Source organism: Procambarus clarkii, chromosome 50, assembly GCF_040958095.1.
Source record: "Procambarus clarkii isolate CNS0578487 chromosome 50, FALCON_Pclarkii_2.0, whole genome shotgun sequence".
Classification (NCBI taxonomy): Eukaryota; Metazoa; Arthropoda; class Malacostraca; order Decapoda; family Cambaridae; genus Procambarus; species Procambarus clarkii.
In genome coordinates, this window is record NC_091199.1 from 25244649 (window position 1) to 25485210 (window position 240562).

The 240562-nt window shown below is 42.3% G+C and overlaps 1 protein-coding gene and 1 long non-coding RNA gene across 2 annotated transcripts; both read right to left on the reverse strand.

Moving 5' to 3' along the window:
- Positions 1-4173: 4173 nt before the first annotated feature.
- On the reverse strand, positions 4174-208088 carry LOC123772788 (angiopoietin-related protein 1-like). Its single transcript, XM_069303734.1, has 5 exons — positions 207944-208088; positions 193085-193232; positions 101795-101916; positions 23216-23412; positions 4174-5637 (listed from the first exon to the last, which is right to left on the reverse strand). Exons 1-4 carry the CDS (start codon positions 208086-208088, stop codon positions 23222-23224), a joined length of 606 nt encoding a protein of 201 aa, XP_069159835.1. The 3' UTR covers positions 4174-5637; positions 23216-23221.
- On the reverse strand, positions 174603-175582 carry LOC138351534 (uncharacterized). Its single transcript, XR_011222492.1, has 3 exons — positions 175166-175582; positions 174860-174985; positions 174603-174740 (listed from the first exon to the last, which is right to left on the reverse strand). It is a non-coding gene; the product is annotated as an uncharacterized lncRNA (long non-coding RNA).
- Positions 208089-240562: the final 32474 nt, after the last annotated feature.

Here is a 240562-nt window from a genome sequence, read left to right on the forward strand (position 1 = left end):
TAGGGCAGCTAGGGAGGAGGTGCTGGTGCTGTTGACCATGGTCACTGGTGTGTAGGGCAGCTGGGGTGGAGGTGCTGGAGCTGTTGACCATGTGTGGGATATTTGGGGCTTGACTCTATTTATTTAACTATTAAATTAATGAAATCAATTACGAAGGACCACCCACTTTTAAGAAAAGAGGGAAACTAATAAAAAGTGATCATTAGAAACTCCAAGAATAACCAGTGTCTATGGCTAAATATTAGGAAGTATAATCACTTAAATAATTAATGGGCTGTATAGATAATTAACTTGAATCAAAGCCTCAAACACCTACATTGGGGGGTTATTGCTAGAACTTCATATACGTCTAGGAACTAGTGTGGTTCGTGCACCAGTTCATTGTGTAATAACTAATCTTATGACCAAATTAAAGAAATCTATAGAAGATTATCACCAGTAATTATAAAGATCATTAGCATCAGAAATTAATCATTCAAATAAACACGGATTATCTCCAGTGTACATGAGCAGTATCCGATTAGATAAATTGATATAGAAATAATGAATTTTAGAGTAAATAAGTGAGTACAAAAAGTCTTAGCGTTAAGACGATTTCAATGACATCATTCACGACTCATCCTCGGGATCTCCGGAATTCCTCGTAGAAACACTTGGAGGTGAATAACACGGAGTAAGGTAACAGCTCGTGGACTCCTCACATGCGAGCTGTAATTTAAGGGATATTACATAGCATTGAACTAGGCTACTGGAATATCTATATTCATGAAAATGGAAAACAAATTTGTTTTGGTACTAACATTGGATTTGTTATGGTCGCTTGATCTAACGGCAAGCTGCCCCGACATATACAATCTCTAATGATGCATCAAAAGGGAATTATATACTTAGCTAAGGGTACAAATTATGTTGAAGCTTGGCGATACCGCGTCCCAAGCTCAAACTCCCGCAATGTCGTACACGTGGTTTATAGCTTGGCTTGAATATCGACGCGTTATTAGTTGGCAGGTCACTGCAGATCACGTAGAATAATATTAACTCATTCTATGTTGAGTACCAGGGTAATTCTTGCTGATAATCTCAACGTCACATGTCTCAGACTGACACTAAGACCTTCTTGCTCAATTCCGCAACACGAGACTTCACGCCACACACCCTGGCGTCTCGTCCACAACAATGGCTTCTCCCTCACCCACTAGCGTCCCGCATTCGCCACAGAATTTATTTATCACGAATAATATTATTTCGCGCAATTGTGGCTGAAATGCTTTAATTAATAAAGACTGGGTTGTAATTCTAGGGAGTTAAATATTATTAATTTCTCGTCTTATGGTGGTAAACAAGAAATGGAGAAGATTTTAGTTTTCTCCATGGCGTTGTGGCATTCACGTGTGACGGTAAAATTATTACGTGATAACAATTGTAACTAAAAACTCTCGATTTGGAATTATTTGGGAGTTATGTTATCCGTAAATAATTATCACACGGAATACTGATGATTTTAGAGAATCACATTCAATTCTCTAACACACTGGATATAAATGTGTTTAACTATGTATAATCTGACGCAATACTGGTGCTTGGTTTCGTAAGAATTCCAGTATCCATATGCAGAAATAATGGTTAGTTCATGTGAACATTACTGTTAGTAAATTTTAGTAACTACAGTAATTAGTATATTTTAATACTAATTTATTATACTACAATAGTATTGTATTAGTGTTGGAAATTTCCAACACCATGGTCACTGGTGTGTAGGGCAGCTAGGGAGGAGGTGCTGGTGCTGTTGACCATGGTCACTGGTGTGTAGCGCAGCTAGAGAGGAGGTGCTGGTGATGTCGACCATGGTCACTGGTGTCTAGGGCAGCTAGGGAGGAGGTGCTGGTGCTGTTGACCATGGTCACAGGTGAGTAGGGCAGCTAGGGTGGAGGTGCTGGTGGTGTTGACCATGGTCACTGGTGTGTAGGGCAGCTAGGGAGGTGGTGCTGGTGGTGTTGACCATGGTCACTGGTGTGTAGGGCAGCTAGGGAGGAGGTGCTGGTGCTGTTGACCATGGTCACTGTTGTGTAGCGCAGCTAGGGAGGAGGTGCTGGTGCTGTTGACCATGGTCACTGGTGTGTAGGGCAGCTAGGGAGGAGGTGCTGGTGCTGTTGACCATGGTCACTGGTGTGTAGGGCAGCTAGGGAGGAGGTGCTGGAGCTGTTGACCATGGTCACTGGTGTGTAGGGCAGCTAGGGAGGAGGTGCTGGTGCTGTTGACCATGGTCACTGGTGTGTAGGGCAGCTAGGGAGGAGGTGCTGGTGCTGTTGACCATGGTCACTGGTGTGTAGGGCAGCTAGGGAGGAGGAGCTGGTGCTGTTGACCATGGTCACTGTTGTGTAGGGCAGTGTTACGGCCCTCTCGGGACGCAACGGGGTTCTCACTCTGATGTTATTAGAGTAAGTAGTATCCGGCCCCAAGCCAGTAGTGGCTTTCAAGGAATGAGATCCGTGACGCAAGAAACTTAAAGGGGGAAGGGAAAGAAAGTTAGGAACTTAAGATTATAATTATTCCCATCACCAATAAATAATATATAAAAGAGTGCACAGGAGGAGGGGTATTAACACTGTACAGGGGAAATACACAATCGTCTTCTCTTCTCTTGAAGACTCTGGATCCAAATACTCGGTGCTGAGTCCTCGGTGCTTTCGTGGTCTCTTGACGAATCCTTCGACCAAGCTGAGTCTACCCCCAAACACAGGCCAGCCAAAACACGGGTCCACTGGGGGCACCGCCATGGAGGCCGTCAACCACAAGTCCAGCAGGTCTGCTGGCAGGTTCCGGATCAGCAAGGCTGGTCAGGCCACTCCACGAACGATATTAGGGTAACGCCCTAGACAGGAGCCTCGTGTGATACCAGAAATCACTCTCCTGTCCTCAGTACCCCAGTGGATAATCGTCTCCAGCAGTCGGTCCCGGGTAATCCTTCTACTGCCACTCCACTGGCAGGGTAACACCACAGTGTTCTTTCGGGGGGACGACTTCACAGCTGCTGCAGCAAAGCACAAGGTATGGAGACGGCTGCCTTGGGTAGACTGACTCAACTTCCATCACAGCAGTCCCAGGTCGACTCTGTAAGCAGACACGTCATCAATAACTGGGACACACTAAAACACCTCACTTACGGGCTCAGGCACAAACGCCCACCTATCCACTCCATAGATGGCGCAGTTGTCTGAGCTTCACCTCACCAGAGGTCAGCAGCGGCTGTGTTGAGCGCTGAACGGGACTGGAAACTGGCCCTCGTAGCCAGTACACGTCGTCCTCACCAGGTGTCGTCGTCCGTTTGGAGGGGGTTTTGGGAGCTGATCCACAGATGGCGCAGTCGTCACTGCTCCGGGCTCGGACGTTGGATCCGGGTTCGTAACAGGCTGCTAGGGAGGAGGTGCTGGTGCTGTTGACCATGGTCACTGGTGTGTAGGGCAGCTAGGGAGGAGGTGCTGGAGCTGTTGACCATGGTCACTGGTGTGTAGGACAGCTAGGGAGGAGGTGCTGGTGCTGTTGACCATGGTCACTGGTGTGTAGGGCAGCTGGGGAGGAGGTGGTGATGCTTTTGACCATGGTCACTGGTGTGTAGGGTAGCTAGGGAGGAGGTGCTGGTGCTGTTGACCATGGTCACTGGCGTGTAGGGCAGCTAGGGAGGAGGTGCTGGTGCTGTTGACCATGGTCACTGGCGTGTAGGGCAGCTAGGGAGGAGGTGCTGGTGCTGTTGACCATGGTCACTGGTGTGTAGGGCAGCTAGGGAGGAGGTGCTGATGCTTTTGACCATGGTCACTGGTATGCAGGGTGTTGGAAATTTCCCACACTTACACAGTACCTTTGTATTATAATACATCATTATTATATGCTACTTGCAGTAGTTACTAATTTCAATAACGGTAGTGTTAATATAAATTAATATTTCTTTATCTGAGCCTATTGCTAATATTCTCGCCACATCGAGAGGCAGGATTCCGTCAGATACTGAACATTTAAACATATTTATTACCAATATGTTAAGGTTATTAGTGGGATGTTAATAGTAAGGTTAATAGTAAGGAGGTTAATAGTGAGAGGTTAAGAGTAAAGGGCAACATGACTGAAGTATTAACATGGGTGAAAGGATATAGGAAAAGGAAATTAAAAAACTGTTAATAATATTCAAAAAATTTATTACATACATGCTTAATAAAGGTCAAAAGTGTAGTGTACCATCTAGATTGGTTAGGTCATACAACAATGACCCTAGATGGATAATCATGGGATTAAAAACCTTATCAGTAGAAAAAACTTTGATCAATGGCCTAAAATGGGGAAGTCAGTCTTGAACAACAAAATCCCAAACTAGTTAGAAATGTTAAAGAAATAATGAAAGCATCAAGAAATTATGAAGTGTGTAAAGCAGACTAAGCAATGACAATTTCTAAAACGTTTTTGCCTGATATATTAAACAAAGATTAAAGAAAAGACTTCCCAATTAATAATCTGAGGCAGGTCAGGTAGCTGAGAATGAAAAAGATATATGACCTTTTTCAAATTAATTCTTCGTCTCTGTATTTATTAAAGAAACTTAACTATGCATTAAGCAGAATTAAGCAGAACAAATCTTTGAAGGTCGAGAGGACTAGTTTAGTAGTTACTAGCGAGGAAGTTATTAAACAAATATGCAATCTAAAGGCAAACTAGTCCCCTAGAGCCAGACAAAACATTATGTAGGGTGCTTATGTATTGTAAAGCAGATTTTCTATCATTCTTTTCCTGAAAATTTTAAGGTGATAGCAGGAAAGATTGTGACATTCTTTAACTTGACGTCAACAAGGACTTTGATACTGCGCCACACAAGCCTAAAGAGCTGGAGGTACATAGTAATGGGGGTTTATCCTAAGTTGGATTAGACCTTCGTTATTGGTTATTAAAAAAAGACAGCAGAGAGTTGGCATGAATGGAGTTAAATCCCACGTCAATTTAACTTCCATGTGGGAGTTAAACTCCCAAAAGTGCTAAAAGACAAAAGATTAGCAGATGCAGTTTAATGCTGTAAAATGTTGGGATTTGAGCTTAGTAATAATAATACTAAAGTTCCCATATATCACCTGGACAATATTGAATATGTGAGGTATTAACGGGAGAAATATCTAAGAGTCATAATCTCAGGGATCATAAGCAAATAATCAATGCATAAACATATGGAATAAAGCATATAGGATACTGATATTAATTTACTAAGTGTTAACTTCAACACATCAAATATTTCCTACAAGGGAGGAAAAAAGTATTGTATTGAGTTTTATTGTTTAACATTACAATCACAGGTGGAAAAAGTTGGTTAATTATGTGAGGGTAATTAGGTCCGGCCTCAGTTGGTCCCTGGAGCTGGTCAGGGGTCACCACCTGGTCCCTGGGGCTGGTCACGGGTCACCACCTGGTCCCTGGGGCTGGTCACGGGTCACCACCTGGTCCCTGGGGCTGGTCACGGGTCACCACCTGGTCCCTGGGGCTGGTCACGGGTCACCACCTGGTCCCTGGGGCTGGTCACGGGTCACCACCTGGACTTTAGTCAACTCTTCCACTTGGGACACTTGTGGAGGAGCTTCACTCTGGTGATGACTCCACTCCATACTGCAAATGTATACACCAAAATGTTATATATTTAAACAAGGTAATATTTACAGTAAACTATATAATTACCAAAGTCAAAATGACAATAATCAGTAACAAGAACAAGAACTTTGACAAATAAAAATTTTAGATAATTAATAAGAAGCTTTGTCCAGTTAAATTAATTTTGTTGTAAAATTTGGGAAAAGGAAAACTGAAAAAGGAATATAAAGACAGCAATAAAGAAATAAATATAATGACTATATATGTCTCACATTTATTATTGCACAAATTATTCCTTAAATAAAAGCCAGAAAACCACTGCTACAAATAAATACAACATCAACCATCCAAGCAAAAAAGAAAAATATACAATTGAATACATTCCAGATCTCAGAAATTATTCAAAGATATAAATCCATTATCACATGGCAGAATTATCTGTAACAAAACTATTTATCAGGCAAGTTCCACTGAAACAAAATATTGGATGATCAGAAGGGGAAATTTTTTAATTTATTTGATTATTCATAACCTGTGACATTGAAATATTAGTGGTATATAATAGCAAACGATTGAGTAAATATATAGTAAAAATAGCAAAAGTGTGTGTGATTATTGTGTATGACAATAATCAAATCAATGCAACCGAAAACTCCTCATCCCCCTGAAGGATTCGAACCCAGATAGCCAAGGCTCCATGAACCTCAGCGTATCAAGTATTGAGGTTCTTGATAAGTTGAACACCAGTGCTGTTAACTCATGCTGCATGCATCAGCCTTTGTTGCTTACTCGATACTGAGGCTCTCACACCCGGGAATGTTGCCGATGATTTTTTTTAAATGGCGTCTGTTTACAGAAGCCGTGAGGAAGCTGATATGAACCCCGTGTTGCAGCGCGACCTTTAAATCTTGCGGGGTACTCCAAACATATCAATACCTGTGGTGCCAATTCCGCGACAGTTACTCACCACAGCTGCGGTGTGCGTAATGTGTAGCGCAGTTTAAGGGTTAAAAACATGATTTTTTTTTAAACTGTGTTTCATGTGAGGGAAATCTCCGAAAGTTCTTCACTTATTGCTTTAAGATTTTGACGCAACGTTGCATTCGAATACGTGCTGAGGCGTCTGTTTACAAGAGCCCTGAGGAAGCTGATGTGAACCCGGTGTTTCTGCAGAACCTTTAAATTATGTTGGGTACTCCAACACATCAATACCTATGGTGCGCAATTCCACGACAGTTACCCACCACAGTTAATGATGTGTAGCACAGTTGAAGGGGTAAAAACATGCTTTTTTAGAAAAAAGTGATTTTTATGTGGGGGGAAATCTACGAAAGTTCTTCATTGATTGCTTTTAAATTTTGATACAACGTATCCTTTGAATACGTGCGAGTTTTTATATACGTACTATATAGATGTCCCACCCGTGACAGTTAAAATATGTTCTTTTAACTGTGTTTTTCATGTGCGAGAATGGTGGGGAGGACGAGGGGACGGGGCTGAGGGGAAATGGTAGGGAGGATATGGGGACTGGGGAGTGGGGGATGGTGGGGAGGGCAAGGTGGCCCTTTCCATTTCCCTTGTTTATTTTTTTTAGTTTATTTTTCTTTTTTGTTTATCGGGCGATTTGCATGAAACTTATACACTTGACTGCACGTAAGCCTATCTGTAAGGGTGCAGATTTTGGAGGAAATTGGTTGATGTCAAACTCAAGTCACAGATGGCAGCACCTTAGACTATATTTTTTACTTATTTATTTTCAAGTAACATAAACGCTCAAATTTCTCTTTCATTTTTAATTCAATTTACATGGAACTTATGTAAGGTTATTTGTAATATATGTAAGGTTTAAGTCTCTAAAATCTGAAGGAAGCGTTTTTTCCTAAGTCCATTTATTTATTTTTATTGAGACTAATAATCAGTCTCCGTGGTGTAGTGGTAAAACACTCACCTGGCATTCCGCTAGTGCTTTGTCATGGGTTCGTATCCTGGCCGCGGAGGATTTACTGGGCGTAAATCCTTAACAGTAGCCTCTGTTTAACTCAACAGTAAAAGTGAGTACTTGGTTGTAAAAACGATTCTTCGCGGCGGGGATCGTATTCCAGGGACCTGACGGAAACGCTACGCATGCTAGTGGCTTTACAAGAAAGTAACAACTCTTGTATGTATATATATATATATATATATATATATATATATATATATATATATATATATATATATATATATATATATATATATATATATATATATAGGGTACCACCTCTGGTGCCAATGTGGGGACCCATAGCCTCGGAGAAGAAAATAAAAAGTATTCAGAGGAGACCTTGTGGTTTCTCACTGAACACTAATATTATCTTCTCCTACCACCCCCATTCTTTTGTATGTACATATATATTTACTTTATTTGAACTTTGTTACAAAAAAGGAGTTACATATGGGTCACAAAGATGGTTATCATAGGTTGTCGAGTTCCTCCAGCTCCTCAGATGGCGGGCAGGAACCCTGGATGCAGTGCCCATTACCCCTCTGTATCGCCACACTGAGGCGCTGGAAAAGAAAGCTTGCAGCTCTTGGGTCTCTTGTTGTTTCAATGAGTCTAGAACACAGTTCCTTCAAAAAACTGGTAGCACTTTTACCCCAGGCGCCGAGTGTCTCAGAAGCAATGGGGACAAAATTGTAGTGGTGATCCAGTTCTCTATACTTAAGGGATTTGGCTACTTCCCTGTGGGTGGAAGCGCCACCTGGTTGTGCAACACTGAGGTTAATGTAGGTGTTAGCCAGGGTTGATATGCACGTGCAGTCCCATACCAACTGCTTGCTATTCTTCCAGGGGTTCACTGTGATACCATCCGGGCGACCAATAAGAGCATCAGAGTTACGGGGCGTTAGGTAACGGGGCTCTCTTTCAGCTGGGCATCCAGCTGTGGTGAGGCTCCTCTTGATGATGTCGTTAACTTCACTGTGCCTCGAGTGCCATCCCCCTATGCTTTGGCAGAGTAGGCCATGGTGGCCGTACCTGTCAGCCACCACCTCGCCGCAAATACACCTATATCTGGTGTGGATTGGGGCAGCAAGGCGGAGGGCCACAGCAATTCGGAGGGCGTGTGGTGTGAGACGCGTACCAGTTGCCGACATTGGGGTTGCTAACAGGAAATCCCCTGCATGTGGTGCTGCTACTGCTGTGAGGCGAGCAATGTCGTGTTGTGTTGATGCAGCACCCAGGCACTCTGCAGCAACTTGGTCTACAATGGGGCCATCCCAGCTGGATTGCTTGTGGGCTTTTGGGGATGGTGGTTGAGGTGATGGGCCTGCACGAGAGGCCCACTCTGTGGCACAGCGTGTAAAATTGGGATCATGTACACCTGCCAGCTGATGTAAGTGGGCAGGTAGCATTTCCTTCACAAGGTCGTCGGATGCTGATAAGGAGGACAGGAAGGCTGGAACAGCGATTTGCGTTGCTGTTCGAACTCCGAGGTCCCCAAGTCTTACGGGAAGAGAGGCTTGTTTCCACTGTAGGTCATCGAGAGAGAGGTTAAGGGCTTTTTCTAGCATTGATTTCAGTAACCGGTCATACTCACTTAGTTTTTGGCTACTGTAAGATGGTGAACACCTCAGAAAGTATGTTAACGTGGGGAGGGACAGACATCTGGTGATGAGGTAGAGTGCATCATGAGCATCAATATCCTCAATCCTCCCATCCATCCTCTTAAGGTCGGCGATTTTCTTATCAAGTACCTCATCGATGGCTTTCAACCCCAGGGGAGCTCCTAGGAGTGTGCTGTCTTCAGGTTTAGTTTTATGGATATCTGGCAGAAGACCCTCTATTCTCTCTACGATGCCCTGGTTGGAAAATATTATTTCACATTTAGAAGGGTTCAGGGTGAGGCCTAAAACTGCACCTTGCTCCTGGATTTTTCTGATGTCCTCCAGGATTGAGTCTTGGGAACCAGCTAGGGTACCATCGTCCAAGAACCAGATGTTAAGCTCGCTGGACAGGACCTCTGTGACTTGTTTGATGACTAAGCAGAAAAGGAGAGGAGCAAGGGGGTCACCCTGTTGGACGCCTTCTCGCGAGTCAATTTCATGTTCGCCAAAAAGTAGCTTAAGATCCATACTGTAGCATGAATGTACAAAAGGGTAGAGGGAAGGGAAATGACTATGAACCGCACGGAGTACAGCATCCCTCCGCACCAAATTGAAGGCATTTTTGAAATCTAGCTTGATAAGGGCCTTTTCGTCTGTGATGTTGGCGATGAAGGCTCGAGCTGCATGGGCTGCCGCCTCACACCCTTGTGAAATGCCAAACCCGAGCTGTTTTGGCTTCAGCATGTTGGCCGCTGCATCACTAACTGTTCTTGCAGCTGCCTTTGCGACGAGACGCCGGAGAGAATTGCCCACAGCTATCGGCCTGATCCCTCCATCCTTTTTCTTTTTCATCCTCTTTTCTTTTTCTTCTCCATCCTTTATTTCTTTTATATATATATATATATATATATATATATATATATATATATATATATATATATATATATATATATATATATATATATATATATATTTTGGTAGCAGTCTTTCCTGTAGACATATATTATTAAATATGACCGAAAAAGTAAGATTAATAATTCTAACACGAATTTTCTCAATCTTTCGTACATTTCTTTTCACTGTTGGAGGTAAATCAAAAATCAATTGTCCAAAATTCATTTTTATTTCTAGTCTGACGCGACACGAGCGCGTTTCGTAAAACTTATTATATTTTCAAAGACTTTAGTTTACAAATACACAACTGAATAGAACTTACGCATCTCCGATTTTGTTTATATCTATATTTGAGTGAGGTGGATGGGGTGAGGTGGCATTAATAGGGTATTAATTTCATCAACACAAGACAGAACAAGAGGTGGCATTAATAGGGTATTAATTTCATCAACACAAGACAGAACACGAAACAATGGGTATTGAATAGAAGTGATTGTAGATAGCCTATTGGTCCATATTTCTTGATGCTTCTATATTGGAGCGGAGTCTTGAGGTGGGTAGAATTTAGTTGTGCATTAATTGGCTGTTGATTGCTGGTGTTGACTTCTTGATGTGTAGTGCCTCGCAAACGTCAAGCCGCCTGCTATCGCTGTATCTATCGATGATTTCTGTGTTGTTTACTATGATTTCTCTGGTGATGGTTTGGTTGTGGGAAGATATTATATGTTCCTTAATGGAGCCCTGTTGCTTATGCATCGTTAAACGCCTAGAAAGAGATGTTGTTGTCTTGCCTATATACTGGGTTTTTTGGAGCTTACAGTCCCCAAGAGGGCATTTGAAGGCATAGACGACGTTAGTCTCTTTTAAAGCGTTCTGTTTTGTGTCTGGAGAGTTTCTCATGAGTAGGCTGGCCGTTTTTCTGGTTTTATAGTAAATCGTCAGTTGTATCCTCTGATTTTTGTCTGTAGGGATAACGTTTCTATTAACAATATCTTTCAGGACCCTTTCCTCCGTTTTATGAGCTGTGGAAAAGAAGTTCCTGTAAAATAGTCTAATAGGGGGTATAGGTGTTGTGTTAGTTATCTCTTCAGAGGTTGCATGGCGTTTCACTTTCCTTCTAATGATGTCTTCGACGAAACCATTGGAGAAGCCGTTGTTGACTAGGACCTGCCTTACCCTACAGAGTTCTTCGTCGACTTGCTTCCATTCTGAGCTGTGGCTGAGAGCACGGTCGACATATGCGTTAACAACACTCCTCTTGTACCTGTCTGGGCAGTCCCTGTTGGCATTTAGGCACATTCCTATGTTCGTTTCCTTAGTGTAGACTGCAGTGTGGAAACCTCCGCTCTTTTCCATGACTGTTACATCTAGGAAGGGCAGCTTCCCATCCTTTTCCATCTCGTAAGTGAAACGCAGCACGGAACTCTGCTCAAATGCCTCCTTCAGCTCCTGCAGATGTCTGACATTAGGAACCTGTGTAAAAATGTCGTCAACATACCTGCAGTATATGGCCGGTTTCAAGTTCATGTCGACTAAGACTTTTTGCTCGATGGTACCCATGTAGAAATTTGCAAACAGGACACCTAGGGGAGAACCCATGGCGACCCCATCTACTTGCTTATACATGTGCCCATCCGGGCTCAAGAAGGGTGCCTCTTTAGTACAAGCTTGGAGTAGTTTCCTCAGAATATTTTCTGGTATGTCAAGAGGAGTACAGGCTGGATCACGATACACTCTGTCGGCTATCATCCCGATTGTCTCGTCCACAGGTACGTTGGTAAACAGCGATTCTACGTCCAACGAGGCTCTTATCCCTGTGGCCCGTGTGCCCCGCAGTAAGTCAACAAATTCCTTTGGAGACTTCAGGCTGAAGGCGCAAGGAACATAAGGAGTCAGCAGGCCGTTGAGTCGCTTTGCCAGTCTGTACGTGGGTGTGGGTATCTGGCTAATGATTGGTCGAAGTGGGTTTCCAGGCTTGTGTGTTTTGAGATTTCCATACGCATATCCAGGTTTATATTCCCAATGATCTTTGGCTGGTGGAGTCCGGATTTCTTGGCGTTCACAGTTTCGATCAGTTTGTTGACCTTTGCTTTTAATTCGGCTGTAGTGTCCTTCGTTACCCTTTGGAACTTAGTTTGGTCAGAGAGTATGATGTTCATTTTCGCCAGATATTCGTCTTTTTTAAGAATGACATATATTGGCGACTTGTCACCTCTCCTGACAACTATCTCCTTGTTCTCACGAAGGCTTTTAGCTGCCGCTTTGAGCTCGGGGGACAGTATGGTGCTTCTGTAATTGCCTCGATTCTTTCCTCCTTCTGCAATAAGTTCTGCTTGTAAGGTATCTTTGGTAGTGACCTTCTTTTGTGTCTCGAGGTCGAATATGTCGTCCAACAGAATTTCCAACTCTACTTTCCGGGCCATCTCACTCGGTCTGGACATAACATGGCAGTTTATGCCCCGATTTAGGAGAGTGACTTGGTCCTCAGTGAGGTTAATTCCTGCAAGGTTCAGGAAGCCATCTCTTGGTCGTGGAATTGCCATAGGTCCTCCATATTATGTTGTTAGTTTCTTGATAATCCTTGTTTCAGTGCTGAGGTGATGTTGGTCTGTGAGGATGTCGAGGTGTTGTTCAATGCGGGTACGGATACTTTCGTCGATGTTGCTATTTCTCCACTCGTTTGTAGCATGAAGTAGTTGCGTTTTGTTGTCTTTGATTTCATTCTCTGCCTTGTATATCTGATCACGAATCAGATCCTGGCGATATTTTATCGTGAAGGCTTGATTCCTTGCTGCTGGGTCGTGCGCTTTAATATTAGTATATTTTAATCTAATATTAGTTAATATTAGATTCCCAGCAGCAAGGAATCAAGCCTGGAGTAATATATATATATATATATATATATATATATATATATATATATATATATATATATATATATATATATATATATATATATATATATATACATATATATATATATATATATATATATATATATATATATATAACTGAAAACTCACACCCCAGAAGTGACTCGAACCCATACTCCCACAACTGCCTCTGAAGTGATAGCCTCGGCTATCACTTCCTTTTGTCCGGTCGTGATGGTCAAGCGGATTAAGGCGTCCCTGTACATACCAGTTGTGGGAGTATGGGTTCGAGTCACTTCTGGGGTGTGAGTTTTCAGTTGTATATAGTCCTGGGGACCATTCAGGCTTGTTTGCATTTGTGTTCCTCACGTGTGCCCCAAAGAATGAGGTGATTTGATAAAATGCTATGCCCAAGATTACCATCCGAGTGCCGGCGGGGAAGTGGTTCATATAGCCTCGGCTATCACTTCCTTTTGTCCGGTCGTGATGGTCAAGCGGATTAAGGCGTCCCTGTACATACCAGTTGTGGGAGTATGGGTTCGAGTCACTTCTGGGGTGTGAGTTTTCAGTTGTATATAGTCCTGGGGACCATTCAGGCTTGTTTGCATTTGTGTTCCTCACGTGTGCCCCAAAGAATGAGGTGATTTGATAAAATGCTATGCCCAAGATTACCATCCGAGTGCCGGCGGGGAAGTGGTTCATATAGCCTCGGCTATCACTTCCTTTTGTCCGGTCGTGATGGTCAAGCGGATTAAGGCGTCCCTGTACATACCAGTTGTGGGAGTATGGGTTCGAGTCACTTCTGGGGTGTGAGTTTTCAGTTGTATATAGTCCTGGGGACCATTCAGGCTTGTTTGCATATATATATATATATATATATATATATATATATATATATATATATATATATATATATATATATATATATATATAGGGTATATATATATATATATATTAGTATATTTTGGTAGGAGTCGTTCCTGTAGACATATATTATTAAATATGACCGAAAAAGTAAAATTAATAATTCTAACACGAATTTTCTCGATCTTTCTTACGTTTCTTTTCACTGTTGGTGGTAATTCAAAAATCAATTCTCCAAAATTCATTTTTATTTCTAGTCTGATGCGACACTTGAGCGCGTTTCGTAAAACTTATTACATTTTCAAAGACTTTAGTTTACACACACACACACAACTTTTAACTGAATAGAGCTTAAACATCTTTCAGTTTTTATACCTACATTTGGGTGAGGTGACATGTTACAATAGTTTTGGATGAGGTGAAAATAAACTTTTAACACAAGACAGGACACGAAACAATGGGTATTAAAGATAGGTAACTGCAGAAGGCCTATTTTTATTGTCCCATATTTCTTGATGCTTCTATATTGGAGCGGAGTCTTGAAGTGGGTAGAATATAGTTGTGCATTAATTGGCTGTTGATTGCTGGTGTTGACTTCTTGATGTGTAGTGCCTCGCAGACGTCAAGCCGCCTGCTATCGCTGTATCTATCGATGATTTCTGTGTTGTTTGCTAAGATTTCTCTGGTGATTGTTTGGTTGTGGGAAGAGACTATATGTTCCTTAATGGGGCCCTGTTGCTTATGCATCGTTAAACGCCTGAAAAGAGATGTTGTTGTCTTGCCTATATACTGAGTTTTTTGAGGCTTACAGTCCCCAAGAGGGCATTTGAAGGCATAGACGACGTTGGTCTCTTTTAAAGCGTTCTGCTTTGTGTCTGGAGAGTTTCTCATGAGTAGGCTGGCCGTGTTTTTGTTTTTATAGTAAATTGTCAGTTGTATCTTCTGATTTTTATCTGTAGGGATAACGTTTCTACTAACAATATCTTTCAGGACCCTTTCCTCTGTTTTATGGGCTGTGGAAAAGAAGTTCCTGTAAAATAGTCTAATAGGGGGTATAGGTGTTGTGTTAGTTGTCTCTTCAGAGGTTGCATGGCGTTTCACTTTCCTTCTTATGATGTCTTCCACAAAACCATTGGAGAAGCCGTTGTTGACTAGGACCTGCCTTACCCTACAGAGTTCTTCGTCGACTTGCTTCCATTCTGAGCTATGGCTGAGAGCACGGTCGACATAAGAGTTAACAACACTCCTCTTGTACCTGTCTGGGCAGTCACTGTTGGCATTCAGGCACATTCCTATGTTTGTTTCCTTAGTGTAGACTGCAGTGTGGAAAACTCCGCTCCTTTCCATGACTGATACATCTAGAAAGGGCAGCTTCCCATCCTTCTCCATCTCGTAAGTGAAACGCAACACAGAATTCTGCTCAAATGCCTCCTTCAGCTCCTGCAGATGTCTGACATTAGGTACCTGTGTAAAAATGTCGTCAACATACCTGCAGTATATGGCCGGTTTCAAGTTCATGTCGACTAAGACTTTTTGCTCGATGGTACCCATGTAGAAATTTGCAAACAGGACACCTAGGGGAGAACCCATGGCGACCCCATCTACTTGCTTATACATGTGCCCATCCGGGCTCAAGAAGGGTGCCTCTTTAGTACAAGCTTGGAGTAGTTTCCTCAGAATATTTTCTGGTATGTCAAGAGGAGTACAGGCTGGATCACGATACACTCTGTCGGCTATCATCCCGATTGTCTCGTCCACAGGTACGTTGGTAAACAGCGATTCTACGTCCAACGAGGCTCTTATCCCTGTGGCCCGTGTGCCCCGCAGTAAGTCAACAAATTCCTTTGGAGACTTCAGGCTGAAGGCGCAAGGAACATAAGGAGTCAGCAGGCCGTTGAGTCGCTTTGCCAGTCTGTACGTGGGTGTGGGTATCTGGCTAATGATTGGTCGAAGTGGGTTTCCAGGCTTGTGTGTCTTGACATTTCCATATACATATCCAGGTTTATATTCCCCAATAATCTTTGGCAGGTGGAGTCCGGATTTCTTGGCGTTCACAGTTTCGATCAATTTGTTGACTTTTACTTTCAATTCGGCTGTAGTGTCCTTCGTTACCCTTTGGAATTTAGTTTGGTCAGAGAGTATGAGGTTCATTTTCGCCAGATATTCGTCTTTTTTAAGAATGACTCATATTGGCGACCTGTCACCTCTCCTGACAACTATCTCCTTGTTCTCACGAAGGCTCTAAGCTGCCGCATTGAGCTCGGGGGACAGTATGGTGCTTCTGTAGTTGCCTTGATTCTTTCCTCCTTCCGCAATAAGTTCTGCTTGTAAGGTATCTTTGGTGGTGACCTTCTTTTGTGTCTCGAGGCCGAATATGTCGTCCAACAGAATCTCCAACTCCACTCTCCGGGCCATCTCACTCGGTCTGGACATAACGTGACAGTTTATACCCAGATTTAGGAGAGTGACTTGGTCCTCAGTGAGGTTGATTCCTGCAAGGTTCTGGAAGCCATCTCTTGGTCATGGAATTGCCATAGGTCCTCCATAGGTCCTCCGTCCCTCTTTCTGGCTTCGCTATGTTGATGACATTTTTGCTTTATGGCGTCATGACCAGCCTTTCCTCTCCTCTCTTAAAAATCTGGCTCCTTCTATCCATTTCAAAGTTGAGTGTTGTTACGAACCCGACTCCATCGTCGGAGTACGGAGTAGCAACGTCAACGCCATCTGTGAGTCTGCTCCCTAACCCCCCCCCCACCCACTAAATGGACGACGCCATCTGGTGGTGGCAGTATGATACCTGCAAGAGACGCTAGATTCCTGCCCTAGTCAGCCGAAAAAGTCGCTGTAGCTGACCTCTGGTGAGGTGGCGCCTGGAAATCAGCGCCCTCTATTGGGATATGAGTTGCATGTCAATGTCAGAGTCCGTAAGTGGTATTTCCTAGTGTCCCAAGTACTGGCCAGTTTACTGATGACGTGTCTGTATCCACAGAGGCGACGTAGGGCTGCGGTGGTACGAAGACAGTCAGTATACCCAGGGCAGCCTATTATCTCTCTACTTCATTCTGCTTTACGTGAGCAGTGAGCCGCCGCCGAAGAGGAACCGAGTAGTATCTGCTGTCTGTCTGTGAAGTGGCAGTGACAGAATTCGGTGTATCCCGGGACTGGCTAGAGGAAGAGACGACCGACAGTGAGGTGCTACGGAGGAGTGTAACTAGCTAGTTGCAAGAAGCTCCTGCCAGGAGTTCGTTACCCTTGTATTTGTTCGTGTAGAGGCCCAGCAGCGCGAGGCTGATGTTCTCTGCCAGCACCAGGCTGGAGAGTGATTGTGGGCGTTCCCAAGAAGCACCTAGGGATACTGTAGATAGGCTGGCCCGTGGCTAGGGTAGACTCGTTGGTGTTTCCCTGTACTGGTTGAGGACTGTACTGTGTGTTGAGGAGACAAGGAAGTTGACAAGGCTGCATTGTATGAGCATCGAGGAGCGCTTAGTGTGTCCTATGAGAGCGACACATGTGAATATATCAGTGTAGTAATACTTCGTTTATGATTCTATTTAAGGTGTTGGGAAAGTGATAATGTGAATATATTGATGATTTATGAAGTGTCGAATTCCTTTCAACTCCCCCCTTGTGTTTTACTTACATTACCAAGCCCACTCCTTGAAAGCCACTACCGACTTTGGGGTCGGACACTAGTACTTTGGTTCCTCCAGCAAAGAACCCGGTTGTGACCCATAGTGGCCGTAACAAGTGGGAATCTAATTCCCTCCTTCCTTTTCTTGACGTTCAGGTTCACAGCTCTGTTTCCGGGTTCTCTCTCTGTCTGCCGCAAACCCATGCATAGTGGCATGTACATTCACTTCTTTTCGTACCATCCTCCTACTGTTAAGAAGTGTTCTCGTCTCTCACTTCCTCCGTGCTCTATGCATCAGCGACCCTCAGTTTCTTGATTCTGAAATTGCCTTTATCTACAAATCATTCTCTCGCCTTGGTTACCCTTTGCATTTCATCAACTGTGCCTTCTCTCAAGCTAAACGAAATTTCTTTCATCCTAAACCTGCTTCAAACACTAGTAGCACTGTGCTCTGCCTTCCCTTCATATCTGAACTCAAAACTTTTACCAACACCTTTCGTCCTCTTGACATTAAACTCGCCTTTCGACAAACTAACACACTTCGTAGCAATCTAGTTCACACGGCTCCTCCTGTTTCTAATGCTGCTGGTGTCTACTCTATTTCCTGTTCGTCTTGTCCTCTACAATAATTTGGCGAAACTGGCCGTACACTGAATGACAGACTTAAAGAACACAAGAGAAGTGTTAAGTCTGCAGACACTAACAATGCTCTCTTCTGTCATGTGAGGGATTCTAATCATCCCATTGATTGGTCTTCCTCCAAAATAATATTTCCTGTCTCTACTCTACACGTCTTGTCTTGTTAAATCAGCTCTAATACACAATGTACCCAACATGAACTTGAGATCTGGCTTTGTTGCTGTGGACTCTTCCCTTTCACAGTATATACTCTAATCTTTCTAACAAACATGACCTAACACAGCTTACCCTTCCGTTTATTATCTTCTTTTTTTCTGTTCATTGTTTTCTCTTACGTTCCTTTGCTATCCTCTTCTTATTCCTATTACTATCTCCTTCTCATTCGTTGGTTACAATAGGAGCTGACTCGTATGGGCCAATATGAGTCCTGCAGTTCTCACACTGCAGTTCTTATTCCTACTACTATCCCCTCTACTACACCTTACTTTGCTCCTCACCTCTCTTGCCTATTTATTACCTGCATCTACTTCGTCATCAGAATCGTCTTGAGAATGGTCCAGGAATGACCAAAACGTCGTCGTCCCTTCACCTTCTAGTGTGTGGTCTGGTCAACATACTTTAACCACGTTATTGTGACTCGTCGCCTGCATCAAAAGTACAAGCGTACCATCACCATCACAATTTCCAGCTCAGCACTACCATCAAAAGTACCAGTTCACCACTACCATCAAAAGTTCCCTCTCGCCGTTACCATCACAACTACCAGCTTACGACCATCATAACAAGTACCAGCTGACAACTACCATCACAAGAACCAGTTAATCACTACCATCTCAAGTACCAGTTCATCACTACCATCTCAAGTACCAGCTAACCACAACCACCACAAGTACCAGCTCACCACTGCCATCACAGGTACCACGGTACCACGCCCTTAACACGGAGCGGTACGGGATGGTACGGCGCCGTACATGGCTGTACCGTGCGTCACGTGAAAAAGTCAGTCCTTCACTGTTCACTGGTAATTCCGCAGAATTATGAATACTAGGTTTCCTACACAACACTGAAACCTTCACGAGTTCGTCTCTCACAGGTACCTTCTAACAAAGGCACGACGGATGTCATATTCACACAGGGATATAACAGGCCCCCTCAGTTCACTATCACTGGGTGGTATTCAACAATCACACGGGAACGGCGACGATCCCAGTAAGTTCACTACAGTGTTATTTCGCCTACGACCTTCTTCCACGAAACTGGATTCTTACTCAAACGGCTCCGGGATCATGGCACGACGATCGTGAATGACTTTTGCGTCGTTGCAGGCAGTATTTCCAGTGCTTGGCCTAGCACGAAAACCACACAACCTCTCCCAGCCACAGACATGGTAAGAATGACTTCTCATCAAGCTGAGAGACCCATCTCAAAAGCAAGCACCCCTCAGCTTCAGGCACCAATCACAACCAAGCATCTTCACAGGCTTGGTGCGTCGACCAATCACGTTCTCCCAAGACGACACTCTCTACCTAGCAGGAGGGTTCAATAGTGGTGGTCAGCCAACAACCCTTAACCCCCCAACCCCCGTCTCTCCACTTCAACTTGTACAAAAATCCACCTGCAATAAACTCCTCCCAATACCTTTCTCTACAGACTTGCTACAACAACCACAGTAACTTTAATGACTAGCACTCTTCATGGGCTGTCTATTGACACCCAGCATGACTGTGTAAGGGTTGTATTTTTTAAGCATGTGCTCTTGTGCACACCTACTGGCCAAGCAGCACATGGTCAAAGGAGGAGCTAGATAGTAAACGAGAAGGTCTTATAACAACAATGAGAGAGATCATAGTGAGAGCGGATGACGATAGATCACGACTTCATGATAGTCGCCGACTTCAACTTGAAATCCATAGACTGGGAAGCATATGGAGCTATAACAGGAGATTTTTGGACCTGTAAATTTGTAGACCTCATCCTGGAAACATTCTTGTTTTAACGTGTTAAACAAGCTACGAGGATGAGGGAAGGGGACGTTCCCTCCATGCTAGATTTGATATTTACCAGGAAGGAGGAAGAAATATTTGACATTCAGTACCTTCCTCCCTTGAGTAAAAGTGACCATGTCTTTTTGGGAATAAAGTACGCAATGCGTTATAATCTGGAAGAAAATAAGGAGGTTGATGCAATTGAAAAACCTGACTTCAGGAGAGGACATTATGGCAACCTTAGAAAAAGTTTTAGTGAGTATAATTGGACAGACTTGTTGCTAGGCAAGGAAGTGAATGAGATGTATTTCAAGTTTTGTGAAATATATGATAAAGGCACACAAAAATTTATACCAAAACAGAGATGCAGAACTAGGAAACAGGATTGGTTCAACAGAAATTGCGAGAAGGCCAGAGACCAAAAGACACAAAAATGGAATCAATACAGGAAGAGGCCAAACCCCCCAAACATACCAGCGACACAAAGATGCAAGAAACAATTACACGGCAGTGAGGAGAGAGGCAGAAAGAAATTTTGAAAAAGGGATTGCAGACAAATGTAAAACAGAACCAAGTCTATTCTATAAATTCATAAACAAAACAACAAAATGCAGGTAAAGGATAATATTCAGAGGTTGAAAATGGGAAATAGATTCACGGAAAATGAAAATGAAATGTGTGAAACATTAAAAGAAAATTTCCAAAGTGTGTTTGTACAAAATGAAATCTTCAGGGAACCAGACACAATAAGAATTCCAAAGAACAGCATAGAGCATATAGAGACGAAGTGGAAAAAATGTTCAAGGAGCTAAATAAGAACAAAGCAGTTGGTCCAGATGGAGTTTCACCATGGGTTCTGAGAGAATTTGCACCTAAGCTCAGCATTCCATTTCAACTGATTTTTCAGGCATCCCTGTTTACAGGAGTTGTAGCTGATGTGTGGAAAAAAGGCTAACATAGTTCCAATCTACACAAGTGGAAGCAGGGAAGACCCCCTTAATTATAGACCTGTATCATTGACAAGTGTAATAGTCAAAATATTGGAAAAAATAATTAAAACTAAATGGGTAGAACACCTGGAGAGAAATTATATAATATCAGACAGACAGTATCGTTTTCGATCTGGAAGATCCTGTGTATCGAATTTACTCAGTTTCTATGATCGAGCAAAAGAGATATTACAGGAATGAAATGGTTGGGTTGACTGCATCTATCTGGACCTGAAAAAGGCTTTCGACAGTGTTCCACATAAAAGGTTGTTCTGGAAAATATTGGAGGGGTGACAGGTAAGCTTCTAACATGGATGAAAAATTTTCTGACTGATAGAAAAATGAGATCAGTGATCAGAGGCAATGAATCGGACTAGAGAAATGTCACAAGTGGAGTACCACAGGGTTCAGTTCTTGCACCAATGATGTAGATCATTTATGTAGACAATAAACCAGTTGGTATACAGAATTATATGAACATGTTTGCTGATGAGGAGAGCCGGTCGGCCGAGCGGACAGCATGCTGGACTTGTGATCCTGTGGTCCTGGGTTCGATCCCAGGCGCCGGCGAGAAACAACGGGCAGAGTTTCTTTCACCCTATGCTCCTGTTACCTAGCAGTAAATAGGTACCTGGGTGTTAGTCAGCTGTCACGGGCTGCTTCCTGGGGGTGGAGGCCTGGTCGAGGACCGGGCCGCGGGGACACTAAAAAAAAGCCCCGAAATCATCTCAAGATCATCTCAAGATGATGCGAAGATAATAGGAAGGATAAGAAACTTAGATGATTGTAATGCCCTTCAAGATGACCTGGACAAAATAAGTATATGGAGCACCACTTGGCAATTGGCATTTAATGTTAATAAATGCCATGTTATGGAATGTGGAATAGGAGAACATAGACCCCACACAACCTATATATTATGTGAGAAATCTTTAAAGAATTCTAATAAAGAAAGAGATCTAGGGGCATAACTGGCAAACCCCTCACAGTGTTCAAGAGAGAACTGGATAAGCACCTCCAAAGGATACCTGATCAACCAGGCTGTGACTCATACGTCAGGCTGCGAGCAGCCGCGTCTAACAGCCTGGTTGATCAGTCCAGCAACCAGGAGGCCTGGTCGACGACCGGGCCGCGGGGACACTAAGCCCCGGAAGCACCTCAAGGTAGCCTCAAGGTAGGTAGGGGTGGTTCTAGATAGAAAACTATCACTTGAGGACCACATAAAGAATATTGTGCGAGGAGCCAGCTATGCCACGCTTTCTTACTTCAGAATTGCTTTAAGTACATGGATGGCGATATACTAAAGAAATTGTTGATGACTTTTGTTAGGCCAAAGCTAGAATATGCAGCGGTTATGTGGTGCCCATATCTTAAGAAGCACATCAACAACCTGGAAAAGGTGCAAAGACATGCTACTAAGTGGCTCCCAGAACTGAAGGACAAGAGCTACGAGGAGAGGTTAGACGCATTAAATATGCCAAACCTAGAAGACAGAAGAAAAAAGAGGTGATATGATCACTACATACAAAATAGTAACAGGAATTGATAAAATCGATAGGGAAGATTTCATGAGATCTGGAACTTTAAGAACAAGATGTCATAGATTTAAACTAGCAAAACACAGATGCCGAAGATATATAAGAAAATTTACTTTCGCAAACAGAGTGGTAGACGGTTGGAACAAGTTAGGGGAGAAGGTGGTGGAGGCCAAGACCGTCAGTAGTTTCAAAGCGTTATATGACAAAGAGTGCTGGGAAGACGGGACACCACGAGCGTAGCTCTCATCCTGTAACTACACTTAGGTAATTACACTTAGGTAATTACATACTCCTGTGCATACTTTTCAGTGCATAAGGGAGCTGGAAAAATCCATCTCCTGACACAACCACCACAAGTACCAGCCCACTACCAGTAGCATTTGGTAAGTCAGGTACAATTAAGAAGGTTTGATTGCGGAGAATGAAGAGCTGAAGCTGCCACATAAGTCACTAATTGTTAAGTTAGTAATAGGTAAGGCAGTAGTAGGCAAGGCAGTAATAGGCAAGTTAGTAATAGACAAGGCAGTAATAGGGAAGGCAGTAATAGGGAAGGCAGTAATAGGGAAGGCAGTAATAGGGAGGCACCACATTATCTTACCAACAATCACTGGTGACAAGTTGGGAAGTTCTGGGGTCGTATCATCATCTGTATCCGATGGAGTGGCACCCAGTCGCCTCTCACACCTGGCGTCCAGTAACGTGTCCACATGCTTCTATGGGGACCCGTGGGATTAAAATGACTGCACGACCTGTACCACCACCCGCCACCTTGGTGGTACTGAGCACAGGACTCACCTGTGGAGGGAGACACCACACATAGGTTACAGAGTTTAGTAACATGTCCACATGTTTACACATCTGCACACACATGTACACACACGAAAGAGTGGACCATGCTCGGGAATTGTAGTTCTAAGGGCCCCGAGTTCGATTCCCGGCCGAGGCAGAAATAAATGAACAGAGTTTCTTTCACCTGATGCATCTGTTCACCAAGAATTAAATAGTTGGACAGCTGCTACGGACTGCATCCTGGGGATGTGTGTTTGTTAGAGAGACATATATGTAGCAGATATGATAGAGTAAAATAGGTCGGAAATCAGTACATTAGACAACCGACGGTTAGAAAGGCGGGGCCCAAGAACTAACACCTCAACCCTGCAGACACATGTAAATAAACACACGCGCACGCACACTGGCACTCAAACAATAGCATACACTTACACATAAACACACACAAATAGGTGAGTACACACGCACGCACGCACACTGGCCCTCAAACAATAGCATACACGTTCACATAAACACACACACACACGCACACAGGCACTCAAACAATAGCATACACGTTCACATAAACACACACACACACGCACACAGGCACTCAAACAATAGCATACACGTTCACATAAACACACACACGCACACAGGCACTCAAACAATAGCATACACGTACACATAAACACACACACACACACTGGCACTGCAACAATAGCTTACACATAAGCACGCACACAGGCACTCAAACAATAGCATACATGTACACATAAACACACACACACGCACGCACACGCAAGTAGTAGGGAATGCAGTCTAAAGAGGATTGTTTTTTTTTTAAATCCCGTTTAGACTGCAGAGGGTTCCAGGTCAATTGGGCCAGTTCTCGCTGGACTCCAGAGGGTTCCAGGTCAATTGGGCCAGTCCTCGCTGGACTCCAGAGGGTTCCAGGTCAAATGGGCCAGTCCTTGCTGGACTCCAGAGGGTTCCAGGTCAAATGGGCCAGTCCTCGCTGGACTCCAGAGGGTTCCAGGTCAAATGGGCCAGTCCTTGCTGGACTCCAGAGGGTTCCAGGTCAATTGAGCCAGTCCTCGCTGGACTCCAGAGGGTTCCAGGTCAAATGGGCCAGTCCTTGCTGGACTCCAGAGGGTTCCAGGTCAAATGGGCCAGTCCTCGCTGGACTCCAGAGGGTTCCAGGTCAAATGGGCCAGTCCTTGCTGGACTCCAGAGGGTTCCAGGTCAAATGGGCCAGTCCTCGCTGGACTCCAGAGGGTTCCAGGTCAATTGGGCCAGTCCTCGCTGGACTCCAGAGGGTTCCAGGTCAAATGGGCCAGTCCTCGCTGGACTCCAGAGGGTCCAGGTCAAATGGGCCAGTCCTCGCTGGACTCCAGAGGGTTCCAGGTCAAATGGGCCAGTCCTCGCTGGACTCCAGAGGGTTCCAGGTCAAATGGGCCAGTCCTTGCTGGACTCCAGAGGGTTCCAGGTCAAATGGGCCAGTCCTCGCTGGACTCCAGAGGGTTCCAGGTCAATTGGGCCAGTCCTCGCTGGACTCCAGAGGGTTCCAGGTCAAATGGGCCAGTCCTCGCTGGACTCCAGAGGGTCCAGGTCAAATGGGCCAGTCCTCGCTGGACTCCAGAGGGTTCCAGGTCAAATGGGCCAGTCCTTGCTGGACTCCAGAGGGTTCCAGGTCAAATGGGCCAGTCCTTGCTGGACTCCAGAGGGTTCCAGGTCAAATGGGCCAGTCCTCGCTGGACTCCAGAGGGTTCCAGGTCAAATGGGCCAGTCCTCGCTGGACTTTTTTCTTCAATGTATCTAAGAGCTCTTCGAGTTGTGAGTCCAGAATTCTTAGACGAAGAATTTAAGAATATTGATTCGATTGGTATTAAGCTTTGTTACCCACTGAATTTTTTGGAAGTTTGTCGTAACAAAGCACGTCGTACATATTATAATAATGTATGCAGTGAAAGGATTCGCCCAAAGAATGTGTTATGTTTACCATATTTCTCTGGGTTTGAGAATATTGTCAAGGCCTTGAAACTTTTTAATATATATGTAATGTTTAGCTACGAAAACACTGTTGGTAAGCTATTAGTTAGGAACAGCCCTCGTAGTGATAATTGCGTCATTTATAAAATACCTTGTAAGGAATGTAATAAGTTCTATGTCGGGCAAACATCTAAAGATTTAAAATGTAGAATATCGCAACATAAATACTCTGTAAGACATGGCCAATTGTCTAATGCTTTGTTTGTGCATTTGTCAGAAAAAGCTCACCAAATTGATTGGGAGAGTGCTTCTTCAATAACAAATTGTAAAAGCACCTATAACAGAAACATAATTGAATCTGCTTTGATACAGATCACCAAAGAAAGTAATTTGAATATTAGCAGTGGTCTATATAACTTAGATCCATTTCTAATAGATCAGCTAAAGGGCGATTTAAGTAGGATCATTGAAAAACATTTGTCTCACTAATTCATTGTATATATTTACCTCTTTATGTTATAATTACCTATGTATTGTGCTTGTATGTCTGCTGTATCAGATGGGCCATTGGGCTACATCGGATGGGCCAATTGGGTGCATCTGATGGGCCAATGGGCCGTCTGCGTTGTCCAAGTATTGTACCTCACCTTACTTCACCACTCTCTCCTGCCTATTTATACCCATCACTCGATCTGTAAAATCATTCCTTCTGAAGATGTATTTAATATACATATATAAGGAAATTCCTGTTTCATTTTCCTCCGTGGTCTGACATTGTCATATATATATATATATATATATATATATATATATATATATATATATATATATATATATATATATATATATATATGTATATATATATATATATATATATATATATATATATATATATATATATATATATATATATATATATACATATATATATACATATATATATATATATATATATATATATATATATATATATATATATATATATATATATATATATATATATATATATATATATGACCGAAAAAGTAAGATTAATAATTCTAACACGAATTTTCTCAATATTTCTTATGGTTCTTTTCACTGTTGATGGTAATTGAAAAATCAATTCTCCAAAATCCAAGGTGAAAAAGATTAAGCAAGAAAGAGAAGGCTGGGTGACTGCATTTTCTTGGATTGTCGGAAAGCCTTTGACACAGTACCGCATAAGAGGCTGGTACATAAGCTGGAGAGACAGGCAGGTGTAGCTGGTAAGGTGCTCCAGTAGATAAGGGAGTACCTAAGCAATAGGAAGCAGAGAGTTACGGTGAGGGGTGAGACCTCGGATTGGCGTGAAGTCACCAGTGGAGTTCCACAGGGCTCTCGACTCGGTCCTGTCCTGTTTCTGATATATATAAATGATCTCAAGGAGGGAATAGATTAATTTCTCTCAATGTTTGCTGACGATGCCAAAATTATGAGAAAGATTAAGACAGAGGAGGACTGCTTGAGGCTCCAAGAAGACCTAGCCAAGCTGAAGGAATGGTCGAACAAATGGTTGTTAGAGTTTAACCCAAGAAAATGTAATGTAATGAAGATAGGCGTAGGGAGCAGGAGCCCAGACACCAGGTATCATCTGGGAGAAGAAATTCTTCATGAGTCAGAGAGATAAAATGACTTGGGGGTTTACAACACGCCAGACCTGTCCCCTGCATCCCATATCAAGAGAATAACATCACCGGCGTATGCCAGGCTGGCCAAAATAAGAACGGCATTCAGAAACTTGTGTAAGGAATCATTCAGATCTTTGTATACCACATATGTCAAGCCAATCCTGGAGTATGCAGCCCCAGCATGGAGTCCATATCTAGTCAAGGATAAGGCCCAACTGGAAAAGATTCAAAGGTTTGCCACCATACTAGTACCCGAGCTGAGAGGTATGAGCTACGAGGAGAGATTACGGGAATTAAACCTCACTTCGCTGGAAGACAGAAGAGTTAGGGGGGGACATGATCACCACATTCAAGATTTTCATGGGAATTGATAGGGTAGATAAAGACAGGCTATTTAACATAAGAGGCACACGCACTAGGGGACATAGGTGGAAACTGAGTGCCCAGATGAGCCACAGAGGTATTAGAAAGAACTTTTTTAGTGTCAGAGTGGTTGACAAATGGAATGCATTAGAAAGTGATGTGGTGGAGGCTGACTCCATACACAGTTTCATGTGTAGATAGGATAGAGCGCAATAGGCTCAGGAACCTGTACACCTGTTGATTGACGGTTGAGAGGCTAGACCAAAGAGCCAGAGCTCAACCCCCGCAAGCACAATTAGGTGAGTATACACACACACACACCTTAATCCTTCCAGAGGGGTACAAGGTGATAAGAAAAGAAAGGACACAGATACAGGGATGGGGAGTGCACTCCTAATAAAGCGGAAATGGAGGTTTGATGACCTGGAAAATCAGTGTGCCAATGAGAGCACAAGCTCCATACATGGAACTCTGACAGCGGATTAGAAGAAGATTGTGATCTTGATACACTTCAATTCCCCACCAAACAGTAGAAGGCCCAGTCAGGAGTATGATGACAGCAACAAGGCATGTATAGATGAACTGCAGAAGGCAGCAACAATACTGCATAGTGTAACATTCCTCGGTAGTATAGGAATTTTTGTTTATATTTTTAGATACATGTAATAAACGTTAGGTGTGTTCCTTAACATGTCAAGGTAGACATTGATGGGGAGTGGGTAGTACACGGATGTGAACCTGATAGTTCCGTAGTACGCTCCCGGATGACTGAAAGTTCAGTCTGAAGATATAACTTTAATGTTTATGTTTGAGAACGGTGTGGCCGGCTCTAGAGGACACATGGACTTGGCTAGTGAAGAGCCAAGAGAGTTTAATAGCTAGACTTTGATGGTAGAGTAGGGCCATGTTATTTAGCTATGTCAGTAAGGATAGGATGTATGTTTCCTGATGTTAGAGGATTGCTGTCAGTTGACAGCTGAGAAATTTTTGAAATGTGAACATATTTATTATGATGTTGGACTCTATTATTTGTCAAATTTTATTAGTTAGGTTAGCTTTTGTTTGTGGCATGAGTTGAATTGTGGGTTTGGATACTAAACCTCGTGATTTTTAACAAATTAACAAGGTTTACTAAGTGATTGTGCGGGGGGGGGGGGGGGGGGTTGTAACAAACTAGGCTGGTTGTAAGAATTATCCAGAGTGGTTTATCGACAAAAGAGAATGGGAAGCTGAGCCGCGTGGTGACCTGGGACCTGACCCCAGGGAAATTCGCGGTGAAAATAACATCGACGCTTTGTTCATAGCTTCGTATAATGAACCATCCTATAGTATTCAGTAATTTAGAGAAATTAGCCTTTATTCATTTTGTATTAAAATTGTATTGTATAATAGTACTGGGTACAATATCAAGAGTATTCTAATTATTGAGTTTAAGTCACTATCAGTGACGTCACGAATCAGATCTAAGTTGTAAGGCGGAGTGACCGGCGGTCATAGGTCATCAGGGTTGACATGTCTACTATTTCTCAAAGTTCAATTAACCATTTTGGGGATCGGGAACAGCTCTGCCGTTAGATGCTTGTGTAATTTAATTTCAGTAAAATAATTCAACCAGTCTGGATCAATTAAGTACAACAGAGGTTAATTGTTATAACTTAAACCTGGCTAAGTAACTTGGTAAAACTTAGACTATGCGGAACAATACAATGTTCTAGTCTGGGCTAGACCAGACGAGGATAGATCAGTGTGGACTCCAGATCTACTGGGAGAGGTCACCCCATCTTACCTCTCCCAAAACCAGCCCCAATATCTAGCTGGTTGCCCAAGGTATAGTTGCTATGGTTATGTATAGGGATAGTCTCATTACCATTCAGGTCAAGTAGGGAGTTTTAAAGTGACAGGGAGTGAACATATTTAGATTTTGTTTTAGTTTTCTTTTAATAAATTAATTAGTTAATAATTTGCATTTTTATTGTTTCCATGTGTTTATGTGTATACTTGTCCTGGTCACGTGGTCCACACAAGGCAGAGTTGAATTGGGCGCCGATTCTAACATCGAATCGGAATTCATCATTACCGTGTAATTTATTCCACACTCAAGGTCATCGGTTATAGTGGGGATCAAGCCCCAAGGTTGGTTAATTAGCATGATCGATCCAGACCTCGATCATTGCTCCTGTTACTGGTCTGGTGGCAGCGGAGGCGACTCTAGGGTTTTGCTCAAAGCCTAGGTCACGTCATACTGGTTGTAGAATCCTAAGTCGGTCAATCGACTTAGGACCACGTGGCGTGGAGTTGGCTTTGGTAAAAAGTTTGGAGTCCCTTGTAGAGAATAAAAAGTAAGAATACGGGTAGAGGGAAAAGAAGAAGGGTAGATAAGTAGAGAGAAACCCTACCCGTGTTACAATAGAATGAGAGCAAAACTGCTGGTCATGGGGACCTAAATCACAGAGAAATAAATTGGGAAACAAAGAATCCCCATGGCGGGGAAGAAACGTAGGGAGCGAAGTTAGTAGACGTTATTGACAGGAATTTCCTAATTCAGCATGTGAAGGAAGACACAAGGGAAATAGGAGGGTCGCCGATCCTATTGGACCGATTTTCACCCAGAATATGGAAGACATCGAAAATTTGGAACATGAAATAGCACTAGGAGCCAGTGACCATTGTGTCCGAGTCTTTGACTTCATGATGGAACTCAAAATTGTGACCAAAGAACAAGAGGTCCAGGAACCGAGAGCTGGTTACAGGAAAGGGGACTACCTGGGAGAAGTGCAGTGGGAGGAAGAAATTAGAGGAAAAACAGTACATGATGCGATGAATCTAGTCATATGGAAATGCAAGGAGGCTGAAGAGATATTTAATCCAACCGTAAAGGAAAAAAAGCAGGAGGGAATATAATACCCCATGGTTTAATAGACAGTGTCAGGAAGCAACAAATGAGAACCAGGAGGGAGTGTAGGAAGTACAGAAGATAAAGGACAGAGGACAACAGGATTAGATGAAACAGAGCTGGAACGATTACATTAACATAAGACGAGTATCGGAAAGAAATTATGAGAATGATATTGCAATCAGAGCGAAAAAGCAACCTAAATTACTACATAGCCATATAAGAAGGAATATGTCGGTAAATAACCAAGTGACAAGACTGAGGAAAACAGAAGGCGGATATACTGTAAGTGACTAAGGAAATCTGCAAGGCACTGAATGCCAGTTTCCATGGAGTGTTCACTACCGAGCCTGAGCAGCTCCCATTGTTAGGTGAGATTGCCCTAGATGAAAGACTATCAGATGTAGAGGTGGCAGCAGGGGAGGTAATGAAACAGTTGACAACACTGGATGCAACTAAAGCAGTTGGACCAGACAAAGTATCACCGTCGATACTAAAAGAAGCAGCGCAGGCCGTCATCGTGCCTCTGGCAAAGATCTTTAATGAGTCACTTATGTCGGGAAAATTGCCCAGTTGCTGGAAGAAGGCAAATGTAACGATTTTCAAGAAAGGAGAAAGGGAGGAGGCACTTAAGTACAGACCCGTATCACTGACAAGCATCTCCTGCAAAATACTTGAAAGAATAATTAGGCTAAGTCTTGTTGCTCTCCTGGAGAGCATTATGTTTGTAAACAAACACCAACATGGGTTCTGGAAAGGGAAATCGTGCCTAACAAACTTTTTGGAATTCTATGATAAAATAATGAGGATAAGACAGGACAGAGATGGTTGGGCAGATTACGTATTTCTGGACTGCCAAAAAGCCTTTGATATGCGGCTGCTGTTCAAACTCGAGAGGCAGGCGGGGGTGGGAGGAAAGATCCTAGCACGGATAAGGAACTACCTAACAGGAAGGAGCCAAAGAGTTACGGTAAGGGGCGAGAAGACGGACTGGCGAACAGTAACAAGTGGAGTACCCCAAGGACCGGTGCTGGGACCAATTCTATTTCTAGTATATATTAACGACATGTTTACAGGAGTAGAGTCCTACATGTCGATGTTCGCAGATGACGCAAAGTTGATGAGAAAAGTTGTGATAGATGAGGATTGCAGGATCCTCCCAGAAGACCTGAACAGGTTGCAGAGAGGGGCAGATAAATGGCTACTGGAGTTCAACAAGAGCAAATGTAAAGTTATGGAAATGGGACTAGGAGATAGGAGACCAAAGGGACAGCACACGACGAAGGGGAACAGCCTACCTGTGACGATGCGTGAAAGAGACCTGGGCGTGGACGTAACACCTAATCTGTCTCCTGAAGCACATATAAATAGGATAACGACAGCAGCATACTCTACACTGGCAAAAGTTAGAACATAATTCAGAAACCTAAGTAAAGAGGCATTTAGGGCGCTTTTCATTGCCTACGTGAGGCCAGTCTTAGAGTATGCTGCCTCATCATGGAGTCCCCATCTGAAGAATCATATAAGGAAACTGGAAAAGGTTCAGAGGTTTGCAACAAGACTCGTCCCAGAGTTACGAGGGATGGGGTATGAAGAGCGCCTGAGGGAACTGTGCCTTACAACACTAGAAAGAAGAAGTGAGAGGGGGGACATGATAGGAACAAACAAAATACTCAGGGAGATTGACAGAGTAGACATAGACGAAATGTTCACAGGGAATAGTAACATAACGAGGGGACATGGGTGGAAGCTGGAAACTCAGATGAGTCACAGGGATGTTAGGAAGTTTTCTTTTAGCGTGAGAGTAATGGGAAAATGGAATGCACTTAAAGAACAGGTTGTGGAAGTAAATGCTATTCATAATTTTAAAACTAGGTATGATAGGGAAATAGGACCATAGTCATTACTATAAACAACCGATGCTCGAAAGGCGGGATCCAAGAGTCAATGCTCGATCCTGCAGACACAATTAGGTGAGTACACACACACACACACACACACACACACTAACTAAGGGAAAGAGCACAAGAAGTTAATCCAGATGTAATCGGACTCACTGAAACAAAACTCTCTGGAATCATAACGAATGCCGTGTTTCCCCAGGAGTATACAGTAATAAGGAAAGAGAGGGAAGGTAGGGGAGGAGGCGGAGTGGCCCTATTCATGAGAAGGGAATGGAGTTTTAAGGAGATGGCCATCCCGGGCTGTGAGGAGTTCAGAGACTACATAGCAGGCACCATAACAATGGGAGGACCAAGAATAGTAGTAGCAGTAATATACAACCCTCCATCAAATGACAGGAGACCCAGTCAAGAGTATGAAAACAACAACAAGGCAGTTAACACTATAATTGAGAGGGCAGCCTCTGCTGCCTGTAGAAATAGATCCCACCTGCTCATCATGGGCGACTTCAATCACGGAAAGATTGACTGGGAGAACAAGGAACCGCATGGAGGCGAGGATACGTGGAGAGCCAAACTATTGGAGGTGGTGACAAGCAACGTTTTAACCCAGCATGTCGGAGAACCCACAAGGATGCGAGGCAATGACGAACCAGCGAGACTCGACCTAGTCTTCACTCTGAACGACTCCGACATAAGAGAAATCGGTTTTGAGGTCCCAGTAGGAATGAGCGACCACAGTGTACTGGTGTTTGAGTACTTGATTGAAGAAGGGTTATTGAACTCGAGGAGGCATACCGAAACCAAAAGGTTAGTATACCGAAAGGGAAACTATGAGGGGATAAGAAAATTCCTAACAGATATAGCATGGGAAACAGAGCTCAGGGGAAAGACGGCCCAAGATATGATGGATTACATCACGCAGAAGTGCAAGGACGCAGCAAACAAGTTTGTCCCAGTCCAAAAGGAAAACAGAGAAATGAAGATGAGAAACCCATGGTTTAATCAAAGATGTAGGCTAGCTAAGCAGCAAAGTAAAAGGGCATGGAGAAACTATAGGAATAACAGGACACTGGAGAGCAGAGAAAGATACCAGAATGCCAGGAATGAATATGTCAGGATGAGAAGAGAGGCAGAAAGACAATACGAAAATGACATCGCAAGCAAGGCAAAGACTCAGCCTAAATTGTTGCATAGCCACATTAGGAGAAAAACAACAGTAAAGGAACAGGTTATGAGATTAAGGATAGGGGCGGAAGGATTCACTACAAATGACAAGGAAGTGTGTGAGGAATTGAATAAGAAATTCCAGGAGGTCTTCACCTTAGAGCAAGGAGAAATTCCAGAGGTAAGTGAGGGAATAGCTAACCAGGAACCACTGGAAGAGTTTGAGATTACCAGTGGGGAAGTAAGGAAGTGTTTACTAGAGTTGGACGTGATGAAGGCTATAGGCCCAGATGGAATCTCCCCTTGGGTTCTAAAGGAAGGAGCAAGAGAACTGAGCCTACCACTCTCCATAGTGTATAACAAATCACTGGCAACAGGGGAACTGCCAGATATTTGGAAAGCAGCTAACGTAGTCCCGATATACAAGAAAGGGGATAGACAGGAGGCACTGAACTACAGGCCAGTGTCCCTAACCTGCATACCATGCAAGCTGATGGAGAAGATTGTGCGAAAAAAACTAGTGGAGCATCTGGAGCGAAGGAACTTTGTAACACAGCATCAACATGGGTTCAGGGATGGCAGGTCCTGCCTCACAGGGTTACTTGAATTCTACGACCAGGCAACAAAAATAAGGCAAGAAAGAGAAGGGTGGGCAGACTGCATATTTTTGGATTGTCAGAAAGCCTTTGATACAGTGCCACACAAGAGGCTAGTGCGAAAGTTGGAGATGCAGGCTGGAGTGAGAGGGAAGGTACTCCGGTGGATAGAGGAGTACCTAAGCAACAGGAGACAACGAGTCTGTGTGAGGGATGAGGTCTCAGATTGGCGAGACGTCACAAGTGGAGTCCCGCAGTGGTCAGTCCTTGGACCTATACTGTTTCTGGTATATGTAAATGATCTCCCAGAGGGTATAGATTCGTTCCTCTCAATGTTTGCCGACGATGCAAAAATTATGAGGAGGATTGAAACAGAGGATGATAGTAGGAGGCTACAAGATGACCTGGATAGACTGAGTGAATGGTCCAACAAATGGCTGTTGAAGTTCAACCCGAGTAAATGCAAAGTAATGAAACTAGGCAGTGGAAACAGGAGGCCAGGCACAGGATACAGAATAGGAGATGAAGTACTTAATGAAACAGACAGAGAGAAAGATCTAGGAGTTGATATCACACCAAACCTGTCTCCTGAAGCCCACATAAAGAGAATAACGTCTGCGGCATATGCGAGGCTGGCTAACATCAGAACGGCGTTCAGGAACCTGTGTAAGGAATCATTCAGAATCTTGTACACCACATATGTAAGACCAATCCTGGAGTATGCGGCCCCAGCATGGAGCCCGTACCTTGTCAAGCACAAGACGAAGCTGGAAAAAGTCCAAAGGTATGCTACTAGACTAGTCCCAGAACTAAGAGGCATGAGTTATGAGGAAAGGCTGCGGGAAATGCACCTTACGACACTGGAAGACAGAAGAGGAAGGGGGGACATGATCACAATCTACAAAATCCTCAGGGGAATCGACCGGGTAAACAAGGATGAACTATTCAACACTGGTGGGACGCGAACAAGGGGACACAGGTGGAAGCTGAGTACCCAAATGAGCCACAGAGACGTTAGAAAGAACTTTTTCAGTGTCAGAGTAGTTAGTAAATGGAATGCATTAGGAAGTGATGTGGTGGAGGCTGACTCCATACACAGTTTCAAATGTAGATATGATAGAGCCCAATAGGCTCAGGAATCTGTACACCAGTTGACTGACGGTTGAGAGGCGGGACCAAAGAGCCAGAGCTCAACCCCCGCAAGCACAATTAGGTGAGTACAATTAGGTGAGTACACACACACACACACACACGCTGTGCTAGGAGAAAGGGAAGTAAACCAGGCGGCCTTGCAAGAGTTCGAAATTACGAAAGAGGAGGTCTAGAGACACCTGCTGGATCTGGATGTTAGAAAGGCTGTTGGTCCAGACGGGATCTCACCATGGGTACGGAAAGAGTGTGCAGAGGCACTTTGCTTGCCACTCTCCATAGTGTATAGTAGGTCACTGGAGATGGGAGACCTACCAGAAATATAGAAGACGGCGAATGTGGTCCCAATATACAAAAAGGGCGACAGGCAAGAGACACTGAACTACAGGCCAGTGTCCTTGACTTGTATACCATGCAAGGTGATGGAGAAGATCGTGAGAAAAACCTGGTAGCACATCTGCAGAGAAGGGACTTCGTGACAAATCGCCAACATGGGTTCAGGGAGGATAAATCTTGCCTGACAGCCTTAATAGAATTCTACAACCAGGTGACAAAGATTAAGCAAGAAAGAGAGGGCTGGGCGGACTGCATTTTCTTGGATTGTCGGAAAGCCTTTGACACAGTACCGCATAAGAGGCTGATACATAAGCTGGAGAGACAGGCAGGTGTAGCTGGTAAGGTGCTCCAGTGGATAAGGGAGTACCTAAGCAATAGGAAGCAGAGAGTTACGGTGAGGGGTGAGACCTCCGATTGGCGTGAAGTCACCAGTGGAGTCCCACAAGGCCCTGTACTCGGTCCTATCTTGTTTCTGATATATGTAAATGATCTCCCAGAGGGTATAGATTAATTTCTCTCAATGTTTGGGGACGATGCCAAAATTCTGAGAAGGATTAAGACAGAAGAGGACTGTTTGAGGCTTCAAGAAGACCTAGACAAACTGAAGGAACGGTCGAACAAATGGTTGTTAGAGTTTAACCCAACCAAATGTAATGTAATGAAGATAGGTGTAGGGAGCAGGAGGCTAAATAAAAGGTATCATCTGGGAGAGGAAGTTCTTCAGGAGTCAGAGAAGGAAAAAGTCTTGGGAGTTGATATCACACCAGACCTGTCTCCTGCAGCCCACATCAAGAGGATAACATCAGCGGCATATGCCAGGCTGGCCAACATACGAACGGCATTCAGAAACTTGTGCAAAGAATCATTCAGAACTTTGTATACCACATATGTCAAGCCAATCCTGGAGTATGCAGCCCCAGCATAGAGTCCATATCTAGTCAAGGATAAGACTAAACTGGAAAAGGTTCAAAGGTTTGCCACCAGAGTAGTACCCGATCTGAGAGGTATGAGCTACGAGGAGAGACTACGGGAATTAAACCTCACTTCGCTGGAAGACAGAAGAGTTGGGGGGACATGATCACCACATTCAAGATTCTCAAGGGAATTGATAGGGTAGAAAAAGACAGGCTATTTAACACAAGGGGCACATGCACTAAGGGACACAGGTGGAAACTGAGCGTCCAAATGAGCCACAGAGATATTAGAAAGAAATTTTTTAGTGTCAGAATGGTTGACAAATGGAATGCATTAGGAGGTGATTTGGTGGAGGCTGACTCCATACACAGTTTCAAGTGTAGATGTGATAGAGCTCAATAGGCTCAGGAATCTGTACACCACTTGATAGACAGTTGAGAGGCGAGACCAAAGAGACAGAGCTCAACCCCCGCAAACACAACTAGGTGAGTAAAACTAGGTAAGTATAGGAGTGTATACAAACGCAGTGATCAAGTATATAGTGAGCTCCTACAGCGGTAGATCAATTAAGAAAAAATAATAAGGTTGAGTGGCACCATCAGTGTATCGTATTATGTGACAGTTTAGCCAGGGCCTATGAACTACCTTGCCGAATATTGTGTGTGAAGCGTATTATAGCTTACATAGTTATCGATCTCCCAAAGTTTGTGCACCGTTTAGGAACGTATACTATGTAGCGCATACTGATTGACGATCAGTGAGGAAGATAGGAACGAACAGTATACCAGAAATACGTGGATGTCAGGTCAGCAGGAGAAGCCCGACGACCCAACCCCGTCATATGGACATCTCTTCAAACTTACCTAGGATGTGCTTTCTCGGGGTGAGCTGATGGTAGGTACCCCTCTCTAGGTCATCAATAAGGTGTACAAAGTGACTTAAAATAATTAATTCAAAATATATTTGGGATATTTAGACCTACAATTCCGGGTAGCTCATTCCGGGTACAGGTTCTTGAAACTTCCATGTGACACAGGTCCTGGTGACCGACAATACTTCCTCTCACCTCACCCCATCCCACCAACTTCCCACGCCTCATACTCTCCCAAAACACCCCCTACCCCTCCCCCTATGCACAACCCCCCTCCCCCCGCACTCACGCACACGCGCTCTCTTTCCCATCTCCCCCCCACCTCTCTCTCTCTCTCTCTCTCTCTATCTCTCTCTCTCTCCCACTCTCCCCCCCCCCCCTCTCTCTCTCTCTCTCTCTCTCTCTCTCTCTCTCTCTCATAGGGGAAAAACATGGCAGAGAGGCTAACTCCGGGAAACAAATACAGGAGGATAAACATGACAGGATCATTCCCAGAGGAAGGGGAAGGACAGGAAGTCTGGGTTAAGGATATAATCGAGCAAGTGTGGAACAATTTCAGTGAAGGAGTGAGGGTAATGAGGGAGACAATACCCAGCCTGCAGGATGAGCTGATGGCAGCAAAGGAGGAAATAAAAAGTCTGAGAGAGAATCCTACTCAGTACCAGACGCAAACCACCCCTCAGGAAGGCAGTTATGTTCTTATAGAAGGGACTTATACAATACAACCCTCATTTGCAGAATTGTTCAAAAAGAACCCTGAAGCAAGGTCTGCAGTAAGCTGGGAAGCTGCCATGGAAGTAGCCTCTTCTCAGGAAGCAGCTAGATGTACTAGCCGGCTGATAGAGAGAAAAAGAGCAGTTGTAGTAGCAGGCTTTAAGGAGCAATCGGGGACCAGCCGAAAGGAGAGACAAGGACAACAAAGGCAGTTACTGAGATCCTTAATGAGGTAAGGATGGAGAGGGCTGACCAGAAAAGGTTATATTTCGAATATTGAAAAGGTTTTCAGGCTTGGAGAGTACAACAAGGACAAGGACCGATTGATAAAGGTGGTATTCATGAGAGAGAACACAAAAGAGGATCTGTTAGCAAAGAAGAGCGGACTAGCAACTGTACCGAAGTTCAGAAAAGTATTCCTGCAGAGGGATATGACAAGGGACGAGTGAATGAGGGCAGCAGATACGAGGAAGGAGCGCAGGGAGAAGGAAAGGAGTCAGGGAACCAAAACTCCAAACCCTACAATCCCAGAGGGGAGTGGGGAACCCTCCACAAGAAGTTCAATAGCTACAGGGAGAAGAGCACCACCCTCGCCTTCCACCCAATAGACATCCTACCTCTCCCAATCCCTGCCAGCCCCCATTAAGTGCCCACCTAGGGCCTCCTCCCCCACTCACCCCCCCCCCTTCCCCAGGACCTCCCTTCTCCCCCAACCCTCCCAGCCCTTCCTTCTTCCCCATGCCATCTGTCTCCCCCACCCCCCAAGCCTCCATTCCCCCCATCCCCCTAAGCCCTCCACTCTCCCCCACCCCTAAGCCCTCCATTCTCCCCCACTCCTCTAAGCCTGCCCCTCTCCCCCCACTCCCCTAAGCCCTCCCTTCTTCCTCATCCCACTCAGTTTTCCCTTAAAAATGAACCCCAGGCCCTCCCTCCCCCCAAATCCCCGCAAGCCTCCCCCATCTCACCCCCCCCCAAGCCTCCCACTCTCACCCTCCCCCTTAGCCTCCCCCTCTCACTCTCCCCCCTCCCCCAGCCCTCTCCCCTCCACCACCCTCCCTGTACCAGATCCTCCGAGCCCATGCACAACCCAGATCCCCCAGGTCCCCCCTCCTTAGGCCCTCCTACCCCGAACCCTCCCTGCTTACCTGCTTCAGGGGAGTCATCAGACACTGAGGAAGGACAGAAGAGAGTCAGTTTCATGGTGATGTACTCGAACATAGTTCACTTGCCTTGCAGGTAATCCCATCTAAGGGAAAGAGCACAAGAAGTAAACCCAGATGTAATCGGACTCACAGAAACAAAACTCTCAGGAATCATGATGGATGCAGTGTTTCCCCAGGTGTACACAGTTATAAGGAAAGAGGGGGAAAGGTAGGGGAGGAGGCAGAGTGGCCCTACTAATGAGAAACGAATGGAGTTTCAAGGAGATGGCTATCCTGGGCTGCAAGGGATTCAGAAACTACATAACAGGCACCATGACAATGGGAGGACCAAGAATAGTAGTGGTATTGATATATACCCTCCACCCCATGAGAGAAGATCCAGGCAAGAGTATGACAACTACAACAACATGGCAGTTAACACTATAATTGAGAGGGCAGCCTCTCCGGCTTGAAGAAATAGATCCCATCTGTTCATCATGAGGGACTTCAGTCGTGGAAGGATAGACTGGGAGAACAAGAAACCCCATGAAGGTGAGGATACGTGGAGAGCTAAACGTTTGGAGGTGGTGACAAGAAACTTCTTAAGCCAGCATGTCAGGGAACCCACAAGGATGAGAGGTAACGATGAACCAGGGAAACTTGACCTAGTCTTCACTCTGAAGGACTCTGACATAAGAGATATCGGTTTCGAGGCCCCAGTAGGAATGAGCAACCACAGTGTACTGACATTTGAGTATCTGGTTGAAGAAGGATTAAGGAAATTGAGGAGGGGAACTGAAAACAAAAGGATGGCATTCCGAAAGGGAAACTATGAGGAAATAAGGAAATTCCTAACAGACATAACATGGGAAACTGTCCTCAGAGGAAAGATGGCCCAAGACATGACGAACTACATCACGCAGAAGTGTAAGGAGGCAGGAGACAAGTTTGTCCTGGTCCAAAAGGAAAACAACGAAATGAATATGAGAAACCAATGGTTTTACCAGAGATGTAAGCTAGCTAAGCAGCAAAGTAAAAGGACGTGGAGAAACTATAGAAACAAGAGGACACTCGAGAGTAGAGAAAGATACCAGAGTGCCAGGAATGAATATGTTAGGTTAAAAAGAGAATGGAAGAATGGCAATACAAAAATGACATCGCAAGCAAGGCAAAGACTCAACCTAAAATGCTGCACAGCCATATCAGGAGAAAAACAACATTAAAGGAACAGGTAATGAAATTGAGGATAGGGGCTGAGAGATTCACTACAAACGACAAGGAAGGGTGCGAGGAACTGAATAAGAAGTTCCAGGAGGTCTTCACGTTAGAGTAAGGGGAAGTTCCAGAGATGAGAGAGGGAATAGTTAACCAGGAACCACTAGAAGAGTTTGAGGTTACCAGTGGGGATATAAGGAAGCTCTTGCTTGAGTTGGATGTGACAAAGGCTATAGGCCCAGAGGGAATCTCCCCATGGATAATAAAGGAAGGAGCAGAATCACTGTGCTTGCCACTCTCCATAGTGGATAACAAATCACTGAACACAGGGGAATTGCCAAAAATTTGGAAGTCTGCTATTGTAGTCCCAATATACAAGAAGGAGGATAAACAGGAACCACTGAACTACAGGCCAGTGTCCCTAACTTGCATACTATCCAGGTTGAATGAGAAAATTGTGCGAAAAAAACTTGTGGAACATCTGGAGCAAAAGAACATTGTAACGCAGCATCAACATAGGTTCAGGGATGGCAAGTCCTGCCTCACAGGATTAATTGAATTCTACGATCAGGCAACAAAAATCAAGCAAGAAAGAGAGGGGGTGGGAAGACTGTATATTTTTGGATTGCCAGAAAGCCTTTTACTCAGTACCACACAAGAAGTTAGTGAAAAAGCTGGAGATGCAGTCTGGAGTGAAAGGGAAGGTACTCCATTGGATGAGGGAGTACCTAAGCAACAGAAGACAGCGAGTCACTCTGAGGGGTGACTCGCCTGTCTGTCTCCTGAAGCCCACATAAAAAGAATTACATCTGCAGCATACGCGAGGCTGGCTAACATCAGCACAGCTTCAGGAACCTGTTAAAGGAATCATTCAGAACATTATACACAGCATATGTACGACCAATCCTGGAGTATGTCTCCCCACCATGGAAACCGTACCTTGTCAAACACAAGACGAACCTGAAAAAGTTCAGAGGTATGCCACTAAGCTAGTCCCAGAAATAAAATGCATGTGTTACGAGGAAAGGCTGCGTGAAATGCACCTCACGACACTGGAAGACAGAAGAGTAAGAGAAGACATGATCACTACCTACAAAATTCTCATAGGAATTGCCAGGGTAGATAAGGATAAACTTTTTAACATGGGTAGTACGCGAACAAGGGGACACAGGTGGAGACTGAATACCCAAATGAGCCACAGGGACGTTAGAAAGAACTTTTTCAGTGTCAGATTAGTTAACGGGTGGATTGTATTAGGCAGTGATGTGATGGAGGCTGACTCCATACACAATTTCAAGTGTATGTATGATAGAGCCCAGTAGGCTCAGGAATCTGTACACCAGCTGATTGACAGTCGAGAGGCAGTACCAAAGAACAAGAGCTCAACCCCCACAACCACAAATCGGTGAATAAAATTAGGTGAGTACACACACACACACACCGATGATGCAAAAATTATGAGGAGGATTGAAACTGAGGACGATAGTAGGAGGCTACAAGATGACCTAGACAGACTGAGTGAATGGTCCAACAAATGGCTGTTGAAGTTCAACCCGAGTAAATGCAAAGTAATGAAACTAGGCAGTGGAAACAGGAAGCCAGACACAGCATACAGAATAGGAGATGAAGTACTTAATGAAACGGACTGAGAGAAAGATCTAGGAGATGATATCACACCAAACCTGTCTCCTGAAGCCCACATAAAAAGAATAACGTCAGTGGCATATGCGAGGCTGGCTAACATCAGAACAGCGTTTAGGAACCTGTGTAAGGAATCATTCAGAATCTTGTACACCACATATGTAAGACCAATCCTGGAGTATGCGGCCCCAGCATGGAGCCCATACCTTGTCAAGCACAAGACTAAGCTGGAAAAAGTCCAAAGGTATGCCACTAGACTAGTCCCAGAACTAAGAGGCATGAGTTACGAGGAAAGGCTGCGGGAAATGCACCTTACGACATTGGAAGACAGAAGAGTAAGGGGAGACATGATCACAACCTACAAAATCCTCAGAGGAATCGACCTGGTAAACAGGGATAAACTTTTCAACACTGGTGGGACGCGAACAAGGGGACACAGGTGGAAACTGAGTACCCACATGAGCCACAGAGACGTTAGAAGGAACTTTTCAGTGTCAGAATAGTTAACGGATGGAATGCATTAGGCAGCGATGTGGTGGAGGCTGAGTCCATACACAGTTTCAAATGTAGATATGATAGAGCCCAGGAGGCTCAGGAATCTGTACAACAGTTGAGAGGCGGGACCAAAGAGCCAAAGCTCTACCCCCGCAAGCACAAAAAGGTGAGTACAAATAGGTCAGTATACACACACACACACACACACACACACACACACACACACACACACACACACACACACACACACACACATAGGCAGGCAGGCCTCTGCTGCCTGTAGAAATAGATCCCACCTGCTCATCATGGGCGACTTCAATCACGGAAAGATTGACTGGGAGAACAAGGAACCGCATGGAGGCGAGGATACGTGGAGAGCCAAACTATTGGAGGTGGTAACAAGCAACTTTTTAACGCAGCATGTCGGAGAACCCACAAGGATGAGAGGCAATGACGAACCAGCGAGACTCGACCTAGTCTTCACTCTGAACGACTCCGACATAAGAGAAATCGGTTTTGAGGACCCAGTAGGAATGAGCGACCACAGTGTACTGGTGTTTGAGTACTTGATTGAAGAAGGGTTATTGAACTCGAGGAGGGATACCGAAACCAAAAGGTTAGCATAACGAAAGGGAAACTATGAGGGGATAAGAAAATTCCTAACAGATATAGCATGGGAAACAGAGCTCAGGGGAAAGACGGCCCAAGATATGATGGATTACATCACGCAGAAGTGCAAGGACGCAGCAAACAAGTTTGTCCCAGTTCAAAAGGAAAACAGAGAAATGAAGATGAGAAACCCATGGTTTAATCAAAGATGTAGGCTAGCTAAGCAGCAAAGTAAAAGGGCATGGAGAAACTATAGGAATAACAGGACACTGGAGAGCAGAGAAAGATACCAGAATGCCAGGAATGAATATGTCAGGATGAGAAGAGAGGCAGAAAGACAATACGAAAATGACATCGCAAGCAAGGCAAAGACTCAGCCTAAATTGTTGCATAGCCACATTAGGAGAAAAACAACAGTAAAGGAACAGGTTATGAGATTAAGGATAGGGGCGGAAGGATTCACTACAAATGACAAGGAAGTGTGTGAGGAATTGAATAAGAAATTCCAGGAGGTCTTCACCTTAGAACAAGGAGAAATTCCAGAGGTAAGTGAGGGAATAGCTAACCAGGAACCACTGGAAGAGTTTGAGATTACCAGTGGGGAAGTAAGGAAGTGTTTACTAGAGTTGGACGTGACGAAGGCTATAGGCCCAGATGGAATCTCCCCTTGGGTTCTAAAGGAAGGAGCAAGAGAACTGAGCCTACCACTCTCCATAGTGTATAACAAATCACTGGCAACAGGGGAACTGCCAGATACTTGGAAAGCAGCTAACGTAGTCCCGATATACAAGAAAGGGGATAGACAGGAGGCACTGAACTACAGGCCAGTGTCCCTAACCTGCATACCATGCAAGCTGATGGAGAAGATTGTGCGAAAAAAACTAGTGGAGCATCTGGAGCGAAGGAACTTTGTAACACAGCATCAACATGGGTTCAGGGATGGCAGGTCCTGCCTCACAGGGTTACTTGAATTCTACGACCAGGCAACTAAAATAAGGCAAGAAAGAGAAGGGTGGGCAGACTGCATATTTTTGGATTGTCAGAAAGCCTTTGATACAGTGCCACACAAGAGGCTAGTGCGAAAGTTGGAGATGCAGGCTGGAGTGAGAGGGAAGGTACTCCGGTGGATAGAGGAATACCTAAGCAACAGGAGACAACGAGTCTGTGTGAGGGGTGAGGTCTCAGATTGGCGAGACGTCACAAGTGGAGTCCCGCAGGGGTCAGTCCTTGGACCTATACTGTTTCTGGTATATGTAAATGATCTCCCAGAGGGTATAGATTCGTTCCTCTCAATGTTTGCCGACGATGCAAAAATTATGAGGAGGATTGAAACAGAGGATGATAGTAGGAGGCTACAAGATGACCTGGATAGACTGAGTGAATGGTCCAACAAATGGCTGTTGAAGTTCAACCCGAGTAAATGCAAAGTAATGAAACTAGGCAGTGGAAACAGGAGGCCAGGCACAGGATACAGAATAGGAGATGAAGTACTTAATGAAACAGACAGAGAGAAAGATCTAGGAGTTGATATCACACCAAACCTGTCTCCTGAAGCCCACATAAAGAGAATAACGTCTGCGGCATATGCGAGGCTGGCTAACATCAGAACGGTGTTCAGGAACCTGTGTAAGGAATCATTCAGAATCTTGTACACCACATATGTAAGACCAATCCTGGAGTATGCGGCCCCAGCATGGAGCCCGTACCTTGTCAAGCACAAGACGAAGCTGGAAAAAGTCCAAAGGTATGCTACTAGACTAGTCCCAGAACTAAGAGGCATGAGTTATGAGGAAAGGCTGCGGGAAATGCACCTCACGACACTGGAAGACAGAAGAGTAAGGGGGGACATGATCACAACCTACAAAATCCTCAGGGGAATCGACCGGGTAAACAAGGACGAACTTTTCAACACTGGTGGGACGCGAACAAGGGGACACAGGTGGAAGCTGAGTACCCAAATGAGCCACAGAGACGTTAGAAAGAACTTTTTCAGTGTCAGAGTAGTTAGCAAATGGAATGCATTAGGAAGTGATGTGGTGGAGGCTGACTCCATTCACAGTTTCAAATGTAGATATGATAGAGCCCAATAGGCTCAGGAATCTGTACACCAGTTGATTGACGGTTGAGAGGCGGGACCAAAGAGCCAGAGCTCAACCCCCGCAAGCACAATTAGGTGAGTACAATTAGGTGAGTACATACACACACACACACACAAAGGAAGCTTCCTAAGGGAAATACCTTGGAATACAGACCTCAGAGCTAAGTCTGTACAAGATATGAAGGACTATACACCCAAAAGTGTCAGAAGGCAGTAAGCGGATACATCCCGGGCCAAAAGGAAAAATCCGAGAAGCAAAGGAAGAATCCATGGTATAATAGGGCATGTATGGAAGAGAAGAAACTGAACAAAAGGGTGTGGAGGAACTTCCGGAATAACAGAACACCAGAAAGCAGAGAGAGATACCAGAGAAACAGGAATGAGTATGTCAGGGTGAGAAGAGAAGCAGAGGAAAGTTATGAAAATGATATAGCAAACAAAGCCAAGACCGAACAAAAGCTACTCCACAGTCACATCAGAAGGAAAACAATGAAAGAACAGGTAGTGAAACTTAAAACAGGGGAGGACAGGTATACAGAGAATGACAAAGAGGTGTGTGATGAACTCAACAAGAGGTTCCAGGAGGTCTTCACAACAGAACAAGGTGAGGTCACTGTGCTAGGAGAAAGGGAAGTAAACCAGACGGCCTTGGAAGAGTTCGAAATTTCGAGACAGGAGGTCAAGAGACACCTGCTGGATCTGGATGTTAGAAAGGCTGTTGGTCCAGACGGGATTTCGCCATGGGCACTGAAAGAGTGTGCAGAGGCACTTTGCTTGCCACTCTCCATAGTGTATAGTAGGTCACTGGAGACGGGAGACCTACCAGAAATATGGAAGACGGCAAATGTGGTCTCAATATACAAAAAGGGCGACAGGCAGGAGGCACTGAACTACAGGGCAGTGTCCTTGACTTGTATACCATGCAAGGTGATGGAGAAGATCGTGAGAAAAAACCTGGTAGCACATCTGGAGAGAAGGGACTTCGTGACAAATCGCCAACATGGATTCAGGGAGGGTAAATCTTGCCTGACTGGCTTAATAGAATTCTACGACCAGGTGACAAAGATTAAGCAAGAAAGAGAAGGCTGGGTGGACTGCATTTTCTTGGATTGTTAGAAAGCCTTTGACACAGTACCGCATAATAGGCTGGTACATAAGGTGGAGAGACAGGCAAGTGTAGCTGGTAAGGTGCTCCAGTGGATAAGGGAGTACCTAAGCAATAGGAAGCAGAGAAGCAATAAGAGATTACCTAAGCAATAGAGAAGCAGAGGAAGTGGGTGAGACCTCCGATTGGCGTGAAGTCACCAGTAGAGTCCCACAGGGCTCTGTACTCAGTCCAGAGTACAGAGTATATATATATATATATATATATATATATATATATATATATTATATATATAATTTCTTCTCCCACCACCATATAAATTAAAAGTCACAAACGGGAACTATTATTACACAATATATCTTCGTCTCCCTCGGAAGACGCTGAATACTTGGCGACGCTCACTCTGTGTAGTCTTGCCTGGTTTCCTATTCTGTGGCCCAGAACCCGCGATGAATCTACCCTGGCCACAGGCAAGCCAAATCACAATCCCACTGGGTGCCCTGTCGTGAAGGCCCACAACCACAGTCCAGCCTTTAGCTGGCAGGTACCAATCAACCTCTGTTAGGCCACTTCACGACGAATACTAGGGTTGCAAGCCCTAGGCAGGAGCCTCGTGTAACTTGCTGGTCACACTCCTCGGTTGGCACCGCAGTGGGTTGTCTCTTCTACCAGCCAGCCCGGGTATGGCGAATCCCGTCACTGCGATCCTCAGGCAGATAATTGCACACTCAGCAGTGTTTGTCCGGGGGCGGCTCACAGCTTCTATAAAGCAGACTGGTGAAGAGACCTTGGCTGCCCTGGGTAGACTGACTCATCGTACATCACAGCCGTCCTAGGTTGACTCTGTGAAAGCAGACACGTCATCAGTACTGGGGACACTACATGGGAACCACTAGGACATACCACTTACTAGCTTAGACACAAACGTCCACCTTTTCGCTATGGCATTCACTGTCTAAGCACCACCTCACCAGAGGTCAGCAGCGGCTACTTCATGAGCCAACTAGGACAGGAATCCAGCGCCTATTGCCGGCATATCCCATCATCACTAGATGGCGTTGTCCATGTTGTGGGGTTTTTTGGGAGCGGACTCACTGATGGCATTGTCATCACTGCTCCGTGCTCCGACTGTGGTCTTGGGTTTGTAACACCTCCCCACCAAAAAGAATTTGGTTTGGGTTCTACAAACGAGAAAACAAACCAAATTAGTGTGTCGGTACAAATCCAAACAGACGCACATAAACACTGGACTGATGTGGCGAGGATGTCTTGTCCGCAAAACTGCCTTATCAGGAGAATAGCGCACAAGGAAAACTCGAGGATCATAGGCAATGACCTGCCTGATGTGACTTCCAATATCCTCACTGAGATGCTAACCAGGGGCACAATTATCTCACGTGTCTCGAGTAAGGATTGGCACAGGCGCGATCTGGGGTGAATAGACACCTCCCTGTGTCGTGGCACCGCTGGTGGCTGGTCGCAGACGGCATTTCATATACCGGTCCGGCAGTCCTTCAGGGAGACGGGAACCTGGAATACAGAGGACTGATAGTTTGGAGGAACAGTGACAGTTTTTAAACATGTACCTATGGCATAACCACTTACTAGGCTCACACCTATTTCCAACAGGGCTGCTTGTACATTGAAGATGGTGTTCGTTCTGCCACCGTCAGGTCGACCAACGTTCTGTATAATACTGAATCCAGGCTCAGCAATCACGCGGGGGATGTCAACCTGTCGAGAACAGTCACTCATAAAACATTTCTCCTACTCCCTGTATCAACCATCACCTTCCAGGTCCCTTCTTCGATTGCAACACTCACAGTGCAAGACTCTAATCCCTGGGGTATCTTCACGATGTTCATAGGAGCCATCATCTGTCGGTTCGTCCACTGGTCCTTACTTAGAGCACACACAAGAATAAAACAAAATACCACTAAGAAACATTTAGAAATAAGTTTCATGAGCCTATAACACCCATAGCCGGCTATATCCATTAGTCTGGTTTGGATCTTTGGATCAAAGAGGGCACTAGAACCTGCGCACATACCTCTGACGTCTGGGAACTCTCCGGCGGGTTCAGTGAACATTATACCTTGCCATACCGCAAGTACTCATGTACCATCACTCCAGACTCTTGGGTATCCGTGGGTGCTTGTACACGAGGCCTCTCCTCTTGCTCAGTTGCTTCTGTCACTGTAGCCTCACGTTTCTCGTCGGGAGAAGAGTCAGCAGAATCTGTAAGAATGCTGTCGATCTGTTGGTGGGAGGGAGAATTAAACATGTTATATAATCTCACGTCTGACTGTACCTGGGTATTACCGTCTCTTGTTGTCACCTCAGACCTTATTACTGCTCCGGCTGGCTCGTCCACAATCTTGAGACTATCGTAGTTCCAACCTTTCACGAAGTCGTTGGCTAGTATTACGTCAATCCCAGCTGTAGGCAGGGTATCAACTACTGCCAACGCACATGTGCCACTGAAGTAAGGCGAGTCTAGATGTACTTGCACTAAGGGGGCAACGTACCGCGCCAATGGAATCCCGACTAGGACAACCTTTTGTCTCCCGTCGACACTCATTCCCTCGGGTAACGAGTCTCTCACGATCAGGGACTGGGCTGCTCCACTATCTCTGAGCACTACAACTGATCTACCAGTATGATCACTCGTTACATACCCGCCTGAAGTGTGAGGGGGCAAACAATCCTGGTCCTTCTCGACTCGTCATTAGAGACTGTGTTTCAGTGGGCGGCGTCACACAACCCATCAGCATTTCCTCCTTATGTGGGCCGTTACTTCTTCTGCCTCGGCACATAGCAGCAATGTGCCTTTTCTGCCCGCAAGTCCAACACACTACATTCCTCCTTGGACTACGGTATTTTGGACTGCTAGGACTAGTCCTTCGGGGACTACCTGGGGGCGTTTTCATAGCACTTTGTGGGACGGGTCTCTCTTCTTCTTGGCGAGATTTACCGAACAGTCTTGGGTAACTCTTCGGGACATACCTAGTAGAGGGCCAATGAGTTAAGGCGTACTCCTCAGCCATAGTGGCTGCCGCTCTCAAGGTCTCTACTTGCTGCTCTTCTAGGTATGTCTTCAGATCTCCAGACAGACATTCCTTAAAGTCCTCCAACAAAACGAGCTGCTCGAGTTGCTCCTTCGTTTTCACCTTTCGAGATGCGCACCACTCTTGAAAAAGCCGTTCCTTGATGTTCGCAAACTCGTTGAACGAGTGCTCCGAGGTCTTCTTTAGGTTCCTGAACTTTTGCCTATAAGCTTCAGATACCAACTGATAAGCCCTGAGCACTACCTTCACCTTGTCGTAATCACTGGAGTCATCAAGGGACAACGTGGAGTAGGAAATTTGGGCCTTACCAGTCAAGACGAACTGTATCATGATGGCCCAATTCTCTTTTGGCCAATCCAAAGAGGCAGCAACCTTCTCGAAGGCAGCGAAGAACTTCGAAACTTCCTTTTCGTTGAATTTTGCGACCATCTTTATATTTCTTACCGGATCGAAACTACTTGTTTCCGTTGTTTTCCTCCGACCACCTAATCGTAGCACTTCCAACTTGTGCAGTCTTTCCTTCTCATTTTCTTGTAATTCCAAACGTTTCATTTCCATTTCCTTCTCTATTTCCTTTTCTTTCATTTTCATTTCCTTCTCTTTCATTTCCCGTTCTATTTCTAATTTCTGCCACTCTATCATGATTTATTTCTAAGGCACGCATTTTGACAGTTAGAAAACTTACATTCAGTTCACCCACATCACTTTCACCGTCACTACCTTTATCTTCCTATTAAGTGGAAGCTACCACCTCACTTTCCTTTGTACTTTGTGCCTCGCTTTTCTGCTTCTCCCCGGCCTTCAAATGTTTGTAAACCTTCGATAAGATCTAAACACGGGAATCACTTTCACGTATTTTGATCTCCAGATAGGCACTCACTAGCACAAGTTCTTGCTTTCCCAGATATTTCAATCTGGCAAGACAGTCCTCCTTGTTCAGAAAGTCCTGAACATCGTCCAGATCCTAAATGGTCACTTTCTTCGCCATTATCACTAAGTGGTGCACGAGCACTTAATACACCGCTTAACTTAACGCAACAGTTGAGCACCGCACTTGCCAATACTGCACTTAATCACACCGAGCACCACACTCGCCAATACTGCAATTGACCACACTGCACTGCACATGACATACAACGTCCTAAAAATTACAAACAGGGGAATTATTCACAGAGGATTGCACTACGTCACCACCCCTGTCAAACGTACTTGACAAGGGGTCGGATCCTGCTGGGGATGTCAATTATGTTATGGCCCTAATGGGACGCAACCGGGTTCTTTTCTGATGGTATTAGTTTTTGGGTGTCCGGCCCCAAGATAGTAGAGGCTTTCAAGGGGTGAGCTCCGTAATGCAAGTAAAATAAACAGGGGAGGTACATTAAATACACAAGTACATCACTTTCTTTATATATATATATATATATATATATATATATATATATATATATATATATATATATATATATATATATATATATATATATATATATATATTATTAAATATGACCGAAAAAGTAAGATAAATAATCTAACACGAATTTTCTCGATCTTTCTTACGTTTCTTTTCACTGTTGATGGTATTTCAAAGATCAATTCTCCAAAATTCATTTTTATTTCTAGTCTGACGCGACACTTGAGCGTGTTTCGTAAAACTTATTACATTTTCAAAGACTTTAGTTTACACAAACACACACAACTTTAACTGAATAGAGCTTAAACATCTTTCGAGTTTTTATACCTACATTTGGGTGAAGTGACATGTTACAATAGTTTTGGATGAGGAGAAAATAAACTTTTAACACAAGACAGAACACGAAACAATGAAATACAAACAGGTATTAAAAGTAGGTAACTGCAGAAGGCCTATTTTTATTGGCCTATATTTCTTGATGCTTCTATATTGGAGCAGAGTCTTGAAGTGGGTAGAATATAGTTGTGCATTAATTGGCTGTTGATTGCTGGCGTTGAATTCTTGATGTGTAGTGCCTCACAGACGTCGAGCCGCCTGCTATCGCTGTACCTATCGATGATTTCTGTGTTGTTTGCTAAGATTTCTCTGGTGATGGTTTGGTTGTTTGGAAGAGGCAATATGTTCCTTAATGGAGCCCTGTTGCTTATGCATCGTTAAACGCCTGGAAAGAGATGTTGTTGTCTTGGCTATATACTGAGTTTTTTGAGGCTTACAATCCCCAAGAGGGCATTTGAAGGCATAGACGACGTTGGTCTCTTTTAAAACGTTCTGCTTTGTGTCTGGAGAGTTTCTCATGAGTAGGCTGGCCGTTTTTTTGGTTTTATAGTAAATTGTCAGTTGTATCTTCTGATTTTTGTCTGTAGGGATAACGTTTCTACTGACAATATCTTTCAGGACCCTTTCCTCCATTTTATGGGCTGTGGAAAAGAAGTTCCTGTAAAATAGTCTAATAGGGGGTATAGGTGTTGTGTTAGTTGTCTCTTCAGAGGTTGCATGGCGTTTCACTTTCCTTCTTATGATGTCTTCCGCGAAAACATTGGAGAAGCCGTTGTTGACTAGGATCTGCCTTACCCTACAGAGTTCTTCGTCGACTTGCTTCCATTCTGAGCTGTGGCTGAGGGCACGGTCGACATAAGCGTTAACGACACTCCTCTTGTACCTGTCCGGGCAGTCACTGTTGGCATTCAGGCACATTCCTATGTTTGTTTCCTTATCTACACTAAGGAAGTGTCGCGTCAGACTAGAAATAAAAAAGAATTTTGGAGAATTGATTTTTCAATTGCCATCAACAGTGAAAAGAAACATAAGAAAGATCGAGAAAATTCGTGTTAGAATTATTAATCTTACTTTTTCGGTCATATTTAATCATATATGTCTACAGGAAAGGCTGCTACCAAAATATACTAATATTAAAATGCACGACCCAGCAGCAAGGAATCAAGCCTTCACGATAAAATATCGCCAAGATCTGATTCGTAATCAGATATACAAGGCAGAAAATGAAATCAAAGACAACAAAACGCAATTACTTCATGCTACAAACGAATGGAGAAACAGCAACATGGACGAAAGTCTCCGTACTCGCATCGAGCAGCACCTCGACATCCTCACAGACCGACATCACCTCACCACTGAAACAAGGATAATCAAGAAACTAACAACGTTATATGGAGGACCTATGGCAATCCCATGACCAAGAGACGGCTTCCTGAACCTTGCAGGAATCAACCTCACTGAGGACCAAGTCACTCTCCTAAATCTGGGTATAAACTGTCACGTTATGTCCAGACCCAACGAGACGGCCTGGAAAGTGGAGTTGGAGATTGTGTTGGACGACATATTCGACCTCGAGACACAAAAGAAGGTCACCACCAAAGACACCTTACAAGCAGAACTTATTGCGGAAGGAGGAAAGAATCGAGGCAACTACAGAAGCACCATACTGTCCCCCCGAGCTCAAAGTGGCAGCTAAGAGCATTCGTGAGAACAAGGAAATAGTTGTCAGGAGAGGTGACAAGTCGCCAATATATGTCATTCTTAAAAAAGACGAATATCTGGCGAAATGAACCTCATACTCTCTGAGCAAACTAAATTCCAAAGGTAACGAAGGACACTACAGCCGAATTGAAAGCAAAGGTAAAAAAATTGATCGAAACTGTGAACGCCAAGAAATCCGGACTCCACCTGCCAAAAATTATTGGGGAATATAAACCTGGATACGCATATTGAAATGTCAAGACACATAAGCCTGGAAACCCACTTCTGCCAATCATCAGCCAGGTACCCACACCCATGTACAGACTGTCGAAGCGACTCAACGGCTTGCTGACTCCTTATGTCCAATGCACCTTCAGCCTGAAGTCTCCAAAGGAATTTGTTGACTTACTGCGGGGAACACGGGCCACAGGGATAAGAGCCTCGTTGGACGTAGAATCACTGTTTACCAACGTACCTGTGGATGAAACAATCAGGATGATAGCGGATAGAGTGTATCGTGATCCGGCCTGTACTCCTATTGACATACCAGAAAACATTCTAAGGAAACTACTCCAAGCTTGTACTAAAGAGGCACCCTTCTTGAGCCCGGATGGGCACATGTATAAGCAAGTAGATGGGGTCGCCATGGGTTCTCCCCTAGGTGTCCTGTTTGCGAACTTCTACATGGGTATCATGGAGCAAAAAGTCTTAGTCGACATGAACTTGAAGCCGGCCATATACTGCAGGTATGTTGACGACATTTTTACACAGGTAGCCGATGTCAGACATCTGCAGGAGCTGAAGGAGGCATTTGAGCAGAGTTCCGTGCTGCGTTTCACTTACGAGATGGAAAAGGATGGGAAGCTGCCCTTTCTAGATGTAACAGTAATGGAAAAGAGCGGAGGTTTCCACACTGCAGTCTACACTAAGGAAACGAACATAGGAATGTGCCTAAATGCCAACAGCGACTGCCCAGACAGGTACAAGAGGAGTGTTGTTAAGGCATATGTCGACCGTGCTCTCAGCCACAGCTCAGAATGGAAGCAAGTCGACGAAGAACTCTGTAGGGTAAGGCAGGTCCTAGTCAACAACGGCTTCTCCAATGGTTTCGTTGAAGACATCTTAAGAAGGAAAGTGAAACGCCATGCAACCTCTGAAGAGACAACTAACACAACACCTATACCCCCTATTAGACTATTTTACAGGAACTTCTTTTCCACAACTCATAAAACGGAGGAAAGGGTCCTGAAAGATATTGTTAATAGAAACGTTATCCCTACAGACAAAAATCAGAGGATACAACTGACGATTTACTATAAAACCAGAAAAACGGCCAGCCTACTCATGAGAAACTCTCCAGACACAAAGCAGAACGCTTTAAAAGAGACCAACGTCGTCTATGCCTTCAAATGCCCACTTGGGAACTGTAAGCTCCAAAAAACCCAGTATATATGCAAGACAACAACATCTCTTTCAAGGCGTTTAACGATGCATAAGCAACAGGGCTCCATTAAGGAACATATAATCCCACAACCAAACCATCGCCAGAGAAATCCTAGTAAACAACACAGAAATCATCGATAGATACAGCGATAGCAGACGGCTTGACGTTTGCGAGGCATTGCACATTAAGAAGTCAACACCAGCAATCAACAGCCAATTAATGCACACCTATATTCTACCCACCTCAAGACTCCGCTCCAATATAGAAGCATCAAGAAATATGGACCAATAGGCTTTCTACAATCACTTCCATTTCAATACCCATTGTTTCGTGTTCTGTCTTGTGTTGATGAAATTAATACCCTATTAAATACCACCTCACCCCATCCATCTCACTCAAATGTAGATATAAACAAATCGGAGATATGTAAGTTCTATTCAGTTGTGTATGTGTAAAGTCTTTGAAAATGTAATAAGTTTTACGAAACGCGCTCAAGTGTCGCGTCAGACTAGAAATAAAAATGAAATTTGGAGAATTGATCTTTGAATTACCTCCAACAGTGAAAAGAAATATACGAAAGATTGAGAAAATTCGTGTTAGAATTATTAATCTTACTTTTTCGGTCATATTTAATAATATATATATATATATATATATCTTCTCCCACCACCATATATAAATTAAAAGTCACAAACGGGAACTATTACTACACAATATATATCTTCGTCTCCCTCGGAAGACGCTGAATACTTGGCGACGCTCACTCTGTGTAGTCTTGCCTGGTTTCCAATTCCACGACCAAGAGACGACTTCCTGAACCTTGCAGGAATTAACCTCACTGAGGACCAAGTCACTCTCCTAAATCTGGGTATAAACTGTCACGTTATGTCCAGACCAAGTGAGATGACCCGGAAAGTGGAGTTGGAGATCCTGTTGGACGACATATTCGACCTCGAGACACAAAAGGTCACCACCAAAGACACCTTACAAGCAGAACTTATTGCGGAAGGAGGAAAGAATCGAGGCAACTACAGAAGCACCATACTGTCCCCCTGAGCTCAAAGTGGCAGCTAAGAGCATTCGTGAGAACAAGGAAATAGTTGTCAGGAGAGGTGACAAGTCGCCAATATATGTCATTCTTAAAAAAGACGAATATCTGGCGAAATGAACCTCATACTCTCTGACCAAACTAAATTCCAAAGGTAACGAAGGACACTGCAGCCGAATTGAAAGCAAAGGTAAAAAAATTGATCGAAACTGTGAACGCCAAGAAATCCGGACTCCACCTGCCAAAAATTATTGGGGAATATAAACCTGGATACGCATATTGAAATGTCAAGACACATAAGCCTGGAAACCCACTTCTGCCAATCATCAGCCAGGTACCCACACCCATGTACAGACTGTCGAAGCGACTCAACGGCTTGCTGACTCCTTATGTCCAATGCACCTTCAGCCTGAAGTCTCCAAAGGAATTTGTTGACTTACTGCGGGGAACACGGGCCACAGGGATAAGAGCCTCGTTGGACGTAGAATCACTGTTTACCAATGTACCTGTGGATGAAACAATCAGGATGATAGCGGATAGAGTGTATCGTGATCCGGCCTGTACTCCTATTGACATACCAGAAAACATTCTAAGGAAACTACTCCAAGCTTGTACTAAAGAGGCACCCTTCTTGAGCCCAGATGGGCACATGTATAAGCAAGTAGATGGGGTCGCCATGGGTTCTCCCCTAGGTGTCCTGTTTGCGAACTTCTACATGGGTATCATGGAGCAAAAAGTCTTAGTCGACATGAACTTGAAGCCGGCCATATACTGCAGGTATGTTGACGACATTTTTACACAGGTAGCCGATGTCAGACATCTGCAGGAGCTGAAGGAGGCATTTGAGCAGAGTTCCGTGCTGCGTTTCACTTACGAGATGGAAAAGGATGGGAAGCTGCCCTTTCTAGATGTAACAGTAATGGAAAAGAGCGGAGGTTTCCACACTGCAGTCTATACTAAGGAAACGAACATAGGAATGTGCCTAAATGCCAACAGCGACTGCCCAGACAGGTACAAGAGGAGTGTTGTTAAGGCATATGTCGACCGTGCTCTCAGCCACAGCTCAGAATGGAAGCAAGTCGACGAAGAACTCTGTAGGGTAAGGCAGGTCCTAGTCAACAACGGCTTCTCCAATGGTTTCGTTGAAGACATCTTAAGAAGGAAAGTGAAACGCCATGCAACCTCTGAAGAGACAACTAACACAACACCTATACCCCCTATTAGACTATTTTACAGGAACTTCTTTTCCACAACTCATAAAACGGAGGAAAGGGTCCTGAAAGATATTGTTAATAGAAACGTTATCCCTACAGACAAAAATCAGAGGATACAACTGACGATTTACTATAAAACCAGAAAAACGGCCAGCCTACTCATGAGAAACTCTCCAGACACAAAGCAGAACGCTTTAAAAGAGACCAACGTCGTCTATGCCATCAAATGACCACTTGGGAACTGTAAGCTCCAAAAAACCCAGTATATATGCAAGACAACAACATCTCTTTCTAGGCGTTTAACGATGCATAAGCAACAGGGCTCCATTAAGGAACATATAATCTCTTCCCACAACCAAACCATCGCCAGAGAAATCCTAGTAAACAACACAGAAATCATCGATAGATACAGCGATAGCAGACGGCTTGACGTTTGCGAGGCATTGCACATTAAGAAGTCAACACCAGCAATCAACAGCCAATTAATGCACAACTATATTCTACCCACCTCAAGACTCCGCTCCAATATAGAAGCATCAAGAAATATGGACCAATAGGCTTTCTACAATCACTTCCATTTCAATACCCATTGTTTCGTGTTCTGTCTTGTGTTGATGAAATTAATACCCTATTAAATACCACCTCACCCCATCCATCTCACTCAAATGTAGATATAAACAAATCGGAGATATGTAAGTTCTATTCAGTTGTGTATGTGTAAAGTCTTTGAAAATGTAATAAGTTTTACGAAACGCGCTCAAGTGTCGCGTCAGACTAGAAATAAAATGAAATTTGGAGAATTGATCTTTGAATTACCTCCAACAGTGAAAAGAAATATACGAAAGATTGAGAAAATTCGTGTTAGAATTATTAATCTTACTTTTTCGGTCATATTTAATAATATATATATATATATATATATATCTTCTCCCACCACCATATATAAATTAAAAGTCACAAACGGGAACTATTACTACACAATATATATCTTCGTCTCCCTCGGAAGACGCTGAATACTTGGCGACGCTCACTCTGTGTAGTCTTGCCTGGTTTCCAATTCCACGACCAAGAGACGACTTCCTGAACCTTGCAGGAATTAACCTCACTGAGGACCAAGTCACTCTCCTAAATCTGGGTATAAACTGTCACGTTATGTCCAGACCAAGTGAGATGACCCGGAAAGTGGAGTTGGAGATCCTGTTGGACGACATATTCGACCTCGAGACACAAAAGGTCACCACCAAAGACACCTTACAAGCAGAACTTATTGCGGAAGGAGGAAAGAATCGAGGCAACTACAGAAGCACCATACTGTCCCCCCGAGCTCAAAGTGGCAGCTAAGAGCATTCGTGAGAACAAGGAAATAGTTGTCAGGAGAGGTGACAAGTCGCCAATATATGTCATTCTTAAAAAAGACGAATATCTGGCGAAATGAACCTCATACTCTCTGACCAAACTAAATTCCAAAGGTAACGAAGGACACTACAGCCGAATTGAAAGCAAAGGTAAAAAAATTGATCGAAACTGTGAACGCCAAGAAATCCGGACTCCACCTGCCAAAAATTATTGGGGAATATAAACCTGGATACGCATATTGAAATGTCAAGATACATAAGCCTGGAAACCCACTTCTGCCAATCATCAGCCAGGTACCCACACCCATGTACAGACTGTCGAAGCGACTCAACGGCTTGCTGACTCCTTATGTCCAATGCACCTTCAGCCTGAAGTCTCCAAAGGAATTTGTTGACTTACTGCGGGGAACACGGGCCACAGGGATAAGAGCCTCGTTGGACGTAGAATCACTGTTTACCAACGTACCTGTGGATGAAACAATCAGGATGATAGCGGATAGAGTGTATCGTGATCCGGCCTGTACTCCTATTGACATACCAGAAAACATTCTAAGGAAACTACTCCAAGCTTGTACTAAAGAGGCACCCTTCTTGAGCCCGGATGGGCACATGTATAAGCAAGTAGATGGGGTCGCCATGGGTTCTCCCCTAGGTGTCCTGTTTGCGAACTTCTACATGGGTATCATGGAGCAAAAAGTCTTAGTCGACATGAACTTGAAGCCGGCCATATACTGCAGGTATGTTGACGACATTTTTACACAGGTAGCCGATGTCAGACATCTGCAGGAGCTGAAGGAGGCATTTGAGCAGAGTTCCGTGCTGCGTTTCACTTACGAGATGGAAAAGGATGGGAAGCTGCCCTTTCTAGATGTAACAGTAATGGAAAAGAGCGGAGGTTTCCACACTGCAGTCTACACTAAGGAAACGAACATAGGAATGTGCCTAAATGCCAACAGCGACTGCCCAGACAGGTACAAGAGGAGTGTTGTTAAGGCATATGTCGACCGTGCTCTCAGCCACAGCTCAGAATGGAAGCAAGTCGACGAAGAACTCTGTAGGGTAAGGCAGGTCCTAGTCAACAACGGCTTCTCCAATGGTTTCGTTGAAGACATCTTAAGAAGGAAAGTGAAACGCCATGCAACCTCTGAAGAGACAACTAACACAACACCTATACCCCCTATTAGACTATTTTACAGGAACTTCTTTTCCACAATTCATAAAACGGAGGAAAGGGTCCTGAAAGATATTGTTAATAGAAACGTTATCCCTACAGACAAAAATCAGAGGATACAACTGACGATTTACTATAAAACCAGAAAAACGGCCAGCCTACTCATGAGAAACTCTCCAGACACAAAGCAGAACGCTTTAAAAGAGACCAACGTCGTCTATGCCTTCAAATGCCCACTTGGGAACTGTAAGCTCCAAAAAACCCAGTATATATGCAAGACAACAACATCTCTTTCTAGGCGTTTAACGATGCATAAGCAACAGGGCTCCATTAAGGAACATATAATCCCACAACCAAACCATCGCCAGAGAAATCCTAGTAAACAACACAGAAATCATCGATAGATACAGCGATAGCAGACGGCTTGACGTTTGCGAGGCATTGCACATTAAGAAGTCAACACCAGCAATCAACAGCCAATTAATGCACAACTATATTCTACCCACCTCAAGACTCCGCTCCAATATAGAAGCATCAAGAAATATGGACCAATAGGCTTTCTACAATCACTTCCATTTCAATACCCATTGTTTCGTGTTCTGTCTTGTGTTGATGAAATTAATACCCTATTAAATACCACCTCACCCCATCCATCTCACTCAAATGTAGATATAAACAAATCGGAGATATGTAAGTTCTATTCAGTTGTGTATGTGTAAAGTCTTTGAAAATGTAATAAGTTTTACGAAACGCGCTCAAGTGTCGCGTCAGACTAGAAATAAAAATGAAATTTGGAGAATTGATCTTTGAATTACCTCCAACAGTGAAAAGAAATATACGAAAGATTGAGAAAATTCGTGTTAGAATTATTAATCTTACTTTTTCGGTCATATTTAATAATATATATATATATATATATATATATATATATATATATATATATATATATATATATATATATATATATATATATATATATATATATATATATATATATATATATATATATATATATATATATATATATATATATATATATATATATATATATATATCTTCTCCCACCACCATATATAAATTAAAAGTCACAAACGGGAACTATTACTACACAATATATATCTTCGTCTCCCTCGGAAGACGCTGAATACTTGGCGACGCTCACTCTGTGTAGTCTTGCCTGGTTTCCAATTCCACGACCAAGAGACGACTTCCTGAACCTTGCAGGAATTAACCTCACTGAGGACCAAGTCACTCTCCTAAATCTGGGTATAAACTGTCACGTTATGTCCAGACCAAGTGAGATGACCCGGAAAGTGGATTTGGAGATCCTGTTGGACGACATATTCGACCTCGAGACACAAAAGGTCACCACCAAAGACACCTTACAAGCAGAACTTATTGCGGAAGGAGGAAAGAATCGAGGCAACTACAGAAGCACCATACTGTCCCCCCGAGCTCAAAGTGGCAGCTAAGAGCATTCGTGAGAACAAGGAAATAGTTGTCAGGAGAGGTGACAAGTCGCCAATATATGTCATTCTTAAAAAAGACGAATATCTGGCGAAATGAACCTCATACTCTCTGACCAAACTAAATTCCAAAGGTAATGAAGGACACTACAGCCGAATTGAAAGCAAAGGTAAAAAAATTGATCGAAACTGTGAACGCCAAGAAATCCGGACTCCACCTGCCAAAAATTATTGGGGAATATAAACCTGGATACGCATATTGAAATGTCAAGACACATAAGCCTGGAAACCCACTTCTGCCAATCATCAGCCAGGTACCCACACCCATGTACAGACTGTCGAAGCGACTCAACGGCTTGCTGACTCCTTATGTCCAATGCACCTTCAGCCTGAAGTCTCCAAAGGAATTTGTTGACTTACTGCGGGGAACACGGGCCACAGGGATAAGAGCCTCATTGGACGTAGAATCACTGTGTACCAACGTACCTGTGGATGAAACAATCGGGATGATAGCGGACAGAGTGTATCGTGATCCGGCCTGTACTCCTCTTGACATACCAGAAAACATTCTAAGGAAAGTACTCCAAGCTTGTACTAAAGAGGCACCCTTCTTGAGCCCGGATGGGCACATGTATAAGCAAGTAGATGGGGTTGCCATGGGTTCTCCCCTAGGTGTCCTGTTTGCGAACTTATACAGGGGTACCATCAAATAAAAGGTCTTAGTCGACATGAACTTGAAACCGGCCATATACTGCAGGTATGTTGACGAAATTTTTACACAGGTACCTGATGTCAGACATCTGCAGGAGCCGAAGGAGCCATTTGAGCGAAATTCTGTGTTGCGTTTCACTTATGAGATGGAGAAGGATGGGAAGCTGCCCTTTCTAGATGTAACAGTCATGGAAAGGAGCGGAGGTTTCCACACTGCAGTCTACACTAAGGAAACAAACATAGGAATGTGCCTAAATGCCAACAGTGACTGCCCAGACAGGTACAAGAGGAGTGTCGTTAACGCTTACGTCGACTGTGCTCTCAGCCACTGCTCAGGATGGAAGCAAGTCGATGAAGAACTCTGTAGGGTAAGTCAGGTTCTAGTCAACAACGGCTTCTTAAATGGTTTCGTTGAAGACATCATAAGAAGGAAGGTGAAATGCCATGCAACCTCTGAAAAGACAACTAACAACACCTATACCCCCTATTAGACTATTTTACTGGAACTTCTATTCCACAGCTCCTAAAACGGAGGAAAGGGTCCTGAAAGATATTTTTAATAGAAACGTTATCCCTACAGACAAAAATCAGAAGATACAATTGACGATTTAATATAAAACCAAGAAAACGGAAAACCTACTCATGAGAAACTCTCCAGACACAAAGCAGAACGCTTTAAAAGAGACCAATGTCGTCTATGCCTTCAAATGCCCACTTGGGGACTGTAAGCCTCAAAGAATTCAGTATATAGGCAAGACGACAACATCTCTTTCCAGGTGATTAACGATGCATAAGCAACAGCCCAGCAAACACAAATCATCTACACAACGTTCGCCTATCTCTTCCTATAGGTGTGGGAATGATTTGCATTGAGAATGGTGCAGGAGAGCCTTTGAGAAACTTTTACTCAAAAAATTCAAACACAAAGGTTTAATTATAAATTGTTTTTCTACAATTATTTTCTTCCAAATGTAAAACAAATAGTTTTTACATGTTTAAATATAAAATTTATGGTGTTTTTTTTGTAAAATTCATTAATAAATTGTGAATGATATATATTGGCTGAGTGAAACCTTTAAAATCCATTTAGTTATAATATGAACAGAAAAAAGTAGTTTTCCAAATTTTCTAAAAATCGCTCTTTTTAACACAATTTGACTCCTTATGCATTCCACTAAACACTAATATCATGTTTAAATATATAATTTATGTATTATTCCCTAAGATAATTTATATAAATTATAAAAGTTGCTGGAAAGTGGTGAGAACGAATCTGAAAACGTTTTGTTGTCTTATATTGGCATGTTCTTATTAACTAGAGTGAGTAAGAGTGAGCGAGAGTGGGTAAGAGTGAGTAAGAGTGACTGAAGGTGAGTGAGAGTGCCAGAGAGTGTGTAAGTGTGAGTAAGAGTGAGTATAAGTAAGAGTGACTGAGAGTGAGTAAGAGTGACAGAGTGAGTAAGGGTGACAGAATGAGTAAGAGTGAGAGTAAAGTGATTGAGAGTAAGGGTGAGTATGAGAGTAAGAGTGATTGAGAGTTAGAGTGAGAGTAAGAGTGATTGAGAGTTAGTGAGAGTAAGAGTGATTGAGAGTAAGAGTGATTGAGAGTAAGAGTGATTGAGAGTAAGAGTGATTGGGAGTAAGAGTGATGGAGAGTAAGAGTGATTGGGAGTAAGAGTGATTGGGAGTAGGAGTTAGAGTGAGAGTAGGAGTAAGAATGAGAATAAGAGTGATTGAGAGTAAGAGTGAGTAAGAGTAAGAATGAGAGTAAGAGTGATTGAGAGTAAGAGTGATTGAGAGTAAGAGTGATTGAGAGTAAGAGTGATTGGGAGTAAGAGTGATTGGGAGTAAGAGTAAGAGTGAGAGTAAGAATGAGAATAAGAGTGATTGAGAGTAAGAGTGATTGGGAGTAAGAGTAAGAATGAGAGTAGGAGTGATTGAGAGTAGGAGTGATTGGGAGTAGGAGTGATTGGGAGAAAGAGTGATTGAGAGTAAGAGTAATTGAGAGTAAGAGTATGAGAGTAAGAGTGAGAGAGTGAGTATGAATGGGTAAGGGTGACTGAGAGTGAGTAAGAGTGACAGAGAGTAAGAGTGACAGAGAGTAAGAGTGACAGAGAGTAAGAGTGACAGAGAGTAAGAGTGACAGAGAGTAAGAGTGACAGAGTAAGAGTGACAGAGAGTAAGAGTGACAGAGAGTAAGAGTGACAGAGAGTAAGAGTGACAGAGTAAGAGTGACAGAGAGTAAGAGTGACAGAGAGTAAGAGTGACAGAGAGTAAGAGTGACAGAGAGTAAGAGTGACAGAGAGTAAGAGTGACAGAGTAAGAGTGACAGAGAGTAAGAGTGACAGAGAGTAAGAGTGACAGAGAGTAAGAGTGACAGAGAGTAAGAGTGACAGAGTAAGAGTGACAGAGAGTAGAGTAAGAGTGACAGAGAGTAAGAATGACAGAGAGTAAGAGTGACAGAGAGTAAGAGTGCCAGAGTAAGAGTGACAGAGTAAGAGTGACAGAGAGTAAGAGTGACAGAGTGTAAGAGTGACAGAGTAAGAGTGACAGAGAGTAAGAGTGACAGAGAGTACGAGTGACAGAGAGTAAGAGTGACAGAGAGTAGAGTAAGAGTGACAGAGAGTAAGAATGACAGAGAGTAAGAGTGACAGAGAGTAAGAGTGCCAGAGTAAGAGTGACAGAGAGTAAGAGTGACAGAGTGTAAGAGTGACAGAGTAAGAGTGACAGAGAGTAAGAGTGACAGAGAGTAAGAGTGACAGAGAGTAAGAGTGACAGAGTAAGAGTGACAGAGAGTAAGAGTGACAGAGAGTAAGAGTGACAGAGAGTAAGAGTGACAGAGTAAGAGTGACAGAGAGTAAGAGTGACAGAGTGTAAGAGTGACAGAGAGTAAGAGTGACAGAGAGTAAGAGTGACAGAGAGTAAGAGTGACAGAGAGTAAGAGTGACAGAGAGTAAGAGTGACAGAGAGTAAGAGTGACAGAGAGTAAGAGTGACAGAGTAAGAGTGACAGAGAGTAAGAGTGACAGAGAGTAAGAGTGACAGAGTAAGAGTGACAGAGAGTAAGAGTGACAGAGTAAGAGTGACAGAGAGTAAGAGTGACAGAGAGTAAGAGTGACAGAGAGTAAGAGTGACAGAGTAAGAGTGACAGAGAGTAAGAGTGACAGAGAGTAAGAGTGACAGAGAGTAAGAGTGACAGAGAGTAAGAGTGACAGAGTAAGAGTGACAGAGAGTAGAGTAAGAGTGACAGAGAGTAAGAATGACAGAGAGTAAGAGTGACAGAGAGTAAGAGTGACAGAGTAAGAGTGACAGAGAGTAAGAGTGACAGAGTGTAAGAGTGACAGAGTAAGAGTGACAGAGAGTAAGAGTGACAGAGTACGAGTGACAGAGAGTAAGAGTGACAGAGTAAGAGTGACAGAGAGTAGAGTAAGAGTGACAGAGAGTAAGAATGACAGAGAGTAAGAGTGACAGAGAGTAAGAGTGCCAGAGTAAGAGTGACAGAGAGTAAGAGTGACAGAGTGTAAGAGTGACAGAGTAAGAGTGACAGAGAGTAAGAGTGACAGAGAGTAAGAGTGACAGAGAGTAAGAGTGACAGAGAGTAAGAGTGACAGAGAGTAAGAGTGACAGAGAGTAAGAGTGACAGAGTAAGAGTGACAGAGAGTAAGAGTGACAGAGAGTAAGAGTGACAGAGAGTAAGAGTGACAGAGTAAGAGTGACAGAGAGTAAGAGTGACAGAGAGTAAGAGTGACAGAGAGTAAGAGTGACAGAGAGTAAGAGTGACAGAGAGCAAGAGTGACAGAGAGTAAGAGTGACAGAGTAAGAGTGACAGAGAGTAAGAGTGACAGAGAGTAAGAGTGACAGAGAGTAAGAGTGACAGAGAGTAAGAGTGACAGAGTAAGAGTGATAGAGAGTAGAGTAAGAGTGACAGAGAGTAAGAGTGACAGAGTGTAAGAGTGACAGAGTAAGAGTGACAGAGAGTAAGAGTGACAGAGTACGAGTGACAGAGAGTAAGAGTGACAGAGTAAGAGTGACAGAGAGTAGAGTAAGAGTGACAGAGAGTAAGAATGACAGAGAGTAAGAGTGACAGAGAGTAAGAGTGCCAGAGTAAGAGTGACAGAGAGTAAGAGTGACAGAGTGTAAGAGTGACAGAGTAAGAGTGACAGAGAGTAAGAGTGACAGAGAGTAAGAGTGACAGAGAGTAAGAGTGACAGAGAGTAAGAGTGACAGAGAGTAAGAGTGACAGAGAGTAAGAGTGACAGAGAGTAAGAGTGACAGAGTAAGAGTGACAGAGAGTAAGAGTGACAGAGAGTAAGAGTGACAGAGAGTAAGAGTGACAGAGTAAGAGTGACAGAGAGTAAGAGTGACAGAGAGTAAGAGTGACAGAGAGTAAGAGTGACAGAGAGTAAGAGTGACAGAGAGCAAGAGTGACAGAGAGTAAGAGTGACAGAGTAAGAGTGACAGAGAGTAAGAGTGACAGAGAGTAAGAGTGACAGAGAGTAAGAGTGACAGAGAGTAAGAGTGACAGAGTAAGAGTGACAGAGAGTAGAGTAAGAGTGACAGAGAGTAAGAATGACAGAGAGTAAGAGTGACAGAGAGTAAGAGTGCCAGAGTAAGAGTGACAGAGTAAGAGTGACAGAGAGTAAGAGTGACAGAGTGTAAGAGTGACAGAGTAAGAGTGACAGAGAGTAAGAGTGACAAAGAGTACGAGTGACAGAGAGTAAGAGTGACAGAGAGTAGAGTAAGAGTGACAGAGAGTAAGAATGACAGAGAGTAAGAGTGACAGAGAGTAAGAGTGCCAGAGTAAGAGTGACAGAGAGTAAGAGTGACAGAGTGTAAGAGTGACAGAGTAAGAGTGACAGAGAGTAAGAGTGACAGAGAGTAAGAGTGACAGAGAGTAAGAGTGACAGAGTAAGAGTGACAGAGAGTAAGAGTGACAGAGAGTAAGAGTGACAGAGAGTAAGAGTGACAGAGTAAGAGTGACAGAGAGTAAGAGTGACAGAGTGTAAGAGTGACAGAGAGTAAGAGTGACAGAGAGTAAGAGTGACAGAGAGTAAGAGTGACAGAGAGTAAGAGTGACAGAGAGTAAGAGTGACAGAGAGTAAGAGTGACAGAGAGTAAGAGTGACAGAGTAAGAGTGACAGAGAGTAAGAGTGACAGAGAGTAAGAGTGACAGAGTAAGAGTGACAGAGAGTAAGAGTGACAGAGTAAGAGTGACAGAGAGTAAGAGTGACAGAGAGTAAGAGTGACAGAGAGTAAGAGTGACAGAGTAAGAGTGACAGAGAGTAAGAGTGACAGAGAGTAAGAGTGACAGAGAGTAAGAGTGACAGAGAGTAAGAGTGACAGAGTAAGAGTGACAGAGAGTAGAGTAAGAGTGACAGAGAGTAAGAATGACAGAGAGTAAGAGTGACAGAGAGTAAGAGTGACAGAGTAAGAGTGACAGAGAGTAAGAGTGACAGAGTGTAAGAGTGACAGAGTAAGAGTGACAGAGAGTAAGAGTGACAGAGTACGAGTGACAGAGAGTAAGAGTGACAGAGTAAGAGTGACAGAGAGTAGAGTAAGAGTGACAGAGAGTAAGAATGACAGAGAGTAAGAGTGACAGAGAGTAAGAGTGCCAGAGTAAGAGTGACAGAGAGTAAGAGTGACAGAGTGTAAGAGTGACAGAGTAAGAGTGACAGAGAGTAAGAGTGACAGAGAGTAAGAGTGACAGAGAGTAAGAGTGACAGAGAGTAAGAGTGACAGAGAGTAAGAGTGACAGAGAGTAAGAGTGACAGAGAGTAAGAGTGACAGAGTAAGAGTGACAGAGAGTAAGAGTGACAGAGAGTAAGAGTGACAGAGAGTAAGAGTGACAGAGTAAGAGTGACAGAGAGTAAGAGTGACAGAGAGTAAGAGTGACAGAGAGTAAGAGTGACAGAGAGTAAGAGTGACAGAGAGCAAGAGTGACAGAGAGTAAGAGTGACAGAGTAAGAGTGACAGAGAGTAAGAGTGACAGAGAGTAAGAGTGACAGAGAGTAAGAGTGACAGAGAGTAAGAGTGACAGAGTAAGAGTGATAGAGAGTAGAGTAAGAGTGACAGAGAGTAAGAGTGACAGAGTGTAAGAGTGACAGAGTAAGAGTGACAGAGAGTAAGAGTGACAGAGTACGAGTGACAGAGAGTAAGAGTGACAGAGTAAGAGTGACAGAGAGTAGAGTAAGAGTGACAGAGAGTAAGAATGACAGAGAGTAAGAGTGACAGAGAGTAAGAGTGCCAGAGTAAGAGTGACAGAGAGTAAGAGTGACAGAGTGTAAGAGTGACAGAGTAAGAGTGACAGAGAGTAAGAGTGACAGAGAGTAAGAGTGACAGAGAGTAAGAGTGACAGAGAGTAAGAGTGACAGAGAGTAAGAGTGACAGAGAGTAAGAGTGACAGAGAGTAAGAGTGACAGAGTAAGAGTGACAGAGAGTAAGAGTGACAGAGAGTAAGAGTGACAGAGAGTAAGAGTGACAGAGTAAGAGTGACAGAGAGTAAGAGTGACAGAGAGTAAGAGTGACAGAGAGTAAGAGTGACAGAGAGTAAGAGTGACAGAGAGCAAGAGTGACAGAGAGTAAGAGTGACAGAGTAAGAGTGACAGAGAGTAAGAGTGACAGAGAGTAAGAGTGACAGAGAGTAAGAGTGACAGAGAGTAAGAGTGACAGAGTAAGAGTGATAGAGAGTAGAGTAAGAGTGACAGAGAGTAAGAATGACAGAGAGTAAGAGTGACAGAGAGTAAGAGTGCCAGAGTAAGAGTGACAGAGTAAGAGTGACAGAGAGTAAGAGTGACAGAGTGTAAGAGTGACAGAGTAAGAGTGACAGAGAGTAAGAGTGACAAAGAGTACGAGTGACAGAGAGTAAGAGTGACAGAGAGTAGAGTAAGAGTGACAGAGAGTAAGAATGACAGAGAGTAAGAGTGACAGAGAGTAAGAGTGCCAGAGTAAGAGTGACAGAGAGTAAGAGTGACAGAGTGTAAGAGTGACAGAGTAAGAGTGACAGAGAGTAAGAGTGACAGAGAGTAAGAGTGACAGAGAGTAAGAGTGACAGAGAGTAAGAGTGACAGAGAGTAAGAGTGACAGAGTAAGAGTGACAGAGAGTAAGAGTGACAGAGAGTAAGAGTGACAGAGAGTAAGAGTGACAGAGAGTAAGAGTGACAGAGTAAGAGTGACAGAGAGTAAGAGTGACAGAGTGTAAGAGTGACAGAGAGTAAGAGTGACAGAGAGTAAGAGTGACAGAGAGTAAGAGTGACAGAGAGTAAGAGTGACAGAGAGTAAGAGTGACAGAGAGTAAGAGTGACAGAGTAAGAGTGACAGAGAGTAAGAGTGACAGAGAGTAAGAGTGACAGAGTAAGAGTGACAGAGAGTAAGAGTGACAGAGTAAGAGTGACAGAGTAAGAGTGACAGAGAGTAAGAGTGACAGAGTAAGAGTGACAGAGAGTAAGAGTGACAGAGTAAGAGTGACAGAGAGTAAGAGTGACAGAGAGTAAGAGTGACAGAGAGTAAGAGTGACAGAGAGTAAGAGTGACAGAGAGTAAGAGTGACAGAGTAAGAGAGTGAGAGTGATTATGAGAGAGTTAAGAGTGTGAGGTGTGTGAATGTAGCAGGCCAGGGAGGCAGGATGTGTGGTCACAGGCGAGGCCTAGGCCTCGTGATCTCTAATGTTGGTTTTTATATATATGTGGGATTTTTTGTCCTGTTTCAAATTATAATTATTTAGCAGGAATGTAATAAGATATTGCACAGTATTAATGTGACAATAATATATGCATTATTTCCTTGATAATCAAACTTGTTGTTCAAAGATAATATACAATCTTTGAAGGAAACATTTTGAGAACGCGAGCTGGCAACACTAGGCTGGTGGGTGAGAGAGACATATGGTTAGTTTTGCTCAGACCTTCAGTGGTGAAGGGTGTGTCCCAGCTGGCCGCCACCAGCCGCCACCCGCCGCCACCCGCCGCCCACCACCAGCCGCCACCCGCCACCACCCACCACCAGCCGCCACCCACCACCAGCCGCCACCAGCCGCCACCTGCCACCTGCCACCTGCCACCTGCCACCACCCACCACCAGCCGCCACCCGCCGCCACCCGCCACCCACCACCAGCCGCCACCCGCCGCCACGCACCACCAGCCGCCACCCACCACCAGCCGCCACCCGCCACCACCCACCGTCAGCCGCCACCCGCCACCACCCACCGTCAGCCGCCACCCGCCACCACCCACCACCAGCCGCCACCCGCCACCACCCACCACCAGCCGCCACCCGCCACCACCCGCCACCACCCGCCACCACCCACCACCAGCCGCCACCAGCCACCGCCACCCACCACCGCCACTCACCACCCGCCGCCACCACCCACCACCAGCCGCCACCCGCCACCACCCACCACCAGCCGCCACCCACCACCAGCCGCCACCCGCCACCACCCACCACCAGCCGCCACCCGCCACCACCCACCACCAGCCGCCACCCGCCACCACCCACCGCCACCCACCACCAGCCGCCACCCGCCACCACCCACCACCAGCCGCCACCAGCCACCGCCACCCACCACCGCCACTCACCACCCGCCGCCACCACCCACCACCCGCCGCCACCCGCCACCCACCACCAGCCGCCACCCGCCACCACCCACCACCAGCCGCCACCCGCCACCACCCGCCACCACCCGCCACCCGCCACCACCCGCCACCAGCCACCGCCACCGCCACCCACCACCGCCACCCACCACCGCCACCCGCCGCCACCACCCACCACCACCAGCCGCCGCCGCCACCCGCCGCCCACCACCAGCCGCCACCCGCCACCACCCACCACCAGCCGCCACCCACCACCAGCCGCCACCCGCCACCACCCACCACCAGCCGCCACCTGCCACCACCTGCCACCACCCACCACCAGCCGCCACCCGCCACCCACCACCAGCCGCCACCCGCCGCCACCCACCACCAGCCGCCACCCACCACCAGCCGCCACCACCCACCGTCAGCCGCCACCCGCCACCACCCACCACCAGCCGCCACCCGCCACCAGCCGCCACCCGCCACCAGCCACCGCCACCCACCACCGCCACTCACCACCCGCCGCCACCACCCACCACCAGCCGCCAGCCGCCACCCACCACCAGCCGCCACCCACCACCAGCCGCAACCCGCCACCACCCACCACCAGCCGCCACCCGCCACCACCCACCACCAACCGCCACCCGCCACCACCCACCACCAACCGCCACCCGCCACCACCCACCACCAGCCGCCACCCGCCACCACCAGTCGCCACCCGCCACCGCCACCCGCCACCAGCCACCGCCACCCACCACCGCCACTCACCGCCACCACCCACCACCCGCCACCACCCACCACCCGCCACCACCCGCCACCACCCGCCACCCGCCACCAGCCACCGCCACCCACCACCGCCACTCACCACCCGCCGCCACCACCCACCGCCACCCACCACCGCCACCAGCCGCCACCACCCACCACCACCACCCACCACCACCAGCCGCCGCCGCCACCACCACCCACCACCACCGCCGCCACCACCCATCACCGCCGCCGCCACCACCACCACCCACCACCACCGCCACCACCCATCACCGCCGCCGCCGCCACCACCCACCACAGCCGCCGCCGACACCACCGCCACCACCCACCACAGCCGGCACCACCACCCACCACCACCACCACAACCCACCACCGCCGCCACCACCAGCCGCCACAAGCCGCCACCGCCCGCCACCGCCCGCCACCAGCCGCCATCACCACCACCACCACCACCACCACCACCACCAGCCGCCATCACCGCCACCAGCTGCCACCACCACCAGCCGAAACCACCAGCCGCCATCACCGCCACCAGCCGCCATCACCGCCACCAGCTGCCACCACCACCAGCCGCCACCACCAGCCGCCACCACCGCCACCACCACCTGCCACCAGCCGCCACCACCGCCCGCTATCAGCAGTCACCGCCCGTTGCCACAGTCGCCACCGCAAGCCGCCACCGCCAGCCGCCACCAGCCCCCCCCCACCGCCGATCGTCACCACCCACCACAGCCGCCGCCACCAGCCCCCCCCACCGCCGATCGTCACCACCCACCACAGCCGCCGCCGCCCGCCACCGCCCGCCACCGCCCGCCACCGCCCGCCACCACCCACCACAGCCGCCACCCACCACCACCAGCCGCCGCCGCCGCCACCACCACTCACCACCACCGCCGCCACCACCCACCACCACCAGCCGCCGCCGCCACCACCACCCACCACCACCACCGCCGCCACCACCCACCACCACCAGCCGCCGCCGCCACCACCACCCACCACCACCACCCACCACCACCGCCGCCACCACCCACCACCGCCAGCCGCCACCACTCATCACAGACGCCGCCACCCGCCACCGCCCGCCACCACCGCCAGACACAGCCGCCAGTGTCCGCCACCGCCGCCACTGTCCGCCACCGCCGCCACTGTCCGCCACCGCCGCCATTGTCCGCCACCGCCGTCACTGTCCGCCACCGCCGCCACTGTCCGCCACCGCCACCATACTGTCTGCCACCGCCACCACTGTCCGCCCGCCGCCACCACTGTCCGCCCGCCGCCACCACTGTCCGCCCGCCGCCACCACTGTCCGCCCGCCGCCTCCACTGTCCGCCCGCCGCCTCCACTGTCCGCCCGCCGCCTCCACTGTCCGCCCACCGCCTCCACTGTCCGCCCGCCGTCTCCACTGTCCGCCCGCCGCCGCCACTGTCCGCCCGCCGCCGCCACTGTCCGCCCGCCGCCGCCACTGTCCGCCCGCCGCCGCCACTGTCCGCCCGCCGCCTCCACTGTCCGCCCGCCGCCTCCACTGTCCGCCCGCCGCCTCCACTGTCCGCCCGCCGCCTCCACTGTCCGCCCGCCGCCGCCACTGTCCGCCCGCCGCCACTGTCCACCACCGCCGCCACGGTCCGCCCGCCGCCACTATCCGCCACCGCCGCCACTGTCCGCCCGCCGCCACTGTCCTCCCGCCGCCACTGTCCGCCCGCCGCCACTGTCCGCCCGCCGCCGCCCTGTCCGCCCGCCGCCACTATCCGCCACCGCCGCCACTGTCCGCCCGCCGCCACTGTCCGCCCGCCGCCACTATCCGCCACCGCCGCCACTGTCCGCCCGCCGCCACTATCCGCCGCCGCCGCTACTGTCCGCCCGCCGCCACTGTCCGCCCGCCGCCACTATCCGCCAACGCCGCCACTGTCCGCCACAGCCGCCACTCTCCGCCGTACAACCTCCCCTCTCTCCGTTAGTAAATAATTATAATTGTTAGTAAATAATAAAAGAAATATAAATTATTAGATTTTTTTTACCCTTAAATTGGTTTTAATATTTAAATTGAAAATAATAATATAATATAAAATATAATAAAAATAATATAATATAAAATATAATTTAATTTCAAGAAATTTAACTTTAAACAACAAAGATGTGAAAAGGGTTCAGATTATTGGCTCAAACCTTTCATAAGAGATTCATATTGGTATATGAATGGATTATGAATGACTCATGTTAGGAGTGTAAAGTTGCCACAACATCTCAAATTAGTGTTAGATACATATGTCTTGGTTATAAGTTTTGGAAACCTATTTAAGTCCACACACAATATCGTATCTGATACGATAAAACAAACGTTTCCAATACTTTCAAATACTTTCCAGATATGTTGTGGCAACCTAAAATTGTTTGCTGGGAGGGCTCCATTAAGGAACATATAATCTCTTCCCACAACCAGACCATCAGCAGAGAAGTCTTAACAAAAAACACGGAAATCATCGATAGATACAGCGATAGCAGGCGGCTTCATATCTGCGAGGCACTACACATTAAGAAGTCGACACCAGCAATCAACAGCCAATTAATGCATAACTATATTCTACCCACTTCAAGACTCCGCACCAATATAGAAGCATCAAGAAATATGGGCCAATAGGCACTTTCCAGTTACTTCCATTCTTCCCTTTAACTTACAAAATATTATACCCATTGTTTCGTGTTCTGTCTTGTGTTGAAAGTTTGTTTTCACCTCATCCAAAACTGTTGTAACATATCACCTCACCCAAATGCAGGTATAAAATCAAAGCTGTTAAAACTCTGTTTAGAGTTTGCAGGATATAGTTGTGTGTGTGTAAAGTAAGTCTTTGAAAATGTAATAAGTTATTACGAAACGCGTTCAAGTGTCGAGCCACACTAGAAATAAAAACGAATTTTGGAGAATTGATTTTTCAATTACCATCAACAGTGAAAAGAACCATAAGAAATAGTGAGAAAATTCATGTTAGAATTATTAATCTTACTTTTTCGGTCATATTTAATATATATATATATATATATATATATATATATATATATATATATATATATATATATATATATATGTCGTACTTAGTAGCCAGAACGCACTTTTCAGTCTACTATGCAAGGCCCGATTTGCCTAATAAGCCAAGTTTTCATGAAATAATGGTTTTTCGACTACCTAACCTACCTAACCTAACCTAACCTAACTTTTTCTGCTACCTAACCTAACCTAACCTATAAAGATAGGTTAGGTTAGGTTAGGTAGGGTTGGTTAGGTTCGGTCATATATCTACGTTAATTTTAACTCCAATAAAAAAAAATTTACCTCATACATAATGAAATGGGTAGCTTTATCATTTCATAAGAAAAAAATTAGAGAAAATATATTAATTCAGGAAAACTTGGCTTATTAGGCAAATCGGGCCTTGCATAGTAGGCTGAGAAGTACGTTCTGGCTATTAGGTACGACATATATATATATATATATATATATATATATATATATATATATATATATATATATATATATATATATATATATATATATATATATATATATATATATATATATATATATATATATATATATATATATATATATATATATATATACAACCTTAGAACACTTTCCCACCAGGAGATTCGAACCCTAGCCAGCACAGAAGCCTCAGAAGGGTCTGAGCTGTGGTGCAGTGGGTTAAAGGCGTGCCAGTTATGCCAGTTGCTGTAAGGCTTCTGTGCTGGCTAGGGTTCGAATCTCTTGGTGGGAAAGTGTTCTACGGTTGTATAATCTGTCTTGCGTGTTTAGGTAAGTTGTGCATTTCATATATATATATATATATATATATATATATATATATATATATATATATATATATATATATATATATATATATATATATATATATATATATATATATATATATATATATATATATATATATATATATATATATATATATATATATATATATATGTCGTACCTAGTAGCCAGAACTCACTTATCAGCCTACTATTCAAGGCCCGATTTGCCTAATAAGCCAAGTTTTCCTGAATTAATATATTTACTATAATTTTTTTCTTATGAAATGATAAAGCAACCCTTTTCTCTATGTATGAGGTCAATTTTTTTTATTGGAGTTAAAATTAACGTAGATATATGACCGAACCTAACCAACCCTACCTAACCTAACCTAACCTATATATATAGGTAAGGTTAGGTTAGGTAGCCAAAAAAAGCTAGGTTAGGTTAGGTTAGGTAGGTTAGGTAGACGAAAAAACATTAATTCATGAAAACTTGGCTTATTAGGCAAATCGGGCCTTGAATAGTAGGCTGAGAAGTGCGTTCTGGCTATTAGGTACGACATATATATATATATATATATGTCGTACCTAATAGCCAGAACGCACTTCTCAGCCTACTATTCAAGGCCCGAATTGCCTAATAAGCCAAGTTTTCATGAATTAATGTTTTTTCGTCTACCTAACCTACCTAACTTAACCTAACCTAGCTTTTTTTGGCTACCTAACCTAACCTTACCTATAAATATAGGTTAGGTTAGGTTAGGTAGGGTTGGTTAGGTTCGGTCATATATCTACGTTAATTTTAACTCGAATAAAAAAAAATTGACCTCATACATAGAGAAAAGGGTTGCTTTATCATTTCATAAGAAAAAAATTATAATAAATACATTAATGCAGGAAACTTGGCTTATTAGGCAAATCGGGCCTTGAATAGTAGGCTGAGAAGTGAGTTCTGGCTACTAGGTACGACATATATATATATATATATATATATATATATATATATATATATATATATATATATATATATATATGTCGTACCTAGTAGCCAGAACGCACTTCTATGACTACTATGCAAGGCCCGATTTGCCTAATAAGCCAAGTTTTCATGAATTAATTGTTTTTCGACTACCTAACCTACCTAACCTAACCTAACCTAACCTTTTCAGCTACCTAACCTAACCTAACCTATAAAGATAGGTTAGGTTAGGTTAGGTAGGGTTGGTTAGGTTCGGTCATATATCTACGTTAATTTTAACTCCAATAAAAAAATATTGACCTCATACATAACGAAATGGGTAGCTTTATCATTTCATAAGAAAAAAAATAAAGAAAATATATTAATTCATGAAAACTTGGCTTATTAGGCAAATTGGGCCTTGCATAGTAGGCATAGAAGTGAGTTCTGGCTACTAGGTACGACATATATATATATATATATATATATATATATATATATATATATATATATATATATATATATATATATATATATATATATATATATATATGTCGTACCTAGTAGCCAGAACGCACTTCTCAGCCTACTATGCAGGGCCCGATTGGCCTAATAAGCCAAGTTTTCCTGAATTATTATATTTTCTCTAATTTTTTTCTTATGAAATGATAAAGCTACCCATTTCATTATGTATGACATCAATTTTTTTTATTGAAGTTAAAATTAACGTAGATATATGACCGAACCTAACCAACCCTACCTAACCTAACCTAACCTATCTTTATAGGTTAGGTTGGGTTAGGTAGACGAAAAAGTTAGGTTAGGTTAGGTTAGGTATGTTAGGTAGTCGAAAAACAATTAATTCATGAAAACTTGGCTTATTAGGCAAATCGAGCCTTGCTTAGTAGGCTGAGAAGTGCGTTCTGGCTACTAGGTACGACATATATATATATATATATATATATATATATATATGTCGTACCTAGTAGCCAGAACTCACTTCTCAGCCTACTATGCAAGGCCAAATTTGCCTAGTAAGCCAAGTTTTCATGAATTAATTGTTTTTCGACTACCTAACCTACCTAACCTAACCTAACCTAACTTTTTCGGCTACCTAACCAAACCTAACCTATAAAGATAGGTTAGGTTAGGTTAGGTAGGGTTGGTTAGGTTCGGTCATATATCTACGTTAATTTTAACTCCAATAAAAAAAAATTGACCTCATACATAATGAAATGGGTAGCTTTATCATTTCATAAGAAAAAAATTAGAAAAAATATATTAATTCAGGAAAACTTGGCTTGTTAGGCAAATCGGGCCTTGAATAGTAGGCCAAAAAGTGAGTTCTGGCTACTAGGTACGACATATATATATATATATATATATATATATATATATATATATATATATATATATATATATATATATGTCGTACCTAGTAGCCAGAACGCACTTCTCGGCCTACTATGCAAGGCCCGATTTGCCTAATAAGCCAAGTTTTCATGAATTAATTGTTTTTCGTCTACCTAACCTACCTAACCTAACCTAACCTAACTTTTTCGGCTACCTAACCTAACCTAACATATAAAGATAGGATAGGTTAGGTTAGGAAGGGTTGGTTAGGTTCGGTCATATATCTACGTTAATTTTAACTCCAATAAAAACAAATTGACCTCATACATAATGAAATGGGTAGGTTTATCATTTCATAAGAAAAAAATTAGAGAAAATATATTAATTCATGAAAACTTGGCTTATTATGCAAATCGGGCCTTGCATAGTAGGCCAAAAAGTGCGTTCTGGCTACTAGGTACGACATATATATATATATATATATATATATATATATATATATATATATATATATATATATATATATATATATATATATATATACATATACATATACATATATATATATATATATATATATATATATATATATATATATATATATTAGTATATTTTGGTAGCAGTCTTTCCTGTAGACATATTTTATTAAATATGACCGAAAAAGTAAGATTAATAATTCTAACACGAATTTTCTCAATCTTTCGTACATTATGCTTCACTGTTGGAGGTAAATCAAAAATCACTTCTCCAAAATTCATTTTTATTTCTAGTCTGACGCGACACGGGCGCGTTTCGTAAAACTTATTACATTTTCAAAGACTTCACAAATACACAACTGATTAGAACTTGCATTTCCCTGATTTTATATCTACATTTGAGTGAGGTGGGAAGGGTGATGTGGCATTACATTTGAGTGAGGTGGGAAGGATGATGTGGCATTAGAGGATATTAATAGGGTATTAAAAGTATCAACACAAGACAGAACACGAAACAATGGATATTGAATAGAAGTGTTTGTAGAAAGCCTATTGGTCCATATTTCTTGATGCTTCTATATTGGAGCGGAGTCTTGAGGTGGGTAGAATATAGTTGTGCAATAATTGGCTGTTGATTGCTGGTGTTGACTTCTTGATGTGTAGTGCCTCGCAAACGTCAAGCCGCCTGCTATCGCTGTATCTATCGATGATTTCTGTGTTGTTTACTAGGATTTCTCTGGCGATGGTTTGGTTATGGGAAGAGATTATATGTTCCTTAATGGAGCCCTGTTGTTTATGCATCGTTAAACGCCTAGAAAGAGATGTTGTTGTCTTGCCTATATACTGGGTTTTTTGGAGCTTACAGTCCCCAAGTGGGCATTTGAAGGCATAGACGACGTTAGTCTCTTTTAAAGCGTTCTGTTTCGTGTCTGGAGAGTTTCTCATGAGTAGGCTGGCCGTTTTTCTGGTTTTATAGTAAATCGTCAGTTGTATCCTCTGATTTTTGTCTGTAGGGATAACGTTTCTATTAACAATATCTTTCAGGACCCTTTCCTCTGTTTTATGAGCTGTGGAAAAGAAGTTCCTGTAAAATAGTCTAATAGGGGGTATAGGTGTTGTGTTAGTTGTCTCTTCGGAAGTTGCATGGCTTTTCACTTTCCTTCTTATGATGTCTTCGATGAAACCATTGGAGAAGCCGTTATTGACTAGAACCTGCCTTACCCTACAGAGTTCTTCGTCGACTTGCTTCCATTCTGAGCTGTGGCTGAGAGCACGGTCGACGTATGCGTTAACAACACTCCTCTTGTACCTGTCAGGGCAGTCGCTGTTGGCATTTAGGCACATTCCTATGTTTGTTTCCTTTGTGTAGACTGCAGTGTGGAAACCTCCGCCCTTTTCCATGACTGTTACATCTAGAAAAGGCAGCTTCCCATCCTTTTCCGTCTCGTAAGTGAAACGCAGCACGGAACTCTGCTCAAATGCCTCCTTCAGCTCCTGCAGATGTCTGACATCAGGTACCTGTGTAAAAATGTCGTCAACATACCTGCAGTATATGGCCGGTTTCAAGTTCATGTCGACTAAGACTTTTTGCTCGATGGTACCCATGTAGAAGTTTGCAAACAGGACACCTAGGGGAGAACCCATAGCGACCCCATCTACTTGCTTATACATATGCCCATCCGGGCTCAAGAAGGGTGCCTCTTTAGTACAAGCTTGGAGTAGTTTCCTCAGAATACTTTCTGGCATGTCAAGAGGAGTACAGGCTGGATCACGATACACTCTGTCGGCTATCATTCCGATTGTCTCGTCCACAGGTACGTTGGTAAACAGCGATTCTACGTCCAACGAGGCTCTTATCCCTGTGGCCCGTGTTCCCCGCAGTAAGTCCACAAATTCCTTTGGAGACTTCAGGCTGAAGGCGCAAGGAACATAAGGAGTCAGCAGGCCGTTGAGTCGCTTTGCCAATCTGTACGTGGGTGTGGGTATCTGGCTAATGATTGGCCGAAGTGGGTTTCCAGGCTTGTGCGTCTTGACATTTCCATACGCATATCCAGGTTTATATTCCCCAATGATCTTTGGCAGGTGGAGTCCGGATTTCTTGGCGTTCACAGTTTCGATCAGAACTCTGTAGGGTAAGGCAGGTTCTAGTCAATAACGGCTTCTCCAATGGTTTCATCGAAGACATCATAAGAAGGAAAGTGAAAAGCCATGCAACTTCCGAAGAGACAACTAACACAACACCTATACCCCCTATTAGACTATTTTACAGGAACTTCTTTTCCACAGCTCATAAAACAGAGGAAAGGGTCCTGAAAGATATTGTTAATAGAAACGTTATCCCTACAGACAAAAATCAGAGGATACAACTGACGATTTACTATAAAACCAGAAAAACGGCCAGCCTACTCATGAGAAACTCTCCAGACACGAAACAGAACGCTTTAAAAGAGACTAACGTCGTCTATGCCTTCAAATGCCCACTTGGGGACTGTAAGCTCCAAAAAACCCAGTATATAGGCAAGACAACAACATCTCTTTCTAGGCGTTTAACGATGCATAAACAACAGGGCTCCATTAAGGAACATATAATCTCTTCCCATAACCAAACCATCGCCAGAGAAATCCTAGTAAACAACACAGAAATCATCGATAGATACAGCGATAGCAGGCGGCTTGACGTTTGCGAGGCACTACACATCAAGAAGTCAACACCAGCAATCAACAGCCAATTATTGCACAACTATATTCTACCCACCTCAAGACTCCGCTCCAATATAGAAGCATCAAGAAATATGGACCAATAGGCTTTCTACAAACACTTCTATTCAATATCCATTGTTTCGTGTTCTGTCTTGTGTTGATACTTTTAATACCCTATTAATATCCTCTAATGCCACATCATCCTTCCCACCTCACTCAAATGTAATGCCACATCACCCTTCCCACCTCACTCAAATGTAGATATAAAATCAGGGAAATGCAAGTTCTAATCAGTTGTGTATTTGTGAAGTCTTTGAAAATGTAATAAGTTTTACGAAACGCGCCCGTGTCGCGTCAGACTAGAAATAAAAATGAATTTTGGAGAAGTGATTTTTGATTTACCTCCAACAGTGAAGCATAATGTACGAAAGATTGAGAAAATTCGTGTTAGAATTATTAATCTTACTTTTTCGGTCATATTTAATAAAATATATATATATATATATATATATATATATATATATATATATATATATATATATATATATATATATATATATATATATATATATATATATATATATATATATATATATATATATATGTCGTACCTAATAGCCAGAACGCACTTCTCAGCCTACTATTCAAGGCGCGATTTGCCTAATAAGCCAAGTTTTCATGAATTAATGTTTTTTCGTCTACCTAACCTACCTAACCTAACCTAACCTAGCTTTTTTAGGCTACCTAACCTAACCTTACCTATAAATATAGGTTAGGAAGGGTTGGTTAGGTTCGGTCATATATCTACGTTAATTTTAACTGCAATAAATAAAAATTTACCTCATACATAGAGAAAAGGGTTGCTTTATCATTTCATAAGAAAAAAATTATAGTAAATATATTAATTCAGGAAAACTTGGCTTATTAGGCAAATCGGGCCTTGAATAGTAGGCTGAGAAGTGAGTTCTGGCTACTAGGTACGACATATATATATATATATATATATATATATATATATATATATATATATATGTCGTACCTAGTAGCCAGAACTCACTTCTCAGCCTACTATGCAAGGCCCGATTTGCCTAATAAGCTAAGTTTTCATGAATTAATTGTTTTTCGACTATCTAACCTACCTAACCTAACCTAACCTAACTTTTTCGGCTACCTAACCCAACCTAACCTATAAAGATAGGTTAGGTTAGGTTAGGTAGGGTTGGTTAGGTTCGGTCATATATCTACGTTAATTTCAACTCCAATAAAAAAAAAATTGACCTCATACATAATGAAATGGGTAGCTTTATCATTTCATAAGAAAAAAATTAGAGAAAATATATTAATTCATGAAAACTTGGCTTATTAGGCAAATCGGGCCTTGCATAGTAGGCTGAGAAGTGAGTTCTGGCTACTAGGTACGACATATATATATATATATATATATATATATATATATATATATATATATATATATATATATATATATATATATATATATATATATATATATATATATATATATATATATATATATATATATATATATATATATATATATATATATATATATATATATATATATATATATATATATATATATATATATATATATATATATATATATATATATATATATATATATATATATATATATATATATATATATATATATATATGTCGTACCTAGTAGCCAGAACGCACTTCTCAGCCTACTATTCAAGGTCCGATTTGCCTACTAAGCCAAGTTTTCATGAATTAACGTTTTTTCGACTACCTAACCTACCTAACCTAACCTAACCTAACTTTTTCTGCTACCTAACCGAACCTAACCTATAAAGATAGGTTAGGTTAGGTTAGGTAGGGTTGGTTAGGTTCGGTCATATATCTACGTTAATTTTAACTTCAATAAACAAAAATTGACCTCATACATAATGAAATGGGTAGCTTTATCATTTCATAAGAAAAAAATTAGAGAAAATATATTAATTCATAAAAAATTGGCTTATTAGGCAAATCAGGCCTTGCATAGTAGGCTGAGAAGTGCATTCTGGCTACTAGGTACGACATATATATATATATATATATATATATATATATATATATATATATATATATATATATATATATATATATATATATATATATATATATATATATATATATATATATATATATATATATATATATATATATATATATATATATATATATATATATATATATATATATATATATATATATATATATATATATATATATATATATATATATATATATATATATATATATATATATGTTGTTACGATAAGATACGACTAGCAAGTGTAGTATATATTTGGTCAAATACGTTTTGCCAGGTGCAAACGTATCACACTCGCTCTCCACCTCCCCCCTCCCTCGTCACCGATCACCAAACTAGCATTTCCAGCCTGCCTGCTTCTGATTGGTGAATCGACGTCTGCACTTGAGCACCATCTACCTAGCCGATGTCTGGGCCTGCACCAGTCATTGGAGTTAGAATATTCTGTGTTCTCAAGCTGAAACAACCATCGGATAAACGCTCTGTCTATTAGTGGATGTTCTCAGCCAGCGCTTTATTCTCAGCACCTGTTAATTTCATTTTGTCTTTATCCATTTTAGAGTAACATCACCACTATATTATTTTATGTTATTTTTTTATTCATGTGAGTTTGCACTGTACTTAACCAAGGAATTGTCTTATTCATAATTTGTTTTAAATTTAATTCAAGTTTCACTGTTTATAATATTTGTTTTGCTTGTTTTGCCATTCTTTGCCACAGGACACAACAGCTACGCAGTCATCTTTTTTTATTAAATGTGATAGACATTGACACCAGCCATTGGGAGGACTGCCGAACACCTACACTTCTTTTTTCCATCACAATATATATGTGTACTCACTTAGTTGTACTCACCTAGTTGTGTTTGCGGGGGTTGAGCTCTGGCTCTTTGGTCCCGCCTCTTAACCGTCAATCAACAGGTGTACAGATTCCTGAGCCTATTGGGCTCTATCATATCTACACTTGAAACTGTGTATGGAGTCAGCCTCCACCACATCACTTCCTAATGCAATCCATTTGTCAACCACTTTGACACTAAAAAAGTTCTTTCTAATATCTCTGTGACTCATTTGGGCACTCAGTTTCCTCCTGTGTCCCCTTGTGCGTGTGCCCCTTGTGTTAAATAGCCTCTCTTTATCTACCCTATCAATTCCTTTCAAAATCTTGGATGTGGTGATCATGCCCCCCCCCCTAACTTCTGTCTTCCAGCAAAGTGATTTTTAATTCCCGCAGTCTCTCCTCGTAGCTCATACCTCTCAGCTCGGGTACTAGTCTGGTGGCAAACCTTTGAACCTTTTCCAGTTTAGTCTTATCCTTGACTAGATATGGACTCCATGCTGGGGCTGCATACTCCAGAATTGGCCTGACATATGTGGTACACAAGTTTCTGAATGCCGTTCGTATGTTGGCCAGCCGGCATATGCCGCTGATGTTATCCTCTTGATATGTGCTGCAGGAGACAGGTCTGGCGTGATATCAACCCCAAGTCTTTTTCTTTCTCTGACTCCTGAAGAATTTCCTCTCCCAGATGATACCTTGTATCTGGCCTCCTGCTCCCTACACCTATCTTCATTACATTACATTTGGTTGGGTTAAACTCTAACAACCATTTGTTTGACCATTCCTTCAGCTTGTCTAGATCTTCTTGAAGACTCAAACAGTCCTCTTCTGTTTTAATCCTTCTCATAATTTTGGCATCGTCCGCAAACATTGAGAGAAATGAATTGGTACCCTCCTGGAGATCATTTACATATATCAGAAACAAGATAGGACCGAGTACAGAGCCCTGTGGGACTCCACTGGTGACTTCACGCCAATCAGAGGTCTCAACCCTCACCGTAACTCTCTGCTTCCTATTGCTTAGGTACTCCCTTATCCACTGGAGCACCTTACCAGTTACACCTGCCTGTTTCTCCAGCTTATGTACCAGCCTCTTATGCAGTACTGTGTCAAAAATGCAGAATGAAAATGCAGTCCGCCCAGTCCTCTTTTCTTGCTTAATCTTTGTCACCTGGTCGGGGAATTCTATTAAGCCTGTCAGGCAAGATTTACCCTCCCTGATCCCATGTTGGCGATTTGTCACGAAGTCCCTTCTCTCCAAATGCGTTACCAGGTTTTTTCTCACGATCTTCTCCATCACCTTGCATGGTATACAAGTCAAGGACACTGGCCTGTAGTTCAGTGCCTCTTGCCTGTCGCCCTTTTTGCATATTGGGACCACATTCGCCGTCTTCCATATTTCTGGTAGGTCTCCCGTCTCCAGTGACTTACTATACACTATGGGGAGTGGCAAAGCAAAGTGCCTCTGCACACTCTTTCAGTATCCATGGTGAGATCCCGTCTGGACCAACAGCCTTTCTAACATCCAGATCCAGCAGGTGTCTCTTGACCTCCTCTCTCGTAATTTCGAACTCTTCCAAGGCCGCCTGGTTTACCTCCCTTTCTCCTAGCACAGTGACCTCACCTTGTTCTATTGTGAAGACCTCCTGGAACCTCTTTTTGAGTTCTTCACACACCTCTTTGTCATTCTCTGTATACCTGTCCTCGCCTGTTCTAAGTTTCAATACCTGTTCTTTCACTGCTGTTTTCCTTCTGATGTGACTGTGAAGTAGCTTTGGTTCGGTCTTGGCTTTGTTTGCTATATCATTTTCAAAACTTTTCTCTGCTTCTCTTCTTACCCTGACGTACTCATTCCTGGTTCTCTGGTATCTCTCTGCTTTCTGGTGTTCTGTTATTCTGGAAATTCCTCCACTCCCTTTTGTTCAGTTTCTTCGCTTCCATACATGCCCTATTATACCACTGATTCTTCTGTTGCTTCTCGGATTTTTCCCTTTGGGCCGGGATGAACCTGTTTACTGCCTCCTGACACTTTTGGGTAACATAGTCCATCATACCCTGTACAGACTTATCTCTGAGGTTTGTGTCCCAAGGTATTTCCCTTAGGAATTTTCTCATCTGTTCATAATTCCCCTTTCGGTATGCCAGCCTTTTGATTCCTAGTTCGTTTTTGGGGGAGATAATTCCTAGCTCTACCAGGTACTCAAAGTTCAATACACCTTGGTCACTCATTCCCAAGGGCGCTTCCATCTTAACTTCTCATATATTCTACTCATTTAGGGTAAATATCAAATCAAGCATTGCTGGTTCATCTTCTCCTCTCATTCTTGTTGCTTCCTTGATGTGCTGGCTTAGAAAGTTTCTTGTTGCCACGTCCAGCAGCTTAGCTCTCCACGTTTCTGGTCCTCCATGCTTTGTATCCATTCTCCCAATCTATCTTCCCATGGTTGAAGTCTCCCATAATTCCAGATCCATTCCTGCTAGCAACAGAAGCTGCTCTTTCTTTTATGTTAATGGTGGCCATGTTGTTTCTATCATATTGCTGTCTGGGTCTTCTGTCATTTGGTGTGGATTATATATGACTACGACTATAATTTTTATCCCTCCCTTTGTTATGGTACCTGCTGAAACCTTCACAGCCCTGAATAACCATCTCCTCAAAATCCCAGCCTTTTCTTACCAGCAGAGCTACACCACCACCACTTCTTCTTTCCCTCTCTTTCCTCATAACATAATAGTCCTGTGGGAACACTGTGTTTGTTATCGTTTTCGTTAGCTTTGTTTCTGTGAGGGCTATTATGTCTGGGTTTTCCTGTAGTACCCGTTCTCCAAGCTCATTTGCTTTATTTGTAATTCCATCTATGTTAGTGTACATTGCTTTGAGGCTCACTTTCTTCTGTCCCTTCTCAAACCGCCTCCTTGGTGAGTTTTCTGCTGGTGGGGGAAGCTGTTCCATGGGTGTGAGGACCTGTGAGGTGGATAACAGGGTCTCAGAGGATACTGGGATGAGGGGCGGGGGATTCAGTGAAGGGGGAGGGACAGGAAGGGTATGGGATGAAAGGGGAGGGAGGACAGGAAGGAAAGTGGGGAAGGGAGGACTCGGCAGGAGGAGGGGAGGGGTAGAAGGGTGGGGATTGGGTATGGGGGAAGGGAGATTTGGCTGAACATTTGAGTGGGGGCAGGGAAGGTTTGGGGTAGGGGGGGTTTCTATGCAGAGGAGGATAGCAGGGTTGTCCTCCCCTCTGGTGTTACTGGGTAGCTGGTTGTGGGTTCCCCCCTCGCCTCTGGGTGTGTTGTGTTGGGAGCTGTGACTTCCTGGTTTTCCCCTCTCGCCCTGCGCCTCTTCCTTGCTTCTGCCGCCATGGCTCTCTCCTCCCTCGTCATGTCTCTCTGGAGGAATACATTTTTTAATTTTCCCATGCTTTTCAGGGAGCTCTTCCTTGATAGAATCTTCTCCTTTGTGCTCTCGTTTGCAAACACTATCTTTATCACTCGGTCTCGGTCTTTGTTGTACCAACCTAGCCTGAAAACCTTCTCAATGCTATGCTCAGCCCCTTCCATGCCTAGTGCCTTCAGTACTTCATTCACTGCTGCTTTGTCCTTGTCATTCCACTCTGTCCTATTAGAGCCTTCCTGCTCTTTAAATCCCACAGCAACCACTGATCTGTTCCTTTCCAGCAGTTGGCTAGTGTAGCGTGCCACCTCCTGTGAGGTGGCTGCTTTTATGGCCACCTCCATCACTGCAGTCATTACTTCAGAGTTATTTTGTTTAGTATTTCTGCAAATGTTGCTTTTATTGTGGCATTCTCATCCAAAAAACTATTACCACCTTCTCCCTGGAAGATTTTCTGAGTCTCAGCCTCGATACCATTCTCTTTGAGGGCTCTAATCTCCTCCTTTGCTGCTGTCAGCTCTCTTTTCAGGTTGCTTATTTTGTTCTTCATTTCCTGCATCATTTCTTGCATCTCACTCTTGATGTCCTTCAGAAACTGGGCGAACATTTCTTTCATTTCGTCACCTTGACTTTTCCATGTTCCCTTGGTATCTCTGGCTGTCATGCTTGCCCCTGTTCCTATAGTTGTGCCGTGATAGGATTTGTCAGGAGGGCAGAGAGGGATGGGGGAGAGAGAGAGAGAGAGAGAGAGAGAGAGAGAGAGAGAGAGAGAGAGAGAGAGAGAGAGATAAAGGGAGAGATAAAGGGAGAGATAAATGGGTGGGTGGGGGCAATCCGACCATTCCACTAAAGTGAGAAGAAAGTAGAGGGGGAGGGAAGGGGGAGATGGAGAGAGAGGAGGGAGGGAGAGAGAGAGGGAAGAGAGAGGGAGAGAGAGGAGAGGGAGAGAGAGATGGAGAAGGAGAGAGCAGGTGAGGGAGAGATGTGGTGAGGGAGAGACGGGGTGAGGGAGAGAGGGCTAGAGGTGTGTGTGTGTGTGTGTGTGTGTGTGTGTGTGTGTGTGTGTGTGTGTGTGTGTGTGTACTCACCTAGTTGTACTCACCTAGTTGTGTCTGCAGGATCGAGCATTGACTCTTGGATCCCGCCTTTCGAGCATCGGTTGTTTACAGCAATGACTCCTGTCCCATTTCCCTATCATACCTGGTTTTAAAATTATGAATAGTATTTGCTTCCACAACCTGTTCCTGAAGTGCATTCCATTTTCCCACTACTCTCACGCTAAAAGAAAACTTCCTAACATCTCTGTGACTCATCTGAGTTTCAAGCTTCCATCCATGTCCCCTCGTTCTGTTACTATTCCGTGTGAACATTTCGTCTATGTCCACTCTGTCAATCCCTCTGAGTATCTTATACGTTCCTATCATGTCCCCCCTCTCCCTTCTTCTTTCTAGTGTCGTAAGGCACAGTTCCCTCAGGCGCTCCTCATACCCCATCCCTCGTAGCTCTGGGACGAGTCTCGTTGCAAACCTCTGAACCTTTTCCAGTTTCATTATATGCATCTTCAGATGGGGACTCCATGATGAGGTGGCATACTCTAAGACTGGCCTTACGCAGGCAGTGTAAAGGGCCCTAAATGCCTCCTTACTTAGGTTTCTGAATGATGTTCTAACTTTTGCCAGTGTAGAGTACGCTGCTGTCGTTATCCTATTTATATGTGCCTCAGGAGATAGATTAGGTGTTACGTCCACCCCCAGGTCTCTTTCACGCGTCGTTACATGTAGGCTGTTCCCCTTCATTGTGTACTGTCCCTTTGGTCTCCTATCTCCTAGTCCCATTTCCATAACTTTACATTTGCTCGTGTTGAATTCCATTAGCCATTTCTCTGACCATCTCTGCAACCTGTTCAGGTCCTCTTGGAGGATCCTGCAAACCTCATCTGTCACAACTCTTCTCATCAACTTTGCGTCATCCGCAAACATCGACATGTAGGACTCTACGCCTCTAAACATGTCGTTAACATATACAAGAAATAGAATTGGTCCCATCACCGATCCTTGTGGTACTCCACTTGTTACTGTTCGCCAGTCCGACTTCTCGCCCCTTACTGTAACTCTTTGGCTCCTTCCTGTTAGGTAGTTCCTTATCCATGCTAGGACCTTTCCCCCCACCCCCGCCTGCCTCTCGAGCTTGAACAGCAGTCTCATGTGCGGTACTGTATCAAAGGCTTTTTGGCAGTCCAGAAATATGCAGTCTGCCCAACCATCTCTGTCCTGTCTTATCCTCGTTATTTTATCATAGAATTCCAGAAGGTTTGTTAGGCACGATTTCCCTGTCCAGAACCCATGTTGATGTTTGTTCACAAACCTAATGTTCTCCAGGTGTGCAACCAGTCGTAGCCTAATTATTCTTTCCAGTATTTTACAGGGGATGCTTGTCAGTGATACAGGTCTATACTTAAGTGCCTCCTCCCTATCACCTTTCTTGAAGATCGGCACGACATTTGCCTTCTTCCAGCAACTGGGCAATTCTCCTGACATAAGTGTCTCATTAAAGATCATTGCCAGAGGCACGCTGAGGGCCTGTGCTGCTTCTTTTAGTATCCACGGTGATACTTTGTCTGGTCCAACTGCTTTAGTTGCATCTAGAGTTGTCAACTGTTTCATTACCTCCTCTGCTGTCACCTCTATATCTGATAGTCTTTTATCTAGGGTAACCCCTTCCAGCAATGGGAGCTGCTCAGGCTCGGTAGTGAACACTCCATGGAAACTGGCATTCAGTGCCTCGCAGATTTCCTTGTCACTTTCAGTATATGCCCCCTCTGTCTTCCTTAGTCTTGTCACTTGGTCGTTCACCGACATTTTTCTTCTTATATGACTGTGTAGTAACTTAGGTTGTTTTTTCGCTTTGATTGCAATATCGTTCTCATAGTCCCTTTCCGATGTTCGTCTTATGTTAATGTAATCGTTCCTAGCTCTGGTGTATCTGATCCTGTTGTCCTCTGTTCTTTGTCTTCTGTACTTCCTCCACTCCCGCCTGCTGGCCATTTTTGCTTCCTGACACTGTCTATTAAACCATGGGTTATTATATTCCTTCTTATTTTTTCCCTTTACCGTTGGTATAAATCTCTCTTCGGCCTCCTGGCATTTCTGTATGACTAGGTACATCATATCTTGGACTGTTTTTCCTCTAATTTCTTCCTCCCACTGCACTTCACCCAGATAGTCCCTTATCCTCTTATAGTCCCCTTTCCTGTAGTCAGCTCTCCTTTCCCAGATCTCTTGTCCCATGGTCATAAGTTTGAATTCCATCATGTAGTCAAAGACTAGAACACAATGGTCACTGGCCCCTAGAGGTATTTCATGCTCTAAATTCTCGATATCTTCTACGTTCTGGGTGAAAATCAGGTCTAATAGGCTCGGTGCATCTCCTCCTCTTTCCCTTGTGTCTTCCTTCACATGTTGTGTCAGGAAATTCCTGTCTATAGCATCTACTAATTTTGCTCCCCACGTTTCGTCCCCTCCATGGGGATTCCTTGATTCCCAATTTATCTCTCCATGATTTAGATCCCCCATGATCAGCAGCTTCGCTCTCATTCTGTGGGCTAGTGTTGCTGCCTTCTGAAGTTCATCTATACATGCTTTGTTGTTGTCATCATACTCCTGCCTGGGTCTTCTACTGTTTGGTGGGGGATTGTAGATTACCAAGATCACAATCTTCCTCCCATCTACTGTCAGAGTTCCATGTATGAAGCTTGTGCACTCATTGGTAACTCGATTTCCCAGGTCTTCAAACTTCCATTTCCGCTTTATTAGGAGTGCTACTCCCCCTCCCTGTCTCTGTGTCCTCTCTTTTCGTATCACCTCCCTCTGTGTGTGTGTGTGTGTGTGTGTGTGTGTGTGTGTGTGTGTGTGTGTGTGTGTGTGTGTGTGTGTGTGCGCGTGTGTGTGTGTGCGTGTGGGCAGAGAGGGGGGTGAAGGAAAGAGAGGGAGGGAGAGCTAGAGAGAGAGGGAGAGCGAGAGAGCGAGAGAGCGAGAGAGTGTGGGAGAGAGGGAGAGAGTGGGAGAGAGTGGGTGGGGGAGTGTGTGTATGGATGATGACGGGGGGACTGGGGTGTGGGGGGGTATGGAGATGGCGACCAGGTCAGATCAGGTCAGATGGGGGAGTGGGGTATAGTTAGTCCTATCCCCTGTTCCCAGAAGGCCTCAGAGAAGTTCCCAGAAGGAAGCCTCTCATGTTTTTGAAATAAGGTCTTCTACAGTGACCTTCATTCTAAGGTCTTCATCCCTAATGCGGTGCGATGCATCAATGAGTGCATAGCTTTTAGCCGATGTTCTAAATGAGGTTCCTAGGAGGTTCATACATTAGAGCAATCTCTTAATCGCTCTCAATACCTCGACTGTACTCTGTTTCATCACAGGCGACATTCGGATGCCTTTTCTCATATTTTCGCTCATATTTTCTGTTATTCAATTCATAAGCCTAACAAACCCTCCTAACCTATTATAAAGCAAAAAACAAATACATTCTACAGATTCGTCGTTGTTTAGCGACGTCGCAAAAAGCGACCTCAGTATGGGGATAGAGTATTAGCTCCCATCAACTGATAGGTGTTAAGGCTCCCCCCCACAGCAACCCGACTTTCAACTTTGAGTGACGTCACAAAGATGTGCAATGAACCCCTAGCATACTACATATCTATGTAGTTTAAATTTAATGTTATTATTCAAAAAAATGGCTGGACTATCCATTCCCAACCTAACCTAACCTAATCAGAGGTTTAAGAATATGCATTTTAGTCATCCACAATTGTAATCATTATTCAGTGATAAGTTCAAAACTATAATAGCAACTCAAATGTTGTACTGCAATTTAAGCAGAATCGTTAGTTTGGCATCGTAGCATGTGAGCAGAACATAAGAATGAAGGTAACTGTAGTACCTTTTTCTTTTAGCTCATATGAGGCAGCTCCTATATATATATCCATCCAATCTCATTCATATACATGTCCAACCTATGCTTAAAACAATCAAGGGATCCCACTACCAATATTAGTTTACAATAATAGTTTATAATAAATAGCTTACTTTCTAGTTTTTTACACAACAGCAATTATGAAACGCTGTAGCTAGATATCGCACTATAATCCACAAGTAGTTACCGTACAGCTGGCACCTCAGTGGCCTGAGGGCAGCAATATACCAGGAACATCAACTAAATTTCGGAGACTTTAGGCAAAATGAAATTCACACCAGTTACTCCATCTATCATCATTCTATTATGCATGAAGAACCGCACGTCTATGGGTCATTAAATAATGTTAGCAGACTTCTAGATGTTACCACTGCTAGGCTTAGGCTCGGCTACAAGTACCTCTGGGAGTTTGTAACATTTGCTGATATAGATTTGACTAAATGTAAACTCAGTCAGCAGAACTATTCGCATACTTTGCGTCATTATATAATGGAATGTGAAAAAAATTCGGAATTTAGAGATAACACCATCAATAGTGTCCAAGAAATGTGTAAGTACTTCATTCATAATGATGTGCTGCCCGAAATCTTAGGGAAGTATCCAAAATTTGCTTAATGTAGGTAATGCATGCACATGACTAAAGCTGCCGCCCAATTGGGTGGGTGTGCAGCAAGACTAGTAACTGTGTGACTCACTATAGATGTAAAGTGCCTTGTATAGTGATTGTTGTGAGCCCCCTTATAATGTCACTTGTGACACCTCTTTGTGTCACTTGTGATACAAAGATTATTAATGTGTGTATATGTGTGGGTGATTAGATATGTATGTGTATGTATATGTGTATACGTATATATATATATATACATGTATGTATGAGGATATGTACATGTGTATACAACATTGATAATTTTGTAACTAGCGTCAAACATTGTTATTTGCTTAGCTAAACGAACTAGGGGGTTCAGTTCCTGAACAGATTATGTGCCTCTGTAATCCTTTACACCACCGTCCACGGGATGGGTATGGGGTGCATAATAAAGAAAGAAATTGTCAGTGGATTAGTAGCTATGTTCATAGGCTAGTCAACTGTTCTCACATCCATCAAATAGATATCCAAATGTCGCACCACGCTTCATCCATCTAGCAACTCAGCTGGATGCTAGCCACTATATTCATAGGCTAATAATTTCTATACCAGCTGGATGCTAGCCATTATATTCATAGGCTAATAATTTCTATACCTCAAAATTCCTAATCTTGCTATACAAATCAGCTAACTTGTTTATAAGCCATCAGTCACAAATACAAGCATACATACCTGTACATACTCCACAACCCATAAATTCATAGAGAATAGCTTGTTTTTGCTACCATTGCCCCATTTATCAGATGTAATTTATGCCATATGAATCCCTAAAATGCATTAAGAACAAAATTTTAGTAACCCCACAGCTCATTCACCCCCAAGTAATCTTAATTATTTGTACTGATAGTTTATATTTATGCATACCTGTTACGGCCCTCTCGGGACGCAACGGGGTTCTCACTCTGATGTTGTTAGAGGAAGATATATGTATCCGTTCCCAAGCCAGTAGTGGCTATCAAGGGATGAGATCCGTGACGCAAGTAACTTAAAGGGAGTAGGGAAAGAAAGCTAAGAACTTAATATAATATAATGTTCACCATCACCGTTTAAATATATAGAATAAAAGAGTACACAAGGGGGAGGGGTATTAACACTTTACAAGGGGATCGTGCACAATCTAGTCTTCTGCTGAAGACTCTTGATCAAGAAGCTAGGTGCTGAGTCCGCGGTGCTTTCTTCGTGGCCTCAAGACGTGTCCTCTGAGAACGCCGAGCCTACCCTGGCCACAGGTCAGCCACAACACAGGTCCACTGGGGGCACCGTCGTGGAGGCCGTCAACCACACGTCCAGCAGGTCTGCTGGCAGGTACTGAGCCACCAAGGCTGGTACGGCCACTCCACGAACGATAAAAGGGGTACGCCCTAGACAGGAGTCTCGTGTGATATCACCAATCACCCTCCTGTCCTCAATACCCCAGTGGATTATCGTCTCCAACCGTCGGTCCCGGGTAAATCCTTTCACTGCCACTCCACTGGCAGGCTTAACACACCACAGTGTTCTTCCGGGGGGACGACGTCACAACAGTTGCAGCAAACTTCACAGTATGGAGACTGGCTGCCTCGGGTAGACTGACTCAACCTTCAACACAGTGGTCCCAGGTCGGCTCTGTAAGCAGACCCGTCATCAATAACTGGGACACTAATACACCACACTCACAGGCTCAGATACTAACACCTGACGTATCCAGTCCATAGATGGCGCTGTCGTCGGAGCACCACCTCACCAGAGGTCAGGAGCGGCGGTGTCGAGCGCTGAACCAGACTGGAAACTGGTCCTCGAGGCCAGTACACGCTGTCCTCACTAGGTGTCGTCGTTCGTTTGGCGGGGGTTTCGGGAGCTGACCCACAGATGGCGTGTTTGTCACTGCTCCAGGCTCGGACGCTGGATCCGGGTTCGTAACACCTCCCCACCAAAAAGAATTTGGTTTGGGGTTCTATAAAAAGAAACACAAACCAAGTTAGTACGACGACACAACTCCAAATGGACACGCATGCTTTATGATCTGGAATTGCGAGGCTGTCTCGTCTACAGAATTGTCCTACTGGGCAATTCCGGCACAATGGGAACTTGCAGATTGAAGGCGATGTCCTGTCTGGTGTAACCTTCCACGTCTCCACTGCGATGTCAAGCAGGGGCGTCATCTCACATGTCTCAAGGAAGGATCGGTGTAGACACGATCTGGGGCGTCTCGACACTTCCCTGCGTCGTGGCACCGATGATGGCTGATCCCAGACGGTATTTCTAGTACCGGTCCGGTGGTCCTTCAGGGAGACAGGAACCTGGAATACAGGGGTCAGATAATTCAGAGTGATCGCGACAGTGGGTAAGTCAATACTTGCGGCATACCCTACTAGGTCCACTCCTAGTCTCAACGGGGCTGTTTGCACGTCGCAGATGGCATTCGCTCTGCCACCGTCAGGTCGACCAACGTTCCGTATAACGCTGCATTGAGGCTCAGCTATCACGCGAGGGGTGTCAACCTGTCGGAAACAGTCACTCATATTATCACATGTCGTACCTCCTGTATCAATTATCACCTTCCAGGTCCCTCCTTCAACTGCAACACCTGCAGTCCAAATCTCCAATCCCTGGGACCTCTTCACGATGTTCATGGGGGCCATCATTCGTCGGGTCCTCCACCGGTCCTCACTGAGAGCACAAACAAGAACACATACGAAAAACAAACAAAATACCGATAGGAAACATTTGGTAAGTCGAGAGATAAGTTTCCTGAGCTTGTCATGTCCATAGCCGGCACCATCCACTAGCCTGGCTTGGACCAAAGAGGGCACTAGACCTTTTGAACACACCTCACATACCTCTGACGTCTGGGGAATCTCTGGCTGGTCCACTACACACTGTAACTTGCCATACCGCAAGCACACCTCAGCCTTCGCCCCAGACTCGTTGGTATCCGTGGGTGTCTGCACACAAGGCCTCTCTTCTAGCTCAGGTACTTCTGCCATCGTAACCTCATGTTTCTTGGCGAGAGAAAAATCAGGAGGCACTGCTAGATCGTTCTCCATCTGTAGGCGAGAGGACAAATTAAACATAGTTACATCCGTGTCTGTCTTTACCTGGACATTACCATTGCCTGTTACCTCAGACCGTGCTGTTCCGGTAGACTCGTCCGCAACCTTGGGATGATTGATGCTCCAATCGGTCACCAAGTCGTTGGCTAGTACCACGTCAATCCCAGCCACAGGGAGGGTATCGACTACTGCCAACGCACATGTGCCGCTGAAATAAGGCGTGTCGAGATGTACTGGCACTAAGGGGGCGATGTACTGCGTCCTTGGAAACCCAACCAGGACAACCTCTTGTCTCCCGTTCACACTTACTCCCTCGGGTACCGAGTTCTTCACGATCAGGGACTGGGCTGCTCCACTATCTCTGAGCACTACTACAGATCTACCAGTATGATCACTCGATACATACCCGGTTGAAGTGTGAGGGGCCAACAAACTTGGTCCTTCCTGCGTCGTCGTAGACTGGTTTCCTACTGGTGGTGTAACACAGCTCATCATCATCACCTCCCTACGTGCGCTGCCACCTCTTCTGCCTCGGCACCTAGCAGCTATATGCCCTTTCTGCCCACAAGTCCAGCACACCATATTCCTCCTCGGGCTCCGGTGTTTCGGACTGTTAGGACTTGTTCTTCGAGGGCTACTTGGGGGCGTCTTCTTAGTACTTTGTGGGACGGGTCTTTCTTCTTCATCATGAAGTCTGTCGAACCGGCTCTGGTAATTCCTTGGGACGTACTTAGCAGACGGCCTATGAGTCAGGATGTACTCTTCAGCCATGGTGGCTGCTGCACTCAAGGTCTCTACCTGCTGTTCCTCTAAGTACGTCTTGAGGTCTCCAGACAAACAATCCTTGAAGTCCTCGAGCAGAATCAGCTGCTCGAGGTCTTCCCTGGTCTCCACCTTCCGAGAGGCACACCATTCCTGGAACAGTCGCTCCTTGATTGTAGCGAATTCGGTGAAAGTGTGCTCTGAGGTCTTCTTCAGGTTTCTGAACTTTTGCCTATACGCCTCAGGTACCAATTGGTACGCCATGAGCACAACCTTCTTCACCTTGTCATAATCGCTGGAGTCGTCAAGGGATAACGTAGAGTAGGCGATTTGGGCCTTCCCAGTCAAGACTGACTGTATCATGATGGCCCAATTCTCCCTTGGCCACTCCAAAGAGGCAGCGACTTTCTCGAAGGCTGCAAAGAACTTTGACACTTCCTTCTCATGGAATTTGGGGACCATTTTGATGTTGCGTACCGGATCGAAGCTACTGGTGTCCGTTGTTTGCCTCCGACCACCGCCTAATCGCAAAACTTCTAGTTCATGTTGTCTCTCTCTTTCCTCTTTGTCTCGTCGTTCTTGTCTGTCTCGTTCTTCTCTTTCTCGCTCTCGTTCTTCTCTCTCTCGCTCTCGTTCTTCTCTCTCTCGTCTCTCTTCTCTTTCTCGTTCTTCTCTTTCTCTCTCTCTTTTCTCTTCTCTTTCTAATTCTAAACGCCTCATCGCCAATTCTTTTTCTTTCATCTCCATTTCTTTATCTTTTAATTCCCGTTCTAATTCTAACTTCTTCCACTCTATCTCACGATTGATCTCTAGGGCACGCATTTTGACTGTTAGGAAGCTGATATTAAGCTCACCTGCATCACTGTCAATGTCACTGCCCTTATCTTCCTTTTCCGTGGAAGCTATTTCCTCACCTTCCCTTGTACTAGGAGTCTCGCTTCCCTGTTTCTCTTCTGCCTTCAGGTGCCGGTGAACCTTGGACAAGATCTCCACACGGGAATCACTGGCACGGATCTTGATCTCCAGGTAGGCGCTCACTAGTACAAGCTCTGGTTTGCTCAAATATTTCAATCTGGCAAGACAATCCTCTCTGTTCAGAAAAGCCTGAACCTCGTCCAGATCATCGATGGTAGCTTTGTCTGCCATTGTCACAGATGGACCACTTTGCACTTAACACGCTGCTTACACGTTAGCACTTAACGCACCGAGCACTGTTCTACGCCAATATTGCACTTTATCGCACCAAACACTGCACTTGCCAATATTGCAAGTAATCACTTCGGGCACCACATTACCCAATATTGAACTGAGTCCAAGCGAACACTTCGCTCTACAATATTGCACCGAATCACTGAGCACCGCACTAGTCAATATTGCACTTAGTCACTGAGCACCGCACAGGACGTATAACGTCACAATCGTCACACACAGGGGGAATTATTTACAGGGATTACGCCACTTCACCACCCCTGTCAAACATACTTAACAAGGGGACGGATCCCGCTGGGGATGCCAATTATGTTACGGCCCTCTCGGGACGCAACGGGGTTCTCACTCTGATGTTGTTAGAGGAAGATATATGTATCCGTTCCCAAGCCAGTAGTGGCTATCAAGGGATGAGATCCGTGACGCAAGTAACTTAAAGGGAGTAGGGAAAGAAAGCTAAGAACTTAATATAATATAATGTTCACCATCACCGTTTAAATATATAGAATAAAAGAGTACACAAGGGGGAGGGGTATTAACACTTTACAAGGGGATCGTGCACAATCTAGTCTTCTGCTGAAGACTCTTGATCAAGAAGCTAGGTGCTGAGTCCGCGGTGCTTTCTTCGTGGCCTCAAGACGTGTCCTCTGAGAACGCCGAGCCTACCCTGGCCACAGGTCAGCCACAACACAGGTCCACTGGGGGCACCGTCGTGGAGGCCGTCAACCACACGTCCAGCAGGTCTGCTGGCAGGTACTGAGCCACCAAGGCTGGTACGGCCACTCCACGAACGATAAAAGGGGTACGCCCTAGACAGGAGTCTCGTGTGATATCACCAATCACCCTCCTGTCCTCAATACCCCAGTGGATTATCGTCTCCAACCGTCGGTCCCGGGTAAATCCTTTCACTGCCACTCCACTGGCAGGCTTAACACACCACAGTGTTCTTCCGGGGGGACGACGTCACAACAGCTGCAGCAAACTTCACAGTATGGAGACTGGCTGCCTCGGGTAGACTGACTCAACCTTCAACACAGTGGTCCCAGGTCGGCTCTGTAAGCAGACCCGTCATCAATAACTGGGACACTAATACACCACACTCACAGGCTCAGATACTAACACCTGACGTATCCAGTCCATAGATGGCGCTGTCGTCGGAGCACCACCTCACCAGAGGTCAGGAGCGGCGGTGTCGAGCGCTGAACCAGACTGGAAACTGGTCCTCGAGGCCAGTACACGCTGTCCTCACTAGGTGTCGTCGTTCGTTTGGCGGGGGTTTCGGGAGCTGACCCACAGATGGCGTGTTTGTCACTGCTCCAGGCTCGGACGCTGGATCCGGGTTCGTAACAATACCAATCAGCAAGGCAACCATATTATGCAAGCAAGTTCATAATATTATTAAATACTCACCTACATACTAATCAAATGAATAAACCAGGGTGTATATGTCCCATCGAAAAATAAATATATTGTAATTATTCATAAAAAGCTGAGGTTGTGATAAGGTACCCAAAAAAAATATAAATTTAACATCATTCACACAAAATGCAACACTTACTCTTGCACTAAAAATACACGAAATCAAAAACACAGTATATACATAGGGTATGGAAAACATAGACACATAAAAACATAGACACACTTACATTCAATATAGCATCTACGCACAAAGTATTTCCACACTAGATTACATTTACACAAAAAATACAGCATTTACACACCTAATATGCTATTTATGCACAAAATATATTATTTACACACAAAATATGCCATTCACACATAAAATATGTCATTTATAGAGAAAAGATGTCATTTACACACAAAATATGTTAGTTGCAAACAAAATATACCATTTACACGAATATTGCATGTACAGTCAAAGTATTGCATGTATTGCAAAGTATTGCATGTATTCCATTTACCCAAAATATTGTATTTGCACAAATATTGCATATTGCTTATACATTTAGACAATCAAAATACGCTCTCACTAAAATTTCTCAATTTCATAAACATAATTTTCACAAAATACCCACACATTGTCTCATAAATCAAAAATACACTTGCACACTTACACATGATGATCTATTTTTTTTTCAGATTACATATACAGAACTTACACAAACGCACAATTTGCACACAAAAATACAGTTGCACCAGTTCTACTTCAACAAATTAGAAACTCAAGTTGCATAAAATGCACTATTCGCACAAACGATTATAAAACTCTGACAATTATTACGCAAACTGTGTAATTATTACACATCTTTGCAAGTTTAATACAAGCAAACTTGCTATATAATTTTTTTCCAGATTACATATACAGAACTTAGACAAATGCACAATTTGCACACACAAATACAGTTGCACCAGTTCTACTTCAGCAAATTAAAAACACAACTTACATAAAATGCATTATTCACACAAACGATTATAAAACATGGACAATTATTACACAAACTGTGTAATTATTACACATCTTTGCACGATTAAAACAAGCAAACTTGCTATATAATTACGTAACTTGTGCAATGACAATCAATACACAACAGGTGTAAATACACAATTCGTGCATATGCAATTACACAACATGCGCAATTAATACGCAACTTGTACACATATTAAACATCTTTAGTAATTATTATTATTACACAACTTGCATAAAATACAATCAAATACATATCCAGTACAAAATACATACAATATATAACTAGCCCAAATATGTAAATACACAACTAGAACAAATACAATTCACACAAATACAATCACAACATTAATACACAACTTGCACAAAATATAATCAATACACAACTAGCCCCAATGTGAACAATACATAACTAGCGCATATACATTAAATTCACAACTACATAACTCCACAAATACACATACAAAACATATACAATTAATAAACATAACTTGCACAAACAATACTCAATTTATAGGAAATATAATCAATGCATAATTGCAATAATCATACAACTTATGCAAAATACTTAATCTGCACAATTAATATACACAACTTGCACAACTATAATAATTGTGCTATATGTACAAAACTATCACAGCCAACTAGGTCAAACAATACACAATTTGCATAATATCTGCCTAGGTGTGATTAATAGGTCATTTATACTATGCTGGGTTTGACCAACTCCCCAAAAGTCAGAATTTCACATGAAAGAATGGTACATCTGACTTCCTATGAGCTCAATATAAAACACATTTACCATAAATGTTTCACCATTATTAGTACTAAACTATTCATCTAACATATGTCCATTGTTTTTAATGTCTTATTAATTCCCACCTCGTTACATCCTCTCCAATCATGCCACCTATATTTATTAATGCAAACCAACTAACAGACTTATTTGTTCTAGCCTTAGTTATGTTAGGGCAGGTGGGGTTGGGTGAAGTCAGTAATTTATTTGACATTTTATGCCAATTTATTACATCCCATCAAAAATGCATCCTATTAAATCCTAAATTCACCTAAATGTATCAAAAAATTATACTTATACTGCACAAATTTAACCAAATTCAACCAAGCAATAGCTAAACTAAGTAAATATAACCATCCCATATCCTCACATACAAGCCTATGTCACCTCTGTCCATTCATTACATGAGTTAGCTATAGCTTCAATCTCCCAAAATATGAAAATATACACAATTTTTGAACATGCTAGTTCATTAGCCCTAAGATATTATATATCCTATCCTACACAACCTCACCTAACATATCCAAAGCTAGATTTGATTAAAGTTGGCAAAATTTATGCTGCCCCACCTAAATTCTACCTAATTAATGGCAATTTACACCATGGTACATCTGGTGTACTAAGGAGGAGCTGGTACATCTGGTACACCATGGTACATCTGGTACAAAGAGGGAGCCGGTCGGCCGATGCGGACAGCACGCGGGACTTGTGATCCTGTGGTCCTGGATTCGATCCCAGGCGCCGGCGAGAAACAATGGGCAGAGTTTCTTTCACCCTATGCCCCTGTTACCTAGCAGTAAAATAGGTACCTGGGTTTTAGTCAGCTGTCACGGGCTGCTTCCTGGGGGTGGAGGCCTGGTCGAGGACCGGCCGCGGGGACACTAAAGCCCCGAAATCATCTCAAGATAACCATATATAACCCAAATGTTTTGTATCTTAGCATAGCCAAAGTCAATTTTACCCCAAGTTTTTCACGTATTCCATCCTACCCTACACGTTATTACCAAACCTAACCTAGCATATCCAATGCTAGATTTGAATAAAGGTTGGTAAAATTTGTGCTTATCCACCTAAATTCAACCTAATTTAAAAAAATTCTACCATATATACCCAATATGTTTTGTATCATAGCACAGCCAAAGCCCATTTACCCAATTTTTTCACATATTCCAACCTACCCTACACAACCTTACCTAACCTGAATGATTCAAAGCTAGATTTTATTAAAGTTTGGGAAAGTTAAGCTATCCCTACCAAATTTGAGACAATTTCCACCAAGTATACCCAAATGTTGTGTATCATAACGCAGCCAAAGGCCATTTTACCTACTTTTTCACCCATTCCATCTAAACTTCCAATATCCGACATCCAGTCTTGGCACAACATCTCCCATTCCCAGGACTATTTCATAGAGATAATGCTGTGTCCGTCTGGCCATTTCCAGTTTCCACACTAGTTTTCATCATTAATCCTACCAAACCAAACCTAACCTAACCTATCCTAACACAACATTTAGAAAATTATCCGAAATACTCCAATTTGTATGAATTCCACTAAATTTATCCTAATTATATCAAACCAAAATTCCCCAAATTTTACTAAATATACCTATGCACATCACATTCAGAGCATGAGTTAACTGTTAGAGCTGTTATTGTCTACTTCCAACTTTTTTTCAAGTTTTCCCCGTCGTGCACTAATACAATAACCAAGAGATAACATTAACTTTATTATATTATACAAATGGTCCCCTTACAGGAGAAAGTAAATAATATTTCCTACAGGAATATATATTGTAAATGGTGGACAATAAAAACAATATCCTCGCCCCAAAACGACATCTGAGAAGAACAAACTTACCTTCCCAGAGATCATTGTCTCTGTCGATGGTGGAGAACTTCATTCCACTGTGGTTGTCGTTCCGTACAAGGACGTCCCCCATGGTACTGTCTTCCTGGTACCAGTCCACTAGCAGCTGGTACCTGGTCCAAGGTATGAGATGATGAGGGGTACCAGGCAAAACACAGTTAGAGGTGCAGGTACCAGGTCCATGAAAGGAGATGAGAGAGGTACCAAAGAACACATAGTTAGAGGAGCAGCTACCTTGTCCGTGATAGGAGATGAGACCAGGCAATACGCAGTTAGAGGTGCAGGTACCTGGTCCATGGAAGGAGATGAGGAGAGGTACCAGGCAACACATAGAGGTGCAGGTACCTGGTCGATGGTAGCAGATAAGAAAGGTACCAGGCAAAACATAGATAGAGGTGCAGGTACCTGGTCCATGGTAGGAGATGAAAGAGGTACCAGGGACCCCATAGTTAAAGGTGCAGGTACCTGGTCCTTGTTAGGAGATGAGAGAGGTACCAGATAACACATAAGTAGTAGTGCAGGAACCTAGTCCATGTAACGAGATGAGAAAGAAAACAGATATCCCATAGTTAGTGATGCAGGAACCTGGTCCATGGTAAGAGATGAGAGAGATACCAGAAAACACACATCTACAGGTACAGTTACCTGGTTCACATTAGGAGATGAGAAAGGTACCATACAACACATAGACGTGCACTTACCTGGTCCTGGGAGGAGATGAGAGAGGTACCAGGCAACACATAGTTAGAGGTGCAGGTACCTGGTAGATGGTAGAAGATGAGAGAGGTACCAGACAACACACAGTTAGAGGTGCAGATACCTGGCCCCAGGTTGGAGATGAGAGAGGTATAAGGCAACACATAGAGGTGCAGGTACCTAGTCCATGGCATGAGATGAGAGAAGTACCAGACATCAGAGAGATAGAGATGCAGGTACCTGGTCCATAGTAGGAGATGAGAGAGGTACCAGGCAACACATAGTTAGAGGTGCAGGTACCTGGCCCATGGTAGGAGATGAGAGGTACCAGGAAACACACAGTTAGAGGTGCAGGTACCTGGTCCATGGAAAGAGTTGAGATAGAAACCAGGCAACGCATAGTTTGAGGTGCGGATACCTGGAACATGGAAGGAAATGAGAGACGTACCAGGCAACAAATAGAGGTGCAGGTACCTGGTTCATTTTAGGAGATGAAAGAGGTACCAGGCAACACACACTTAGAGGTGCAGGTACCTGGTCCATGGTAGGAGATGAAAGAAGTACCAGGCATCACATAGTAAGAGATGAAGGTACCTTGTTGGATTATCTGGGGCTTGAACTTATATATTAAATTATTTGATTATTATATTTAAATAAATCGAAGGACCACCGACTTTTGAGAAAAGAGGGAAAACGAATAATGGTGATTACTAGATTGACACTAGAGAACGAGTGCCTATGGGTAATAATTAAATGAATAATCACTTGAAAATAATGAATAGACTGTATTATTAATTAATTAAAGTCAAAGCCTCAAATATCAACATTGGAGGGGGGGGGTATTTCTAGAAGTTCATATATATCTAGGAACCAGTGTGGTTCGTCACTAGCTCATTGTTGAGTTAGTAACCTAGTAAATCTAAACTAAAATAGATTAAAAAATATGATACCTCAAATAATGAATATTAAAGATTATGAATTATTGAGCAACAGTAAGAGCAAACACACAAATTACCAAATCATAAATTCTGGCAATAAATTATTCACTGTAAAGATCCTATATGAATTATATGGAAATCAGTAAGGCACTGTAGAACACGTGAATAAGTAATTGTTGACTATTGGTTGAGTTGCAACGTAATTCTTGTTGGAAAACTCTTCAGTCACTACCACGCGTCTCGCTACTCTTGTCGCCAGGAATGCCTAGTGTCCCATGGCGTCTCCGCCCTCCCTCAACCCGTCTCTCGCATTCACCACAGAAATTACTAATCACGGATAATTCTTTTCCGCGTAATTACTGATGTAATACGCTAATGAGAACTGGGTTGCAATTATAGGGAATTAAATAATATCATATTCTCGTTAAATGATGTTAAACGAGAAATGGAGAGGATGTTTATTCCCTCCATAGCATTCGTACGTAACAGATGAAACTGCTACTAGATAATAATTTCAGTTAATAACTTTCGGTTTTGGATAATTGGGAGTCATATTATCCGTAGTTAATTATTACATTGAATACTGATAATTTTAGAGAACCACATTCAATTCTCTAACATATTGGTAATAAACGTGTCTAGATAGACATTATCTGACGCAATTTTGTTACTCGATGTCGTGAGAATTCTAGTACTAATGCGCAGATAACGAGGTGGCGGATGACTTGGCGAGACGTGCCACATCAAAACCACAAGTTGACATTGAATGTGAATTCACAATGAGACAAATAAGAAGCAAAATCAGAAATATTCAGGCACAGGCAGGAGTGGAGAGGAGAGAGATAATGTATGAGAGAAGTCAAACCATGCAACACTACATGTATGTGAGTCAAAACACCCATTTCACTTATGGTAAAAGGAGAAATGCTTGGAGTGACTCTGTGTACATGCGGCTCAGGCTTGAGTACAAATATTACTGGGAATATGGGATAGATGTTCATGATAATGACACGAGGTGTAAACTATGTAGTATGTTAAGGTCTCACACCCTTGCCCATTATGTTCTTGATTGTCCGTTGATTAATGTATATAGAAACACTGAGATAAGGACTGTTCCTGAACAAATAGCCTGGATGTGTCACAACGGAAAGGTTGATGATATTCTTGAGAGATATAAGAATTTTGCACCAAGACTGTAATATTTTGTTGAATTATCTTCATGTCTCTTGCAAATTGTCTATACAGTATACCTAGGTCATAAAAGTATTTGTGTGTACGTCTGATACCATACTACTTGTGAAGGAGGAAATGTATATGTTTATCTCTCAGAATGTTTGGTAATATGTTTATTGTTAGTGATGTGTGTCTATGTATGTATTAACACATTGTACTGAATGGGGTGAGAATAGCTTGAGCTACCTCATCCCTTTGTGTGTATTTTACCTCAATAAACTTATTTCAATTTCAATTTCAATGCGCAGATAAATATTGTTAATTTATGTTGACACTACCATTAGTGAAATTAATAACTACTGTAGTTAGTATATAATAATGATGATGTATTATAATACAATGGTAGTTCGTTAGTGTTGGAAATTTCCAACATAACTCCAGGGGGGGGGGGGAAATTCGGGTCGCAGTTCAATGTGGAGTACTGACGTACTTATCCCGAAGTTAGTATTAATGTTAGTATGTTAGTCATCACATAACGGATGTCCCGTAATTGTCAAGGACATACAAGACTTTAAGTCTTGTTAAGGAACTCATGTTAAATGTAAAACATGGAATTGTAAATCATCTAAAGTTAATGACTACTAAAGCCTACAATGTACTCCTTGACTGGTGTCGCGATGACGTGTAACGGTTATGTTACTAAGTCTTAAAGTTTTGCAAACTCATAGATGCTCTAGATGGAATAATGTTATAGGTGATAGCCTACACAAACAAATTAAGGATTAAATTATACAGTTTAAGGTAACTGAGAATCCACTGTGAGGTGAATGTCTTGGGTCATTGTGACTTGTAACTGATTTGTTACTTGACATCACAACACAGCATCATCATGGTTACTCAAATTGGATGGGAAATTATTTGCTCTTAGTCAGAGCTATAATAGGCTTGTAGTTTCCGTTTGCATTGTTGAGCAGCTGCTCTAGGTGGGCGGGTGCTCGGTGGATCAGAATTGTTGTCCTCGGAAACTGTAGGTGAAGCTGGTTCTGTTAAACACTCTCGTTCTGCTAATTCGAGAGGTACCAACTTCTCTAATGTTTTTAGGGTAGTAGTGCCCCGGCACAAAACCCGTACTATCAGGATGCCTTGGTGATCTGGGTGGATAGAGACAATTTTGCCTATAGGCCATTCTGACCTGGGTCCATCACTGTCAACCAGTACTAGGTCTCCTGGTTTGAATTGAACTTTATTATAGGGGCTCGAAGATTCATAGTGGTACTCTCGTAGAGCTGTGACGTACTCTCGAGTGCACACCTCATTCCACCTTTCAATTACTCGAGAGAGATGGTGGTAACTTTCCACTAAGTCACTCCTAGTAACATCCCGCCAAACACACACCGAAACTACGACGTTGGTACAACGTTCGAACAAGTTTTAACACCTCCTAACCAGTTATAACAATCAATATAACAAGTCGTAACAACGTTCTAATACGTCATAAACACGTTAAGCCAAGATGTAACAACTTTATTACTAGTTATAACTAGCGGAAAATAGAGACAGTTTCGGTTTGTGTTTCCAGGGATGGGAAGGGTCGACAGAATCCTCTTCTGCCAAAGGTATCAGAGGGCTCAGCAGGCCTCCATGTATTAAATGTGAGGGACTCAGGGGTTCTCTCTGTGAGAAGTCATCTGATAGGTAAGTTAATGGGCGATTGTTGACTCGCGCCTCAATTTCCACGACGAGTGTTTGGAGTTCAGAGAAACTAATTTTCTGTCGATGCAAGGTCTTCCTTAAACATTTCTTGACAGTCCCTATCATACGTTCGTAGAACCCACCTTGCCAGGAGGCTCTGGGAGCAATAAATTTCCAGTGGCATTGTCGTCTCTGCATGACAGACTGCACTTCTGGATGATTCCATATCTCTCGTAGGCAGGCTTCTCCTGCCACAAAATTTGAACCATTATCAGATATCATTAGTTTGGGACAGGATCTGCGAGCTGCAAATCAACGAAAAGCTTGGATGAAGTTTCGGCACTCATGTCAGAAGTCACTTCTAGATGTACGCCTCGTGTGGTTGCACACGTGAAAAGGCAAATATAAGCTTTCACTGGTATCTTATCTGGAGTACCAGTGAGAAGCAAGGCTCCTGTGTAATCAACACCAGTGGTCTCGAAGGGACGAAGATGGACTACTCTCTCTTTAGGGAGTGGTGGAGGTCCTGGGTAAGGACACACTCGAGCGTCGTATCTTTTGCAGATTACACAGAACTTAATGATTGATTTGACAGTTTGACGACCTTGAGGAAGCCAATATTTCTGTCTTAGGTCGGTGAGAGTGTCTAACACTCCACCATGCAAAGTACCATATTGATGATGATGTAAAACTAGAAGTTTTGTAATAACGAAAAAGCAAATAATATTATAATAGGAGTTATATATAGGCCACCAAATTTAGACAGAATGGAAGCAAAGCATCTATGGGATGAAATATCTAGAGCATCTAGATCTAACAGTATTTATGTCATGGGTGACTTTAATTTTAGTGGAATAAACAGGTTGAACGTAACAGGGAATAATGAAGCAGAAGATTTTCTAGATTTAATTGACGATTGCTTTCTTACGCAACACATTAAGGAACCAATGCGGGAAAATAATATTTTAGATTTAGTGTTTACTAACAGGGAAACACAAATTAAGGACATCGAAATAGGGAATGAGCTAGTGAATAGTGATCATAAAGCAATCAGATTTAGCATAGAATGGAATAGATCTGCAGGAGAAAATTCTGTTAAAGTACCTGATTTTCGAAAAGCTATTTTCAATAACCTAAGAAATTTATTGGGTCAAATAGATTGGAAAGTCTTGGGTATGGGGTGTGGGCCGGTCTTGGAGCTAGACGTGAACCCAGCGATAGGTGATGTAAAAGGGGTTTTCGATGTGGACTCAAAATATAACCTATTTAAAAATATTCTAAGCGAAGCCCAGGAATGTAGTATACCATATAAATACTCTGATATCCAAAGTGGATATCTAAGGATCTGAAGAACCTTATTGGTAAAAAGAGAGCGAAGTACAAAAGGATTAAGAATGGGGAAGTCAGTTTAGAACAGGAATTCGTATAACTGGTTAGAAATACTAAAAAAGAGATAAGGAAAGCAAAAAGAAACTATGAAGTTCGCATAGCAGAGCAAGCAAAGACAAATCCTAAAGGGTTTTTCCAGTTATACCGGACAAAGATTAGGGAGAGGATAGGTCCATTAAAAACTGAGACAGGTCAAATAACAGGTAATGATGAAGAGATGAGTAGTATTTTTAATCAATATTTTATATCTGTATTTACTAAAGAGGAACTTAACAATATGCCTTCAGCCGAACAAGTATATGTGGGTGGGGACGAGGACAGGTTGACTAGTTTAGCAGTTACCAGGAAGGATGTAATTAAACAAATAGTTAAACACAAACCAAACAAACCCCCAGGGCCGGATGAAGTGTTTGCCAAGGTGCTTAAAGAATGCAAAGAGGAGACCCACTGTCTACCATATTTAATAAATCAATAGTGTTAGGCAGAGTGCCAGAGTTATGGAAAGTTGCTAATGTGATACCAATTTTTAAGAATGGAGATAGATCACTTGCGTCAAACTATCGACCAATTAGCCTAACGTCTATTGTGGGAAAGTTACTTGAATCGATAATTGCAAATAAAATTCGTCTTCATCTTGAAAAACACAAATTAATAAATGAGTCGCAACATGGTTTTACAAATGGCCGTTCATGTTTAACAAATTTGCTATCTTTTTATTCCAGTATAGTTGAGGCAGTTGATAGTGGTAAGGATTGTGATGTTGTGTACCTTGACTTTAACAAAGCTTTTGATACGGTGCCACATGAAAGACTGATTAAAAAAATAGAGGCTCATGGTATTGGAAGTGCTATATTAAGTTATATCGGAGGTGCTATATTAAGTTGCCAAGGTCTTAACAAGACCTTGGCAAAACCGACAACTAATAGCCTACACCTAAGGACTTTTAACGCATTTGACGTATTAGAGGACGAGTGCTGTGGTGAATCTTTGCCTCCAAAGAGGAGGCAAAGCAACGAGGAGCATTGAAGCGCAGGTCCCTCAAACTGCTCGAAAGGAAAAGGGAGAATCGAAGCGAATTTTGGTTGTGGGAGATTCCCAGGTGAGGTATTTAGACAGAACGTTTTGTGCCAGAGATAGGGGGAACAGATTAAGGGTTTGCTATCCGGGAGCTGGAATTGGTGATATTGTTGGAAACATGAATGATATTATGATGGGAAATGGAAACAAACCCATTATTTGTATTAGTGCAGGGGGTAATGATGTTGGGCGAGTTAGGAGTGAGGAACTAATACACAGATTCACGACAGCCATTGAATTAGTTAGGAGCAATCGAGGAATCCCGATCATATGTGGCACTCTTCCAAGAAAAGGAGTGGGAAATGAATGGATGTCGAGGGCAATTGGTGTCAATTGCCGGCTGGAAAGATATTGCAAATCAAATGCAATATCTTTCAAAGACAACTGGGAACACTTCTATGGAAGAAATGAAATGTATGCTCGTGATGGGGTGCATCTATCGAGGGCTGGGGTTGTTGCTGTTGCGAACTCGTTGGAAGAAGTGGTTAGAGGTGTTTGTTTGGGTTTAAACTGTTAGTAGATAGAGGTATGGGAATTGATTTGGAGGAAGGAGGTAATAAAAGTATGTGTTTGTGGGAGAAAGGAATTGGCAAAATGATCAGGGAAAGAGAAGGGCCTCAAAATAACAATTCACTTAGGGTATATTACACTAACAGTAGAAGTCTAAGAAATAAAATTAACGAATTAAATGCTCTTGTCTGCACAGAAAAAATAGATATTATTGTACTTACCGAAACGAGGATGAATGTAGAAAATAGAGAACTATTAGCTGAATATCAAATAAATGGATTCAAACTATTTCACACAGATAGATATATTAGACGAGGAGGTGGAGTAGCCATATATGTTAGGGACAATTTGAAATGTAGTCTCAAAGAGGGAATCAAAACTGAGCCACACACAGAAACTATTTGGATAGAATTAAACGAAAAAGCTAATAATATTATAATAGGAGTTATATATAGGCCACCAAATTTAGACAGAATGGAAGCAAAGCATCTATGGGATGAAATATCTAGAGCATCTAGATCTAACAGTATTTATGTCATGGGTGACTTTAATTTTAGTGGAATAAACTGGTTGAACAAAACAGGGGATAGTGAAGCAGAAGATTTTCTAGAATTAATTGACGATTGCTTTTTTACGCAACACATTAAGGAACCAACACGGGAAAATAATATTTTAGATTTAGTGTTAACTAACAAGGAAACACAAATTAATGACATCGAAATAGGGAGTGAGCTAGGAAACAGTGATCACAAAGAAATCAGATTTAGCATAGAATGGAATAGACCTGTAGGAGAAAATTCTGTTAAAGTGCCAGATTTTCGTAAAGCTGATTTTAATAGCCTAAGAAATTTTATGAGTCAAATTGATTGGAAAGTCTTGGGTATGGGGTGTGGGCCGGTCTTGGAGCGAGACATGAACCCAGCGATAGGTGACTTAAATGGGGATTTCGATGTGGATTCAATATATAACTTATTTAAGAATATTATAAACAAAGCACAGGCGCGTAGTATACCATACAAATTGAATAGATCGAATACTAATGACCCAAAGTGGATAACAAAGAATTTGAAGAACCTTATAGGTAAAAAGAGAGCTTGGTACAAAAGGATTAAAAATGGGGAGGCCACTTTAGAACAGGAATTCGTACAACTGGTTAGAAATGTTAAAAAAGAGATAAGGAAAGCAAAAAGAAACTATGAAGTTCGCATAGCAGGGTAAGCAAAGACAAATTCTAAAGGGTTTTTTCAGTTATATCGTACTAAGACTAGGGAAAGGATAGGTCCATTAAAAACTGAGACAGGTCAAATAACAGGTAATGATGAAGAGATGAGTAGTATTTTTAATCAATATTTTATATCTGTATTTACTAAAGAGGAACTTAACAATTTGCCTTTAGCCGAACAAGTATATGTGGGTGGGGACGAGGACAGGTTGACTAGTTTAGCAGTTACCAGGGAGGATGTAATTAAACAAATAGTTAAACACAAACCAAACAAACCCCCAGGGCCGGATGAAGTGTTTGCCAAGGTGCTTAAAGAATGCAAAGAGGAGACCCACTGTCTACCATATTTAATAAATCAATAGTGTTAGGCAGAGTGCCAGAGTTATGGAAAGTTGCTAATGTGATACCAATTTTTAAGAATGGAGATAGATCACTTGCGTCAAACTATCGACCAATTAGCCTAACGTCTATTGTGGGAAAGTTACTTGAATCGATAATTGCAAATAAAATTCGTCTTCATCTTGAAAAACACAAATTAATAAATGAGTCGCAACATGGTTTTACAAATGGCCGTTCATGTTTAACAAATTTGCTATATTTTTATTCCAGTATAGTTGAGGCAGTTGATAGTGGTAAGGATTGTGATGTCGTGTACCTTGACTTTAACAAAGCTTTTGATACGGTGCCACATGAAAGACTGATTAAAAAAATAGAGGCTCATGGTATTGGAGGTGCTATATTAAGTTATATCGGAGGTGCTATATTAAGTTGCCAAGGTCTTAACAAGACCTTGGCAAAACCAACAACTAATAGCCTACACCTAAGGACTTTTAACGCATTTGACGTATTAGAGGACGAGTGCTGTGGTGAATCTTTGCCTCCAAAGAGGAGCATTGAAGCGCAGGTCCCTCAAACTGCTCGAAAGGAAAAGGGAGAATCGAAGCGAATTTTGGTTGTGGGAGATTCCCAGGTGAGGTATTTAGACAGAACGTTTTGTGCCAGAGATAGGGGAACAGATTAAGGGTTTGCTATCCGGGAGCTGGAATTGGTGATATTGTTGGAAACATGAATGATATTATGATGGGAAATGGAAACAAACCCATTATTTGTATTAGTGCAGGGGGTAATGATGTTGGGCGAGTTAGGAGTGAGGAACTAATACACAGATTCACGACAGCCATTGAATTAGTTAGGAGCAAGGGAGGAATCCCGATCATATGTGGCACTCTTCCAAGAAAAGGAGTGGGAAATGAATGGATGTCGAGGGCAATTGGTGTCAATTGCCGGCTGGAAAGATATTGCAAATCAAATGCAATATCTTTCAAAGACAACTGGGAACACTTCTATGGAAGAAATGAAATGTATGCTCGTGATGGGGTGCATCTATCGAGGGCTGGGGTTGTTGCTGTTGCGAACTCGTTGGAAGAAGTGGTTAGAGGTGTTTGTTTGGGTTTAAACTGTTAGTAGATAGAGGTATGGGAATTGATTTGGAGGAAGGAGGTAATAAAAGTATGTGTTTGTGGGAGAAAGGAATTGGCAAAATGATCAGGGAAAGAGAAGGGCCTCAAAATAACAATTCACTTAGGGTATATTACACTAACAGTAGAAGTCTAAGAAATAAAATTAACGAATTAAATGCTCTTGTCTGCACAGAAAAAATAGATATTATTGTACTTACCGAAACGAGGATGAATGTAGAAAATAGAGAACTATTAGCTGAATATCAAATAAATGGATTCAAACTATTTCACACAGATAGATATATTAGACGAGGAGGTGGAGTAGCCATATATGTTAGGGACAATTTGAAATGTAGTCTCAAAGAGGGAATCAAAACTGAGCCACACACAGAAACTATTTGGATAGAATTAAACGAAAAAGCTAATAATATTATAATAGGAGTTATATATAGGCCACCAAATTTAGACAGAATGGAAGCAAAGCATCTATGGGATGAAATATCTAGAGCATCTAGATCTAACAGTATTTATGTCATGGGTGACTTTAATTTTAGTGGAATAAACTGGTTGAACAAAACAGGGGATAGTGAAGCAGAAGATTTTCTAGAATTAATTGACGATTGCTTTTTTACGCAACACATTAAGGAACCAACACGGGAAAATAATATTTTAGATTTAGTGTTAACTAACAAGGAAACACAAATTAATGACATCGAAATAGGGAGTGAGCTAGGAAACAGTGATCACAAAGAAATCAGATTTAGCATAGAATGGAATAGACCTGTAGGAGAAAATTCTGTTAAAGTGCCAGATTTTCGTAAAGCTGATTTTAATAGCCTAAGAAATTTTATGAGTCAAATTGATTGGAAAGTCTTGGGTATGGGGTGTGGGCCGGTCTTGGAGCGAGACATGAACCCAGCGATAGGTGACTTAAATGGGGATTTTGATGTGGATTCAATATATAACTTATTTAAGAATATTATAAACAAAGCACAGGCGCGTAGTATACCATACAAATTGAATAGATCGAATACTAATGACCCAAAGTGGATAACAAAGAATTTGAAGAACCTTATAGGTAAAAAGAGAGCTTGGTACAAAAGGATTAAAAATGGGGAGGCCACTTTAGAACAGGAATTCGTACAACTGGTTAGAAATGTTAAAAAAGAGATAAGGAAAGCAAAAAGAAACTATGAAGTTCGCATAGCAGGGTAAGCAAAGACAAATCCTAAAGGGTTTTTTCAGTTATATCGTACTAAGACTAGGGAAAGGATAGGTCCATTAAAAACTGAGACAGGTCAAATAACAGGTAATGATGAAGAGATGAGTAGTATTTTTAATCAATATTTTATATCTGTATTTACTAAAGAGGAACTTAACAATTTGCCTTTAGCCGAACAAGTATATGTGGGTGGGGACGAGGACAGGTTGACTAGTTTAGCAGTTACCAGGGAGGATGTAATTAAACAAATAGTTAAACACAAACCAAACAAACCCCCAGGGCCGGATGAAGTGTTTGCCAAGGTGCTTAAAGAATGCAAAGAGGAGACCCACTGTCTACCATATTTAATAAATCAATAGTGTTAGGCAGAGTGCCAGAGTTATGGAAAGTTGCTAATGTGATACCAATTTTTAAGAATGGAGATAGATCACTTGCGTCAAACTATCGACCAATTAGCCTAACGTCTATTGTGGGAAAGTTACTTGAATCGATAATTGCAAATAAAATTCGTCTTCATCTTGAAAAACACAAATTAATAAATGAGTCGCAACATGGTTTTACAAATGGCCGTTCATGTTTAACAAATTTGCTATATTTTTATTCCAGTATAGTTGAGGCAGTTGATAGTGGTAAGGATTGTGATGTCGTGTACCTTGACTTTAACAAAGCTTTTGATACGGTGCCACATGAAAGACTGATTAAAAAAATAGAGGCTCATGGTATTGGAGGTGCTATATTAAGTTATATCGGAGGTGCTATATTAAGTTGCCAAGGTCTTAACAAGACCTTGGCAAAACCGACAACTAATAGCCTACACCTAAGGACTTTTAACGCATTTGACGTATTAGAGGACGAGTGCTGTGGTGAATCTTTGCCTCCAAAGAGGAGCATTGAAGCGCAGGTCCCTCAAACTGCTCGAAAGGAAAAGGGAGAATCGAAGCGAATTTTGGTTGTGGGAGATTCCCAGGTGAGGTATTTAGACAGAACGTTTTGTGCCAGAGATAGGGGAACAGATTAAGGGTTTGCTATCCGGGAGCTGGAATTGGTGATATTGTTGGAAACATGAATGATATTATGATGGGAAATGGAAACAAACCCATTATTTGTATTAGTGCAGGGGGTAATGATGTTGGGCGAGTTAGGAGTGAGGAACTAATACACAGATTCACGACAGCCATTGAATTAGTTAGGAGCAAGGGAGGAATCCCGATCATATGTGGCACTCTTCCAAGAAAAGGAGTGGGAAATGAATGGATGTCGAGGGCAATTGGTGTCAATTGCCGGCTGGAAAGATATTGCAAATCAAATGCAATATCTTTCAAAGACAACTGGGAACACTTCTATGGAAGAAATGAAATGTATGCTCGTGATGGGGTGCATCTATCGAGGGCTGGGGTTGTTGCTGTTGCGAACTCGTTGGAAGAAGTGGTTAGAGGTGTTTGTTTGGGTTTAAACTGTTAGTAGATAGAGGTATGGGAATTGATTTGGAGGAAGGAGGTAATAAAAGTATGTGTTTGTGGGAGAAAGGAATTGGCAAAATGATCAGGGAAAGAGAAGGGCCTCAAAATAACAATTCACTTAGGGTATATTACACTAACAGTAGAAGTCTAAGAAATAAAATTAACGAATTAAATGCTCTTGTCTGCACAGAAAAAATAGATATTATTGTACTTACCGAAACGTGGATGAATGTAGAAAATAGAGAACTATTAGCTGAATATCAAATAAATGGATTCAAACTATTTCACACAGATAGATATATTAGACGAGGAGGTGGAGTAGCCATATATGTTAGGGACAATTTGAAATGTAGTCTCAAAGAGGGAATCAAAACTGAGCCACACACAGAAACTATTTGGATAGAATTAAACGAAAAAGCTAATAATATTATAATAGGAGTTATATATAGGCCACCAAATTTAGACAGAATGGAAGCAAAGCATCTATGGGATGAAATATCTAGAGCATCTAGATCTAACAGTATTTATGTCATGGGTGACTTTAATTTTAGTGGAATAAACTGGTTGAACAAAACAGGGGATAGTGAAGCAGAAGATTTTCTAGAATTAATTGACGATTGCTTTCTTACGCAACACATTAAGGAACCAACACGGGAAAATAATATTTTAGATTTAGTGTTAACTAACAAGGAAACACAAATTAATGACATCGAAATAGGGAGTGAGCTAGGAAACAGTGATCACAAAGAAATCAGATTTAGCATAGAATGGAATAGACCTGTAGGAGAAAATTCTGTTAAAGTGCCAGATTTTCGTAAAGCTGATTTTAATAGCCTAAGAAATTTTATGAGTCAAATTGATTGGAAAGTCTTGGGTATGGGGTGTGGGCCGGTCTTGGAGCGAGACATGAACCCAGCGATAGGTGACTTAAATGGGGATTTCGATGTGGATTCAATATATAACTTATTTAAGAATATTATAAACAAAGCACAGGCGCGTAGTATACCATACAAATTGAATAGATCGAATACTAATGACCCAAAGTGGATAACAAAGAATTTGAAGAACCTTATAGGTAAAAAGAGAGCTTGGTACAAAAGGATTAAAAATGGGGAGGCCACTTTAGAACAGGAATTCGTACAACTGGTTAGAAATGTTAAAAAAGAGATAAGGAAAGCAAAAAGAAACTATGAAGTTCGCATAGCAGGGTAAGCAAAGACAAATCCTAAAGGGTTTTTTCAGTTATATCGTACTAAGACTAGGGAAAGGATAGGTCCATTAAAAACTCAGACAGGTCAAATAACAGGTAATGATGAAGAGATGAGTAGTATTTTTAATCAATATTTTATATCTGTATTTACTAAAGAGGAACTTAACAATATGCCTTCAGCCGAACAAGTATATGTGGGTGGGGACGAGGACAGGTTGACTAGTTTAGCAGTTACCAGGGAGGATGTAATTAAACAAATAGTTAAACACAAACCAAACAAACCCCCAGGGCCGGATGAAGTGTTTGCCAAGGTGCTTAAAGAATGCAAAGAGGAGACCCACTGTCTACCATATTTAATAAATCAATAGTGTTAGGCAGAGTGCCAGAGTTATGGAAAGTTGCTAATGTGATACCAATTTTTAAGAATGGAGATAGATCACTTGCGTCAAACTATCGACCAATTAGCCTAACGTCTATTGTGGGAAAGTTACTTGAATCGATAATTGCAAATAAAATTCGTCTTCATCTTGAAAAACACAAATTAATAAATGAGTCGCAACATGGTTTTACAAATGGCCGTTCATGTTTAACAAATTTGCTATCTTTTTATTCCAGTATAGTTGAGGCAGTTGATAGTGGTAAGGATTGTGATGTCGTGTACCTTGACTTTAACAAAGCTTTTGATACGGTGCCACATGAAAGACTGATTAAAAAAATAGAGGCTCATGGTATTGGAGGTGCTATATTAAGTTATATCGGAGGTGCTATATTAAGTTGCCAAGGTCTTAACAAGACCTTGGCAAAACCGACAACTAATAGCCTACACCTAAGGACTTTTAACGCATTTGACGTATTAGAGGACGAGTGCTGTGGTGAATCTTTGCCTCCAAAGAGGAGGCAAAGCAACGAGGAGCATTGAAGCGCAGGTCCCTCAAACTGCTCGAAAGGAAAAGGGAGAATCGAAGCGAATTTTGGTTGTGGGAGATTCCCAGGTGAGGTATTTAGACAGAACGTTTTGTGCCAGAGATAGGGGGAACAGATTAAGGGTTTGCTATCCGGGAGCTGGAATTGGTGATATTGTTGGAAACATGAATGATATTATGATGGGAAATAGAAACAAACCCATTATTTGTATTAGTGCAGGGGGTAATGATGTTGGGCGAGTTAGGAGTGAGGAACTAATACACAGATTCACGACAGCCATTGAATTAGTTAGGAGCAAGGGAGGAATCCCGATCATATGTGGCACTCTTCTAAGAAAAGGAGTGGGAAATGAATGGATGTCGAGGGCAATTGGTGTCAATTGCCGGCTGGAAAGATATTGCAAATCAAATGCAATATCTTTCAAAGACAACTGGGAACACTTCTATGGAAGAAATGAAATGTATGCTCGTGATGGGGTGCATCTATCGAGGGCTGGGGTTGTTGCTGTTGCGAACTCGTTGGAAGAAGTGGTTAGAGGTGTTTGTTTGGGTTTAAACTGTTAGTAGATAGAGGTATGGGAATTGATTTGGAGGAAGGAGGTAATAAAAGTATGTGTTTGTGGGAGAAAGGAATTGGCAAAATGATCAGGGAAAGAGAAGGGCCTCAAAATAACAATTCACTTAGGGTATATTACACTAACAGTAGAAGTCTAAGAAATAAAATTAACGAATTAAATGCTCTTGTCTGCACAGAAAAAATAGATATTATTGTACTTACCGAAACGTGGATGAATGTAGAAAATAGAGAACTATTAGCTGAATATCAAATAAATGGATTCAAACTATTTCACACAGATAGATATATTAGACGAGGAGGTGGAGTAGCCATATATGTTAGGGACAATTTGAAATGTAGTCTCAAAGAGGGAATCAAAACTGAGCCACACACAGAAACTATTTGGATAGAATTAAACGAAAAAGCTAATAATATTATAATAGGAGTTATATATAAGCCACCAAATTTAGACAGAATGGAAGCAAAGCATCTATGGGATGAAATATCTAGAGCATCTAGATCTAACAGTATTTATGTCATGGGTGACTTTAATTTTAGTGGAATAAACTGGTTGAACAAAACAGGGGATAGTGAAGCAGAAGATTTTCTAGAATTAATTGACGATTGCTTTCTTACGCAACACATTAAGGAACCAACACGGGAAAATAATATTTTAGATTTAGTGTTAACTAACAAGGAAACACAAATTAATGACATCGAAATAGGGAGTGAACTAGGAAACAGTGATCACAAAGAAATCAGATTTAGCATAGAATGGAATAGACCTGTAGGAGAAAATTCTGTTAAAGTGCCAGATTTTCGTAAAGCTGATTTTAATAGCCTAAGAAATTTTATGAGTCAAATTGATTGGAAAGTCTTGGGTATGGGGTGTGGGCCGGTCTTGGAGCGAGACATGAACCCAGCGATAGGTGACTTAAATGGGGATTTCGATGTCGATTCAATATATAACTTATTTAAGAATATTCTAAACAAAGCACAGGAGCGTAGTATACTATACAAATTGAATAGATCGAATACTAATGACCCAAAGTGGATAACAAAGAATTTGAAGAACCGTATAGGTAAAAAGAGAGCTTGGTACAAAAGGATTAAAAATGGGGAGGCCACTTTAGAACAGGAATTCGTACAACTGGTTAGAAATGTTAAAAAAGAGATAAGGAAAGCAAAAAGAAACTATGAAGTTCGCATAGCAGGGTAAGCAAAGACAAATCCTAAAGGGTTTTTTCAGTTATATCGTACTAAGACTAGGGAAAGGATAGGTCCATTAAAAACTGAGACAGGTCAAATAACAGATAGTGATGAAGAGATGAGTAGTATTTTTAATAAATATTTTGTATCTGTATTTACTAAAGAGAAACTTAACAATATGCATTCAGCCGAACAAGTCTATGTGGGTGGGGACGAGGACAGGTTGACGAGTTTAGCAGTTACCAGGGAGGATGTTCTTAAACAAATAGTAAAACTCAAACCAAACAAATCCCCAGGGCCAGATGAATTGTTTGCCAGGGTGCTTAAAGAATGCAAAGATGAGCTTTGTGACCCACTGTCAACCATATTTAATAAATCAATAGAGTCAGGCAGTGCCAGAGTTTTGGAAAGTTGCTAATGTGATACCAGTTTTTAAGAAACATAAGAACAAAGGTAACTGCAGAAGGCCTATTGGCCCATACGAGGCAGCTCCTATTCTATAACCACCCAATCCCACTCATATACTTGTCCAATCCGCGCTTGAAACAATCGAGGGACCCCACCTCCACCACGTTACGCGGCAATTGGTTCCACAAATCTACAACCCTGTTACTGAACCAGTATTTACCCAAGTCTTTCCTAAATCTAAACTTATCCAATTTATACCCATTGTTTCGTGTTCTGTCCTGTGATGATACTTTTAATACCCTATTAATATCCCCCTTGTTATGACCATTCACCCACTTGTAAACCTCTATCATGTCGCCCCAAACTCTTCGCCTTTCCAGTGAATGCAACTTAAGCTTTGTTAATCTTTCTTCATATGAAAGATTTCTAATTTGGGGAATTAACTTAGTCATCCTACGCTGGACACGTTCAAGTGAATTTATATCCATTCTATAATATGGCGACCAAAACTGAACTGCATAATCTAAATGGGGCCTAACTAGAGCAAGATATAGCTTGAGAACCACACCAGGTGTCTTGTTACTAACGCTGCGATTAATAAATCCAAGTGTCCGATTTGCCTTATTACGAACATTTATGCATTGATCCTTTTGTTTTAAATTCTTACTAATCATAACTCCCAGATCCCTTTCGCAATCCGACTTCGCAATCACAACACCATCTAGCTCGTATCTTGTAACTCAATCATCATTACCTAACCTCAGAACTTTACATTTATCAGCATTAAACTGCATCTGCCAATCCTTTGACCATTTCAAAACCCTATCTAGATCAACGTGAAGTGATAGTGAGTCCTCCTCCGAATTAATTTCCCTACCGATTTTCGTATCATCGGCAAATTTACAAATGTTGCTACTCAAACCTGAATCTAAATCATTTATATATATTATAAACAACAGAGGTCCCAGGACAGAGCCTTGAGGCACTCCACATACAACATTTTCCCACTCTGACTTGATTCCATTTATACTAACTCTCTGTTTCCTTTGGTATAGCCACGCCCTAATCCAGCTTAATATAGCACCCCCAATACCATGAGACTCTATCTTTTTAATCAGTCTTTCATGTGGCACTGTATCAAAAGCTTTGCTAAAGTCAAGGTATACAACATCGCAATCCTTACCACTATCAACTGCCTCAACAATGCTAGAATAAAAAGATAACAAATTTGTTAAACATGAACGGCCATTTATAAAACCATGTTGCGACTCAATTATTAATTTATGTTTTTCAAGATGAAGACGAATTTTATTTGCTATTATGGATTCGAGTAACTTTCCCACAATAGACGTTAGGCTAATTGGTCGATAGTTAGACGCAAGTGATCTATCTCCTTTCTTAAAAACTGGTATCACATTAGCAACTTTCCAAAACTCTGGCACTCTGCCTGACTCTATTGATTTATTAAATATGGTTGACAGTGGGTCACAAAGCTCCTCTTTGCATTCTTTAAGCACCCTGGCAAACACTTCATCCGGCCCTGGGGATTTGTTTGGTTTGAGTTTTACTATTTGTTTAAGAACATCCTCCCTGGTAACTGCTAAACTAGTCAACCTGTCCTCGTCCCCACCCACATAGACTTGTTCGGCTGAAGGCATATTGTTAAGTTCCTCTTTAGTAAATACAGATACAAAATATTTATTAAAAATACTACTCATCTCTTCATCACTATCTGTTATTTGACCTGTCTCAGTTTTTAATGGACCTATCCTTTCCCTAGTCTTAGTACGATATAACTGAAAAAACCCTTTAGGATTTGTCTTTGCTTGCCCTGCTATGTGAACTTCATAGTTTCTTTTTGCTTTCCTTATCTCTTTTTTAACATTTCTAACCAGTTGTACGAATTCCTGTTCTAAAGTGACCTCCCCATTTTTAATCCTTTTGTACCAAGCTCTCTTTTTACCTATAAGGTTCTTCAAATTCTTTGTTATCCACTTTGGGTCATTAGTATTCGATCTATTCAATTTGTATGGTATACTACGTTCCTGTGCTTTGTTTAGAATATTCTTAAATAAGTTATATATTGAATTCACATCGAAATCCCCATTTAAGTCACCTATCGCTGGGTTCATGTCTCGCTCCAAGACCGGCCCACACCCCATACCCAAGACTTTCCAATCAATTTGACCCAAAAAATTTCTTAGGCTATTAAAATCAGCTTTTCGAAAATCTGGCACTTTAACAGAATTTTCTCCTACTGGTCTATTCCATTCTATGCTAAATCTTATTTCTTTGTGATCACTGCTCCCTAGCTCACTCCCTATTTCGATGTCATTAATTTGCGTTTCCTTGTTTGTTAACACTAAATCTAAAATATTATTTTCCCGTGTTGGTTCCTTAATGTGTTGCGTAAGAAAGCAATCGTCAATTAATTCTAGAAAATCTTCTGCTTCACTATTCCCTGTTTTGTTCAACCAGTTTATTCCGCTAAAATTAAAGTCACCCATGACATAAATACTGTTAGATCTAGATGCTCTAGATATTTCATCCCATAGGTGCTTTGCTTCCATTCTGTCTAAATTTGGTGGCCTATATATAACTCCTATTATAATATTATTTGCTTTTTCGTTTAATTCTATCCAAATAGTTTCTGTGTGTGGCTCTGTTTTGATTCCCTCTTTGAGACTACATTTCAAATTGTCCCTAACATATATGGCTACTCCACCTCCTCGTCTAATATATCTATCTGAGTGAAATAGTTTAAATCCATATATTTGATATTCAGCTAATAGTTCTCTATTTTCTACATTCATCCACGTTTCGGTAAGTGCAATAATATCTATTTTTTCTGTGCAGACAAGAGCATTTAATTCGTTAATTTTATTTCTTAGACTTCTACTGTTAGTGTAATATACCCTAAGTGAATTGTTATTTTGCGGACCTTCTCTTTCCCTGATCGTTTTGCCAATTCCTTTCTCCCACAAACACATACTTTTATTACCTCCTTCCTCCAAATCAATTCCCATACCTCTATCTACTAACAGTTTAAACCCAAACAAACACCTCTAACCACTTCTTCCAACGAGTTCGCAACAGCAACAACCCCAGCTCTCGATAGATGCACCCCATCACGAGCATACATTTCATTCTTTCCATAGAAGTGTTCCCAGTTGTCTATGAAAGATATTGCATTTGATTTGCAATATCTTTCCAGCCGGCAATTGACACCAAGTGCCCTCGATATCCATTCATTTCCCACTCCCTTTCTTGGAAGAATGCCACATATGATCGGGATTCCTCCCTTGCTCCTAACTAATTCTATGGCTGTTTTATACCTCTGAATCAGTTCCTCACTCCTAACTCGACCAACATCATTTCCTCCCACGCTAATGCAAATAATGGGATTGTTCCCATTACCAGCCATAATATCATTCGTGTTGTTTATAATATCACCAATGCCAGCTCCGGGATAGCAAACCCTTAACCTGTTCCCCCTATCTCTAGCACAAAAACGCTCTATCCAAATACCTTATCTGGGAATCTCCCACAACTAATGTTTGCTTAGGTACTTCCTTTACTTTCTGAGGGGCCTGCGCTTCCTTTCTCTTCGTTGCTTTCCCTTTTGCGCGATCCGCAGTCTCACCACAGCACTCGTCCTCCAAAACGTCAAATGAATTAGAAGTTGCTATGGCGTTTGAAGGCGGCTTTATCAAAGTCTTCTTAAGGCCCCTGTCTTTCACAACTCTCCAAGACGAGGTCCCTTTACTACTGGTCTCCTCCTTCGTTACTTCTCGTTGTTCTTTCAGCTGACGCACCTCCTCCCGCAGAGATTCCAACTCTGTCCTCAGGGCTCCCACTAGAGTCACCAGGTCCTTAACAACAACTTCCATATTGCTATGATAATATAACAACACTCAGGAGCTCCGGTTAACACAACCTCTCACTGTGACTTCACCTGACTGACTGACAGAAAGGAGATAGATCACTTGCATCTAACTATCGACCAATTAGCCTAACGTCTATTGTGGGAAAGTTACTCGAATCTATAATAGCAAATAAAATTCGTCTTCATCTTGAAAAACATAAATTAATAATTGAGTCGCAATATGGTTTTATAAATGGCCGTTCATGTTTAACAAATTTGTTATCTTTTTATTCTAGCATAGTTGAGGCAGTTGATAGTGGTAAGGATTGTGATGTTGTGTACCTTGACTTTAGCAAAGCTTTTGATACAGTGCCACATGAAAGATTGATTAAAAAAATAGAAGCTCATGGTATTGGGGGTGCTATATTAACTTGGATTAGGGCATGGCTATTCCAAAGGAAACAGAGAGTTAGTATAAATGGGGTTAAGTCAGAGTGGGATAATGTTGTTAGTGGAGTACCTCAGGGCTCTGTCCTGGGACCTCTGTTGTTTATAATATATATAAATGATTTAGATTCAGGTTTGAGTAGCAACATTTGCAAATTTGCCGATGATACGAAAATCGGTAGGGAAATTAATTCGGAGGAGGACTCACTATCACTTCAAGTTCATCTAGATAGGGTTTTGAAATGGTCAAAGGATTGGCAAATGCAGTTTAATGCTGATAAATGTAAAGTTCTGAGGCTAGGTAATGATGATAGAGTTACAAGATACGAGCTAGATGGTGTTGAGATTGCAAAGTCGGATTGCGAAAGGGATCTGGGAGTTATGATTAGTAAGAATTTAAAACAAAAGGATCAATGCATAAATGTTCGTAATAAGGCAAATCGGACACTTGGATTTATTAATCGCAGCGTTAGTAACAAGACACCTGGTGTGGTTCTCAAGCTATATCTTGCTCTAGTTAGGCCCCATTTAGATTATGCAGTTCAGTTTTGGTCGCCATATTATAGAATGGATATAAATTCACTTGAACGTGTCCAGCGTAGGATGACTAAGTTAATTCCCCAAATTAGAAATCTTTCATATGAAGAAAGATTAACAAAGCTTAAGTTGCATTCACTGGAAAGGCGAAGAGTTAGGGGTGACATGATAGAGGTTTACAAGTGGGTGAATGGACATAACAAAGAGGATATTAATAGGGTATTAAAAGTATCAACACAAGACAGAACACGAAACAATGGGTATAAATTGGATAAGTTTAGATTTAGGAAAGACTTGGGTAAATACTGGTTCAGTAACAGGGTTGTTGATTTGTGGAACCAATTGCCGCATAACATTGTGGAAGTGGGGTCCCTCGATTGTTTCAAGCGCGGGTTGGACAAGTATATGAGTGGGATTGGGTGGTTATAAATAGGAGCTGCCTCGTATGGGCCAATAGGCCTTCTGTAGTTGCCTTTGTTCTTATGTTCTTATGTAAGTTGGATTAGGGCATGACTATTCCAAAGGAAACAGACTTAGTATAAATGGGGTTAAGTCAGGGTGGGAAAATGTTGTATGTGGAGTGCCTCAAGGCTCTGTCCTGGGACCTCTGTTGTTTATAATATATATCAATGATTTAGAGTCAGGTTTGAGTAGCAACATTTGCAAATTTGCCGATGATACAAAAATCGGTAGGGAAATTAACACGGAAGAAGACTCACTATCACTTCAAGTTGATCTAAATAGGGTTTTGAAATGGTCAAACGATTGGCAGATGCAGTTTAATGCTGATAAATGTAAAGTTTTGAGGCTAGGTAATGATGATAGAGTTACAAGATACGAGCTAGATGGTGTTGAGATTGCGAAGTCGAATTGCTAAAGGGATCTGGGAGTTATGATAAGTAAGAATTTAAAACAAAAGGATCAATGCATGAATGTTCGTAATAAGGCAAATAGGATACTGGGATTTATTAATGGAAGCGTTAGTAACAAGACACCTCATGTGGTTCTTCAGCTATATCCTGCTCTGGTTAGGCCCCATTTAGATTATGTAGTTCAGTTTTGGTCGCCGTACTATAGAATGGATATAAATTCTCTTGAATGTGTCCAGCGTAGGATGACTAAGTTAATTCCCCAAATTAGAAATCTTTCATATGAAGAAAGATTAACAAAGCTTAAATTGCATTCACTGGAAAGACGAAGAGTTAGGGGCGACATGATAGAGGTTTACAAGTGGATGAATGAACATAACAAAGGAGATATTAATAGGGTATTAAAAGTTTCAACACAAGACAGAACACGAAACAATGGGTATAAATTGGATAAGTTTAGATTTAGGAAAGACTTGGATAAATACTGGTTCTGTAACAGGGTTGTTGATTTGTGGAACCAATTACCGCGTAACGTGGTGGAGGTGAGGTCCCTCGATTGTTTCAAGCGCCGGTTGGACAAGTATATGAGTGGGATTGGGTGGTTATAGATAGGAGCTGCCTCGAATGGGCCAATAGGCCTTCTGCAGTTACCTCTGTTCTTATGTTCTTATGTGGTGACGTGGTAGAAGGATCGTATTCTTTGTATCCAAATAAATTTTTGCATGAAGCAGACGTCCTCCACACGTTAATATATTATGAGTGTTGGTATCATATCAGATACCTAGAGATTTGGTTAATTTGTCTGGAAGATTTTCATATTCACTTCCATACGTTTCTTGTTGTGCACGTTTGATCCAGTAGAGGATAGGATTGGGAAACTTATGCCTGTTTCCTATCTTAGCAAGAAAGTCAAACACATGTGCTGTCACTCTTAATAACTTACTCAAGTTAGAATAATTGTGAGGATTAATAGCAGAGATTCGATGAGGTTCTGGGTCTTTCATGGTAGTAGTGATACTGGTCACTATGACATGCCTGTTTCTTATGCATGTGACTTATGCCTGTTGGCTTCTGTTTGGGCCACTGACCACTAACAAGCCATGAAGGTCCATTAAACCACATCAAAGACTTGCTTAGGTGTTTTAATGTTAACCCTCGAGATAAGTAATCTGCAGGATTGTCCTTAGTGGGGACATGTCTGAATTTATATCCAGCAGATAATTCATGAATTTCCCTAACGCGATTACTAACGTAGGGAGTTTTGTTGTTGTTATTTCTTACCCATTGTAAGACTGCCTCATTGTCTGACCACACTACGATTTCACCAAAGTGGATATTATTGAGTGTTCTGGTCAGGCAATGAGCCAATCTCACTCCCACTAGTAATGCAGTTAACTCCATTTGAGGTAAAGATCTCTTCTTGATTGGAGCAACTATTGCTTTAGATGTGAGTAAAATTGATTGTGCACTATTGACTAAGTAGCCTGCAGCGCCATACGCTTTGCCAGAGGCATCGCAAAAAACGTGCAAATTTGTGGGTAAGTTTTGTCCTGAAGCATTACGAGGAAATTTCAAAACACCTAATTGATCGAAATCCGTTGTGAGTATTTGCCATTTCTCTTGCAACTCAATTGGCAACGGATCATCCCATCCCATATGTTTCTGCCAGCATTCCTGCATGAGGAGTTTGCCTCTTATTTATATAGGACTAAGTAAGCCTAAAGGGTTAAATGGTTGACTGACATACGAGAGTAATTTTCTCATGGTAGGGGTTGAATTATTGGTTTGCACTGACTTGACATTCATCTCGTCAGTACCTGTGTTCCATTCCACGCCCAGAACTTTTAATTGATTAGGCACCTGATAACCCGGAAATTCTTTATCGATTATCTGGTTTAATGATTTATTGTTTGAGGCCCATGATTGTAGTGGCATATTAGCTCCTAATAACTCACGGTTAGCCTCATGGTAAATTTCTACCAATTTTGATTTGTCATTTGTAGTTCCCTGGAAATTATCAACATACAAGTTGTCACTGATCTCCGTTTTATAAAGGCTATTTGACTTCTTCAAATGTGTATCTAATGTGGCTTGAAGTAGAAACGGTGAAGAAGTCGCACCGAATAGCACAAGAGGCAAAACGGTAGGTTATGACATCACTGTCAGGATTCAGTGGGTCATTAATCCAGAGAAATTTGGTGTAATTACGATCCTCTTCTTGCAAACCTACTCTAAGGAAAGCTTCACTGATATCAGGAGTATAAGCGAAAATACCAGTGCGGAATCGTAATAATACATCATGTAGCCTTTGTGTTAGGCTAGGTCCCGTTTGGAGACATTCATTCAAGAACACGCTGTTTGCCTTCACTTTGGCACTACAGTTGAAGACAATACGTATTGGCGTTGTCAATGAATCTTTCACCACAGAGTGATGGGATAAATAGTGACCTGTTTTTCGGTCATCATTATCAACAACTTCGATAAACTTACTATTGAGTTGTTGTTGAATTAATTGATGATACATGCTCAATTTATCTGGCTGTTTCTTCGGCCGTATTAATTGAGAGGCTGCCATGAAATAATTAACTGGATGTTGTGGATGATTTAACTTCCATGGCAGTCTCACCCAGTATTGTTTGTCTTTATAGACAACTGTGTCCAGATATTGCTGGTAAGTCCACGTATCATCAGGGCTTGGTTTGTCAGGGACAATACCTAAAGTGTTTAAATCCCACAGACGATGTACAGGTGGATCAGACTCATTATCTTCAGATATTTCTCTGAAATGTAGGGGTGACTGTTCACATCACTATTGCATTGTTAGATTGTTGGTTGGTTGACGCTGGATTTTGTTGGAAAAGCACCGGTCCAGTAAGCAATTTGCCTCCAGCAGATGACAACAAATTTATTCCATGTTGTCTGGTGCATCCCGTTATAAATTTATAATAATGGGCAGTGCCTATAAGGATACCAACATCTGTGAGGCAGTCAGAATTTATTTTGTGATCTGCTAGCCTCATGCGATTACGTTTGAGATATCTCGCAGTGCGAGCTAGTCCTGCGACCTGCAGGTCTGAAGGAAGTTTATCTACTTCCGCTTGTATTGGACTAGTGGAAGATCCAAGTCTCACTAATACCTTGACTACTTGGTATTCACGAGGTCCACTATTAGTCAAGAACCCAGAAATATTCAGCCTCACACTTTTGGCAGGTTTTAATTTTAACTGCTCGACTAATTGTTGTGTGATGAAGGTTTTCTGTGATCCTTGATCAAAGAGACCTCTAGTGTTAACTCTAGACTTCCTATCAATTAGTTTGAGTTGAGCCGTAGGCAGAGTGGTATTATTGCCTGACTCAGTAGCAAGTACATTTATTTCTTGATGTACCTTGCAATATTGTACTGTGGTAGAATTCATAGAATCCTCCCTAGGTGTCATAGATTGTGTAGAAATTTTTCTACATAAGGCATAATGATGTACACCTTTGTTGCATCTACTGCATAACCGTAGCTGCACTACACATTTACTGGGATCATGAGAACCCATGCACTTAGTGCATCTGTGTAATTCTTGTAGCCGTTTAATCCTGGTATTAAAGTTAGGATAAACAGTGCATTTGTAGGTGACATGTTCTTGATCACAGAACAGACACTTTCTCTCTCTGGCTGAGTTTATCCTTTTAGTAGACACATCAGTTGTTATGTCAGAGGGAGATACAGAATAAATACCTACACTACCACTCCTTTTTCCAGTGGATGGCGTAGTCTTAGGTTTGAATTTGTTGGACTTATTCAAAGTCGATTTGGGTTTGACTGAGTTGTCAATGTTAGGTTGTTTAGACTCAGGTTTAATCTTATCATGAGTCTTCAACCTGTTAACCGTTATTCTCAGTCCCTCGAATATTTGCTCGAGAGTGAGAATCTCGGTTTTATAGTGTGAGCAGATTTCTGCTAAAATATTTCGAGGTAATTTCCTCTGTAAAAGTAGCTTGATTGACCATTCTGTGGCTGGTACATCAACTTTAGTACCTATGGCCTTCACTAGAGACTCTACTTCTAGCCTGAAGCTTTGAAGTGAGTCTGGTCGGTTACTTGGTGCATTCAGATCAAGCAACTGGTAATAAAGGTTAGCTATACTCAACTCCTTGTTGCAATAGTTCAACTTTAGCAGTTTTATAGCTTCCTCATAATTACTCTCAGTGAGAGCTAGGTTATTTATGACCTTTTTAGCCTCCCCTTTGAGAAGACTAATCAGGTATGAGAATTTAGAAATTCTGTCAAGAGAAGATTTCTTATGTATATGAACTTCAAATGAAGTCCAAAATGTGTCCAAATTTTCTTCATCCAGCCCTGCAAATGTAGGTAAGTCTAAAGTAGGTAGACGAACCTCAGGTAATTGATTACTGGATTGAGACATAGTATTATTTGCATTAGATTTGTATTGTTTTACTATATTGGATAGTACGTCAAGTTTATCTTGAGTCTCATCTTCATACTGAGAAAAATCTGCTAGAATTTGATCCATTTCCTCAGGATCAGTTTCAGTTGCATTCAATAGGTCGAGATAAGACTGGATGGCAGATCTGACTTGATCAAATTTGAGATCAATTACTCTCAATGATCTTTCTAGTTGATAGTAATCAATGGGAGTTGCTTTAGACAAGGTATCAGACTTATTAATTAGTCTGGTTAAATGACCTTTAAGGTCAATATAGGTTCTCCTTAATTGTTCAGGAGTAGCCATGTTGGCTTTAAGTCCAAGTTTCATAGGACTTGAATAAGTATTACTAATGAAGCTTGGGTACTTTCTCATTAGTTGACAAGTAATATTGAGTATAGCCTAAATTAATCTGGCTAAATTACACTCTACCGTACTCGAGGTTAAATGTACCTACCTAACAATAAGTAGCTAAGGTTTTTGAGCAGTGCTTGAATTTCACCATTAACTTTCTTCCGGCTAGCTCATCTTTATCACCATTAGATGTAATGGTGATCATTCAGCAGCACTCAAAATGCATATACACAAATAATGAGTACACAAATAATTAATACGTATATACTCTAATCAGAGTTACTATAAGTTTGAATTCCACCCTTGATAGGGTCAGCACAAGAATGAATAATGTATACACTACTGACTAGTCCAAGACTAGTTGTAATAATTTCTACCTAAGAAACTACGAATTTATTTAGTCTGCATTTGTGCAAAACTCAGCACAATCACAGCCTAAATTCCTACGTAATAAAAGTTGGCATAGATTAATTTGTGGTAAAATAATGTGAATATATAGTTGTGCTGTTTTTTGTTTTTTTAGATTTTATAGTTTATATAAAGGTGCACTTGCACACACAGGTGAAAATACAATTATGTACAATTAATTTTGGCTTGCCAGCCACAGCCTTTTATGGTGGTTGATTGTGTTGATCAATATGACAACTACATGTGACCTAGACTCACCTGACAGGTGTACACCATCTCTTGCCAGGTTTTGCCTGTATGGTCTGGCTGTAAATTGAATGTAAGTTATGAGCTGTTGCTCCTGGTGACCTGAAGATTCTTACCTCAGTGTGAGGTATAGGTCTGAGTGTTGTGGGCAATTGACTGTGTCCCACTAGTGCTACTTTATACATGAGGTACAAGCAGCAAATAAATTGGTGTGAATTAGGCTAACATACGTAGGCCTCGTTGCCTGGTGGATAGCGCGCAGGACTCGTAATTCTGTGGCGCGGGTTCGATTCCCGCACGAGGCAGAAACAAATGGGCAAAGTTTCTTTCACCCTGAATGCCCCTGTTACCTAGCAGTAAAATAGGTACCTGGGTGTTAGTCAGCTGTCACGGGCTGCTTCCTGGGGGTGGAGGCCTGGTCGAGGACCGGGCCGCGGGGACACTAAAGCCCCGAAATCATCTCAAGATAACCTCAAGAAGAGAAGATGTGGTACACTGCCGGTAGCCACAATTATTAAAATGTGGTTAGTCTAGACTACTTCACACGGTGATTAGTTATGACTAATTAGTATACATGCAGGGGGGTAGAAATAGCCTAAGCTACTCTATCCCTTTGAGATGTATTTATTGCTTATCTCAATAAACATACTTAAACTTGAACTTGATTAGTATACATCGGAGTTTAATACTAATTGGATTGTATCCGGTTCGTTAACGACCAAAATGTTGGATTATCTGGGGCTTGAATTTATATATTAAATTATTTGATTATTATATTTAAATAAATCGAAGGTCCACCGACTTTTGAGAAAAGAGGGAAAACGAATAATGGTGATTACTAGATTGACACTAGAGAACGACTGCCTATGGGTAATAATTAAATGAATAATCACTTGAAAATAATGAATAGACTGTATTATTAATTAATTAAAGTCAAAGCCTCAAATATCAACATTTGGGGGGGGGGGTATTTCTAGAAGTTCATATATATCTAGGAACCAGTGTGGTTCGTCACTTGTTCATTGTTGAGTTAGTAACATAGTAAATCTAAACTAAAATAGATTAAAAAATATGATACCTCAAATAATGAATATTAAAGATTATGAATTATTGAGCAACAGTAAGAGCAAACACATTAATTACCAAATCATAAATTCTGGCAAAACACACAAATTACCAAATCATAAATTCTGGCAATAAATTATTCACTGTAAAGATCCTATATGAATTATATGGAAATCAGTAATAATCTTAGCTAAATTTATACGAAATAGGTGTCTTAGCTGTAAGACGACTTCTGTAACTCCATTTCGTCATTCGTCCTCGTGGTCACAGGATCCCAATAAAGAAAGAACGCGAAGTGAATATCACGAATGAAGAGAAACAACTTGTCGACTCCTTGTATACACGCTGCAATCAGGGAAATTAAGTAGCATTTGATTAGGCTACAAGTTATTTCAAGTATTCATTAAAATTGAAATAAATGAAGAAAATCAACTAACGTTGTGTATTTGGTATTCATTCGTCATCACGACAGACTACCCACAAATATACAAATATACATTTGCATCTAGAATGATGCATCAAACGAGAATGGTATACTTAACATGAGCGTATCAAATACTAAGGTCTGCCGAAATCGTGTCAGCCAGTCCCAGGCGTCCACTGCTGTGTACGCGTAATTATAGGCCGTGGCTTCAATTGTTGACTCGTTATTAACTGGCAAGGCACTGTAGAACACGTGAATAAGTAATTGTTGACTATTGGTTGAGTTGCAACGTAATTCTTGTTGGAAAACTCTTCAGTCACTACCACGCGTCTCGCCACTCTTGTCGCCAGGAATGCCTCGTGTCCCATGGCGTCTCCGCCCTCCCTCAACCCGTCTCTCGCATTCACCACAGAAATTACTAATCACGGATAATTCTTTTCCGCGTAATTACTGATGTAATACGCTAATGAGAACTGGGTTGCAATTATAGGGAATTAAATAATATCATATTCTCGTTAAATGATGTTAAACGAGAAATGGAGAGGATGTTTACTCCCTCCATAGCATTCGTACGTAACAGATGAAACTGCTACTAGATAATAATTTCAGTTAATAACTTTCGGTTTTGGATTATTGGGAGTCATATTATCCGTAGTTAATTATTACATTGAATACTGATAATTTTAGAGAACCACATTCAATTCTCTAACATATTGGTAATAAACGTGTCTAGATAGACATTATCTGACGCAATTTTGTTACTCGATGTCGTGAGAATTCTAGTACTAATGCGCAGATAACGAGGTGGCGGATGACTTGGCGAGACGTGCCACATCAAAACCACAAGTTGACATTGAATGTGAATTCACAATGAGACAAATAAGAAGCAAAATCAGAAATATTCAGGCACAGGCAGGAGTGGAGAGGAGAGAGATAATGTATGAGAGAAGTCAAACCATGCAACACTACATGTATGTGAGTCAAAACACCCATTTCACTTATGGTAAAAGGAGAAATGCTTGGAGTGACTCTGTGTACATGCGGCTCAGGCTTGAGTACAAATATTACTGGGAATATGGGATAGATGTTCATGATAATGACACGAGGTGTAAACTATGTAGTATGTTAAGGTCTCACACCCTTGCCCATTATGTTCTTGATTGTCCGTTGATTAATGTATATAGAAACACTGAGATAAGGACTGTTCCTGAACAAATAGCCTGGATGTGTCACAACGGAAAGGTTGATGATATTCTTGAGAGATATAAGAATTTTGCACCAAGACTGTAATATTTTGTTGAATTATCTGCATGTCTCTTGCAAATTGTCTATACAGTATACCTAGGTCATAAAAGTATTTGTGTGTACGTCTGATATCATACTACTTGTGAAGGAGGAAATGTATATGTTTATCTCTCAGAATGTTTGGTAATATGTTTATTGTTTGTGATGTGTGTCTACGTATGTATTAACACATTGTACTGAATGGGGTGAGAATAGCTTGAGCTACCTCATCCCTTTGTGTGTATTTTACCTCAATAAACTTATTTCAATTTCAATGCGCAGATAAAAATTTTTAATTTATGTTGACACTACCATTAGTGAAATTATTAACTACTGTAGTTAGTATATAATAATGATGATGTATTATAATACAATGGTAGTTCGTTAGTGTTGGAAATTTCCAACATAACTCCAGGGGGGGTGGGGGGTGGAAATTCGGGTCGCAGTTCAATGTTGAGTACTGACGTACTTATCCCGAAGTTAGTATGTTAGTCATCACATAACGGATGTCCCGTAATTGTCAAGGACATACAAGACTTTAAGTCTTGTTAAGGAACTCATGTTAAATGTAAAACTTGGAATTGTAAATCATGTACTAAATGTACTCAGTGACTGGTGTCGCGATGTCGTGTAATGGTTATGTTACTAAGTCTTAAAGTTTTGCAAACTCATAGATGCTCTAGATGAAATAATGTTATAGTTGATAGCCTACACAAACAAATTAAGGATTAAATTATACAATTTAAGGTAACTGAGAATCCACTGTGAGGTGAATGTTTTGGGTCATTGTGACTTGTAACTGATTTGTTACTTGACATCACAACACAGCATCATCATGGTTACTCAAATTGGATGAGAAATTATTTGCTCTTAGTCAGAGCTATAATAGGCTTGTAGTTTCCGTTTGCATTGTTGAGCAGCTGCTCTAGGTGGGCGGGTGTTCGGTGGATCAGAATTGTTGTCCTCGGAAACTGTAGGTGAAGCTGGTTCTGTTAAACACTCTCGTTCTGCTAATTCGAGAGGTACCAACTTCTCTAATGTTTTTAGGGTAGTAGTGCCTCGGCACAAAACCCGTACTACTCTCAGGATGTCTTGGTGATCTGGGTGGATAGAAAAAATTTTGCCTATAGGCCATTCTGACCTGGGTCCATCACTGTCAACCAGTACTAGGTCTCCTGGTTTGAGTTGAACTTTATTATAGGGGCTCGAAGATCCATAATGGTACTCTCGTAGAGCTGTGACGTACTCACGAGTGCACACCTCATTCCACCTTTCAATTACTCGAGAGAGATGGTGGTAACTTTTCACTAAGTCACTCCTGGTTACATGGGAAGGATCGACGGGATCCTCTTCTGCCAAAGGTATCAGAGGGCTCAGCAGGCCTCCATGTATTAAATTTGAGGGACTCAGGGGTTCCCTCTGTGTGAAGTCATCTGATAGGTAAGTTAATGGGCGATTGTTGACTCGCGCCTCAATTTCCACGACGAGTGTTTGGAGTTCAGAGAAACTAATTTTCTGTCGATGCAAGGTCTTCCTTAAACATTTCTTGACAGTCCCTATCATACGTTCGTAGAACCCACCTTGCCAAGAGGCTCTGGGAGCAAAAAATTTCCAGTGGCATTGTCGTCTCTGCATGACAGACTGCTCTTCTGGATGATTCCATATCTCTCGTAGGCAGGCTTCTCCTGCCACAAAATTTGAACCATTATCAGATATCATTAGTTTGGGACAGGATCTGCGAGCTGCAAATCTACGAAAAGCTTGGATGAAGGCTTCGGCACTCATGTCAGAAGTCACTTCTAGATGTACGCCTCGTGTGGTTGCACACGTGAAGAGGCAAATATAAGCTTTCACTGGTATTTTATCTGGAGTACCAGTGAGAAGCAAGGCTCCTGTGTAATCGACACCAGTGGTCTCGAAGGGACGAAGATGGACTACTCTCTCCATAGGGAGTGGTGGAGGTCCTGGGTAAGGACACACTCGAGCGTCGTATCTTTTGCAGATTACACAGAACTTAATGATTGATTTGACAGTTTGACGACCTTGAGGAAGCCAATATTTCTGTCTTAGGTCGGTGAGAGTGTCTAAAACTCCACCATGCAAAGTACCATATTGATGATGATGAAAAACTAGAAGTTTTGTAATAACGAAAAAGTAAATAATATTATAATAGGAGTTATATATAGGCCACCAAATTTAGACAGAATGGAAGCAAAGCATCTATGGGATGAAATATCTAGAGCATCTAGATCTAACAGTATTTATGTCATGGGTGACTTTAATTTTAGTGGAATAAACTGGTTGAACAAAACAGGGAATAATGAAGCAGAAGATTTTCTAGATTTAATTGACGATTGCTTTCTTACGCAACACATTAAGGAACCAATGCGGGAAAATAATATTTTAGATTTAGTGTTAACTAACAGGGAAACACAAATTAAGGATATCGAAATAGGGAGTGAGCTAGGGAATAGTGATCATAAAGCAATCAGATTTAGCATAGAATGGAATAGATCTGTAGGAGAAAATTCTGTTAAAGTGCCTGATTTTCGAAAAGCTATTTTCAATAACCTAAGAAATTTATTGGGTCAAATAGATTGGAAAGTCTTGGGTATAGGGTGTGGGCCGGTCTTAGAGCTAGTCATGAACCCAGAGATAGGTGATGTAAAAGGGGTTTTCGATGTGGACTCAAAATATAAGCTATTTAAAAATATTCTAAGCGAAGCCCAGGAATGTAGTATACCATATAAATACTTTGATATCCAAAGTGGATATCTAAGGATCTGAAGAACCTTATTGGTAAAAAGAGAGCGAGGTACAAAAGGATTAAGAATGGGGAAGTCAGTTTAGAACAGGAATTCGTATAACTGGTTAGAAATACTAAAAAAGAGATAAGGAAAGCAAAAAGAAACTATGAAGTTCGCATAGCAGAGCAAGCAAAGATAAATCCTAAAGGGATTTTCCAGTTATACCAGACAAAGATTAGGGAGAGGATAGGTCCATTAAAAACTGAGACAGGTCAAATAACAGGTAATGATGAAGAGATGAGTATTATTTTTAATAAATATTTTATATCTGTATTTACTAAAGAGGAACTTAACAATATGCCTTCAGCCGAACAAGTATATGTGGGTGGGGATGAGGACAGGTTGACTAGTTTAGCAGTTACCAGGGAGGATGTAATTAAACAAATAGTTAAACACAAACCAAACAAACCCCCAGGGCCGGATGAAGTGTTTGCCAGGGTGCTTAAAGAATGCAAAGAGGAGACCCACTGTCTACCATATTTAATAAATCAATAGTGTTAGGCAGAGTGCCAGAGTTATGGAAAGTTGCTAATGTGATACCAATTTTTAAGAAAGGAGATAGATCACTTGCGTCAAACTATCGACCAATTAGCCTAACGTCTATTGTGGGAAAGCTACTCGAATCGATAACTGCAAATAAAATTCGTCTTCATCTTGAAAAACACAAATTAATAAATGAGTCGCAACATGGTTTTACCAATGGTCGTTCATGTTTAACAAATTTGCTATCTTTTTATTCCAGTATAGTTGAGGCAGTTGATAGTGGTAAGGATTGTGATGTTGTGTACCTTGACTTTAGCAAAACTTTTGATACGGTGCCACATGAAAGACTGATTAAAAAAATAGAGGCTCATGGTATTGGAGGTGCTATATTAAGTTGGATTAGGGCATGACTATTCCAAAGGAAACAGAGACTTAGTATAAATGGGGTTAAGTCAGGGTGGGAAAATGTTGTAAGTGGAGTGCCTCAGGGCTCTATCCTGGAACCTCTGTTGTTTATAATATATATCAATGATTTAGAGTCAGGTTTGAGTAGCAACATTTGCAAATTTGCCGATGATACAAAAATCGGCATGGAAATCAACACGGAAGAAGACTCACTATTACTTCAAGTTGATCTAAATAGGGTTATGAAATGGTCAAAGGATTGGCAGATGCAGTTTAATGCTGATAAATGTAAAGTTTTGAGGCTAGGTAATGATGATAGAGTTACAAGATACGAGCTAGATGGTGATGAGATTGCGAAGTCGAATTGCGAAAGGGATCTGGGAGTTATGATAAGTAAGAATTTAAAACAAAATGATCAATGCATGAATGTTCGTAATAAGGCAAATATGATACTGGGATTTATTAATCGAAACGTTAGTAACAAGACACCTGGTGTGGTTCTTCAGCTATATCCTGCTCTGGTTAGGCCCCATTTAGATTATGCAGTTCAGTTTTGGTCGCCGTACTATAGAATGGATATAAATTCACTTGAATGTGTCCAGCGTAGGATGACTAAGTTAATTCCCCAAATTAGAAATCTTTCATATGAAGAAAGATTAACAAAGCTTAAATTGCATTCACTGGAAAGGCGAAGAGTTAGGGGTGACATGGTAGAGGTTTACAAGTGGATGAATGAACATAACAAAGGAGATATTAATAGGGGTATTAAAAGTTTCAACACAAGACAGAACACGAAACAATGGGTATAAATTGGATAAGTTTAGATTTAGGAAAGACTTGGATAAATACTGGTTCAGTAACAGGGTTGTTGATTTGTGGAACCAATTGCCGCGTAACGTGGTGGAGGTGGGGTCCCTCGATTGTTTCAAGCGCGGGTTGGACAAGTATATGAGGGGGATTGGGTGATTATAGATAGGAGCTGCCTCGTATGGGCCAATAGGCCTTCTGCAGTTACCTTTGTTCTTATGTTCTTATGTGGTGACGTGGTAGAAGGATCGGATTCTTTGTATCCAAATCAATTTTTGCATGAAGCAGACGTCCTCCACACCTTAATATATTATGAGTGTTGGTATCATATCAGATACCTAGAGACTTGGTTAATTTGTCTGGAAGATTTTCATATTCACTTCCATACGTCTCTTGTTGTGCACGTTTGATCCAGTAGAGAATAGGATTGGGAAATTTATGCCTGATTCCTATCTTAGCAAGAAAGTCAAACACATGTGCTGTCACTCTTAATAACTTACTCAAGTTAGAATAATTGTGAGGATTAATAGCAGAGATTCGATGAGGTTCTGGGTCTTTCATGGGAGTAGTGATACTGGTCACTATGACTTGTGGTTTCTGTTTGGGCCACTGACCACTAACAAGCCATGAAGGTCCATTAAACCACATCGAAGACTTGATTAGCTGTTTTAATGTTAACCCTCGTGATAAGTAATCTGCAGGATTGTCCTTAGTGGGGACATGTCTGAATTTATATCCAGAAGATAATTCATGAATTTCCCTAACGCGATTACTAACGTAGGGAGTTTTGTTGTCGTTATTTCTTACCCATTGTAAGACTGCCTCATTGTCTGACCACACTACGATTTCACCAAAGTGGATATTATTGAGTGCTCTGGTCAGGCAATGAGCCAATCGTACTCCCACTAGTAATGCAGTTAACTCCATTTGAGGTAAAGATCTCTTCTTGATTGGAGGAATTCTTGCTTTAGATGTGAGTAAAATTGATTCTGCACTATTGACTAAGTAAGCTGCAGCGCCATATGCTTTGCCAGAGGCATCGCAAAAAACGTGCAAATTTGTGGGTAAATTTTGTCCTGAAGCATTACGAGGAAATTTCAAAACACCTAATTGATTGAAATCCGTTGTGAGTATTTGCCATTTCTCTTGCAACTCAATTGGCAACGGATCATCCCATCCCATATGTTTCTGCCAGCATTCCTGCATGAGGAGTTTGCCCCTTATTAATATAGGACTAAGTAAGCCTAAAGGGTCAAATGGTTGACTGACATACGCGAGTAATTTTCTCATGGTAAGGGTTGAATTATTGGTTTGCACTGACTTGACATTCATCTCGTCAGTACCTGTGTTCCATTCCACGCCCAGAACTTTTAATTGATTAGGCACCTGATAACCCGGAAATTCTTTCTCGATTATCTGGTTTAATGATTTATTGTTTGAGGCCCATGATTGTAGTGGCATATTAGCTCCTAATAACTCATGGTTAGCCTCATGGTAAATTTCTACCAATTTGGATTTGTCATTTGTAGTTCCCTGGAAATTATCAACATACAAGTTGTCATTGATCTCCGTTTTATAAAGGCTATTTGACTTCTCCAAATGTGTATCTAATGTGGCTTGAAGTAGAAACGGTGAAGAAGTCGCACCGAATAGCAGAGAGGCAAAACGGTAGGTTATGACATCACTGTCAGGATTCAGTGGGTTCTTAATCCAGAGAAATTTGGTGTAATTACGATCCTCTTCTTGTAAGCCTACTCTAAGGAAAGCTTTACTGATATCAGCAGTATAAGCGAAAATACCAGTGCGGAATCGTAATAATACATCATGTAGCCTTTGTGTTAGGCTAGGTCCCGTTTGGAGACATTCATTCAAGGACACGCTGTTTGCCTTCACTTTGGCACTACAGTTGAAGACAATACGTATTGGCGTTGTCAATGAATCTTTCACCACAGCGTGATGGGATAAATAGTGACCTGTTTTTCGGTCATCATTATCAACAACTTCGATAAATTTACTATTGAGTTGTTGTTGAATTAATTGATGATACATGTTCAATTTATCTGGCTGTTTCTTCAGCCGTATTAATTGAGACTAATTGAGAGGCTGCCATGAAATAATTAACTGGATGTTGTGGATGATTTAACTTCCATGGCAGTCTCACCCAGTATTGTTTGTCTTTATAGACAACTGTGTCCAGATATTGCACGTATCATCAGGGCTTGGTTTGTCAGGGACAATACCTAAAGTGTTTAAATCCCACAGACGATGTACAGGTGGATCAGACTCAATATCTTCAGATATTTCTCTGAAATGTAGGGGTGACTGTTCCAAGCCTAGTCACATCACTATTGTGTTGTTAGATTGTTGGTTGGTTGACGCTGGATTTTGTTGGAAAAGCACCGGTCCAGTAAGCAATTTGCCTCCAGCAGATGACAACAAATTCATTCCATGTTGTCTGGTGCATCCCGTTATAAATTTATAATAATGGGCAGTGCCTATAAGGATACCAACATCTGTGAGGCAGTCAGAATTTATTTTGTGATCTGCTAGCCTCATGCGATTACGTTTGAGATATCTCGCAGTGCGAGCTAGTCCTGTGACCTGCAGGTCTGAAGGAAGTTTATCTACTACTACCGCTTGTATTGGACTAGTGGAAGATCCAAGTCTCACTAATACCTTGACTACTTGGTATTCACGAGGTCCACTATTAGTCAAGAACCCATAAATATTCAGCCTCACACTTTTGGCAGGTTTTAATTTTAACTGCTCGACTAATTGTTGTGTGATGAAGGTTTTCTGTGATCCTTGATCAAAGAGACCTCTAGTGTTAACTCTAGACTTCCTATAAATTAGTTTGAGTTGAGCTAATGGCAGAATGGTATTATTGCCTGACTCAGTAGCAAGTACATTTATTTCTTGATGTACCTTGCAATATTGTACTGTGGTAGAATTCATAGAATCCTCCCTAGGTGTCATAGATTGTGTAGAAGTTTTTCTACATAAGGCATAATGATGTACACCTTTGTTGCATCTACTGCATAATCGTAGCTGCACTACACATTTACTGGGATCATGAGAACCCATGCACTTAGTGCATCTGTGTAATTCTTGTAGCCGTTTAATCCTGGTATTAAAGTTAGGATAAACAGTGCATTTGTAGGTGACATGTTCTTGATCACAGAACAGACACCTTCTCTCTCTGGTTGAGTTTATCCTTTTAGTAGACACATCAGTTGTTACGTCAGAGGGAGATACAGAATAAATACCTACACTACCACTCCTATTTCCAGTGGATGGCGTAGTCTTAGGTTTGAATTTATTGGACTTATTCAAAGTCGATTTGGGTTTGACCGAGTTGTCAATGTTAGGTTGTTTAGACTCAGGTTTAATCTTATCATGAGTCTTCAACCTGTTAACCGTTATTCTCAGTCCCTCGAATATTTGCTCGAGAGTGAGAATCTCGGTTTTATAGTGTGAGCAGATTTCTGCTAAAATATTTCGAGGTAATTTCCTCTGTAAAAGTAGCTTGATTGACCATTCTGTGGCTGGTACATCAACTTTAGTACCTATGGCCTTCACTAGAGACTCTACTTCTAGCCTGAAGCTTTGAAGTGAGTCTGGTCGGTTACTTGGTGCATTCAGATCCAGCAACTGGTAATAAAGGTTAGCTATACTCAACTCCTTGTTGCAATAGTTCAACTTTAGTAGTTTTATAGCTTCCTCATAATTACTCTCAGTGAGAGCTAGGTTATTTATGACCTTTTTAGCCTCCCCTTTGAAAAGACTAATCAGGTATGAGAATTTAGAAATTCTGTCAAGAGAAGATTTCTTATGTATATGAACTTCAAATGAAGTCCAAAATGTGTCCAAATTTTCTTCATCCAGCCCTGCAAATGTAGGTAAGTCTAAAGAAGGTAGACGAACCTCAGGTAATTGATTACTGGATTGAGACATAGTATTATTTGCATTAGATTTGTATTGTTTTACTATATTGGATAGTACGTCAAGTTTATCTTGAGTCTCATCTTCATACTGAGAAATATCTGCTAGAATTTGATCCATTTCCTCAGGATCAGTTTCAGTTGCATTCAGTAGGTCGAGATAAGACTGGATGGCAGATCTGACTTGATCAAATTTGAGATCAATTACTCTCAATGATCTTTATAGTTGATAGTAATCAATGGGAGTTGCTTTAGACAAGGTATCAGACTTATTAATTAGTCTGGTTAAATGACCTTTAAGGTCAATATAGGTTCTCCTTAATTGTTCAGGAGTAGCCATGATGGCTTTAAGTCCAAGTTTCATAGGACTTGAATAAGTATTACTAATGAAGCTTGGGTACTTGCTCATTAGTTGACAAGTAATATTGAGTATAGCCTAAATTAATCTGGCTAAATTACACTCTACCGTACTCGAGGTTAAATGTACCTACCTAACAATAAGTAGCTAAGGTTTTTGAGCAGTGCTTGAATTTCACCATTAACTTTCTTCCGGCTAGCTCATCTTTATCACCATTAGATGTAATGGTGATCATTCAGCAGCACTCAAAATGCATACACACAAATAATGAGTACACAAATAATTAATACGTATATACTCTAATCAGAGTTACTATAAGTTTGAATTCCACCCTTGATAGGGTCAGCACAAGAATGAATAATGTATGCACTACTGACTAGTCCAAGACTAGTTGTAATAATTTCTACCTAAGAAACTACGAATTTATTTAGTCTGCATTTGTGCAAAACTCAGCACAATCACAGCCTAAATTCCTACCTAATAAAAGTTGGCATAGATTAATTTGTGGTGCAATAATGTGAATATATAGTTGTGCTGTGTTTTTGGGTTTTTTAGATTTTATAGTTTATATAAAGGTGCACTTGCACACACAGGTGAAAATACAATTATGTACAATTAATTTTGGCTTGCCAGCCACAGCCTTTTATGGTGGTTGATTGTGTTGATCAATTTGTCAACTACATGTGACCTAGACTCACCTGACAGGTGTACACCATCTCTTGCCAGGTTTTGCCTGTATGGTCTGGCTGTAAATTGAATGTAAGTTATGAGCTGTTGCTCCTGGTGACCTGAAGATTCTTACCTCAGTGTGGGGTATAGGTCTGAGTGTTGTAGGCAATTGACTGTGTCCCACTAGTGCTACTTTATACATGAGGTACAAGCAGCAAATAAATTGGTGTGAATTAGGCTAACATACGTAGGCCTCGTTGCCTGGTGGATAGCGCGCAGGACTCGTAATTCTGTGGCGCGGGTTCGATTCCCGCACGAGGCAGAAACAAATGGGCAAAGTTTCTTTCACCCTGAATGCCCCTGTTACCTAGCAGTAAAATAGGTACCTGGGTGTTAGTCAGCTGTCACGGGCTGCTTCCTGGGGGTGGAGGCCTGGTCGAGGACCGGGCCGTGGGGACACTAAAGCCCCGAAATCATCTCAAGATAACCTCAAGAAGAGAAGATGTGGTACACTGCCGGTAGCCACAATTATTAAAATGTGGTTAGTCTAGACTACTTCACACGGTGATTAGTTATGACTAATTAGTATACATGCAGGGGGGTAGAAATAGCCTCAGCTACTCTATCCCTTTGAGATGTATTTATTGCTTATCTCAATAAACATACTTAAACTTGAACTTGATTAGTATACATCGGAATTTAATACTAATTGGATTGTATCCGGTTCGTTAAGGACCAAAATGTTGGATTATCTGGGGCTTGTGTCGGAAAATCCGACACCATTTAATAATCATACAGATAATAGCTGTATTACCAACAAGTTACCCATAGAAAACGTAACTTGTAGTGGAATTACCGTCTAAAGAAAACGGGATATCATCACCACATACTATTATATTCTCCACCTATTATGGTGGGAATTATTCTTAAATACATTAGTCTTTGGATTTTACCATCATAAAAACATCTTATATAAATTAACTTAATTATCAATATTAAAGTAGAGTAAATGTGACCCTTCTATCACTTTCTGACATGTGGACAATGTAAGCCAGGCGTCAGAGGAGTGAGGAAGGAGGGCAGCCATTGTTGTGTCACCTCCGAGACGTGTGGAGCAAATTTGGCTCCTATCATATCTGGACAATGTCGGCCAGACGTCAATAGAATGGAGTGTTAGATGCAGCCATTGTTTTGTACTAGACCAGAGGCTCACACGGGAGCAAATTCGGCTCCTGTTAATTTTACTTGGACGTAGTGTTATGGAAACCAAAGGTGTACCATTATCAACACGCTGTCTACAAATTCAAGTTAAGTGTCTATCCGAAACCCGTTTATCATTCATTTATGGCCATTAATGTCAGGATATAGGGTGACCCGGTTAGATCACGTGGAAGCCTCAAACTAAAGGTAATTAAGCCAGGTCTTCAATGTTCCATGTACAGTTTTCTCTGATATAGCTTGTCATATATAGGTATCTGGCTTCACAGCTAGCGCACTTTTGACAGGTCAAGACGAGGAAGCATGTTTGTGCTTCAGTTACCAGCACGTGGAAGCTACCTCAAAGAGGGAAAATGTGGTCTACATCCTGGTTATACCTGCTGTACAAATAAGATAAGGAACCTTTTCAATGTATGTAGTTAATACTGTAGTTTGATTGGCTGCATATATATTAATTTAATAACCCCCCCTAATGTGTAGAGGATCGATTTGTGAGATTATGAGATTATTGCAGAAATACAGTCCACTTAACATTATACAAATTGCTATCGAAGTATATAAATTAACATAAATATAAATTCATATAAATTAAATAAATACAAATCTCACAGGTCGGTTCCCACATTATTTGGTCATCTTCGAACCGGATGACGGATTATTTGGTCCTTTGAACCCACATTTGGTCATCTTAGTACCGGATGAACCAGTTAACCAGTGGATTCATTAAATATACTAGTGCAGTGTTATTTAAACAAAGGCCAGCCAGTCAAAGACAGCGGCGAAGCCTCGTGGGAGCTCAGGAGCCCCCCCTCAACTGAGTTCAGCCTCATCAGCGGTTTCATGCACACCCACAGATATTTGGTGGCGTGTTATTTCGTGAAATGACAGCGCTAATATAGAAGCCAGCCAAATTAGTGGCTGTGTCCTCGCGATATTGTTCACGGATTTCGTGGTGTTAAATTTCGCGAGAGATTATCTACGAATTTTGTGGAGTTTATTTCGTGAGGTCACTAATAATATTTAATACTTCTTGATAATATTAGAAGTTTCATAGAGGCTATTATCAATAATTGTGTATATTATTTCTCCAAGATAGAGAATTATTTAATATATATTGCACTAGTGATCACAGTATAATATTTACTAATTGCCAACCCACAACAGGGTAGGATATGACTAGTTGAACTATTATTGCTCATCCTAGTCCCATTATTACCATAGTCAGTTGTACTATATTCAACAACTTAACACCATTAATGAATGGTCCAGACCCTATTTTGGGTGTAATTTTTATCAACTCGAGTTGAGTTGTGTATATAATAATTTACTTATGATCATTACACCTTTGAGTGATTAATTAGTGTCTCTTCCATCCTAGGGTGATATTGAAGAGCTAACCTAAAGGTACTTCCAGTGACACTGGTTTATCACTCAAATCATTAGTGTGTATGATTGTATATATATAATGTGTATTAATTTTAAGTGCTAACCTCTAATAGAGGTAGGATTACAGCCTAGTGAGTGCAGAAATTATACCCTAGGCTACCATCAGTGCTTGTTCAGCATTATGAGCAGCCCCATTACAAGTCCCACAAGGCTTCACCAACTAGCCAGTATGGATAATGCAGGGAGAATGAAAAGAACCCTTGCAGGTCTTAAAGGCCACTTAACAAGACAGATCAAGAAATGTGAAGATTTGTCACAACAATCTCAAGTTGATTATGCTGACCTGGAAAGCTATTATCAAGCAGCTGCAGGTAAATTTGAGCAAATCAAATGTCAAATAGCAACATATGTGGCTGAACTTGCTAACACCAATTTATCAGAAACAGAAATAGACGACATTATGGTTGATCTTGCGAATTATGAAGATCACACTCAGGCCACGTTACAGCCTTATGTCAAATTAATTGCCCAGAACAAGGCAACAGCAACAATAACAACAGTTGCATCTAATACGAGTCAAGCAGAAGCTCGACTCCCTCCAATTAATTTACCCACTTTCTCAGGAAAAGATGAGGAAGATTGGGACGAATTTTGGAACAAATTCGTTGACCTTGTAGACTCAAAACAATCTTTACCAAAGAGTAGTAAATTCTCTTATTTGCAAGGCCAATTATCAGGTGAGGCTAAAACAGTAGTATCCCATCTGAGATTAACTAATGACGGCTATGATCTGGCAATAAAACTCCTCAAGGATAATTATGCTGATGCAGAAGTAAGAACATCACATTTAGTTCATGAGCTGTTGCATTTACCCCCACCGGAGGCTTCAGCTGATTCACTCCAAGTCTTCAAGCTGGAGGTAGAATCATTGATCAATGCCCTCAGCCTGACAGCAGATACAAACGGGGCTGAGTGGGTCTTGAAAATAATTGTCCAGGAGAAAATACCTAGGGACATATTGAGACAAATGAGTGCTCATTACAATAAAAGTATCTTATCCATGAATGAAATATCTGAAGGTTTAAAGTCAGTAGTTCATCAATTACGAACACATGACAAATTAAAACCACCAAGTAAACCCTCAGAAACCAATAATAGTAAACCACAGAGTACCAAAGGTACTCCAAATCAATCTAGACAATATAATTCAACACCAAAGTGGAACAGTAGCAGTGTGGGCGTATATGCAGTGGGACCCTCCAAGCCTATAGTTACTGTGTCACCCAAGAACGTGACACCAAAGGGTACTGGAAGCTATGGAACGTGTTTGTTCTGTAATGAGAAACATTCAATGTACCACTGCTCTAATTTTCCTGATAGTGACGCCCGTGTTGAGCGACTCAAAGATTTGCAACATTGCACGAGGTGCCTCAGGAAACATAACATCAACGACTGTGAGACCCAATTACACACCTGTAATAGGTGTAACAAAAGTCAGCACCATGCAGCATTGTGCAGAGACACCAAAACAACGTCTCCAAACCCCAAGGTGGAAGATAGCATTCCCACCACAGTACAGTACTGCAAGGTGCAACCAACAAAGAGTGTCCAATCGGCAAAGTCTAAAGGTAATACGACTTTGCCTACTGCCCAAATTACCATCCTGAATAAGAGGGCCAAGGTCCATACCCGTGGGTTGTTTGACCAAGGATCCCAGAGAACATATATCACTAAAAAGCTGGCAGATGAATTACAATTAAGGCCTGTAGCCCAGATGTCATTCAACATCTCAGGGTTTGTAACAGATGCAGGACCTCAAGTCTACCAGGTGGTACAACCATCAGTACGCTTAGGCAGGTACGTCTGTAGAGTACAAGCCATTGTGGTGGACAAAATACCAGTAGACCTACAAGTTCAAGGTCTGAGAGCAACAGCCAAATTCCTGAGAAATAGAGGAATAAAATTGGCAGATAATATTAAGTCTGATCACCTCACCGACTTCGGTCTCCTTGTAGGGACAGACTACTACCATCAATTCATTGGTAGCCCTACTAAATATCAGGGTATAACCATGTTAAACTCTGCAGGAGGTAAATTACTCTCAGGCCCAGTATCAAGCCTGAGGAGACCTATGCCTGCAGATAAACAATACCAGTAGAAATCTGAATTTGTCAGCTGATTATATTTCTCCAGTAGCATTATACTAAGGAGATTACAGCTGACTATACCAACAGAGGTTGATGTTAGTATCATTATTTGAAGCTGGAGATGAGTTCATGAGGCCTCAGTGGCAAATCAGTGAACAGTAGCTTAAGCAGCTACAAGTCACTGCGACCAATGTCACTGAACCCACTGCAGTCTCAGAACCATACTTTACTTTAATGATGAGCTATTCAATCTTCTGAATCAATTAACTGAATTAAACCCCAATAAATCTGATGACTGATTTGATACATTTATTATTTAATCAAGATGTATTCCATGGGCCTCAGTGTTTATATATCAGTGACCAGTTACCTGAACAAACTTCAAGTTATATCTAATGTCACTGATCTCACTGCAGTCCCTGAATCATACTTGACTGTAGTACTTGATCAGATCCAGTCTTCTGGGTTAAATAATATGTAATTAGGCTTGAATATTAGCCTTTCAGGAGTTGACAGGGAAATGAAATCGCATTAGACTTCTAACCCCTGCAACTCTAGTACGGGACATCCGTCCTGTACGAACAGATGCACAAATGTGTGATTACTAACTACTAACATCAAATTATTCAAATAATTCGAAGGAGGAGTATCGGTGTTCGTCTGTTCTAAATAGGACTTCGACCCGTGAGCAGCCCCCTGGGGAATTATGTCGGAAAATCCGACACCATTTAATAATCATACAGATAATAGCTGTATTACCAACAAGTTACCCATAGAAAACGTAACTTGTAGTGGAATTACCGTCTAAAGAAAACGGGATATCATCACCACATACTATTATATTCTCCACCTATTATGGTGGGAATTATTCTTAAATACATTAGTCTTTGGACTTTACCATCATAAAAACATCTTATATAAATTAACTTAATTATCAATATTAAAGTAGAGTAAATGTGACCCTTCTATCACTTTCTGACATGTGGACAATGTAAGCCAGGCGTCAGAGGAGTGAGGAAGGAGGGCAGCCATTGTTGTGTCACCTCCGAGACGTGTGGAGCAAATTTGGCTCCTATCATATCTGGACAATGTCGGCCAGACGTCAATAGAATGGAGTGTTAGATGCAGCCATTGTTTTGTACTAGACCAGAGGCTCACACGGGAGCAAATTCGGCTCCTGTTAATTTTACTTGGACGTAGTGTTATGGAAACCAAAGGTGTACCATTATCAACACGCTGTCTACAAATTCAAGTTAAGTGTCTATCCGAAACCCGTTTATCATTCATTTATGGCCATTAATGTCAGGATATAGGGTGGCCCGGTTAGATCACGTGGAAGCCTCAAACTAAAGGTAATTAAGCCAGGTCTTCAATGTTCCATGTACAGTTTTCTCTGATATAGCTTGTCATATATAGGTATCTGGCTTCGCAGCTAGCGCACTTTTGACAGGTCAAGACGAGGAAGCATGTTTGTGCTTCAGTTACCAGCGCGTGGAAGCTACCTCAAAGAGGGAAAATGTGGTCTACATCCTGGTTATACCTGCTGTACAAATAAGATAAGGAACCTTTTCAATGTATGTAGTTAATACTGTAGTTTGATTGGCTGCATATATATTAATTTAATAACCCCCCCTAATGTGTAGAGGATCGATTTGTGAGATTATGAGATTATTGCAGAAATACAGTCCACTTAACATTATACAAATTGCTATCGAAGTATATAAATTAACGTAAATATAAATTCATATAAATTAAATAAATACAAATCTCGCAGGTCGGTTCCCACAGCTTGAATTTATATATTAAATTATTTGATTATTATATTTAAATAAATCGAAGGTCCACCGACTTTTGAGAAAAGAGGGAAAACGAATAATGGTGATTACTAGATTGACACTAGAGAACCAGTACTTATGGGTAATAATTAAATGAATAATCACTTGAAAATAATGAATAGACTGTATTATTAATTAATTAAAGTCAAAGCCTCAAATATCAACATTGGGGGGGGGGTATTTCTAGAAGTTCATATATATTTAGGAACCAGTGTGGTTCGTCACTAGTTCATTGTTGAGTTAGTAACCTAGTAAATCTAAACTAAAATAGATTAAAAAATATGATACCTCAAATAATGAATATTAAAGATTATGAATTATTGAGCAACAGTAAGAGCAAACACATTAATTACCAAATCATAAATTCTGGCAATAAATTATTCACTGTAAAGATCCTATATGAATTATATGGAAATCAGTAATAATCTTAGCTAAATTTATACGAAATAGGTGTCTTAGCTGTAAGACGACTTCTGTAACTCCATTTCGTCATTCGTCCTCGTGGTCACAGGATCCCAATAAAGAAAGAACGCGAAGTGAATATCACGAATGAAGAGAAACAACTTGTCGACTCCTCGTATACACGCTGCAATCAGGGAAATTAAGTAGCATTTGATTAGGCTACGAGTTATTTCAAGTATTCATTAAAATTGAAATAAATGAAGAAAATCAACTAACGTTGTGTATTTGGTATTCATTCGTCGTCACGACTGACTACCCACAAATATACAATCAAGAATGATGCATCAAACGAGAATGGTATACTTAACATGAGCGTATCAAATACCAAGGTCTGCCGAAATCGCATCAGCCAGTCCCAGGCATCGACTGCTGTGTACGCGTAATTACAGGCCGTGGCTTCAATTGTTGACTCGTTATTAACTGGCAAGGCACTGTAGAACACGTGAATAAGTAATTGTTGACTATTGGTTGAGTTGCAACGTAATTCTTGTTGAAAAACTCTTCTGTCACTACCACGCATCTCGCCACTCTTGTCGCCAGGAATGCCTCGTGTCCCATGGCGTCTCCGCCCTCCCTCAACCCGTCTCTCGCATTCACCACAGAAATTACTAATCACGGATAATTCTTTTCCGCGTAATTACTGATGTAATACGCTAATGAGAACTGGGTTGCAATTATAGGGAATTAAATAATATCATATTCTCGTTAAATGATGTTAAACGAGAAATGGAGAGGATGTTTACTCCCTCCATAGCATTCGTACGTAACAGATGAAACTGCTACTAGATAATAATTTCAGTTAATAACTTTCGGTTTTGGATTATTGGGAGTCATATTATCCGTAGTTAATTATTACATTGAATACTGATAATTTTAGAGAACCACATTCAATTCTCTAACATATTGGTAATAAACGTGTCTAGATAGACATTATCTGACGCAATTTTGTTACTCGATGTCGTGAGAATTCTAGCACTAATGCGCAGATAACGAGGTGGCGGATGACTTGGCGAAACGTGCCACATCAAAACCACAAGTTGACATTGAATGTGAATTCACAATGAGACAAATAAGAAGCAAAATCAGAAATATTCAGGCACAGGCAGGAGTGGAGAGGAGAGAGATAATGTATGAGAGAAGTCAAACCGTGCAACACTACATGTATGTGAGTCAAAACACCCATTTCACTTATGGTAAAAGGAGAAATGCTTGGAGTGACTCTGTGTACATGCGGCTCAGGCTTGAGTACAAATATTACTGGGAATATGGGATAGGTGTTCATGATAATGACACGAGGTGTAAACTATGTGGTATGTTAAGGTCTCACACCCTTGCCCATTATGTTCTTGATTGTCCGTTGATTAATGTATATAGAAACACTGAGATAAGGACTGTTCCTGAACAAATAGCCTGGATGTGTCACAACGGAAAGGTTGATGATATTCTTGAGAGATATAAGAATTTTGCACCAAGACTGTAATATTTTGTTGAATTATCTGCATGTCTCTTGCAAATTGTCTATACAGTATACCTAGGTCATAAAAGTATTTGTGTGTACGTCTGATATCATACTACTTGTGAAGGAGGAAATGTATATGTTTATCTCTCAGAATGTTTGGTAATATGTTTATTGTTTGTGATGTGTGTCTATGTATGTATTAACACATTGTACTGAATGGGGTGAGAATAGCTTGAGCTACCTCATCCCTTTGTGTGTATTTTACCTCAATAAACTTATTTCAATTTCAATTTCAATGCGCAGATAAATATTGTTAATTTATGTTGACACTACCATTAGTGAAATTAATAACTACTGTAGTTAGTATATAATAATGATGATGTATTATAATACAATGGTAGTTCGTTAGTGTTGAAAATTTCCAACATACCTGGTCCACGGTAAGAGATGAGAGAGGTACCAGGCAACACATAGAGGTGAAGGTACCTAGTTCATGGTAGCAGATGTGAGAGGTACCAGGTAACACATTGTTAGAGGTGCAGGTACCTGGTCCATTGTAGGAGAGGATAGAGGTACCAGGCAACACATAGAAGTGCAGGTACCTAGTTCATGATAGGAGATGCGAGAGGTACCAGGCAACACACACTTAGAGGTGCAGGTACCTGGTCCATAGTAGGAGGTGAGAGCGGTACCAGACAACACATAGTTATAGGTGCAGATACCTGCTCCATGGTAGGAGATGAGGGAGGTACCAAGCAACACATAGAAATGCAGGTACCTAGTTCATGGTAAGATATGTGAGAGGTACCTAGTCCATGGTTGGAGATGATAGAGGTACCAGGCAACACACAGTTAGTGGTGCAGGTACCTGGTCCATGGTAGGAGATTGGTGAGGTACCAGGCAACATATAGAGGTGAAGTTACCTGGTCCATGATAGGAGGTGAAAGAGGCACAGGGCAATACATAGTTAAAGGTTCAGGTACCTAATCCCTGTTAGGAGATGAGAGAGGTACTAGGGAACACGTAAAAGTGCAGGTACCTGGTACATGATAGGAGAAGAGGGAGGAACCAGGCAACAGATAGTTAGAGGTGCTGATACATGGCCCATGGTAGGAGATGAGAGAGGTACCAAGCAACACATAGAAGTGCAGCCCTGGAAACACAAACCGTAACTGTCTCTATTTTTCGCCTGTTACAACTTGTAATAAAGTTGTTACATCTTGGCTTAACGTGTTTATAAAGTATTAGTAAGTTGTTACAAAGTGCTATATAAGTTGTTATAACTGGTTAGGAGGTGTTAAAACTTGTTCGATGGCTGTACCAACGTCGTATTTTCTTTGTGTGTATGGCGGGAGGTACCTGGTTCATGGTAGGAGATGTGAGATGTACCAGGCAACACATATAGCTGCAGGTAACTGGTCCACGGTAGATGATGAGAGAGGTACCAGGCAGCACACATAGCTGCAGGTAACTGGTCCACGGTAGATGATGAGAGAGGTACCAGGCAGCACACATAGCTGCAGGTAACTGGTCCACGGTAGATGATGAGAGAGGTACCAGGCAGCACACATAGCCGCAGGTAACTGGTCCATGGTAGATGATGAGAGAGGTACCAGGCAGCACGTATAGCTGCAGGTAACTGGTCCATGGTAGTAGATGAGAGAGGCACACGGCAATACTTAGTTAGAGGGGCAGGTACCTGGTCCATGGTATATATTCAGAAAGGTACCAGGCAACACATAGAGCTGAAGGAAAGTAAGTAAGTAATTATCAAAAGAAGTCACCAAACCGGGAAGGCTATGTAGCACCATCAAAGTGCGAAATAATCAGAGGGCGCTAAATATCACCAAGATTACTAATACGAGAACAGAAATGCATAAGGCGAATGATATGAAAAGTATCTGATTCACCAAGAATTCTATCAAGGGACAAGTGACCGCGAGGGACGGTCGGAAAGAAAGACATACGCACGTCCTAGAAGTCAGGACAATCAACAAGGATATGGATGACTGTAAGATTGACTACGCAATTTAGACAATAAGGAGCAGTGCGGCGCTCCATTAAGTGACCGTGACGTAAGCAAGTATGGCCAAGATGCAACCTTGCTAGAGCTGTTTTCCACCGTCGGTTACAGTAGCAGGATGAAGGCCACGGGGACACACTACGTTTGAGAGTACGCAGCTTATTACCAACTACATAAGACCAACAACCCTGTCAACAGGCAAGGATTGAGGAATAAATAACTGGATACAAGTCGGAATAAGGAATACCTTAACGGGAGATGGGACAAGAGTGGATAGCTCCTCTAGCGGCAGCATATGCACGCTCATTTAAAGAAACACCAATATGGCTGGGAACCCAGCAAAACTCTACTGATTTAAATTTACTAGAGATAAGAAACAGCCAATGTGGAATTTCGATGACCACCGGATGGACAGGATTATTTAAAGGGGCATTAGCATGGTTTTATAAAAGTTGTTCAATGTCAACCAATATTTTTTGACTAGTTGTATATGAAAAGTGCTGCAATTGTTCCAAGTTTCAGTACTGCAGCGTAAATAGAAAGGGAGATTTTTTATTTTTTTTAAACGAATTTTACACATTTTCAAGTGTAAATAAATAAACACACCTTTCAGATATGATCATTCTATGACACTTTTCTGACACATTAGCATATAATAAAGGATCCCTACTTAGGGAGTTTCCTAAACATCTTTTGTTTTCCTAATACAAATAGTCAAACTTCCACCCCAAATTTTGTAGACATAAACTTTACATATAAGGTGTAAGTTTCATGTAAATTAAAGAAATAATGAAAGATTTATTTGAACATTTATGTTACTTAAAAATAAATAATAAAATAATAAAGTCTAAGGTGCTGCCATCTGTGGCTGAGGTTGACATTAACCAGTTTTCTCCGAAATTGGCACCCTTACAGATAGGCTTATGTGCAGTCAGGTGTATAAGTTTCATGCAAATCGCCCAATAAAAAAAAAAAAAAAAAAAAAAAAAAAAATATATATATAAATTTTTTTAACTTAATTTTTTTCTAATAAAACTAATTATAATATATTTTTAATATATTCTATTGTGATAGCTGAGAGTCATAGATATAATTTCAGTTGACACAAGTGTTTGATAATCGTTTATGACCATTTTGGAATAATTTTGACACCTACTTCAATATTTTTTTTCTCCCTTCCTATTTATGCTACGATGCTGAGACTTGGACCAGATGAAACCCTTTTCATATACAACTAGTCGAACTAGTTTTCATTTAATATATTTTTTTGGAAATCTGGAGCTAATGCCCGAACCCTAGAGCAATGAGGGCACTACGAGAGTCAACTACAACCACAAAGGAGGATTGACAATGAGAAAACACCCCGGACTCAACTCGCCACTCGAAATCTAAGTAAAGGAATGACGAGCAAAGAGAAAGACCGAGACAGGAAAGGGAGCGAGTCCGTGAGTCTAAATGAGTGGGCTCGCCAGAATTCAGAAGAGACAGGGAAAAAAAGAGGATGAGCGGTTCGAGAAGGCGACCTCGGGTGTTTGTCAGCGCATCTCCCCAAAGGGCATGTCGACAGTTGAAATCACCCAGCAGGAGCACAGGCTCCGGCAAGCAGTCCAGTAGGTGTTTATGATCGGGAAGAGAAAGTGGGACAGTTGGGGGGAGATAAATGGAATAAACCATGTACCATTTATTTACGCACAAAGACACGGGTAGCAGAACAGTGGAGAGGCAATGAAAAAAGTAAGGGGAGGAAGGGAACCATCAGAGCAAATCAAGAGAGCAGAAGAGTTATGGGCCCCAGCAACAGCTGGGGGGAGGGGGAGAGAGAAAAGAATAGTCACAGTAGCGACCAGGAGGTTGGAGACCTTCTCGTTGGAGGTCAAGGAAATTGGCGTAATATCCACGGATTTCCACTGAAGAATATTAATTGACAAAAAGAGAAAGGATAGCAACAGAAAACATAGAAGAAATAAAGGTGAAAAAGGAACACAGCACGTTAAAGAAGCACAGGGTCAGCGAAGTCAGGGTTAGGGGGCATTCGGTAAACTGAGTAAAGATGGATGGAAAGGAGTGGGAGACAGACCAGAGGTGGACGAGCAGGGTCCGAAGGAGGAGGAGACAACCGAGACGGGCGGGCAAGGAGAGCAGGAGGAGGAGGAGGCGCAGAAAGAGGGAAGCGCACCTCTGCAAGGGCAGCAACCGAGACGGAACCGGAGGCCAAAGAAACCTCCACAGTAGGAACAGGTGGCTCTACCACTGAAGCGGGAGGGAAAGGAACAATAGAATCAGAGATAGGGGCGAAGAAGAAAGCGAAGCCTTCTTACCTGCCGGGGAGGAGGAAGGAGAGGAGCCAGGTTTTTGCTTCTGATTCAAAGAGACAGGTTTCCTAGCAGCAATGTACCGGGCAACAGACTCTAGCGTCTCAATAGAAGAAGAAGAACGAGAGTAAACACCATGATCACTGGGAGAGCGATGGACATCGGCCCGCAGAGTCAGGCGGCGTGGAGAGCTAAGAGACGGAGGAGAATGATGAAGGAGGATCAGAGGGAGAGGAGAAAGAAGGCTCAGGAGACATGACAGACTGTGTAGAAAGAAGGGGAATCCTAGACAGAGAACCAGGAGGGGGAGGGGGACCCTCCAGGACAGAACGTTAAGGAACAAGGGAGAGGGTGGTGGGCGTGTCCGAGTCTAAGGCTTGGAAACGGTTGTGAAACTGAGGAAGGTGGGAAGGATGAGGGGAGGAACGGTGCAACACGCGAGCTTAAGAGACACCATCGAAATGGGGAAGACGATGAACTTGGCGCCTCGCCTCAGGAAAAGACAAACGGTCCCGGTGCTTCAAGTTGAGGACGGCTGCCTCAAGTTTGTAACATGTACACATGCTGGAGAAGGTAGGGTGGGCCTCACTGCAACTGAGGCAGTGGGCCTGCGGAGAAGTGCACTCCAACCTAAAGTGACCCTCGCCCCCACACATTGGACAGAGAGAGACAGGATTAGAGCATTTGAGGGCATCAAGCCCAAACCTCCTGCACTTATTACAGAGCCGAGGAGATGGAATATACTCCTGAACGGAGCATCTGGCATCAGCAAAAATGACAGAGGATGGAAGGGTCCTACCATCAGAGGTAATCTTCACAACCCGAAGGGGCAGACGGCGATGACCACGAGGGGGACGAGTAAACGTATCCACCTGAAGGACAGAATGACTCTGGGCCTTGAGGATATGCTTGATAACCTTGTGGCAGTCTTTTAGATTTCAAACACCGGTTGCAACATGGTGCGGAAGGAGAACATTGCCAACACTGGCATTTAACCTAGCGTTCTTGGAGACCCGAACAGGAGCCTCGCCAAAGCAGGATAAGGCGGCCAAGTGGGTGGCTGCATCCTGAGAAGGAGCAGCAACGACACGGGTACCGAGACGGGTGGGGCTGAAAGTAACAGAGGCATCTACGGAATCAACAAGATGCCTATGAAGAGGAAAATCGTCAGGAGGAGTTGAATCTAAAGGATAGAGGTCAAAGTACTTAGACCACATAGCAGGACCAAACAAGGCATAGTACGAATTAGTATGGGAAGGGAGCATACGAGAGCGGCCATGGCGAGGACGGCGATGAGAACCTTTAGAGAGAGACGGGTCATAAGGGGCAGTAGTCACAATGAGAGATGGAACCGTGAAAGGGGACGAGGGAGTCACCACAGCGTATTGGGGCTCGACCCAACCACAGAGGAGGGAGAGGAGCAGGGAGGAAAGGTCCCATCTGGGCCTAAACTGGGCCCTTTAGCGGGGGATACAGAGTCCGGTCTTCCAGGGCAGTCCGATTCAGGGGCCTGGGTAAGAGAAGTCGTGTCGTCATCCATGCAGCAATCAATTTTAAGGGTTTGGGACCTGGAACCAAGAGGTACCACCTACCAGGGCAACCAGGAAGGCCGAGCGCTGGCCAGTGCAGGATGAGTGCGTCGTCCCCAGCGGTGCTCCCCCTTTTCAACAGGGGAGTCTTAGTACATCATCCATTCTCCCACACTTGTGCTTACACCCTATTCCCCCTATCGCCCCAGCCTGGATACCCAACCATCCACTCAGGGCAGCCCCTCACGGGCGACAACTTCAGCGGGTGGTCCAATGGCTCACAAGACCCTTACGTGGTGCCCTTCTGCACGTACACCACCCAAAGAGGGGGCATAAGCAACCCACACCGGTCCCAGGGAGGTGTTCGTGAGCCCCTCACCACGGCAAGGAGGCACCACGGAGGGGAAACTGATGGTAACTGGTCCATAGTAGTAGATGAGAGAGGCACACGGCAATACTTAATTAGAGGTGCAGGTACCTGGTCGATGGTAGGAAATGAGAGGTGTACCAGACAACACACAGTAAGAGGTGCAGGTACATGGGCCATGATAGATGAGAGAGGTACCAGGAAACACACAGTTAGTGGTGCAGGTACCTGGTCCATTGTAGGATAAGAGAGAGGTACCAGGCTACATATATAGGTGCAGGTACCTGGGCCATATTAGGAGGTGAAAGAGCCACAAGGCAATACATAGAGGTTCAGGTACCTAGTCCATGGTAGGAGATGAGAGGGGTACTAGGCAACACATAGTTAGAGGTGCAGGTACCTGGTCCATGGTAGGAGATGAGAGGGGTACTAGGCAACACATAGTTAGAGGTGCAGGTACCTGGTCCGTGGTAGGAGATGAGACAGGTACCAGGCAACACATAGTTACAGGTGTAGGTACCTGGTGGTTCATGATGGGGTAAGAGGGAGGTACAACACAACACATAGTTTTAGGTGCAGGTACCTGGTTCATGGAAGGATATGAGAGAGGAACCAGGCAACTCATGTTTAGAGGTACAGGTACCAGGTCCATGGTTGGTGATAAGAAAGGTACCAGGCAACACATAGTTGGAAGTGAAGGTGCCTGGTCCATATTAGGAGATGAGAGAGGTACCAGGCAACACATAGAGGTGCAGGTACCTGGTCCATATTAGGAGATGAGAGAGGTACCAGCCAACACATTGAGGTGCAGGTGCCTGGTCCATATTAGGAGATGAGAGACGTACCAGGCAACACATAGAGGTGCAGGTACCTGGTCCATATTAGGAGATGAGAGAGGTACCAGGCAACACATAGAGGTGCAGGTGCTTTGTCCATGGTAGGAGATTAGAGAGGCACAAAACAGCACATAGTTAAAGGTGCAGGTTCCTGATCTCTGGTAGAATAGGTGGTGATTCCTGGTCAATAGTGGGATATGTGAGAGGTACCAGACATATCATAGTTAGTGGTGCAGGGACATATTTCATGGTATTTTCATTTCATTTCATGGTTATTTCTAGGGAGCTGGTCGGCCGAGCAGACAGCACGCTGGACTTGTGATCCTGTGGTCCCGGGTCCGATCCCGGGCACCAGCGAGAAACAATGGGCAGAGTTTCTTTCACCTTTTGCCCCTGTTACCTAGCAGTAAATAGGTACCTGGGTGTTAGTCAGCTGTCACGGGCTGCTTCCTGGGAGTGAAGGCCTGGTCGCGGACCGGGCCACAGGGACACTAAAGCCCCGAAATCATCTAAAGATAACCTCAAAATGGTAGGAGATGAGAGAGGTACCAGGCAACACATAGTTAGAGGTGCAGGTACCTGATCCATGGTAGGGGAAGAGAGATATATCAGGCAACAGATAAAGATGAAGGTACCTGGTCCACGGTAGGAGATGAGAGAGGTACTGTGGGTGGTGGTGGTGGAGGGGTGGTGTGGGTGGTGGTGGAGGGGTGGTATGGGTGGTAGTGGAGGGGTGGTGTGGGTGGTGGTGGTGGTGAAGGGGTGGTGTGGGAGGTGGTGGAAAACATCCACCACCTCCCACAAAAAATGAAAACATCCCTATGAATTTTCATAGGGATGAAATTCATTTTCATTGAGGCAAATTCATAGGGACGTTTTCATTTTTCGTAACATTTATCATCATCATCCTTTGAACATATATAATTTTCATAAAAGGAGTACTAAAATGCACCCTCCCTACCCTTTAAAATTTCGTTCAAGGGGATTAAAAGGCTGGCTCCTGGCGTACCGAAATTCTGTTACCCAAGTGACCCATGCACAGGCTTCGCTAATGGTCAATGACGTTATCAGTTGGCCAGTCTTCATCTTCCCTGAATAAGTCACTTTACTGAAATAGCATACCCATTTTCCTAATGTTACCCATTTTCAAAGATCATTTTATAGATAAGATCGCATATTAAACATAATAATTGAAATTGCACAAGGCTTTTTGCTGGATCTCTTATTTATTTCCAATCTATGACAACCAAAACACCAACTAATGTTATTAGATGAAGTGCAGTAGGTCTATTCCCAAATAATAACCCCTTTCTTCTCCATTTATAGGCGTAAATATTGTAACTCCATTAATATTCAGAAGGTCCTATTTCTTCCCCTTACTTATCAAGAAGCTTTATATTTAGTGTCCGGCCAGGGATTGTTTATTGAGCATAAGAATGAAATCCATTCATATGAAACAAAGGGGAGCAACACACAGCGTGAACTAATGTGTATCTTAGAATTCGTCCCTGTTACCTGTATTTAACCAGGTCTTTTCCTAAATCTGAAACTTATTCAATTTATTCCCATTGTTTCCTGTTCTGTCTCGTGTTTATAGTATTAATAGCCTATTAATATCCCCCATTATCATGTCCATCCATCAACACCTCAATCATGTCGCCCCTATTTCTACGCCTTTCTAGATAATGTAATTTAAGCTTTGCCAATCTTTTTTCTTCAAGGCTCGTTTATTGGGCATAGGGCGAATAAAAATGAAAACCCACTATCAGTCATTTGTATGAAAACAGACCCCCCAGGCATGGTGACTTCAATGCGAGTTCAGTAGTAATCCAATATTGCTGCATAAATGCATAACTATATATGCACGTGCATAAATATAAGAACATAAGAACATAAGAACAAAGGTAACTGCAGAAGGCCTATTGGCCCATACGAGGCAGCTCCTATTCTATAACCACCCAATCCCACTCATATACTTGTCCAACCCGTGCTTGAAACAATCGAGGGACCCCACCTCCACAATGTTACGCGGCAATTGGTTCCACAAATCAACAACCCTGTTACTGAACCAGTATTTACCCAAGTCTTTCCTAAATCTAAACTTATCCAATTTATACCCATTGTTTCGTGTTCTGTCCTGTGTTGATACTTTTAATACCCTATTAATATCCCCCCGGTTATGTCCATTCATCCACTTGTAAACCTCTATCATGTCACCCCTAACTCTTCACCTTTCCAGTGAATGCAACTTAAGCTTTGTTAATCTTTCTTCATATGAAAGATTTCTAATTTGGGGAATTAACTTAGTCATCCTACGCTGGACACGTTCAAGTGAATTTATATCCATTCTATAATATGGCGACCAAAACTGAACTGCATAATCTAAATGGGGCCTAACTAGAGCAAGATATAGCTTGAGAACCACACCAGGTGTCTTGTTACTAACGCCGCGATTAATAAATCCAAGTGTCCGATTTGCCTTATTACGAACATTTATGCATTGATCCTTTTGTTTTAAATTCTTACTAATCATAACTCCCAGATCCCTTTCGCAGTCCGACTTCGCAATCACAACACCATCTAGCTCGTATCTTGTAACTCTATCATCATTACCTAACCTCAGAACTTTACATTTATCAGCATTAAACTGCATCTGCCAATCCTTTGACCATTTCAAAACCCTATCTAGATCAACTTGAAGTGATAGTGAGTCCTCCTCCGAATTAATTTCCCTACCGATTTTAGGGAAATATATATATCCACATCTCACATTCGCTCAAAAATTCATGCCTCGCACATCCTACTATAGCATATAACAAATAAAAATACTCATTCAGTGTACATATATATGAACTACAATGTGTAAAAGCAAGCCTCTCATGTTTTTTAAATAAGGCCTTTCTGCAGTTATCTTCATTCTAAGGTCTTCATCCCTAATGCGGTGCGATGCACCAATGAGTGCACAGCTATGAGTGTACATGCGGTTCCTAGGAGGGTCACACATTAGTGCAAACTCTTAATCGCTCTCAATACCTCAACTGTACTCTGTGTTTCATCAGAGGCGATATTCGGATACCTGTGCTCGTATTTTCGCTCATTTGCTCATATTTTCTGATATTTAATTCATAAGCTCGAACAAACCAACCTGACCTAACCTATTATATAACAAACAAATACAATCCACAGACCAGTTGTTGTTTTAGCGACGTCAGGAAAAGCGACCTCAGTATAGGTATAGAGTATTAGCTTCCATTAGCATATAAGTGTTGAAGCACCACAGCAACCTGTCTTTTCAAACTATGTGTGACGTCACCAGATGGGGAATGCGGCGTTGGCGTCCTACTTGCACATGTACTGTATTTCATGTTATTATTCAAAAATGGCTAGACTATCCTTCCCCACCTAACCTAATCAGAGGTTTAAGAATATGTATTGTATAGGTTTTTATTATTTTTTTGGTAATGAAGGATTACATTCTGGTCTTAATTTAACAAAAAAATTGCAATGGGGAACAAGCATAATATTTCAGATGTCGGTCATATCAAAACTAGATCTTGGTAATTTCACGAGGGAGACCAGTTCCTGTGCCACATGAAATCTGGAACAATGAATAAAAACCATATGAACAACACATAATAATAATAATAATAATAATAATAATAATAATAATAATAAATAATAATAATAATAATAATAATAATAATAATAATAATAATTCAGCAATAATATGACAGACAATATAGAGCAAACATCTAGAAATATACTTACAGCTCAGTAATATGAGGATTCATCACACAGCGATAGACATTTATCCTGCCCATCTATGCAAAATGTCTTTTTGCAGTTAGGCATTGCAAAATTAGAATATGCAAATTGAATTATCTTCCTATCATTCATATTATATTCCCATATTCAAATAAAGTTTTAAATTTATGTAGTGCAACTCTTAAGTTCAGGCTAAATAACTGATAGACGAAATACATGGCAGAGGCTCCACAATAATAGGAGTCCTTGCTCTGTATGCGTTTTGTGAACATGTATACTCTATAATCTTCAAAATATGAGAGGAATTCTTGCAATAACGCGAATGGAATTCCATCTTCGCCCCAAAACCATCTAACAGGGCAATAATAGCTCCTGAAGGTTTATTGAGTACATATACGGTCATCCAATGACCCATCATCATTGCAGGGGATTTCTCATCTAAAGTATTTAAAATAAATACCACTGGCTTCTTATTTAATTTCTTGAAGATTCTCATCGTTTGCTAAATAACATCCAATATATATACGGCTTCTTCCCCTAAATATATATTTTTCAAACCGTTGTTTATTTCCATACAAATCATGTTTCTCAGGCTCTCGTTTCACAAATAATACGTCGGTCAGTATTAATTTTTATAACCCCAGTAGTAGGGCCAAACAGCAGTATAATTTTTTTCCCTCTATGGATGTATTAAACTCTAAAATAATTCTTAAATTCCCTGTCGCTTCCATGGAGACTGTAGCCTTTATTTCTTCTCGCAATAAACAAAAGACCAGCAGAGTTTGTCCTTTAACGAATGATTCGCAGGACAAAATATTATTTACATTAAATCCTATCGCATTCAGGACCGTATAATATAATTTCGAACATTAATGGGGGGAAATCACACGCAATATTAAATAAACTCGTGCCGTTCACCGAGATATATACGTTGCTCAAGGCGGAATTGTTGAAATATAATGGGTTTAAGGTATAATTGGCTTCCATATCAATAATGGCCATGTATAACTTCTCAGGGATCACTCCACCCCAGGGTTGGTCCATAGTTAATGATTTTAAACCCTGATCTAAAATATAGGTTTTAAATAGGGTTTTATCAAATATATACGTTACTGCTCCATTATTTTGGGCGAGTGCTCTGTTAATAGCTAGTAACCCAGAAGGGAATGGGGTTAATCTATCGATCCATAAACGGGCCATATTCATATTATATTTATAATTAGCAGTGGGTGGTGTCACTGCCAATAACCCATTTATCACTATTTAACTCCAAACGTATTCTTACATTTATGTTATCCAGTAAATATTCGCTAATAGATACAATATCCAGAAGTAATTTAAAGCACTTATAAATGCCTTGTTCCTTCATATTTGCCATTTTCTCAACCTGATCTATCGTGGTCGTAGAAAAATACTGCACATCAATTTGATTGGGTATCATTAGCGCCTCTTCTTTGTAAAAATGCGCTAGATGCTTAAAACGATCTATTTTGCATCCGGAAAGAGTCGTTACCAGCGTTATATACGCCCCAATATAAAAATAAAGAATTGCTTTCAACTACTTGTTCGTTGAAATACACCACTACTGTTTTAAAAAGCGTTTGTGATAATCCATTGGCTACAGTAACTTTTTTACCCCATTCAGTTGCGGCGTTAGCTTCTGTGAATTCTATTCCCACTTCAAGGGCTAGGGATGACATCTCCAGGAAACGACCAGGAATGCCAGGGATTCTGAATTCGATATACGAGTCTTTAAATTTATTAATTCCCAAATTAACAGGTAAAATATGTATATTTTTCCTGCTAGCTATAGTGGACTCAATCATACGTGCAGAATTAAGTTTGGGAAATCCATCTGTTACAGCCACTGTGTAACTTTCCAAAGGGATTGTAGCCCCACCCCTAATGTAGTAGTAGTATTCATGCTGGCTGCTATGAGAGGAATGAATTGCGTTTTACGCAAACACGTCATTATATCTCTTCTTCTTCTTCTTATTCTGTTTTGTGAAACTGCGAATAAGTGCTAATTTGGTGGCCTTAGACTTTTTCTGCCTTTTACCATCACCTAAAATCTGACGCCCTACTCCCTTCAATAATTCGATCCCATGCTTCTTAGTTGAATTTTTAAAGGAATGTTCACCTGTCTGCATGTCTGGCAATACATTCTGACCCACACATTTAAGATGGCAGGAGCGAGGGTTCTCATTAAAAATGGCGCTGCTTTACGGGCCAAACCTGTGAGGAAACTGAATATACCACCTCCTCTTAAATGACTCCTACTGAATATTCTAATATCACTCAGCCCACCTTTATATGTGACAGGTGGACTAATTAAGAATAATATTTCGTCTACAGACGGAGGGATGAAATTGACGCGCATTTTGTAGCTTGCAGATGACTAATGAGGTTTGGAACTGTAATATCCTTATTATATAGACCCAATTCGGGGTCGTATATGTAAAACAGCTGTTGTGCTTCCTCGTTTATCGAAATAAATAGGGGTCCCATTAGGATCTGTTTCTGCAATACTTATACTATCCAGTACATTTGTATTTAACGGTTTATATAGTTTCCTATTCGTGCTTTCACCACCCTGCAAAGACACACGTCCAATATATTCACTAATAAACTCCCGTACATCGTGGGTGCAATTTTATCGCAATAAACACACAGGTAACCCATCATGCCCCTGGGTTGTGGAGGGTAGGGACACGTGTCGGATATGGGTGTTTCGTAAAATAATTCTTGTGTACATATATATCATAATTTTTATGTTGATCAGTCCCCAAAACCTTGCTGATACTCGCCCCAAAAGATAGGGAAATCCTGCATACTGCTCGATTATCGTCATAATACAGTACATTCTCATCGCTGCTCGCGGTATGAACTTTACCTTATTGGAAATCAAACCATATTTAATATATGCATCTGCATATCTCGGGAAATCAGTCTTATAGACATCCGACACAAAACTCAAATCGTTATGTGAAAAATATATGGGTAATTTCATTATTGATGGCATACATAATTTCCTATATACTACCAGCCAAAATATTAGTTTTCGGTAGAAATTTAGAATGTTTGTAACTTATCCCTTTAGCATCTAGGTACATAATTCTTACTCGGATATAACTTTCTAGATCCAAAGAAGAATGGTTTGATTTCATCAGGGATTAACCCGGCGAGGCAGTTGTTGACAAACGTTGTGATTTCTGTCAGGAGCGCTTCTGCAGCTGGGCCAAGAACAGGGTTCACCATTTCCTTCACATGTTGAGGTCTTACCCCTGTGTAGCCTCAGAAGGAGCCCGGGGGAAATGAAACGATAGCTTTATAAACCTCTGACTCCCGGAGGACGAGAGGTTCCTGGTTAGGGGCGAGCCTGACCTGTGGGGGAGGTCCACCTACGGCCCTGAGGGGGTGTTTTTCTCTCAGTGCTTGGGCTGTGGTTTCATCCCTGGGCAAAATTTTTTCCTCACTTGTGATCAACCTGAGTGCCCCGACTGTATTGCCCTCTTCAATTTTCTTGCTGACTTGGGTACCTAATTTTCTGTTGTCGCTGATTGTCGTACTGGGTTTGCCTCGACGGTGTTTAGTGTGTTTGGGGAGGCGGACTAGGTTGTCAGCCAGAGGGAAATCCCTAATTGCTTTTTTGACGGATGAGGTCTGTGTCTTGCCTCCTCTGTCTGGTACACCTAAGCATGCATTGCCAAAAAGTAGCAGATTGTGCCAGGCTTTGATGGTATCAGGTGCATCAAGGTTATTTGACCCTCTGTTGACTTTTGCGATGAGGTCCGTGTATTTCCCGGCAGCAAATGGGCGAGAGGCCTTTGGGATGTGGGTGAGTGTCCTGGTTTACGTTGCTTTAATTGCCTCTAGCAGGTCGTCTGTTGCAATGTAATCTGTTGCGATTTGTTCTGGTGCAACAGGCTCCTGAGTGCTGCCTCCTCCCACGGGAGGCCTCCCTGACCCAGGACAGCCACCATGCTGGCGTATGACTCTGGAGACCTAGTTGATGCTGATGTTGCTCCCACAAACACTGCAGGTGCCTCTCCTTTGATTGGCTTCGGGAGGAGTGAGCTGGCTAGTAGCGGCCACTTCTGCCATCCCCTTAGGTAAAGTGATATGTGTATATGTGTATATATATATATATATATATATATATATATATATATATATATATATATATATATATATATATATATATATATATATATATATATATATATATATATATATATATATATATATATATATATATATATATATATATATATATATATATATATATATATTGTTGCAAGTCCCAGCAGCAAGGAATCAAGCCTTCACGTTAAAATATCGCCAGGATCTGATTCGTGATCAGATATACAAGGCAGAGAATGAAATCAAAGACAACAAAACGCAACTACTTCATGCTACAAACGAGTGGAGAAATAGCAACATCGACAAAAGTATCCGTTCCTGCATTGAACAACACCTCGACATCCTCACAGACCGACATCACCTCAGCACTGAAACAAGGATTATCAAAAAACTTACAACATTATATGGAGGACCTATGGCAATTCCACGACCAAGAGATGGCTTCCTGAACCTTGCAGGAATTAACCTCACTGAGGACCAAGTCACTCTCCAAAATCTGGGCATAAACTGTCACGTTATGTCCAGACCGAGTGAGATGGCCCGGAAAGTAGAGTTGGAAATTCTGTTGGACGACATATTCGACCTCGAGACACAAAAGAAGGTCACTACCAAAGATACCTTACAAGCAGAACTTATTGCAGAAGGAGGAAAGAATCGAGGCAATTACAGAAGCACCATACTGTCCTCCGAGCTCAAAGCGGCAGCTAAAAGCCTTCGTGAGAACAAGGAGATAGTTGTCAGGAGAGGTGACAAGTCGCCAATATATGTCATTCTTAAAAAAGACGAATATCTGGCGAAAATGAACCTCATACTCTCTGACCAAACTAAGTTCCAAAGGGTAACGAAGGACACTAAGTAGAATTGAAAGCAAAGGTCAACAAACTGATCGAAACTGTGAACGCCAAGAAATCCGGACTCCACCTGCCAAAGATCATTGGGGAATATAAACCTGGATATGCGTATGGAAATGTCAAGACACACAAGCCAGGAAACCCACTTCGGCCAATCATTAGCCAGATACCCACACCCACGTACAGACTGGCGAAGTGACTCAACGGCCTGCTGACTCCTTATGTTCCTTGCGCCTTCAGCCTGAAGTCTCCAAAGGAATTTGTTGACTTACTGCGGGGCACACGGGCCACAGGGATAAGAGCCTCGTTGGACGTAGAATCGCTGTTTACCAACGTACCTGTGGACGAGACAATCGGGATGATAGCCGACAGAGTGTATTGTGATCCAGCCTGTACTCCTCTTGACATACCCGAGAATATTCTAAGGAAACTACTCCAAGCTTGTACTAAAGAGGCACCCTTCTTGAGCCCGGATGGGCACATGTATAAGCAAGTAGATGGACTCGCCATGGGTTCTCCCCTAGGTGTCCTGTTTGCAAACTTCTACATGGGTACCATCGAGCAAAAAGTCTTAGTCGACATGAACTTGAAACCGGCCATATACTGCAGGTATGTTGACGACATTTTTACACAGGTACCTGATGTCAGACATCTGCAGGAGCTGAAGGAGGCATTTGAGCAGAGTTCCGTGCTGCGTTTCACTTACGAGATGGAAAAGGATGGGAAGCTGCCCTTTCTAGATGTAACAGTCATGGAAAAGAGCGGAGGTTTCCACACTGCAGTCTACATTAAGGAAACGAGCATAGGAATGTGCCTAAATGCCAACAGCAACTGTCCAGACAGGTACAAGAGGAGTGTCGTTAAAGCATATGTCGACCGTGCTCTAAGCCACAGCTCAGAATGGAAGCAAGTCGACGAAGAACTCTGTAGGGTAAGGCAGGTCCTAGTCAACAACGGCTTCTCCAATGGTTTCGTCGAAGACATCATAAGAAGGAAAGTGAAACGCCATGCAACCTCTGAAGAGACAACTAACACCACACCTATACCCACTATTAGAATATTTTACAGGAACTTCTTTTCCAAAGCTCATAAAACAGAGGATAGGGTCTTGAAACATATTGTTAATAGAAACGTTATCCCTACAGACAAAAATCAGAGGATACAACTGACGATTTACTATAAAACCAGAAAAACGGCCAGCCTACTCATGAGAAACTCTCCAGACACAAAGCAGAACGCTTTAAAAGAGACCAACGTCGTCTATGCTTTCAAATGCCCACTTGGGGACTGTAAGCTCCAAAAAACCCAGTATATAGGCAAGACAACAACATCTCTTTCTAGGCGTTTAACGATGCATAAACAACAGGGCTCCATTAAGGAACATATAATCTCTTCCCACAACCAAACCATCGCCAGAGAAATCCTAATAAACAACACAGAAAACATCGATAGATACAGCGATAGCAGGCGGCTTGACGTTTGCGAGGCACTACACATTAAGAAGTCAACACCAGCAATCAACAGCCAATTAATGCACAACTATATTCTACCCACCTCAAGACTCCGCTCCAGTATAGAAGCATCAAGAAATATGGACCAATAAGCTTTCTACAATCACTTCCATTTCAATACCCATTGTTTCGTGTTCTGTCTTGTGTTGATGAAATTAATACCCTATCAATGGCACCTCTTGTTCTGTCTTGTGTTGATGAAATTAATACCCTATTAATGCCACCTCACCCCATCCACCTCACTCAAATGTAGATATAAACAAAATCGGAGATGCGTAAGTTCTATTCAGTTGTGTATTTGTAAACTAAAGTCTTTGAAAATGTAATAAGTTTTACGAAACGCGCTCGTGTCGCGTCAGACTAGAAATAAAAATGAATTTTGGAGAATTGATTTTTGAATTACCTCCAACAGTGAAAAAAATGTACGAAAGATTGAGAAAATTCGTGTTAGAATTATTATTCTTACTTTTTCGGTCATATTTAATAATATATGTCTACAGGAAAGACTGCTACCAAAATATATAAATATATAAATATATATATATATATATATACCCCCCTATATATATATATATATATATATATATATATATATATATATATATATATATATATATATATATATATATATATATATATATATATATATATATATATATATATATATATATATATATATATATATATATATATATATATATATAATTACTTGCTGTGGCAACCTTCCCTGTCCCCCAGTCTTCCCCACCTATCCCCCCTTCACCCGTCTCCTCGGCCTCCCAACCATTCCCCACTCCACAGTCCCCTCGTCCTCCCCACCATTCCCCACCCCACTATCCCCTCTTCCTTTCCACCATGTCCCCCTCCCCTGTCCCTTTGTCCTCCCCACCACTCTCCATTCCCTCATCCCCTCGTCCCCACCTTCCCAAACTATCCCGTCACCTTCTCCTTCCCCACCATTACCTCCTCCCTTGTCCCCTCGTCACCTCCACCATTCCCCACTCCCTCATCCAATGCCTCCCCAAATGGTCTCATGTTCCCATCAGAAAATTTGAAACATCAAGTGATCTGATGTTCCCATCACTGAAATATAAGAAAAACAGTTAAAAAAATGAATGAAAACATGAACAAATAAAAATATGAACTATACTCACAAAATGAACGGTATGGTAAACAAGGCTCAGTTCCAATGTAATTCACAGAAAATAATTAAGTCAAAATGAAATATATAAAAATGTATGAAAATTTAATTATCAATGCCATCAGAAACATTGAAATGGAATTGTAACGTATTTAGTATAGCATGTGTGTGTTGCTCTTACATGCAACAGATGGCATTGTTTTTCAAGAAAAGCTTAGTTCTACCTGCCACAGGTGATGCATCTATACTTATTCTTACGAAATGACCGGTATGGTAAACAACACAGCTCAATTCCAACACAGTCACACAAATTAATTCAATAAAAAAACAAATAAATTGAAGTCTAGGAAAATAAAATTTATCAATGCAATCAGAAACATTGCAATGGAATTCGTGACGTATTTAGTATAGCGTGCATGTTGCTATTATGTGTAACAGAATGGAGCTGTTTTTCAAACAAGCATATTTTTACCTGTCACATGGGTGGCATCTACATAGTAGGTATATAAAAAGACGTGAATATTCGAATGCAACGATGTGTCAAAATTTCAAATCAATTGGTGAAGAACTTTCGGAGATTACAGCATGTGTTGCTCTTACATCCAACAGATGGCACTGTTTTTTTTTTTAAACATGTTTTTTCCTGTCACAGGTGAGGCATGTATATAGTTGATATATAAAAAGACGTGCCTATTCGAATGCAACATTGTGTCAAAATTTCAAAGAAATCGGTAAAAAGGTTTCAAAGAATTCACGCACATGAAAAACACAAATTTTCCAAAAATGCATGATTTTTAATGTCACAAACGTGACATCTATAAAGTAGGTATATTAAAACCTGCGCGGATGCGATTTTTTTTTTTTTCTTTTTAGCAGGGATAATCCTGTGCGGGCCCTAAGCCTCTGGCTGGCCCACGAAGTGATGCTTGTTTCTGTTTTACTTGGGCGGAGGATGAGTATTCATGACTCGTATGGTCGCTTCAGTAAGATTTTGCCATATGTGTTTAACAACTTCCTCTGCTCTGTTGAATCTAAGGTGAAATCTGAACGGGTTTGTAACTGTGCACTGTGTTAGATAATGTTCCAGTGGTCTGTCGGGCAATCCTCCACAGTGATGACATTTCCTCTCATCTTCTGGAACCTGTAAGCCTATTTCCCATGCACATGGGTATCCAAGCCTGATGCGATGTAAGTGCACTTCTGTTGTTCTACTGCCCCCTTTCATCAAACTAAGTGGTTCATAGTTGGTTGAATTCTTGTACCAACCCGCAGATCCTGATGTTGCAACTGCTGTGGTGTGGTCACTGTACATCATTCGCATTGCTCTGTTTCGAATTACTTTCTTCATCTGGGATAGACTCTGTGGGATGTAAATGTCTACATTTCCCCTCTTAGTAGCAAGTTTTGCAGCTTCGTCTGCAATGTCATTTCCTATTAGTCCCACATGACTTGGCACCCAGTTGATAAGTACCCGTTGGCCTTGTCGTTTGAGTGTGTGCATGAATGACAAGACATTTGTGATCAGATGGATGTTATCACATATGTGTTCTTGTTGCAAGGTTTCAATGGCAGTTCTCGAATCTGTATGGATGATAACATGTTGTCGGTGTTCAGCAAGAGCATGTTCCAAAGCCTTTTGAATGGCTAGCATCTCTGTTTGCAAAGTCGAACACCCATTTGAGAGCCTCCAACTATATACAGAGTTTCCTGCTTTAACTGCAGCTCCGGTTTCTTGTCCCTGCTGGTCTACTGACCTATCCGTGAAGTAAGTGAAGCTGTCGGATGCCATGATTGCTTCTATATGCATCTGTGCAATGTTACGGAGCAGATGAGGATGTGTCTGGTTCTTCTTTCCTTCAAGAGCCATAATCTTAAAGTCTGCTGGCAGAGATTCCCAAGGGGCTTGTATAACAAAGTCTGCATGTATGTCGTCGACACCCCTCTCAGTGACTGTGTTAGCCATATCGAACGTATTGATGGTGTTTATCGCACAATGGGCAGATGCGAATGGAACATTGTGTGAAAATTTCAAAGCAATCGTTGAAGAACTTTCGGAGATTAGCGATTATGCACAAACGAACATTTCCATTTTTATTTATATAGAATAGTTGTACCCGGCCACGCGTTGCTGTGGTTTAGCAACGCATTTGCATTGCTGAGCAATAGTAACGTTTCCCTGTCTCCCATTCATCCCCACCATTCCCTCCTCTCCCGTCCCATCGTCTTCCCAACCATTTCTCACTCAATATTCCTAAGCATTCCCAAATGATCTGACTTTCCCATCAGAAAATTGGGAACATCAAATGATCCAATGTTCCCATCACTGAAATATAAGAAAAGCAGTTAAAAAAAACTGCATGACAAAATAAATAAATACACTAAACTATACTCACAAAATGAATTGTATTGTAAACAACACAGCTCAATAGAAAGGCAATGCCACACAAAATAATTACATTGTAATGAAAATATATTGAAATCTAAAAATTCAATTGCTCAATGCAGTCGGAAACATTGAAATGTTTCGATACGTACCATGAAAAACCAAGATTTATAAATATATGACTGTGCGCAATACCTCGAGATATCTGCCAATATTGCCCGATATCATAAAGGCATGTAACACATCACCCCACCGAGGGTTAGGTGGTCCGGCTCCAGTTGATGTTCATTCTTTATCTCGTCCACAAGATATAAAGAAACAGTTCAATCTCATGTATAAAAGTAAAGACAAACCTAGAGCAGGTCTTAGTTCTCTACTAGCTGTCGGGGACACAGTTCGCATTACTCTCTCCAACAGAATTTCGACATTCAAGAAAGGATATGCTAAACAAAACACAAAAGAAATTTTCTGAATTCATTCGTATCGATAAAAGTCAGCCTATCCCATTATATTTTTTACAAGATTTGAATAACAAGCCTATTGACGGTGGATTTTATAAGGAAGAATTAACCCTAACCAGCTGCTTTTAATATAGAGAAGGTGGTATGTAAACGTACATTAACCAATAATATATTACAGTATAAAGTAAGGTACGAAGGCTACGACTATTCATTTGATCAGTGGACTACAGTATAAAGTAAGGTTAAAAAATAAATTATAGTATAAAGTAAGGTATGAAGGCTATGACTCATCAGAGGATTGACGCTGATGATATGTTGAAGATATGAGGAAGCCATTTGTATACAAGTACAGAGAGTTGGTGACCTTGCTGAGGAAACTTAATTCCTCACCCAGGAAAAAATTGATTGCTCAGTTTAAAAAAAAAAACACATATTCATTGCTTGTCAGAGATTTTCAAAAGTTTTCTGAAAAATAGGCTTCCGGTTAAAAAGAAAGTTATAGTCAAATTGAAGAAATACAGAGACACCTTGCATTCACTGGCTTGCAAGAAACCCTCAATCTATATAAATAAAAATGGAAATGTTCGTTTGTTCAAATTCGCTAATCTCTGAAAGTTCTTCACCGATTACTTTGAAATTTTCACACAATGTTCCATTCGCATCCGAGCAGGTTTATATATACATACTATATAGATGTCAGGTGTGTGACGGTAAAAAAAAAACATGCTTTTTCTGAAAAACTTTTTTTCATGTGTTTTTCATGTGAGGGAAATCATCGAAACCTCTTTACCGATTGCTTTGAAATTTTGACACAACGTTGCATTCAAATAGGCGTGTCTTTTTATATATATATACCATATATATGCCTCACCTGTGACAGGAAAAAACATGCCGTTTTTGAAAAACCGCGCCATCTGTTAGACGTAGGAGTAACACACGCTATAATCTCCGAAAGTTCTTTGCTGATTGCTTTGAAATTTTGACACATCGTTGCATTTGAATAGGCGCATCTTTTTATATACCTACTATATAGATGTCACCCCTGTGACAGGTAAAAACATGAGTTTTTGAAAAAAAGCGCCATCTGTTGCACATAATAGCAACATGCAGGCTATACTAAATATGTCACGAATTCCATTTCAATGTTTCCGATTGCATTGATAAATTTTATTTTCATAGATTTCGATATTGTTTTTGTTTTTTTGTGACATTGTGTTGGAATTAAGCTGTGTTGTTTACTATACCATTCATTCCGTAAGTATAAGTATAGATGCCACACCTGTGACATGTAAAACTATGCTTTTCTTGACAAACAGCGCCATCTGTTGCATGTAAGAGCAACACACATGCTATCTATATGCATATAAATGTAAATGTTTGTGTGCTCAAAATCGCTAATCTCCTAAATTTATTCACCGATTGCATTGAAATTTTCACACAATGTTCCATTTGCATCCGAGCAAGTTTTTATATACATACTATATAGATGCGACTTCTGTGATGGAAGAAGATATGCTTTTTTTTTAAACTGTTTTTCATGTGAGGGAAATTCTTCGAAACCTCTTTACCAATTGCTTTGAAATTTTGACACAAAGTTGCATTCGAATAGGCGCGTGTTTTTATATATCTACTATATATATGCCTCACCTGTGACAGGGAAAAACATGCTTTTTTTGAAAAACAATGTCATCTGTTGGACATAAGAGCAGCACACGCTACAGTCTCCAAAAGTTCTTCATTGATTGCTTTGAAATTTTGACACAACATTCCATTTGAATGTGCACGTGTTTTTATATACCAATTATATAGACGCCACCCTGTGACGAGAAAACGTGTTTTTTTAAGAAACAGCGCCATCTTTTGCACATAACAGCAACACACGCTATACAAAATATGTTACGATTCCATTTCATTGTTTCCGACTGCATTGATCAATTGAAATTTCAGATTTCAATTTATTTTCAATATGATGTAATTATTTTGTGTGACATTGTCTTTCTATTGAGCTATGTTGTTTACAATACAATTCATTTTGTGAGTATAGTTTATTTTATTTTATTTTTTTTTCATGCAGTTTTTTTAACAGCTTTTCTTATATTTCAGTGATGGGAACATCGGATCATTTGATGTTCCCAATTTTCTGATGGGAAAGTCAGATCATTTGGGAATGCATAGAAATATTGAGTGAGAAATGGTTTGGAAGACGATGGGACGGGAGAGGAGGGAATGGTGGGGAGGAATGGTAGACAGGAATGGTAGACAGGGAAACGTTACTGTTGCTCAGCAACGCACATGCGCTGCTAAGCCACAGCAACGCGTGGCCGTGTACGGCTAGTAACTAATATAAATTTAATGTAGGATAGTTTATAAATAAATAATGAAACGATTTGGAAATAAAATAATTATTGAGAATGATATATACAATCTGGGCTCTTCCTGCTGTTTTTGCAATCTTCTAATGGCGGAGTATGAGCTTGACTAGTGCTAGGCTCTCTAACACCTCTTCCTCCTCCACGAGGATAATCCCCCTCCTTAACTATCTCCTGAGCTGGTGAGCCTAAAAAAAATTATTTAAATTAATGTTCCTATTAATAGCTAATGTTAATGTTATATTTGTAATACCACAACAGGCATAAATAATGGAGAATAATGGTAAAAAAAAAATAAGAGACTCACTTTCATATTGAGTACTTTCAGGCAGAGAAGCTTCTAAAACCTCTGAATCAGACCTGCTAGGAGATTGCATGTGGTTGTCTTCCTCCTCCAAATACATGCAAAATAGATATGCTTCAGGGATATATCCTGCCGATTATATATTTTTTAAATAAATAATGGAAATAATTATAATTTATTCGATTATCAACATCAATCACCACGGTTATTAATTGGAAATGAACTATCTATCTATAACACATGTAAACAAAAACGTCTGCTATCACTATATATGCAGGCAATAATAATAATATTTTTAATAATACTCACGGCTGGTGCAAAACACCTTAGAGCAGATGGTGCAGATCTTGTCATAATGTCAAGGGAGCCGGTCGGCCGAGCGGACAGCACGCTGGATTTGTGATCCTGTGGTCCTGGGTTCGATCCCAGGCGCCGGCGAGAAACAATGGGCAGAGTTTCTTTCACCCTATGCTCCTGTTACCTAGCAGTACAATAGGTACCTGGGTGTTAGTCAGCTGTCACGGGCTGCTTCCTGGGGGTGGAGGCCTGGTCGAGGACTGGGCCGCGGGAGACACTAAAAAAAAAGCCCCGAAATCATCTCAAGATAACCTCAAGATGTCCACGAGATTTATCTTCACACTGAGAACATAAAATAACACACTCACGACGAAAGTTTGCCATATATGAAATATGACACATTACACACTTAACACGGCACGAATGCAATTTCTCCTTCCTTGGGTTATTGCAGAAAGGACAAGTTTCAATAGTTGCGTATTCTTGTTAGATAATACAGAGGTTTGATGAAATGTCGAGGAGCGGTGGTGGCTTCTTGTGCTAGCTGTGAGGGCTTGAGTTAAACTGATCCATTGACTTGGGAATGGCCGCCAGGTCGTCTTTCCTGTCATGTTGCCAGACGTACGATCTCGCTCAAATTACGGTACGACATTTGGCCAACTATTTTAGTTTTGAACGTATCACTGCATAATGATTACAGTTATGAATGACAAAAAATGGATATTCTCAAACCTCTGATTAGGTTAGGTGGGGATGGATAGTCTAGTCATTTTTTAATAAAAACATCATATACAGTACATGTGCAAGTAGGACGCTGACTCTACATTCCCTATCTGGTGACGTCACACACAGTTTGAAAAGCCAGGTTGCAGTGGTGCTTTAACACTATGCTAATGGGAGCTAATACTCTATCCCTATACTGAGGTCGCTTTTCGTGACGTCGCTAAACAACAACTGGTCTGTTGAATGTATTTGTTTGTTATATAATAGGTTAGGTCAGGTTAGTTTGTTCGAGCTTATGAATTAAATATCAGAAAATATGAGCGATAATACGACCATAGGTATCCGAATATCGCCTCTGATGAAACACAGAGTACAGTTGAGGCATTGAGAGCGATTACGAGTTTGCACTAATGTATGACCCTCCTAGTAACCGCATGTACTAAAAGCTGTGCACTCATTCAATGCATGTGGCTGAATGTGGCTGAATGGACATAATAAAGGGGGATATTAATTGTCTATGGAACTCACTCCCTAATGATTTGAAAAACTGTAAAACTTTTGCCTTATTTAAAAGCAAAACCAAAAAGTACCTAACTTCATCTTCTTAGTTTCCTACACTGAGCTTTAAATTTGCTCTATACCTAGTGTTACCCAATCTCCTAATTTTTATGTAATATCAAACAACCTTATCATTGTGTTCATTGCTGTCTTCTTTTATGTGCTAGCCATATGCTGTATTGTGACTACCAATTTTTGTCAACTACCATTCAAGCTGTCATTGCAATCAATCTTATATTGTTTCTGCTGTATTGTGCCTACCAATTTTTGTCAACTACCGTTCAAGCTGTCATTGCAATCAATCTTAGCTACCTATGTGCTTTAATATACTGTACCTACAATTTTCTCTCATCTTCTTTTTTACATTTCATGTAACTGTTATCTTTTTTTTTGTCTATAAATTTTGCAAGTATTTACCTCCTTAAAATTTTCTTAGATTAAGGACCTGCCCGAAACGCTGCGCGTGCTAGTGGCTTTACAAGACTGTAATTACCATATTTGTATCCTCACATTCCTTATGTACATTCTTGTATATGCATAAATAAATAAATAAATAAATAAATAAATAAATAAATAAATAAATAAATAAATAAATAAATAAATAAATGTGCATATATATTTATGCATTTATGCACCAATATTGGATTACTACTGAACTCGCATTGAAGTTACCATGCCTGCTTGGGGGGGTGGGGCTGTTTTCATACAAATGACTTATAGTGGGTTTTCATTGTTATTCGCCCTATGCCTAATAAACGGTCCTTAAAGAAAAAAGATTGACAAAGCTTAAATTACATTATCTAGAAAGGCAAAGAAATAGGGGCGACATGATAGATGTGTGGCTGAATGGACATAATAAAGGGGGATATTAATTGGCTATTAATACTATAAACACGTGACAGAACAGGAAAAAAATGGGAGTAAATTGGATAAGTTTCAGATTTAGGAAAAGACCTGGGTAAATACAGGTAACAGGGGCGAACTCTAAGATACACATTACTTTACGCTCTGTGTTGCTCCCCTTTGTTTCATATGAATGGATTTCATTCCTATGCTCAATAAACGATCTTTGGCCGGACACTATATATATAAGCTTCTTGATAAGGGGAATAAATAGGACCTGAATATTAATGGAGTTACATTATTGACGCCTATAAATGGAGAAGAAAAGGGTTATTATTTGGGAATAGACCTACTGCACTTCATATAATAGCACACTTGACTATACGGAGGTGCGAGAATGGGTTGGGGTGGTAGTGGTAGAAGGGTGGTGTGTGTGGCAGTTTTGGATGAGTGGTGATGGTATAGGGGTGGTATTGGTTGTGAAGGTGGAGGGGTAGTGTGGGTGGCACTGGTGGAGAGGTGGTAGTGTTGGAAGGGTTGTGTGGGAAGCAGTGGTGGTGGGGTGATGTGGGTGGTGTGTTACCTATCGTACGTTAAGGCTCGTGACCCTACAGCAGCCCAAACTTTAATTACGTCTAGGGATACAAGACAACTGCTGTTCTCAATAGCGAATCACCAGTATAACCCCTTGATAAGTAATGAGCACAATAATAAATCTTCATAGGACTGAAGAATAGATACAACAAGTATATATATATAAATATATTAAATAAATCTCAAAAGCAAACAGATGATTATATGGTCACAATATATCACATTAAAAATATCACTGTATCTTCCAGACATTAAATCAATATTATTATATGTATGGCTATGACAGAACAAAAATGTATAACTTAACTCCAAGATGTTATCTCCCTGGTTCCCGATCAGCTACTGAATAACATAACGCGAGAGTCAAAACACATTGCCTTGCCCCGCGAACAATTTGCCAAAGTTACAATATTATTTATTTCAACAATGGAGCAATACATTGTGACAAGAGTAATCTTAAACTAACTTAATGAATAATTAATACATATTGATATACAAAATAAAGTAACTTATTTCTTTACATAGTAATTAAAATATGCATACAGAAGGGAATAATGGCATGCACACCCAGCAACGGACGATCCCACGACAATTTGCCAGATACAGTTCACTCAATTATTATTCACCTCTGTTACCCACTTATGATCACATATAAATCATTAGTTCCCGTGGGAAACTGAGCACACAAAGAAATAAAACAATCATTCCCACGATACGTTGGGCCTAACGCCAACACTGTAACATGAATGTACGTTTGCATAGAACATATAAGTATATCAATATACATGCTTGTAATTTACATACAATTATAAATGTACATATTAATATATTTACTTACGTATCTATTAGGAGTACGTAACACTTCCACCTCCAAGAAAAAAAATGCAATGGATTGAAGATCAATGGCATTTTTTCCGAAGTAAAAATGTTAAGTGAAAAGAAACATTTCATTTATGGTACATCAAAACTTCTTGACAAAGCATCAGCAATAACATTTTTCCTGCCTGGAATATGTTTGATTTCTACATTAAATTCCTGCAAAAACAATGACCAGCGCAGAATTCGTTGGTTCTTGACTTTCATCATATTTATAAAGATAAGGGGGTTGTGGTCTGTAAATACTAACACTTTATTTCCGGATAAGTAAATCTCAAACTTCTTAATTGACAATATAAGACCCAACGCCTCCTTTTCTACCACGGAATAATTTCTCTGAGCTGCATTAAATTTCCTAGAGTAATAATACACAGGATGCTCAATCTTGTCTAAACCAACCTGAATAAGCACAGCACCTATTCCAACATCTGACGCATCAATGTGTAACATAAATGGTTTATCAAATTGGGGACTAGCAAGAATAGGTGAGGTGGACAATATGCCCTTTAGGTTCTGAAAAGCATTCTGACAATCTTGTGTCCACTGAAACTTTACTTGCTTGCGTAACAAATTAGTCAAAGGAGCAGCTACTGTTGAAAAATTTCTACAATAACGCCTATAGTATGCACACATACCAATAAACCGTTGGACTCCTTTCTTATTGGTCAACACTGGGTAGTCCACAATGGCTTGAATCTTATCTTGTAAGGGGATAATCTTTCCTTGTCCTACCTCGTGTCCAAGATAAGTTATCGTACCTCTTGCCCAACTACACTTATTCATATTTATGGTTAACTTTGCGTTTTTCAACGCTGTAAACAAGTTCTTAAGGCCTAAGAGATGATCTGCCCAATTCTTACTGTACAAAACAATGTCATCAAGGTAGGCCCTACAATCTGGCACATCCTTGAGTAAGAAATTCATGAATCTTTGAAAAGTAGCAGGTGCATTTCTCAAACCGAATGGCATGACATTAAATTCATACGCACCATCAGGTGTAACAAAAGCAGTAACCTCTCTAGCATACTCTGTTAATGGAATTTGATAATACCCTTTTGACAAATCAAGCTTACGTACATATTCGGCATGACCTATGGACTCTATACATTCTTCCAACAAGGGTAAAGGAAAAACGTCCACTGTAGTGTTCTGGTTCAGTTTCCTATAATCCACGCACAATCTCCAGGTTCCATCTGGTTTTGGCACTAACAAACACGGAGAGCTCCAAGTACTTTGACTTGGCCGAATGAAATCATGCTGGAGCAGATATTCCACTTCTGCTTGCATAATTTTCCTCTTTTCGGGATTCACTCGGTACGGATGTTGTCGAATGGGGGTGCTGTCCAGGAGCTGAATGTCGTGTGTGATGAGGTGGGTCTGGGTAGGAACCTCCCCAAACAGAGATGTATGGTTGTCCAGCAGAACCTGGAACTCATCACGTTGTTCCTCCTGTAAATGACATAGCATCTCCCTGCCATTGGAACTGGAACTGAGAAGTTGGATATTAACATCATGTCCCTCACTACAATTATCCTCAGGTGGTAACTCTTCCCGACTAAAACAAGCTACTACACCAGGTCCAACATAAGCTTTTAATCTGTTAATGTGCACAGTCATTTGGGGTTCTGAAAGATTAGGGTTAATTAGTTTATAAGTTAGGTCTCCCACCTTGTCTACCACTTGGTAGGGTCCTGCGAACTTATGGGACATGGAAGTCCCCATACGAGGTTTCAACACCAACACCAAATCTCCGACATCAAACGACCTTAGCTTAGCTTTGAACTTCTTGTCATATCTTACTTTCATGGCTTGTTGAGTCCTTCCCAGATGTTCTTTCGCCAACTCACGAGCCCGACACAACTTGTCCTTGACCTCACTCAAGTACAATCCACTCTGATGAACAGAGACATCTCCCAACAACTTTTCTTGTAGCATTTTAAGAGGACCTCTTACTTGGTGACCAAACACTAGTTCAAAGGGTGAACAGCCCAATGACTCTTGTAGCCCTTCTCTAGCAGCAAACAACACAAAGGGGAGATTCTCATCCCAATTACGTGGATGAGTTTCTCCTGTTGTCTTCAGCATTTGTTTTAAAGTCTGGTGGAAACGTTCAAGCCCACCTTGGCTTTGTGGATGATATGGACTGGATAATTTGTGCCGAATCCCTCGGGATTCGCAAAAAGTTCTGAAAACTTTAGAAACAAAATTTCCCCCATTATCACTCTGAATAACTCTAGGCATTCCAAACAACGAAAAGAATCTTTCAAGACACTTGATGAGATTATGAGCCTTGGTATTCCGTAGAGCATAAGCTTCAGGAAATCTAGTAGTCATACACATGAGAGTGAACAAAAACATGTTACCCGATTTAGTCTTAGGTAAAGGACCTACACAATCAATTACAACATGAGTAAATGGTTCATCAGGAACTACAATAGGTTGCAATGGTGCTCTAGGTACAGATTGATTTGGTTTACCAACAATTTGACAGGGTATACAGTTATGACAATATCTGACCACGTCTTTCTTTAACTTTGGCCAGAAAAAATATTTACTTATCTTATGGTACATATTCGTGATACCTTGATGACCTCCCATGGGGTCATCATGTGCAGCCTGCAGGACCTGCCTACGATAATCATTGGGGACAACGAGTTGGGTTCTAATCTCACAATCCTCTGAAGAGGGAGTTCCCTTGGGTCTCCACCTTCTCATCAGAAGTCGATCCTTGAAGAAGAAACCCGTCCCTTCCTCCAATGCATCAATATTATCAGGAGCCTCAGAAATACACTTACTTAAACTAGGATCAGTAGTCTGTACAACACTTAAGGGCAATGACTCAGACTCAGCAGCGAGCGGGCAAGAACCTAGTAGCTTGATCTCTTTTCCCGATTGATCAGAATAAAATGGAGTCATAGCTACTTCGGCCTCACTCTCGACAACTGGCGCACTGGAGACAAGCGGGCAAGGTACAGATAGTTCAGCCTCCTCACCTTCACTTTCCTTGTGATTTAGGTTCGGCGGGGCTTCTACTACGACCTCACTCTCATCATCCAGTCGAGTCATAAAAGAATCCTCAAGATCCACCTCCCACTCCTTTACTGAAGGGGTCCTGGTCTTGGGAACAGCAACCTCAGTGAAGACAGGATTACTCTCACCTGTTTTTCCCATTGATCTAGTAACAACACAAGCAGGGTAAATAATATCATCATCTGCTACTGGTTGAGCTAATACATTATGGGGTTTAGTTAACATGATGGGACACTTGGGCCCTACAACCATTTGGTTGCCAAAATCATTACCTAGAATAATGTCTACCCCAGGAATGGGCAGTTGTTTACTTACACCAACATTACACCATCCTGAAGTATAGTTAGAATCAAGGTTAACTTGCAATAAGGACACTGGTTGCACACTACCGGCAATACCTTGGAGAAGAACAACTTCACCCAGATCTCGGGTGTCAACATCATCAAGTACCTTCTGGGTAATAAGAGACTGTGAAGCTCCAGTATCACGGAGTAATTGAACAGTCTTATGTCTACCATTATTACATAATAAGGTACCTGTGGAAATATAGGGTTTGAATTCAGCCATCCAATTGGGACTGACTGTAATACATGAAGAATTAATAGGTTGCCATCCTTTACTCATAATAAGACCAGTTGGTCGTAGTTCAGGATGCAAACTAAAACATGAAGAAATCACATGCCCCCTTCTCTTACAATGGGTACAATGTTTGACAGTGGACACACTGGTAGAACCAACTGCCGGTTTAGAATTAGCATTACTAGGCTTAGATGATCCTGGCAATGGAGTAACCATCTTAGGGTTAGTAAGAGAAGAGTTCACGGGAGTAACTGTCGCACCAGGAGGAGACTTATACTGATAAGGAGTTCGGTGAGCATTGAAATTTACTCTACGACTAGACTTAGGTGAAGTGGCCGTAAACGGGGCCTTAGTCAGCAACTCATGCTCATCCGCGAGCTTTGACAGCTCATCAATATCTGTTACATTCTTTTGTTCTGCCATAAAAGTAGACAACTGGTCTGGAAGACATGACAATACTTCTTCCATTATAAGAAGATTCTTTAGAGCATCAAAATCAGTGACTGCAAGTGACTTTAACCATCTGTTGCAATAATTCGTCTTCTGACGAGTAAAATCTGCTATTGTCTGATCCCTTATCCTCCTTAGGTGTCTGAACTTTTGCCTGTGTGCCTCTGGATTTAACTGGTACGCATTTAGGATGCTTTTCTTTACAAAATCATAATCAAAACTATGAGCGTCAGGTAGGGATGTGAAAACCTCCTGACTACGCCCCTTAAATTGAGACTGCATAATGGCTACCCACTGATCCCTTGGCCAGTTCATACTGATGGCAAATTTATAAAAATGTGCAAAGAAAACCTCAGGATCCTCCTCATTGAACTTGGGCAACTCTATATACTTATTCATCCTGATGGGATTATTATCACTATTTGTTGAAACATTACTAGTATTTCCATGTCCAGCTGCCATACGCTGTGATTCAAGCCTGAAGTTAGTGTCAGCCATTTGTTGTTGAATCTCTAATTGCCTAGTTTGTTCCTCGGCTTGTTGCTTCTTTGTGGCTTCTATTTGCAACTGTACCGCAATTTCTAAACGCCTAGTCTCAAGCTCTCTTTGCTGAACTTCCGCCTCTAATATTTTCTGTTCCTTTTGAGCTTCAAGCTTAGCATGGGCTATTTGCGCTTCTAACTCAAGACGCTTTAACGTCATCTGATCACTCGACTCCTCTCTTAACTCCTCTAGAATTTCTTCTTCTAACTCCCCATTCTCAACAAAATGCGTCACAATGACTTTCAATATTTGGGCTTTAACCATTCTATTGCTGGCGGTCAAATCCAACTGATTTGCCATTTGTATTAACTCAGTCTTTTTAAGGTTCTGAATCCCTTCAAAGTCTGGGTAAGCCACCAACGCTGCAACTTTCTCCTCCATCGTTACTAACACTTGGCACTTGATTCACAAAATAATTAAAATAATGGCACTGCACTACACTTCACTGTAAAATTGTCACCACACTGAAAATTCGCTTGGCCTCACTGCACAAACAAAATATATAGGATGACTTACCTCAAAATCGTGAAACGTTGTTACTTGACACACAGGAAGGCTTGCTTGGCACATGGAATAGTTCTTAAAAAACACACAGACACTTGACACACTGGTACCTAGGAAGGCAAGGTTAGATTAGCATAGTTAAGTTAAAGTGGGAACAATATTTCCCGGCACAGGCCCCCATAACTCTTTGTTACCTATCGTACGTTAAGGCTCGTGACCCTACAGCAGCCCAAACTTTAATTACGTCTAGGGATACGAGACAACTGCTGTTCTCAATAGCGAATCACCAGTATAACCCCTTGATAAGTAATGAGCACAATAATAAATCTTCATAGGACTGAAGAATAGATACAACAAGTATATATATATAAATATATTAAATAAATCTCAAAAGCAAACAGATGATTATATGGTCACAATATATCACATTAAAAATATCACTGTATCTTCCAGACATTAAATCAATATTATTATATGTATGGCTATGACAGAACAAAAATGTATAACTTAACTCCAAGATGTTATCTCCCTGGTTCCCGATCAGCTACTGAATAACATAACGCGAGAGTCAAAACACATTGCCTTGCCCCGCGAACAATTTGCCAAAGTTACAATATTATTTATTTCAACAATGGAGCAATACATTGTGACAAGAGTAATCTTAAACTAACTTAATGAATAATTAATACATATTGATATACAAAATAAAGTAACTTATTTCTTTACATAGTAATTAAAATATGCATACAGAAGGGAATAATGGCATGCACACCCAGCAACGGACGATCCCACGACAATTTGCCAGATACAGTTCACTCAATTATTATTCACCTCTGTTACCCACTTATGATCACATATAAATCATTAGTTCCCGTGGGAAACTGAGCACACAAAGAAATAAAACAATCATTCCCACAATACGTTGGGCCTAACGCCAACACTGTAACATGAATGTACGTTTGCATAGAACATATAAGTATATCAATATACATGCTTGTAATTTACATACAATTATAAATGTACATATTAATATATTTACTTACGTATCTATTAGGAGTACGTAACATGGTGAAGGAGGAGGAGGAGTGATGATGGTGGAGGGGTGGTCTGGGTGGTGATGGTGAAGGGGTGGTGTGGGTGGTGGTGGTGGAGGGGTGGAGTGGGTGGTGAAGGTGGAGGGGTGGTGTGGGTGGTGGTGGTAGAGGGGTGGTGTGGGTTGTGATGGTGGGCGGGTAGTGTTGGTGGCTGTGGTGGAAGGGTGGTGTCAGTGGTGAAGGTGGAGGGGTGGTGGCAGTAGTGGAGGGGTGGTGTTGGAAGCCGTGGTGGAGGAGTGATGTGGGTTGTGTAGGAGGTGGAGGAGTGGTGATGGTGGAGGGGTGGTGTGGGTGGCAGCGGTGGAGGGGGTGATGTGGGTTGCAGTGGTGGAGGGGTGGTGTGGGTGGTGGAGGTGTTGTGTGGGTAGTGTAGGGGTGGTGTGGATGGTGTGGCTGGTGGATGGGTGGTGTGGATGGTGATGCTGCAGGGATGGTGGGGGGGTGGAGGGGTAGTGTGGGTGGTGAAGGTGTACTGTGGGTTGAGATGCTGCAGGGGTGGAGGGATGGATGGGCAAATGTGGGTGGTAATGCTGCAGGGGTAGTGGGGGAAGAGGGGTAATGTGGGTGGTGAAAGGGTGGTGTGGATGATGATGCTACAGGGGTTGTGTTGGTGGTGGTGGTGGAGGGGTGGTGTGGGTGGTGGTTGTGGAGGGGTGCAGGTGCAGGATTGGTGCAGACCAGTCCTGCATACTCCAGGATGGTCTGACATAAGTGGTATAAAGGGTCCTTGAACGCTTCCTCACACAAGTTTTTAAAGGCAGTTCTTATGTTAGCCAATCTAGCATATGCTGCTGATGATATCCTTTCGATGTCTGGGGACAGGTTCAGTGTGATATCAACCCCCAGATTTTTCTCACTATTTGACTCTTCAGGATTTCACATCCCAGATGGTACCAGCTCCGGGGTTTGCTACCCCGGAGCTGGTATTGGTGATATCTAGTGCATCTAGATCTAACAGTATTTATGTCATGGGTGACTTTAATTTTAGTGGAATAAACTGGTTGAACAAAACAGGGAATAATGAAGCAGAAGATTTTCTAGAATTAATTGACGATTGCTTTCTTACGCAACACATTAAGGAACCAACGCGGGGAAATAATATTTTAGATTTAGTGTTAACTAACAGGGAAACACAAATTAAGGACATCGTAATTGGGAGTGAGCTAGGGAACAGTGATCATTAAGAAATCAGATTGAGCATTGAATGGAATAGATCTGCAGGAGAAAATTCTGTTAAAGTGCCTGATTTTCGAAAAGCTGATTTCAATAGCCTAAGAAATTTTTTGGGTCAAATAGATTGGAAAGTCTTGGGTATGGGTTGTGGGCCGGTACTGGAGCTAGACGTGAACCCAGCGATAAGTGACGTAAAAGGGGTTTTCGATGTGGATTCAAAATATAACCTATTTAAAAATGTTCTAAGCAAAGCCCAGGAATGTAGTATACCATATAAATTTAATAGATCGAATACTAATGATCCAAAGTGGATAACAAAGGATGTGAAGAACCTTATAGGTAAAAAGAGAGCGTGGTACAAAAGGATTAAGAATGGGGAAGGCTGTTTAGAACAGGAATTCGTACAACTGGTTAGAAATACTAAAAAAGAGATAAGGAAAGCAAAAAGAAACTATGAAGTTCGCATAGCAGAGCAAGCAAAAACAAATCCTAAAGGGTTTTTCCAATTATACCGGACAAAGATTAGGGAAAGGATAGGTCCATTAAAAACTGAGACAGATCAAATAACAGATAGAGATGAAGAGATGAGTAGTATTTTTAATAAATATTTTATATCTGTATTTACTAAAGAGGAACTTAACAATAAGCCTTCAGCCGAACAAGTCTATGTGGGTGGGGATGAGGACAGGTTGACTAGTTCAGTAGTAAACAGGAAGGATGTTCTTAAACAAATAGTAAAAGTCAAACCAAACAAATCCCCTGGGCCGGATGAAGTGTTTGCCAGGGTGCTTAAAGAATGCAAAGAGGAGCTTTGCGACCCACTGTCTACCATATTTAATATATCAATAGAGTCAGGCAGAGTGCCAGAGAAAGAAAGTTGCTAATGTGATACCAGTTTTTAAGAAAGGAGATAGATCATTTGCGTCAAACTATCGACCAATTAGCCTAACATCTATTGTGGGAAAGTTACTCGAATCTATAATTGCAAATAAAATTCGTCTTCATCTTGAAAAACATAAATTAATAATTGAGTCACAACATGATTTTATAAATGGCCATTCATGTTTAACAAATTTGTTATCTTTTTATTCTAGCATAGTTGAGGCAGTTGATAATGATAAGGATTGTGATGTTATGTACCTTGACTTTAGCAAAGCTTTTGATACAGTGCCACATGAAAGACCGATTAAAAAGATTGAGGCTCATGGTATTGGAGGTGCTATATTAAGTTGGATTAGGGCATGGCTATACCAAAGGAAACAGAGAGTTTGTATAAATGGAGTCAAGTCAGAGTGGGAAAATGTTGTAAGTGGAGTGCCTCAAGGCTCTGTCCTGGGACCTCTGTTGTTTATAATATATATAAATGATTTAGATTCAGGTTTGAGTAGCAACATTTGCAAATTTGCCGATGATACAAAAATCGGCAGGGAAATTAATACGGAAGAAGACTCACTATCACTTTAAGTAGATCTAAATAGGGTTTTGAAATGGTCAAAGGATTGGCAAATGCAGTTTAAAGCTGATAAATGTAAAGTTCTGAGGCTAGGTAATGATGATAGAGTTACAAGATACGAGCTAGATGGTGTTGAGATTGCGAAGTCGGATTGCGAAAGGGATCTGGGAGTTATGATTAGTAAGAATTTAAAACAAAAGGATCAATGCATGAATGTTCGTAATAAGGCAAATAGGACACTGGGATTTATTAATCGAAGCGTTAGTAACAAGACACCTGGTGTGGTTCTTCAGCTATATCTAGCTCTTGTTAGGCCCTATTTAGATTATGCAGTTCAGTTTTGGTCACCGTACTATAGAATGGATATAAATTCACTTGAACGTGTCCAGCATAGGATGACTAAGTTAATTCCCCAAATTACAAATCTTTTATATGAAGAAAGATTAACAAAGCTTAAGTTGCATTCACTGGAAAGGTGAAGAGTTAGGGGTGACATGATAGAGGTTTACAAGTGGATGAAGAGACATAACAAAGGAGATATTAATAGGGTATGAAAAGTATCAACACAAGACAGAACACGAAACAATGGGTATAAATTGGATAAGTTTAAATTTAGGAAAGACTTGGGTAAATACTGGTTCAGTAACAGGGTTGTTGATTTGTGGAACCAATTGCCGCGTAACGTGGTGGAGGTGGGGTCCCTCGATTGTTTCAAGCGCGGGCTGGACAAGTGTATGAGTGGGATTGGGTGGTTATAAATAGGAGCTGCCTCGTATGGGCCATTAGGCCTTCTGCAGTTGCCTTTGTTCTTATGTTCATATGTTCTTATGGTATTTTGTGTTCAGCCTCATGCTCCCGTCGCCTAATTTCATTACTTTACACTTTGTTGATTTTAACTTTTGTTGCCATTTTCTACACCATTCCACCAGTTTCTCCAGGTCACTGAATATAGTAGCAACAGCATCACAAGCAACAGTAATAACAGCAACACAAGCACCAGTAACGGAAAAAACAGCAGCAACAGTAATAACAACAGCACCAATGACAGTAACAACAACAGAAACAGTAACAAAAGCAGCACAAGCAGCTGTAACAACAGCAGCAACAGTAACAGTAATAACAGCAGCAACAGTAACAACAGCAGCACCAGTAACAGTAACAACAGCACCACCAATAACAGTAACAAGAGCAGCACCAATAAAAGTAATACCAGCAGCAATAGGAACAGACAAAACAGCACCAATATCAGTAACAACAGCAGCACCAGTGACAGTAACAACAGCAGTAACAGTAATAGCAGCAGCACCATCAAACGGCAGCACCAGTAAAAGTAATAACAGCAACGCCAGTAACAGTAATAATAACAGCACCAGTAACAGTAACAACAGCAGCGCCAGTAGGAGTACCAACAGCAGCACCAACAACAGAAACAACAGCAGCACAGGTAACAGTAACAACAGCAGCACCAGCAACAGAAACCACAGCAGCAAAACCAGTAACAGTAATAACAACAGGAACGCATGTAACAGTAATACTAGCAGCTCCAGTAACAGTACCAACAGCAGCAGAAGTAACAGTAACAACAACGTCACCAGCAACAGTAACAACGGCTGTACCAGCAAGAGTAATAACAGCAGCAACAGCAATAATAACATCAGCAGCACCAGCAACAATAACAACAGCACTACAAGCAACAGTAACAACAGCACCACTAGCAACAGTACCAATAGCAGCACCAGTAACATTAAAAACCGGAGCACCAGTAACAACAGCAGTACCAGCAACAGCAATAACAGCAGCATCAATAAAATTAACAACAGCAGCACGCACCAGCCACAATAACAACAGCACTACAAGCAACATTAACAACAGCAGCACCAGCAACATTAACAACAGCAGCACAAAGAACAGTAAAAACAGCAGCACCAGTAACGGTAATAACAACAGCACCAGTAACAGTAACAACAGCACCACCAGCAACAGTAACAAGAGTAGCACCATGAACAGTAAGAACCGCAGCACTATTAACAGTAACAACAGCATCTCCAGCAACAGTAACAACTCCAGTAACAGTAACAACAGCAGCACCAGCAACAGTAACACCAGCACCACCAGAAACAGTAACAACAGCAGCACCAGGAACAATAACAACAGCACCATCAGCAACAGTAACAACAGCACCATCAGCAACAGTAACAACAGCAGCAACAGTAACAGTGACATTAACAACAACAGCACGAGCAACAATAAGAATAGCACCAGCAACAATTACAACAGCAGCACCAGCAAAAGTAACAACAGCAACACCAGTAACAGTAACAACAGCAGACCAACAACATTAACAACAGAACCCAGAGTAATAGTAATAACAACAGCGCAAGTAACAGTAACACCAGCAGCCCCATTGACAGTAACATCAACAGCAACAGTAACAATAACAGCAACAACAACAGTATCAACAGCAGCACCAATACCATTAACAACAGCTCGACCAGCAACAATAACAACAGCAGCACCAGCAACAGTAACAACAGCAACACCATCAACAGTATCAACAGCAGCACCCGCAACAGTAACAACAGCATCATCAGTAACAGTAACAACAGCAGCACCAAAAACAGTAACAACATCAGCAGCAGTAACAGTAACAACAGCAATTCCAGTAACAGTATCAACAGCAACACCAGCAATAATAACAACAGCACTTCCAACAACAGTAACAACAGCAAAACGAGCAACAGTAACAACAGCAGCACCAGTGACAGTAACAACAGCAGAACCAGTAACAGTAACAACAGCAGCACCAGTAACAGAAACAAAAACAGCGTCAGAAACAGCATCAACAGCAGCACCAGCAACAGTAACAACAGCAACACCATCAACAGTATCAACAGCAGCACCCGCAACAGTAACAACAGCATCATCAGTAACAGTAACAACAGCAGCACCAAAAACAGTAACAACATCAGCAGCAGTAACAGTAACAACAGCAATTCCAGTAACAGTATCAACAGCAACACCAGCAATAATAACAACAGCACTTCCAACAACAGTAACAACAGCAAAACGAGCAACAGTAACAACAGCAGCACCAGTGACAGTAACAACAGCAGAACCAGTAACAGTAACAACAGCAGCACCAGTAACAGAAACAAAAACAGCGTCAGAAACAGCATCAACAGCAGCACCAGCAACAGTAACAACATCAAAACGAGCAACAGTAACAACAGCAGCACCAGTGACAGTAACAACAGCAGAACCAGTAACAGTAACAACAGCAGCACCAGTAACAGAAACAAAAACAGCGTCAGAAACAGCATCAACAGCAGCACCAGCAACAGTAACAACAGCAACACCAGCAACAGTAACAACAGCAACACCAGTAACAGTGTCAACAGCAGCACCAGCAACAATAAAAACAACACTACAAGCAACAGTAACAACAGCACCACCAGCAACAGTAACAACAGCAGCACCAGGAACAGTATCAACAGCAGCAAAAGCAACAATAACAACAGCACTACCAGCAACAGTAAATACAGCACCACCAGCAACAGTAACAACAGCAGCACCAGGAAGAGTAACAACAGTAGCACCAGAAACAGTAACAACAGCATCACCAGCAACAGTAACATCACCAGCAACAGTAACAACAACAGCAACAGAACAATTCCAGCAACAGTAACAACAACAGCACCAGCAACACTAACAACTACAGCACCACCAGTAATAACTACAGCACCACCATTAACAGTAACAACAGCAGCACCAGTAACAGTAATATCAGCAGTACAGTAACAGTAACAAATGCAGGACAAGTAACAGTAATACCAGCAGCACCAGTAACAGTAACAACAGAAACACCTGCAACAGTAACAACAGCATCACCAGTAACAGTATCAACAGCAGCACCAAAAAAGTAACAACAGCAGCAGCAGTAACAGTAGCAAACAACAGCAGCAACAGTAACAACAGCAGCAAGAGTAACACAATCAGCAACATTAACAGTAACAGTAACCACAGCAGCAGCACCAGCAACAGTAACAGCAGCAGCAACAGTAACAACAGCAGCAACAGTAACTGTAACAACAGCAGCACAAGCAACATTAACAACAGCAGCACCAGCAACAACAGCAGCACCAGCAACAACAGCAGCAGCAGTAACAGCAGCAGCAACAGTAACAACAGCAGCAACAGTAACAATAGCAGCAACAGTAACAACAGCAGCCTCAGCAACAACAGCAGCAACAGCAACAACAACAGCAAAAGTAACAACAGCAGCAACAGTAACAACAACAGCATCAGTACCAGTAACACAACAGCACCAGTAATAACATTAGAAACAGTAACAACCGCAGCAACAGTAACAACAGCAACAGTAACACCAGCAGCAACAGTAACGACAGCAGCAACAGTAATAACCGCAGCAATAGTAACAAAAGCAACAGTAACACTAGCAGCAACAGTAACAACAGCAGCAACAGTAACAACTGCAGCCATAGTAACAACAGCAGCATCAGGAACAACAGCAGCAACATCAAGAACAGCAGCAACATCAAGAACAGCAGTAGCAGTAACAGCACCAGCACCAACAACAGTAGCACCAACAACAGTAACAACAGCATCACCAGTAACAGCAGATGCACCAGTAGGAGTAAAAACAGCAGCACCAACAACAGTAACAATAGGACCACTAGAGAGAACAACAGTACCAACAACAGTAACAACAGCAGCAATAGTAACAACAGCAGCACCAACAATAGTAGCATCAACAGTAACAACAGCAGCAACAGTAATAACAGCGGCACCAGTAACAAAATCAGCAACAGTAGGAACAACATCAGCACAAGGAACAGCAGCCGCACCAGCACCAGCAACATTAACAACAGTATCACCAGTAACAACAGATGCACCAGTAAGAGTAAAAACAGCAGCAGCAGCAACAGTAGCAACAAGACCACTAGTACCAACAACAGCACCAACAACAGTGACAACAGTAACAATGGTAATAACAGCAGCACCAGCAACATTAACAACATCACCACTAGTAACAACAACAGTACCAACAACAGTAACAACAGAAGCAATAGTAACAACAAAAGCACCAAAAACAGCAGCAGCAACAGTAACAACAGCAACAACAGTAACAACAGCAGCAACAGTAACAACAGCGGCAGCAGAACAAGGAACAGCGCCGCACCGTCAACAACACCAGCAATAGTAACAACACCAGCAACAGCGATAACAGTAACAACAACAGCAACGCCAAAAACAGCAGCAGCAGTAACAGCAACAGTAACAACAGCAGCAACAGTGACAACAGCAGAAACAGTAAGAACAGCAGTGCTAGCAACAACAGCAGCAACAGTAACAACAGCAGCAACAGTAACAACAGCAGCAGCAGCACCAGTAACAGTAACAACAGCAGCACCAGCAACAGTAACAACAGCAGCACCAGCAACAGTAACAACAGAAGCAACAGTAAGAACAGAGGGAAGGAGCAAGACTTACTGGGTACTCTCGCTGTTGATGCTGAAGATGCCCCACCGTGCCCAGCTGTGTTCGATGTGCCATGACCTCCACAATCCAATTTCATTGTAGGCAGCCAGATGCAGTGTCTGGCGCGAGGGCTGCGTCAGCTGGTGCAGTGCCTCTGTCCCTGTCACAGATGGTTATAAAGCCCTCTGTCCCTGTCACAGATGGTAATATAGCCCTCCATCCCTGTCACAGATGGTAATATAGCCCTCCGTCACTGTCACAGATGGCAATATAGCCCTCCGTCCCTGTCACAGATGGTAATATAGCTCTCTGTCCCTGTCACAGATGGTAATATAGCCCTCTGTCCCTGTCACAGATGGTAATATAGCCCTCCGTCCCTGTCACAGATGGTAATAAAGCCCTCCGTCACTGTCACAGATGGTAATATAGCCCTCCGTCCCTGTCACAGATGGTAATATAGCCCTCCGTCCCTGTCACAGATGGTAATATAGCCCTCCGTCCCTGTCACAGATGGTAATATAGTCCTCTGTCCCTGTCACAGATGGTAATATACCCCTCCGTCCCTGTCACAGATGGTAATATACCCCTCCGTCCCTGTCACAGATGGTAATATAGTCCTCTGTCCCTGTCACAGATGGTAATATACCCCTCCGTCCCTGTCACAGATGGTAATATAGCCCTCCATCCCTGTCGCAGATGGTAATATAGCTCTCCATCCCTAGCCCAGCAAACACAAAACGTTTCCAAACCTTCACATATCTCTTCCTATAGGTGTAGGAATAACTTGCATTGAGAATGGTGCAGGAGAGAATTTGAGAAACTTTTAATCCAAAAATCCAAACACATAGGTTTTATAATAAAAAAAATTTCTAGAACTATTTTGTTCCTAATGTATTACAAATAGTTTTTACATGTTTAAATATAAAATTGATGGTGTTTTTTGTCAAATTCATTAATAAATTGTGAATGATATTTAATGGCTGAATGAAACCTTCAAAATGCATTTAGTTATTCTATGATCAGAAAAAAGTATCTTTTTCCAAATTTTCTAAAAATCGCTCTTTTTAACGCAATTTGACTCCTTATGCATTCCACTAAACACTAATATCATGTTTAAATATAAAATTTATGTATTATTCCATAAAATAATTTATATAAATTGTAATTGTTGCTGGAAAGTGGTGTGAAACATTCTGAAAACTTTTTGTTGTCTTATATATTGGCTTTTAATTTGTCTTGTCTTATATATTGATCTTATATAATGTTTTTAAGATTAACATTCATCAACCCTTAAAATCTTGTGTTATCTTGCAGGTGCAAAATGTGGGAATCTTTAAGAACAGTATCTATATGATAAATGGCATTTTCCCTAACTCAAACAATGTAGGGTTTATTATTTTACACATATATCTAATGACTCTTAGATGTTTACATTCTCTGAAGTATAGTTGTAAAGGCTGTGTCCATCACTCTCACCACAGATTCTTAAACTCCTCTGCATGTTCAACTAAAATTGTTTCCATTCTGAATCTCCATGGATATTTGTATCCAAAATGAAACCAATATGGTTTCCTTCAGCAGCCAGCACATTTGCTCATTCATTTCCACAGATTCCAACATGGTAGGGGATTCACAGAAATTTGGCTATTCATATTGTTATATAATATAGTGCTCCTGCAATCTGAAGCTGTTTCGGCCCTCCAAGCCAGTCACCCAACAACAACAAACCATAGACCGCCTCCTTGAATCGTCGACGAACAACAACCAAGAAATTCTCAACTTACAAACTGCTGCAAATGATGCAATGGATAAAATACATAAGATTCAGGCCGAGGAAACCAACTCAGCTCAAAGTGACTTCCTTCAAAAGCTGGAAAAACAAATCAATCTCCTTCAGATTCACCAGGCAGCTTCCGAAGATGACCAAGAGCAGCAACAACTTCATGACTCCCTGATAATTAGCTCTACTAATCTACCTGATAAACAACAAGGTGAGAATTGTTGTAACATAGCCCACACCCTAATTAATTCAAAGATCAAAGTCAATGTTGATATCAAATCAGCGATCAGGATAGATAAAAACAGTTCCCGAAACAGTAGGAGAATGCTCATCAAACTTGCAAATCCCTCTGTTAAGTTTGACCTCATACAATCAGCTGCTAAGTAAAAAACCAACCTCTATAAAAATGAGTGCCTAACAAAGCAGCGTGGATCCCTCCTTTTCAGGCTGCGTAAAATTCGCAAACTAAACCCTGGTCTTATCAAGAAGTGCTACACTAGGAATGGAACGATCATTGCAAAGAAGGAAAGTGCAGGAAAAAGATATGAAATAAAGTGTGACCAACAACTACTGGCCTTCTTTAGTGATTATGGTATATCTGAAACCTGAACCCGACCAATGCCAATACTTAAAATAACTCTTTGAGTGCCTGAGCCTAACCTAACTTAATCTAACTTTGTCCAAGGTGCTGTCTCTGCCTTACCATTTACCTAATGTTCTCTCATTCATATAATTTCCTAAGTAATCAGTCAAGTCTCCATGCACTTATGCAAGCATCTACCTCAGTATCATTGTAAAATTTTACTCTTAAATCTAATCTTACCCTATTTTTTTTAAATTTTAAATTTAATTGTACTGATTTATGTCATTTATTGAAATTAACTATTGATCTCATATTGTTCTCTTAATTAAGTTCAGACTAATTATAGGTTAAAAATTAAGCTAAATAAAATTAATTATCTTTAAGATTATCTTACTTTACAATTATCATTTGTCAATTTTTTATATATTCATCTTGACAGTCTTTACTGATTTTTTGTTCTCTCCACCAAACTTGTGTATCCTTCATGGCTCTCTAGTGATCTTTATTCTACTTCTAATTGTTTCAATTCTTTTGTATACTTGCATTTATTGTTGTGTTTTGCTATAATTATTCTCTAATTATAGCAGACTTAGTATTTATGTAAGCATTTACCTCAGTGTCTTAGTAAAATCTTGCTCATGAATATAATCTTACCCTGTTATTTTTTTTTAATTTTTAAATTTAATTGTAATTTGATTTATACATCATTTATTGTAATTAATTATTGAGCTCATTTTGTTTTCTTAAGTTCATACAAATTATAGGTTCACAACTAAGCTATATTAAATAATTTATTTTTAAGATTATTTTTACTTTACGATTATTATTTGTCTCTTTATTTTTTTGCTATATATTATTCTTGTCAGTCTACTGATTTTTTCTTCTCTCTTAACCTAACTACTGTATCCTTCCTGGCTATCTACGGGGATCTTTACTCTACTTCTAATTGTTTCTATTTTTTGTGTACCTACGTTTATTGTTGTTTTTTGCTATAATTACTTTCTATTTACAGCAGATTTAGTATTTAACTGATCCTGTAATTGCTTATCTTATTGTATCGTGACATTATTGTATCTATATGCTTACTGATATTCATCCTGATCGAAATCTTCTGTCCCATATCCACACAAATTACACAGCAAATCTTGCAAAAAAGCAAACTCCTAAATAGCACCTGCTTATCAGTTTACAACCAAAATGTTAGGTCACTTGGTAAACATTTTGATGATATAAATGCACTACTCACAGCACTAGGTACTAAATTATCATTCATCATTTTAACAGAAACTTGGCTAAGTAATGACTATACCCAACTCTACAATTTAGCTGGATATAAAGCCATTCATAACTGCAGGCCTAATAAAAAAGGACGTAGCACAGCAATATATTACGAAGATATCTTCCTCAGCAATAGTGTCATTAGTGATAGAGACGACTATTGTGAATATACCTTTGCCAAGTTCTCCAATAAATCCCTTAAATTCTCCCTGACTACTGGTGCCATCTATAGATTTCCTAATACCAACATAGCTTCATTCTCAGACAACATAAGGAATCTTATCATAAATAACAATCTCAACAAAAATCACATCATTCTGGGAAGTGATTTCAATATTGAGCTGGGTCTTCAAAACAACCCTCAAGTTGATTAATACCGTAACAGCATGCACTCCTTTATGCTAATTCCCACAATCACCAAGCCCACCCGAGTCACTCAAACATCTGCCACTACCCTGGATCACTTATGGACTAATATAACAGCTCCCCTTACATCTGGGGTGATCTATGACAGAACAACTGACCACTATCCTACCTTCCTCATAGCAAATATGGACATAACACCCCCAGAAAGCAAGAAACTCTCATTCAGTTTACACAGGGAATCAGCTTTAGGCAATCTCTCTAATGCATTTCACAATATCAACTGGGAATCTGAATTTAATAATACACAGGATATAAACTCATTAACTAACCTCTTTCTCTCCAAAACTCTAAGCCTCTAAAACACTCACTGTCCCCTCCTTACCAAACAAGTAAGTGATAAAAGAAAAAATAACCCGTGGCGCACAAGTGGCATAATTAAATCAATCAATAAAAAACATGAATATGAAAAGAAATTTAGGAGTGGTCTAGTTACAAAGGAAGTAGTTAAAAGGTACTCGTCAGTGCCTACCAGTATCATAAGAAAAGCTAAACTTTCATATTATGAGACTAGATTCAAAGAAGCAAAAGGCAACATGTAAAGCACATGGAATACCATCTCTAATATCTTAGGAACTAAACAACACTCCCACAACCAGGTAACACTCTCTAAGGATGGCCTTACACCGTCATCTGATTTAGAAATGGTGAATGAATTTAATAGCTTCTTTTCATCGGTTGGTGCTAACCTTGCCAGTAAAATCCCACCGACTCAGACACATATCTCTCAGGCAGCTATCCAAACTCTCTTCTCCTTTCACCAGTCAGCCCGACAGATGTTGTGTCCATCATACACTCACTAAAAACCAAAGCTGGGAACATCAGTGAATTCCCATCCATTATATACAAGACCGCCTCCCATGCTCTTGTGCCACCTATAGCTCTGCTGTTCAACAAATCTTTTGAGTGTCATACCTTCCCTAATATCCTTAAAAAAGGAAGAGTAACGCCAGTTCATAAAGGAGGTAATCCGGCAGACATAAACAATTATAGACCAATATCAAACTACCCATACTATCAAAAATATTTGAAAAAATTATCTACAAACAGCTCTACTCCTATCTCGTAAAATTCGACATTTTTAGCCCCTGTCAGTTTGGCTTCCGTTCCCAAAGGAGTACCAACGATGCAGTTATTAGTCTCCTTGATATAATTTACTCAGCCCTTGACAAAAATGAGTTTCCGATTGGACTCTTCATTGACCTGAGAAAGGCCTTTGATACTGTTAATCACAATTACCTCTTACGTAAGCTCCATCATTATGGAATCCGAGGCCATGCACTGGACTATATCCAATCCTATCTTAATGATAGATACCAATGTGTAGCCATCAATAATATAACCTCTCCCACTCTACCAATTACCATTGGAGTGCCACAGGGCAGCATCTTGGGACCTCTCCTATTTCTTATATACATCAATGATCTGCCTAATGTCTCTAACATTCTGAAACCTATTTTGTTTGCTGATGATACTACCCTCATCTACTCTAACCCCAACCCACATACACTAAATAATGTTGTTAATAATGAACTAAAAAAAGTCCACTTATGGATGTCAACCAACAAACTAACACTTAACATAGAAAAGACCTACTACATCTTATTTGGAAGCAAATCTACAAATGCAATTCGCATCTTCTTCAACGGCGGCTTCAACTTGCGATTGATGCCGTGTCGTCTTGAGCCACCGATCATGGCTTCAGGTTCTCTACGTCTAAGACGTGTGCTATGACTTTTAATCGGAAGCGTGTCGTTCTTTGTCCTTCTTTGTCGCTATATGGTCATCCCATTGTGTACAAGGATTCCGTTTAACTTTTGTGGTTAATGTTTGACACTCGTTTGTCTTGGTCGCCCCATATCTCTTACCCCCGAGTTGAATGCTCTAAGGCTCTTACCCTCCTTTTGGTATTGTCCCATACTTCTTAGGGAGCGGATAGGCGCACTTTCCTTGCTTTACATTCCTCTCTCGTCCTGTCTAAACTCGATTATGGTTGCCCTGCTTTCTTGGCTGTTTCTCCTTCAACTCTTCGCTGTCTTGATGCTTTGCACCATACTGGGATAACTTTCGTTCGACTCCCGTCCACAGCTTGTATGTTGACACTGGCTTCCAATCTCTCCAGGACCGCCGTGATCGCTACTGTCTTCGCTATCTTGGGCGGTACTTGCAACATCCTTCCTCTCGCCTTTGTCGTGCATTAACTTTTACCCCTCTGGAGGTTCCTGTTCCTCTTCCCAACCACCTTCTTTCTGTCCAGTTATCTCGCTTACAGGATTCTCTTTCATTTTGTATTTCTAATATTTCTCCTTGTGTTGTTCCTTCCTTGCCCCCGTGGAGAGTCCCCATTCCAAAGTTTTATACGTCCATAACCCGCATCACTAAAGCTTTTACCCCTCCTACAGTTCTGAAACTCCTTTTCCTTGAGCAATTTTCTTCGCTCTCCCGCTCCGTTTCCATCTTCACCGATGGGTCTAAGTCTGCGAACGGTGTAGGCTACTCTGTTATTTTTTCTGACAGCACTTATATGTGTCGCCTACCTCCAGAGACTAGCATCTACTCAGCGGAACATTATGCTATTCTTTATGCTCTTCGTCTCCTGCTTTTTCGTGTCAATCTTCCTTTGTAATTGTCGTTGACTCTCGTAATGCCCTCATGGCTCACGGCTCCTTTAACCCGGTTCATCCAGTGGTTGTCGAGATTTAGCATTCGCTGTTTCTTATTTCCAGTAAATTTAAGTCAGTTGAGTTTTGTTCGGTTCCAAGCCATATTGGAGTCTCTTTAAATGAGCGTGCGGATGCTGCTGCTAGAGAAGCTGTCCACTCCTGTCCTATCTCCTGTAAAGGTATTTCTTATTCCGAATTTAACCCAGTTATTCACTCCTCCATCCTTACCTGTAGGCAGGATTGTTGGTCTTCTTTTACCGGTAACAAACTGCGTGCTCTTAAAAGTAGTGTGTCCTTGTGGCCATCCTCCTACCACCGTAACCGGCGATGGGAAACGGCTCTTGCGAGGTTGTGTATTGGCCATACATGCTTGACTCACGGTCACTTAATGGAGCACCGCACTGCTCCATATTGCCCAAATTGCATTGTCCCACTTACAGTCATGCATATCCTTCTTGAATGTCTTGACTTCCAGGGCGAGCATGTGTTTTGTTTTTCTACCATCCCTCACAGTGACTTGTCCCTTGATGGAATTCTTGGTGAATCGGATACTTTTGATATTGGTCGCCTTATGCGTTTCTGTTCCCATATTGACATCCTTGGTGATATTTAGTGCCCTCTGATTATTCCGCACATTTTATGGTGCTACATAGCCTTTCCAGTTTGGTGCCTTCTTTTGATAATTACTTACTTACTCTTCTGTCTTCCACGGACGTGAGGTAGTGTTCCAGTAGGATCTCCTCGTAGCTCATACCTCTCAGTTCTGAGACTACTCCTGTGGCATATTTTTTAACCTTCTCTAACTTTCTTTTGCTTTTAACTAGGTATGGACTCCAGGCTGGAGCTGCATACTCAAGGACTTTCCTGACAAAAGGGGTATACAAGGTTCAGAATGATTCCTTACACAAGTTTCTAAATGCAGTTCTTATGTTGGCCAATCAAGCATACACCGCTGATGACACCCTTATGATTTGGGCTTATAGGGGACAAGGGGCTTATGGGGGACATCCTTATGATTTGGGCTTATGGGGACAAGTTCGGTGTGATATTAACACCCAGATCTTTGACTCCTGCAGGATTTCACCTCCCAGATGGTACCTTGTGTTCGGCCACCTGTTCCCTTCGCCTAATTTCATTACTTTACACTTTCCCTGAGTTAAACTTTAGTGGCCATTTTATAGATCATTCCTCCAGTTTGTGCAGGTCGTCCTGTAGTCTCTGTCTATCTTCACCTGTCTTAATTCTGGTCTGTAGTTCAGTACCTCTTGCCTATCACCCTTTTTGTATATAAGGATTATATTAATGTCTTTCAGCTTTCCGATAGATCTCCCGTTTCCAATAAGCTGTTATATTAAATTGAAAGTGGCACACTAATTGATTCTGCACCCTCTTTTAGTATCAAGGGTGAGATTCAGTCAGGCCCAACAGCCTTTGTCACATTCAGCTCCAACAGATTCCCTTTGACCTCATCATTGGTGAGGTCAAATTCATCCAAGGTTGCTTGGTTTATCGCTTCCTCATTTAGTGCAGGGACTTCTTCTTGCTCAATTGTGAAGACTTCCGGAATCTCTTGTTGAGTTCTTCAAACACCTTTCTGTCATTCTCTGTGTATCTGTTCTCCTTTCTCAGTTTCATCACTTGTTCTTTCACGGCTGTTTTCCTCCTGATATGGTTGAGGAGCAGTTTTGGTTGGGTCTTGGCTCTACTCGCAATGTCATTTTTATGCTGACTCTGCTTCTCTCCTCACTCTGAGGTACTCATTCGTGACCCTCTGGTATCTCTCTCTGCTCTCTGGTGTTCTGTTATTCCTGTAGTTTCTCCATGTTCTTGAACTCAATTGCATCGCTACCTTACATTCCTGACTGAACCATGGATTCTTCTGTTGCTTTTCATTTTTCTTCTTATTGGCAAGTATATATACAAATTCCATGACTCTTTTGGGTGACGTAGTCCATCATATCCTGAACAGTCTTTGCTCTGGGTTCTGTTTTCCATGGTATTCCCGTTACGAAGGCATGGGAGTATTGGGGTGTCACAGAGGGTAATATAGTCCTCCATCCCAGTCACAGATGGTAATATAGCCCTCCGTCCTTGTCACAGATGGTAATATAGCCCTCCGTCCTTGTCACAGATGGTAATATAGCCCTCCGTCCTTGTCACAGATGGTAATATAGTAGTCCGTCCCAGTCACACATGGTAATATATTCCTCCGTCCTTGTCACAGATGGTAATATAGCATTCCGTCCCTGTCACAGATGGTAATATAGTCCTCCGTCCTTGTCACAGATGGTAATATAGCCCTCCGTCCCTGTCACAGATGGTAATATAGCCCTCCGTCCTTGTCACAGATGGTAATATAGCCCTCCGTCCTTGTCACAGATGGTAATATAGTCCTCCGTCCCTGTCACAGATGGTAATATAGCCCTCCGTCCTTGTCACAGATGGTAATATAGCACTCCGTCCCTGTCACAGATGGAAATATAGTCCTCCGTCCCTCCTCCATACACCTATACAGTATTGTATTACACTCACTCTCCCTACAGTTCCCCAAAATCTCCTCCATACACCTATACAGTACTGTATTACACTCACTCTCCCTACAGTCCCACCAAAACTCCGTCATACACCTATACAGTATTGTATTACACTCACTCTCCCTACAGTCCCACCAAAACTCCGTCATACACCTATACAGTATTGTATTACACTCACTCTCCCTACAGTCTCACCAAAACTCCGTCATACACCTATACAGTATTGTATTACACTCACTCTCCCTACAGTCTCACCAAAACTCCGTCATACACCTATACAGTATTGTATTACACTCACTCTCCCTACAGTCTCACTAAAACTCCTTCATACACCTAAACTGTACTGTATTACACTTTCACTTCCTACATTCTCACCCAATCTCCTCCATACACCTATACAGTATTGTATTACACTCACTCTCCCTACAGTCAATCTAATACTGTTAGGTATATGGAGGAGTTTTGGTAGGACTGTAGGGAGAGTGAGTATAATACATTCCCAATCGACTTGAGAATGGTCCAGGAAGGACCGAAACGTCGTTGTCCCTTCACCTTCTAGTGTGTGGTCTGGTCTGTTACCAATCGTTCGTTACGGCTCGTGACCCTACAACAGCCAAACTTTAAATGTCTAGGGTTACTACAACTATTGTTGTCTAAAGCGGGTCACCAGTGTAACCCCATGATTGATAACAGGCACTTAGTGAAATTTCTTCTTTAGGACTGAAGAAATATACATATAAATTTTAATATATATATTAACAATATAATCAAAATTATGTCAAGTACAGATGGACAAGATCAATTATATAACAAAATCAGAAATACTGTTTCTCCCAGACTATATATCTACTAATGACACAACAGGAACTCTCAGACTTAACTCCCACATGTTATCCCTCCTGGTCCCTTGAAGCTACTGACTCTCGCGCCATCTCTACCCATAATTCTCTCCCGTCTGCCTCATCCAGGATGAGGGATGGAAAATAAAGACTTTTTAATATTTAAAACTAATTGAACAACCACTTGTTCTCAAAATACATAAGAATGCAAATAAAATATAATTGTTACTTTCAAAATATATAAGTTACAATGCCACCTGCTTAATTACAGTAAATTAACATATATATAAATATTAAAAGTGACATCTGGAACTCCCATAACTGAACAGGTCCAGCAATTCTAATTTCCCGAATCTAACAGGTATTAGACGTGTGAAGAGCAACCGCGCTCCTGTCCCCACTGATATTGCCACACCACACGATAATTTACAAAAATATAATATATTTACATATACAGGTAATGATGAAATGGAACAAAATAAGTTTATTTAAATTTATATACGTATCCAGCTAGGAGTACATAACATGGTCAACATAATTTAGCCACGTTATTGTGACTCATCGCCTACAGTACTGTATAAGTGTTTGGAGGAGTTGTGGTGGGACTGTAGGGAGAGTGAGTGTAACACAATACTGTATAGGTGTTTGGAGGAGTTTTGGTAGGCCTGTACGGAGAGTTAGTGTAATACAATAGTGTTTGTGGTCAAGACCGGATGGGCTGTGACTGGCTAGGCCAGTCCCCATCAGTCTCTATCTCGCTGTGGGTCGGCCAGCACCTCAACCCGAATCTCCACTCTAACCTTTTATCTCTGTCGCATTCACTGTGTCTCACCCTCTCTGTCTCTCTACTACTCCATCTTTCTCTCCTTGTATCTGTCTGGCTATGTTCATCTCTCTATCTAGTGCCAGACAGACCACCGGAACAATACCTAACACAGTGCAGAGTTACAAATCCATTAAGATTTCAACTTAGATTCAACAGGGCAGAAGAAGTTGTTAAACACATATGGCAAAATCTTACTGAAGCGACCATACGAGTCATAAATACGTATACTCCGCCCAATTGAAACAGAAACAAGCAACACTTAGTGGGTCAGTCAGAGGCTTAGGGCCCCGCGCAGGAATATCTCTGCGAAAACATATCTCTATTTCATTGTGTCTGTTCCCCCTGTCTCTCTCTCTCTGCTACTCTGTATCTGTATTTTTCTTTCCATCTCTTTGTCTCTTTCACTGTGTCTCTCTCCCCTCTGTGTCTCTACCAATCTGTCTTGCTGTTGATCTCTCTGTCTGTCTTTCTTTGCATATCTACCTCTCTCTCTCTCTTTTAACTAAAACTAGGCTTCATATGGGCTGTCAAATGACGTACCTAGTGAAACTGCAAGCAATAGCTGTTATCCTACCTCAGCTCATCTGAAGCCTGTTCCTTGAAACTCATTTATTTCATGAGAATGTACTTTGAAACTATCACACAGGGAACTATCATAAAATAGCTATCATAAGGAAACTGGTGAAAGTGCAAGCAAGGGCTGTTATCCAACCTCATTTATGTTGGAACCTATTCCTAAAGGCCATTTTATTTCATAAGCCTGTTATATGCATCAGTAGGAATAGCCTTTATTCATTAACACCATTAGGAAACAATCATATAAGAAACAGGATGAACCTGTAGGCAACTGTGTGTCAGAGTCTTCATGTGATGAGTTGACCTGATCTCCCGTGTATCATCCTGTTGAGTGAACAAGTTCCAGATTCGAATCAGCCTAGGAATGAATGATCGCTGATGGAGTGATGTTCTTGAAAAAGGCAGCTCCAGCACGAGACTATTTAAGGTTTTTAGCCAAGTTCTACTGGTTGCAACTACTGGTATTCCACGGAGTTGGGCCAGGTGCGGAACTTTGAGTATGTTGGCCTTGTACATAACAGTAAGACCACCAATGTCACGACGGCGTTGCAGGCTCTGATGTTTAGACCGTGCCCACCAACTTGGTCAAGACTAGAGATGAGCCTTCATGCCTGACTCTCCATTTTGTCCAACAGTCTGATGAATGATGGGGGCAGACGATCCAGGAACGGAGTGCATGCTCTAGATGAGAGCGAACTAGTGCTTCATATAAGGTTTTGCATCCCTTGCTGTCAAGAAGGAGTTAGATGCGCCGTAGGGCTGTAAGTTTCCTGGCTGCCTTTTGAGCTAGATTTAGCACGTGGCTATTCTTTGTCATCGAAGAGTCGAACTTCATTCCTAGAGTTCACATTTCATCTGTGAACTCTAGGGTTTTGCCACCCATTTTGCAATCCTGTCCGATTTGCCATGTGCAGTCTAATTATCATCATCGCTGGTGCCTTCTCAGCCGCAAATGTAACCTGCCATCTCCTACTCCAGGTATAAATCTGTGAAAGTCGGTGATTGATGATTCTTGCAGCACTTGGCCTTTCTTAATTTCTGTATGTGAAGTTTAGGGTGCAGTCATCAGCATAAACTTGAGCTTCATGAATGATATGAAGTTTATCGTTGAAATTAACATGCCACAGCAGAGGGCCAAGCAAACTACCCTGTGAAACGCTGGCGCCAATTGAGTGGCTTTTGCTTTCTGCTCCATTGAGGACTTCCCTTAGAGTCCGTTCTTGAAAGTAGTCTTTTATTATCTCTAAGATGGAGCCTGACATGCCTAGTGTTTGAAGCTTCATTATTAATCCAGAGTGCCAAACCCGATCATAGGCTGCTGCTATGTCTAGAGAAATAACACAGCTGGTCTTGGACAAATCCAGTTAATGATGCCACTTAGTGGAGAGATTTAGCAAGAGATCTACAACAGATCGGCCTTTTATAAAACAATACTATTGATCAAATAATAGTCGTTCCTCTCCTTCTGTTTCATCTCTTTTTCTCTCCTTTTTCTGGCTCTCCTTCTGTTTCTCTACGTCTCTCTCCCTTTCTATCTCTGTCTGTCTGTCTGTCTGTCTGTCTGTCTGTCTGTCTGTCTGTCTGTCTGTCTGTCTGTCTGTCTGTCTGTCTGTCTCCTATCTGCCTGTTTTTGTCTCCTCTGTGTCTATTTCTCTCTCTCCTCTATTCGTCTCTCCTTCTTTCTCTCCTCTGTATGTTTCTCTTTCTCTCTCTGTATGTCTCTCTTTCTCTCTCTGTATTTCTCTGACACTTTTTCTCTCTCCTTCTCTGTCTCTGTTTCTCTCCTTCTGCCTGCCTCTCTACTAATTCCGTCTCTGTTTGTCTCCTTGTATCTCTTTCTGTATCTTTTCCTTTGTGTGTGTCTATTTCTCTCTCTGTCTCACTCAATCTCGCTTTTTCGATCTTCCCTCTCTCCGTATCTTATTTATTTTTTGTATCTGCTTCTGTCTCTCTTCTTTTCTATCTGCTTCTGTCTCTCTTCTTTTCTGTCTGTCTCTTTCTCTCTTCCTATCTTTCTGTCTTTATCCTTCTCTCTCATAGACTCTCTCTCCCTCTCTCTCTATCTCTCCCTCTCTCTCTATCCCTCCCTCTCTCTCTCCCCCTCTCTCTCTCTCTCTCTCTCTCTCTCTCTCTCTCTCTCTCTCTCTCTCTCTCTCTCTCTCTCTCTCTCTCTCTCTCTCTCTCTCTCTCTCTCTCTCTTTCTCTCTTCCACTCGATCTTCTCTATCTCTTTCGTATTTTCCCTGAATCGGTCTCTTCTTCTTTCTCTTCCAAAATCTCGCTCCTTCTCTCTCTCTGTAATTCTAGGTATCTCCCCCTCCCCCCCTCTCTCTCTCTTGGTCTCTTTCCTTCTCACTCTCCATCTGTCTCCTCTCTCTCTCTTTCTCTGTCTCCTTCTCAGTCTCCTCTCTCTCACTCTACTTCTCTCCTCTCTCTCTCTCTCACTCCTTTTCTCAGCTCTCTCTCCCTCTCTCTCTCTCTCTCTCTCTCTCTCTGTCTGTCTGTCTGTCTGTCTGTCTCTCTCTCTCTCTCGTTTCTCTCTCTCTCGTTTCTCCCTCTCTCTCTCTCTCTCTCTCTCTCTCTCTCTCTCTCTCTCTCTCTCTCTCTCTCTCTGTTACTCTCTCTGCATCTCTCTCCTTCTCCCTTTTCCTTCCTATCTCTGTTTTTCTCTCTTTCTGCATCTGTTTTCTCTCTCTCTCTCTCTCTCTCTCTCTCTCTCTCTCTCTCTCTCTCTCTCTCTCTCTCTCTCTCTCTCTCTCTCTCTCTCTCTCTCTCTCTCTCTCTCTCTCTCTTTCTCTTTCTCTTTCTTTCTCTCTCTCTCTCTCTCTCCAAACGCAATAGAGATAATTATACCTAATAATTCCAATAATTAATGATTAGCATTAACGTTTAAAAAATCTTTGCTCTAAAACATCATATGATAATTAAAATAGTTTTCTTAAACGTTATGGCCTTACATTTTAGATAGTTTTAATAAATTCTCTAAAAACGTGAATAAAATGTAATTTAATTAAAACATGATTAAAACAAGAAATGTCGTTTGTAAACGTTTTGAAAACGGGAAAATGTTTGTTGGGAGGCAAGTGACTGAATTCTGGTGAGAATAAATGTAAAAATGACAGTGAATAATTGAGTAAGAGTGAGTGAGTGAGTCTTCAGGAGACATGATGGTGGGAAGACACCAGACAGTACCAACCTGCGTTTGCCCGAAACACTATGCGTACTAGTGGCTGTAGGTATTGTATGTATTAGCTCTATCTATAAATCAATCAGAATGTTTGTAACTCTGCATCTATGTATATACTTTTCCTAAATAAAATATTATTATTATTATTATTATTATTATTATAACCTCAGTATTTCCACTTACCTAACCAATACTCTGTGGAGGCGTTACCAAAGCCGGTCCTGTAGGCCTCCCAGTCTCTGGTAAAGTTCACCGCAGGAACAACTCTTGTGTCTCTCTGGAGGAACACCGTCCATCCTCCTGAAGAACAAGTGTTTGTCAGGTTCATTATGCCACATAACACCTGAAGACTTTCTAAAACACTTTGCTTATATTAGTATAAGGAAAAATACCATAATAAATTAATTAATGAAGTGTCATAATTTCATCTCCCAATTCTAACAATTAACAGAAATTAAGGCATTGCTCAAATTTCAAAATGACACTGATAGTGTCACCAGTGTTTCCCATGGTGGGTGATAGTGGTGCTGGTAGTGTCACTATGGTGGGTGATAGTGGTGCTGGTAGTGTCACCATGGTGGGTGATAGTGGTGCTGGTAGTGTCACCATGGTGGATGATAGTGGTGCAGGTAGTGTCACCATGGTGGATGATAGTGGTGCAGGTAGTGTCACCATGGTGGATGATAGTGGTGCTGGTAGTGTCACCATGGTGGGTGATAGTGGTGCTGGTAGTGTCACCATGGTGGGTGATAGTGGTGCTGGTAGTGTCACCATGGTGGATGATAGTGGTGCTGGTAGTGTCACCATGGTGGGTGATAGTGGTGCTGGTAGTGTCACCATGGTGGGTGATAGTGGTGCTGGTAGTGTCACCATGGTGGGTGATAGTGGTGCTGGTAGTGTCACCATGGTGGGTGATAGTGGTGCTGGTAGTGTCACCATGGTGGATGATAGTGGTGCAGGTAGTGTCACCATGGTGGGTGATAGTGGTGCTGGTAGTGTCACCATGGTGGGTGATAGTGGTGCTTTTAGTGTCACCATGGTGGGTGATAGTGGTGCTGGTAGTGTCACCATGGTGGGTGATAGTGGTGCTGGTAGTGTCACCATGGTGGGTGATAGTGGTGCTGGTAGTGTCACCATGGTGGGTGATAGTGGTGCTGGTAGTGTCACCATGGTGGGTGATAGTGGTGCTGGTAGTGTCACCATGGTGGGTGATAGTGGTGCTGGTAGTGTCACCATGGTGGGTGATAGTGGTGCTGGTAGTGTCATTAGTGTTTCCCATGGTGGGTGATAGTGGTGCTGGTAGTGTCACCATGGTGGGTGATAGTGGTGCTGGTAGTGTCACCATGGTGGGTGATAGTGGTGCTGGTAGTGTCACCAGTGTTTCCCGTGGTGGGTGATAGTGGTGCTGGTAGTGTCACCATGGTGGGTGATAGTGGTGCTGGTAGTGTCACCATGGTGGGTGATAGTGGTGCTGGTAGTGTCACCAGTGTTTCCCGTGGTGGGTGATAGTGGTGCTGGTAGTGTCACCATGGTGGGTGATAGTGGTGCTGGTAGTGTCACCATGGTGGGTGATAGTGGTGCTGGTAGTGTCACCATGGTGGGTGATAGTGGTGCTGGTAGTGTCACCATGGTGGGTGATAGTGGTGCTGGTAGTGTCACCAGTGTTTCCCGTGGTGGGTGATAGTGGTGCTGGTAGTGTCACCATGGTGGGTGATAGTGGTGCTGGTAGTGTCACCATGGTGGGTGATAGTGGTACTGGTAGTGTCACCATGGTGGGTGATAGTGGTGCTGGTAGTGTCACCATGGTGGGTGATAGTGGTGCTGGTAGTGTCACCATGGTGGGTGATAGTGGTGCTGGTAGTGTCACCATGGTGGGTGATAGTGGTGCTGGTAGTGTCACCATGGTGGGTGATAGTGGTGCTGGTAGTGCCACCATGGTGGGTGATAGTGGTGCTGGTAGTGTCACCATGGTGGGTGATAGTGGTGCTGGTTGTGTCACCATGGTGGGTGATAGTGGTGCTGGTAGTGTCACCATGGTGGGTGATAGTGGTGCTGGTAGTGTCACCATGGTGGGTGATAGTGGTGCTGGTAGTGTCACCAGTGTTTACGTTAATAGGTAATTCTTGTACTAGGCATTATAATTTACTAACACTACTAACCAGTAGAGTAGTGATATTAAAATTATTTAACTGAGATGTAGTAGCGCCCGATTTCTTCCTAGAATCATGGCCGTGTTGCATCAGCCAGCCAGCCTCAGGGAATAGTTTCTATTTATTAATGGATCACTCCTTTTTCTCCTCCACTATATGGAGGAGAGAGAGGAGGAGAGACTTCACGCGAGAGCCCTCACAGTTTTGAGGTGTTCAGAAGCTAGCCCATTATCATCCGTCGAATTTAGGAGCATCTGGTTACCTGCGAGCTCCTGATTGATTCTGCAGCTTCTATTATTTGTGGACACTGCGTTTGGCAGGGAATATGTATCTTTACAATTTCATGAACAAATCCACAAGGGCCGTGACGAGAATCCTCATCACGGCCCTTGTGGATTTGTTCATATGATGCATCACGCTATTGTGATTTCTGTGTGTGTTTACAATTTCATATTGGCCATTATAACTTTAGTACATTGGTCCCCTGCCGTTACGCCACACGACAACATCCAAACCCATGTGAGTGCATTTCTTGATCCCCAAACCCATTTAGATTCTGCGATTAAATGTATGAGTAGATGATTTGACGTGGAAATTATATAAGATTTGCCTTTCAACATGGAATTAACTGCAAGAGAGACGAGTTTCTACTTACATGTTCACATGTTTCTAGAATACTGCTGACTCGGACAAGAATAAACGGGTTGTCGCTGTCGGATGTTATCCTCATTCACCTCTGACAACTAAGCTGTTTTCTTGTTACATTTTGTAGTTAGCTAATAGACTTATTTTCTCAGTGAATTTAATGTTAGAATGATTTATTTATTATTAGAAATATATTAAGTTCATATTATTTATCCCCAAGTTGTAGGGTGTATGGATTTAGTTCTGAATTAATATAAATATTCATTGCGTTAAAACTATGTGATTTAATTTATGCATTATTATTGGAGATCGATAAGCCACTGGTTCTCTCATTTTTATATAAATATTGGTCCTTCGAAATATTTAGTATTATTCTTCCGTAGAATTAAAACCTCCCCCACAATAGTGGTACTGATAGTGTCACCGGTGTTTCCCATGGTAGGTGATAGTGGTACTGATAGTGTCACCAATGTTTCCCATTCTTGGAAATATCCAACACTTATTTTTCATTTATAGTACTTCGATAAATCATCCTTGTACTAACAATTATAATTTACTAATAATACTAATCAGTAGAGTAGGAATATTAATTCCTTTCCTATTGTGTAATAACTGCACCAAATCTTTCCTACTTTGCTTGTCGATGTAGCATCAGCCACCGAGAGAAAGATAACGTCTACATTTTAGAGAATTGTGTTCACTTCGGCCTTTATTTCAACATTCTTCATTAAGAATTATTAGCTGGTGCTATATTTACCATGATCGAATGGTATAGCATTATTAGCTGAGGATCACTATAAAACAGTATTTATTGTTATCACCTAGATTCATGGAGAAAAGAATTCTCCTATAACCTTTTAAATTTATATGAACTTTGTTTCATATTAATTCTTATCCTGTGAGAATTAAATTAACTCTCTTAATAATAAACCCTATCCTTATTATCTCACATACTTGAAGAAATAATAGGAGAAAAATTCTCCATATCAACTCTCACATCAATCAGACATTCGGCTCGGAGAGCATTATCATGATATGTCTTACTAATAGTTCGTAGATTGTGATCACAGTACTTCGAACTTGTAGGACGCTCGTTATTAGGCCGCATGGACTCGAAATAACACAAATTTGTGCCATTGTGTCAAGAAGGGAGATAGTCTATGCCCCAAAGTGTGTTCCAGGAACGCCTGTTTCGAGAAGTATTCTTGACGTGACTGCCCAAATGCTTACATCTATTTCTGCAATACAGCCAAATAAGTAATTATCAAAAGAAGGCACCAAACCGGGAAGGCTATGTAGCACCATCAAATGTGCGGAATAATCAGAGGGCGCTAAATATCACCAAGGATGCCAATACGAGAACAAAAACGCATAAGGTGAACGATATCAAAAGTATCCGATTCACCAAGAATTCCATCGAGGGACAATTAGTAACAGCGAGGGGCGGTCAGAAAGCAAGACACACGCTCGTCCTGGAAGTCAGGGCATTCAACAAGAATATGCACAACGGTAAGAGGGACAACGCAATTTCGACAATAAAGAGCCGGGCGGCGCTCCATTAAGTGACCATGAGATAAACGAGTTTTGCCTAAACGCAACCGCGCTAGAGCCATTTCCCACCGCCGGGATTACGGTGGCAGGAGGAAGACCACGGGGACACACACAACGCTTAAGAGTATGCAGTTTGTTACCAACAACAGAAGACCAACAACCCTTAGAACGGGCAAGGATGGAGGAATGAATAACCTGATAAAAGTTGGAAGAAGGAATACCTTTACGGGAAATGGGACAAGAGCGGATAGCCTCTCTAGCGGCAACATCCGCACCCTCATTTAAAGAAACACCACCATGGCTGCGAACCAAGCAAAACACCATGGATTTAAATTTACTAGAGACAAGAAACAGCCAATGTTGAAACTCGATGACAATGGGATGGACAGGATTAAAGGACCCGAGAGCCATGAGGGCACTACGAGAGTCAACGACAATCACAAAGGAGGATTGAAAACGAGAAAACACGAGGAGAGCATGGAGAATAGCATAAAACTCTGCTGTGAAGATGCCAGTCTGCAAAAGAAGGCGACACATATAAGTGCAGTCAGGAAAAAGAACGGAGTAGCCCACTCCGTCCACGGACTTAGACCCAACGGTGAAGACGGAAACGGAGCGGGAGTGTGAAGAAAAGTGCTCAAGAAAAAGGCGTTTCAGAACCGTAGGAGGAGTAAAAGCTTTAGTAATGCGGGCAAGGATGTACGAAATTTCGGAAGGGGGGACCCTTCACGGGGGCAAGGAAGAAACAATACGAGGAGAAATATAAGAAAGACGAATGGAAAGAGACCTGTAAGCGAGATAGCCGGACAGAAAGAGGGAAATGGTGAAGAGGAACAGGGCCTACAGGAGGGGTAAAAGTCAAAGCACGACAGAGGCGAGAGGAAGGATGTTGCAAGGACCGCACCAGATAGCGAAGACAGTAGAGATCACGGCAGTCCTGGAGAGATAGAAAACCAGTGTCAACATACAAGCTGAGGGCGGCAGAACGAAAGGCACCAGAACTGAGGCGAAACCAAGAATGGTGCAAAGCATCAAGACGGCGAAGAGTAAAAGGAGAAGCGGACGAGTCAGCAGGGCAATCATAATCGAGTTTAGACAGGACGAGTGAGGAATGTAGAGAAAGGAGCGTACGCCAAAAAAAAATAAAGTATGGGACAAAACCTTAAGGACGGAAAGGGCCTTAGAGCATTCAGCACGGAGGTAAGAGATATAAGATGACCAAGACAAACGAGTGTCAAAGATTAACCCCAGAAGCTTGGAGAAATTCTTGTACACAAGGGTATGTCCATAAAGAGACAAAGAGGGACGAAGAATGACAAACTTTCGAGTAAAATCATAGCACAAGTCTTAGATGCAGAGAACCTGAATCCATGGTCGGTGGCCCAAAACGACACGGCATCAATCGCAAGTTGAAGCCGCTGTTGAAGGAGAGGCGAATCATCACCCCTACAGCAAAGGGTAAGACCGTCTACATAGAGAGTGGAGAAGACGCCAGAAAGAAGGGAGGAAAGAACGCTTCTTGAGAGCAACAAGAAAATGAGTAGTTCTCAGAAAACTACCTTGGGGCACACCCTCATATTGCCGAAAAGAAGCAGAGAGAGTGGTACCAAGCCTCACTCGAAAGGAACGACGAGGGACGAAACTTTGGAGGAAGAGAGAGAGAGTCCTACGAAGGCCAAAAGAATGAAGTTGGTACAGAATATGATACCGCCAGGTAGTGTCATAAGCCTTTTCCAGGTCAAAAAAGCCGGCAACAACGGAGGTCTTCGCAGCAAAAGCAATACGAATATAGACCTCCAAGTTCATCAGGACATCTGTAGTGCTGCAGCATTTGCGAAAACCAAATTGAAAAGGGGAAAGGAGGTGATATTGCTCTAAGAACCACATCAGACGAACGTTAACCATACGTTCAAAGAACTTGCAGACACAATTCGTGAGGGCAATAGGGCAGAAGTGCTTGGGGGAAAACCCGAGAGACCCTGGTTTCCGACCAAGGAGAACAACAGCATCGAGCCAGTCCTCAGAGACTAACGACGACTCCCAGACCCGATTAAACAGACTCGGTAAATACTGAGACAAGCACGGAGGGAGAGGTCGAAGCATCTCATAATGAATGCCATCGGAGCCTGCTGCCGTAGAACCGCAGAGGGCCAGGGCAGACCTGGGGAGCGCACCTGCCCCTCTTCTGCCCAGGGCAGAAGAGGGGAGCGCACCTCAGCAAGGGCAGCAACCGAGAGGGAAGCGGGGGCCTAAAGAAACCCCCATAGCAGGAACAGGGGGCGCAACCACCGAAACGGGGGGGGGGAAGGAGTGAGAGAGTCAGAAGTAGGGGGCCAGGAAGAAAGCGAAGCCTTCTTCCCTGTAGGGGAGGAGGAAGGAGAGGAGCCTGGCTTACACTTCTGACTCAAAGAGACAGGTGTCCCAGCAACAACGTAATGGGCAACAGATTCTAGCATCTTAACAGGAGAAGCAGAACGAGAGCAGACACGATGGCCGTTGGGAGAGTGATGGACATCAGCTCGCACTGGCAGGTGGCGAGGAGAGCCAAAAGGCTGAGGAGAAAGACGGGAAGGAGGATCGGAGGAAAACGAGGAAGAAGACACAGGAGACACGACAGATTGGGTAGAAAGAAGGGGAACCCCCAGACAGAGAGCCATGAGGGGGACCCTTTGGTACAGAACTCAAAGGAACAGAAGTGGCGGCGGTGGGCATGTCTGGGTTTAAGGCCAGGAAACGGTTTTGAGACCGAGGAAGGCGGGAAGGATGAGGAGAGGAAGAGCACAACACGCGAGCATAAGAGACGTTAGTGTAAGGCGAGAGACGGCGAACTTGACGCCTCGCCTCAAGAAATGACAAACGTTCCCCGTACTTCAAGTTGAGAACGGCCGCCTCATGCTTGTAATGCCCACACACGCGCGGGAGAAGGCAGGGTGGGCCTCACCGCAATTGAGGCAGCGAGCCTGGGAAGAAGTGCACTCCGACTTAGAATGACCCTCGTCCCCACAAATAGGACAGAGAGAGACAGTACTGGAGCAGCGGAGGACTCCATGCCCAAACCTCCAGCACTTATTACAGAGTTGCTGTTGTTGTTAAAGATTCGCTACCTTGAACAAAGTTCCAAGTAGCATGGGCTATGGTGAGCCCATAGTATTACAGACTCGAGGAGAGGGAATGTACTCCTAGACAGAACACTTGGCACCAGCAAGAATGACAGAGGGCAGAAGGGTCCTACCACCAGAGGTAATCTTCTCAACCCGAAGGGGCTGACGGCGATGATCACGAGGGGGACGAGTAAACATGTCTACCTGGAGGACAGAATGGCCCTGGGCTTCGAGGATATGCCGATTATCATCGTGTCAGTCCTGTAGATTCCGAACACTAGTTACAACATGGGGCGAGAGGAGTATAGTGCCAACACTGGCATTCAACCGAGCGTTCTTGGAGACCCGGACAGGGGTCTCGCCAAGGCAGGATAAGGCAGCCAAGCAGGAAGCAGCATCCTGAGAAGGAGCAGCAACGACATGTGTATCGAGACTGGTGGGGGTTGAAGGTAACAGAGGCATCTACGGATGCCTATGAGGGAGAAATCGTCAGGAGGCATAGAATCAAGAGGGAGATCAAAGTATTTGGCCCACGAAACAGGACCAAAAAAGGCTTGATACTCATCCGTACGGGAAGGAATCGAGCGAGTGCAGCCGTGGCACGGACGGCGTTGAGAACCCCCAGAGAGAGAGAGGAGATAAAAGGTGCAGTAGTCACAACGAGAAACTGAGCCGTGCCAGGGGACGAGGTGGTCACCACTGGGGGCTTGTGGCTCAACCCAACCACAGAGGAGGGAGTGGAGCCGAGGGGAGTAGTCAGGAGGGCCAAAGGAGGAGCAAGGTTGGGGCCCAATGCAGCAGGGGATACAGAGCCCAGTCTTCCAATACATTCCGACTTGGGGGCTTGGTCGCCCATGAGCTGAGTGGGTACAAGGTACAAGAGGAACATTCACAGACATAAAGACGAGAAGTATCACTTTCATTCACGAATGTGCTCCCACACCCACCATGGAGCCACACTTAGAGGCAGGACACCCAACAAAAAGCTATCGCCGAATATGCCAGGGCCCCCTAGGGGTGCGTCGTGAGTATACACTCCACAAACGCCACCTTAAGAATCGTCAGTCCGTCGAGATCGGGTTCAGTGACGAGAGAGGGATTGACAATAAAAGGTTCCCCTCGCTCGAGACGTTGGGTACTACAGTTCTACGGGTGCATTAGTATGCCTCCTCAAACACTTAAGAATCTAAACAAAAGTAGGTCACAAGAATGATCAAAACAGGCACAAAGTCAGCGGGAAATGACATCGAGAAAGGGGAAGAGGGGGGTGGGGGGGAGAAAAACGTAACAAAAGGAAAAAGCGTCCAGCAGAATTAGAGGACAGCAGCAGGAGCACTGCAATACAGCAAAGCTCTTCTTTATGTTAAATATTAGTAGATTTTTTACTAGGTGTTTACTACCATTTCTCAAATTTGCCATGTGATTTATTACTATACATGAATATTTTTATCTCATAAATTTGATATGCAGTACTATTGAATTAATGGTGCTTTTAACTCATTAGCCAATTTGCACTACATTAACCCCACAAAAGAATGTGGAGTGAGTCGACTCAATATTTTAATGTTATCTACAGTTCACTTAATGTTCTCATTAGTAGTAGTAGGCATCCGTCAATCCCGTGAGGTTATGGAGTTGTGCCCTGGGTGTCTAGTTGTTGTAGTGTAGTTGGATGCAGCGCCTGCTGTGGCACATAGTCTTCTATATTTATACAGGGTAGCTCATTGACATCTTGTCCCATCACCTGTGTCTTCTTCAGGCTGATTGTCAGGCCGAATGCGGAACACGCTGCGGCAAAGTGGTTGAGTAGCTGCTGCAGGCCTTCTGCTGTGTGTGTGGTGATCGCTGCGTCGTCGGCGAAGATGAACTCCCTGAGGATTCGCATCTGTACTTTTGTCTTTGCTCGGAGTCTGGATAGATTATAGAGCTTTCCATCAGATCTTGTATGGAGATAGATACATTCCGTGGTTGTTACAAAGGCATGCTTGACGAGGATCGCGAAGAAGATGCCGAACAGGGTTGGAGTAGGAACACACCCCTGTTTAACACCACTGTTAATGTTGAATGGTTCAAAAGTTGAGCCGTCGTACACGACTGTCCCCTTCATGTCCTTGTGGAACGATTGTACTATGCTGAGTAGGATGGGTGGACAGCCAATTTTGGCCATGATCTTGAAGAGTCCGTCCCTACTCACGAGGTCGAAGGCCTTTGTAAGGTCAATGATGGCAATGTACAAGGCTTTTCTCTGCTCCCTGCACTTTTCTTGAAGCTGTCTCAGGGAGAACACCATGTCAGTGGTCGACCTCTCTGCTCGGAAACCACACTGTGACTCGGGGTACACTCTTTCGACAAGAATCTGAAGCCTGACCAAAACGACCCTAGCGAAGAGTTTGCCAACGACGCTGAGGAGGGATATGCCGCGATAGTTGTTTACATCGCTTTTGTCACCTATATTTTTGTAGAGAGTGATGATGTTTGCATCTCTCATGTCTTGTGGCACCGAGCCCTTCCTCCAGCACTGGCATAGAAGTTCATGAAGCTCTGATTTAAGTGTTCCACGAGCGCACTTGAGAACTTCAGGCAGAATCCCGTTGTCTCCTGGGGCCTTATCTGAGGAAAGTGAATCCACTGCTTTCTCAACTTCTTCCACAGTTGGTTCAAGATCAAGTTCTTCCATGATGGGCAGGCATTCAACTGCATCCAAAGCCTCTATGCTGACCAAGTTCTCTCTGGAGTAGAGTTCGGAGTAATGTTCCACCCAGCGATTCATCTGTTGATCACGGTCTTTAATGATCTCTCCAGTGGCTGACTTTAGAAGAGCCGTCCGGTTTTGTGCAGGCCCTGTTGCCTGTTTGATCCCTTCGTACATGCCTCTTATGCTGCCGACAGTGGGCGCAGTCTGGATGCTGGAACAGAGTCGAAGCCAGTAATCGTTAGCACAACGTCTCGCAGTTTGTTGAACTCTACTGCGGGCAGTACGGAGGGCCTGTAGGTTTCTTTCAGAGAGCAAGTTCTTGTAGGATGAGAAAGCTCATCTCTTTTCCCTCTACGAGGGGTAACAGTTCCTCTGCACTGGCCTCGAACCAATCTGTTGACTTGTTTTGCCTCTTACCAAAGGTGGACATGGTAGTGTTGAAAATAGTGCCCGTGAGATGTAACCACCTCTCACTTGCGCTATCGCAGGGTGGTACAGGAAGGGCATTTACCAGCGCCGCAGTGAATTAACCTCCACCAAGTGAAGGTTACGGGTCCTGTTTACGTTAATGCATGGTCTTCCCTCCTTCTTTGCTCAGTGGATTTTCTGGGGCTGGAACTTTACTCTGCAAACGACGAGAGAGTGATCGGTGTCGCAATCTGCACTCTGGAAGCTGCAGGTCAGTTTGACATTTCTTAGATTGTTACGCTCCGTAAGCACCAGGTCGAGTTTGTGCCAATGCGTAGATCTGGGATGTCTCCAGGAAACCTTATGCTGGGGCTTGGTGTCGAAGAAGGAATTGGTGATGCAGAGATCATGACGGCAGAAGAACTCCAGGAGGCGCTCCCCACTCTCATTCATCTTCCCAAATCCAAACTGGCCCAGGCAGGAAGGCAAAGAGCTGTGATGAGAACCAACTCTTGCATTAAAATCTCCCAGGAGGAAGACTGGCTCTTGTTGAAGTATGTCTCAGAGCTAGGCCGAGGTCATCATAGAACTTGTCCTTCGCTTCGGTAGAGGAGGTCAGTGTTGGTGCATAGGCATTGATGAGGCTGACCATTCTTACTGCTGTATGAAGCTGAAGTTTGATGATCCTTGCAGACCCCTCCATAGGCGGTACTATGGACCCTAACAACCTGTTCCTGATGGCAAAGCCAACGCCATGCTCCTTTACCTCTTCTGGTGGTTTGCCCTGCCAGAAGAAGGTAAAGTTCTTCTCCCATATGCTGCCGGTTGCGGGCAGACGTGTCTCCTGCAGGGCGACTATGTCCATCTGGAGCTTGCGCAGTTCATTGTTGATCACAGCTGTCTTGCGGGCGTCGTTCACTTCCAGTAGATCTTCCGAGAAACCCGGTGTCATGATCCTTACATTCCATGTGCCCAGTTTGAGAGCTGGGTGGCTCTGTGTTTGTTTTCTTTTGCCTGGTGCATGGGTTGACAATCCGCTTATTGGATTGTGGCCTAAGCCCCACGCACCCAGTGGAGCAGGCAGACCATGGCGGGACAGCACCTTATTGGCTGGGAGCTGCCCAGCTTGAGGCGGGTGGTAGCTGTCCTATGAAATCGGATGATTTTCCTACCGACGGAAGCAACCCCTGGCGCCTTACTCTACGCCAATTGAGTGGTAGGCTTATCACCGGTAACTGTCACTTCCCGTGTTGAGCAATCGCCAAGACGATGCTGGAGTGTCCTCTCCAGGGCACAGGCCTGGGCAGTAATTATGGAGGATCAACTGTTGGCCATGCAGCAGATCCACCCTCTCCACGTCACCGATGTGATCCAAGGGAAGGGCAGGCGCCGATACGCTTGGCACCAGTGTCGTCGCAGGAGTTGCCAGAATGTAGCTGTAAACAGCTGCAAACTGCCTTAGGGACTCCGACTCCGGATTTTTTCCTTAGGGTTGACTCCCGAAGTCTTTCCCATGAGTGGATTTAGCCACAAGACAGCAGAGGTTTGAATTCGGGGTTTTCCTTCCCCTAGATAAGCTGCCTTTCCAGGCTAACGAGTCTCATCTGCCCGAAGCAACTGGTTTTAAGGCGCCAGAGACCTGCCTTCGCCCCTTCTGTTGGTAGAAGCAGTTCCGCCACGCCTAGAGGCTAAGCAACACGTGCAGGGCAGGAGCTGGACTTGGTTGTCAGAGGCTATTTGAGACGCACGCCATCAGGGGCACTTTACAGACTGTGGGAGCTTATCTCTGCAACCCTTCCCCCCGGCTATAACAACCCTTGGAAATAAATGTTTTCATATTATATTAATTATTAGGAGATAAGCACTGGTTCTCAGAATCATTTTCAATCTTCCTTTATTTTATTTTCTTTTTTCTGTGAGGAGCCCCTTCGTCTCCCTGGAGGCTCCCCGGAGCTTATCTGGGTTAATATGCTAATGCCAGACTTCTGCATCAGTCATGTGTATGGAGTTCTGTGGGCTTCCGGGGACCACGAGCCAGAACCTGGCCCCCTCAGAGAGGCATGTGGAGCAATGGCCTATAGAACCTCCGTGTTGTTGGAAGCATTCTATGTTTGTCATCGACCGGATCAGGCACCCAGAAAGGTAAGCATCCCAAAACAAACCCCTATTCTGGTAAAATATGCTACCAAAAGCCGAACAAGTGGATAGAACTCCCCAAAAAGAAACGAGCAAGCGAGGATGACGTCACACGTCGCCGAGCAGCTGTCTGCGCAGCACTCCACTCCCCGGGTGGGGGAAGAGCGAGCCCCAGACCCCTCTCGCAGGCTATCCACCCTTCAGTTCTACGGCTGATGCTAGTGTCAGAGGTCGTGTGCTCTGGCTCCAGTGGTCTTTCAGCACTGTGCTTCGAGTGTGGTGACTGTGTTCCAGGGGTGCGAGCGCCAAGAGTTATTCTACAGTACTCGGGTTGCATGTGCCTATGGTTAGCTTCCCTAGGTGCCCTGTAAGTACTGCCCTAGGGACTTGGGGTTAGTTTCCACAAGTTCCTTGGGTCCTGCCTCTGCTGGGCTGTTTAACTGCTCGGTTTCTCGCCCGCCATTTGGGTGTTTTGTCTCCCTATCTTAGATATCTCCTTATATAAGGGTAAGAGGCAGTTTGCACTGGTACGGGGCACAGGGTGCTGTGCAGCTTGTTTTCACCATTCAAAGCGGCCGGCTCTGTTCCTCTGGGTACGTTGTCCTCTTGCGTGTTTTGTTTTTTCCTAGTGGGGGGTCTGCCTTACTTGCCCCTTAGTATGTGACCTGATACGGTTTCTTCTGGTGCCTCCCTGATAGGTCCCCGTGAGTGTACAAGTTCCTGAGGTTCCCCTTTATAAAGTTGCTTGGTAGTTTTGGGCGTCGGTTAGCAGTATCCTGCCTGGGATTCCCGAAGCGTCTGAGGGTTTCGGGGTCGGGGTAGGGTTTAGATGGTCTTGTGACTCGGGCAGTCTCGGGGGATGCCCCTTCTGGTGTGGCGACGGAAGCATTCGAGTCCAATCTTCCTGCTGTAGCCTCCGGTTCTGACCAGTGGGCCCTCCTTCCATCCGGCTTACGCGGCTTCGCCGGCTTTTTCTGTTGAGGCCAGTGCGTTGGGGGATGACTTGGCCCTGGGTCCTGTCGAGGAGGATCCTGGGGCTGACTTGGGGGCCTTGGGCTCCGCTGGACCCCGCCTGGGTTTTACTGCCCTCTGAGCATTGCTTACCGTTACAAGGAGTGGGGTTCTCATTTTCCCCCTCTGGGTACGAGTTGGATCTGGTGTCTGTCCCTCTCTGGGTTCGGTTCCGTGTCCCCCGGGTGCGTCGGTTCTATCCTTCCGAAGGTTTTTGGTTTATCGCATCCAACCGTCTGCGGTAAAGGCGGCCCTAGTGGCTTACCTCCTGTGCGACCCGGATTATGCCTCACTTATGGATCCGTCTTCATTCAGGTTTGGGCCATCATTCCCTTTCTGGGTTTGTTACGAGGTTCCAGAGTTGTCGTGGCTGGTGGACTGTCCTATGTTTGCTGTAGAGGCTTGGCATTCCTTCTGTCGTTCGGGCATGCTTAAGTGGTGTGAGGCTTCGACAGTGATTCAGATTTTCCTGGGGGGCGACCTTGAGCGCCTTAATGAGTGCTTGTTTGCCCCGACCCTCCCTTGGATGTTGGCGTACAGCTGCTCCATGTGCAGATTCCCTCCCTTTCGGCGACGCAGGTTGCTGAGGACTTGCGCGCCCGTGGCCTTTTGGTTTCGCCCTTGCGTTTCTTTTATCTCTTAGTGCTGTCTTTTGACAGGCTTATGGAGGATGTGGGGACGATTGGGGCCATTCCTGGGTCTGGTGCCTTGGGCTCAGCGGCTCGCTCTAGGGCTGCCTTGTTGAAGCTCTTTACGCCGATCTTACAGAATGCAGTTTCGTTGTTTTTATGCTTCCCGGCTCGCATGTCGGCAGGGGGGTGGTTGCCTCCTCTGGAATCGGCCTGGGCCCTGGCACTTAGGATGTCCTCCCCTTTTTGTCCTCTGCTTTTTGAGGATGGTGCAGTATATTCAGGCTCCTTCGGCTACTTGTCATCCTATGTCTGACTTGTTGGTTATCTGGGGTGGTCTCTGGGGGGTGGGGGGGGGGGCTTTTCTGGAGAGGTTGGTCCAGGGCTCGTGGTTCCTCTCGTCGTGGTAGGTCACTGGTGCCAGGTTCGGGTCCGGCTCCGCCTTCGGTCCCACCTTCGTCTGGTCAGCACGGTGTTCACTCTGTGCAAGGTTCGGGGTCTCGGAAGAGGCGCCGGCCCTTTTGCGGTTCGTCCCATTGATTGGGGGGGGGGGGAGGCTTGCACTGTTCGCTCACGCCTTGCCCCACGATTTGTGGGCGTTTCGGGTCGTATCCTTCGGCTTGAGGTGGCGTTGGGTGGCCCCTCCTCCTTCAAGGGCTTCGGGGCAAGCGGGGCAGGCCTCTTCCCCTGCCCTCTGTTGAGTCGCCTTGGAGTGGGTGCACTTAAGCGTGGTCGGAACGACGACGTCCCTCAGATTGGTTTCCCGTCTGTTCCCAGTGCCGAAACGGGACTGTACGGACCTGAGGTTCATTTTGGATTTGTCCCGTCTGAACCCCTGGGTTCATTGCCCTTTCTTTTGAATGACTACGCTGTCCCAGGTTCGCCTCCTGTTGGCACTGGGCTCTTGGATGGTGTCCCTGGACCTTCAGGACGCTTATCGGCACACCCCAATTCATGTGCGTTTCAGGGACAGGCTCGGTTTTGTTATGGTGTGTCAGAGTTCCAGCGTTTGTTGTCTCCCGTTCAGGTTGAACCTGGCTCCTCGCGTGTTCACGCGCCTTACCCGGGTCGTCGTGGCCCATCTGCGTCTCTTCGGTGTTCGGGTGTTGGCCTACTTGACGGTTAGCTGGTTTGGGCTCTCAACCGGTCCTCTTGTTTGCTAGTCAGGTATTTGGTTATTTCCCATCTCGCCGGGTTCGGGTTCTTGTTGAACTGGAGGTAGTCTCATTTGGTTCCCTCCCAGATTCGGACCTGGCTGGGTCTTGTACGGGGCTCTCTGACCACTTCCTTATCACTTCCTCCGGAGTTTCTCCTACGGTTGCGGTCCCACATGCGCCTGTTTCTGGGGGGGGGGAGCTCCCAGGGTCACCTGCTGGTTTCTCAAGGGTCTGTGCAGGAGCCTGAACTTCGCAATGGTGGTCTACTCGCCGGGTTGGGTTTGGCTTCGTCGGCTGTTCTGGTTCCTTCGGGGACGTCCCTTCTACCTCTCTCGCAATCACTGGGTTCGAACCCCGTTGGCCTTACATAGGCTGTTGCGTCGCCGGCTTCCTCTTCAGGTTTTTCGGGGTTCAGTGCTTTGGTGCCTGCCCGAGCCCCTCACTAGATGAGTTCATGGATGCATCATCTCGTGGCTGGGGCTTTGTGACCAGTGCTCACCAGGCTGGCCAGAGACGATGGGGTCCGTCCTTCCATCGAGCCCACAGCACAGTGAGGGAGTTCGTGGCAGTGTGATTTGCTCTTTGGAGGGTTCGGGTCACCCCTTGTACCGACGGTCCGGCTCTATTCGAATTGCTCCTCAGTAGTTCCTTGTCTGAACTGGGGGGGTTCGATGCAGTCCTTGGCTCTTTGGCATTGGTCGCTTCGGGTGACCCGTCTGCTGAGTTCTCGGCGTTTAGCCCTCTTGGCTGTTCATGTGCGGGGAGTGTCCAACGTCTTGACAGACGGCCAAAACGTTGCCTTTCGGCAGGACTGATCGAGATGGGGGATCCTGTAACTCTTTCCCCTGGCTCAGCTGTTGCTCCAGGTCCTGACTCACTTGGAGACTTACCAGGGGAGAGTAGTTCTCATTGCCCCATGGTGGCTGGCCCAGCCGTGGTTTCAGGCGCTGCTTTTTTGGTGTCCGAACCCTGAGGTTTTTCCGTGGCTCCGCCATTTCCAGCAGATCGGACCAGTGCATCGAGTGGCTAGCTCGATCTTCTCCTCGAGTCTTCGCATGTGGTATTTTTTACTCGAGATTATCATCATCTCTATGGTGATCACTGTGGCTTCCTTGTTAGTGTCCCACCTGCGGGCATCTTCTCGTCGGCAGTATGAAGTTTCCTGTGTGGTCTTTTCATTTTTTTTGGCGTCTTCGTCGTTATGCTTCGCTGTCTGTTAGAGTTGTGTTGTCATTTCTCTCTCAGTTGTTCCAGAACCGTCATCTTATGCCTAACACTGTCGCCTCGTTTCGTCCAGCACTGGTGGAGCCGCTTCAGCTGGCTTTTGGTTTTGTTGTTATGTCTGTACCGTTTCGCAAGCTGTCTCGTGTGTTGTTTCACCTCTAGCTTATTCATGCGCTGCCTGAGCCATCCTGGTCATTGGACAGAATGCTCTCTTTTCTTTCTTCTCCACAATTTGTTGTGGTCCCTTTGGTTCAGGATTGCTTCTCGAGGGCTCTCTTTCTGTTGACATTGGTCTCTGGGGTCGGGTTGGTGAGTTTCATGCTCTCCTCTGGCGCAGGGTTTTCTGCTCTTTTGGTCGTGGCGATAAGTTTGTTCATCTGCAGCCATCTCCTTTTCTGACAAAGAATGAGACTGCTGCTTTCTGGAGAGGTCCTTGGGTTGTTGATGGTTGGTTGGTCAGGCCAGGGGTGCATCATGTTTTGTGTCCGGTTGCGGCCCTTCGTCGTTATTTGCATGCCACGGCTTTTGTGTCTGGGGACACACTTTGGGTTGATCCGGTTTCCCTTCTTCCCTGTTCGTGGGTGCGGGTCTCCCAGGTCGTCCGCAGGATTATTAAGGCTAGCCAGCCTGCGGTCTATCCCCGGGCCTATGGCGTTCGCAAGTTCGCTGCTCATGCTGCCGTTTTTGGCAATATGTCCTGGGTTGACATTCAGGCGTGAGGGTTTTGGCTGATGAACAGGGTCATGGCTGCTCGGTATCTCGTTAACATTCCTGGGCCTAGTCGGATATGTGTCGCTTGGGGACAGCAGTTGCAGCCAGTTGTCCTGACTTCAAGTTGAGGAGTGAGCAGTGACCGCCTCCCGGGTAAGTCCCTCTGTTTTTCCTGTGTGGGTAGTTAGCTCGGGGGAGCCGAAAGGCCTTCCCCCAGAAAACCAGCGTTGAATGTAATGAAACACCATTTTCTGGGCGAGACCTGGAGGCTCCTCGGCATCCCTCCCTTCCCCAGGTCGGCGGTTTTTCGTGTTTGGACATCCAGCCTCAGAACTGAAGGTGGATAGCCGGCGTGAGGGGTCTGGGTCTACCCCTTCCCCCTCCCGGGGAGGAGGGAACTGCGCAGACAGCAGCGACGTGTGACGTCATGCTCGTTTCTTTTTGAGGAGCTCTATCCACTTGACCGGCTTATGGTAGCAAATAGAATAGAATAGACAATAAAAATAGACATAGAATGCTTCCAACCACATGGGGGTTTCTATAGGCATTGCTCCACATGCCTCTCTGAGGGGGCCAGATTCTGGCTTGTGGTCCCCGGCAGGCCCACAGAACTCCATACACATGACTGATGCCAAAGTCTGACATTAGCATATCAGCCTGGATAAGCTCCGGGGAGTTTCCAGGTCACCCAGAAAAACCCGTTTCATTACAATCAACGCTAGTTTTTTAATATAAATAAAGGGTGGTCCTTCACAGCTATCGAAATCTCATTTCATTATTATTAATTACTGAGTCAGATTTTTCCACATCCTTTTTGGTCCACTGAACCAGATCAACCATATCAACCATAATTAATATTAAAATCCATACCAGTTCTCAGTCGATGCTTTGTAGTCAACTTCGAACTGGACAAATTATAAGCAATGTTAAATCTATACTAGATGAACTAGATTTACATGCCATCCCACTCGTCACCCAGCTGAAATAATTAATCATTTAAAAAACATTATTAATTTACTTAAAGTAATTAGCAATTCTGTCGTGTTCACATTAGTGGAACCTCGCCAACTAAGGAATGATAACCGTTGGGGAGTGAACCCTGAATACTATCAGCTTTCTGCTATATATATAAATTTTCGGCTGAGAAAAAAAGCAAGGCTGGACGTCACTTATATTCACTTTACAGCCAGACCATGTCAACAGAGATTTGCCCAAGATGGCGTACACCTCTCTAGAGAGTCCAGGAAACATGTGCTCGACAAATTAGTTGATACTATCAACTACCATAGAAGATTGTGGCTAGCAAGCCAAATTTAACTATATATATTTACCATTTCTCACATGTATTTTATAAGTGCACACATATTATTTATATATATAAAAAATTACCCCTCCCCCCCAAAACAAAACACAGCACTAATATACACATTAATTCACCATTCTTGTATTTATGCCAATCCTAAAGGGGTCGGATTTTAAACTGTAATTGTATTTTTTAAGCTATGTACAAATTCAGCCTAAGTTAATTAGTTAATTTCCTAGGAAAGGAATTATTTCAACTAGTCCTGTGTTAGACAGTACTGGTGTGTATATATTAGTTAACATCGTGTTGACCCTGAACAGGGTGGGATCTATTCATGTAATAATTGTGTAATTCTCACTAATTCGTGTACCATTAACTACTACCGAATGTTAGTATACCAAATGATGGTGATAAGAGCTAACCGGAAGTGCTACAATAGTGATATTAATTAAAGTATTACTCAAATATTAGTTATTCATTACTAGCAGTACCCGGCCACGGCAACCTTCCCTGTACCCCCAGTCCACCCCACCATTCTCCCCTCACCCGTCTCCTCGGCCTCCCAACCATTACCCACTCCACTGTTCCCTCATCCTCTCCCACCATTCCCCACTCCACAATCCCCTCTTCTTTCCCACCATGCCCCAAACCCTTGTCCCTTTGTCCTCCCCACCATTCTCCATTCTCCCATCCCCTCGTGCCCACCATCGCAAACTTCCCCACCCCCTTGTCCCTCCCTACCATTACCCCATCTCTTGTCCCCTTGTCCTCACCACCATCTCTCACTTCCGTCTCCTCATCATCCCCACCATTCCCCACTCCCTCGTCTGATGCCTTCCCAAATAGTCTGATGTTCCCATCAGAAAATTGGGAACATCAAGTGATCTGATGTTCCCATCACTGAAATACAAGAAAAACAGTTAAAAAATGAAATGAAAATATGAAAAAAAAAATACACTATACTCACAAAATGAACGGTATGGTAAACAATACAGCTCAATTCCAATGCAATTCACACAAAATATTAAATCAAAATGAAAATAAATCAAAATATTTGACAAATTAATTTATCAGTACAATCAGAAACATTGAAATGGAATTGTAACATATTTAGTATAGCATGTGTATTGTTCTTACATGCAACAGAGAGCACTGTTTTTCAAGATAAGCATAGTTTTATCTGTCACAGGTTTGGCATCTATACTTATATTTACGAAATGAACGGTATGGTAAACAACACAGCTCAATTCAACACAATGTCATACAAAATAATTCAATAAAATAAAATAAATCGAAATCCATGAAAATAAAGATTATCAATTCAATCGAAAACATTGAAATGGAATTCGTGACATATTTAGTATAGCATACATGTTGCTATTATGTGCAACAGATGGCGTTGTTTTTCAAAAACACATGTTTTTACCTGTCACAGGGGTGGCATCTATATATTAGTTATATAAAAAGACGTGCCTATTCCAATGCAACGTTTTCTCAAAATATCAAAGCAATCAATCAAGAACTTTCAGAGATTACAGCATGTGTTGCTCTTACATCCAACAGATGGTGCTGTTTAAAAAAAAAATGTTTTTTCCTGTCACAGGTGAGGCATGTATATAGTAGATATATAAAAAGACGTGCCTATTTGAATGCAATGTTGTGTCAAAATTTCAAAGCAATCGGTAAAGAGGTTTCAAAGATTTCCCTCACCAGAAAAACACATTAACCCTTAAACTGCGCATGGCGTATATATACGCCATGAGTAACATGTCGCAACCCGTTCTCGCAAATTTAATAAGTCAATATTGACTTATTAAATATGTGCATAGGTGACATACTTAACATAATAGATACCCTTAAAAAGATTCATAGAAAACACCGACCTTACCTAACCTTGTTAGTATCTTAAGATAAGCATCTTATTGCTTCGTAATTACAATTATTACCTAACCTATAATAGGTATAGGTTAAGTAATAATTGTAATTACGAAGCAATAAGATGCTTATCTTAAAATACTAACAAGGTTAGGTAAGGTCGGTGTTTTCTATGAATCTTTTTAAGGGTATCTATTATGTTTAGTATATCACCTATGCACGTAGCTAATAAGTCAATATTGACTTTACGAATTTGCGAGAACGGGTTGCATGTCCCACCGTGCGCATGGCATATATATACGCCAAAGGGTGCCAGGCATGATTCAAACATCCCGCGGTGTAAAGGGGTCACCCATACCGTAGCCAGGGGCGATTGTAAACAGACGCCTTTTTGAAAAAAAATCTAGAGCAGGCCTCCTTTGTTTCACAGGCCTTAGTTAGTGGCCAGACACCATGGCGAGCGCATCACAACCCAGCGTGCGACCTCGCTCAGCGCACCGCGCCGCGTAGTCCTTAACTGAAGACGAAATTGCAGATGAATTGTTCAAGGACGTTGACGAATCTGATATTGACGACTCAGATATAGATGAAGATTACACCCAGCCAGAAGAAATCGAAACAACGGATAGTGAGGGTGAACATGTGGGTGCCACGAGGGTGAGGATGCCTCAGGAGGCTACTACTCAACACCACTCAACACCACCTCGCGCCCAAGTACGTCGTTCATCTATACCACTGCACGTTTATGATATGATTGACGAGTCTGAAACAAGTGAATCTTCCTCAGGCTTTAGTGATGAAGAATCGGAGAATAGTTTTACCCAAGCTGCTAATGCCAGTACAAGTTTCGCCGCATCAGCTGCCCGCCCAGCCAAGCGCCGCCGCATGGGACAATATGGCGACAATGAGGAACAAATTCCCTCATGTTCCAAATCTTTTTCCTCATCTACCGTTCCTGCCCCTACTGTTATAATGCCTGCTTCAGCTCCTGGTCCCCGGATTCCTCGCCATGGTGCAGCTAATGGCTCTCGGAAGGTAGCAGGTTTGTGTGTGTCGAGTGATGGGGAAGATTTTGTTCCACAAATTCCCGACTTTGATAACAGAGATGTGGGAATTACTGATCTTTTTCCTGATACTGGTAACGAAATGTGTGAAATGGACTTCTTTACTGCATATTTCGATGAGCCGCTAATGGAACACATTGTTCACGAAACGAACAGACTTGCGGCCGATCTCATCGAAGGTGAGGAAGTTTCAGAATTTTCACGACTACAGCGTTGGAAAGAGACAACTGTTGGTGAGATGTATGTGTTTTTCGCAATTTGCATGTTGATGAAACATTGTGTGAAACACGTAATTTCAGATTATTGGAGCAAAGACAACTCTGTTCTAACACCATTGTTTGGGAAATATATGTCCCGAGACAGATTTCTGTTGATCCTACGGTGCATTCATTTTGCAAATAATGCAGACGAGACACAGGATGATAGGCTTTGGAGGGTGAGGCACGTGCTAAATGACCTGATTGGAAAGTTCCGAGATTACTACGTACCAGCTCAGAAGCTGGTTATTGATGAATCCCTTGTGCTTTTCAAAGGACGTGCTGCCTTCAAGCAGTATATTCCCTCAAAACGTCACCGATTTCGACTGAAATTCTTTGTGCTCTGTGACTGTGAATCAGGAATGGTGTTACACATGATACTTTATTCAGCCACAAATGTAGATATTCCTGCTAATGACGAACATGGCTTCTCAGGTAGTGTGGTGAAGGCACTGCTGCACCATATCTGAACAAGGGCCACATATTGTACACAGATAACTATTATACCAGTCCCTTGCTAACGAAATTCTTGCTTGATAATAAGACTGGAGTGTGTGGAACAGTAAAGCCAAAACGAAAGGAAATGCCTGTGTTTGACACTGCTATGCAAGTTGGGGATTGCGAGGTAAGAAAAAGTGGTGCAATGCTTTCAGTGCGGTGGAAAGACAGACGTGAAGTGAACATGTTGACCACCATTCACCCTGGTACAATGGTAGACAGTGGCAAGGTGAAGCAAACAACAAAGCAAATAATATATAAGCCAGATTGTGTGATGGACTACAACATCAGCATGCGTTTAGTTGATAAATGTGACATGATGGTGGGTGCTGTAGAGTGTGTACGGAAAACAGTGAAGTGGACAAAGAAAATGATTTTCCACCTTATTGACGTAACAATGCTGAACAGTTACATGTTTCTTGTGAAGACAGGTAGAAAACCATATTTCCGTTCGTTCAGTTTTCAAGTTGTGAAACAGTTGCTAGGTAAATTTGGCAAGAACACACCTGGCATACAAAGACCCATTCGAGACCCAATACTGAACCATGCTCCTGCACCCAGGCTCGCTTACAGGGAGGCCTTTCTGATACATCAAATCAAGAAATTACCACCAACTGGAGCTCGTGCAGCAGGCCAGCGTCGGTGTGTTGTGTGTTCCAGTACCAAATTGAGGCCACAGAAACGTAAATTGGTGTTGACATGGTGCGAAGCGTGTGCCGTCCCTCTGTGCCATATCGACTGTTTCGCACAGTATCACAGTCTCCTGGAGTACTAAATGTGTAATTCTTTGGTAAATAAATGTACATATCACGTTAATTTTTGTGTTTATATTGAAAAAACCCCAAATACATTGAATATTTCCTATAAATTATACTATTTTGGTGGGCATACTTGTGACACTAATATGCGTGCGCCTAGTGAGTTTATACCATTTTTATTATAATACAACGTCTATTGCTAATAATTGGAACAATACTAGTGAAAAAAGTTTGTGTAAAATGACCCAAGAATACTGTAAATAATTCCGCGAAAATAAATTCGCGGCAACTCGGGCCGCGTGAGCGGCCAAGAGTGACAGCTGGCTGACGCAGCACCCTTGAGCGCTAACGTTCTGTGACGTCATCGGCCAACTTCTCGGCTCAATTGTGTCATTGGTATGTATAATAGAACTTTTTTATTATTTTTCCCGTGCTCAGGAGAATTAAATTAACATGTTTAGAAGACGAAAAAAAAATTTTGAATTTTTTTTTTCTTGCGCACAGGGGTGTAAATGTCCCAGGACCTCTGTACAGTGTAAGGGTTAAACACACAATTTAAAAAAAAAAAAACATGTTTTTTGACCATCACAGACGTGACATCTATATAGTATGTATATAAAACCTGGCCGGATACGATTGGAACATTATGTGAAAATTTCAAAGCAATCGGTGAAGAACTTTCGGAGATTAGCTATTTTGAACGAACGAACATTTCCATTTTTATTTATATAGATTGTGTTGTGTTGTGTTGTACTGTTTTGCATTTTTCATAAAGGCTAGCGTTAAAGCTAACTAGCTTCAAAGATGACGGACACCTTGTATTCCACTGACGAGGTCTTCACCACACCATTAGCCCTCATGCTAGCAGGTGTTATTAAGACATCTTCAAGCGCTCACTATCTGTAGCGAACTTGCTAGTACGTTCAATCAGCAAAGTCCACAGCACTCAACTAGCCCCACTGGCTAGCACCTCAAGGTCGACCCATGAACTCTTCCACTCTCTCAGCTTCACAGACTTCCATGGCCCATCCCTGGTAGCTCATCACCTTCCAGCACAGCAGACTAGAAGATGGGAAACTATGATTAATGGGAGGGTCAATTGTTATAGTTCTGAACCTGTATCATAGATGGCGCTGAGATCCGTCACAGTTAGCGAGTTTATTAAAGTGTTAATTATATCTTCTTACAGCTGTCTGTGTGATAGCGTAGTTAACGAAATTCATCTTGGTTGACTGAATGTCTATGTGACAGAGTAATTACCCACTAATTGTTGAATGTCTTGGTGACAGTAATTAGCATAAGGAGTTAATGTTTTGTTTGATTAGCTGAGTGAGAGAGAGAGAGAGTGAGAGATTGTACTTAACGTAAATTGTCTTTGATTAGCTCACTGGATGACAGTAATTAATGTAATTAAGTAATTTGTATTTGATTTGATTGATTGCAATTTGAGTGTTCTTGTCTGTGTGACAGAATCATTAACGGAATTAATTAACTTTCTTGATTTGCTTACCGTCCAAGCCCAGCAAACACAAAACGTTTTGGAAACTTTCACCAAAGTTTCATCATGGTTTTGGGGAGAGATAAGTTTCATGTGTGGTTCAACAAACCCATGAGCAACCTGTAACCCAAGAATGGTAAAAGTATTTCTTTATGTAATATTGCAAATGCTGCCTTTTCATACATTTGTTTCACCTTTGTTTATTAAAAAAATATTTTGTTCATGTTTAAATATTAAATTTATGTACATTATACATATAAATTGTGAATGTTGTGATGTAGTTGTATGATAGGTGTGCGAAACATTTACTTTTTATTATGATCTTTATTATTATGAGTAATACTGTTTTTATGTTTAAATTATATTTTGGTACTTTATGCATAATACATCAACATAAATGGAAAATGTTGCTGCATAGGAGTATGAAAGACACACGCAACTCTTAATCTACCATTTTTTTCAAATAAAAAATTAGAGTACATCAAAATACCTCTTTATCACATGCATCTGTATTATAGTAGATTTTACATTAAATATTACTGAAGTACAAATAGGTGAGTACAACTAGGCAAGTACAACAACATGAGTGAAACTAGGAGAGTACATGTAGCTAGGTGAGTACCCATTGGTGAACACTGCTTGATGGATACATGTAGGTGAGTACAACTTCATGAGAACGACTAGGGGAGTGCATGTAGGTGAGTACAACTTGGTGAATACTGCTAGATGAATACAAGTAGGTAAGTACAAATACACAAGAACAACTAGGAGAGTACATGTAGTGTGTATAACTTGGTGAGCACTGTTAGGTGAATACAAGTAGGTGAGTACAACTGCATGACAGCAACTAGGGGAGTGCATGTAGGTGAGTACAACTGCATGACAGCAACTAGGGGAGTGCATGTAGATGAGTACAACTGCATGACAGCAACTAGGGGAGTGCATGTAGGTGAGTACAACTGCATGACAGCAACTAGGGGAGTGCATGTAGGTGAGTACAACTGCATGACAGCAACTAGGGGAGTGCATGTAGATGAGTACAACTGCATGACTGCTTTCAAATTAAGAAACGAAATGTTGTAAATATCAAAAAACGTCGTAAATAGGCAGCAAAGAAATAAGATATGTCAATGGATTAATATTATTACGGGTTTAAAAATTAAAAAATTGATGGAAATATTTCTGAATTCAGATGCTATAATATTGAGGTATAGTTTGAGATTTCGAACCCCGCCACTACTCCCCCCCCCCCAAAGGCTGCAGTCTGCCATTAGGCCTGGTCTTGTGAACACGTGGTTGCTGCTCCTACACGGCAGTACACGTCCCTACACGCCCCTACACAACCCTAGTCGCCACTACACGACCCTACACGCCACTTCACGCCCCTACACGCCCCTACACACCCTTACACGCCACTACACAACCCTACACGCCATTACACAACCCTAAACGCCATTACACAACCCTACACGCCAATACACGCCACTGCACGCCACTACACAACCCTGCACGCCACTACACAACCCTACACGCCACTACACAACCCTACACGCCATTACACAACCCTACACGCCATTACACAACCCTACACGCCACTACACAACCCTACACGCCATTACACAACCCTACACGCCATTAGACAACCCTACACGCCATTACACAACCCTACACGCCATTACACAACCCTACACGCCACTACACAACCCTACACGCCATTACACAACCCTACACGCCATTACACAACCCTACACGCCATTACACAACCCTACACGCCACTACACAACCCTACACGCCACTACACAACCCTACACGCCACTACACAACCCTGCACGCCACTACACAACCCTACACGCCACTACACAACCCTACACGCCATTACACAACCCTACACGCCACTACACAACTCTATTTGCTACTACACCACGTCAACACACACCAACACACACCCTACACGTCACTACACGCCCCTAGACGCCACTACACGCCCCTACACGCCTCTACACGCCCCTACACGCCCCTACACGCCACTATACAACCCTACATGCCACTACACAACCCTACACGCGACTACACAACCCTACACGCCCCTTCACGCCACTATACGCCCCTACACGCCATTACACGCCCCTAAACACCCCTACTCGCCCCTACACAACCCTACACGCCATTATTCAACCCTACAGGCCCCTACACACCCCTACACACCACTACATGCCCTACTACACCACACCACTACACCACACCACTACACCACACCAAGCCACTACACTACTACACCAGGCTACTACACCATGGTACTGCAGCACGCCACAATTCCAGGCTACTACACCATGCCACTACACGAGGCTACTAAACCATGCCACTGCATCACACCACTACACCACACCACTAGACTACACAATGCCACTACACCACGCCCCTACACCAGGCTACTACACCAGGCTACTATACCATGCCACTACACCATGCCACTACACCATGCCACTACACCAGGCTATTAGACCATGCCACTACACCAGCCTATTAGACCATGCCACTACACGCTACTACACGCTACTACATCAGGCAACTACACCATGCTACTACACCAAGCTACCACACACCACTACACCAGGCTACAATACCATGCCACTACACCAGGCTACTAGACAATGCCACTACACCAGGCTACAACACCATGCCACTACACCAGGGTACTACACCATGCAACTAAACCAGGCTACTACACCATGCCACTACAAGCCTCTATACCACACTACTACACCACATCACCACACCACAATGGTAGACCATGCTATTACACCAGGCTACTACACCATGCCACTACAACATGCCACTACACTAACCAACTACACCACGTCACTACACCACATCAATACAACACGTCACTACATCACATCACTACACCATGCTACTACACTATGCCACTACACAATGCTACTACACCATGCCACTGCACCATGCCACTACACCACGCCAGTACACCAGGCTACTACACAACACTAATACATCACATCACTACACCACACCACTACACCACGCTACTACCACACGCCACTACACCATGCCACCACACCACATCACTACATCAGGCTACTACACCAGGCTACTATACCACACCACTGCATCACACAACTACACCATGTCACTACACCAGGCTAATACACCAGGCTACAACACCATGGTACTACACCACACCACTATTCCTGGCTACTACATGCCACTGCACCACGCCACTAGACTACACTATGCCACTGCACCACGCCACTACACCAGGCTACTACACCTCGCCACTACACCACGCCACTACACCAGGCTACTACACCTCGCCACTACACCACGCCACTAAACCACGCCACCACACCAGGCTACTACACGAGGCTACTACACCACGATACTACACCAGGCTACTACACCAGGCTACTACACCACGCCACTACACCAGACTACTACACCATGCCACTACACCACGCCACTACCCCACACCACTACACCACGCTACTACACCACACCACTACACCACACCACTACACCAGACTACTACACCACGCCACTACCCCACACCACTACACCACGCTACTACACCACACCACTACACACTATACTACTACAAGTGATAAATGAATAAAAATGATGAACCCACCTCTATTATGATGCTTTATTTTACCAAATGTAGAAATATATTTTAATATTTTTACATTTCCTATCTTATTCATATATGAGCATTTTAACTTGAAACACTTCATAAAAGGTGTCATAAAGTTTTAAATTAGGTACAAAAGGGGTCACAAAGTTTCAAATTAGGGTACGAAAGGGGCCACAATGTTTCAAATAAGGGTTAGGTACGTCGGTTTTGGTTAAAAGTCTTGGAAACCTATTTAATTCCACACAAAATAACGTATCTAATTCGTGAAAACAAATGTTTCCAATCCTTTCAATCACTTTCCAGGAACGTTGTGGAAACGTGAAATTGTTTGCTGGGAGGGACGTTTGTTAATTAACGTAACTAATTTGTGTTATGGGATATTGTGTTTGTGAAAAGTCTCTCTCTGTTATGATTACTTTAATTGTTTTGTTTTGATTGTTTCATTCTTTTAATTGTTCAATTGTTTGCTGCTGCAAGAGATCGAGTCCGAGAGTACACCAATGTTCAGTTAGTTCATTGTTGTTCTTCTTGCCCAGGCAAGAGTGCCCAAGACATGTTAATCCCCACCACCTGCCGAGTGTGGTGGGATTAATTCCTGCTGCACTGGAAATTGCATAATCGTAAATTCCAGACAAAGTGGTGGGACTGAGCCGTGTTGTAACTGACAATGTTTTGCTGTAAAATTACCCTCGGGAATTAACATAACGTAACGTTGTTATTGCCGTTCATTAATAAGTAAGTTTGTTGAATAAACTGTTATTGTTGCAAAAGTGTCTTTCGGTCAACTACCTTTGATGAGTAATGATATGCTCTTCTACTTATTTCCGTAATTTTGCTCTGTTACATTCGGAAATTCCAACACTAAATAGTAACACCTAACATATGAAGCAAATGTAATCCTGTTAGGCAAATAGTGACATTAATTAACCCAAAAATAGCTTTGCGAATCATTCAAAGAAATTTTAATTTCATGGCTTCTCTTCAAAAATGGGACCTTTGCCACGTCAACATTTCTCTATCTATAAAATAATCTTAAAACAAGCAGCTGACTGTATATGATAAAAAAACACCTCCTCACATCTCATAGAATCATTTACAATCAAAATCTTAAATAAATGTCATTCTTGACGAAATTAAACTCGAACCGTTTAAGAAGGCGTGCAAGCGTTGAGGGGGGAGTGATCCCAGCAAACAATTTTAGGTTGCCACAACATATCTGGAAAGTATTTGAAAGTATTGGAAACGTTTGTTTTATCGTATCAGATACGATATTGTGTGTGGACTTAAATAGGTTTCCAAAACTTATAACCAAGACATATGTATCTAACACTAATTTGAGATGTTGTGGCAACTTACACTCCTAACATGAGTCATTCATAATCCATTCATACACCAATATGAATCTCTTGTGAAAGGTTTGAGCCTTATCTGAACCATTTTCACATCTTTGTGTTTAAAGTTAAATTTCTTGAAAATAAAAAATATTTATTTTTAAATATATTTAAATATTTTAAATAATAAATTTTTTATATTATATTAGTGTTTTCAATTTAAATATTAAAACCAATTTAAGGGTAAAAAAATCAAATAATTTATATTTCTTTTATTATTTACTAACAAATCAGCAAAAATACAAAAACATATGACCTATATAATTATATATATAATATATATATAAATAATTTATATAATATATATATATATATATATATATATATATATATATATATATATATATATATTAGTGTAATACATAAGAATGTAGTGTAATAGTATATATATTATATATATATATATTTATATATAAATAATATATTTATATATAAATAGTATATTTATATATAAATAATATATTTATATATAAATAATATATATATATATATAAATAATATATATATATATAAATAATATATATATATAAATAATATATATATATATAAATAATATATATATATAAATAATATATATATGATAACCATCTTTGTAACCTATATGTAACTCCCTCTTTGTAACAAAGTTCAAATAAAGCAAATATATGTGTACATACAAAAGAATGGGGGGTGGTAGAAGATAATATTAGTGTTTAGTGAGTGACCACAAGGTCTCCTCTGAATACTTTTTATTTTCTTCTCCTATGCTATGGGTCCCCACATTGGCACCAGAGGTCTTCCTCACAAACTTTTTATATAATATATATATATATAAATATTATATATATAAAGGTAAAACTAGCTAGTTATACGTAGATATATGATAACTAACCAACCCTACCAAACCTAACCTAATATATATATATAAATATATATATATATATAAATATATATATATATAAATATATATATATATATAAATATATATATATATATATATAAATAATATATATATAAATATATATATATATATATAAATATATATATATATATAAATATATATATATATAAATATATATATATATAAATATATATATATATATATAAATATATATATATATATAAATTTTTTTTTTTTCCTTTATTGTGTATTTAAAGGTTACAAAACATACAAGACAAATGCCTAAAGGTTATGGATCTCTTGAAGCTCCTCCGCTTCTGGACAGGAACCGAGGACGCAGCAAGCATTTCCCCTCTGGATCGCCACACTGAGACGCTGAAATAAAAAACTGGAAGCCCTTGGGTCTCTGGTGACGTCAATGAGCTTGGACCCCAATTCCTTGAGAAATCCCAAGGCACTCTTGCCCCAGGGGCCATGCGTCTCAGACGCTATGGGAACAAAGAGGTATTGACCTTCCAGTCGCCTGTACTTGAGTGATTTTGCTGTTTCCCTGTGGTTGGCCGCCCCACCTGCTTGATCAGCTCCGAAGTGTACATAGGTGTCAGCCAGGGTGGATACACATGTGTAGTCCCACACCAACTGTCTACCCTCCTTCCATGAGTATATGGTGATGCCATCAGGGCGAAGTGCTGGGAAATCCGGGTTTTGGACCCCTAGGATGCGAGGTTCTCTCTCCGCTGGGCACCCAGCTGAGACGAGGCTTCTCTTGATGATGTCATTGACCTCGTTGTGTCTTGCATGCCAGCCCTTTGTGCTTCCGCAATGCAACCCATGCAGTCCGTATTGGTCTGCTTCCACCCTGTTGCAAATACACTTGTATTCAGTGTGAATTGGGGCACCAAGGCGGAGGGCCACTGCTACACGAAGGGATTCTGGATCTAGGCGCGTGCCCATTGCAGACATGGGTACTGCCAGGAGGAAGTCTCCTGCATGGGGGGCACGCACTGCTCTGAGGCGGGCTTTCTCCTTGTCTGATGTTGCGACGCTTAGCATGGCATCAGCTACTTTTTCCACTAGAGGGTGGTCCCAGCCGGACTGTTTGTGTTGTTTTGTTGGCTCTATAATGGTTGCTGGGGCTGCAAGAACATTCCACTGATTTGAACATTCAGTGAAAGCAGGATCGTGTATTCCTGCTGAATCTCTCAGGGTTGCAGGTAAAATATCTCTGACGAGGTCGTGCGATGCATGAGAGGAGGAAAGGAAGGCTGGTAGAGCAATTTGGGAGGCTGTGCGGACACCAAGGCCGCCGAGTCTTACAGGAAGGGTTGCTTGCTCCCACTGAGAGTCGTCCAATGGCAGGTTCAGGACTTTCACCAGCATGGACCTCAGAAGGGTGTCATACACATTTAACTTAGGGCTGCTGTAGGATGGAGAACATCTCAGAAAGTAGGTCAACTTAGGGAGAGACAGGCATCTTGTAAGGAGAAAGAGAGCATCATGGGCATCAATCTTGTCAATCCTGTCCTGCATTCTCTTTAGGTCAGTGATTTTTGCAGCCAGGACCTCCTCGATTGCTCGTGGGCCAATGGGGGCACCCAGGAGAGTGCAGTCCGGTGGTTCGACAACGAGAATGTCTGGAAGAGCATTTTGTATTTGCCCAGTGATGTCTGGGTTGCGGGAGATTATTTCACATTTGGATGCATTGAGAATGAGGCCTAAGGCTGCTCCCTGCTCCTGGATTTTCCTTATATCCCCCAAAATGGTTTCCGGAGTTCCAGCTAGAGTGCCATCATCCAGGTACCAGATGTTTAGCTCGCTTGTCAGACTATCAGTGACCTCTTTGATAGCTAGGCAGAAAAGGAGGGGGGCTAAGGGGTCACCTTGTTGGACACCTTCACAGGAGTTTATTTCATGCTCCCCAAAAAGAAGCTTAGAGTCCCCACTGTAGCACGATCGGATGAATGGGTAAAGGGGACGGAAATGGTTGTGTACAGCCCTGAGGACAGCGTCTCGTCTGACTTGATTGAAGGCATTTTTGAAGTCAAGCTTTACTAGTGCCTTCTGGTCCGGGAGATCAACAATGTAAGCCCGCGCTGCATGTGCTGCAGCTTCACAACCTAGGGGAATCCCAAACCCGAGCTGATGAGGTTTCAGCAAGGTGGCTGCTTCCTGGCTGATAGATCTCACTGCAGCCTTAGCTACAAGGCGTCGGAG

Coding starts and splice junctions, on each gene's coding strand:
- LOC123772788 (XM_069303734.1), bottom strand. CDS start 208,088: ATGAACCTGACAAACACTTGTTCTTCAGGAGGATGGACGGTGTTCCTC. Junction 193,233..207,943: donor CTCCACAGAGTATTGGTTAG/GTAAGTGGAAAT, acceptor CATCTGTGACAG/GGACAGAGGCACTGCACCAG. Junction 23,413..101,794: donor AGACAATGATCTCTGGGAAG/GTAAGTTTGTTC, acceptor CTCCCTCCACAG/GTGAGTCCTGTGCTCAGTAC.